At 42.1% G+C, this 233,043-nt stretch overlaps 9 protein-coding genes, 1 long non-coding RNA gene and 2 other non-coding genes across 22 annotated transcripts; 10 read left to right on the top strand and 2 right to left on the bottom strand.

Annotated features, from left to right (window-relative positions):
• Window positions 1-1,536: 1,536 nt before the first annotated feature.
• On the bottom strand, window positions 1,537-51,455 carry flna (filamin A, alpha (actin binding protein 280)). 7 transcript variants are annotated; one of them, XM_078949585.1, is made up of 49 exons: window positions 51,216-51,455; window positions 43,629-44,083; window positions 31,264-31,515; window positions 30,239-30,336; window positions 29,368-29,515; window positions 29,162-29,280; window positions 29,002-29,079; window positions 27,564-27,726; window positions 27,289-27,489; window positions 24,080-24,217; window positions 23,259-23,385; window positions 23,052-23,188; window positions 22,775-22,971; window positions 22,558-22,671; window positions 21,634-21,777; window positions 21,424-21,547; window positions 21,150-21,310; window positions 20,989-21,079; window positions 19,897-20,066; window positions 17,869-17,986; window positions 17,647-17,759; window positions 17,346-17,495; window positions 16,940-17,258; window positions 16,029-16,202; window positions 15,786-15,948; window positions 15,540-15,700; window positions 15,267-15,434; window positions 15,056-15,179; window positions 13,174-13,330; window positions 12,911-13,100; window positions 11,131-11,154; window positions 10,473-10,720; window positions 9,676-9,750; window positions 9,127-9,226; window positions 8,903-9,043; window positions 8,698-8,826; window positions 8,286-8,459; window positions 7,670-7,831; window positions 7,380-7,583; window positions 7,138-7,290; window positions 6,935-7,057; window positions 6,587-6,853; window positions 6,376-6,513; window positions 5,710-5,825; window positions 4,955-5,087; window positions 4,696-4,872; window positions 3,972-4,190; window positions 3,702-3,899; window positions 1,537-2,720 (listed from the first exon to the last, which is right to left on the bottom strand). In XM_078949585.1, the coding sequence occupies exons 2-49, from the start codon at window positions 43,996-43,998 to the stop codon at window positions 2,536-2,538; spliced, it is 7,635 nt and encodes a 2,544-aa protein (XP_078805711.1). In that variant the 5' UTR covers window positions 43,999-44,083; window positions 51,216-51,455; the 3' UTR covers window positions 1,537-2,535. The 7 variants fall into 7 exon arrangements, with proteins under 7 accessions (XP_078805711.1, XP_078805713.1, XP_078805715.1 ...); XM_078949587.1 differs by lacking the exon at window positions 11,131-11,154; XM_078949589.1 differs by lacking the exon at window positions 9,676-9,750.
• A 22,988-nt stretch (window positions 51,456-74,443) lies between these two features.
• Window positions 74,444-77,289, top strand: rpl10 (ribosomal protein L10). Its single transcript, XM_078949592.1, has 6 exons — window positions 74,444-74,621; window positions 75,259-75,317; window positions 76,271-76,378; window positions 76,452-76,590; window positions 76,694-76,856; window positions 77,077-77,289. The coding sequence occupies exons 1-6, from the start codon at window positions 74,599-74,601 to the stop codon at window positions 77,236-77,238; spliced, it is 654 nt and encodes a 217-aa protein (XP_078805718.1). The 5' UTR covers window positions 74,444-74,598; the 3' UTR covers window positions 77,239-77,289.
• On the top strand, window positions 75,991-76,123 carry LOC111947698 (small nucleolar RNA SNORA70). The gene has a single exon (XR_002873590.1). It is a non-coding gene; the product is annotated as a small nucleolar RNA SNORA70 (small nucleolar RNA).
• LOC111947699 (small nucleolar RNA SNORA70) lies at window positions 76,890-77,022 on the top strand. Its single transcript, XR_002873591.1, has one exon. It is a non-coding gene; the product is annotated as a small nucleolar RNA SNORA70 (small nucleolar RNA).
• Window positions 77,290-78,860: 1,571 nt separating the features above from the next.
• Window positions 78,861-87,882, top strand: dnase1l1 (deoxyribonuclease I-like 1). Of its 2 annotated transcripts, none has more exons than XM_023956383.2 (9): window positions 78,861-79,099; window positions 82,255-82,413; window positions 83,176-83,264; window positions 83,987-84,076; window positions 84,153-84,265; window positions 84,359-84,471; window positions 85,714-85,871; window positions 85,949-86,045; window positions 86,155-87,882. In XM_023956383.2, the coding sequence occupies exons 2-9, from the start codon at window positions 82,264-82,266 to the stop codon at window positions 86,299-86,301; spliced, it is 957 nt and encodes a 318-aa protein (XP_023812151.1). In that variant the 5' UTR covers window positions 78,861-79,099; window positions 82,255-82,263; the 3' UTR covers window positions 86,302-87,882. The 2 variants fall into 2 exon arrangements, with proteins under 2 accessions (XP_023812151.1, XP_023812153.1); XM_023956385.2 differs by having other exon boundaries at window positions 79,052-79,220.
• Window positions 87,883-89,366: 1,484 nt separating this feature from the next.
• slc35h1 (solute carrier family 35 member H1) lies at window positions 89,367-128,788 on the top strand. 4 transcript variants are annotated; one of them, XM_023956380.2, is made up of 42 exons: window positions 89,367-89,507; window positions 90,808-90,916; window positions 93,374-93,478; window positions 97,379-97,522; window positions 102,062-102,244; window positions 102,989-103,180; window positions 104,340-104,507; window positions 106,377-106,496; window positions 106,574-106,738; window positions 106,827-106,985; window positions 107,069-107,241; window positions 108,454-108,583; window positions 109,459-109,604; window positions 109,767-109,896; window positions 110,531-110,670; window positions 110,861-110,987; window positions 111,112-111,251; window positions 111,325-111,457; window positions 113,275-113,420; window positions 113,496-113,625; window positions 113,712-113,828; window positions 113,900-114,049; window positions 114,344-114,400; window positions 114,932-114,970; window positions 115,070-115,208; window positions 117,198-117,340; window positions 117,550-117,659; window positions 121,327-121,485; window positions 121,566-121,643; window positions 121,758-121,844; window positions 121,934-121,987; window positions 122,361-122,456; window positions 122,533-122,586; window positions 122,655-122,708; window positions 122,786-122,839; window positions 123,632-123,703; window positions 124,837-124,872; window positions 125,114-125,180; window positions 125,270-125,458; window positions 125,544-125,621; window positions 125,964-126,125; window positions 128,163-128,788. In XM_023956380.2, exons 1-42 carry the CDS (start codon window positions 89,481-89,483, stop codon window positions 128,189-128,191), a joined length of 4,791 nt encoding a protein of 1,596 aa, XP_023812148.1. In that variant the 5' UTR covers window positions 89,367-89,480; the 3' UTR covers window positions 128,192-128,788. The 4 variants fall into 4 exon arrangements, with proteins under 4 accessions (XP_023812148.1, XP_023812149.1, XP_023812150.1 ...); XM_023956381.2 differs by having other exon boundaries at window positions 113,903-114,049; XM_023956382.2 differs by having other exon boundaries at window positions 107,075-107,241.
• Window positions 128,789-129,663: 875 nt separating this feature from the next.
• Window positions 129,664-133,309, top strand: dpm1 (dolichyl-phosphate mannosyltransferase subunit 1, catalytic). The gene is made up of 9 exons (XM_004070293.4): window positions 129,664-129,847; window positions 130,079-130,178; window positions 130,279-130,312; window positions 130,390-130,466; window positions 130,647-130,672; window positions 130,748-130,843; window positions 130,936-131,004; window positions 131,072-131,186; window positions 132,710-133,309. Exons 1-9 carry the CDS (start codon window positions 129,717-129,719, stop codon window positions 132,812-132,814), a joined length of 753 nt encoding a protein of 250 aa, XP_004070341.1. The 5' UTR covers window positions 129,664-129,716; the 3' UTR covers window positions 132,815-133,309.
• Window positions 133,310-133,773: 464 nt separating this feature from the next.
• On the top strand, window positions 133,774-143,315 carry adnpb (activity-dependent neuroprotector homeobox b). Its single transcript, XM_011476780.4, has 4 exons — window positions 133,774-134,198; window positions 138,512-138,624; window positions 139,617-139,709; window positions 139,803-143,315. Exons 2-4 carry the CDS (start codon window positions 138,517-138,519, stop codon window positions 142,746-142,748), a joined length of 3,147 nt encoding a protein of 1,048 aa, XP_011475082.1. The 5' UTR covers window positions 133,774-134,198; window positions 138,512-138,516; the 3' UTR covers window positions 142,749-143,315.
• An 8,286-nt stretch (window positions 143,316-151,601) lies between these two features.
• On the top strand, window positions 151,602-171,655 carry pard6b (par-6 partitioning defective 6 homolog beta (C. elegans)). The gene is made up of 3 exons (XM_023956376.2): window positions 151,602-151,995; window positions 153,118-153,340; window positions 168,549-171,655. Exons 1-3 carry the CDS (start codon window positions 151,933-151,935, stop codon window positions 169,460-169,462), a joined length of 1,200 nt encoding a protein of 399 aa, XP_023812144.1. The 5' UTR covers window positions 151,602-151,932; the 3' UTR covers window positions 169,463-171,655.
• A 319-nt stretch (window positions 171,656-171,974) lies between these two features.
• arfgef2 (ADP-ribosylation factor guanine nucleotide-exchange factor 2 (brefeldin A-inhibited)) lies at window positions 171,975-205,998 on the top strand. The gene is made up of 39 exons (XM_023956375.2): window positions 171,975-172,282; window positions 175,464-175,494; window positions 178,146-178,269; window positions 181,315-181,461; window positions 181,881-182,060; window positions 183,494-183,803; window positions 183,873-184,010; window positions 184,083-184,210; window positions 185,148-185,281; window positions 186,659-186,893; window positions 186,965-187,064; window positions 187,364-187,503; window positions 188,415-188,523; window positions 188,606-188,792; window positions 189,490-189,601; window positions 189,672-189,877; window positions 189,981-190,065; window positions 191,132-191,303; window positions 191,405-191,556; window positions 191,653-191,781; window positions 191,858-192,016; window positions 192,922-193,069; window positions 193,154-193,250; window positions 193,334-193,374; window positions 193,456-193,625; window positions 194,675-194,826; window positions 195,037-195,209; window positions 195,282-195,442; window positions 195,529-195,659; window positions 197,206-197,335; window positions 197,499-197,634; window positions 200,111-200,249; window positions 200,342-200,399; window positions 200,501-200,609; window positions 200,707-200,837; window positions 200,915-201,092; window positions 201,315-201,453; window positions 203,994-204,111; window positions 204,805-205,998. The coding sequence occupies exons 1-39, from the start codon at window positions 172,120-172,122 to the stop codon at window positions 204,961-204,963; spliced, it is 5,511 nt and encodes a 1,836-aa protein (XP_023812143.1). The 5' UTR covers window positions 171,975-172,119; the 3' UTR covers window positions 204,964-205,998.
• On the bottom strand, window positions 204,591-206,270 carry LOC144993836 (uncharacterized). The gene is made up of 2 exons (XR_013657098.1): window positions 205,135-206,270; window positions 204,591-205,015 (listed from the first exon to the last, which is right to left on the bottom strand). It is a non-coding gene; the product is annotated as an uncharacterized LOC144993836 (long non-coding RNA).
• Window positions 206,271-206,481: 211 nt separating this feature from the next.
• bcl2l1 (BCL2 like 1) lies at window positions 206,482-231,548 on the top strand. The gene is given in 4 exon segments (XM_023956378.2): window positions 206,482-206,622; window positions 209,211-209,934; window positions 231,313-231,432; window positions 231,434-231,548. Coding segments are annotated over 3 exon segments (762 nt in total). The 5' UTR covers window positions 206,482-206,622; window positions 209,211-209,385; the 3' UTR covers window positions 231,527-231,548.
• Window positions 231,549-233,043: the final 1,495 nt, after the last annotated feature.

Genomic DNA, 233,043 nt, shown 5'->3' on the forward strand with positions numbered 1-233,043 from the left:
CTATCGGTTGGCTTTAAAGAGATTCTGGCAAACCGTCCGGAACCTCAGGAAGATAAAGCAGTTTTCTGCAGGCACCGTTTTCAGTGCAGGTGGGGAGCTGTTGGCTTCAACTGGGTACATTGTCGGGGGGTGGCAGGAATACTTCATGGAGGTCCTCAATCCCACTGACATGCCTTCTCTTGAGGAAGCAGAGGCTGAGGACTCTGGGGTGGGGCTGTCCATCACCCGAGCTGAAGTCACTGAGGTAGTCACCGATTGACAAGGAAGGAGGCCGGAAAAACTTGGCAGACCAAAACGCACAATTTTTAGGCACAGTCAGATCCGGAAGGAGTTTGGTTTGGAGACCACAGGATTTCCTCTCTGCTTATTGCAAATGTTCCGTTGGCTTCATTTAGCCAGAACCTTCAGCATGCATTGGGGTGGTTTGTGGCAGAGTGTGAAGCGGCTGGAATGAGGGTCAGCACCGCCAAATCTGAGGCCATGGTTCTCAACCGGAGAAAGGTAGTTTGCCCTCTCTGGGTAGGTGGAGTGCCCTTGCCCCAGGTGGAAGAGTTTAAGTATGTTGGGGTATTGTTCACGGGTGAGGGAAGATCGGAGCGTGAGATGAACAGGCAGAACAGAACAGAACAGCGTCTGTAGTTATGCGGTCGCTGTATTGGTCCATAGTGGTGAAGGCAGAGCTAAGCCAGAAATCAAAGCTCTCAAAATGTACCAGTTGATCTTCGCTCTAATGCTCACCTATAATCATGAGTTCTGGGTGATGACCGAAAGAACGAGATCCCAAATACAAGTGGCTGAAATGAGCTTCCTCCGTAGGGTGCCCGATGCAGTCCCTTAGATCAGGTGAGAAGCTCGGTCACCCGCGGAGAGCTCAGTAGAGCTGCTGATGTTCTGGTCATGTCCCACTGAGCAGAGGCCCCGGGAAAGACCCAGGAGACGCTGGAGACTCTCGGCTGGCCTGGGAACGCCTCGGGGCCCCAGAGGAGCTGGAGGAAGTGGCCAGGGCAGGGAAGTCTGGGCATATTTGCTTGGACTGCTGCCCCCGCGACCCGGTCTCAGATGAGTGGAAGAAGGTTGATGGATTACACCAGACTTCGTATGAAAGGTTTTTTCCTCAATACTTTATTAGCAAATAAATATTCTGAATTTTTAGTCTGATATACAATTTCTGTACAGCTTAGAAACAAAACCGTGAGGAAAAGAAAAAAGACTGATTTTTTTTCTGGTTCATCTTATTTTATTGTTCTTTAATCTCTTGCTGTCTATAGATGACAATGTGCAGCAAACAATTTCTGCTCCAAACTAACCTTTAGTTAGCATATAATTGAAAGCAAAATCAGTTTCTCACATGAAACTGGTGAGATGTTATAAAAACTTTGGATTGTGTCCAATAAGATTAGGTTTTATTGAGCACTTAAAGTGGAATTTGAGAATTTACTGAAAGTTGAAAATCACCAATTTTTCAAGTAATTTGTCAAAGTGCTTTCCAAACACCAAAACCACCCTCTGAATGTTGTTCAGTAAAGACAAAAACTGTTAGACTGACAGAAAAATACTTTATTGTGTATCAAAATACTGACTTACAATCACTTTAAAGCCATTTTCATTCATTTTTAAGTTCTGAAAGGCAGATAAGCCGCAAAGTGAGTGAGGGGAACAAACTGAGGGGAGGGTCATTGTGACCCTGGTTAACTCTACCTCTTCTGAACTGCACTTCCCTTTTTGAATCTGTTCATCACAAACAGTTCTCCAATCAGAGCGCGGACGCCGACGGTTTTCTGAATCTGAAAACTTTGTGACTGCGGGAGTTTTAGCATCAGAAGGACTGAAGCAAAATATTTCCTGTCATCAGTGTGGAGCAAGCACAGCTGCAACAAAGCACTACGAGCCTTCCTCCTGTGTTCAAACTTTTCCACACCTCCTCCTCCTCATCAGAACAGCAGAGGCAACAACTGGGTCACACTTAGCAGCAAATAAACAACCAGGTTAGTTAAAGATCGTCATGAACACCACATGCTGGGGAGAGCAAGCAGTCACTGAACATGCAAGACTCCACAAGCGACAGAAGACGACCTTTCAACAATCCAATAAAATCTAAGGAAAGCATGAAGCTCCTAAAACTGGTGGATCTGTTCATCACAGGGAAGCTACAGTAAATATTAACCTTCCAGCCAAAGCAGGGCCCCACCACCTACACGTGTTCTTCTATCCCGAAGTTCTGCTCCAATCCAGACGGATCTAATCCAACGCCCACTGAAGGTGGGAAGTGTGGAGGGAAGAACAGCCGAGTGCTACTTTACAGTAATAAAAAAGGTGCATCTTTCTCTCCCTAAAGTCTTCCGATTGTTGTGAAGAGCAGAATGAAACAAGTGTAGTGACAACTGATTAAAAACCCATCTGAAGTTGGTTTTAAATAGTTCTATCAAAACAGGAAAGCTGAATCTGAAACTTAGAGCGGCGGCGGCGGTCTGTAAACGACAACAGGCAGGACAAGATTCAGTCGTTTGGAACAGTGGTAAGTTATGATCTGTGGCTTTAGACGGTGATGTGGTAGGGGCTGCCGGGGATGTGCTCGTCTCCCCATTTCACCACCAGGATGTACTCCCCCTTCTCCTTCAGCTGGTAGCTCACATTGTACACCCGGTTGCCCAAATGCTTCACTAGGATTTCCTCGCAGGGGACCTTGGGACCATCCACGCCGACCAGGAGCATGTTACGACCTGAAGGAAAGACGCAGGGAAACCACTTTACTACAAACATTTGAGAAATGTTAATGTTGAGGGACATCACCCACTTCCAGCTTCCTCTATTTACATCAAAACAGTTTCTTCAATTAAGGAATTTATCACTTCAATTTATCATTTAAAAAAACTACACATTTGCATTTGATTCTTCATCTTCTGTTTTTTGTCATCTGGAGGTTCTACATTACCAGCTCTTTATTATCTGCAGACGAATGATACCAAAGACGAGTGTTGTGTTTTTGACAGTTTGATTTAAAGGGGAAAATAACCATTTAATTCCTGTTTAAAATCTAAAAAACAGTTATATTTATACATTGCTTTCCAGCAATACCTTCAACTATGATGGACTGGTTTTCTGTCATGCTGTAAAAAGAAAACATATGCATGCTCCAAAAGTATTAAAATGTTGAAAATGATTAAGCTTCTTTTGCAATTTGACCCCAGGCAAGGATTAAAGAAAGTTTATGCATCAAGTCAATAATTTTTCAACCATCTTTGATAATTTATTTTTAAAGTTTAGACAAAGACTTTTTTCAGGTTTTGAAGAAAAACTACTGAAAATAAAGTTTCACACATGCAATGAAGCCAAAAAGCAATTCAGAGACTTAAAAAAAAATGTTGAATATTCAAAGTGAAGCCAATAAAAAATAAAAAAACATCAGTTTGCTACCATGAATGTTCTGCTGTGCACGTCTTAAAACCGGTTTTCCTTTCTGTCTATCACTAAATCCTAATTATCCTTTATTGAACTGAGGCAAGTCACTCGAGTATCATTTTGTAAACCTTAATTTTTTTTTCAGAAAAAAAAAAAAACTGTTCAAGGCTAAGTGCAGAGAGGTTCACGTTTAAAAAAAATTTTTTTGCATTTACAAAAATATTTTCCATCCAGACCACTGAAGTTTCAGATTATACGACTATGCTAAAAGAAATAAAGTATGTCGTCTATTCAGCACTCACCTGCTTTGCTGCAGTCCACACAGAAGTTGTTCTTCTGACCGATGAAGCCTTTGGTCAGGCCCGGACCTTTAGCCACCACCTTGCTGGCATCTGAGTGGACAGGAGCTCCCTGCTGAGAGCAGCTGATTGCTCGGGTCACTGGGTCGACCATGACTGAGGAGGTTTCGTGCATACTGTGGCTGGAAACCAGCTTGGAACCTGAAGAAGAATAAATAATGATTTTTTCTAAGCATTTGAGTTTAAGTTCCAGGAAGAAACCCCTTTCCTCACCTGTGATCTTGGCTTTGAAGGGGCTTCCCACGATGTGGTAAGGGCCGCCATATTTGATGGAGATTAGATAGTTGCCTGGCGCCATTGGGGTGTATGTGACTTTGTAACCCTCGGGGCATTCCACGCAGTCCATCTTCACCTTGGAGGGCCCGTCGATGGTCACGGCCAGGGCGCCGGGGCCCGCAGTGCTGGTGTTTACCACAAACTCGCATGCGGTTCCTTGAGGGTTGGAGAACAGTTGTAGTTTACCCAGTTACCCCGAACACACCAGTTTAAGGTTCTTCTCTAAACGTTCCCTCTTTTAGGCCATTTTTTGAGCACATATATCAAGATCCTGATTCTGAAGCCAACAATTTCAAAAAGAACCATCCTGTGGTGCTGAATACAAGAAATTCTATTTAGATATAGTCTTAAAGTAAGAATCTGCAAAAAGTAACTGGCTTTGATATATTTAGACTTAATTTTATGCATTTAGAAATGGAACAAATATGATCAACTGTGAGGCACATTATTATTCTTAACCTGGAAGAACAGTGATATCAGTGTAACAAAAATATCAGAAATGTGTTTAGTTTGTAGTGCATTTCATTTCATTTAATTTTTCAGGAAAATGTGATTCTTATGAGTTAAAGAAGCACCTGTTTAACATTTATGGGGCTTTAAAAACAAAAAACTACTTTTTGCAGTTAACTCCTTTGTTGAACCAAAGGGGGGGGGGAGTTACCTGTGGTGCCTCCCTCTAGTCCCGCCCCATAGGCAGAAACCATTCCAGGGTCTCCAGCCTGACCGGTCTCTCCCACTCTGATCTTAAAGGGACTTCCTGGAATGTGACTTCCGTTGAACTTCACATCGATCAGATAGAGGCCGTTCTCTCTGGGGATGAACCGAACTGCGTACTTATCTGGGTGAAGAGGAGGGGGCAAAGGTCAGAGATGTGGAGACCAGGTTTTCTGTCAGCCTGTGGGGGCTTTTTCCGGGATTACCTTGGTCGATCTCCGTGACGCAGCACTCTTCCAGAGCTCCAGAAGGACTGTGGACTTTTGCATCAATTACTCCTTTGGCGCCGTTCAGGCTGACGGCGAACGATGCCGGTTGGTTCACCTTCAAACCGGACTCCTGCTCGACAACACATACTGACACTCTCAGAAGCTGCATCTGCAGCCGAGAAGCCACCCCCAGTGCTAAACAACCCCCCCAATCTTACCTGGAGCCGCTAACAGGGCTAAAGAGGAGGGCTGTGATGTGACAGGAGGAAGAGGAAACAGAAAAGGCAGAGTGTAGACACAGGAGCTGCTCAGGAAGCAGCACATTTTTGAACTTTTCTACAAAAATCATGGCAGTCAGATAAGAGTCAGAGAGTTTGAGTGTCAGAGAGGAAAAAGCAGCCCGTGTTCAACCTCTTTAACCCTTTAGCGCCCCATCACTTTCATGGAAGCTGTTGGGAGCCTTTAGAATGAGGCACGAGAAACACACACAGTCCTCTCGTATCCCAGAAGCCTTTGCACTGCCCGGCAACACAGCAGCAGCTGATTTGATGCATCGGAGAGCTCTCATCTTCTACAAGCTTCTGTTTACAGCAGTTCAGACCATCACAGCTTACTTTAAAGGGTTTCCACGTCTATTCTCTAATCGTTACACCGCAGTAACTGAACGGTTCAGCTGCTGCTGCTGCATTGTGAGCTGAGTGCTGTGGCCTGGTGCGTGAGCGCACGGATGTGTGTGCGCCTCAGAGCCTCACCTGAAGACTGGCAACAGTGAGACGGCGGGCGTCATCCGACGGCGAAGCCACCGGGACGATGAAGGGGCTGTCAGGGATGTGCTCGTCGTTGAAGCGGATGGAGACCTCATAGTCGCCTACGGAGGACAACATCAGAAATTTTAAGAGCCGAACTTTATTTTTTGTTGGTCATACGAGCTACAGCTCTCCTGGAGTAAATAAATGGAATAAAATTCAGATTTAGAACATTTTAGGTTAAAATAGGTCAAAGTTTACCTCAATTTTATTCAAATGCTTGTCTTTTTGCTCTGGTTTTGATTTGCAGTCTAAAGTTTTTAAGGGTTTGATCTTAAAAACTGAACAAGAAGACAAAACTGAAGAAATAAAAAAAACTTTTCAGAGATCGTGTTGAAACTCCGTTGCTGCCGTCCAAACTTCCCATCACTTCTTTACAACCCTGAACTGAGCATGCTCAGTTTGTTGCAGGTAAGACAACAGGTCAGAACGGGGGTTTGCAGCCTTCAACACTTAGAACAATTCGAGTTGATTTCTCACCAACCAAAACCCAGGTAGTGATGCAGTAGGTAGTGATGTCAGCAGGGATTTAAAATAGTGTGCTTTTGTGATGAATCTCTAGCAGAAATTCAAACAATTATTTCAATTTCATTCCACATTTTTTCCTCTCACCAGGCTCCTGGACAATATAAGACACGCCACTGGAACCATCTTTGCGGTCCTCGAAGGTGATCTCCGCCTTGCTGGGCCCCTCCACAGCAATGCTCAGTCCTCCGGCCCCGCCCTCCCTCGTCCAGATGCTGAACTCCGCTACAGAGAACAAAGGAGTCAGAGGATGATCTGGAACCAAAGCACTTCAAGCTTACCTGCACACCACACCAACCTGGTACTCCTGCCTCTGCTCTCTCTAGACCTGGACCTCCAGCCCGGACTTTGTGCGACCCGCCTTCTCCCAGGGGTCCTACTGTGAACTGGAAGGGGCTGCCAGGTACGTGCATGCCGTTGTATTTGACGTTCACGGTGTGCACTCCCGTCTCGGTGGGGACGAAGCGGATGCAGTAGGTGTTATTCTCCCCCTCCATGATGTCCGCCTTGTGAATCTGACCCGACGGGCTGATCACCTGAGCAGTCATGTCCGCTATGCTGATCTCTGAAAGACCGAAGACCAGATTCATTCCAGAAAACACGCATGGAAGCATTTAATCCATCTGCAGAGGATTCTCTGTCTCACCTGGGATCTTGAGGTTGAGGTCACACTGGCTGCCCACGTTGGCGACAGATGCCGCCCTCCTCTTCCTGGTGATGCTCTCCTTCATCCTGCCCTCTCCAGTCACCTTCACTGTAAACGCGCTCCCTAAGAGGAACACACCAGATGATCAGCGTTGCAGCATGAAGCATCACCTCTGAACTCCTGCGTGTTTTCACACTGGTCACCTGGTACATGCTGGTCAGCAAACTTGATGTTGATGATGTAGTTTCCTGGTTCTGTGGGGTAATACATGACTTTACAAGTTCCGTCTTCTTGGTCTTCTGTGTTGATGTCGACTTTACTGGGTCCCTCAATGGAGAGGCTCAGGCCGCCATACCCTTCAGGGAACATTGATGGAGGATGTTCAGTGTGAACGTCGAAACGTCTTTTCAAAATAAAGTATCTTATTTGGAGACAATTTTTTTACCTGCATCCCGAGTGTCGATGATGAACTCCGCCAGCTCAAAGGTCTTTGCCTCACTCAGGCCCTGCCCGCTCACACGGACCCGGCTGGCATCACCAATCTCAGACTGGCTGATCATGACGGCGAAAGGACTGCTGGGAATGTGGCGACCGTTCTTCTTGATGTTTACCAGATGTTCTCCCATCTCTTTGGGAATGAATGAGATTCCTGTTGCAAACATAGATAACGGGAGCATTACAGCAACAGCTGTGTTTGGGGTTTATTCCTCGCTAGGGTCAAAAGGTCGCACTCACCCACGTGTCCGTTACGCAGCATCTTCAGCAGGCAGGGCTCCTCGCGGCCGGAGGGCGTGGTGAGGGAGGCGGTCAGCTGGCTAAGATCCAGCTCGCCAATATCCAGAGGAATGTCTGCAGCTGAACCCACCTTTAGCTGGGACATTCTCATGGAGTCGTCACCTGCAGATCAGAGCCACACAGATCAGACAAACTCCTCCAAGTCTATCCTAAGTTCTGAATGATGTTTGTGACCAACTCCAATGAAAATCGTGTTTTTGATGTATTTGACGTGTTCTTGTGGCATTTTTCTGGTTATAGAGGACATGCAGAGAAAAATTACGCTTAAATTTCTGATTATTTATTCAAATTGTGAATCGGGAGAAGCTGGAAACTGCTTTTGAAAAGATCTTATTTGTTACGTAGAAAATACGCTGGGCGGGCCACAAGCGCACTCCCGCCAAAAATCAGCTGAACTTCTGATGAACTTGTGCTGCTTTAAGGAAACTACTTAAAAAAATTACAGTGACTTTTTATTTTGTCTAAAAACGCATTTAAAAAGACCACAGGGAGGCTTTCAGAATAGATCAGAAGATGATCAGAGTGGGACTTTAATTGCCCCATGTTTGAACCTCACCTGTTATCCTGGCAGAGAAGGGGCTTCCGGAAATGTGCTTGTCGTTGTATTTGACCAGGATGTTGTAGTCTCCCGGCAGAACAGGCAGGTAGGACACGGTGCAAGTCCCGTTCTGGTTGTCCACGCAGCTGATGTCCGCTTTGGATGGACCCTCGATGGCCAGAGAAAGACCTCCTGCCAGGGCAGAAAATGGGTTTCTTATGTTTACATTTTCTTTAATTTACAGTCTTTGATTTCATAACTTTACAACAAAAGTAAAGTAGAATGTGGTGGACTCCCCACAGATTTATATTTTAGATTTGTTTAATTCTTTTGGACGCCTCTCGTGTTCTGAGGAGTGGGGTTCTGCTACGAGTTTGTCTTGTTTTAAAAAAATACAATCAAAAGAATAAAACAAAAAACAGCTCCGTACCTTCTCCTGCATCTTTAGTATCAACCGTGAAGACGGCAGGTTTGTTGACGGTGCCGTGGATGAGGCCGGGGCCATAGGCGCTGACGTTTCCGCTGTTCATGTAGTCCACGTAGAACTGCAGAGGGCTTCCTGTGAATATCAGGATGACAGCTGTAGGTATTCTGCCTCTGTTCCGTCCATCTTCTACAAACTGCCTCTGCGGTACCTGGGATGTGGATGCCATCGTATTTAATGTCCATCTCATGCAGGCCGGCCTCCGTAGGCGCATACTTGACGGTGACGGTGCCGTCTTTGTTGTCAGTAATGTCGGGTTTGGCCACCTTACCCGAAGGCATTCGGACCTCACCTTTAGAAGATGAGGAGAATGTTCTTCATCACTCCTGATATGCAGATGGCAAACTGCTGGTTTCATCAAGTATTTAAGGTTACCTGTGATCTCGCCCTTCTGGATGGTAAACGGGATTACGAGGTCAAAAGGTCTCAGCCCTGCCACATCCAGACCATTCATTCCCATTGGCCGGTCTGTTGCCTGGGAAACGAACAGATGAACGATGAGGAGGGTGCAGCAAAATGCCGCATTTTTCCAGCACATCCCAGAAAGAACACAGGAACTTCCAAACACCGACACAGGATGAAAATCATGAGATGAAATGACAAATGGAAGAGACAACGGTAATGACTGCACCAACACACACTGCGAGGAGAACACGTATGCAAGTCATGATGGAAGGACAAACAGCCACAATGAGCCATTTTGAAAGATGTGGAACCAATAGCAAGTCCACATTATGGACTTTCAAAATGTCAGCTTCTGTCTGAAGAAAAAAGCTCCCTGAAACATGAAACACCTGCAAAGAGAGACGACGGATGATGGAGCTGCTACATGGGATGAAACGAAAGGATGAAGGATGATATTAAATGAAAGGAAGTTTGAGAAATGGAGTTAGGGGGATGAGAGATGCTACAGGTTTTGGGTACCCAGGGCTGCTGAGTGTAGTACTGGGCCATTTGGCTCTGCTGCATGAGCTGGTCTGAGGGAGCTCCTTCCAGGGCCTGAGAGAGGGGGACAGGGGGTGAGGAGATGAAGACACAATAAGGCTCGACGGGAAACAAAAGCAGCCGTCAAAATTGAATATTAAAAAAAAAAAAGGGCCGACTCCATTGTAGTTTTTGAAGGAACCTAGAATTTTGCTACATGGACATCGAAAACCTTATAAATTCAATATGAGGTCAGTATGGAGGACTAAAAGTGTCTTAATTAAATGTGCATAAGAAAATGTAAGAAAACACTACATCAAAAAGGAAAAAAGAAATTGTAAAATGAGAAGAGTAAACTTTTCGTTTCCCACATTTCTAAACAGAGGCATCCCTTCATTCAAACATCTTATGACGCATTTCAAAGTGTGTTACATAACAGAAAAAAATACCTGCAAACGGGTAATTTTTTCATTTGCATAAAAAATAACTAAGCCAAAACACCAGTATATCATAGTAACCGGAGGCAGTCCAGATGATAAATGGTTCCATAAACAACCAGTTTTTAGACTAAAGATAGAACTGCTCATCCAGTTTTTTCCCCCGTATTTTAATCTTCCCTAAAGATTAAATATTTATCTTGTTTTCTATACCCACTTTTTACCCTTTGTGGCTGTATTTTTGATAAATATGTTTTTATCCATTTCTAATCCCAAGTCTAATCAGTGTTTTGTTCCCCCACAGTTCCTGCTCCACCCAAACCCTCCAAGGCCCTGATACCAAGCCTCCACACCACTCACCGTGACTTGGAAGGGGCTGTTGGGAATGTGCTCTCCTCCAAAACGCACGCAGATTACGTACTCGCCAGGCTGTGGCGCTGTGTAGAAGATGTCAAAAGTGCCATCCTCATTTTCCACTACGTCCACGTCCAGCTCCGCCCCCTCAGGCGTGCACACGCTGCACGTCACCTTTCCTTTTCCTGCAGCCTTGGCGTCGACTGTGATGACCGTCTGCTCGCCGATCTGGATGGTTGGGCCGATGCCAGCGCCTTTAAGAAAAAGATGCGATAACGTTGCAGCAGCTTAGAAACGAACTGTGGCTTCAAACACGCAGCATGCACATTCCACAACCTGGAGGATTTGTTAAAGTCAATCTAGTCATGTTATTTCAGTCTACTGTAAACTGTTACCAATGAAACTTCTGTTAAGAGTCGTCATGTTTTTTAACTGAGGGCTAGATTAGCCAGAGAGCCATTCCACCATGCAATCTTACCTGCTCTGTTAGTCTATTAGTCTGTCCAACAAAAACAAGACAGAGGAGGACGACGACGCACAGTTACCAGAGGGGAACAGAAACAGGTCGGGGAGGAGGGTTGGAAAAAGGAAGAAGAAAGCTGGAACCACTATCCTCCATGCGGACAGAAGAGCATTTCCTTCACAGATGGTTCAGTGGGCTTACCTAAGCCGTGACCGCCGATTGAGACTGATAAAGGAACGGTGGGAAGCGGGGAAGCAAGAAAAAAAAAAAAGAAAAAAAACAAAAGTGACAAAAGACAGTCAGGTGGGCGTGTGTGAGAGGACAGCAGCAACAACTGTGCTCCAGACACCTGGATGAGAACCAAACGGTGATGGTGGAGTGTGCAGCGTGGAGGACGGGGTGGTGTGCGTGTATGGAGGTGCTTATACATTTGGATGTGTAACTGAGGAGCACAGCAGGAGGAACAACAATGCACGAAACCATAAATAAGCAGAAGATGCAGGAAAAAAAAAAATGTATAAACAAACCCAACAAAAATATGACATTTAAAGCTCTTCATCCTTTCCCAAAACAAATTCATTATGAATCTGTTGGACAGTTTTGGTGGAGAGAACAGCTTTAAGTTAAGCAAATTAGCAAAGTGAATTTTATGATTACATTTGTTTTTTTCTCATAAAAAGATTTGAATTGAATTTAATGCCGATAGTATTGCAGCACACATGTTATTGAACACTGTGCTGCACTGTCTAGAAATAAATAAATAAATAGCAGAAGGACCGGCTCTTTGGGGTAATTCTTATAGAGAACCTTAGAACGCAGCTGTACAAAGCTGGTTTAAAAAAAAAAAAAAAAAAAAAAGGCAGCCTTCTACAAGAGCAGTGATTCATTTGTTTTTTACATAATGATGTGCAGATTTAGCCCATCAATTATGTTCAGGTAAACAACTCCAGTTTGAATCACAGCTCTACAAAATCCTCTTTAAATCTCAAACTGTATTTCCAGAGAAAAGAAAAATCCTATTCAGAAAAAAAAAAGTTTCCATATTTAAAGACGCAAACATGTTTAGTATGTGTTTTTTTTGTTTTTTAAAACAGGTAATTGATATGAGTGGGACTTAAAACTGAAGCAAACTCTTAATCCCAGGCTTTATCTCTATAGGCTGATAGCCGATGTCACCTTTGCCTCTAAAGCGCTTCAGAAAACTACTGCAAATCATAGAGGAGACCATTTAAATAGAAATCATCTTTGAGAAGCTTAAGTCAGGAATTAGAGCAATAAAGAGCGATGACTTCAAGTCTGTTCTTTAGATAATTCATCAAAAAACTTAATTTCAGGAATTGGGTCATGAAGTGTGCATTACAGGAACTGTTTTAGACTGGTTTAAGTCAGAATAGTTAGATCTGATAGTCCAGTTTTTGTCTAAATAATTATTAAGACTTTCGAGTACAACTCAATATATTTAAAAAAAAATGTAACCATGTTTTCCAAACTTAAACTTTTAAAACCGTTTTTAAAGAATCTCAAAAACCAATCCTCTGGCTTTTTTAGTTTTAAGTGTGAAGAGTCTAAAACATTAAAGCATGAGAATGAAAAAAAGCTGTAGATTCAGCTTTGCATCTAGAGCTGCTGGTGGTATCAAAAGAAAAACGTCTCAAAGCTTCCAGAACATCAAAATCCTATTAAGAAAAAAAAAGTTTCCATATTTAAAGATCCCGGCCTCCTACTGGTTGTCCAAGAATCCGGTCTCGTCTGCTGCAGAATTACCTGAATCAGGTGTGTTTAGCCAATAAGAGCCTCAATAGTTTGTTCAGGTTGGTTGGAAAGCATGTAAGACATCGGCCCTCAAGGCCTGGATTCTGACACCCTCTCCAAGTTCACCCAACTAGACTTTGAGAAAACTGGGGTTTATTTGATCCAGTTGAAGCTAAAACCCAAAGTGTTCATTTCCATGACCGTAAGGGCTCAGGTATAAAGATCTCACCTGTGACGGTGCACTTGCTGGCATCTCCGGTGGGCAGAGCCCTGATGCGGTACGGTGAGTATGGGATCTCATCCCCGCCGTACTTTATCAGGATGGTGTATCTGCCCGTCATGTCTGGCACATAAGACACCAGGTAAGTCCCATCGTGGTTGTCCCGGATGTTGGCCTTTTTCGGCTTCCCCTCTGGGTCCTGCGGCAGAGAGGACGAAGGCTTCAAAGCTGAAATCTCAGATCCACCGGTTCTCTTATTCTAGAGTCCTCACCGTGATCTGCACTGCCAGCAGCCCCTCGCCGGCATCTTTGGCATCAATTGTGAATTCGACAGGCAGGGAGGCGGGCACCCCTGTGGTGTTGAGGCCCGGTCCACTTGCTCGCACCTTACTGGCGTCGTGGGTGGGGAGGACCTTCACCTTATAGGGGCTGACAGAAAAATGAGGTGAAGTTTGGACAGGAAAAAGCTGGATTTCATTTCATGACAGTGCACAGGATGAATACGGACCGCTTAGATCAGGCATCTCCAACCCTGTACTGCCTTTTGATACCAACTACTTTAGTAGTTTATCAGCTGGATTGAGTGAGCCCAGTTTCTGATTGAACAGGTGAACAGTAATTGTTAAATTAATTCTGAAAAGAAAACTGCAAATGTGCTGCATTTCAGAAAATCTGGATAAAGTCAGTCAGAAAAAACAAAGGAAATAAGATAGACTTCCATCTAAAGTCTTTTGGGTTGTTTGAAGAACAACAACGAGTTAGTCAGAGCTGAAAAATGAAAACATTTTTAACATTTGGATGAGAAATGTGTCATCCAGCATCATGCATGAACAAGACTGGAGTAAGTTTCCTGTTGCAAATGGAGATTGTATCAGTGTATTATCTTATCCATAACCTGCTGTTTCTCCTGGATGTTTACTGATTAACTCACTATAAAGACTCATATCAACTTTGACCTTCACATCTGCCCCTCCCCAGCCTTCTTGTGGGAAATGCGGTTTAGAGATGCCCAGATTGTTTAGTTCATGTTTTGATGCGCTTATGGATTTGAATCAGATTTTAAAAAGATGATTTTATCTCCCAGGGTGTCTAAACAGGCAGGTGTTCCACAGGTTTGCTAAACTGGATTTGCAGCTTTTTTTTTAAACAAAAACTGCACTTTTTTACAAGTTGAAGACAAAATTAAAATCTGTGACCTTTGCTGACAAAAGGTGTGTGATCAAGCAAATTAATTTAGCTGTTGTGTGTTCTCCATTTGAACTTTAAGACCTACAATGATGAAACTTGTGTTTTTTTTTATTTTAACATGTTCTTGTGGCATTTTTCTGATGGAGGACATATTTAAAGAAAATTATGGTTAAAACTACATTTTTAAATAATATCTTTAGAAAAAAAAATTAATGTGAATCAGGATCAGATGGAGAGAAAAAAAAGCAGTTTGAAAAAGATCAAATATGTGACAGAAAATATGCTGGGTGGGCCATAAACTTCCACCTCCAAGCTCTCAGCAACGGGGAGGGGAAGTGGTGGTGGTGGTGGTGGGGGGGGAGGAGGTTAGACTTAAAATTAAAAGACCAATGGGAACACTTTGAAAAACATATTCCAATTTTGAGCAAATCATTCAAAGTTTTTCCACATCTACTGTTGAAAAGGCAAATAAACTAGATTTCTAAAAATCTCAACTCATTTACTTTGGAATGGAGGTTATTTATGTGGAGAGTACCACTTTAAGCTAGTTGGACATTAAAAAGATTTTGGCTTTTCCTGAACTTTTGCACAGTCTTATAAAAAATGAAATCAAAAGAAGTTACCAAAACTGCATAAACTAAAAGATGAGAAAAATCCAGGTCATCTTTTCTGTTAGAAACGTGAAAAGTGGGAACATTTAGATTTGTTGCCCAGGAAATGTAGACATTTCATTTCAAAGTTAATGACCTAGCATGATGAAGGCCTCGATTTGAAACATTCTGCCTGAGCAGGCAAAGGCAAATTCAAGTTTACAAAATCTGGAAATCTTTTTTTTTTAAGCTAAAATTAGTTTTTTCCTCCAGAATTGATCTCCGTTTCAGTTTGTACAGGTAGACATTTGTCAGTGAATTTTAACATAATTTTTCAAACTGAGTCGCTAAACGTTTAGGTGCGTCTCTGCTTTACCTGCGTGGGATCTCCTCGTCAGCGTACAGCACATTAATGGAGTACGGTCCCTCTCTGGTGGGAATGTAGTTGACTGTGTGGGTTTGGTCTCCATTGTCCACCAACTCCACCGGTTCGACCACACCTTCTCCCACACAGACGTGAAGGCGTCAACACAGAGCGAGACAACCGGCATGCTTTACATGCATTTACAGGTAAAAGGATGCGTCACCTTGGGGGCCTTGAACTCGGACCTGCAGCGGGGCCACTCCAGCTTTGGAGGCGTCCACGGTGAACGCCTGTGGGATGTTTGCTCTGACAGAGTTGCCCAGACCGGGTCCCTGGCATTTTACCTTTGTACTGTCCACCGTGTCGCTAACGGGCACCGTGAAAGGACTCCCTGCGCAGACAGAAATATCAAGAAGAGGTTCAGATGAGGATTTGATCCATCAACCCAGAAGAAATGATTCAAGATTTTACAATAAGTCTGTTTGTGTGAGTGGACCTGTGATGGGCTGTCCTCCATAGGTTACGTTGAGGTTGTAGGTTCCTGCCTCATATGGAATATACTCCACACTGCAGCTGCCATCCTTATTATCAATGCAGGACATCTTTGCCTCTGATGGACCTTCCATGGCCAAACCAAGACCACCAGTTCCTGCTCCTCTGCAACAACAAGGTGAGGGACGTTTAAAAAAAAAAAAAAGAGATTTCATTTTCTGCTCTGCAGAGGTCTGTTTTTGCCATGTACCTGGTTTCCACTGTGAACTTATTTGGCTTGTTGGTGATGCCAGTTTTCAGTCCAGGACCGTGCACGCGGACACGAGCCGGGTCGCACCCTTCGGTGACGGCGACACGGAACGGACTCTTGGGCACCGGGGAGCCGTCGTAGCAAACCTCCACGCTGTGCGGGCCTGAAACATTCCCGTGGGATGAGTACAGTGGCGGAAAAGGAGCGTCAGCTGAATTTTCACCGCGTTGCAGCTGCACTCACCCTCCTCGTACGGAGTGTACTCCACGTTGTAAGTTCCATCTCGGAGATCCGTGATCAGCGCGTCCGTGCAGCTTCCAGACGGGTTGCTGATCAGAGCTTTGATGTGTTCCCCTCCAGTCTGGGTGAGAGCGCGAGCATCCACTGTGAAGTCTGTGGTAGCATCTCTGAAGACTCCTAAAGAGGAAGAACACACGATGTAATGCCTGTATGCAGTCCGGCAAAAGTTGGGGCTCTTAAAGACCCACTACAAGGAAAATTGTGTTTTAACTTGTTCTTGTATCATTTTTCAGAGGATGGCGGAGATGTTTAAGGAAAATTAAGCTTATATTAATTGCATTTCTTTTTTCAAATCGTGAATCGGGAGCAGACAAAGCAATTCGAAAAGAAGAAGATCATATTTGTTATGTAGAAAATATGCAGGGCAGGGCATAAGCTCCCTGCTCCGCTCCATTCTGATGCATAGACTTGCAGACAAACTGATCCACGTACATTTGATCATTGATCATTTTTCTCGTCCGAGCTGGCAAAAACGTACGGCCAGATGGCTCAGATATTGCTCAACTTTTCTGCTGCACCAGAAATGATAGGCTGGGATTGTGATGGGGCTATTAGCTAGCAGGAGAGCATGTAAACAGAGAGCTCTCAGCAATGGAAATGCAAAAAGGCAGTTGGAGCTGCTCTACAACATTCGCGAACCAAACGCACACAACTCAGAGGTGAAGTTCTGTTGCTCTGCAGAAATTATGTCCCAGAAAACAACAGGTTTTTGGATTTTGGCTAAAAACAGCATAATGAAAGGACCCCTGGGAACTCTTTGAAAATACATCAAATGGTAATCTGAGTGATACTTTAAATTTGGAAATGAAATCAGTTTCACTTTAAAACCAACATTGAATCCGAACGAGTTTTACCTTTCCCCTCCACCCCCGGTCCAAACACGTGGACCCCGCTGGTGTCGACTGCAGGCTCAACACTTAGCTGAGCGGGGAAGTTGGGCACATCCTGGCCACCGTAGCGGATGGTGAGCGTGTAGCAGCCAGGGTACAATGGGATGTACGTGATGGTGTAGGTCCCATCTCCATTGTCCTGAATGTGAACCTCTGCCTCAGTGCCACCATCCGAAATGATCTCGATGGTTAGCTCTGCTGGACCGGCATTGGTGCAGTCCACGACAAACTCCCCCGTCTCTCCAACTCTGCCACGCTCCAAGCCTGGGCCGGAGCAGCGCACCTAAGGGGGTCAGGCAAAAGAGTCACAGCTGAAGTCAACCCAGCAGATTTATGTGCGAACACAGCAGTTCTATAAACTGAGGCCAACCTTGGAGGGGTCCGACGCAGGGTAAGCTGTGGGGGTGAATGGTGATCCAGGGATCGGCACGCCATCGTAGGTCAGTTCGACCTGGTACGGCCCCACTTCCCGGGGAATGAACTTCACCTGGCTGGTCTCTGGGCTTAGCCCCATTTCAACCTGAAACAAAATAAGGACACAGGGAATTAAAATTAAACACTCATGGTCAGGATTACCTGGACCGCAGGTTTTTGGTGCATTTTATCCGTAACCGGATCTCATGATTGGCTTTACACCACCATGAAAAAGTCTGACTGAAGCAAAGACCGACCTTGCTGGCCACGGGCTTCCCAGATGGTCCTGTCACCTTTGCAGCAACCTTTCCCTGACCGCCGGCGCCCTTTGATTTGACAGTCACTTCCTGGTCTTTGCCAACAGTCATCTCTACAATTCAATTACAGTAAATATCGATAAATGATGAAGCACAACCCTAAAGTTAGAACCTATAAATCCAATTTGTGAGATTAACGATCAATAAAAGTGAAGCCCATACTGTCTCCAAGGCCGGTCACATTGATCTTGCTGAGGTCCAGGGAGGGCGCTACAGGAACGCTGAAGGGACTCTTGGGAATGGGATCTTTACCGTAGGTCACACCAACAGTTAGAGGTCCCTGATGGAAATGAAGCAGCGCAAGAACTTAACACAGCAAATGGATAATTATTTTAATGAAACAAGAAATATACAGTTAATAGTGTTTTTTAAAACTATTTTCTGGTCACCGTGGAAACATTTGTTTCTATAAAATCCAAATCTTAAGCTTAGCTTGAAAATCCTCCCTTGTAAAAGATTCAGCAGCTACTAAAGGTTTATTTCCTGATGTTAAATAATCTATACAAAACATTCACAAAACAAATATTTGACTATTTGTCACATATTTAATATGATGGAATGCTTTCCTGAGCTTTGCAGAATGAAACTGTTTTACATTCCAAAACTGAAAAACAATATTGTTGATATTTATATTTTCTTTTATAGACAAGATTATGCATTTTCAGCAATGATAAACTGCATAAACAGGAGTCCTATGTTTGTAAAAAGGGATTAGAATACACAAATGAGATTTATAATGTCCAGTGACTTTAAGCAAAATAAGAAAAAAAGAAAAAAAGAGGAAAAAGTTTACAAAGGGGTTATCAATGCCGTCTATGGAGAATAAATGAGCTACAATAGTACAGTGTTTTTCAACCAGTGTGCCGCGGCACACTAGTGCGCCGTGGGAGATGGTCAAGTGCGCCGTGGGAAATTGCCCTCATTCACTGATCTAAAAACATTTTTCATCTCCAAGAAATCAGCTCTCTGTGTATCCCAACAAGCCCTGATAAAACACTGAGTAGTAAGGAATATAAAAGATCTTAAAATTACTTTTTCTTTGTGTTTATTTAATTCTATTAAAGACATTTTGATAAGAATGACGGTGCCGCGATTTAGCTGCAGCTATAACTGTGTAAGGAAAAGTCCCGCCCCTTTAACTGTCTCCACCAATCATTCTTGAAGGCTTAATCACATGTCATCAGTCTGACCAATCAGAAGTGGTTAAAGTCCTCACTTCCTTGCTCTTAATTCTGCTGATAAAGTCGCTCAGTTCTAACAAAAATACCAGCTAAAGCTCGTCATTAGCTGGTGGTTCATCTCTTAGAAAAAAACAGCCGCAATTTCCTGCTTTTTCTGCCACAATTATCACAAAAATCCACGTGAGATTGCGGGGGGGGGGGAGCTGTCGATCAATACAGACCATGAATTTCTGCTTTTTTTTTTTTTTTGGGATGCTGGTGTGCCGCGGGATTTTTGTCAGGGATAAAGTGTGCCGTGGCTCAAAAAAGGTTGAAAAACACTGCAATAGTAGAAAAATATACCAGAAGTGTTAAATAAAATCCATTTATGCTAAATTTGGTCAGATTTGTTTTGTGGAGTTATAACTGATTAGACATTTTTTCTCCAACCGGATAAATCCAAACCAAATCAGCCATCTTGTAATTTTTTTTTCTTCTTTTTTTTTTTTAACATGCCACCAAGAGTGACTGCAGTCGTTTTATCTCCCTCTTCCAAAGCCTTGAAGCAAAGAGGAATTTGAGTGTTGAAAACTGGCCCAGACATTCTTTCCAAATGTCTTTAAACCTGGGAAACTATGATAATGATTGGCGACCATCAAGTCACTTCGTCTCCATCAGGGCCTATAATCTTTATATTGCTCTTGATGTGATGTTTTAAAATCATCTTATTTTGTTTTTCATCCTTAGCATTGTTCCCCAAATTATTTTTATGTTACAAATAGGACCAACGCAACTTCCCAACTCTCTGCATGTTTAACAACGGCAATTTGTGTCTTCCTGGATCTGGTTTGTTTATAAACAGGAAACAAGTGTGTGCTTTTGCAGCTGATTTTAATCAGTTAATTATCTCCTCACCAAGTCCAATGGACTTCTCAGAGATGAGTGGGGTTTCCAATTGGAAGATTTTTTTTTTCTAAAACAAAAATGCGAATGAGTTTGATCTGCAAATCGGATGCGCCTCTCAGCCTACCTGCTGCACGGGGGTGTATTTGACCGTGTGCGTGTTGTCCCGGTTGTTGATGATTTCAAAGTCTTTAACAGCATCCCTTTTGTTGGGACCGGTGAAGATGCAGTCCACGTTAGCTTTGCCTGCTCCTTTGGTGTTCACAGTGAAGTAGGTGGGTTTGTTCAGTTCCACACCTGAAAGCAGAAATAATGCAGGAAAAAAAAAAGAACATTTACTTTTAAAAATGGCTTAATTTGCCCTAATTTTATGACAGCAAGTGATTTAACTTGAAAAAGCCAAACTACAGAAGAGTTCTGGTAGATTTTAAAGGACTATTGATAAGCAGTTAGAACTGTACTGCGGTTTTTGGTTGTGAAAAATAGAGCGGGTGATTGTGACGCAACTCATAGAAAATGCCTTCCATCTGCCTCAGACTAAATGAATTCAAGTCAGTTGCCATTTTTTCGTGATAAGGATGCCGCCATGTTGGAGTCAGACATCGTCAGTAACCAGTGGTTGGTCCAAGCCTGAGTTTCTATGGCAACCACTCTCGTCAGTCAGGAGTGAGCTTGTTGGAAGTTCACACCCCTACCGCTTGGAAGTGGGCCACACGAAAACTGTCAAAGTTTTTGAACCTTGGACATGGGGGGCCAGCAGGCCCAGCCTACTTTTAGGTAAGGTAGTAGAGCAAGAATGGTTATTCTGACAATTCGAATGACTGAGTAATAGCCGTTTACTTCTCCATAGAAGTTTGATCTTTTGACGTACTTCCTGTTTGGAATACGAAGGAGGAGTCCCTCAGTCCAGTTCTCAAACAGTCAATGAGTGTTATCTCATGTTTTGGTCCTTACTTTATCGTAGTTGGAGGTTGAAAAGATCACAAATCCAGCTATTTGACTTTTTCTAAAGTGGAGGGCACATTCTGTAATTATGTAATCAGGAAAAATGTAAAGCAACTGAAAGTATTTTAATTTAAAGCCTTTTAAAGCCATGTCATTTATAAAATGATTGCAATAGATTTACACGTTTGCTTAAAAAAGAACAAACTGCAACACCTGAAAAACTGAAAATTCCTGCAAATTTTTCATCCTTGTTTTGGGAATTTCTGCTTCTTACCGCTGCGACTGAGTCCTGGCCCATCAGTCTTTACCCTGCTTGCATCATGGGAAGGATCCACTTTGATCCTGACTGGTGTCATTGGAATTGTCTTAAAATAAAAAAATAAAAAACTTATAGCCCACAGAAAACACTTCTGTCTTCAGGCAAAAACTACCGACCTGATCAGCAAACAGGACCATGATGGTGTAGCTGCCCGCTCCAGGTGGAGTGTATTTGACAGTAAACGTGTCGTTGTCGTTTCTGATGATGTCAAAGTCGATGTCCGCCTCTGCGGGTCCAACAACGCCGGGAGCACACTTGATTCCTATACTGATGTCACCTGGAGGAGAAAAACTACATTAATTCTCACAAACCAATTTGTTTCCCACAGGATCAATAAAGTTCTATACTGTCCCATTCTGAGGGGTTTTGTGAAGTTGTATGCTGCATTACCTTGCCCAGCTTCTGTGCAATCCACTGTGAAGTAAGTTGGCTCAAAGGCTTTCAGGCCCGTTTTGGCCACTCCAGGTCCAGACACCTTCACTTTGTTGGGATGACAGCCAGCGCCAATGTTCATCTGCATAAAAAAGAACAACCCAGAAGAAAAACAATTAAATCTTGAAGCAGAAGAGAAGAAACCCTGCTGAAAGTCAGCTTTCTCACCCTGAATGGACTGTCAGGGATGTTGACTCCTCCCCAGGACACCATGACCGTGTGCTTCACAGGTTTGGCTGGCGTGTAGGTGCAGGTGTATGTGCCGTTTCCATTATCCTTAACCTGGACGTCTACAGGGTTTCCTTCTGCATCCTGATAAGACAACAGATTTAAAGAGGTGCAGATCTTTCACAGATCAATTGGGTCCTCAATTCAAATTGACTCCTGCTTGATGTTTTACTTTTTATTTGGGACAGACTTTATGGCTCCAACCCTGAACATCTACTGCCCTGCTAAATTCCAGATATTACGACCCACACTGCACATTACCTGGATCAGGTGTGTTCAGTCTACGACAACCTGAAATCCCTTAATTTAAAACAAGGCAGGGACAGCTCTACAATTAGATTAAAGCCTATAGTTGAGTCTTTAACTATATGGTTTGATTTGATGTGACCGCCAAAGTGCCAGTTTCTTCAACTGCATTGCCAGTTTTTTTTTTATTTTGAGGTCATGGTGGTAAAATTGCACAAAGACAGACATGTTTTACCACCCAGTGCACCTTAATCCAGCAGACTGGAGGACACATCTGTTGGTGTGATTGTCTTTAAAGAGTTTGCCAAGATTTGACAGTTAAAATAAATAAATAACCTTTTACTTTGGATGTTTGAAGGTCAAGTGGTGAAAACAAATTGCGATAATTGATGTGGATGAAATTTAAAGCTACACAGACAATGTGGTTTTACGTTGCCATGAAGACACTGTGTACACATGGAGTCAGATCACAAGGGACACTCAAAAATTAAGAGTTCATACATGCAACTGGTAAGACAACATACCTCTTATTATAAATGTCTCAAACAGAAATGGGGAAATTGTCCTTTTTTTTGTCAAAAATTTTGAGTGTTATAAATATGGAGGCCATCATTTTACCTGAGATAAAATCTTGAGGGGGGCCTTGCCTCCTTGCTTGGCATCAACCGTGAACTCTGTGAGCTTTCCAACAGCCAGCCCGCTGCTCTGCAGCCCGGGACCGTACGCTTTCACCTGGAATCAGCATGCTCGTCAATAAATGTTTTACATTTAAAGAGATGTGAAAGTGTGTTTGCATGCCTACAAGCACCCTCCCCCCTCCTAAGGCTGCACATACCTTGTCGGGGTAGAAGTCCTTCTCTGGTGGGTTGACAATCTCAGCCATGAAAGGGGAGTGCTGGATGTCCTCGTTGCTGCAGAGCACATGGACGGCATACTCGCCAGGCTCAGTGGGCCAGTAGCGCACATCGCAGGAACCGTCGCCTTTGTCGTCACATTCGATCTTTGCTTGAGACGGACCCTCCACAGAGAAACCTCAACAGCAAAGCCGGACCTCGTTAGCGTTTGGAAATCAATTCAGAATCTTCCAGAATCTCTTTGCCGCGTTAACTCACCCAGCGTGCCGACATTGTCTCCAACAGCCTCCACCACAAAGTCGGCAGATTTACCCACGATGCCCCCCTCGAGTCCCAGACCCCAGGCCCTCACCATCTGCTGGCCAGCCTCAGCACCAACCTTGACCTCAATGGGGCTAATTTTTTTTCTGTCATTAGATCAGAGCATTCCTGTTCGACTGTTGCTTTAAAAAATTAAATCCGTACCTGCGAGGGATGTGCTGCCCTCCCCAGGTGATGGTGATAATGTACGTCCCAGGAGTGGTGGGGTAATACTCAAACTCATACACACCGTCACCAAGATCTTTCCTTTTACATGGTTCCTCAAGCCCCCCTGAACACAAATGCATGGATTTAAAAACAGAACTGAGGACCAAACACAGCAGAGGATCGCAGTCTGGATGACGGGATCATCTAAATAAGTTTCTTGAATTACAAAGACGACAAGTTCAGTACCCTAAAAACACACCAACATTGCTGTTTTGTGAAGGTTATTAAAAACATTCAACTTGTTTGCTTTTCTTGATTTAATGGTCTAAACTAGGGATGCACGACATGAGGAAAACTTGCGATATGAGATATTAGTGATTAATACTGCGATGACGATATAACTTTCAGTATATGAACATTTAGCAAAACAACCAAAAACATAATTTCCATTTCAATGCAACAGTTTAAAAATTACATTCCAAATGACCCACATCTACATAGGAGACGAACATCCAACATAAAAGGGCTCCATCCGATTGGTATATGATGTAAAGGAGTCCATCCGATTGGTCAAATACATAAAGGGATTTGTTTGTTTCATGAAATACTTGAAGCATCCATAAGATTGTTTTAGCATATTTAAGGTAACCATTTATTGCGATTTTCGCAGGATTTTGCGATATGCATATTGCACAGCTTGATACTGCGATAACGATTCATTTGAGATGTATCGTGCAGGCCTAATCTAAACCAATATTTTTAGCAAATTTTCATTCCTTTTGTTCCTAAAAATTTAATTTCAATTCCACAAGACTCACTCGGGCCTTTGATGGAGACTTTGAGCTCGCCCGTTCCCGCCCCCTTGGTGAAAACCTTGAAGTCTGCGGTCTCCTTCACCCTCAGGCCTTTGGGCTGCAGGCCGCGACCCTTGGCTTTGCATAGGCTGGGATTACACGCTGCAGATTGAAACAGATTGTAAGTAGTGACATGAGAAGCCACACAAAGCCTTTCCACCCAAACATAAGCATCAAGTCCACAGTGAGGAGATGTGATGGGCAAATCAGACCAAAATTGTTTAAATCTTCAAAATAATATTTTTAAGTGTTTTTTTTTATTTTTATCCCATCCTTCTCCACTGACCAGCATCTAATCTATCCTGAAAGTGAATTACCAGGTCACAGAGGAGGAAGTGAACAACTGTAATCGCATCAGAAGCAGAGTATTCTCCATTATCTCCTGAAAACAAGGCTGCTGAGTCACAGCTCAACATCCTGCAGGAAGAAGAGGAAACCCGAAAAGAAACGGAAATGTCACAAAAGGCCGACCAGATCTGACACGGAGACAGAGTAAAGAACTCCTCAAGAAAGGTAAAAATGAAAGCAACATGTTGATTGTGTTGCAGGGCAGGTGAAAGTTATGTATAATATATAAAGATTCTTCTTTCTATTTCGGCTTTTCCCATCAGGGGTCGCCACAGCGAATCATCCTTTGCCACCTCACTCCATCATGGACATCTTCTACCCTAACATTAGCCAACTTCATGTCCTCTGTATTAATGTTTATCATTTCAATAGAAGTGAAAACTGCCTTCCCTCTTTTTTTTTTTTTTAGAGACTTGTGATAACGAGAAAGAATATACTGTAGCGTCGCTCTCTCCTTTTTACTGCCCTGAGAGACTCTACCTGCTTTAATTTTCTTTATTTTGTAGTAAACAACAAAGAAGAAGAAAACTCCCCCAAAGTTTATTCATTGAAGTCTATTTTTTAATAAATTAGTGGATCCTCAGACAACTTAATGTTGTCTAAAGCACCAGCCCCCTCTTTCTTTCCTTAAAACCCCCAAAAACCAGTTGAATGACAGAACCCAGGGCCAATGAGGGTGTCCGGCTACGGATCCAAAAGTACTTTTCAATTTATAATTGATTTAATTTTATTGTTTTCCACATTTTCTCTGACAAACTGCTTTTTTCAACTTCTGGGGAGCATTTCTGTTGCTGCTGTTGAGAGATGTTGGTTAAAGTTGTACAGTGTTGGCTACAGTAACCACAGCATAAAGAGACTTAAAACAGTAACGTCTGTCACAGTGGGGTAAAGAGAGAGGGACGCTACAGTATATTCTTAGTCATCTCAAGAAAACTATAACGAGATAGCGGACCTCGTTATCACGAGAAGATTTTGAAGAAAAAAAAAAAAGTAGGGCAGGCAGTTTTCGGCTTCCGTAGAAATGTCTCGGTGTCACCGTGTGGTAAAGACAGAAGGACGCTACAGTACATTTGTTTTTTTAGAAACTGGATCTTGTCCTGAGAAAATGGTAGATAAATAATAATTAAAAGTAAGGTTGGGATGTTTTTGGCTTCCGTAAGTCTGAGCTTAGTCTGGAGTTTAAATTCAAACCAACAGCCTCTAATTGTCTAGAGCAGCTGTTTTTTTTCTTCCCTCTACATGTTAAAGTACCATTTCTAGTTTTCTGACATAAGCAGCATTTACATTTGCCACGCCCAAGTTTATAACGTGATACCACTAAAAGGATGGAATCGGATTTGTGCAAGATGTGTGGGTCTTTTCTATAACAGGTAAGTTTAATTGTGACAGTTGACATAAGGTTTCAAAATTACTTTTGTTTTTGTTTTTCAACCAACTAAAGTCCAAGTTTGTAGAGTGCAAACATTTTGCATTAGGCTATAGGTCATATTAGTGCCTTTAACTAAGTTTATCCATCTTTGTGTCAAGGTGACATTTATAGGAGTTGAGGCTTTTTATGTTTGGCCAATTGCAAATTATTTGATAATTGCACAGATTTAAAACTCTTTTTAGATATACGAGTCATTTTACCAGGTTTTGAAGTCGTTTTAACTTATTTGCTCGACATCTGTCCAAGCTTTCCTCAAAATTAGAAGAGTTGAGATTTTGTTTTGTTTCATCAAAAGCTAGGATATAGAAGTAAAGTTCAATAAATTAGTCAGGCTGGCATTCATTGTAAAAATTTCAGAAACAAAATTTTAGTTCTATACGAATAGGTTTTAGATATGAGGATTTAATAAGATGAGCTAACTTGAACTAAGATTCGCCTTTTTACTCACATTTTGTTCTAAAATTACTATTTTCCACTTTATTAACGATAGTTTGTAACTTATTAAAGTGAATGACTGGATAAATAAAAAAACTCGAATACAAAAATTAGCTTAGAACTAGCAAAAAATTAACTTATTGAGCTGTATAACATTTAATTGGAAGCAATTCTTCCCATTTTTTGTTATTATCGTTCCCTTTCTGAATGGTTGTGTATATTATAGGATTTCCTGTCAAACAAAAATTACTTGCTGCATAGACAGATCATTTACCACTTTCTAGTGATTTTTGTCTTTGTTCTTTTCTTCCTTTAGGCTACCTCTTTTTTGCAGTTTACTCATTTGTTTGAAGCAAAATTGTCATGTTGTTGGATAAAGTACAACAGCAACTGTTTCGTTAGGCATTTTCCTCCATGATATAAAACTGTTCTTTTAAAGCTTCAAAAGTAAAAATAAAAAAAGTCTCCATTATTTACAGTCTAGCTCTTTTTTCTCCTTAAAATCTCACAACATTTTACTAACAATTAAAAATGTGCCAGTGTGCTTCTTGGTTGCGTCAAGCTCAAAAACTGGACTGGACTAAGCAAGAAAACTGCTAGTTTTTAAAGATTATAAAGTTGCCTGGAAATGAAATGGAGTAAAAAAACAAAAGGGTGGATCAAGACTTTTGCACACAGGCACTCATGCATGCAGTCTTACAGAAATTAACTGAGTGGGTGCCCAAGAGAGATCCCAGGAAACAGGAAATGACAGCAGAGGGAAGAGGCTGTTCCACAGAGCGGACAGACGCCAGCAGGCCTCTATCAGAGAGAAGACGGCAGGAAAAAAAAACAGAAGACGCCACATCCAGTAAAGCAGCAGGGGGAAAAAAGCACACAGTCAGACACCAAAAGGAAAAACACTGCTGCCAGAGAAGCTTAGGAGGACTCATGTCAGACTTGGTATTCGAGTCAGTCGTACCTTCTCCCACGTTGACGGTGAATGGACTTTTGCTGATTTGACCACCAGCGAAGGTGACAAAGATGGTGTGCTGGCCCTCCTGGGTGGGTTTGTAAGTGCAGCGGTAGCTGCTGTTGCCTTTGTCTTCAATGTTGCACGTCACAGTGTTCTTCTTCCCTGCAGGGTCCATGATCACCACCTCCACCTCGCCAACACCGGCACCTGACGGCATTAGCAGTGAGACCGGAGAGGCTCCACAAGCCCCGGAGCTTCGATGCAATTCCATCTTTGCTCACCTGCTGTGTAGACCTCAAAGTAGGTGGTCTTGTTGGCGATGTTTCCAGACGGCTCCAGGCCTGGACCCTGAGCCGTGGCCTTGCTGGAGTCTCCTTGAGCCATGCCTACCTCCACCTCAAAGGGGCTTTTTGAGATGTGCTGTCCTGCAAACAGCACCGTCACCTGCACAGCAGACAGGAGGATGGAAAATCATCCGACTGCTCCTGAATTTCTGCACATCTGTAATTCCACGCCTGATTCCACCTTTGGTGATACATAACCTGGGTTTTATCTGAATGCTTTATCTTTAAGGAAGACTTCAGTAAAAAATTAGGAACTGATTGCAGTCTGATTGAAAATCAAATTTGATAATTTCTCTTTAAATGTACACAGTACGTAATGAATGCAATAAAATATCCCCTTAAATTTGATCATAATCCCTTCCTTGATTTAGTTTAGGGATTCATTAGAGTCCAACATAAACCAGGATGTTTACTTCAAAATCTTAAGGACTTGAACTAATACATTCACTTTTTTTTAAAAAATGTTTGTCTTATACTTTAACATCTTCAATTAAATTAAAAGATGCATCAATGCAAGTCGTCTCAAGGTTGTCCAGCAGAGGACCAAAATGACCCAAGCCAAGTTAACTGAAACTGATCAGGACGTTTTTTTTTAGCTTCCACCTGAACAAACATGGTGGAATTACCATTCAGCTCCATCACTGTAATCCAGCCTGAGCCACTTCAGGCTTCAAGGGCTAAAAATAAACCCCTGAAATGTATGCAAGTCTATTTTTCATCAGTAGACCCAGAAAGTTACACAAAAACAAAAAAAAACAAACGAAAAGAAAAAAAAACCTTAACAACTCTTCACTAATCCAGTTTCTGAAAAGCAAATGCAGGTCAGGATTTGACTTGAATCTCTAACACTTTTAAGATGTTTAATATTAGATTTTTTACTCCACCAAGAGTGTCATGTTCTGTAGAGAAAGATTCTACAAAAGAGGAAGATGGTCATCAGTTTTTCAGGAGTGGATATGAAGGATCATGGGAGTATGAGTCAAAACATTGGGTGGAAAGAAAAAAAGCAATTGTACTTCTGGCAGACATAATCTAGGTGTGGGGATAGTTTATTAAAAAAATTGCATCTTGCGTAGATTGGGTGATGTTGGACAATGAAAGATCAAATCTAAAGACCGGAATGATTTCCCAGAGAATGCATGAAAACCTTAAAGAAGCTGTGTTTACAAGTCAACCAGCAGAATAAGGAGAAGCACTGAGAAGGAGAAAAGAAACTCCTCCATAACTATGTTAAACACAGCTAGTGTAACTTTCCACAGCTTCAACTGAATAATGTTTTCCAGCACCCAAAAGAACAGGTGCTCATCTGTTAATGGTTTTAAACCCATTATGAGACTGACCACGTCTGCTGAAAGGATGCTAAAGCTCAGCGTACCTTGTGCATGCCCGTCACTTTAGGGATGTAAACGACAGAGTAGGTGCGGTTTTTGTCGTTGTTTGCGGTCACTTTAGCCTGGAGGAAAAAGATGGGAGAAGCTATAAAAAGCAGTGAAAACTTTTAGCAAAGACCCGGACAGCTACAGAACCAGACAGACCTCCTCTCTGCTTCCAGCAGGATCCTCCACATAAACCAGAACCTCCCCCATCCCGGCACTGATGGTCTCCACTGTGAAGAGGGCCTTCTTCATCACAACATTACCAACAGGCTCGATACCTTTGGAGACAAAAACGAGTTGAAGGAATGCAACATTCGTCCATCTGAACTGGATACGAAGAAGCTGGGTGGATGTGTGGGCATTACCCGGGCCGTAGGCACGGGCCTTCTTGGGGTTGAGTTTGGGTCGGAGCGGAGCGCCAGGCTTCAGCTTGGCTTTGGGGAACTGGGACAGGTAGGTCATGACCGAGTGTTCGTCGACGTTGGGATCGACGATCTCTTCAGGGGTGATCACCTACAAAAAACATTATGAATTCATTGTTCTGCTGAAAAAAAACAGGGATGCTGTGCAGCAGCAGGGGGGGGGGGGGGGGGGGTGACTGGATGACTGTGAGCTTCAGAAAACAAAACCGCAAACCAGCGTCTGTCACTAACCAGAAAGTACCTGAACCAGATTTACACGAACAGGAGATCATCTCAGACACATGCTGTCTGCAAAGGCATGGGGGGGGAAGGAGCAGTTTCTAAGCAAAAGCAGAAACTGCGGCAACCACAGACAAACTGGCACGCTATGCTGTGCCAACACAAGTGAACAGCATGAGAGTCATCGGATGTGAAACCTGTTTGAAGCCTCAAAACTCATCAAACTCTGGGATGTCGGTTCAGCAAAAACTGTTATTTTACAAACCCCTCTTGATTCAATTGATTCCCAAAGTTAATTTATTCAGAGCATTCAAGTTCTATTTAATTATAAGGAAATGTGTCCATTCAAACAAGGAGCAGATGTGAACGAAATGCAGTTTGAAGGCAAACTTCTGATTAACACTGTTGCTCTGCAGAAACTACGTTCTCTCCAATTTACCCACCCAGTTTATCGTCAGGAGGCTGATGGAAGCCAACACTGTTCCTACAAATTCATCTTGGAGACTTATCTGCTGAATTTAAAGATTTTTGTGGATAACGTCGAAATGAAATGACAGGGATTTTTCTTCCCTTTGCTTGTCTGTGATCATTGTACCTGAGGAATGCCCAGCCAGTCATCTGCCTGCTGCATGGCCTCACGAGCGTTGTCCACTGGTTTGGTCTGATCCCACTGGTCCCAGTCAGGACACAGACCTGCAGGACAGAATTTAAATCAGGGAAATCTCATTCTATCACAAACCTTTTAAGGAATCAGTTAAAAACAGTCACCCGTCAGTATTACAGACTATATCATCAGAAAAAATATTAAATAACACTTAGACTAGAATCCAACGCATGTGGGTTTTCATGGAGTTTTTCTAACTGTCGAGTTAATGATCTACCTGATCTTCAGGAACTCTTACTGCTGCAGTTCAGTTTGGAGGATTAATGGAGTGTTACTGAAACTCTGGCTCAAGGTGGTTGGTGGTCCACAGCTATGGCAAGCATTCTAAACATGTGCAGACAACCTTCATGTGCCTGCGGCTGCACCCATCCTCACTTACCTTATTTAACCCATGACCTGAGCAGCACACACTTCTGCAGTTCTGCTCACAAATGCGTCAATAGGTTGATCCGTACTTTAGATTTAGAACAATCGCGAGCTCTCCTCCAGGAGAAACTGCAATGTGTTCTAGTGGGCTCTGCCAAAAGACTGAAAGCTGCAGCCCCTTCAGAACGCTGCCGTGTTTTGGCCAGAACCAAGAGAACTGGTCACATCCCTCATTCTTGACTCTGGCCACCAGTTCAGTATAGCACTAACTTCAAGTACTAGCAGAGGGGTCTACAAACTCTGATCTTTGTCCACAAACCAGCAGAACTCTGACATCAACAGAAAGCTGACAGAACTTCAGTCCAGAACCAAACAAGATGAAGCCCCTTAAAGATTAAGCTAGCTTCTTAATGGACTCAAGATCCAACTCCGCCTGGTCCAAACTCAGGTCTTGTTTGTTGCACATTGTACATGAAGAGATTTTCTCCTGATAATTCGTGATGCCAGTCTGAGGAGTTCACTGGCTGCACATTTTCTTCAATTGACCCAAACATCTCCATCCCATCCCAAGTAGGCCCGCACCCCCTCACCTGGAGCGCAGCTGTCCACCAGGGCCCCCAAGGCACGGCCGGTCTGCCAGTCCCTGTTAAAGTTGGTGATGGGAAGCTCGGGCAGTTTGTTCTGGATCCATCCAAGCAGTCGCTGTTTCGGGGTCCTCTGTTTGCCATCGTCTGACTCTTCCTCTTCATCCCACATGGGCATGGAAATGGAATAATGCAAGATCAAGGTCCAGATCAGACCCAGGATCAGCTTCAGGTTTCCATCCACAATGGCTTTGGAGTCTGAGGACAAGAAGGGCAAATTGTAAACTTTCAGCCCAAAATCTGCTCTTTTATTTCACATTAAAACAACCTAAAAATGAGAGAGAGAGAAAAAAAAAAAGCTTCAAAAACCAGACTTTACATCTCAAGTCTGGAGATAGCAGCAGCTATCTAATCCACATTTACATCAGTGACAGGCGTAACGTGCAATCACCAACCATGCTGAAGAACCGTTTGTTTACGTTGCGGTGCGTCCCATCTGCTGTACAGATTTCAATCTGACTTTTGAACCACAAAAAAAAGCTCGAATTCAAGTTGAAAGAATTAGTTTATTCTTTAATTTAGCTCTTAAAAACATCCAAACAGCTACAGATTAAGACTCACTGCGTTTTTACTTTTGACATAATCTTTAAGTGTTCAATTTAATTCAGCTACAACTGTTTCAATGGCAGAATGTTTTTTTTTTTTTTTTAAAGCACCTTCCAACAAATATTTGTCCGTAGTTTACAGAGTGGTCTTGTGAACAAACCCCTAAAAGACAAAAGTATATATAATTTATTCAAAACTATGTTTCGGGGGGAAAGAAATTAACCAAAAATTAGAATTAACCTTTGGTGTTCAAATTTTAAATATTACAGAAACCGTGTAGAGCCTATCTTAAGCTCTTACACACATAACACACGTGGTTTTTACATGCATTTTCTATACTTTACTGAAAAAATAAATGCACACAACACTTAAAAAATTAATACAATTCTACACTTTGAAAACAGTGTTGAGGTTTTTCAAACTTCACATCTAAAGCTGCATTTCTTTTTTAAATAAACGATGACCTCAGTCATTTCTGTGCAGCTGTGACCTTATTTGACTCGTGGCACTGAAATGTGGCTTCAACCACACTAAGAGCTGCAGAGGTGGTGGTGGGGGGGCCCCAGAAGCTTTCATTTAAATAGTAAGAAACAACTAAAAGTGCATCCTTTGTTTATTGCTGTGCTTAAGTACCCAAACACACCACCCCGAGCACAGAAGAAAGTGATCCAAACTCAAAGCTAGTCTGGGCATGAGACACACAAACCCACATTAACAAAAAGTACGCGTTGCACAAGAATGGGTTGTTAAAGGGGGATGGGTGCAGCACTCTGCCTGAAGGAAAGGGTGGAGCAGGGTGTCCATCTCCTTGGTGATTAGAGCAACCAAGAAGGGAGTACGTGTTGCAGCTTACAATCAACCTTCTTTCCTAGAGGTTTCATAAACTGCAGTTGGAATTTTAAAGCAGGGAGTCTGTAGGCTGTTGGGCAGAGAGCCACGAGGAGACTTCCAGGGGGTCTAACGCAAACCCGCTGATTCCAAGAGCATAAAAACAAAACAGTGGAGAAAAAAAAGTTTAGAACATTAGCACTAGAGAAAAAAATAAAAATCCTGTTCCTCACGTAAACTGTTTTTTAAAAATTACAAATTTTACACATTTGACAAAATTGACAATTTCCAGGTGTAGGGAAAGCTAGAAAAGACCATCATTCAACAGCCATAAGTCCTGTATAAGTCATCTGAAAGATTTTCTTCATTGTTGCTTACTTATTAGCAGAAAAATTAATATTTTTCTAAATTTTTGGGCTTGTTTTGTAATAAACTAATCACATGATCCAAAAATCAAGCTATAAAACAAATTGAATCATGGCGTCCATACAAGAGTCAAGTTTAAATGCCACTGGTTTTAAAGCGAGAGTGCAGTCACACCCACAAATCATTCTTTGCTTTAACCCCCCCAATCCAAGCAGGAGGCCAGGCATCAGGAGGAAAAGGTTTGGGTTCAACGACTCAAACCCACAATCTTCACGTCTCAAGGCAAATACATTTTGATGCAGTTCATTTCAGGTGTGAAAGTAGCTCAACCTCTGCCTGACCTATTGACTGTATGTGAGAAGTGGCCTGAGTGACCCCGCCCCCTCGAACTCCAAACTCCCAAACTCTGCCAAAATCCCATAGACTTCTATATAAAAATAACCAACTATTACTCAGTTCAATTTGTCAGAATAACCACTCTTTTCTTGCACTGCCATTTTTAACATGTTCAAGATATCAACTAGAAACTTATCAGATGCCTCAACAAAAGTAGGTGGAGCCTGCAGGCCCCCACATCCAACGTTCAAAATGTTGGACAGATTCTCCTGGGCTCACTTTCAAGTGGTAGCGATGAGGCCTTCCTGCAAGCTCACTCCTGATTGGCAACAGTGGTGGTCATAAAAACATTGACCCAGACCGACTCGATCACAGCTTACTGACGATGTATGGGTCCAACATGGCAGCATCCAGAATGGCGAGAAAATGGCGACTGAATTCACTTCTTCTGGTTGGAGCTGGAAGCAAGAGTTTCTATGGGTGAGGTCACTCGCTCTGCCCAGTTCTCAGATGCAGTCAATGGTCTGAATCTGCAAAAAGCAACAGCTCTATGCAGCAACAGACAGACAGTAGGCAGCCAAACAGATTGATGCTGGGATGGTGCCAGTTTTGCTCAAAACAAAGTCAAAAACCAAAATTCTCTCTGTATGCGTTTCCAACTGTCAGACATTAAAGTTTATTTTCTCTGGTATATTTGACTTTAAGCAAGCAGCATCATGTACTTCACTTCTTAATCAGTGAAAGTGATGAGACAAAATATTCAATAATGACCCAACTCAGTTTCAGTTAAAACTGGTTTCGTTAATCTTACCAAAATTTGAAAGGAACACACAAAAGCAGTTTGTTTTTCTGCAACACATGTAGCTGTTTGCTAAAAACAAGTCGTCTCACAGCAGGCTTCTTGTCTGTGTTACAAATAAAAACAGGAGCTCAAAAACTGCCACAAAAAAAAAAAAAAAAGAAACGTGAAGAATGACATGCAAGTGGCTCCCAGTGGAAAACTGATTAAAAAAAGGAGTCGGGTCAGCTGACTGGATGACCAGTTACCATGAGAACCTTCCTGAACATCAGAGGTTCCTCTGGAATGAAATAAACTTGAGAAACAAAAGGGGGAGGGTTGGAAACAAGCGGTTGAGTAACAGGAAGAAAAAAAAAGACTGCCTAAAGGTATAAAACTGATTTCAGTTTTATTGTTGGAACTGCTTGGAGTTTGGATGCAGCATGCATGTACGTTGCAGGTTTCTACTTGCAGAAAAAATGTGGATCAGCTTTGACATGGGCGTGCTGAGCATCTCCCGTCCAACTCTTCAGCACAAACTGGACTACTTCAGGATGTCATTTCAGAATGTATGTTGTTAAATGTAAGCAAGAGTCTTCCTCTAACGCATGGGACTCCTCTTCCTCTTCAGGCCGTTGGGAAACACTTTCACTCACTTTCTGATCGCCTTTGTAAATGCGGGTTTCTGCTTTTTCGCAAACCGCTGAGAGTCTGCCAGCATTCCCCGGCAGAGACCACAGCGTTCCGATTCTGACGGAGCCCATATACGGACAGAGCGCCTAGAGCCCCCCGCCCCCCCACCACCAGATCAATCCCCTTGTTACCAGTTTGTGTTAGCGCAGCATAAACACACCATGCATTTAGCATCGTTTGTCCTCAGATTTCCCATGACTCATCCTCATTGAACCCCTCCCATAAAAGCCATGACAGTGCAATGATGACACTGCAACCCCCTGACCCACAACTTCCACTGAGCATGCAGGGGGGGGGGGGGGGGGGGACATCAGGAGGAGAGGCTCTGCAGAATATTCCTGCTTTCCTTCAACATCTGGGGCAGATTAGACTGAGAGCTGGAAGGCCAAAAAAAGCAAGCAGCAGACCGTCAAGTCTCCGGATGCTTCTCCTCCTGTCCTGCAGGGGGCCGTCAACCGACCGATTCAGATCAGCGAAGACCCGACCACCTCTGCCGACTCCCAACGACTGATATCGGCGCACAGCATCTAAATTGACGTTTTAATCCGTAACAGAAAGGGCTTTAAACTAATTAGTCAGTCCCAATCATTACCTACATTACAATTATTACCCACCTACAGCGGCTCTTCTCTGAAGACAGAGGAGGAAGAATACATATTTTTAAAGAATCAATCATAGATCTTGGACCTTGTACTGCATGATCATTTCAGGTCTTTTACAACGGGGTGGGTCTTAGGAAGTTCACTAAGAATTGAATCCAAGATAAAAAAAAAAAAAGACCTCTACATTTTCTCCACAAGATAAGTCCATTAACTTAGTATTCCAAAATAATGAATGAACTACAGACTATGACCTCCAATATGATCTTTAGGTGAGAAACATTAAAAGTTTCCACAGACAGATCAGTGTGCAGAAGATGAATCCACTGCTGGGTTTGTAAGAAGTCTGATTTAGACAGTTTTAATAAAGGCTGGACAGAAAGGAAAATTAAAAGAATTAATATAATCCAATTCACTGGTTCAGTGAATTTTTCAAATGCAAACTCCTTTCAACGAAAAAGCAGTGTGTTAGTTTAAGTTGTAATACAAGAATTTCCAACTAAATTCTGCTTTGTAATTTTTGCTTTGTAACAAAAAATAAAAATACCAAAATTTAAATAATTTGTTCACTCAAAATTAAATTAGTTTATTTTGGCAGTGATGCACAGCTCTAGGTTTTACTAAATTGCTTGCAGCGCTGCAGAAGACAGGCATGATGGGATTTAGTGACAAACATGCACCAAAACTTCTAGCACTAAGAATTATGAAGGCATCCTATGAAGTTAGTCAATATACACACAAATGCAAATTTATACCAAATCCAAAGCAGAAAATTAACTAAAGTCTCACCGAATATTTCAATTTTCTTAACTTGTTTTACCCAGACCTATTGTCAGGTGTGGGCGGGGCTTACCCTGAACAACGCACCAGTCCATCGTAGGGCTTAGAACACTCACATTCACACCTAAAGACTTCAAACTCTTCCAAATTTTCCTCTTGTCAAATAAAAAGCTTTTAGGTTTAATTTTTTTTCCCAGAACAACATCTTCACAGCAGCCATGGAAGACAACCCCCTCCAAGTCTTCTGCACAACCTTCCCTTCAGTTTTATCGCTCAGGCCTGACCAGCCTTAAGTAAATGCAAAACTACAACTTTAGATTAAAACCCAATAACCTGAATCAGATTTTTATAGTTAAAATTGTAAATAATTAAACTTCAACACTAATGTACATGGATGTAGTTGACAACAGTAAAATGAGGGGGTAAAAATAACTAATTTAGGCAAATAGTTGGCAGAAAAATAGTATCAACTAAATTAACTTTTATCAGCTTAAGTTTTTATCATTCAAACAATCTGATAAAACAGAAGTTTTTCTTTATTTCAACAAGTTTTCAGGTCTCTATCATTTATTTCTCCTCAATAATGAGTTGATAGTTAAATCAACTCAAAAGAGGCCAAGTCTTCCCAACAGAGTGCACATAACACGCACGTGTGTGCGGATAAAGCATGCATATCCTTCATGTTTTCAGGCTGAGCACAGCGAGGAAATGTCACATTCCACGCTGGCCTCACACACACCCACACACACGGATAACAGCTTTCATTTTACTGCAGTTTTCTGATGTGAAGATCAGCAGCAGCAGGACTGCATCCCTGCATCCTCAGACACTCCGAGCCACCTCCCTCCTCTCAAACAATCCTCACTGAATAAACTACACTTCCTTTTTACTTCTTCCAGTCATCCTCCCTCCCTCCCTCCCTCCTTCCACTCTTGCTCACAGCTCCCTCCGCTTGACAAAAGTTCCCCTGGATTTTTAGCCTTAAAAGGGCAAAAGCAAACTGGATCTTGGCAGTCCTCCCATTCCACAGGCTCTGGTTACAGACTAGGAGGGAGGAGGAAGGGAGACAGAGGGGTGGAGGGTAAAGAAAGGAAGGAAAAAAAAAGGAAGATTGCAAAGCCGCTTGGAACATTTTTAAGCTTGTTCAGACAACAGTACTCATTTACACAAAAAAAAAATTAAACTAACGGGAACTAAAAAGATAAACGGGGGCCAAGTGGGTAGAACTATGAGGAGAGGAGACAAACTGAGTAAAATGAACAAGCTTTAATATGAGGCATGTGGCTTCAATCAGCTGTTTGCTTGCTGGAAACATGAACGAATACCATCAATTGCTCAGGTCCTGGCAAAAAACATGGACTTCTGGAAAAAGCTGATCTTGTCCAGACGAGATTTTGGCAGGAAGGAGACGGAGAAAATGCTTGTAACATCATAAAAGTCAGCAAAACACTCGAAGGATTTCACAGCTGCCATTTTTCCCCCCAAACAAGTTAGAGATTAAGCTGCCTTCTGCCTGCTTGTTGGGTCGGAGCGCAGGACCGGGGGGGGACGTCCCTCCAAATATGACGTAATGCAATAACTGGAATGCCACTGTACTGAATGGGAATGCACACTCTGCTAATCTGCTGGAATCACTTGACCCGTTCCCTTCAGCCTGCGGACACATGCTGCCAGAACAGAGTTTAAAAATCCACCTTTCAGGACAAAAACAATTCTGTTTAAGTTTTAAAAATATAAAGATTCATTCAGAAACAAAGAAAATTCTGTTACTTTAAAGAGAAATGACTGCATTTTGTAAAAAGTAAAGGTTTTATGTTAAAGAGTAAAACCTTTGCTTGGTAAGGAGGAAAAAAAAAAGAAGAAAAATTCCTCTGGTTGTCCCAACAGAATCTAAGAACCCATTACTTGTTCTTTACTTAGTACTTTTCTTCAAAACCAAACCAAATATTTGACCAAGGTTTTGCAGAAGCCGATAATAGCCTCACATTTTCACTTCTTGCCAGTCTAAGTTTATCAAATGAAAATGAGTGGCAGTTCTGGAAACTGTTTCAAAGTTGAGTTAGACCGTTGTACAGGGGAAACAGGCGCATCTGAAATTATTTTTTTAAATCATTTGTTTTTGAAATGCTGTAAAGTTTGACTTAAAGTATGCATTTACCAGTCTGCACAAGAATGGACAAACCAAGTTAACCTCAAGGTTAGACTGTGCAACACTCAGGAAACCCGGGAGCCACACTCAGACCAACAGGTCTGAGCAGGCTTGGTGTTAAAGTTCAATCAGCTCTAAGGCTAAACACATTTGAAAACCCATCTTTAAGAAACGGCAGCAGGCTTCAAGTTATTATTTATTTTTTTACTAAATACCATGCATAACTCAAACATGGTGGTATGGGCCTTGCTCCTTTGCATGGAGTATGAATGTTTTATGCACCAAATATTCTGGAGTCAAATGAAAGTCCACCTGACTGACAAATACCTATGAAACTGGTGCCGGAACAGTGACACCGAGCACACTTCAGGTTTTTCTGGGACACCGATAACACTGGTTTGTGTGACCAGAACTAAAGCAGTCGTGCTGCCCTGTCTGCAGACTGTGGACCAGACCGGCTATTCAACCAAAGACTGCTCATTCAAATGCAATATGTATTAAAGAATGATATACTTGTGACTTTAATTTAGTACCAACGTGGGTGGAATCAAGTTCACGAGAGACAACTTCATGAACGATAGACCAGAGCTGCCCAATCCTGGTCCTCAAGATATCTCACCCTGCCTCTTTTCCAGCTCTCCCTACATTTCTTGCTGCTGATTACCTGGATGAGGTGTGGTCAATCAGATTGGGGAGACATTTAAATTAGCAGAAAGCAGTCCAGAGAGAACTAAACAGGCAGGGTGGTAGATCTTGAGAACCAGGATTGGGCAGTCTTAATGTAGGATTAAGTACATTAGTCTGTCAGCTCGACAAAGGTGGTGCAACAGGGTCCACTGATCTAGAGAAGCACTGATTAAATTCAGGTCTTCATTTTTGAAATATAACTTTTACAGATTGACATCTAGAACAAGAGTTTTAATGTGATATTTTAGTTTTAACATTTCTAAATAAAAACAGGGACATGGCTGAAATCCAGCAACACCCGAGAAGAGATGGCGAACAAGACATTAAAGTAGTTCTTCCACACCGTTCATGTTAAATATCCGTTATAACAGAACACAGCATCAGTGCAGGTCGCTTAAAAATACTGCTGTGATTCACAGTCTGTGTCACAGACGGAAAGTCAGGGTAAAATTAAGAGATCCACACTATTTAAGATGGCTGAAATGTTATTTCAGGACACATGAAGCAATGAAGGACAGCTGAAGTTTCTAAATTTAAGGTTTCACATTTGAGCCAACTACCAAGGTTTAAAAAAAATAAAAATTACAATGAAAGAAAATTTGAGTCTAACCTCCATGTGAATCACTATGAAGGAGCAGACATTTGGACTAAACGTACATTAAGGTTTCTGATAGTAAATCCTGTAGCACTGCAGTTACCATGGTAGCAAAACTAACCTAAGTCACACAGCCGGAGAGAAATTTCACCATAAATCAGAGGGAATGTAGAGATAAGGTGCCATGACAGTCTGCTGCACCCAGACCTGCGCAAAGCGGCCAAATAAAAACATGTTAGCTGAACGTACATGTTTCACATAACGTTAGATCAATTTGGGTTCTCTGTTTGCATCCGAGTCTGTAAACCTTTGGTTTAATCCAACAGATTTATAGTGTTACAGCATGAAACTACTTTGTAAAGTTATGCAAATATTTCTTCTAATCATAGGGTTAGTGGAGTTTGTTCTCAAAGTGCATGATGCATGGTTTTAGTTCCAGAGCTTTCACTCAAAAGCACAACAATACCTTTACATGTGGTCCCGTGCCTGGCATTGCTTTTTATAAAGCTTGATTTAATTATTGATGCATGGATATGAGAAGAGTAAATAGAAACATTTAATTTTTTTACAGGCTGGCATAAAAAAATAAAATAAAAATAAAAACAAGGGCTGCTAAGTGGGACCACTCTTGGATTCCAACCAGGATTCTGGTTTGAATCCTGGCTGGGACCCTTCTGTGTTTGCATGTTCCCCCCCTGCATGCGTGGGTTTTCTCCAGGCACTCCAGCTTCCTCCAGGCACTCCAGCTTCCTCCCACCATCCAAAAACATGCTTCATAGGTTAATCAATTACTCTAAATGTCCCTAGGTGTGTGTTTGTGTGAGTGTGTGATGGTGGCCCTGTGACAGGCTGACAACCTCTCCAGGGCATAGAAAACGTAAAAAAAATACAAACAGATCAACTCTATTGGAAGGAAAAAAAAAAAAAAAAGAAATGCGATTTTTGCCCTCATGTTTATCAGCTTTCCAAAAATTTGTTTAATATGATGTGGACCAAGCAAAACACAAGAAGCAGATTTGGTATTCCTGGAAGGTTTGTCCTCTTTAAAAAAATAACTAAATTTGATCCTCTAAATTTCTACCAGTTATCCTCACAACACCTATAATATTTTAATCATGCAACTAAAACAAAAGAGACAACTGTTCATTGCCTCAGAGGTTGCTGTCCCAACCTGCATCTCCTCCCAGGCTGCAGCAGGAGAGCCGCCAGGTACAAAGTTACCCCACCACTCCTTCATGACGCATCCCGCCGCAGATGATGGAAAGAGCCAGAACCCATCACAACCATTCCACGAACTGCACACAGGCTCAGTCAAGCACAGGTAAGAGCGTTCCTGACAGTTTTGTTTTTTAAAGATTGCTGTGAGCCAAGACAAAGACTGCTGATAAGGGAATGAGCTCCACGCACACACAGATGAAAAAAGTCCTAATCTGCTGATGGGCTTCATGGAACACAGGATGAAGGGAAATGATGGGTGTGGACAGATGCATGCTGTGCCCTGTAGACAGGGACTCGACCTGCTAGATGGCAGCCTTTATCTGCAAGAACCCATGAAAACTTCTGGGTAATGGTTATGTGCTGCTGATGCATCCAGGTTAGAGAAGGTTTTGGTGATGAGATGGTTTCATGGTTTTTAGTCTGCAGAAGCTTCACTCAGGATAGACTTATGAATGAAGGTCATCCTTCAACAACCCACTCCAATGAATATCATGTTTTTGGTGATTTAAACATGTTCTTTTAGCATTTTTATGATGGACTGCTCCGCTCCGATGGATCCACTTCTAGATAGGATAGATCCACGCAAGTCTTTGTTTCCCTCGTCTGAGCTTGCATCTGGCTTCAAACCGTACGGTTGGATACCAAAGGTTAGGTTGGGGTGTGAGGGGCTGTAAGCCAGCGAGAGAGCATAAACAAAGGGATGTAGGGAAGTGGTGGCAGGCTTAAACTACAACAGTCCCCACCCACAACTCAGAGGTGATTTTCTAACTTATGAGCTCCTGCCGCTCTGCAGAAACTGTCCTTGAAAACCTCTCAGGTTTTTGATTTTAGCTAAAAAAAATAAAATTATTAAAAGACAACCGAGAAAGCTTTGAAAATGGATCAAAAGATAATCACAGTTGGAAATTAAACCAACCAATGATTTTAAAAAAACAAAAACAAAAAAAAACTGAATTTTCTAGAAAACCTACAATTGTGTTCAAAGTCTCCAGAAGAAAAGAAAAAAAGTTTCCTGCAGCTTCAACTTTATCAAATAAGCCAATAAAGTCCCATTTCGATCGTTTTATGATCCATTTTCACAGGGTTCCCTGTGGGTTTTTTTTGTTTGTTTTTTAATTAAGATTAGCCCGTTTTTAGCACCAAAAAAAATACGGTTGTTTTTTAAGACATTGTTTCTGCAAAACTGCAGTAGTTCAGAGATTAACCTCTGCGTTGTGGGCGGGACTGTTGGAGCTGAGCAAGCCTGCACCCTCTTCCCCTACCTGTTGCTAAGAGCACTTCATTCACATTCCAGTCCAACAAAATTGGTTACCAATAATCAGCGCTTTCCAGCGGTACAGTTTATATCCAGATTTCAGCTCAGATCCATTTGTCTGCAGGTTACATTCAGACTCATCAGAATGGAGCGGAGCATGGAGGTTTTGGCCCGGCCAGCGCATTTCGTCACGCATTTTGGGCTGTTCCTGTTTCACAACAATTAGAATAAATAAATACTCAGAATTTCAGTTTTAAGCTTAATTTTCTTGTTACATGTCCATCAGAAAAGTGCCACAAGAACGCAAATAACTTTCATCAAGTGGGTCTTTAATTGATAAATTTAAATAAATATTTTTAAAGAATTTTCACTATAAAATATAAAATAAAAACCAAGTTGAAGGTGAATCAGTTTTGAAGTCTGATCCAACATGTGTGATTCAACGAAGTTCTAAGTTTTATTCAAACTGCCAGGTGCGTTTTGGAAAAATCCATAATTGATCCGTCCTTCACCTGATCATGGGGTCTCTTTTGGGTGGAGCAGACAAGTCACTGCTTGGGTAATTTCTGATGCACATCAGCGCTCTGAACTTTTAGCAACAAGTAAAAAAGAAGATGAAGTGAAAACGGGTGTGGCAGCAGAGGTGGAGCGGGGAAAAGGAAGGGCGGGCGATCGTTTTAAGGAAAGAGAACCTGCAGGAAACAAAAAAGCAGAGAAGGGAACTGCAGGGCATAGAAAGAGATTGAATGCATGAGCAAGGATGGCTGTTTAGTAATTTGTGGTGAGCATTTCATCCTGGGTGTGTCCGTGTTCTGCCAAGAAAGGAGGAAGTCAGAGGAGGGCAGGCTGCCCTCTCATCTTCAGATTAAGTGATTCAAGCGCAGCTGGGGATGAAGATGACTCAGCTGGAGAAACGGCAGAGCCTGGTACTGCTGCCTGAACACCACAGAACATCACAGTCACAGAGAAAGTCGAGCTAACATTGATAAAGCCGAGCAGAGGCCATCAGAGCCCTCCTGCCTGCAGGGTGGCGGCTGAAGCAGCAGATTCACCTGCAGCAGTAAGAAGCAGAACCTGAAGCCCGGCGTGAGCCGCACATTCCTGAAGGTGACAAGGATTTACTCATGACTGATTCATGTTGACTCACGCTCTTCCCAAATGCAGAGTTCACCGTTATGAGAAGTGGAGCTTCAGGCGTGTTGTTGCTGCTGCTAGGTTATCAAGGTTATGTTAGGGCACAACCTTCTAAGGTTCTCTTGCAGACACGAGTTCTACGATCCACATTTAGACCCACAAACTCCAGCTCAGGAACTTTAGGAACATGGAAACCACACACTCATCCTCCTCCCACCATCAAACAAACTCCACACACCTGGACCTCCTGCTTTTGCAAGTCTAACTCGACATAAAACATCTGCGTAAACTTTAGAAGCGCAAGAAGATCTCAAACCCATTCATGCGCACGCACGCGTTGGACCCACCTATGGACACCAGCTTGATGTTCTCCTTGTCCAGGAACTCCAGCGCAACGGACACGTTCTCCAGCTGCATCTGGCGGAAGGTGGGCCTCTGGTTGTACTTTCGGAACATTTTCTTCTGGGACAGCACCTCCAGGAGCCCAATGAGGCGCAGCCCGTCGCTGAGGTCCGTCTGGAGGTTCCCGATGCGCTTGTTGACGCATTTGAGGTGCTCGTTGCACCAGCGCGTGAACGTGTTCTGCTGGATCTTTTTCCACGGCGCATCTTCGGCCAGGTCCTTCTCCGTGGCGGGCATTTCTGCGTCCTTGTCCGTGGAGAGAGCGTTGGGAGCGGGCGCGGCGCTCTGGTGGAGCCGTGGGTGGGAACCGCTCATTTTTATGCGCTCTGCTGCCTCCCGGTTCGCTGCGTTTGTCTTCCTGGGCGGGGTTTACTGAACTCCTTCACTCTCTCCCTTTTTTCTGTTTGAAAGAGAAGAAAAGTGCAAGAAACACGATGAGGAGGTGATTTTCAGCCTGAGTTAAGACGTTTATCCAGAGAGCTCGTTTAAAACAAGAAAGCTGCGTTTAGAAAAAGAGAGAAAAACAAACTTCAACGGTTTTTTGCTGTGAGACACAAACTGGAACCAATTAACTTGATTAAGACATTTCATGGACACCTATTAGGGCCAATATTTCACTAATTGCAAAGAGCCAGGCCTCCAGTGTCATTATTTTTTGACATAATGACAAAAAACAATACGTTTTTCCCTCAAATTAATAATTTGTGGCCACAATTTAGCATTTTGTGCACACATACTGCTATTTTGTGTTTTTTTTTGTGTGTGCACACGAATTAGTATTTTGTGGCCACAAATGAATATTTTAGTATCTCCAATTACTATTAGTAATTCAAGGACACAAAAGATCCATTTGAGGTTTAGAGGGAACATCTTGCTGTTTTTGAACGTCATGACTACGGCTCCACATTTCACAGAACTTCTTTTTGTTTTGTTTTGTTTTTCTCCATTGAATGTTCTAAATTTTCAGCAAACACGTTCTCTTATTTTTTCCAATTTATCAAAACTTGAATTCCTGGAGTTTAGGTTGAAGATATGAGCTCACATAAGGATAATGAGGTTTGATAAATATTTGAAATATTCTGCATTTTTATTAGATCATGTTTTCAGAAGCTAAATGTCAGCTTGACATCATGTTGTGCAGCCTCCCCCCCATTATTGAAGTTCATATCTTTCAGACATTAAACGTCTAGACTGCAAACAGACCAGACTCATGAGATCACACAATGATTCACTAATGACTTTAGGAGGAAAGGTATTCAGAATGAATTCATTAGAAAGCCGTTTCATGGTTTATTTGCACTAAAGCTGAACACTAAAATGGTAAATAAAGAATTTTTCTGCCAATCTCAGAGTAAAAGTAGACAGAAAGATTAAAGGCCAGAGTTTAACCCATTTCTAGTGTCGGTTTGAAACTCCAACATCCTCTCCCTCATTTGACAATTAATACAAAATATTTTATGTAGGTCTTTTATTAATAAAATTTTAAATCAAGTTTTAAAACCAAATTTCTTTCATTAAGTTGAACTTTTCATGCAAATACTACAGAAAACACAACACACCCCTGCACTCAAAAAAAGGAAATTACCAGCCAATTAAGTTTACGTAAAAGTAACTTGTCATTTCAACCAGAAAATTTTATGTTTGTAAATCTTACGTAAATGAATCATGTCGATTGAACATAAAAAGAATTCATTTAAAAGTTACTAATTTCAATCATGTTGATCCAATATGATACCATTAAATTGGATACATTAGTACTCGCAAGGAATTGTGGGATACCATTTTCTTTGTCTATCCGGGCAGATTGTGGTCTAAGTGTGAGTTTTTGTCCATGGGTTTTATTGTCTAGATGTTTTACTCTGTTTTAACTAGTGATTTAAACTGTTATGTTTATTATTTTTTTTGCACCATGAGTTAAAGTTTGGTAGAGGATGATGACCAACCCCCTTGTTTGGCAAAATGTTAATGTTCCAATACTTAACACAGAATTTGCGGTGTTAGAGCTCCTGTCTTGTGATGTGGGACTTTGCTGGGTAACTCATGTCCTTGATGTGAAAATTAAAAGACCCATTGGTTGTAACTTGTAACTTTGGAACAACGTATCAATTACAGATGTATACATAAAATTAAAGAAAAGAATAGAAATTTAAGTTACCGTAAATAAACTTAATTTACTTAGGTGTGACCAATTGAAGTGATTCAATTAAGTTGGATAAACTTTTTTCTTTTTGGAGTTAGCAACAATATTAATTTAAAGTTGGGTGCAACTGCTGTATTTAAATTGAATCAACTTAAATGTATTAGTTTGAACCTAAATACATTAAGTTGACCCAACCTAAATACATTAAGTAGGACCAATATGATTCATTTTTGTTCAAGTAACGCAATCTAATCATGTGGAAATCCTTTCCATAATTTTTTTATGTTCATTTAAAGTGAACGTTTTTTGAGTGTGAAACACTTCTTGTGCTATTCATATTGGGGTATATTTTTGGAGCAATACTTTTTTTTTTTTTGCGTTTAGTGATTTCATTTTAATCCGATCTGAGATTTTTTTCCTGAGTTAAAGTAACCCAGCAAAAAGTTAGTCTCATTCTAACCTTGAAGTTGGGTTAAAAACAACCCAACTTGGGTATTTAGGAGGTTTGTGAGTTTGAATTTCTCTTGTCTGATGACCATTATCTCCAGAAAAAGTCTTTTTGTTTGAGTAATGGGGCAGTATATGTATGAAAGCAATGCGTCAGATTTATATCATAACTGCGTTGGCGTCTTTATATATTAGAGTCTAAAGGAGGATGCCACTGAGTTGTGTCATTAGACAAAAATGCTTAGTGGTCATCTCCATCTAACTGTCCATGGTGCCTGTGTGGCATGACGCAGAAAATAAGTCTGGGTTCATTCTCTGACTTTGAGTAAGATGGAGGCAGATATGTGACCGCAGCTATTTTGACTAAATAAGGATATTGGTGCCAGGAGCCTCAGGATGGCCTGCAGCCATCAAGAATGCCTAGTCTGTGTGTATGCAAGTGTGTGTGCGTGTGTGTTTTTGTTTGTGTGTCTGGTCGTGGGGGAATCTGAGGAATGCTCCTCACCCCCAAAGCAGCCCCAGAGCCCCCAGTATTAACAACACCCCAATAAAGAGCTGTGTTATTGTAAGGCCCAGCGTGGCAGCAGCTCTCACACACGCAGACTCATTTTAGACGACAGAACTGTAACGGTCAGCGGCTTTGTCGCAGATTTGCTGTGCAGCCTATTGTTTTAGAGGAATTCCGAGAATAAACAGGAGACAAAGCAGGAGGTGGAGTCGGAGGGAGGTGTGCAGGTCAGATGATTCAGGATGTGAAGGCAGTTGGACTTTCTCAGGGCGCCCTCTGGTGACGAACAGCAGTGCTGCACCTTGACAGATCTTCCTCTGATTCTTCTCAATGTTGTTGGCACGTTTAGTGTTCAGGACGCCTTCAACTGTTTGAGCCCTTCTGGTATCAAAACTTTCAATGCTGTTCATACATTAAGGGGTTTCAGGCTCATTTTAAATAAGTTAAAACCTTTTGATCTTTCTAAAACTTTGTGCTCTTTGACAACTAAGACATTCAGCAAACCTTTAAAGAGAGACATTCTATTTTTTTTTTTAATTAAAGATTAGCAAATTTGGGCCTTTGTTTTAAAACTTACATTCATCCTGTGGTTTTTATAGCTACATTATGTTTCAGACTCAAAAAACCTTGATACTTTTATTATTTATGGCTTCAAAAAACACACGTAACCTTGTGTCCTTCTTTATCTTTTCTTACCAATATTTTATTGATTTGTGGCTTTTTTAGTTGTAATCATTGGAAACTTAAACACACTATAAAATAATTAACCTTATTTATGCACCATCATTAAGGCGTTTGCAGCTATTACCAGGTTTTATGCATTCATTTGCTGTTAACTTTTTTGGCTTCATTCAAACTATTTAGGTTATTTAACATTAATCACATAAGTTAAGGTTTTAGCAAATATTTTAGCCGACAGCTTTTTTTTCTCTTCTTTTGCTTAAAAATGCTTTAGCATTTTTGGGGATCTGCTTCAGCTGAGAGACACAAACATGCATTTTGACAGGAAACTCAACGATTTCTTTATTTTTCTCTATCTTTTGTAAAATCGTATATTTACTCAAATTTTGTCTTATTGTCTTTGTTGTTATTATAAAATTACTTTAAGTTAACCCAATGCCTTTATTTTGTTAAATTATTTGTCCAATGTTTTTGCAACCTTTTCCTGTTATTATTGCTTGAATTAAAAATAAAAAGGTCAAATATTTGTTTTACATTGATTTAAAAATTAAAAATAAAGTACCTCAGGGTTGGAAAATATAAAAAAAGAAATCATAATAAATAGCCAACATTAGTTTTGGAATAGAAATGAAAAAACAAACAAAAAAACATATCTGTCAGAATAAATTAGCTTGTTTCTATATGAAAAGATTCAACCGTGTAAGAAAACGTCTCCCTCTGTTGGGGCTTTGTATTACAACTTCATTTAACACTTGAAAAGGGGCAGAAAATGTAAAATAAACAAAGCATTAATATCAGGGTTCAAATGGCTCCTTTGATAATACGAGGTAAAAATTTTAAGTTTAAAAAACAACAACAAAAAATCTTTATAACATGGCCTTCACAAGTTTATTAAGGTTAATGAACTGTTCCACATAGAACCAGAACCATAGGATGGGCTGCAGAACTGCAGGTGGTACGTGAGTTAAAATGTTTGTAAGACATAACCTTCATGAATCAAACAAGCATCAAACTTTGACTGAGTACAGTTTTCATGAGTTTAAAGGGTGAGTATGTGAAATAAAAGTTTCTCTTCCAGAGCTGCATCTTTTCTCAGCAGCTTCTCATCCTCTACATCTAAAGCGAGCAGTTCAAAAAAATAAAAAATAAGCACAGGAAGTTAAACAATGTGAGCAAAAACATTGCCAACCACATGGCACACAGTAGAGAGAGTCAGAGATTATGCGGTTTTCCTCCTCAGCCTCTCAAACTGGTGCCAAAGAGAGCAGAGCAAAGCAGAGCACGTCAACTGAGGACAGGTTTCCTCCTCAGACCTCCCTCTGCACGCTCTCCTATCAGCATCACGTCCCTCGCCATTTTTTCTGTTGTCATGGTAATGCCAAACCATAAAAGATGCAATGTCATAAAAAAGTCAGAGGTGTTTTAGAGACATCTAGCTCAACAAAAGTCATTGTGTTTCCCCTAATTCCTGAAAAAGGAATTCCACTTTGAAGTCATTCTATGACCTCAACCAAACATTCTTCTGACAATGAATCAAAAAACTGCTCCAGAACCAATATTTTCACCCGAGTACGGTTATTTATTGTCCCAGATGCTTTCAAATAGTGGTACACAGCAGCCAGTCTGATTTCAGTTAGAACGACCCAATCTGAACATTTGCTCGATTTGATGAACGTTGTGCCTTTAAAGTCTCATTCTGGTCAGCTTGTGATCTATTTTCAAAGTTTTCCCAGTGGTTTTTTAACTATGATTGTGCTGTTTTCACCCCAATTTTTTTTTAAATCTGTTGTTTTTTATGTCATAGTTTCTGCAGGGCGGCAGGTGTTGGTTTGAAATGTGCCTCTGAGTTATGGGGCGGGACCGTAAGACAGCCCTACCTTCTTATCATCCCTTTGTTTACATTCTCTCCTCCTATGGCTTACAGCCCCTCACTCCCACAACAGTGCAACAAAAATGGCGAGCAATATCTGAGCTATCCACCCGTACAGTTTCGAGCCAGATTCCAGCTCGGATGAGGAAAACCAAGACGTTATTGTATCTATTTTTTTTTTTATAAATGGATGCATCAGAATGGAGCGGAGCAGGGAGTTTGTGATCTGCCAACTGCATCACTGTTACGGTCTTTTACAAACAGCATTTTTCCCGTCTGCTCCGGATTCACGATTTGAGTAAAGAAATACTCAGAAATGCAAATTTGAGCAAAATTAGCTTTAAACGTGTCCTCCATTATCTAAAAACACAATTTTGGGTCTTTAACCATCCATAAAGTTCTCATTCATGAAATTTAGAAAATTCTCAAAACTCTGACCCAAAATATGATTTATTTGAAGGATATTTGCTACTTTTGAATTGTTTTCATATGTTTGTCTTTTAAGTTATCATGTATGGTCTTTTGTTTGAGGGCTCAAGCTATTTAATTGATGGTTTTATTACAATTGTTCTATGAACAGCAGCAGAAGAAAAAAGAAGTGAAATTCTCAGAAGTGTTGGAAAATTCCAGGAGCACAGTCAGATTTTTGGTCTTTTAGTTTCAAAGACTATAATCAAAAGTGGACACAGTCTGGCTTTCATTTAAAAAGGGCAGGTGAATTAAATTCAGTGAAAAAACAATCAAACAAATTCAAATCCAACACATTAAAAGCTTCGATCTCACTAAGCTTCATGAGGCATTAAACCCAGTTTGGATCCAAAGAGCAGCTTCGTGAAAAGAAGCTGAGCTGCAAACAGCTGAGGCTCTTCTGAGCCTTTCATTAACCAAAAATGCAAAAACGAAACTCCGTGCTGGATCCTAGATTCAGAGCAGCTCCACCTTCTTGTGAAGGAACGAATCCACCCACACCCCCCATCCAGCTGCTGTTTAACCAAGACTTAAAGGTTCAGTCGAGCTGTTTCGTAGATTTGAAGCATTCTTTTATGACCAGTTCAAACTGGTATTTAATTAAAAGCACTTGGCAACAGTTGAAAGAAAAAACACCGCAGATTTGAGTTGCATTCAACAGCGGTGAGGGGTCACTCAGAACCCAGGAGACCTCAGAATACCAAAATTCAAAATGTGAAAGTTTTAGACACGCATTACATATGGAGACATCCTTTAACAACTCTGCCCAGAGGTTATAAAGTTTATTAAAAAAAGACAGAGAAAAAACTCTTTCCAGAGGTTACCTTAAAATGTAGATATGTAAAATATTCCTATAGATGACCTTTGGGGGTCATTGTGGTCAAACAGTTTGGATCGGATTTAAGACGTTTATTTTAATTAATTTTAATACATTTTTAAGAATATGATTTGTTTAGCTTTAGTTGGAAAATATAAGCCAGTTTTTCCAAAACCAACTTAACATTATTTGTAACAAAAAAAAATACAGACGAAAAAAAAATATTATTTTAGTAGTTTGAATTCATTCCAAAGAAAATCTTTTAGTTTGTTCATTTCCACCTGGTCGCCGTCTCTCGTGCACCAGGTGGCCCCAGAGTTCTTGTTGCGCCTCGGGATCTGCTCCCAGCTCGCGCGCGTGTCCACCTCTGCCCCCACTAGTAAGAAAAGGCAGCATCACGAGCCCTCATCCCACCCCCCGAAGGATCTGTCTGTGTTTTCCCTTATTTGGAGCGGAGCCCCGAAACTGTGATGCCGCCTGCAGAGAGGCGCGAAAGTAGCGGAACATTTTGGCGTAAAAACTGAGGATCGTCAAGTTAGGTTCTACAGATCCTCCACCAGCAGAGCTGGCTGCAGCTGAACATCAGGGGCGCGAGACTCACCTGGTCGTGCCGTGTCGCGGGCGCGTGGGTCCGCTGTGGGTCTCAGCTGCTCCTCTGTGATCGCGCTCTCACAGGCGGAATGCGTAAGTGTGCGTGTGTTCCTCCAGTCCCGGACCGTCCTCCCCACGCGCACTCCCGGTGGGGGAAATGATGTTCTTGCTGCAGCGTAAAACTGAAGAAGGACCGGCCCCTGCGCGCACGGTCCCCCCGCCCCCGCTGCTCCTCTGTCGGGAGGGCCTTAATTGGTAAACGGGTGAAGCCTCAGGTTTTTTTTTTCTGTAGAGGAGACGTCATGACCGCGCCTGTGGGAATTTAAAAGTATGATGTCACCTGCCCCCCCCCCCCCTGGGGGTAACACCCCCCCCCCCCCAACCTCCTTTCGAGCGCTCATATGAACGCGCGCACAGCACAGACTGTTTCATCACTGCTGCTTTGACTCAACTTGGGGTTGGTTGGTGCGCGCGCGCGTCAATTCACGCGCACAAAGAGGTTCTGCGTGCATGCTCTCCAGCTGAGCATTGGCTCAGGAGACAAAAATGCGCGGCCATTGATGCCTTCATCAGTGGGGAGGGAGGAAGAGGAGCAGAGGTGCAGCCACGAAGAGGTCAGAGCCTGACTCAAAGTGTGATGGATTTAAACGATCCAGCCACATCAATGACATCATTCTGAAAGTCTGAGGTTTTTTCATCTGTGTTTGGATTAACAAGAGCCAGATGTTTGCCATTGTGAACCTCCTGTCGTTTGTTAGCAGTGAACACAGATATTTTTATAGATGACAGGAGACTTTAAATGTGTTGCAATTCTGCTTTTATTATTAGAAAACTTCATGAATGAACAGCTTCTTTGGCTCTGAGAGAAAGGTTCCGGTGGAGATTTTTTAGCACTTTAAAAGGATCAAGTTTTACTTGCGTTAGTTTTACTGTATTCTAAAATGAAATCCTAATTAATCAAACGTTTCAAATGAATCCAGATTGAATGTTTTGGTCCAGTTTGAGAGCATTTTTACATGTATTTATTCATCAGTTCAGTGTTTGCTCTCGATATGGATAAACAGGATTTTAAAGGAAGACAATTTTTTAAAATTTAAATTAAATTTTGAAATTGATGGATTTTTTTTCCTTTTGTGTACATAATTACAGAATTTCACGTTTTACATATTTTTTTGCACATTCTAATTTTTTCCTATACGCCCTCACCCTTGCTAACTGCCTCAACCCGACCCACCTCTACGCACGACCACCGCCCTCGCTGCCCTCGCTGCCCTCGTCTAAGCGTCACCGCCGCTTTCACCACCCACCTTTGACCCGACCTCACTTGCTGAACAGCCACTACGCACATCTAACTCCCCCCCGTCTCTTTCTGCAAGGCCGTCTGAACTGCATCCAACTGCAGGTGGCTAAAAGTGCCAGCATTATCAGCATCATTGACTGTCTCAAAAAATACATTGCTTATGATGCTAATAATGCTTATTATGGTAGTTATGCTAATGTGGCTGGGACAAGTTTTTGTTTGTATTTGGTACTAAAGGACCTTTTTTTTTTTTTAATTCAAGATATTGGCCTATACCCGAGGTCAAAGGTCAACAAAACTCCAGACTAACTTATTGACTTAAGTTAGCAGCATGTGTGTGAAATTTTGTGAAAATTGCTGTCAAAAAAGCTAATTTTTTTGTAATTGTATTGTGGAAAAACGTGAAAATCGCTAAATGTCAGATTTTGGCACAAAATGATCGCCAAACCGATTGTAGTATCGTCATCCCATAATGATTTTAAAACTTCCTTTGGACTTCCTTTTGTAACTGTATTTGTAACTCCATAATCGATTTTTGGGCCATTCATTTTTTTAGGGTATCGCTTGCTGTGATGTCATCACCAATGGGGGAGGGTTCATTCAATTTGCCAAAATTCCATTTTTTGCGGGGTTCTAGGTGTGTGCAAATTTTGGTGACTTTTCGCGCATGTGGAAAATTTTCACTCAGAGACGTACACATTTTTCCAACTGTGATAACAATATGGGTTGTGTCCGAATTCCTTCCCTTCTCACTACATAGTGTGCTCGCCATTTTGTAGCGCTGCCAAAATCAAGTGCCCTAGAAATTTCCCAGCAGTCTCTGTAAAAAAAAAACAGTGTGCACCGTTGCTCACTAGATTGGCGAATATAGACCACAATGCATTGCAACTGAACAGTTTTTGCCAAAAAATGTGTATAAATGTATTTTTTAAATAATCCGTCAAAGCTTTTATCTTCAGAAGACAGTGGATTCATAAATGAATCCAGAGCATGGTGTACAAATTGTTTTTAAAATCCAGGGCACTACATAGTCCCACACCATATAGTTTTAGTAGATGGGGCTCAGGGTGGAAATTCGGACACAGCCATGGTCCTTGCAGTTAGTGACTGCTGCTGTGGGCCATAATTAATCCATTCAACAAAAACAAGTTAGAAAGACAAGATGAATAGTGTTTTTAACATATTCTTGTGGCTTTTTTCTGATAATGGAGGACGTGTAAAGAAAATTAATCATAAAATTGCATTTCTGAGTATCTCCTTATTCAAATCATGAATCATAAGCAGACGAAAAAAAGCTTGTAGGTGTGATGTAGGAGCAACTACGGCAAGCCACAAGCTCCCTGTTCTGATCCATTCTGATGCATCCACTTGTAGATGACTATATCCAAGTACGTCTTTGTTTGGCATCTGGCTCAAAACTGTTCAGCTGGATAGCTCCTGCATTTATATTGGGGTTGTGAGGGGCTGTAAGCTAGCGGACGAGAAACAGATGCATGATGGGAAGGGGGCAGGCTTACTCCAACAACAACAACAGTCCCACCCACAACTTAAGGTGAGTTTCTACTGAGCTCCTGCCGCTCTGCTGAAACTATGTCCTAGACAAGTATTTTTTAATTTAGGCTAAAAACAACATAATCATCCTTTAACGACCACCAGGAATGCTTAGAAAGTAGATCAAAAGATGACTGGAGTGGGACTTTCAGTCTGCAGAGATGCAAACGTTGAGCTATCAAACTCTGGTCATACAGATTATGTTCATGTTGTTCATGCCATCATGTGGAGAAGACTCTTCATCATCAGGAGTTCTGACCTTACCGACAGTGTTATCTGTTTTTGAGCGTGAGCAAGGTTACGAAAGAAAATCACACTGATAATGCTGTAAAGACAAACAACAACCTTTGAGGTCAAATATTCAGCTGAATTCAGACGCTTCTCTTTGGTTGAGAAGAAGACTTGTCTGTCAGAAATATGACGGTATTTCACCTTTCCTCATTAATGATGTTCAAGTGCCTGATAGATTTCTAACCAATTATTTAAAGAAATAAGCCCACATTTCTATTTTAAGACAAAAATCTGTTAGTGTCGAGGGAAAAACAAAGACCGAAAATCACAGTCGGGCTCTGGTTCCAGGTGCTTCCTGCCCCCGTGTGATGATATTTTCAAAGTGAGCACTTTTTAAAGAATAAATTATCGTAACGGCAGTCTGGGACGATGTATAACCCACCAGTTTTACCAGCACACAAACCTGTGGGGGCAGAGCCATAAACAGAACAATAAACCCGCATGCAGGTAATTAAACAAGCATGTCTGTTTAAGTGCTCATAAAAGGAGACTGGTGCAACAATGTGGGATTAAAAAAAAGGGAAAACATTTCACATTAAAGTGGGTCAGGTCCATATTTAGAATTGGATTGGCTTTTATGACCAGCGGGTTGAGAAAAGTTTGACAGAAATTCCATTTAACCGTTTCTGACAGTTATAAAGTCTTCCTCTGGCACCTTTTCAGCTTGAAGCTCTGTTGTTGTTTGAGGGACTTGGAAGCGGCGAGCGGTGACAAAACAAAGGTAGAAATTGTGATTAATTTTTTAGTTTTCACATTACTCATGTTGAATCTGTATTCTTCTTTAAATGTGCATGGACTTCAGCATTTTGATGTTGAAGAAAACTCAATTTGTAAGCTCACCAGCTCACAAAGCCCAAGGTGGATGGATTCTGGGAAACAGGTTCATTTTTTCAGTCTTTTTTTATTTGTCAAATCTGATACCAGTGAGCAAAAGCTGCATTTAGAGATCCAACATTAATAAAATAGTAAATTCATAAAAAATAAATACATTAAAAACAAATAAATAAAGAAACAATCATATCAGCAATTCATACTCATCCAAATATTAGTTTTAAATGACCAAAAAAACAAATAAGTTCATAAATAAGTTAACGTTTTTCTGTGTCACCACACCGAGGAATTATAGTACTGGATAGTATTGTATATTTAATGCACCTCTGTATGTAAACTTTTTCAAGCTCTCTCTGCGCCTTAAAGGAATCTCTCCTCTGGGATAAATAAAGTAATCTACAGCAAAGATTTTGTTTTGTCTTGGACTCTCAATCTTTGAGTAACATGTGGGTTTTATCTTTGTTTTTTTCAATTTCACTCATTTTTTTGCTCTTTTATACTCCATATATAAACACAGAAAAAAAGAAACTGGATGCTAGGAGTACATTTATTGAGCAAAGTCCATAAATCAGGGAACCAGATGAAGCAGAAAATAGAAAATAATCTGTGATTGAAAGCTTGTCAGACAATGTACAATAAACATCATCAGCCTGGAACGAAGACCGTGTTTAACCTGGAACTTGTACAAATATTATTCCATATGTTGTCATGACAATTTTTTCTAATTTTAAAGATTTTTCTATACACAGCGATTTATACAATTCTTTTTCACCGAAACGTAAGTTTTTTTTTAATTATGGCAGTTTGTTGAGTTTACGGATGCTCAAACGCAGATGCAGTGACATCATCTGAGAAAACAACAGAGCAGATCTGCTTTTGTTCAGAGCATCTGTATTCAGATCACAAACATGCTCATGTTTTTAGAATATAATGACCACCCCCTTCCATTAGGACCTCTTTGTGGGACGCTTTGATAGGACTTTGATCGAGAAGGTTTGTGCTGAATGGAAACTGCATAAAAACCGGAGTGCCCACTCTGCAAAGTAGTGCCCACTCTACTTTGACCCAAAAATGATGTTAACTTTTACCATATTTGTAGGTGCTGAGAGTGTTAGTGTTCATGTGGAGTAAACTCAGTAGTTTGTGGGTCTGGACCTGCCATTCTTTCTTCCTGTTAAGGCCCTCTGCCTTCCACTAGACCAGCACCCTCCTCCAAGGAGGGGGATCAGCCAATGTCTTCAAGCTGGCCCAGGATCGGCACTGGGACCATTGACTGTATCTGAGAACCAGATCCAGTGTGTCATGTTACCAGAAAATAGTTTACTTCCAGCTCCAAGTTGTTGTCAGTAAGCAGTGATTAGTCTGAATTGGTTTGAGTCAGTGTTTCTATGGCAACCACTCTCACCAAGTAGGAGGGAGTTTGTTGTAGATAAAGGTGTGCTTGTGTGGATATATGAGTCTGTAGTTGTGTGTGTGTTTGTGCACCAAAATGCTATCCTTGTGTCAAAAGCTTTTTTACGACGTTGAGAACGTTAAGCCTGAAGTAACGTTTCTGTCAAATTCTTAAGTTTAATATTTTTAGTTGCACTCTCTTGCCCTTCCTGTTGTTTTCTCTTCTTCCCCTCCCCCATTTTTTTCTAGTCCAGAAAAATGTTCACACAAAGTTTAGTATCAAAATACAAAAGAGGTTCATACAAATACATAAGGGGTATATAACAGAATAGAATTAAATGAAATCTGTCCAAAACAGCTTCTATTTGTTAGGTCAGCTGCTGGACAGGACAAATAGGGGGGGGGGGGGGGCAGCACTTAAGGCCTGCAGGAATGATGACGCACTGGCAAATGTGTGTGAAAGACGGGTCACAGTCCTGCACAAGCGGATGTGCTGCATCTCATAAAAAAGTGTTATCTCCGTGAAGGGTTTCCTCTGGGAAAGCCCTTGATGTTGTCATCCTGCATCGCTGTTTATGTGGCTGCACACAGGCCTGCTTTTTATCTCCTGGACTCTCAAACGGCACATTTGAGAGGAAATCGGGCTGAATCCTGTGCAGTCTGGCTGCTCCACTGCACAATCATGGTGTGAGCACACAGTGAAGGAGTGTCTGTCTGTGGTCACAGAGAAAAACAGCTGTGTGGCGTCTCTTATGCTGATGCAATTCTTATTCAAGTGTTGTAGAGAAAAAACAAAAGAGGATGAGTCACCTGGTCCTCTGAAGAACCACATGTGGGGAAAATTCTCCACATTTTTATAACTCTACTTCATAATTGAGGTTGTTTTAAGAAGCTAAGAAACATCAAGCCAACTTTGATTCATTATTGTTGTTAAAATTAGATTTCATCTGGATCAGTCCATTAAAGACCCACTTTTTGCCAGTGGGCTTTTACTTATGATTATGCCATTTTTTTGTCAAAATCAAAAAAAGTGTTGTTTTTTAGGACATAGTTTCTGTAGAGCAGCAGTAAAGTTGTTCATTCAAAATTCACCTGAGTTGTGGGTGGGGTTGTTGGCACAGAGCAACGCAACCCCCCCTTCCCCTCCCCGTTGCTGAGAGCAGAGAGCTTAAAGCATGCTCAGCGCATTTTCTACGTGACAAATAAGCTCTTTATCAAACAGCATTTTTGATGATTAACGATGATTAATCATCAAGATTAACGATGATTTAAATAAAAAAAAGCTTGGAAACACAATTAGAAATTGGATTTTCTTAATTAATGTCCTTGAAGATCAGAAAAATGCCACAAGAACATGTTAAAAACACACACACACACACACACAAAGATTTTCATTGGAGAGGATCTTTAAGGCCAAATTACCTAAACTGAATTTTGATAAAGTTCTAAACACAAAACAAACAGATAACAGTGAAGGTTTCTTTGTGTAATCCTTGTACTGACTGAGCAGTGGGTGACATTTGGGGACAAAATGCAAGATTCGGAGGATTTTTTTAAAATAAAAACACAAATAAAGAGGTTTAAAATAATGCAGTAACAGCACTTTGGCATCGTAAGAACAGCACATGACAGAACATTTCTTTAAATTTTATTTCCAAACAACTCAAAGCTGTATAAGCACTTGGAAAAAAAAGGAATTTAAACAGAAAAAAGGAATTAAAAAAAATTCCTGTCTGTACTGACAGGTTTATGGCAGCGTTTCAAGTGCAGTAGTTTGACGGTGTCTGACAAAGAAAACCAAACGTGTGACTGACCCTTGTGTTACGAAGATTAAACAAGCAGTTTGACTTATGTCTGACTTGAACTTGCAGCGTTGGAAGCTGGGAGTCTCAGCTCCTCTCTGTCTCTGGCCTTATTAAGAGAGTCCCTCAGTCTGAAGGAGAGGAGTCCTGACAGTCCCAGGGAGATGGAGAAGGAGCCTGGACCGCTGCCTGGCCTGTCAGTTCCTGTGAAGAACAACCACTCTGAGTGTTATGTGTTATTTCCCCATCTTTGCGAATAGGTTCACCCAAAAGATCCTGCCTGGCTATTATTCTTGTTGGTCCATAACAGGAAAACAAGCATAAAACCAGCTCTTTTTTACAGAAAACCCATCACTGGATTTTTCCACAACTGCTTTATTATTTGCTCGTGCTAGAACTCTGCAGATTGTGTTTATCCTCTTTGATAAATCGTCTTAATTACCTTCATAAGTCTGTTAATTTAACAGCCACAGAATGCAGTAAACCTCTAAACAGTCTCACACCCTGCTCTCTCTGCAAACAGAGCCTTTTAAGGTAAGCTCTCCGCTCTCCGACTCTCCGTCTGTCTTCATCTGTCTGCCTCTTCAGCTCCCAAACCTTCACTAGCACCACCACCCAGCGTCTCTCCAACCCCCTCCCTTGATTTTCTATTTCCTAGACTCCCCCCTTGAGCAGTCAGCCTCCTCCTGGGGTTCTGCTGACCGACCAAACCGCAGGAGAGGAGCAAACAGGCAGGCAGATGGGCTCTGGTTGGGAAACTATTCCAGGACAGGTTTCCCGTCGAGTTGTGAACACCTCATGAAAGACAATAACTCTGATATGCGGGCCAGGATTTAAAAGTCTGTTTGTAGTTTCTGGGTTTTTATTTTTATTTGTGTGTGTTTATGTGCAGCTCAAAGATGAGGAGATCGACTCCAGGAGTTTTGTCCTTATATGGGGGGGAGGAATGTGCTTCATGCCCCCCCTCCCACTTTCAGCCTAGTGTTTTTCTTCTGGATTTTTATGTTTGCAAGTATCCGTTAAACCCACTTGTCTTTGAGGTCGTGCTTCCATGAACACCCACTCATTCTCCTGTGGGTCAAACAGAATTGTGTTGGAGGAGGCGGTGACCTCATGGGGGGACTGCAGTTCAGCTATGAGCATGTGCCTTCACTGCAGAAGCCTCAGGTACACCCCCCCCCCCCCACACACACACACACACACCTGCAGGTTCCTCCAAACCTGCCGTCAGCCATCGGCTCAGGCTTAACACATGCATGAGCGAGGAAACAGACGGGACGGAAACAGATGTTCCAGAAGCAAACGGTTTCCATCAGTCAGTGTGAAAGTGTTTGAAAGTGACACATTCCTCGTTTTTGTGGCAAATTTAGTCAAGAAGGATTCAACATAAATGTCAGTTTGTCTACACTGGTTCTGCGTCTCATGTCAGAGGGATTTTCAGTGTTGGGGGGCTGTAAAATAATATGATTTTGACTTCAAATAAAGTATTAATAAAGTTGTCGTGAGCGAGTAAGAGGAAAAAGGAAAACTTCCCTAAAATATCTCATTTTAAAAGCTTGGTTAGGTTTAGGCACAACAACAAACGTCTGATTACAATAATATATTGTATTTAGATTCAAAAAGCGGGGAAGCAAACGTCACACCAGATTGACTTCCGTCATTTGTAGTTTATTCCATCCAGACAAAAGCATTCACAACCAAACCTTGTCTCAAAGCACAATGTAAAAAAAATTAGGAAAAGCATCAAAACAACCATTAGTAAAGTAAAACGACTGCTATGATCAGTTCAGTCTAGATAAGCAGCCAACAAATCACCTTGAATAAATGAATGAGTAAATTATCTTACTGATTAATATACATATGACTGGACTGTAGATGCTCTGTTATAAAAAAGGACCAACCAAAGGACAGCCATCCTCTGTGACCCAAGGGGTTTGAGAAAACAGACTGACAACAGGGACAAAGACACTGGAACGTCTCTTGTGAGACAACATAACACAACTATTATCAGGCAGAGGTAATAGAGGTTTGAAAAAACCCAACTGTTGGTTATTTTTCATGAAAAATGAAATAAAATGTTGTGATTTTTTATTTTATCAGCTTTTCTTTGTCAAAAAGAAAGATAAACATAATTCAAAGAGGAAAGCTGGAGGGCCGCATCTCTCCACACAGAAGAGATGTGGAAGTTACTGATTCACTTGGACTGTTGCTGTTATGACAATTTTTTTATACATTTTTTTTTAATCTCAAAGGAAAAATAAAGGAGAAGATGCAATCTAGGGTGGAGTTTTCTAAATTGTCTCAATAAAGAGAAGCAACAGGAGCTTCTCCGGTTTTCAGCTGACAAGTACATCCAGTCATCTAAAGCTCTGGCTGGAATATTAGGACCTGAAGATATTTGCAATTCAGTTTATTCATGAAGTGATAGTTCACAACTGAGATTTACAAGCAGGGGTGTAAAACGGTGTTTGTTTGTTATAAGACAAAAGAGATTAGTGGAGCTGAAGCAACAAGAGAAGAAGAGGAGGACAAACACACTTTTAAAGGTTAAAGAACCCTGGAAAGGTTTAGATGATGTACTGCCTTTTGTGAACCTCTGATTTAAATGAATGTAATAATTATTTACACTGCAGGCAGTAAGGCTGCAATACAACATGGTGTTTTTTTTCTGCTTTAAACAAAGACCCAGAACCTTTAAAACAGAATTATTTGTATTTTATCACAAACCAAGTGGAACACAGAATCAATTTCTGATAGATTTTTGTCTGATGTCACCATGGGTTCTCTTGGGTTAAGCTTGACAGTAACTATCATGACAGGACGAAAGCAACACGTGTCCTATAAGGACGAGTGTGACAGGGTCAAAGGTAAGTTTATTTATAAAAAACATCTCATGTACAAAGACACTTCAAAATGCTTTAGAAAAATATTAAAAGAAACAAGAATATTGAGGGTGATCATAAAAATAAGATTTAAAGAAAGTCAAAAAGAACTGAAGAATTGAAATCAAGCATAGATAAACAGTGCAGATGTAAACGCTTGAATACAAATGAATCAAATGGTGCAGAGAACAGGTGGGTCTTTAACTTGGATTAAGAGTTCCATCTTATCTAAGGCTTTCTGGAAGTCTGTTTCAGTCTGGCTCTTCTTATTGGAAAGAAAGACTCAAAAATGAGATAAAACTTCCAGAAATGTAATTAAAAACTGTGTTGTAATATTGGGCTTTAGAAATAAAACTTAATTGAACATAACTGAGTTTAATAACTTCTCTATTTTTTTTGCAGGTCTGCTGTGCTTTTTGTACATTAAAGACCCATTCCAAAAAAATGGGTCTTTAAAATGTTTTTGATGAAAAATATGGAGAAAATTTAGCTTAAAATTGCAATTCTGATTTTTTTATTCAAATTGTTGTCGATCAGGAGCAGATGAAAAGAATCCAGTTGGAAAAAACCCGTAGCAGTGACGTAGTTGCTACTATTGGGGGCCACAAGCTCCCTGCTCCGCCCTATTCTGATGCATCCACTTGTAGACGATTAGATCCACGCACGCCATGGTTTTCCTCGTCCGAGCTGGAATCTGGACCAAACTGTGCGGCTAGATAACTCCGATATTGCTCATCATTTTCGTTGCATCGGCATTGTTAGGTTGGGGGTTGTGAGGGGCTGTAAGCTAGTGGGAGAGCACGAAAACAAATGGATTATAGGAAGTCGGGGCAGGTTTATGGTCCTATCCACAACTCAGAGGTGAATTTCTTATGAACTCGGCACTCTGTCCTAGAAAACAACACAGGTTTGTTGTGAAAACTCCACTGGGAATGCTTTGAAATTCGATCAAAAGATGATCGGAGTGGAACTTTAAAGTTCCTGTTCAGTTGTGCCTCCTGTGCCATGACCACACACTAGCTGAAGGTTTGAATCATCACACCTGCTTTCACTTGATTCTCTGATTCTCCTGCTTTGTTACACTTTGTGTCACCTGTTTGTGTTTTAGTTGTTGTTTTTTAATGTATTTTTCAAGTTTTTGTCACATTTAAGTTATTTTAACATTATCTTTAGATTGTATTTGTTTGGTCTCCACCAACCTTTTTGTCATAAGAACCCACTATTTGTTGTGGTTGTGCTGTTTCATAAGTAGGCTAAGTAGGATGTGCCAATTTCCTTTTTGTGGTTCTAACCTCAACCCAAGGCTAATACAGTTTTGTCATTCGTTGTGTCTTCCTCAGCTCTCCGTGAACTTTGTTCTGGCTTGTTTGAAAAGTTCTTAGAACTAAAATTTTCTTCTTAGCTTTAGGACTGATAGAAAACACATTCATCAATAAAAGTTCTGCTCTAAAAATGAGCATTATTACTCATTTAGTCCTGTCTTGAGCTGGGCCAACACATAAACTCTTTCACATTTAAAGTTTGAAACTGATCAAATAAGAAAGTTATCACACACAGAGACACACACACACTCCAGGCAGTATGACATCATATGATCTCATCACCGAAGCATTCGGCTCTGACACAGACCTGCAGAGACAAGACACGCATGCAAGTGAGGCAAGAAGAGAGGCACAGTATTCTCTCATCTGCAGTCAGCCTGCCTGAAAACACTCTTAGGAAGTCTGAACTGAAGAGGAAAAAGATTTCTACAATTTGCAGTACTTTATATTTAACCCCATGACAGAGAAATTGAAGAATTTTCCAACAAGTATTGGCTAATTTTTGTTGCAATGAATCCCACCCCTGTGATTTCTATTCTATAAAGCTAAAATAGTGTGGTGCTGTCTAGTCAGCAGTTTACTTGCATCACTGGATAACATATGAGAAAAAAAACAAGGCCACCATTGATGAATGCCAACATGGGAGTTTCTACCTCGAAGTGGCGAGGAGGAATTTTTCCAGAAACAACGGCAGAACAAACGATAAGAACGATGCAAGACTGCATGAGTCAGAATCAGTTGTTTGTTTTGCGGCTACTCAATCACCCCGGCAACGTTTGGCTTTTTTACCTTCCCAGTCAACAATGTGGGCAGCAGCTGCCCACTCAGCAAAACTCCTGGAGTTACACAACCCAGCAGAACCCACAAAGGGAAGGCTGAGCGCCATCCCTCGTAGATCGGAGATCTCGTGGTTTGCAGAGAGTTTCTGTGAAGATTTCGGATGTTGACTTTTTTATTTTTTTTTGCTGCTCAGTCACTTTTATCTAAAAACAATTGAACAGCCGCGGCTGGAGCCGTCAGATTTTTGTTAGGAAGCAAAGTGTTTTCAAGTTGAACAAGGTCTATATAAATACAAATATTAGTATTTACTTAAAAAGAAACATTTTGAGTCACTTTTTATTATAAACTTAGCCTACAGAACTAAGAGGTTGTGGCATACAAAAATCTTCTTATATCATTTTTAAGTATTTCTGCAGTTTGACTACTTTGATCTTTGATTTTTTTATTTTTTTTATTTTGGACAGTGAGCAAAACTGACACTTCCTGTGAGGTACTAAAGACATGCAAAGCCCCGCAGTGAACCCAGGACATGATGGACAGATTTGTTTCTCCCAGCTTTCCTAGGAATACCTCTGTGTCTTCCAGGATGAGTTAAAGAAGTGGTTGGTGGAGCACCGTCTGCATCTGTAATGACTCTGCGTCCCCCCCCCAAACCCTGGACATCAGCTAAAGATAATCGTGTGGAGCGATTCTAACATGATGAAATAGGCTTCCAGTCAGCTGTTTACTTAAATGATTGGGTAACACATGACTAGAAGCAAGGCAACCACTGATGGAGGTCGATATGTGAGAGGAGGAATTTCGACAGGAAGAACGGCAGAACAAACGATAAGACCGATACGATAGTGGATGAGTCAGAATCCGTTGTTTGTGTTGGGGCTGCTTTATCTCCATAGCAACGTTTGGTTTTTACCTTTGCGGTCCACCTGGCTAGTAAGTAAATCCATTTTTAATTTATGTGGCACTTTTCAAAGAATAAATTCACAAAGTGCTTTGGAAAAACAAAAGACAGCATAAAAACCAAAACACAAGCAGATTAAAGCATCCAGCACTGACAGGACCGGCTAAAAGTGAAGATTAAAATCACCATTACACTAGGATCAGATAAAAGCTATTCTGAATGGAAGAGTCTTGATCTAAGTTTTAAAGAACTCAACAGAATTGATCTGATTTCACGACAAAGGAAGAGAATTCCACCACTGTGTTGTTGTCCACCAATGTATTTCTAAGATTTAGGTTGGTTGACCTAAAGACCAAGGAGGACCAAAGGATTTGTACTTGGACACCAAGAAACATAAGCATGGGAGGCGTATAGCAGGGTTTTATTTGGCTCAGGCAGGCCGAGGAAATCTGGAGTGACAAGGAGCAGTAACAAACTCTGGTCAGCGGGAAATACACAGGCATTGGCGGTGACAACTTGTGAACGTGGATAACCGGATGACGCCATAGCGTGTATGCAGCGAGTGCATGACAGATAGCTGACGCTAAAGGTGAACAGATGGATGGATGGATGGATGCTTGTACAGATATTTGAAAAATGGAAAGACAGGAAAACAATCTCTCTTGTTTTCTTTCTAGAAGGTTGTATAAAGTTGCTGAGCCTTGACTAACCCCATACCATAATACTGCTGCCTCATGCTGCTGCATAAGTGCATGCCTTTTCTACTTTTCTCTCTGTCCTGAATCACTCGGAAAGGTCAGTTTTCTCCAGACCTTTGACCTTTGCTCCAGATCAGTGGCAGGAGTTGTTTTTCTTCAGTCTGAACAGCTGCTCAGGCTTCATTTTACACATTGAGTTTCTCTTCATCACCAAATATTTTGGTGATCTCCATTCACAATAATATTTCTCACTTTTTTATTTTTTTCCAAGTATCCTAGAGTGTGGTATCATTGATTAAATCTGTTGAGTAAAAAAAACAGAAATCTTATCAGAAAATAATCTTTTCTTTAGTTCATCAGAGTCACTAATCAGTGCTGGCTTCGCGTGGGCTTAAACTGTGGTTCCCGTGGGGATTTCACACTGTGATAGGTCTGCATCCTTGCTTCCACTGGGCAGAAAGTTCTTACGCTTTCGTTATGATTTTCACAGTGTGGACAGTTTCTCTTCTTTGCTGAGCCGGCTTTGAACACCAGTGAATGGAATCGGGTCAGTTCAGCAGGTAACTGCTCTGTGGTTTGTTACACAAGGACGTCACACCCCACCATTTCAATAAAAAATCATCCAACTTTACAGGAGAAATATGCAAAACCAATAGTCTGCCTCTAACCATGGTGGTTACAGATTTAATGTCCTTCACATTTGTTCTTAGTGAAAACAAATATCTGTTTTTATTCTCCCTCATATCCATCGTCTTACACTCGTCCGGGGCCGGGTTACGGGGGCAGCAGTCTAAGCAAAAAGGCCCAGATGCTCAGATGCAGGGAAGTCTATCTCATATTTGCTCATTTTTAGTAAACTCCTGATTTTGGTAACAACCAGGCAGACGAACATTTCGTCTTCAAACAGTTACGTCTTAGTCACAACTGCCCCTTACAGGTGGCTACAAGGTGTCTGCAGGGGAAAAAATGGCAAACCTGTATGGGTCACACAGGTGACCCTCTGGAAATATCAAGGTCGTAGCCCGCCCGGTGAGCCCGTGGAGAGAAAATGTTCGTGCTCGTTTTTTTCTTTCACAGCTCAATTCCAACATATAAAAAACTTGTCTCCACGACTTTCCACGGTTCTGGACAACCCAAAAACCTGCAGCACCTGTACAGGTTAGCCCCCATATGAGTATATCGAACCACCTTAAAACTTTACTAAATAAGCTCTGACCAGGAACAAAAAAATCATTTGGACAAAATGTCAAAAAGAAAAGAAAAACGTTGAGGAAGTGTAAATTGCCACACAAAAGTGCAACTTTTTTAGGAACACAACCTAAAGAAGAGCTGGTAGGATAAAATCTAGCTCTTGTTATCATTGCATGGGTTTAAGAAACTTCATAATATTTTCAAAACCACCTCCCTTAAATGAAAGAAGTCCGCTTTCAAACAAACAGAAAAACCTGACAGCAACACTCTCATCTGTATCACGAATCTCTCCTGTTTGTGATCTTTCAGTAAGAAAGCTCCACATTCCCTTTCTGTATACAGCAGAAAACTCAAAAAAGAAAACAGTTTTGACTGGTCTTGTATACAGAAGATCATAAGGCGCTCAAGTTTACAAGAACTTGTCTCAGGAGTTTAGCTTTCCCAAGTTTTTTGTGCTTTTTTAACCACAGTAGAGAGGCTTGCTGAATATGATGACAGATCGTCTGTCCTGCTTTTGGCCTGGAGACGTGAATCTCTGTCTTGTTTCTTCTGCAGTCCTCAGTTTGTGTTGTTGACACTGGGCAGGATGACTCACTGAGCATCTCTGCAAGAATCTCCGAGTTAGAGATCAGAACTCAAATATATTTTAATTTCTATCTAAATCATTTGTTGTTCAGTCTCAGAGTTTGAGGGTTGGCATCCTTGTTTTTCAGATGTCTCTGCCTCCATTACTGCTGATTACCTGAATCCGGCGTGTTTGTAGGTCCCAAATCCGGATAAATACTGAGGGTTGTGTCAGGAAAGGTGTCCGACGTAAAATCTTTGCCAAACCAAATGTGCGAATATTATATGATTGGTATATGATTGGTCAGTTTATGACTTGAATAACACGACAGAAAGCATAGCATGAAAAAAAGAGAGGATTATCAAGAACATGTAAAAAAAATGGCTATTCTGACCAATGGAATGACTGAGTAACAGCTGTTTTTTTCTTTATAGAGGACTATGGGATTTTAGCTTCTTGGAACCACTTCCTGTTTGAAACTCCAGAGGGGAGGGGTCACTCAGTCTAGATCTTTTATACATTGAATGGTATATACCTCTACTGTGAAAATCATTTAGCAGGAGCGTCGCAAAAGGTTTGAGGGGCACCGTGCAAAAGTGTTGCCCCAAACCCACACAGTTGTTTTCAAATCTCGTAGAAAGAAACTGTTCAGTTAGATTTAAGGAAGATAATCTAAAACTGAACAGCTTGTGATCCTGATATTTGTCTTTTGACAATTGGTGGATAACAAGTTTCCTTTCTGTTGCAGAAATTCTTTTTTGTGTCTTGAAATATAAAATATTACATTCTCGCTAAAGCAAAATAGTAGCGGAAAAGTTACTGCTGACATCAGGAAAAGATTTCTGCTGTAAGACCTCCTTTGGTGAGAAGTGAAAGTTTAGAGTTGAATTTGTGTTTAAAGTCCGATTTTGACATAAAGAAAGCTTTGAAGAGCCTTTTGCTTCTGTCTTCACAAAAATCTTCTGCAGATTGTACTTTAGCGCATATTAGGTGCCACTGTCAAGAAACATGGGATTCCTGATGAAATGGATGTCTTCTTCTAGAACATGTTATGGCAAAACAAAAATCTAATGAAAGCACATGAAGGGACTATTACCCTCTAATTCAAGAAGGAAGGTAATCTACCATAAAGAAAATGTTGTACATAAGTAGATTGGATTATCAGAGTTTGTTGTGCATAAAGAGGAAACACAGCTCAGTTATTTGAACGATGCGTCACTTTGGAGATTTTTTTACCTACATTTCAGATTTTTGCATTTGAAGACTCTCTCTTGCTATTTGGTGTCATAAACTCCTTTTTAATGTTGTTGCTTCATTTTCGTAGACAGTCCACAAATCCATAAAGATGATTCCAAACAGAGATTTGATGGAACTACCCTCAGGAATGTTGTTTATGTCAGATTTGAGACAAAGCTGTGAGCAGCCTCAAGATGAACTAAGTCTTTGTCTCTTCATCCAAAAATAGTTTAATGAGCTGCAAATGTATGTTTGTTATGGTGACCTCCTTTTTTAATTTGATTTCAAAGCAGGTCTTTTTCATGTGACAATGCTCATCCTGCTCTGTTCGCGTCATGGATGCAGCTGTTAGCAGTACACAAACTCCATTCCAAAGTTACGTTGATTTTCTTTGACAACCTTTTTTTTTAAATCCAAACAAGTTTTATTCTCAAAGCTTCAAGGTGCATTTGAAGTATATGTTTTTTTGATGCAGATAAAGAAGCAAACCTTAAAATAAACATGTACTGTCCTATAAGGAAGCATAATTGCAGTTTAGCTTCCTCTTGCTTCACGGTAGTTTGAAAACCACTGTTTTAGTGTAATAGCCCGATAAAGGTCAAACTAACAAGGTTACAAATACAAAGAACACAGAAACACAGTGTCAAGCCTCAATGAGCAGTTTTCTCAGTAGCAGAGGGCGTGCTGCCTAACACCTATCACACCCTGTGTGCTGCTGTCAGAGAGGAAGTGGGTCAGGGAGGGTCCTGTTGTCTTTACAAGAGCGATGACCAGAAGGGAGAAAGGCGGTCAACTCTGACTCATCTGAGGAGCCTGTGCCAGCAGCTGTCTCCGTCTGTCCTGGTCAGATAAGGAGAGGTGATTGAAAACAAAAGATTTATTGAAGGAGAACTGCTGGGAATCCATTGGGTGGGGGGTGTCCAGGTGTGTCAGGATGCCCTGCCTCATTCTGGACAGGTAGGGAGGACAGGTAGGGAGAGGGTGAGCAAAGAACCAAAAGGTGGAAAATACACCAAACAGGAACAGTAGAGGGCAGCGAAGGGACAGGAACTGTCAAGGCCTGACACCGTCTCACACAGATGGCTTTAAACTGGATGAATGATGTTAACGGTTGCCCTGTGAGAAGATGTAAACATCAGTTTATTGTTTTACTTTAAAGTACAATCAAGTACAGACAAAGATATAATAATTGACCTAAAACACACTGTTCAGCTGCAAACATGGGAGGCACGTTCGTTTCCTCTTCATACCGAGTAGGGTTATGGGAGGTCATGATTTCTTTGGATATACCCTGACTCATTCACCAATCCGTTACAGAACCACATGTGGAAGAAGAAGACCACAATCACTCCTAATTACTGACAAGAACAACAGGCTGGACTCACCTCAGAATTCTTTAAATCTTCAAAGGGCCCATCATGATATTCTAAACAATATCCATGTATTTTGATATATATCAACTTCAACACACAAAAAGTAAAATTTTTAAAAATTAAATGTTAGGTATTTTACTGAGTTCTTCTCCAACCTGAAAGTAAGAGGACTCAATCTCTGAGGCCCCGCCCTTCGCTCCTTGTGGGCACCGCCCATTTCATGATGTCAACCTAGACTTGGCCTCAGCGTCAGTGTCTGCGTCTAGCCCACGAAAACAAAAAACATCAGAACGTTTGCAAAAATGGATATTCATATTGTCCATATAAGTGTTTAGCCGATCCCAATTAGATCCACGGACAAAGTGGGTGTATGTGTTAGCCTGGACTCTTCCAGGTCGGGGCTGTACCTCACTTTGTGATGTCACAATGTCAGAACCCGCTTGTTTTTGGGGATTGGGAGGGACTGGTGCTCAGAGCGCAGGTTTTTAGAGGAATGATATGCTTGAACGGATCAAAATACCACTTTGGGGTTGTTTATAGTGAGGCATGAACATTATATTACCTTTAAAAGCTCAAAAATGTATTTAGCATTATATGGGCCCTTTAAATCTGTCAATTTGAAAGGAGTCTTGGACCACAAGACACAGTGGCGCTTCTAGATCATGATTAAAAGTTGTATTTACTCGGATGGATGGATGGATTTGCAATTATTCAAACTATTGATGCAGGGATAAGTGACCACCGCCCTCCAATAAATGACCTTGACTTTTTTCCCTTTTTATACAGAGATTTCTCCAGTTTTCATGAATCTTTCCCTCCAGATAACAAGATTTGAAAATCATTTGAAATTTGACCTTGAAGAACATTGTTATTTAAGTGTTCCACGATGTCATTACACACACATCATCACCGTACTTGAGAACCTTTCCTCATCTTGCATCTGTGAGACTCTGTTTATGTAAATCACCTTTTTTTCCCCACACCAATCATAAAACAGGTTCATCTAAATTAACTTTCTTGATTGCAAGATATTCTCACAGTTGAGCCTTTTTTTTCAGCCATTTGTAACTCCTGACCCAACTATTGAGGCCTGTAACAAACGCAAGATTTGAAATCAGTTAATTTATTGGATAAAAGTGCATTATTTTCTGCTTTCTGGTGTAATGTATGTTTTGCTGGGATTTAAAATGTTGCCTAATGGGATTGCGGTTTAGTCTTAATTTTCTAAAACCTCCAGTCATGTATAAGTAGAAATTTGTGTAAAGTATCTAAAGGAAATTAAAATCCCAATGATTATAAAGACTCATCAAGTAAGGAAATAGTTGTATTGCTCTTTTTCAGCCTGACTCTAATGCAAAGCTTTATATAGGCTTCCTTTTAAATACATCCCAAGGGCTGCATGTTTAATGTGTTTGACTGTAGTTTCATATAATTGGGATTTCATTATTTATTTTTAAGCACATTCATAAATGTGAAATGTTTGCGTTAAGTTTAGACAAACAGTAGTTTTGCATGAACCATTCATGTGTCATAGTTGAATTTCTTCTTTTAGATGGTCAAAAACAGGAAGAAGCCACGCCTAAGTCATTGTTTTGACAGCATGATGATAGTCACCCAGCTCTGCTTGTTGCTGTTTACTTCATATTTACATTAAGCTGTCACTATGAGCAGTTTCTGTCAGCTTGATAAAAATCACAATTTTTCAATGGTTTTGAATTTTGCAGGATTTTAGAGACAGTGAAGAAGAAAATGAAAATTTTAGTTGCTCAAAAAAAAAATCACAAAAACCCACATTTTTATGCCAAACTGCTCCTATATTTATATGAAGGCACGGAAAAGTAATGTTGATGACTTAATGTTACAAAAATGAAAAAATTAAGAATAAAATAAGTGCAGCAATTTTAATTAAATGGGGCAAACTATCCAAACTAAAGACATTCATGTCTAGTATATAATTTAAGTTTTAAATTCTGTGCTTCATAAATGAACAAAAGGAGCAGGATTGGATACCTGTCACTGTGGCAGAGGCTGTAGAACAGAAGAGACTGTGACCGTCTGTTTGGGATTGTTGTGAAAACACTCTTCTCCTTGGTAAATCATGCAGGTAAGTGGGAAACGGAAGGGTTTGATCTGAACAAACCAAGCAATAAAGTTGCTAAGTAACAAAGTAATGTTTGGCTTTAAGCCACAACTAGAAATCAGAAACGATGTGATACAGTTATAAAGCATGGCTGTGAGGGCTGATGATATGGGCTTACTCTGACATCAGAAGCTAAACTCAGACCTTGATCCAGGAATTCTACAGAAGAGTCCAGGAGCCAAAACCATTGAACACCTTTATGAAATTTAGAGAAACAAATAGATAGAAGATCGGAGAGGAGATCCAGAAAATGATGCTCCACGTTATTACTGCCAAACTGGATGTTCAAGCTGGACGTGCTGAGTGTTGCTCATCTATCGTATGAATGAAGTACAGTGGAAAAATGAATTGTTTTTTTAAACGATCTGATAATTATGTCCTGCAGCAATCCTGGAATGTAAGGACCAGATTGCTTTTGCACTTCTTTCTTACTGTGCTTTTGCACGAAAATCTTACCAGATACTCAAAAACTCACCAAAGTGTGCACGCACCTAGCACCTGGGGGAAAGGAATTTTGGGCAAAACGACTTGAGTAAGTATGTTGGATTTAGAAACCATAGATATTTAACGTTGTCAGTGTGGCAATCTCACAAAGTGGCAGTCTACTTTTGTTTGCAATTTTTTTGCTGGATCATGGTGAAAATAAAAAAATAAAAAACAGAAAAGCTGCCATTCTGAAAAAATAAATGTATCAGTTTTTAAGGCTGTAATCTGTGTTTTTACTTGGATTTTTATGTCTATTGTTTTTAGCATTTTCTATGTATATTAAATGCACCTTTTAATTTGAATTTCTGTTTGCTTTTATAGTCTTGTTATTTGGACCTTGAGTCCATAATAAGATTGTTCTATTCTATTCTATTCTATTCTATTCTATTCTATGAATCTGTCCCTTAAAACCCTCTCCAGGGTGGCAGGGGCAGAGGGCCCAGCCAATCAGTCAGTGAGGGTGGGTCAAAGGGGGCAGCAAGGGCTGGTAGCGCCTGCAGGCCACATACATTTTTATTACGTTTTCTTACACACAGAATTGGGCTGCTTGATCATGACTGTAGTTTCTAAACACTTGTAAGACACCGCTCACAGTTCATGGTCATAAAATAAACAGGCTTGGATGGAAATGGAAAAACTGATCCCTCTCTTAAGCCTTGGTTGAAAAACGAGTGGGCTGCATCTATTCCTCAGTGTCCTTGTGACTGAGTGTGTGTGTCATTGTTCACCAGAAACAGCCACATACTGCAAGACCATTTTTGGTCCTCAATCGCTGAGCCTGGCTGCTGGCCTTCGGCTCAGGCACAGGAAGAGTCCTGTGAGATTCAGACAAAACAGAACGATAGAGAGCTGACGGCTGACCTTCACATGAGGCTGCACAGAGGCCGCAGCAGGAGTTCAAAGAGTTCTGGGATAAGATACTGGCTTTGTATGAAGTTGCCAAACAAGCTGCACCACATCGACTCCTTCTTGTACATAAACTCCCTTCAAAGATGTGTGTGCATGTCACTTCTTCTGCTTAGTCTGATACTGGACCCCCTGCAGGATGTTAGCAGGCCTTTCCTGTTTCTTCTTCATCGGAGAGTCATGTCAGCCCAGCAGGACCCAGATTGGATTCCACGCGTTCCTCAACTTCAGAAGAACATTTGCTCTTCATTACCGACCTTTCAGATGTGAGCTCACTGTTCTCTTCTTCAATCCAACCACATTTCCTTTGAAGCTTCGTGTGTAAAACTACACTGCCATCAAGTGGTCACATTCTACTTCTACTAGGAGAAATATTTGTTGTTAGCGATTAAGCTCAGCTGGTTTCTTAGATCCCCAATATTTTAAAAATCAAGCCCTGCAAGTTATCTACCTTAACCTATTCTGTGGAGACACATGTGGGCATTAGCTTTCCGGCAATTTCAAGACGTTTCTCAGTTTGTCTCAATGACTAAGAAAAATCCTGTTGACTGAATGACTCTTAAAAGACAAAATGTATAAAATACAAAGGTTTTAACAAATCTGAAGTAAAAAACATGAGACAAAGAAAGCTTACAGTTGCTGATATAGTTTGATGGGGTGTTTGATGAATTCATTCACAAACACATCGCTGACTTATCTAACACACTCAAATAAAAAGGAAAAAAAAATTGTATTTAAAACACAACAAAGTAAAATAGTTTGATTGGTTTTCAGTGCAAATTTTTTTTTTTTTGGACATAGGTTGAATAACAAGGAACATTTTCACTTTCACTCAAACATTTTGGAAAGAGTTGGCTCACTTTATAACAACATAACTCGGAAAAAAAGAATGTCAACTGTATGATTCCCCTGAGGTTTCTTCTTTGTTTCCGGAGTCTGTTTTTTTTTAAGGAGTTACCGTGAAGGATGATCCAAGGGCAGGGATGCCCAGATTAGTTTAGTCTGTTAAGTTAGTTCAGTTTAGAATTTCCCTATTGAATTCTATGTACTCATGATCCTTCTGATTTCATGTTTACTTCACAATTACCGGTATAAAAGCCCATTGAGACGACTGATGTTGTGATTTTGGGCTTTAAAAATAAAATTGAATTGAATTGAATTGAACTGTACAGCAAACGTTCAAAATAAACACCAGGGGGGATACATGTACAAAAAAAATTATATTAAATTTTAAAGCTGAGGAAATGACAAGTTTTATTTGCTTTTTTGTTTGTACTAGTGGAGATGGAATGTAAGTAAGACCTAATTTGGGTCGTTTTCTGTGCAGATTACTGTAATTCCAGAGAAAAAGTGATTTAACATCCGGTGGTTTTGCTCAGTCATTTAACAAATTAAACTACACCTCCCAGAATGCTATTGATGAAAAAGAAAAAAAAGCTTCATAACAGCGTTGGAAATATTTTAGATTTTCTACACCAAATATGTGTAAGAAAATATGTATGAGTATTTAAAAAATATTTTTTAAAATATTGTATTTAATTTAAGTTAAAATCCTTGCCCGGCCAACACTGATGACGTAGCGGAAGTTCCTTCCTCTTCCTTTCCTCCATTAGGTGAGTGCGTGGTGGGATCGTGTACTCATCTGCTCTTCTTCAAATTGTAAATTCAAAGTTGTTTTCCGCACTCTTGAGCTCAGACTCCGCTAAATAACGCCGTTTTTTGGTTGTTATTTTGCAGATTGTAACCATGGGGCGCCGTCCAGCCCGCTGGTGAGTCTCTCCCTGCTCGGTTTTAGATCAGGGCCCGAAGCGGAAAATGGCAGCGGCTCCGAACCATGTGGAGGGCTCCGCGCGCCGGCAGGCCTCCACACGAGCCGGTTCTTAATGGAATATGTTTATTTTCTTAAATAGTTTGTGTTCGTTTTGTCTCTGTGTTACCCTACTGTAAGTTTGTGATCACAGAGCATTAGCTTTACGAGCTAATGTTAGCTACGTCTATGCTAGCAGGAATTCTCAATTCTTTTCAAACTTAATTAATAGCGATTAGTTTGACCGAAACATTTTAAAAGTTGTTCCCTCCCAAAACAGTAGTAAAACTAAAATATAAAACTTTCTGTTTAAGTGGAACACGCGGACACTTTTCTTTAAACGTTTCAGTTTTTCCTCCCAAATACTTTACACATAACAGATGCCCAGATATTTACTGTAAATGTCTACTCTTTTTAATACTTTAAATGACTTTGGAATGTATTTTATTATGCATGCTAAAGTATACCGTATTACAATAAAATCCTCCTATTTTAATAAGCACTGTTAATTCTGGTGTTTTAGCTATCATCTGTTTGCAAGCTTTGATTATTTCCCCACACATCATCATCATCATCATCTCTCCTGTTTTGTTTGTTAGTTACCGCTACTGCAAAAACAAGCCCTACCCAAAGTCCCGTTTCTGCAGGGGTGTACCTGGTAAGAGACTCACAGCAATCACATCCATTTACGTGGAAAGAAAAATGTTATGAGTTCATGTTTTATTGGCATCAGCTGTTTTCATGGCAGGATTTTGAGTTTTCTTCTGGATTCATATTTAGCATTAAGTTGTTAGTTAATGAAGTTAATTGAGCAAATTAGAATAACAGAGGTGGGTGTTTGTTATTTCTAATATATAAAAAAAGGAAACAATTCAGCTTTGATCTTTAAAGTTTTCATCTTCTCAACTGGAAGGCTAACCAGATTTGATCAGACCTAATTTAGGTTATCTTTAATGAAGAGTTATGGAGCACTAGTCAAGTCCACTAAAGATATGTGTTACAGTAGATGCAGTTTAAAGAATCGTAAACTTATTACATCGTTTAGTCATCTAGACGTACTTAAATTTGAATTTTAGCTTAAACTATTTCCAGGTGACTTTGTTTTTGGATGTCAAGTGTGTTTTGTTTGTTTGTCTTGAGTCTTGAGACGATGTTTTGCTCAAAGGAACGAGAGCAGGTGGTTTTTCATCTCATTTAATTTGGACCAAACTCAAAAATGTTGTTTTCCTGTAGCAAAAGCTTGAAGTGCATCCATCTAACCGTGGAGTCAAACTGTCAGACTGAGATGTTGATCGTCTGGTTGAGCTTTGTTTGGATCCGCTGTTTATGTCCTGCAGCTTATTAAGCCGACTGGTTGTGTTCTCGTACATCTCCAGTGTGCAAAGGCTGCAGACAGAGACTCTTTGGTTGTGTATGTCCTCAGCTGTGAGGTGCTGAGTGCTTTAAGGGACCACTGAGACAAATCTGTCAAAACTGAATCAGTTTCCCTTTTAGTTTGATTTTAAACCTGTAAACATCACTAAGAAATCCTAGGAAAGGGTTGGAAGTTGGCAGGGTTTCTGCTTTTTCTTCTGTATTTGTTCAGCAACTATTATTTTTTGTTTCACATAGATCCAAAGATCAGGATCTTTGATTTGGGCAGGAAGAAGGCAAAGGTGGACGAGTTTCCTCTGTGTGGCCACATGGTGTCTGATGAGTACGAGCAGCTGTCCTCAGAAGGTAAGGCGTCTTCTGAGCAGGTTGGGCGTTTCCGGGACTTTGTTTAATCGGCGTGAATCTGTGGTCCCTGCAGCCTTGGAGGCCGCCCGCATCTGTGCCAACAAGTACATGGTGAAAACCTGCGGTAAGGATGGTTTCCACATCCGCATGCGTCTGCACCCCTTCCACGTCATCCGCATCAACAAAATGTTATCATGCGCCGGAGCTGATCGGTGAGTTCGCCTGGGTTCATGCCGGCGATCGAAGGCGACGCCTTTCCGCTCGGATCACGTGACGACCCCCCCCCCCCCCCCCCCCCCCCCCGTGTCTCCTCAGGCTCCAGACTGGAATGCGTGGCGCTTTTGGGAAGCCGCAGGGCACTGTGGCTCGCGTGAACATCGGTCAGGTCATCATGTCCGTGCGCACAAAGACTCAGAACAAGGAGCATGTGGTGGAGGCTCTGCGCAGAGCCAAGTTCAAGTTCCCCGGACGCCAGAAGGTAAACGAAGCCGTTGGCGTGTACAAATGTAGACTGCAGCTTATTAAGCCGACTGGTTGTGTTCTCGTACATCTCCAGTGTGCAAAGGCTGCAGACAGAGACTCTTTGGTTGTGTATGTCCTCAGCTGTGAGGTGCTGAGTGCTTTAAGGGACCACTGAGACAAAACTGCCCGTTGTCTTCTAAATATTTGCCCTAACGTCGTTCTTCTCCGACCCCCAGATCCATATTTCTAAGAAGTACGGCTTCACCAAGTTTAACACCTGCGACTTCGATGACATGATGGCAGAGAAGCGTCTGATCCCCGATGGCTGCGGCGTCAAGTACATCCCCAGCAAAGGGCCCCTGACCCGCTGGAAGGCTCTGCACGCCAACCCTAAATGAACATGCGCTGTCGGAGAACCGATCCAATAAAAGTGGGCTTTGAGAACCAAACGATGGTGGTGGCTCTTTTATGGTGAAACCGTTGGAAGGTCTAAAGATCTGCTGACCCGTGTTCTTATTGGGAGGATGCAGAAAAATGAGTTACAATAAAGTTAAAGCCTCGTGACATTTTGGAGCCAAACTCCTTTGATTTTCTTTTTAAGGAGCTTTACTTCTGTCTCTTTTGTTTCTTTCAGTTTTGTAGTTTTTGACCAAAAACGACATGCAGTACGGTTTTAAACATCAGATGTTTGGTCTTTGCAAACGGCAGGTTTTCTGTAGATTTCTGGGGGTTGAATAAGAAAACTGCCCCCAAAAAAATGGCAACAAACGTGTTTTTCCTTTATTGGAGGATGTAGACCAAAAAAAAGGTTGGAGGTTCCTCTAATTTATAAAAAGCTTTTCAATCTATCAAAATTAAATCTTAACCGCTGAGCCAAAATGAGCCAGCAGAAGAAAAAAAGACAATTTATATTTAATTGATCCAGAACTAATTAAAAAGTTTGAACTGTTGCACCAGTTGTTGGTGGGAATAAAGTTTGTTGGAAATCTGTTAAACTTATAATTAAAACATTTCTCTTTCCAGAAATATCCTTATTGAGAAAAAATGTCAAAGCAAAGCCAGAAATGATTGACTGAGGAGCTGTAGAGCCAGAAAAGGCTTGAACATTTTTAACTGTTTATAAGGTATTTCAGGCTGAAACCTGTATATTAAAACTTTTTTGGTATTTCGCCCTTCATGGCAAAAAAATACAATTATATGAAAAAGCATTAAAATATTAATTGAAAAACGAGGGATTTAAAACAAAAGGATTTTAAATTTTGCCATGAAAGAACTGATACCTCTGCTGGAAGAAATAAATATTACAAATTTATAGTTTTGTTGTATCCAAAATATAAGTTTCTATGAATTTATTGACTTTTTGTATGTTTAAAATACTAAACTAAAAACTATTCCAATTATAAAAAAGTATTCTCTAGCAAATGTGAGCCACATAATTGCAGTTTGATACAAAAATTGGTAACAAAAGTCCTCAAGGTAATGATGCTTTATCTTTGTTTTTGTATTTTCTTAGACAAGACAAAGAACATTTATTGATTTTAAACTTTTTTAAAGAAGTGAAAAAACAAGCAGAGGTTGAGCTGAAATTTTAACTGCATGTTTGTGAATACAACTTCAGTACATGACTGGTATTGACAGAGTTTTCCAGAAAATCCTTTTGCGGTTGAAAGGAACCATCATTCCTAAAGTGACTGTTGAGCACAAAGAGGGAAGAAGGATCACATGATTTGTTTCAGGCCTCTGCTTTCTTAGTAAAAGTTTCCATTCTGTCATTCTGTTACAGGAACTTTTTTTTTAAATTTTCATTTGAATATTTTATCCTAAGTTGAATCCAGTTTTAAGATTAAATTTTAATTGAACATATTATTCAGTTTTTGTGAAAAAGCAGACTTTCAAATGCCTTAAAAGGAGTTTGAAAAGCGACCTCATGTAAGGTGGGTCTTACAATGCAGGGAACTCCTCCTTTTTTTTTTTTAGAAACAAACATCCAGTGGAACCAGGGAGGGGGGGGTGCTTGATCAGCTGCTGAGGGGAGGAAGAGGAGGGACTCAAACATGCAGGAGTTTCTGCTGTGAAAGAGGAAGGAGGAAGAGGAGTGAAGAAACCTTAGGACCTTCTTATCAGCAGCAGAAAGCGTGAAGATTAGAAGCAGCTGCAGTGCCGCTCTGGTTTCAGCTCCACCCACAGGAAGCTGTCCAGCTCAGAGTTTCCACAGAAGGACGGACTCCCTCCTACAAGCCCATATCACAGACAGCGCCGGTGAGTTCAAGTTTGTCCTTCTCTTTCTGACAGAGGAGACAAAGGAGGAGAACCCTGAAACCGGATCCTGATCTTCTGACTGAGAGCAGCAGAGAAACTGACTGCTTTCTAACAGTCACAGGTTTGACTGAGGGCCGCTTTTTTCTTCCATCCTGCAGAGCTGCATGAGTGTCTAACATTAACGGCCAACCTTACAGCTGCAGACTGAAGCTTTCCCGTTTGCTGCTTCAGTCCTGACAGCTTCATCTGTGTCATGCTGTCAAGTCAGGCATGTCGTGACGTGAAATAATGTAACAATACTTACCGCTTGTAAGAAAAGCAGACAGTGTGATGTGAGGCTGCTCTGCTGCTTTCAAACCAGCAGCATGACATCTCCAAAACAAGAACTGACAGTTTTTGCTCATAAGTGGGAAGTTCAAACTATCCAAGACTCGGTGTGCAAACCTCTTTCAAAAACCAAAAGGAAATGGTTCTTCTTGTTTTTTTAACCAAAGCCTTCAACCCAAAAACAAGAAACAATAGAAAAATAACAGCTTTTCAGTAGAGAAACACACAAACAAACACTACTGCCGAGTAACAACTTCTGACAACACACTGCAAGTCAAAGTTCACATGTTTTCATTCAGAGGTTTTTCCTTCATCAGAATTGATTTAGGTTAGTTGTGACTTGAGTAAACATCACATGACATGTTGAAGACCAAACAGGAAACAACTTTAAAACTGTGGAGAAGAAACCAACAGATCCAGTAAATCTGGAAGAAACCAACAGATCCAGTAAATCTGGAAGAAACCAACAGATCCAGTAAATCTGGAAGAAACCAACAGATCCAGAAGATCTGGAAGAAACCAACAGATCCAGTAAATCTAGAAGAAACCAACAGATCCAGAAGATCTGGAAGAAACCAACAGATCCAGTAAATCTGGAAGAAACCAACAGATCCAGAAGAAACTAACAAGGTGCAGCCATGGTAGGCGCGCCTTGCTTAGCATGGGTGCAGATGGTTTACAAAACCGGGGGGGGGGGGGGGGGGGGGGGGGGGGCATCGGTGACACAAACAGTCACATCTCAACACTGCTGAAAATGTGAAGATACAAGAAAAAATGACAATTTAAACACAGAAGCACAAACGCAGACAACAACACAGTACATGAGGCTCAATGGGTGGGGATGGGGGGGTGCCTGTGGATCAATCCAAGAGTACAGCCAAGAGGTGCATCTTCCAGACAATGCACGGGAAGGGGGGGGTGAATGGAGGGAAGGCCGAGGTCAAGAAGGCATGAGCAGCAAGTGTCATCCTTTGCATGCAGCTGTTGTTTACACTCTGTAGAAGTGAATATGTTTTGGTGGAGCCAACGGCAGCAGCCCTCAGCTCATGAAGGGAGTCTGATTAGATAAAAATTCTTCTGGGCGCCAGCAGTTGTTTGTTCTACTGGTTGAGTCCTCGACTGCTCTTGCAGATTTGATGCTGATTTTTGATCCAAAAAGTGGGCATTTAGACCAGTCTTCCCTCAATTCGGGCAGAAACGCGCTCCAAGTTGGCATCCATCTTCGGCACAAGTTCAAGGGTCGCAAGCACTTTGCTTAAGTGGGCAAGACAAGCACAGAGCTTTTGATCCACTTGTGAAAGTTTCTCTCTGTGAGTCTCTACTCCCTGAAGGATCTTCCCACACAGCTCAGACAGCTCGTCTCTCTCCGTCTTCTGCTCCCAGACTGCCCGATAAATCAGAAATCCTCCGATCCCAATAAGGAGGAATGCAATTATCAGAAATCCGAATAGATACACATAATAATAATAATAATAATGGATTAGATTTATCTGCGCTTTTCCAGACGCTCAAAGCGCTTACAGTGTGGCCATTATTCATTCACTCCTCATTCATACTTGGTGATGGTAAGCTATGGTTGTAGCCACAGCTGCCCTGGGGCAGACTGACAGAGGCGTGGCTGCCATTTCGCGCCTACGGTCCCTCTGACCATCACCGGGATCATTCATACACATTCACACACCAGTGGAGCCACACTGTAGCCACATCTACGACATCTTCCAGAGACAGCTGGGCCAGGCACACCAGCCTCTGCATGCCCCACGGATCGTTGGTGTATCCAGCCGCATGGGTTCCCTCTGGGCAGGAAGGGTCCGCTGTCCCATTCCTTAGTGTGGAGAAATCTTTGTCGATCGAATTGAGAGACCAGCTACTCAGATCCATATTCAGAGATGCAAAAGGGTGAAAAGTGCAGACAGGACAAAAGCCTTGGGAATAAACTGATGCAGGAGGAGCGAGAGGAAAAAGTGTCTGTCCTCGATGAGAGTCAAGCAGCATAACGGAACAGATTTGAGGGCAAAATAAAGAGGGCAAGCCCTTTAAATAAAGATAGCTTTTCCATTTGTCTCCATGATTTTCTGCACTGTGGCTAATATTATAATCATAGCCTTTGGAGAATAATTTTTAGAGACTTTATTTTAGAAGTTTTCTATATTTTTATGCACCATTCTACAGTTAGGAGGACCTCTAAAGCATGTTACAGACATACAGGAATTTAACCTTTTTAGCGACTAAATATCCTCTAATCTTTTTTATTTACTATTTATTTCCCTAGCTTACCCAGTAATTGTAACCCTGAAATACACCAATGAAAGGTGAAACATGTATGTTTCTTCTGTTCTACCTGTTAGTCATCCCGTATAATAGTCAAACTCAGGTTAGTATCAGGATTCAAAAGGAAAAATTTAATGCAGGGGCGGCAAAATGGGGCAGCTGCCACCCCAGCAAAAAGCATCGTCCCCCTCCTTTCCCCCCAATTTTTGAGTCAATATCAGTACCCTTATCGACAAAGGTTTAATAAATACAATTCAATTAATGGCACATCAACTTTAAAAAAAGCTTTTTTAATAGTAATAATAATAAAACACTTATTTTTGATCCTTTCATTTGTAATGGCCTTCTACTCTACTGTTCTTATTAATCACCCTTCCAACTTCCTTGCCCCCCACCTGCCCGACCATATAAAACGTCCTAGCACTGGGACTGATAAGGGGACAGGAGAGGAAAATAACTTAAAATAAACTTTTTTTCCCCCAACATAACAAAGGGAAGTCTTGCAGTAGTATAAGGTATGAACCCCGAAAAACCTCTGACTGTGTTTTTGTCTGTAGCTCAGAACCATGAGGACGTCATGTCTGCTGCTGCTCTCCTTCCTCCTGGACGTCAGAGTCGCATACGGAGCTGCAGACTTCAGAATCTGCGCCTTCAACCTTCAACACTTTGGAGAATCAAAGTCCAAGAAGTCTGACGTCATGCAAACTCTCGTGAGGGTGAGTACAAGGCCAGAACGTTTTACTTATTTTATTATTCATCTCCATCTCCTACTTTTAGTTTAAAGACCAGCAAGACTTTTGTCAGCTCTGCAGTTTTATAAAAAAGAGTTCTGTGTCTCAACAGAGACAGAAATCCTAACCCTAACACTAACCGTAACTGTAACCCTAACCCTAACCCTAACCCTAACCCTAACCCTAATCATAATCATAACCACATTCCTAATCAAAATCCTAATCCTAATCCTAATCATAACCCTCATCCTAATCCTAATCTTAACCCTAATCCTAACCCTAATCCAGCAACAATGTGCTAAGGTGTTGCCCGGAAGAATACTGAAACCAAACTTGAGTAGGAGCTGCTAAATTTTCAAACGTTTCATTGATCTTTTAAAGTTAAGGTCCTTAAAAGCACAAAGTTTTTGAATGAGAATACATTTTAAACCTTTTTTTCTAACAATAAAATCTTTCAAAAACCCTAAAAGTGAGCTAAACCCAATACAGATAGGAATCTTATTAAAAAGTTGAAGATTGGTCAAAATAGCTGAAAATAGTTGTTGAAAAGGTGCTGAAAACGTCTAAAAATTCACGCAATGTGTTTATTTTAACTATAACTAAAAGTTTTTACAAAAACAATGTTAATAAAAAACCAACATGTACAGTTTAGGCAGTGAGGGGATAAAGATGCTCATCAACTGCAGAAACTACAAAATCTATAAATGAAATCAGCTGTTGCATCAGGACTTTTTCTCTGTGCTGCAGATCATCACTCGCTGTGACGTCTGCCTCCTGCAGGAGGTCCGGGACAGCAAAGGGGGGGCTTTACCGGAGCTTCTGGAGCAGATCAGGAGGTGAACCGTCTCTGTCCATCACACCCATACACAGCCTTTTTACCCCCAGAAGTCATGAATAAAACGTTCTTCCGTTTTTTTTTTACTTTTTTGAGCTCCACTCTGAACCTTCTGGAGATTTAAGTCATGAGCCAGGAAACTGAGAAGACCCTCAGGAAAGTGGAGGCGTTCTCATAAATTAGAATGAAAGAATGTTTGAAGCAGATAAAGTCTAAAACAAACTTCACACCGTGCATAAACTTGACGTTTGTCAAAAACAAGAGGGTGAGATTAGGTGATGTTTACAGGTGTGAGTAATTGATGGATGTAAGACACCTAAAACTGAAAATGAAGAATGGAATGAACCTGTGGGAGCTTGTGGCTCACCCACTATACTCTATTTGTCAAAAATAAGATCGTTTTCAAGCTGCATTTTTTCATCTGCTCCCAATTCACAACAATTCAAATAAAGAAATACCCAGAAATGCAAGAATATGTTAAAAACACATTATTTTTCAGGAGGAGGAGGTCTTTAATGACCTGGATTGTCTCACACTGATACACAAAGGTAGATAAAGCAGGGATTCCCTTTGAGGAGGCAGAGTAATGCATTCAATGTTCTTAAAGAGTCCTGAACCATCAGAGGCTTACAGAGTGGACGACAGAGCGTGGAGCGTGTGGCGTGGCTGCAGCCTGTTGATTGTAGCTTTAACCCATCTTCTCTCTGCATCGCTTTGCTGCAGGTTTGACCCCAAACACACGTACAAGTCTGTGTCCAGCGAGAGGCTGGGCCGCTCAGACTCGTACCAGGAGCAGTATGTGTTCATCTACAGGTGAGCTCACACACCATTGAGTTGTCTTTAAGAGATGCTTCACAGAGAAACACGGAGTTCCTCCTTGTGTGCGCAGAAGCAGCACGACCACCGTCACGGACGAGTATCAGTACCCAGATGACCTTCCAGGAGACGAAGACGCGTTCTCCAGAGAGCCCTTTGTTGTGCGCTTCAAAGCTCCACAGACAGGTGAGGTGTTGTGAAACTCAGGAACCTCAGGTGAGACAGCATTTCACGCCAGGATGAGCTCCTCTCTCTGCATTTTCCTTGTTCTCGTTTCAGCTGTGAAGGAGTTCGTCCTCATTCCTCAGCACACCACTCCGACCAACACCACCAAGGAGCTGGACGCTCTGTACGACGTGCTGCAGCAAGTCAGGAAGATGTGGAAGACTGACGTAAGCACGCCTTATACTGATACCCCGCATGACAGATGGTCTCTTTAGGAACCGGAGGCATAGGACCCAATGTACAGGAGACCAACACATTGGTCCTGAAATGCAGGAAACCAGGTTTGGTGGCAGAAACGTTAACTTTGATAAACCAACTTAAACATGACAAAACCCATGGAAAAAAAAGACAAGGCTGATGACCTGACAAGAATAAAAATAAAACATGTTTTTTAAGTACACTGAAGATAATCAGTAGAAATGAAAACAGCTGAGATGATAATAAACCTGTTTTGATTGACAAGGGGACAACCCAAACAAAGCATATCCAAAAGTAGGATAAAAACTTCAAACTAAAGTTTTTCAAACTAAATTGACAAGAAATCTTAATATAAGAAATCTAAAAACTAGAAGTCCCACACAAGCATTAAACAAGGGAAAATAATCTAATAAAAATGCCAGCCCACTAGTTTTTTTCCAGTTTTAAGCCAAGGGTTTGTATTTTTTCCGTTTTTTTGTACCGACTTGTAGTTTATTTTAATCATAGTGTAATTAGTGCAAAAAAATAATTTTAGAACCAAGTGTCAACAAAATAAGAACACCATCTTAGTAAATCCTCATTAAAATCTGAAACTAGCACTTATTCTTAGAAAATAAATCTAGATTTTGTTTCCAAAATAATGACAAGGAATGCCAGTTTAACTTTATTATGATAAAAATAAAAATCCCTAAAATTGAACCAAAAATTCCAGTGCAATTTGAGTTTTCTTTAAGTCCTAAAATAATTTGGAGTCATTTTGATAATAATTTCCTTATTTCTTCAAATGAAACTAACATTTTGGACTGATTTTGAGAAAAGCTTGGAAATTTGTAGAGCAAAGAGAGGTTAAAACAACGTAAAACCTGGTGAAATATCTTGAATTTCTAAAAACAACATTTTAACCTAAAGATCTGAGAGCTTCTGCTTCTGTGGAGAATTTTGAATGTAATTTAAAACCCCATCTTTTTAGTTAAACTTTTAAATAACTAATTTAATCAACTTATTTATTTATTTATTAGGCATGTAATGGCTTTTATGGTTTACCATTTGTACATTTTTACCCTGTCAATCTTTTAATCTATGCAGTGTCTGCACAAATTTTAGCCACAGCTTTTCCTTCCTTTTTGATGCTTTATTAACCTAATTAACTTTGATCTTCTGAAAGGACTTTGATCCATGAGAAGTCGTGTGTAACGCTGAACGTGTTGCAGAATGTGATGCTCCTGGGAGACTTCAACGCCGACTGCAGTTACCTCCCCAAGAAGAACAGGAAGAACGTGCGCCTGATCACCGACACCAGCCTCTCATGGCTCATTCCTGACACCGCCGACACCACCGTGCGCTCCACCACCTCCTGCGCCTACGACAGGTGACCTGCTGTGACCCTCCATCCATCCTGTGACGAGCCTCTAAACTTCTGAGTCCTTCATGTTTTGCTGTCGACAGGATTGTTGTTCACGGAGAAACGTTTGACAGAGCGATTGTGCCGTCTTCTGCCAAAGCGTTCAACTTCCAGGAGGAATATGGACTAACAGAGAAGCAGGTAACTGTGCACGCCTGCATCCGTGCACGCGTCGTCTCCAGCCACAGACGTCTCCAGCATGTCATCCATGTACAAGTTCTGGTGGTAAAGCTGCTTGTTTGTTCTTCAGGCTCTGAACGTGAGCGATCATTACCCCGTGGAAGTTCTGCTGAGGGTCGTTCAATCAAGGTCCTACAGCGGAGCCGGTTCCTTCCTCGTCGACTGCTTCCTCCCGCTCCTTCTCCTCCATTTGATCCTTCAGCTCTTAACCTCATAGCTGAACAACAGACATGAGTTTGAGGAAAATCTGATCAAAGCCTCTGGATCCAAGCATGATGAAGATCATGAAGCATCTTCACTGAACGTGAAGGTTTGGAGAGAAGAGCTTGAGATGCTCAACGGACGACAGAAAGAATATTGGCTCTGTATAAAAGTTGTGCAGTGTAAAGATCCACAAGGTCATGCAGTTTTAAAAGTCTAGATTGATCAAATAAATTGTTTATATGATCAAGATATCCGTCTTTAGGTACAATTCTGACGGCTCGTTTTTGAAGTAAAAAGAGAGGATGTAGTGAGCTTTGATAACTATTCACAATAATATAATTTTAATGCCATAAATGTCTCTGCTTTGCCTTTAAAAAGAAATTATTGTAAAATTTTGCTTCATAAATGAACTGAAACATCTGACATTTTTATCAAACGACGAGCTGAACCTTTAGCGTGCTTACTGTGCTAAAGCTCACTGTTACAAGTTCAGAAATCTATTTTCATTTTCAGTTCAAAGTCCTGAAATTTGCCTCCTGACAGGAACTTTAGCCCGGCTCAAACGCAGCTCCAGCTCTGCCGTCTGCGTCTTACAGTTTCACTCACTCCAAGTTACAAATCCTCCCCTGACAGGATCTCAGCATTAAACATGAGTGTGTTTCTCTAATGACTGGAATCACTTATAATACAGCGAAAATCAATGAGACTGAAATTATCATGGATTTTTCTTCATAATAATTATACATTCAAATGAATGTGATAATCGGAGATAATCTCCAAGAGAAACTGATTTTCTGTAACAACTCCTTTCTGAGAGTTGGTGATTTGATGACAGTTTTGTTTCAACTCGCATAAACAGCTTTTTTCTGTGTCTCGGGTGTAACTGTTACTCACATGTCTATGGATCCTGCTCCAAGTGGAGCAGTTTCAATGTCTTGTTCATGAGTGAAGGAAGGATGGAGCGTTAGACTGTGTTGTAGTTGAGAAGGAGCCGAGTCAAAGGGCAAATCTTTTAATTCCCTGGTCAGAGTGTTCATATCCTCCTCATCTGTGGTCAGGAGCGTCAATAAAAACAAAAAAGTGAAGACAACTTAATTTTAGAGCAACTGTTGCATTTCCATGTCTAATAGAGGAGCACAGAGAAAGCTGATCGTTGATGGATCAACATTTGTAACAAAAAGACGGACTCACTTCAGTGTCTGTGCAGAAATGTGCAGCATGTTGAACAGCATCTGGACAAAATGAAGACATTCCACGCAGTGGTTTAGTGCTGAGGTTAAGGTTAACCCAAACCACACACAGGAGAACAGAAACCAAAGTGTTACCAGTGCTCAAGAGTTGGAACTCGTGCAGTTCAAACCACTTGGTGGAGCTGCAGGATGATATTTGTACCAAAGTTATTTTGAATAATGTATCATTTATCCCATAACATGCTAAGAATGTTATGTTGTTTCGTTTTCCTGCCTTATTTTACTTGCTGTGTGGAAGTGTGGAGAAAAACTTTTATAATCTATTTAATGCTGCAGAAAAACATTTCTTTGAAAAATACGTGATGTTGGATATAGAGGAAATATAAATGCATTTTTGAATTTTCTTTGATTCTTAAAGCTCATTTTGTCTTCTTCAATCTTTTTTTGTAAACTCACAAACATTATGATAAAAATGCAGCAAAGACGATACAAAAATAAAGTGGAACAAAACAGACATTAATGTCCAGAAACAGACGATATACTGTACACATATGTAACCATTTCTACAGCACTTTTCCAAATCAGGCTACTCAAAGGGCTTTACATACAAACATTATCATATTTTAAATACAAAAAGACATTAAAACAAATATTTTTTTCTAAAACCCATACAATGCCACCCCCCCCCCCCCCCACACACACACACACACACAGACCAGTGCTGATTTCTTTAAGACTGCAAGGGAAGCTCGGCTTCCCTTATAATGTCACAAAATGAATGGTCAAATATGTACTATTGGTGTACCTGGCGTACATTTCACTACTGGTTGTATTTGCTAAGTATAACTTTGTATGTGACAAATAAAAATTCTTGATTCTTGATTCTATTGTAATAACATTTAATTGACTAAAATTGCGTTAGAAAACGTTCATCTCAAAGACGAGTTCGTTCAGAATCAGTTACATATAGCAGGTCGGATGACTCGATTTCCTTCCCATACATTCCCACAGCGTCACAGTGCATTTCCCTATTGAAGCCCAGCGTCCATTGACTTCAATGGGGCTGCTTTGAACGCATTTTTTCAGCGCTTCAAAACTAGACGGTCATTGGATAAACGCTGCGATAATGTCCCGCCCACAGACGCTCAGCGTCTCTGGGGGTGAATGGGGAGTGGGCTGGCCCGGACTCCGAGCTTCTGCGTGATGATTGGAGGGTCTGCATCTCCTTTTGACTGACAGCAATTCTGTACTATAAGGAATCACTGAAGCTATTCGCGCTCAGTCCCATCCCGGATTTCTCAAGTTCAGTCGAAATAAAAACTGCTGCAACCTATTTCTTTGATATTTGCTTGTCAAAATTGCTTGATTGTTTACTTTTAAATAAATAGACAATTTCATGATGTAGGCCAAAAATGAGGTTCCCCTCTCTGACAGACCAGAGACACAGACACACATAATGGGTACCAATTTTGTGGTCATCAGTTGTGGGGACCACCCTTTCCTGAGGTACTAGAACACACATGCATCATATGAACTACTAGCTTCGGGGTCAAGACTAAAACAAACAACAACAAAAAGAACAATTTCCTTTTTGAGGGAGAAATAGTTTCAGACATGAAGGTAGCTAGATTAGAGGAGAGGATGCAGAAGATGAGGTAAGATGGAGGAAGCTGATTTGCTGAAGGCAAAAAACGAAAGGAAAAGAAGAACTTTGACTAAAGAGTCAAAGAGGTTCGTTCTATCCATACGCTTCTAGAGAATAAACGATTAAAAACAAAGTTAAAGTCTCGTCTTTAACAAATCTGGTGTGATCAGGTGAGTCTATTTGTTGAGCCTGGAGGCCTTGTTTGGAGGGACACGCCCCGCCCCTGACAGCACGCCCCGCCCCCGCCTCTCCGGTTTCCCCAGTCAGGACCCGCAGGTTGGGAGGCATTTCCTCACTTTTGGACCACTCCTGTGTTGACCCCTCGTCTGGAATGTCTCGTGCAGTTTTCTCGAGGGAATGAACCCGGGTTCACCGAACCCACAGGTAAGAGCTCACCTGTGTCTGTCAGAGGAGAGCAGAATCACGTGGTATAACTGTCTTTATTGTTGGTGGTTTTGTTCAGTTCTGGTCGTGAAGTCAAAACTGAAGTTAAAAAAAAACTTTGAATTGCTTTTTTATTGGATTATTTCCTAAAGGTTCTGTAAATTCAGCTCATTAAAAAACCATTTTAAGTGTCCCTTGTTACTTACTAGCTATATAGATTTTTACGTAATTAAAACAAATATTGTTCTGACCAAAGAAATATAATAGAATAAAAAACAAAACATAAATTTAAAACAAATATTGCTCTGACCAACAAAAACAACAACAGCTTTAAGACCAATTTTTCGTTGTTGTTTTTTTAAACGTTCATTTAACTTTAATTTTAAAGTTGTTTTTTTTCGTTAAGGAAAATTTTGAAATTAATGAAAACTGCTTTAAACGGAATGAAATAGCATTTTCCCACCTTTCCTGGTACCCAGGAACTCAATACATAACATACAGGAAAAAGTTTTTTGTTTGTTTTTGTTTTACTTTTTATTACTAAACCTCCAATAAAAACCGGATCCATCCAGAGGAAAACAGCTGTCAGCCTCCTTTGAGCTGAGCTCACAGGCAGATATGCAGCATTTGGGGGTTTTCATCAGCAGGACTTTGGGGAACAGATGCGCTACTGACTGTCAGTTTTTCCCTGGAGGGCTAATCAGTTTCAAACATTGTTCATTCACAAAGCTGTTTGCAAAAAAACAGGAAAAACACCCAGAAAGACAAAATTGTAACCGGACTGCAAAGAAAACATCCAAATATGAAGTCTTACAAAAAGGGGAGGTTTGGAAAAATACTTTTTTGATGCAAAAACAATTTTTTCAGTAATTCTCCTAAAACAGTCTTTTTGCTGTTCAAAGAAAGGATGAATCAAAAGATAAAATAATTTTTGATTGACCCCTAATTCCAACCTCATTTTTTGATTGACTTCCTTTGGAGGTAAGCTGAGTCCACTTTACCCAATATAATATTTTTTCTACAGGGATTCAGTTGCAGATTCTTTACTTTGACTGTCTTGTTTGCAAAAAAGTCATTTTTTTTAAACTCCGTTTTCAGAATGTCCTGTTCTGCATTTTCTCTCCACATGCTGTTGAAATTTTTACAATCCCAATTTTCTTTTCACTTCTACGTATCGTTTTTGTTACAGTTCAGTTTTTTATGTGCTTTTTCTTTTTCATCAGAGTTGAGTGATTGGCATTTTAAGATCCCCATAAAGTCCTCTGAAATCCCTGATGAAGTGTGTTGTTTCTGGTTTCAGGTCCTGCTCATGTCTCCTCTCAGGCTCAGCCCTGCTTCCTCCCGTTTGTGGTTGGCGCTGTGTTATCTGCTCGCTGTCCCGCTGCTGTCCTCGGGGGTCCATGGCCAGGGTAATGTTTCTGAGCTGATGGTCCCAGTTCCTGAAAATGTGTAGGTGTTCAGCCTTTAGCAGGGTCTCCGACTTCCTCCCACAGTCCAAAATGATGCTTCATAGGTTAATTGATTACTCTGAATGGTCTCTAGGTGTGCATGGGTGAGTGGTTGTGGCCCTGCGAGTGACTGGTCACCTATTTAGGGTGTACCTGCCTTCGCCCAATAGTGGTTCAGTTAGGCTCAGGCAGACCCGCGACCCCGCAAGGGATATAACAGGTTAAGAAAGCGGATGGACGGTTGGATAAAATAGAGGATTTATTCATATTCATATATACAAAACAGAGAAAAGGTAAAAACGATGTGAGAAATGTCTAAAAAACAAACAGACGAAGCTCCACTGAGCAATAAAAAGTTTCAAGGATTCATTCAGAGTTGATTCACTTGAACTCTCAGCAAGTCTGACAACAGCGTCTGATTTATTTTTAGTTTTTGCTGGGTAAATAACATGAACCATTCAAAGCAAAGAAAGTCAAAGCAAAGTAAAGCATTTTATCTTGTGTGTTAAGAAAATAATTATCAAGATTATCTGTAAGATTATCCATTATCATTTAAAAATATGTCATTCATTGTGAAAATCAATCATCCCGTTTTTTTATAGTTTTTTTTAAAGACACATGATCTGCACATATTTATGATACTTGATCCGGATTTGTACTGTAATTTATCTTTGTCATTGTATTTATTGATACTTGGGAATTGTTTAATGACCTTGAATCCGTGTTGGTAAAGTGTAAATAACGGATCAGAAGTTAAAAACCAGACATTGATCTGATCATTTAAGTATCGAAAATAAAAAAAGTAAAAGTTAAGTAAAGCAAAGCAGGGGAGGGAATATACAACTTTGCTTTCTTTAACTCCCATTCAAGCATTTTTAACGATTTAAATGTTCAATAGTTTTATTGTGTTATGAACTATATGCAAAAAAGCTAATATGTTTATTTATGATTAAATTGAATTATTTTCTATTGTATGTGAGCAAATGCATATTTTCCAAATCAAGTTTTATGACTAATGTTCATATGTTTTATTCAACCTTTAACAGATATAAACCTTAGTTGTTTGTCTTGTTTTTGAATTATTTCTGCTTTGATTGCTTAAAATAAAGAAATTACATTTCTATCAAACAGAAAACAAAGTTAATAATTTGGGAAAGCTAAAAACTTTATATACTTTATAAAGTCCACCACCTTTGAATAATAAATTCTGATTAAAAAACATCATTTTTTAAAGACTATATTTATAATAAAACTTACTTGCTGCTAATTTTGTTTATTTTATTTCAATATCTATTCGGAAAAACGATTTAAAAACAAAAAGATTCAACACTTGAGGAAAGCTGGATGGGATTGTATTAGTACCTGTGTAGAGTTAAAATCTGATTCATTTTAAAGATAATTTAAGGAAATTTCCTGGTTTTGTTTTTTACTGCATTCAGTAAACCTATAAAATATTTTGACTTCCGAATTGAAGCACATTTTGAAATGAAAGTTGGCAAAGCCTGGTCAGTTTACTGAGTTACCACTAGGAGTCAGTTAGACAGACCAATTTAATGAAGAAATAAATCATCTTATTTTACTGTTTTATAGTTTTTCATGATAAAAAAAGTCAGTATAAAAGAGGATATGACACATTTTTTAATGAATTCTTCCATTCGATGACTTCAAACCTCCTTAATTGAGTTCTGTACTGAAAATAGCAGCCTTTCCTCTTCTCTTGTTGCACAAATTGTGAATACAGCACAGATACTGTACTTGTTGCAGGACATGTTGACCCTTCCCCAAAATTTCCATCAGACCATTTTTGATCCACTAAAGACCCCCCAGGGGCCCCAGATCCACACACATGCCCCCACATTCAAGGCATTTAAGGGATCTGCTGACGGCTGGGGGTCACGAGTCCACAGACGCGGTAAAAGAAACCTTCTGTGGTTCGTTTTTTTCATGTCTGTGCTCCTCTGTCTTCCCTGCTTCCTTTGCCCCCCCCTCCCCCCTTGTCTTTCTTTCCATGTTTTACCCCACTTCATGTTACATACAAAACCCCATTGCACTGTAACTCTATGACCTCTGACCCCGAGGTCTTCGACCAGCTTCCTGCTGTGGTTTCTGCTGCACTCGAGCAGACAGGGCTCGCTTTGAGGGATGGAGAGGCAGCGGATGGATGGAGGACAGGAGGACGGAGAGATGAAAGACTCCGCTTGTTCAGAAATCCACACTGGAAATTATGCAAATAAAGTCGGGACAAAAGACTGATTTGATTTGTGGAGGAGGAAGCGATGGGGGGTGGGGTTCAGAGCGCCCCACAGAAGAACAGGAATCACATGTCTCAGCTTCAGCTTTGATCTCTTTTTATCTCGTTTTTTTGCTGACACATTTTTAGATCACCACCTGCCTCTGTCTGCTTTTGCGTCTGCGCAGGTCGTCTGAAGCTGACTGTCCTGTCTGAAGACAGGCTGCAGATGAAGTGGAAAGAGGCTGACGCTCCCGTTCAGGGCTACAAAGTCAGAGTCAGACCGATTTCAGGTGAGGCACATTCTCTCATAAATTCTTCAACTCGGTGTTACGAGTGCCAAATATCTCACAAATCCATGCCTTAAGGGCCTCCTGCTGGGTTTTTTTCAGAAACCCCGTCTTAGCTGCTGCTGATTTCCTGGATCATGTGTGTTTAGCCAAGAAGGAGCTTCAGTTGCTGTTTGGTTGCAAAACATTTAGGACACCGGTCCTTGGCCCTCGAACAATTAAAGAAGCAAGACAAATAATAAAAAAACAACAACATTACATCTTAGAAATAAAAACAAAATTCCAGAAAGCAAAAAATAAAAAGAAAACATTTTGTAAAACAAAAGTAATTTCCAGGCATCAAAATTAAGTGTTAGAAAATGAAACAAAATAAGAAACCAAAAGAGGTGTTTTGTTTTGATTTCTAAAATTTAATGTTATAAACCATCAATGTTTTTATCTTCAGAAGACAGTGGATTAATAAATGCCTATCCCAAAACCTTTTAAATTAGATTTTAACTTTGTGAAATTGATGACGTCATATTCGCTGTTTTGAAAATAAAAAAAATGTAGTGAGCGAGGTGTCTGAATTGCTTTTAAAATCCAGGGCACTAGATAGTTGTTTAGTAGTTAGGGATTAGGGTGGGAATTCAGACGCAGTGAAAATATCACAATTTTTTAAGAGTAGGACCTTCCCAGACACTAATACATCTCTCACATGAACAAAATTGTGTAAAAAAACATTTTATTTAACTATCAGAACACTAAGCACAGCAACAGTATCTCACATTGAAGTAGCTTTTACCAAAAGCGTCCTTCTTTTGATAAATGTAAAATCATCTTTGGACACCAAACAAAATATTTATCAGTACAAAAAAAGGCTTAAACATGTCCTAACCAATAAGATACTTTGTATACTTACCACTATGTATTTCCAACACAGCCTAAATGTACTTTATATAAGGTAGCAAATAAATGGCGGCTGGAATAAACAACCAATGAAACACTAAAAAACTCATAACAATCTTTCAGTTAAACTGAGTTGTGTCACTGAGCTGTAGAACAACAACCATGAAGCCAATGAGTGAACATCTACTGCCAGTTGGTTCTTGTGAGATCTTGTTGTTTTGGGACGGAACAGACCTAAAAAAGAGGCTTGGTGTGCAGCGCTGCCAAAAAGCAGTGAGGTTTAATGTTTGCTCAAAAAGAACTAATTAATCAAAATCAAATCAAAAGGGTGAAGCATTTGGGATCAATACCAGCAAATCAAAATGAAATACGGAATCAATTTTTCCCTTATACCCCTGATACTCCTGAGGATGATGGCTGATGTCCACTAGTGTGTAAAGGGAAAGGAGTTGATTGAAGTCTAGGAACTGCTAGGAGGACAATCATTTATAAGCTAAAGTTGTTGTTTACATGTTTAACGTAGTTTTAATGCAGTCCTACATATCCTGTATTTGTTGCACAAGCATCAGAAATACGGATATTTTTGGTCAAAGTTGGATAAAAAACAGAAGGCAGGGAATTAGTACGATTTCAGGATATTTTGGTCAACGTTTTAAGTCTGAGATAAAACTAGTTTTGATTATCAAGATAGAGAAGAACTTCAGAAAAAGCACCAAAAAAACTAAAAAAACTCTTCAGAGTTTATCTGTAACTCAAAACCTTTTTCATGGTTATTATATACATAAAATAAGCTGCAATTAAGCCAACTGGTTTAAGATAATAAAAATGCATGTCGCTCTTCCTAAATGCCTGAGATTCCTCTTGCTGCTGTAACTCCGCCGTTGGGCGTGTTTTTTTCTGTCATTCTGTTATCTTCTGTGATGGAGTGCAGCTAAGCCCAGGCAGGTTTATAGCTGAGGAGGAGGAGTGTTCGATGAAGAATTCAGACCCGCACAGGACTCGGTGTGCCTGAAGGAGTTGGCTCCAACATGTAGAAGATGTTCTATTGTGGTTAAAGGAGGAAAAAATGTAGTTCTGTCAGGAATTAAAGATGGGGGAGGTAGAGAAAGTATGTTTTTGTAAAGGTAAACAAAGAAAAAAGGATAAATTAATATGACTGTCATAAGAAATAATGTCCTAAATACAGTGATCACATGCTTAAAACTGAGCCAAACAACTACATATTTTCTTGAATCGAAAATGTTAAATATTTTGGCTCAAATTTGGCCTTTTTCTCCTGCAACACTTCACTTGCACATACCAACTCAGCCTGGTTTCAGATAAATGGGAGATTTTTCTTAGGTTTGGTTTTCACCATGGCGACAGTGGTCCAGAACCGTCACAGCCCACACCATTACAAATCTAAATTCTTGTTGTTTAAGGTTCCACAACAGCAAGACAAGGATGTAAATTATCTAGAGAAATAAGAAACCTTCTCATACTTTAGGAGATACTTTGAAAACTGTGGTTTGGGTAGAATTCGTAGTTGAGAGTTACAATCTGGCTTCCACAAATGCACATTTGCCCTGAAAGGTCTGTCTTGTATTCCACTTTGGTGGCAGATGTGACCACTTGCCTGAACTCCAGTGCAGATCAAACAAGCCAGCCATGGTCTTCTTGATAACAAGTGTTCGATTCACTTCCAAGTGAACTCCAGTGTGGTTCAGTATAGTGTGAATGCAAACAGACTTTCTAGTGGACTTCAGACAGGAAGTAAATCAAAGAAACTGGGGACTTAAAATTAGGTCTGTCTGATCATCTTTTGATCATTTTCGAAGCGTTCCCAATGGTCTTTTAATTATGATTATGCCATTTTAGCTGAAATTCAAAAAGCCTGTGTCGCTTTCTAAGACATAGTTTCTGCAGAGCAGAAGGAGCTCTTAAGACATTCACTTTTAAGTTGTGGGCGGGACGATTGCGGCGAAGTGAGCCAGCCTTCATTTCCCATGAACTTTTCGCTAACGTGCAACCACTCACCCTCCCCCCACAACCTAACAGAACCAGCAAAATAAAAAAATGGCAAGTAATACTGTTTTGATCCAGATTCCAGCTCAATGAGGAAAACAAGGACGTCCGTGGATCTATTCCTCTGCAAGTGGATGCATCAGAATGGAGCGGAGCAGGAAGCTTGTGGCCCAACTACAAAGCTTTTCCAAACTGCATTTTTTTGTCTGCTTCTGGTTCACAGCGTTTGAATGAAAAATACTCAGAAACGCAGTTTTACTCTTAATTTTTTGTATAAATTCTACATCATGACAGAAATGCTAAATAAAAAAAACGAACACACAATTTACATTGGAGTGGGTCTTTATGTATCAAGCCATAGCCAACAGTTTAACCCTTTAACACCAGAGTTTTAGCCAAAGTGTTGACATTGTTTCAACCACCATAACTCTTCACCTGCAGATAACATAATTCCGGTAGATTCTGAAGTGGAGACAAACAGCCTTAAGTAAGTAACACTTTTCAGAAAAGTCACCACCGATTTCTAAATAACACACGCTCTTTTACCTTCAGTAACCCTTCATCCAAACAGTTGAAGTCAACATGAACCAACTCATTCTGTTGTGGAGAAAAGCAGCTTTGCGCCTTTATTCAACATTTTACATTAATAACGTGTTGCAAAGCTGATATGAAAAGCCACTTTTCTGAGCAACATCTCTAGTGGTAAAGGGTGAAGCCAGAAAAAAAGCCTAAATAAAACAGCATCAATGGTGAGGTGTTGACACTTATAAAGCGTTCTCTTGTTTATTCATGGGATTTACGGTTTAAAAACAACCTGCAATAGTTAAGATTATACATTCTTCAGTTGTGTTTCCTCAGTTGGCAGACAACGATTATTTCTTTAGGTTTTGGTAACTTCCATTTTTTCTAGACCATTTTTATTTTTCATGTCTCAGAAAGAGAGAGAGAGTGATTTAGAAACATGAGATAAAAAAAAAAAAATCTTCCCTTGAATGCTCTGTATCCTTTCAGATGAACCGCAGCCAGAGCTGATGCTGACCACCACCCGGGGCCGGGCAACGGTGGCAGGTCTGGACTCCAGGCAGGAATATTCCCTCCAGGTCTTTGTTCTCAACGGAACGATGGAGAAACTTCTCGCAAAGAGACGTTTTACCAGTAAGGCGCAACGTTTCTGTTCAATCTGCAATCCATTATTTTTATTCTAACAGAGCACCAAAACATACAGGTTTATTGAGTGGTGCACTAAAGTGATAGCAGAATGTCTAAAGTACATGTGTCAAAGTCAAGGCCCGCGGGCCAAAGTTTTTAATTTCTTAAAATAAAAAATAAAAATTGTTGTGTATTTATTCATATCTAATATTATTCTCTAATGAGGGGAAAAAGAGGAGTTAAGAAGCAACAAGTGTTTGAATAATTCCAAATTAATTCCAAAAATGTGTAAACTTGATTGTGGTGAAATAATCAAAGCTCTTTTAATTACAACCATTGAGTGTTGCATTGTAATGTGCAATAATGATTACTGAAATGTTTAAATTACAATCAATAAGCTATTGATTTTCTTTACTTGATCTGCAATGTGTAGCAATAATTATTGGTTTATTGTGATAATGTGTTCCAATGATAATCAATGATTATCACTTATCGGTTACGATACTGTTTACGGAAATCATGAATGAATGTTTTCTGAAGATAATCAATCATTTTGTTACTTGAAGAGAATCTATCTGATCAGAACCAGATTACAAAAACTGTAAAACTATAAAATGAATTAACTCAGTAGGGGTGGGATTATATAAATTCGCTTCTTCCCACTCCATTTCAATCAATAAATCAAACTCTACTTAACTTTAGTTAAGTCTCTCTATATTTAATTACGGTAAGCAAATGTGATTTAAGTGACTTTTTTGTTTTGTTTTATTTTTTGTCTTTTTAAACTATGCTTTTCACGTTTGATAAATATATGTAAATTCTTTATAGCTTTGACTGCAATGCTTAAAATAAATCAATAAATCAAATCAAATAGAATTGAACTTGAAATATCAGATTGGGCAACTATACAATAGGACTTAAAGACTGTCAATTCTTGGCGGCTGGGTAGCTCGGTTGGTAAGGCTACCATGCAGGAATCCAGGGTTCGATTCCTGGAGGGGAATGAGCAATGGTGCTTGGGGCACTTAAATATTAAAGGGCAAGCAATTAACATCACTCAGTGGGGGTCCTTAGGCAAGACCCTTAATACTACTGCCCCCGCAGCGCAGTTTGGCTGCAGCTCACCACTCCCCCAGGGGATGGGTCAAATGCAGAGAAGAATTTCCCCATCGTGGGATACATAAAGTATCAATTATTATTTATTATTATAACCTAACCTGACAGAATCAAATTTAAAATGATTTATGCTAGAGTAACAAGCAAACATATGTTTTCACTTTAAAAAGTCACTTTAAAAAGTCCTACTAAATAAATAAATGAGTTATTTAACATTAAAGAGTAGTTACATTTATTTTTTATTACATTTAGTTACATGTATAAGTTACATCTGGCCCTTTGAGGACAACCCCTATGCTGATGTGGCCCTTGGTAAAAATGAGTTTGACACCCCTTAGTCACAAGCACCCGGGGGGTAGCTGCATCTTAAGGGGAGCCGCGGGTCTTGCAGTTCTCTTGAGGCTTGGATGGACTCCGCAAGGGATGTTATGAAAATGGAACGTATCATTTTCGTACAAGTGGTAAGTGGATCGTGTGGTATTTTTAAGAATAATGTCAGTTCCACCCCTTGAGACGAACGGGTGATGCTTTTATGCTGTTGTATAGTCGTTAGTAAGGTGCAAGTACTGGCTCCTTACTGACTGTGACAAAATACATGCACACACCAGAGTGTGCACGTGATACGTAAGTGCCTGTAAGACACACAGGGTGTGCACGTGACACTTGTCATGTGAACAGCTCTAAGGGGCTCCTTGCAAAGTTTGCAGAAATTGAGGGAGTCAAAAAGAAAAAAGAAAAATCCATGCACTACGCCTGTGTCTCACCTACGTCGCACTTACTTACCCATACATGTTGTTTTAGTGTTCACTACGACGTGTACCAACATTTTCTGTCTGTGGACTTGCCGTGCAGTCTATGGCCTTGATATTTGGGGCAGGCAGCCTGCATTCCCCCGTATTCACCCGTGAGGGCCGTTGTGAATAAGGCTTAAGCGTAGCAAGCGCGTGTTAACATGTATTCACACAGATGCAGTATGTACTGAAATGCTTCTGCTGCTCAATTAGAGATTGAAGTGGATCTTCTTTGAAGCCACTGCATATACTTACGCAAGTTAACTGAGTCCTAAGCTGTAAATTTATCATCAGGTGCCCCAAAAACAGCCCTAATAACGGCCTTTTAGGTGACTTTCTACAAGACGGGCAGCTAACGGGTAGAAAAAAGTTTGCATTTTAGTTTACAAATGACTTTTTTGCAGGAAAAGAAAATCTTATTTCAGTTTGCTGCACCGCTGACCTTGAATCCCCTCCCTGCACTGCTTTGATGTATTTCCTGCTGAAGTGTGAAGCCTGTTCATTTTTCACACTTTACCGCCTGATTCTTTCCTTCCTGGAGCTCAAATGGGATGTCTGATATGTGGATTCAGCCCGGGGTTACTTGCAAACCATGCCGGTGATTTTAGGTTAGTGTGTCGAGCTAAACAAGTCCAGGCAGGCTGAAGAAACACCTCGACTTAAATACATAACACTGGCTGTTATGCTGGAATGATGGCAGTTCCTTCTTGATGCATCCTTTGTGTGTGTTCTAACCTCCTCAGGTATTTTTTACTTGTAGCTAATCTTATTTTGTTTGCACAGCAAAGCTCTTCATTCCTAAATTTTCCCTGCATGTCTATATTTTTTTCTTGGCCCTTGACAGACGTGTTTGCTAGCTTTACTGCCGAGGCGACACTTTACTTCTTCTATCAACAGATAAAACAGCATTCAGATCAAATCTGCACACATGGAAATCTGACATATTTTTAGATCCTCTTTTCTTGATGGTTTGATTTTCTTTTTGCTTGTTTTTCTTTTTTTTTTTTTTTTTTTTTTGCAGATAATCAAAAAAGCATTAATTTAGCAAAATGAAAAAAATAAGTTGGTATAAAATGCTTTTTATATAGGAGGAAAACAGATGAAGACCTGCTTGGATCTATTTAGAAAAAAGTATTTTCCCTTCAACCCTAACAATTGCTTGTGAGACCCTTTTACTGCGACAACACTGATTAGGGCAAGGGGGTCCCCAAACTTTTATCCAGTGAGGGCTACTAAACATTTCCATTGGGATCGGGGGCCAGGGTCAGTTTGAAACAGAAAAAGTGTGGCAGTCGCAGGGTTGTCTAAATGTAAATATTTATTGTTTCCCAGAAAGCCACACATAACCAAATATAAATAACCCGATCTGATATCAAATAATCCTCTCTGGGATCTTCACCAAAAAAAAGAAAATAATAAGAGTCAGCAAACTCATAACTTAATTGCTTAATAGCTATAATAGCTTTGAGAGTTTGTCTGCTCGCATTTTCAAGCTTTGTGACGGGATTCATAATGTCAGTATAGATTGTCTTCTTTGAAAACCGCCACCGTCTATTGGCAGATGATACAAACAGCTTTTTCTTTATGTTGGACAAAAAAAATACTCGTTTTGTCCACCACAGGTTAAATACTCTGCATTCTGGATCAATTGTTCTCTTCCCTAACCTTTTTGTCATTTTTCCGTTCTGATTGGGGGTCTGTCCCAGTCGCCTGGCAGTTTGGCAGTTCTACGACTGGGGTAAAGTGAGGTTGCAGTAGCAACATTTTTAGGTTGGCTGACATTTCAATTCAAATAAGCTTTATTGACGTGAGGAAACAATTCCAGGGATTCCGTTGGGGAGGCCCAGTTCACCATGCTTCACTTTTCCATGCTTCTATGAGTATCGATCATGTGGCCATGCTAAGAAAAAAAGAAAGAAAAAAAGAAACCAAAAGACAAGAAAAAGGGTCCCTCTCTGGTATCATTCAGGGGGCCGGGTCAAATGCATGGGCGGGCCGGGGCCGGCCCCCGGGCCGCAGTTTGGGGACCCCTGGATTAGGGGGCAGTTCTGAGGATTTTAGTTTCTGTGCAAAACTGGTCAACTCAAACATTTTTCAATATTTTGCCAATTTTTTTATTTTATCAGGTTAACCAAAATAAAATCCATTTTGAAAACTCTAAAAAGAAAAGATTTTATTTAAAATAGGAATAACAAATAGCATTTTTGTAAGCCGGTTTAATATCTGAAATCAGTATTTTTGGGCCATGTCAACATTTGGATTAGATTTATTTCCAGCAATCAAAACAGAAAAATACTAAAGAAACAAGCAAAAAATATTAATAAAAATAATCTTTAAACAACTCTGCCCCCCCAAGATGACATCCTAGCAGTGCCAAACACCAGTGTATGACATTATTTAAAATGGCGCCAAAAAAAGACCTGAAGAGTTTTGGTGGGGCGAGGGGTTTGGCAAAGCAATAACAGGGCAAGGTAGGGGGTTCGGTGAGCCGAGGAGGGCGGTGAACAGCGAGGGTCATTCAACGCTGCTTCCAGCTTTAATTAATACCACGAACCAATGAAACTGTAATTCCAGCCCAACAAGACAGTGACTCGTTGGCGTAAACGCCATTGTTTACATTTCTCCTGCCCTCTTCCAGTGGAGGGTTTGCGGGCGGAGAAGATGATCCGAAGCGGCAGCCGCGAGGAGAGGAAGAAGATGCTGCCAGGGGGGTCTGGTTCTGGAGATCTGGATGAGTCAACGGATGGTTCGCCGGGTCTGCCAACAGTTCTGTACTCTGACCCCACAACAATCGTCACCACGACAGCTGCCACCACCGCAGGTGTTTCTCAGTGTGGGGATCAAAACCCTTCAAAAAATGATCCAGTGGAAATAAAAACAATCGAACAATTTTCAACATATATTTTCTCCTTTTTTGTATTTGCAAATTTAGTAGATAATTAATAACTATTTAACTAATTGGCTGTTGTGTTTTTGTGAGGAAAACAGCTGATCTGTAGGAACAAAACAACTTATTTCTAAAGTGAACACTAGAATAAGGTAAACCTTCTAACCATTGCAATCATATTTGATACATCCCATTAGCATGATCCAAATGTTCCTTAAAAACGAACCTTAAATTTTAACGATACGATTCATATCATAATTTGTAGTTGCAGATCTGATTTGATCCTTTTCGTGGATTAAAATTAAAATCTTTCGTCAAAACTTCAACCAGTGTGACTCAGAGAGAAATACCTGGAACTGAACAGTGCAGGGGAAGTTTTCCAGATTCCTTGCAAGATGATCAAAGTGTAAACTAAATATGTGTACAAACAAACAAGTAAACAAGAATAAATGGCAAATCCATTCATGTTTTAGTTTCCCAAAGTTCAGTTCCCTGTTGTTTTTCCACATCCAAATAGTCCAAAGGGAACATTATTAGAACATCCTAGCACATTGTATGGTTGTATGTCTTTGCTAAATCACATTTCCCTTTGATCATTTCCTGTCTTTATCATAATCATCCTAATTAGCGGCCTAAACGATCTTCGCTTATCTTACGGTTTCCCACCCATTATTTCAGATCCAGCAACAACAGAAACCCCCCCTCAGATCTTGGACGAGGCCCTGGGGAGAGCCCCTAAAGAGAAGAGGAAGAAGAAGAAGGAAAAAGAGCGTGATGATTCCAACATGGATGAAGAGCAAAGGGCAGGAGAGGGCAAACCAAACCAGGACAAACCCAGAAAGTCTCCATTTCCAACCCAGCCAGTCAAAGGTAACATCTGCACCCTTTTCTTAAAAAAAAAAGAGCCAAAACATAAGCTTCTGCCTCTGCTTTAGACCATAATGATGCTTTAAAATAAATGCAAATGCAGCAGTCTGATAAGAAAAGGTCAGCATGAGTTTCATTACCACTGGCATGTCTTGGGAGTGAAGAAACAGGAGGCTCAGAGGCGGCTAAGTGTTGGTTTGCAATATGATGACAGTGTTTGCACAAGAGGAGGGACAGGTAAGGCATAATGACAGGCAACCCTGTTGTGCTGCAGGGCTCATGTTCCTTCTCTCACCCTCGCACTCCAGGGTGCCACGCCGACCTGTACCTGTCTGCACATGGTCCCAATACTTCCTCTGTTTCCTGAACCAGGATATCCGCAAAGAAAATAGAAATTACCGGACAAGCAGCGCTCGGTCCCCGATCTTGTCTTTGTGCCTCAGCACTTACTCACTATCTGTATAACCGCCACTATTCTGATATTTTACTTTATGAGTTAAAGTTTAGTTATACATATTACTAAATAAGACACATCCATGTAAACACTCAGGTTAACAACCTATCCAAATAAACCATATTTAGGTATGTCTGGTGGAAGAAACACCAAGTACCTGGAACATTACAGTCTGTCAAAATGTTATCATTAAACAGTGAGCAGTAGTCGCCATGTTTTTTTGGATTACACAGTCTATATTTTTAAAATATCCTGTAAAATCTGTTACGACTCGTGACCGAAGGAACCCAAACGCAGGAAGGAAGAACTCAAACTCGAACTCAAGTAGACTGTCACAGATTTACTCGAAATCTCAAAGAAGTCAAACATCCAGTTGTACAAACAAACAGGACTCTGCGACACTGAAAACAACAAGGACAGAAACTTAAATAACAAACCACATAATCAGGAAACTGAAAACAGCTGAGAGAAACAGGTGAACACACAGAAGGGGGAGGAGGAGGGTGCAGCTGCCAGCTGATCCATGACAAAATCTGTATAAATTAACTGTATTTGTAAGGTTTTAATTAATTTCCATGGCTGAATCTAAAAAAATTCTGTAATTCCTAACTAACATCACCTTCAGAAACTTTTTTATTGATGTTTATTTTGTTAGAAAAGCTTTAACCTGAATAGTTTATTTCTGTTCACATGTGTCTCATTTTGAAGGTACGTCTCCAAGGAAACCATTCGAGTGCAGCAGCGATGCAGCTGCAGACATCGTGCTGTTGGTGGATGGCTCCTGGAGTATTGGACGCACCAACTTCAGGCGGGTCAGAGACTTCCTGGAGGCCTTGATGACACCCTTCCGTATTGGACCGGATCACATTCAGATCAGTGAGGGGCAGCCATCATTACCACTCCAACTGTTTTTCACATTCCTCAGTTTAAAGAAGCGCAGACTGCTTTGTTCATTAGTCGCAAGTCAGGCGTCTTCTTTTTCTCCAATGCTACTTTTAACATCATGTAAGCATTTTTCTTTAGGGTCCTTGTTGCTATTTTTAAATAAAATGCAAGCTTAGGTTCTTTGTTACGCTGATATTTTCTGAAATCTCCAGAAAACCTGCTGCTCTTTAGTAGGCCATAGTCACAATCGCCCATACTGGTAGATAGGGACTGCCTGCGTGGGAAAAATGGGGAAACCAGTATAGTAACGCAGGAGGTGGCAAGTACAATATCAATGTCACAGTCTATTCTGTGAACCTGTAGAGACCCGAAGATCACGGACATTTTTTTAAATTGGCATGCTGTGGACAACGTAGGAATAAAGGCGTGTGGTATGGATTTATTATTTTTTCCATCAGACAATCAGAGTGGAGTTTGTGTGAACATCCTATGAGCGTCCTATGGGCAGTTACGCATCTTTGCACACCCCCTGGGTGCAGCATTTGTTCTAGAGGTAAGATCGGGCCTAAAAAATCCAGCCCGACCCGACCCAGGCCTGCGGGCATTAAAGCCCAACTCAGCCTGAGCCCGACCAATTAAATTGATTTGCAGGCCCGAGCTCGAAGCAAACCCGAAATTTCAATATATCCCATAGTATTTTTGGCAGAAAAAAACCCAAGATTTCTTAAGGTTAAAATAATCTGCATATTTTTATGATCATGATAAATCCATTTGCACAACGAAATAACGCTGGAACACAGAATAAGAGGCCAGACAAAGAGAGTGAAAGAGAGATCTTGATGCGCACTCGCTTCATTACGGGGAGAAATACTGCAGCCTGTTTAGTAGTAGTTATATAGCAATTACCTTACAGCGCCTTCTCTGTTTTAACCAAATTATTTATTTATAACAAGTATTCCTTAGTTTAGTATCCACACATCGTTTTAGTATACATTTTTATAAACATACATTTATTAATAAAGTCAGTGAGGGAGAAGCCCGGCCCGGCCCGACCCGACCCGAACGTAATGATTGTCATTTTAGTCCCCAGGTTCTGACTGGGGCTCGGGCTTAAGATCTTACCTGTAATTTGTTCATGGTCAGTAACAGGCCAGACAAACACAGTGTTGCGTAAGGACACTGTACGACAGCCTCACCCATACATCACTAGTGCGTGTAACATACAAATTCTTCACAATACATATCCCCACATGTATAAAAATGGTACGTTCCATTTTCATGAATTAAGAATCAGCCACTTCTTTCTGCAACCCTTCACGGGCCCGGGAAACAAAACTACTATCACCTACTGTAACCTATCGTGCTTTATAGATCAGGTATGGTTAACCCCCCTGTATGGGTGCAAAATCTCTGTGACCTCCTGCAGGAGGCACCTCACTCTGCACAGAGGAGTCCACTCCATTTATTTCCCTCATAGTTCTGTATCAGAGCTTTTAAAATTACAAGGATTTTTGCATTTAAGGTCACTGAAATCATCTTCATGTGTTGTACCTCCGTCTGGTATTTCCATGCATTAGATTCAGATCGGCTCATTGAGGTTTAAAGCATTTTTATATCAGCAAGCACTGATCTGTTAAACCATTAGAAGGCTTTTAAATCCCTTTGGTAAGAGGAGATCTTGAGGTCGACACACCAGAAAGATCACAAGTCATGAAGGTACATCTCAACCGGCCTGGGAACGCCTGGAGGAGTTGGTGGGAGGGCAAGGAGGTCTGGACTTCCTTGTTGGAATTGTTGCGACCACGTTGAGTACTGAACACCATTACGTGTAAAATAAAGTAACCCAAATTATTGTTGCAGGCTTGACTCAGTACAGTGGGGACCCCCGCACAGAGTGGGACCTTGGCACTTTCTCCAATAAGGAGCAGCTGCTCGAAGGAGTACGAAACTTCCGATATAAAGGCGGGAACACTTTTACAGGTAAAAATGTTCCAGAGTGTCTTCTCAGCTCCGTTCGGGCTGGTTTGTCTGTGCGTAACCGGACAGTCGCCTCCCAGGACAGGCGCTGCTTCATGTCATGGAGAAGAACTTGAAGACCGAGGCAGGCGCCAGACTAGACACGCCGATTTTTTTGCTGTTGTTGACTGACGGCAAATCTCAGGATGACGCCATCACTGCTGCAGACCGGCTGAAGAATGCCGGCGTGGAGATCATCGCTGTAGGTGGGAAGCAGCAGTTTGCATCTTTGTTGAGCTTCCGTCAAGTCTCCAAAGTCAGATGGATCCGTCGTCCTGCTTTGACATCGTTCAGGTGTGAAGAATGCAGACGAAGCTGAGCTGAGACAGATGGCGTCGGAGCCGGTGGATCTGAACGTCTACAATGTCAACGACTTCCCTCTGCTCAGCAAGTTGGTGTCACGGCTGGTTCACATCCTGTGTGCGAGAATCGAGGACCACGGCGTCAAAAAACGTACGGCACTCGCCTGTAGAGCTCCGTCTGCACGGCTGGATGACAGCAGGATGCATATTTGTATTTTACGATTGTGTCTGAAGGAGCAGAGCCACAGGCCACTGTGGACCCGGCTCTCCAGTTCCCCAGCCCTGCAGATCTTCGCTTCTCTCAGCTGGGATCCAGAGAGGTGAAGCTGCACTGGACCAATCCTGCTAAACCAGTCCAGCAGTACAGAGTGGTGTACCACAGCACCGAGGGCCCGAGTCCCCAAGAGGTTAGACATACACCGATTTGAGTACTTAAAAACTAGTTTCCCCTGAAGTCATAACATGACACAGTGACTGAAAATGGTCCCATTTTAAAGTATTATCCAGGTTCTTTAAAAAAAAGAATAATTTCAAACAGAATTAATGACTTTAACTTATTGAAAAACGTTCGCTTTGTGTCAGATTTTTCTGCGTTTTCTCTTCATTTGTTGTTCTGGGATAGAATAGTGCTTCAGATATTAGATGCCGTGTACTTGTATGGTGCTTTTCCACCTTCCTTGAAGGCCCAAAGTGCTTTACAGTCACCGTCCCATTCCCCCCTTTCACATCCACACACTGATGGTGGCCCTCGCTGCCCAACACTGACGCCAACCAGAGGCAAGGTGGGGTTCAGCCCAAGGACACTTTGACATACAGTCAGGACCATGAATATTTGGACAGAGACACATTCTGTCTAATTTAGTTTCTGTACATTACCACAGTGAATTTTAAATAAAACAACTCAGATGCCATTGAAGTGCAGACTTTCAGCTTTTATTCCATGTGTTGAACAAAATGATTGCATAAAAATGTGAAAAAACTAAAGCATTTTTTAAACACAGATGATGCATTTTTCCTGATTGTTTGCTGTGAACTTTGTCAAACATAAAATGCTGTTTGTCAGAGTGTCTGAAGTTAAAATCACTGTCCTCCTGTCAATCCTGAGGAGTTAACGACTACTTGGGCAGATGTGATGTCGTATCCTCAAGGTAGATTGTTGAGAAAGAGCATGGCCAGCACATTGACTGTATATGAAAACTGGACTGAGTGACCCCACCCCCCTTGCATTCCAAACAAGAAGTACCCACTGGTTTCAAAAGACTTCTATAGAGAAATAAACAGCTTTATTCATTCGTTCTATTTGAAATATTCTTGCTCTATTACCTTTCTCAAACATGCTCTCAGTAATCCTAATATTTTTTAATGATACTGGTGTCCGAGGGGCTTTTATTGTGAAAAGCAGATTTGTCTAATCAAAGCTCAGTATAAACAATTGTAAGTGGGACATATTAATTCATTGCAGCAGAACATTCTGAGAATTCTCTGGTCATACTAATGAAAGGAGAAATGCTAACATAAGAATCAGTATCATTGAAAGGAAAAGTCCACATTCTTCTTGGGTTCTGTGTTCAGGAGTTCACAGATGTCTTTGTCTGAACGTAGAACCCCTTTGTGCTTAGGTGGTTCTGCCTGGTTCTGAATCCACGGTGCTGCTGGACGGCCTCTCGGCTCAGACACTCTACCACGTGTCCATCTTCCCTGTGTACTCGAACAGCGTTGGCTTGGCGCTTAGAGGAACTGTCACAACATGTAAGTGAAACTGGCCACGTACACCTTTATGAAAGCCAAGTTTTTGTCGATAAAAGTTATTTTTTGTTTGACAGGAAATAAGCAAAAATACATTTCTTACTGGCCATGTCCGAATTCCCACCCTATTCTCTAACAAATAAAAAACGATAAAGCGCAGGACTACATGGTGCCCTGGATTTTAAAAGCTTTTCGAAAGCCATGCTCACTGCTTTTATGTATATATTTTTTAAAGTTTTACTAAAAATATGAAATCACTGATTTCACAAAGTGAAAATTTAATCAATATGCGTGTTTTACGACGACTATTTATGAATCCACTGTCTTCTAATGATGTAAACATTCATGGTTTATTAAAAAATGAGTTTAAATATATTTTTTGCCAAAAACAAAATTCAAATGCAGTGCATTGTGGTCTATATTCGCCAATCTAGTGAGCATCAATGCACACTGGTTTTGTGCAGAGACCTCTGGGAAATCTCTAGGGTACTCGATTTTGTAATTGTAGATTAGCACTACAAAATGGTGAACGGACCATATAGTGCACTGTATTTTTTTGGAAGTGACCATTCGGACGTAATTTCTAGAATACTGACTTTTTTTCTTGGCTGCACTTACTTTGAATGCTAAAAATAGGTGGCTTAATATGGCCGCCATTGGTAACCATTTTGGCTTTTTCTGTTACCCCTTAAAATATGTGCAACCAACAACAAAATTTTGCCTTGGGCGATCTTAAAATACATGTGGGCAATGCAGCAATGTGCATCTTGTCTGCATGTTGTTCTTGGTCCAATTGAAAATACTTAACATACTCAATCCAGCAGGCTAGAGAAAAATGCCAACCTCCTCTTGTTGTCCGTTCTTTCTTCCCCGGTCAGTGCCGCTGGCCATGCCGGCAGACTTGGCGGTGTCTCCCTCTTCATACAGTTCGTTACGAGTGAGCTGGAGTCCGGCCGCCGGCGCTACTCAGTACATGATCCTGTACTCGGCTCTCAGCGATGGAGAACCTGACGACGCCAAGGAGGTAACAGCAATTTATTTTGTGCATTCTATATAAGATTACCAAAATAAGAGTTTTAAAAAGTTAGATTTGAAAGACATTTTTATCCTATAAAAAAGTGTAAAAACCAGAAATCCCTGCAGCTTATGATTGATCTGTGTGTGGGGGGCTATTGTGTTTGTGCAGGAGAAGTTCAGCGCTGATCAGACAGTTGTGGAGCTAAAAGGGTTACTGCCAGCAACAGATTACTCCATCACCCTCTACGCCCTGTATGATGAAGACCCCAGCGATCCTGTCACCTCTGTTGCCTCTACGCGTAAGAAAAATCACAACATTTCACAAAAATCCTTTCGTTGTTCATTTGTTTGCATTTTAGTGTGCAAATGTTGAAAGATAAAAATTTGAAGACATCTTTAGCTCTAATTTGCTTTTTTTCAGTTTTTACAGTGAACTGGCTTGTTGTATCCAGTAGTTTTTAGAATATTGATTAGCATTTTAATCATTAGCTAGCCCAATCCATCAGAAATTTTACTCTTTATTAAGTTATTTTAGCATTTTATAAAAACAGAAAAACTGAAAACAGAGAAAAAAAATCAAACATTGTTAAGATATATATAATCCAAAATTGATTTGAAAATAAATAAGTGCATACAGTTTCAAACATTTTTACTTGCGCATTCAAATTGATGCCATTACAAGTACTCTTAAACATAAATGGATAAAAATGCACTTTGTGTTTGGGTTTTTGTTTTATTTTGAAAAGCATTTTGTGAGTTTACTCTTCAAAAATAAATATCGTTACTGAAACGAAAGTTATTTGTATAAAAAAGCCTTTTTTGGGATAATTAAGTTCAACTGATAAGTAAGATCCGCAGATTTAATGTCCTACTTTCTTTTGTTAAAATGTGTGAGTTTTATAAGGAAACTGTCTTTGTCGCCCGTCCGCACAGTCCCTCTTCCAGCCCCAGTGAGTATCCAGTTCCCACTGGTCACCCACAGCGGGCTGAGGGTCAGCTGGGTGCCCGGCGCCCTGGATGTTCCAGGTCACAGGATCACCTACAGCACTAACCACGGCAGTGACGTCAAACGGGTAACTCCATCAGCATGCCCACAATGAACTGCAAACCTGTAAAAGCAGATCAACTCAAACAACACCTCCAATAAAGAATTTTAATATTTTACGGCTGAAATATTACAAAACATACAAACATTTGTATGGTCTTCCAGGCACGTGCACAGGATTTTAGAGGGGATTTAATCGTTTTTTGTTCTTTCTGCAGATGGAAGTTTCAGGTCTGAACTCAGTTTTGGTGCAGAACCTTTCGTCTCTGTCCAGATACCTGGTTTCAGTCCAGTCTCATTACCCGCAAGGCCTTTCTGCTTCGCTCACCAGTAACGTCACCACATGTAAGATGCACCGAAGTACCTGCCTGTCCTGGAAATCTTCCATCTAAACCCTTATTTGAAGCACCAAATGAGATTTAGCAGAGTTGACATGCTTTTCAAAGTCCTTCCCTCTGTTTTCCTTCAGTGAAGGTGCCTTCCCCATCAGACCTGCGGGTGACTAACTACTCTGGCAGTGAAATCACTGTGCGTTGGGAGGCGGCAGCCGACGACGTGGTTCTATATCTCATCAAGTGGATCTCCCTCAGTGGAGGAGACCTGCGACAGGTGGGGGGCATCTCTGTGAAGGGGCCTCCTGTAATTATTCATGTAAATGGTTAAAAACCTTTATGCTTCTCAGCTGAGAGTGAACGGAGCCAATGAGGGGGCCATTCTGGAGGGGATAGAAGACGATAAGGAATACCAGATCTCTCTGTCTGCACTGTATGCAGACGGAGCTCAGAGTGAAGCTGTGGCCACGCGCTACAGCACCTGTGAGTCACGCACACACGCTTCATGGTCGCTTATGAAATGCTCTCTGCAGTTTTATAGACACATCATAGCTTAAAGACTCACTTACATGTTCTTGTGGTATTATTCTGGCATTCCTGAATATTTCTTTTTTATATTTCTCATTTATAAGACGAAAAAAATGCTGTTAAAAAACATGGAATTTGTGATGAGGAAAATACGCCAGGCGGGCCACAAGCCCCCTGCTCCGCTTCATTCTGAAGCATCCATTTGCAGACAAATAGATCCATGAATGTCTTTGTTTTCCTCTTCTGAGCTGGAATCTGGATCTAAACTGTATGACTGAAAATCTACTCGCCTGTTTTGTTGCACCAATATTAATAGGTTGGGCTTGAGAGAGGCTCAAAGCTATTGAAAGTGTAAACACATGGATAATGGGAAGTAAAGGTGGGCTTGCTCTGCTTAAGAGGTTACCAACCTCATTTTGATTGGTCCTTCATGTTAGCCCCGCCCCCACGCACCAGAAGGGGCCAAAAGTTTCAAAATTGAAGCTTTCAGATTTGAAACACACAAAAAAGTTGAAGGTGAAAAAAAGGTACGAAACTGAATTTATGAGCTTTGAAACTTAAAAAACAGAAAATTTGAAGCCGAAAATAGTTAAGTCCAATTAGAATTGCAGAAATGTTTTTAACTAAACATTTATATTTCACCTTGAATTTTTCAAGTTATTTTATTTGGGTTTTAAATCTTTATGATTTGGCTCCATAAAAAACAAAACAATGGATACGTTCTTGAAAATTGATCAAAAGATGATTCGAGTGGGACCCTAATAGTGGTTGTTGTCCAGCATTTTTGGAAAAAAGACAGAGTGCTTAATCAAAAATATAAAACTTGGAAAAGCTATGTTGGTCAACTGAGAAGTTTAGTAAGGACCAAATGGCTGCTCAGATTGCAATTTTTAACATTTTGCCCTTCTGATGATCCTGGATGTTAGGAGACAGAACAGCAGCTTCCTCAGGGTCCCTCGCTATATTTCGGTCCACCTTTTGGTGTTTTGCTGTTTTGTGGACTTTTCTTCAGTGCAATTTTGCTTTTTGTTTTACATCGTCCTTATTGGCTGTACACCTTGTCAGTCAATCTCCGTCCGTGTTGTGTCTGCCGTACAGACACTTCTGATCTTGACTCTAACTTTGTTTTTATTCTATGATTCTGGACTTCTTTTTCTATGAATGTTTGAACTTCGAGAGTTTAAAGAAGAGCGTAGTGAGGAGGAGTTTTACAGCCTAAAAACATCTGTTGTCCGATTTCCCTAATAGCCTTTATTGTTAGAATGTAACTCAAGCGATAACAACGGAACCCTGTACAGGATTTGTCTTGGACTTTACATACAGACACTGAAAACCCGACAAAAGACTTTCTACCTATTAAGGAACTCACTCCAGTTCTCATATACACTCAATGATTTTAAGCCTACCCATCCCTTGTATTTTAGTATTTTTTGATTTATCTGTATTTCTATAAGGTACTACTATTATATGTTATGAGTATCTCTGGATTATTTCTGTGAGTCAAATGTTTTTTCTCACAACAAGCATTTCTTATCACTGTTGATCCTGTTTTGATCCTGCAGATGACAAATGATAAACTTCAACTCAACTTCTCAGGATTAGAAAATTTAATTTAAAATTCTAAGAAAGTGACATATTTGTCTTTTTTTGATGTATACTTAGATTGTTGCATAATTTTAACTTCAAAGAGTTCCTGCTGTCTTACTGTTGGCTTCTTTTCAACTGAAATAAGAAGACGGAATTCCTTGATTTTTGTTTTCCGACCTTTGCAGTATCAGGCGGAGGCCCCTCAGCTGTTAGGGTCTCTGAAGAGACCCCCGTCAGCATGCGGGTCAGCTGGGAACCTCCCAACGCTCACGTCCTCCAGTACCGTGTGTCCTACACGGCGCTGAGTGGAGCGGACAGCCAGGACAGCACTGTAGGTGGACGTCATTCTGCAGAGTCCATACAGGATGCCCGTCTGTGTTGAAAGGAGGTGTCTGTTTGTCGACAGGTGTTGGTGAAAGGGGATGAAAAACAGGTGGTGCTGAAGTCGCTGCAGCCCGACACCCGCTACAGCATCTTGGTCTCCACAGAGTATCGCAGCAGGGAGGGGGGCAGCGATTCAGCTCAAGGCAAAACCAGTGAGTCCAAAATAAAAACACTGGGGAAAGAGAGACCAGATGATCCAACTTGTGTCAGGCTGACATTGAGGGTGTATGACTTGCAGCCAGTTTGCGGGTCAGCAGTGTGAGCGTGGTCAAGTTGGACCACGCCAGCATTTGTGTGTCATGGAGGCGGGTGTCTGCAGTGGACGGGTATCGGATCACCATCCAGTCCGTTAACGGTAAGCGGATGCCGCAGGCGTGGACTCGTGTCTGCAGCCTCATTGATCGTCCCGCCTGTTCCTCCTGTTAGCAGACAAGCAGACCAAAGAGGAAACGGTGGATGAGTCCAGCAGCAGCCACTGCTTCACTGACCTGGAACCAGAGACGCTTTACCGCATCAGTGTGCGCTCCCTGCTCGGCTCAGCAGAGGGCGCTGCCGTGTCCATTCTCCATCCAACAGGCAAGACTGATCCTGGTATCTTTTGTTAAAATCTTGTTCCTAAAAATTGAGGTAGTACTTTCATAGAAAGGTTTTAATCCCCTGCACCTTCACCTCCTGTTGCACTAAAATCATCAATAGAAAACCATTTATCAGAACATAGAAAGCGTTTCTACTTTCAGAAAGCATTGAAAGCAGTAATATGTTCATTCTTAAGCTAAGGGAAAAGTGAATTTTTTGTTTGTAAATATTTTTTATAAGTATTGTTTTTTTGCTTGTTTTTTTTTTTTGCCACCATCGATGTTTGTTTTACAGCTGCAGCTCCGGCCCAAACTCCCATCCATCCCAGGCTGTATCCCATTCACAATGAAGGTGACTCTTTTCTCCCATTCCTATCAGAACATAGTTTCTGCAAAGCAGCAGTAGTTCATTCGAAATTCACCTCTGAGTAGTGGGCGGGACCGGTGGGCAACCCCGGCCCCCCTTCCCCTCCCTGTTGCTGAGATCTCGGAATATGGAGAATGCGGTCCACTCACAAATAAGCTCTTTTCTGTACTGAGTTTTTTCTTTTGCTCCTGATTCACAGTGATTTCAATAACGAAATACTCAGAAATGCAATTTTAAGCTAAGTTTTCTTTATAAATGTTCTCCATCATCGTTAAAAATGTCACAAGAGCATGTTCAAAACACCCCCCCAAAAAAAACGTTTATATCAGCGTGGGTTTTTAAGAATAACTCTAATTTTTTAATTTTAATAATTTTCCTCTAAATGTTTGAGAAAAGCTCCTTTTGTTGCTTTAGTAAAGATACATTTTGACTACACCACTTATTTTCTTGACGGCTCTTTCATTTTTTATGAGAACTCGCTTTGCTTTGTCTCAACATCGCCCTCTTGTGTTGCAGTTTGTCCTGAAGTGACCATCAGAAACAGCATAGTTAAAGGTGAGGTCCATCCTTCTAACACACAGAAGAGCCAAGTTTAGAGTCCTCCAGAAAAACGACAGACTTAACGGAAATGTTGATGTTTGTGTGTCCGTTCAGGCTTTGACATGATGGAGGCGTTCGGTCTGACGCAGAGCGCTCATTCGTCAGTGGAAGGCGTGGCGGCGGAGCCTTTTGTCTTTAGTGCTCTCCCCACATACACACTGTACAAAGATGTGCAGCTCACTCAGAGCACCAAGTGAGTTTTTCCACTTATCTTTAAAAAAGAAATTCTTCTTTAGTCCTCTCGCTGTAACTCTTATAGGCATATTTAAGAAAAACAAACATGTTAATGCCTTTTTTTAACCAAACATGTCATTAAAGGTGTTAAACCAAAAATGTAATTCATCTCTTTTGTATTTCATTTGCAAATGTATCCTAGAGATTGAACGAAGAATTCTTTCAGCCTTCTACTACTTTCATGTTTTACTTTGGAAATTTCATTTTTTTCTTTAAATTTCTGGTTAGGAAAAGTTTGTGGGAAAAAACTGCTGTAATAAAGAATCTACTGGTTTTCAATAGAAACTAAAGATTATTCTCCCTATTTTAACATATAAACCTGATATTTATGAACACAAATATTTTCGTAATCTCTTTTTTTTGAAAAGTTTGTTTTTACTAAGTCGTGTCTTTATGCTTTTGCCAAAATTACATGTTTTATAGGAATATAACGATTCATTTAAACAACAATTTGATTAATATCATAATTTGTGTTTGCCGATACGATTCAAAGTTGATTTTAGTTCATTCTGAACAATCTGATTGGATCCAATTCATTTACCTAAAATGGATGCAGGACATCTTTAGCCAAAACTTCACCCAGTGTGACTCAGAGAGAAATACTGAACAGTGCAGTTGAGATTTTCCAGATTCTTGGATTTCTTCAAGATAATCAAGTGTAAATTAAATATGTATCCAAGCAAACAAATAAACAAGAATTGATGGCAAATCCAATCACATTCTAGTTTCCTAAAGTTCAGCCCACATCAAAATGATCCAAACGGAACATAGTTAGAACATTACGTATGGTCGTATGTCTTAAGTGTTTCCACAAATTAGACTGGAATGATGGAGTCATCAGTTTTCGCAGCATCACGTGTGTGTTGTCCGCTGTGAGGCACTTGGTTATAGTATATAGGTTATAGTAAAATAAACCTACCGCATCTCATTCCAACTCATAGCGGGATCCAGTTTAAAATTAAAACCATCTTATATTATGAACTGGGTCATTTGCCACAAATCAAAACTTCTGAATACAAAAACACCTTTTTGATAAAGAACCCAACGAGTATTTCTTTCCAATGCCAGTTGGAACCCCTCCTCCCACAAAGGCTATTGTGGCCACAGCAATCCATTATAATCAATTTTTTTCATTTTGAAACGATTTTATAATAGCATAGATCAATTCAATGAACAACTTGCCTCAGATAGATCAAACTGGTCGGTTTGTAGTACTATAAATCAATTTAACGATTAATTCTGTTAATTATTACACCACTAAAATTTTAAGATCTCTCCCTGTAGTGAGATGTTTAGCTGACGGCTTCAATTTTACTCGTCTGTTTTGGTTTGTTTGTGACTTCAATGAACGACAGCCTCTCAAATGCAAACCCTGTCAGACCCACTTTTTCTTTAAAGACCCACTCCGATCATGAGTTGTGGGTTGGAGTGTTGGCGGGGGATAAGCCCGTCCTCGTTTCTTGTCATCCATCTGTTTGCACACTCACCTGCTAGCTTACATTCCATCACAGTCCTGACCTAACATTACTGCTGCAACAAAAATGGCGAGCAATGTTAGAAATCCAGCCGTACAGTTTCAGCCAGATGCCAGCTCAGACGAGAAAAGCATTGGTGGATCTATTCGTTTTAGTGGATGCATCAGAATGGAGTGGAGCAGGGAGCTCGTCTGTAGCTTTTACATCACAGCTATATGCTCTTTATAAACAGGATTTTTTTATCTGCGCCTGAGTCACAACAGTTTGAATAAAGAAATACTCAGAAAAGCTATTTTAAATTAGAAATTTCTTTAAATATGTCCTCCATCATCAGAAAAATGCCACAAGAATGTGTCAAAAACACAATTTTCATCAGTGTGGGTGTTTAACAGTCCTGCAGTTTGGTGAAAACTGTCAAATATTTGGATTAATGCTGAAAAACCGAAAATATTTTGTTTTGATTCTCTCTGCAGGTTCATTCATCCTGCAGGTTTCTCTCCAGAGCACACCATCAGCATCGCTTTCCGTCTCCTACAGGACTCGCCCAAGGAGCCGTTTGCTCTCTGGCAGCTCACAGACGACGACTTCCAGCCAAAAATGGGACTGGTGATTGACCGTAAGTCACATTTATGCACAGATTCATCCAGCAAACCCTTTCAAAGTAATGCCCTCCAAGGTGATAAGAAAAATGTTTTGATGAAATACTGGTCCTAAGTACCAGCATTTCTATAGGTTTGGGATCCCTTAAAGTATTGAAAAATGGATTCTGCAGGGGAACATTTCATTCAGACATGATAAAAATGGTTCTTTTGTGTTTTTCGACAGCTTCTACCAAGCATCTGCAATACTTCAGTCTGGACTACAGGGGTGAGGTGCAGCAGCTGACCTTCGATCAGCCGCAGGTCCACAGGCTCTTCTACGGCAGTTTCCACAAAGTGGGTAACGCAGAAGTCTTCATTTGAATTCTAGAAAGGCACAGAGTGTATTTGTTACATTTAAATGATTTATTACATCAACGGTATTACAGGTCAACCACACTTAAAGTTTTTTTTAAAAAAGCTGTCATAATACTACCTAATGTTGCGTTCACATGGAACGCAATTTGCACTTCTACTTTGCGTCCACCGCCTCTGTTTTGAAGCGCATCAAATTTGCTGCTTGATTTTTATCCAAAAGCGTGTTCATAACCCTGCCCCTCCGCCACATAAAGGGGAGGAACTACTGTCAAATGTTTCTTAGCCTCATCTCTCCATTCTTGAAGACACTGATGATGTTGGGAGATCAGGTTCATTTATTTTGAAGTGTTCTACAAAAACACGGGTAACCACGTCTCCATGTCTGGATTCGTGACATCAGCACCGTGAGTTTCACCATCAGCTGCAGGCGCTACGTCTAAATGACGGCGCTTTCAGCGGTACTTCTGTCTCTCTGTGACCCAGATCGACGACGTACCGCATTAGTCTGAGAAAGAAAGCATGAAAATAGGAATAACATTAGAGGAACGTTTTAGTTAGCGTCTTCATAGAAAGAAGACGTCTGACGTTCAGGAGGAGAACGATCAGATTCTCCTCCATGATGGTTTGGGACTCTAGTCGCTAGTTAAGTTATCAGCTCATCAAGGGAAAAAGCTGAGGTCCTGATGGGTTGACGTGAGGTCAATTCTTTGTCAAAATTAAAATATTTGAACTGTGGAAATAATTCACTGCGACTGCCTTAATACACTGCAGCTAAATCACTGTGGAAGGCTTTCAGACTTTTCTGCAGTGTTGACACTACAGAAAATCCGAGTTTTTCTCTACAAATGCAGAAACACAGGAGCAGCAAAGAACCAGAATTGGCGAAGGATTCATCCAGGAAGTCATGAAAGAAGCAGAGGATCATGGATAGAAATGCAGGCCTCGCTTGACTTAGTTCACGTCCATGTTCATGATTCAACATCAGAAGGAGACTTGAGAAAACGAAACCACTGAGCAACAAAAAAAAATCTGGATTACTCCCGAAACCTTTGAATATGTGGAGACGGATGAACCTAAAAAGGAACTCTCTGAAAAGTGTGAGGAATTTTGAACAAGACAAAAAAAAACAGTCAAACACATAAATGGAGCCTAAATTCTGACGGGGAATCTCATCAAAAGGCCTTCCTCTGAATGGGTCAGCATTAAAAAATTTTGAACTTCCGGCAGGGGGGGTTGACGGGTCGGGGTCTCCGCTGAGGCCATCGGCGGTTTCCCCGGCCGGTTGGCTGCCTCGGTCCCGTCGAGGCCTGACCAGAGCTCTTCTAGGGCCGGCGTTTGGGGGTGGGGGCCTGGGCTTGCTCCGGGGGGGGGGCCGGCGCTTTCTGGCTCCTCTCTCTCTGTGTGGGGGTGGTGGTGGTGTTGGGCCTGGGGTGTCTGCGCCTCCGGGGGTGGGGCCCCGGGGCTGGGTGGGCCTGGCCCCCTTGCTGGGGGGGGGGGCGGGGACAGCTGTTTGACCACCGGGGGACAGTCTATCATCTGTCCCCAACTTACCCCCTTCCTCATATAACCTCATAATAGGGTGAGGGGGTGGGGGGCTTAGCCTGCGATGAGCCTTGGGGGGGGGGGGTTTACTAGGCAGTGGCCCCCCTCCTGTGGTTGCCGTATGGAGTGGGCCCCCCCTCTTTTGGTTTTATTTGCACCTTAGACATGTAGGGCCCTTGGTAGGGGGGGGGGGGGCTTGGACATCACTGCCAGCAAGCAGCGGATGTCCTCCTAGCACCCTACCCGCCAATTTTAACCGCACCTTAGGCATTTAGGGCCCCTTGGTGGGGAGGGTGAGGGGACGTCACTGTGAGTAATCAGGAGATGTCCCCTTAGTGCCCTACCCGCCAATTTTAACCGCACCCCCCTTAGTACACACACCCCTCCCCCCTCAATATATACATCCCAACATAAACACACACACATGCACACACACACACACCCTTTCAAACACACATACACGCACACACATTTTGCAAGGAAGGTGGGACCTGGGTCCGTCTGTCCCCTGCCTCTTCCCTGGTGGGGGGTACGGGCCCCTTTGCAGCGGCGGCCGTGTCCCCGGGGTGCCGGCTTCCTGGGCCCGGCTGTGCTCTCTCCGCGCGGTGGGGGGGTTCACATTACATCTGAGCCGGGGGTGTCTGGTCCCTGGGGGGTGGGTTCTGGTCCTTGCTCCTGAGTGCTGGGCCCCGCCAAATTTCCAACTGTGGCCGAGCCTGGTCGGGCCATATTTACAACACCCCTTGTGGGCCCTCTTTTTTTCCCCGGGGTTCCCCCCTCCTGGGCGGGGGCGGCGGGCCCCTGCCTCGCTCCTCCCTGGACCAACCGTGGGCCGGGCGGGTGGCTGCCTGGAGTGCGGAGCGGGTCTCCCTTGGGGGGTCCTGGCTCGTACCTGGGGTTGGGGCGGGGGGATGCCCGGAACTCCTGGGTGGTGGTGGGGTGCTCGTTTGGGGCTGTGGGCGTCCTTCTCCGGTGGGGCCCTGCGTTGGGTTCTCCCGGCGCGGCGGGGGGGCTGCTCTCCTGGTTGGGCTGGGGCGGCGCTCTCTTTCCCTCCGTGCCTCCCTGCTCTCTGGCTCTGGGGGCCTTGCGGCGGTCCTGCTGGCCCTGGCCTGGGTGGCGGGCTTGGTCGCCCGGGCGGCGGTTGTTCCCTGCCGGTTCCCGTGTGGCGTTGGGGGGATTCCGGCTGCCGCTGCTGCTGCGGTGGGGGTCTTGGGGTGGGGATGGCTGGGCACTCTCCCTCCTTCTTTTCACGTTCCACCATCCATTTTAGAAGAACATAAACACTCACCTGAGCACTGGTGTTAGCTCACCTTTGCACTAACAGTTTGCGTGATTGAATGAAATATCTCACACTAGTTGGTTTTAAGGCATAAGTATGCGTGTGAACACTATCTGTTTTGTGTACATGTCGACAGGTGGACATTTTTGCAGCTAGCAGGTGTGTTTATAACATTTGAGTGTGTGTGTGGACAGGCTCCGCCCCTTTTTTTTTTTTTTTTTCTACATTTGAACCTTACCATAATGATTAACAACCAGTAAACTTGTTGCTTTATGCTGCTTCATGGTCTTATCCCCCTTCCCCTCCTATTATCACCCCCTACCCCCCTTCTCTCTAACGTCCCTCTCTCTTCTTCCCTCCTTTCCTTTTCCGTCCGGTCCAACACCAAAGATTTTCAGACATGATTGAAATTAATAAAGTTTGGCCTCAATTACAAAAGGGGTTTATTCAGACATACCTTTGGTTTGTCTGAAGATTAATAACCCCTCTTGTTAAAGTAAAATATGTCCAACACAAGAGGCCCTCAGCTCTCATCTGTCTGCCCAGCTGTTGGACAGGACAAGTTAAAAAAAAAAAAAAATTTGAACTTCCGCCACTTTAAGAAGATTCTTCAATGATTTTATCAGATGTTCTAGCTTGAAAACTCCCAAAATTTGTCTGAGGTCTTCAAAGAATGAGACGAAGATTTTCCAGAGACATAAAAAACTTTTTTTTTCTCTAAAAGAACATCTGGAATTTGCTGCTATTTTTTAAGAGACTAACAACACCAACTTCAGTAACCTAGCCAAACAAATGTGAACGCCAGCATGTTGTGTGTGCTGGCAGGTTCACCTCTCCGTTGGCCAGGTGAGCGTGTCCCTTTCCGTGGACTGCCAGCGTGTGGGGGAGAGGCCGGCCCGCCCAATGGGCAGCCTGCCCACTGACGGATTTGAGATGTTGGGGAAGCTAGTGAAGACACGAGGACCTAACAGCGGATCCGCTTCGGTACATTTATACTCGCTTTTGTATTCCTGTTTATTTTGGTCATCAGTCATGTACTCACTGGGAGTGAAATGCTTCTCCAGTTCCAGTTGCAGTCCTTCGAGATCATCTGTAACACCACGTGGGCGTCAGAAGACACGTGCTGTGACCTGCCTGCAGTGGTCAGTCTGTGAAAATCCATCCTCAAATTGTTTTTAAAAAAAAACAGGCTCCACTGTTAGTTCCATTTTGATGTCTGTGAAAATGATGGATGTTTGTGTTTTGTTTTGCCTCAGAGAGACGAGGAGAGCTGCCCCCCCCATGCATACACCTGTACCTGTTCCTTGGACAGTCCCGGAGCTCCTGGTGACCCCGGCCCAATCGTATGCCAACTAGAGTTGTCAGAACTGAGCAGAAAGTCTTTTGAGCAACTCAACCTGTTCACATGCGTTTCATGTTTCCTGCTCCACAGGGAAAGCCAGGACCTCGGGGGGAGAAGGGGGAGAAGGGAGAGCTGGGCCAAAAGGTGAGATGGAAAAGGTCATTTAAATGTTAATCAATCAAAATGTCTTTTCCTTACTTTGCAGTAGTGAAAAGATAGAGGATCAAATCTCCAGCTTTCTGGAGTAAAACACAGTAATACACAAAAACTATTTGTCTCTTACGCCTTAATCACATCTGCCCCTACGGGTGGTGAAAAACTGGGCAAACCTGTATGAAGGCAAACAGGTGGCCCACACAAACTTTTAAGCTTTAACTGCAATACACACTCCGCTCCGGTGAAATGGTTTAAAAATGGCGGTGAAACAAAAAAGAAGCAAATTATAAGTTATCAAGAAGACCTTTTACAACTCCCAGATCATTATTATAACTCTATAATGAAATGCGTATCCTCTCAGGGGGAGGTGGGTCCTCCAGGAAAGCCAGGGTTGGAGGGAGGACTCGGACCTCTGGGCAGTGTTGGCCCCAGAGGCATAACGGTGCAGGGCAAAACAGTAAGTGGTGTTTGGGGCATAAATTAACACATAGACAACAACATCATCCGGCATTGATATGAACAATTCTATTCAGGGTCCTCCGGGACCGCGGGGGGAGAGGGGAGATCCCGGTCGACCTGGAGTCCAGGTAAGTTTACGGTCAAACAAGTCCCTAAACGATGATTTATCTGCCTTGACCGATGGCTTTCCCTGCAGGGTTTACCGGGACCCCCAGGCCCAAAAGGAGAGGAGGGAATACCAGGCCCAAAGGTGAGCAGTGTGGCCTGAGGTGGTCATGCCACTGAGCTCAGCATCCACCTTCATGTCTCTGTGTGGTGTTTTCTCAGGGGATCAGAGGTGTTGAAGGGAACATCGGCCCTTCAGGGATCGCCGGACCCAGGGTGAGACCCGGTTTGTCCCTGTCCTCTTAGAATCTCTGCATCGAGAGAGGTGGCATGGTTCTGACTCCTGAACTTTACAAAGCATTTACCATTCACCAGGTCTTGGGCCTAGTGGGGTAGTGTTTGCCCCTCAGACTGGAAAGCTGTAGGTTCAAATCTATGGTCGACCCAATACCACCCTGCAGAAATGGGGGGTTTGGCGGCCTTAAACCACAACAGTGGTTGTGGCTGCAGGGGATCCATGAAATATGGAGCACATTATATGCACTGTGGTGTTTGACATATTATGGGACTTCAACTTGAATTCATTTATTAGGACTTTACGCCATCTAGTGTTGGTCCAATTAGTTCATAAGTGAACAGAACTGTTCAACCATGTGATACATTTGGGGGGGAAAAAGAATCAGCCTAAAAATAGTCCTTGTAACTTTTGAATCATTTTTATACATTTGAAAATAGTAGTGAAAATTAAAAATGTGCTCAATCCTTGTGTTTTAGAGTTTATCTGAAAACGGTTTTGTAACAAAACATGTCAAGATGATTTCAGTCCTTGACACAGGGAGCTGTATGAACAGTTTGTGTTGATCTGGATTTAGTGGTTTCATTCCGTCTCCTGTCTGAAACAGCTGTTTCAAACTGAATCGTGAGCTCCATTCATCCAAGATTCCCTTTTATTTTGAAGATTTCTAATGGACAGGAAGCAACCTCATGTTTCAGTCCTTGTTTTTTTTTTCTGGAGGACAGCACTGGTGAAAAAAACTTCATCTTAACACATCTGTCTTCTTTGAGCAGGGCCTCCAGGGAATCCCAGGACACCCGGGTCCTGTAGGAGAGAGGGGCCCATCAGGACCTGTTGGACTTACGGTGAGTCTAGAGATGTCGAACCCGTCCTCACATTTGTGATGATCGTTTACACATCTGCGTAATCTTTACTTTATTGGAGTCCTGCCCCTGGTCGTCCAGTTGTTTCTCAAATTCTGCCATTATGTTCCTTTTGTTTGTTGAGAGCTCACAGTTGTTTCATCCTCCTCCAACGCATCCAGTACGTGTTTGTGCCGGATCCCAATGGCTCTCACTTCCTCTGCTAGGAAATCAAGGGATCTCTAAAAAGGAACATACCATGCCATTCCTAAGCCTTTCATAGTAGACTTTATCCATGTATATATAGTATATTACCAACAAAAGAATGATTTTTTAATGAAATATTAGTTATTTTCCTAAGTTCTTTTCCAACCTAGAGGTAAGACGACTCGATCTCTTAAGCACCGCCTTTTGATCCTTGTGGGTGTTGCCCATATCATGCCGTCTACCTAAAGCCGGCCTTGGCAGTGCGTCTCGCCAACGAAAATACATACAACATCCAAACTTTTGCAAAGATGGACGTGCAAATTGTGTATATAAAATGAAAGCGTTTTGGTGATCACTGCTAACTCCAAGGAGAAAGTGTGTGTGTGTGTGTGTGTGTGTGTGTGTGTGTGTGCGTGTGTGTGTGTGTGTGTGTGTGTGTGTAAGTCTGGGGGCGGAGCTGGCAGCCACATTGTGAGAACCCAGTCGTTTTTGTGGATGGAGTGGGGCTGGTGCTCAGACCCCAGGTTTTTACAGGAATGCTCAGAACTGCATGAACGGATCAAAAGACTGCTTTGGTGTTTCTGTTTGTGAGGAATGAACATCATAAAAAGCTAAAAAAATGGATTTTGCATGATATAAGGCCTTTATTGTCTTCTGCGCTTTTCTTCAGATCCATGCTGGGAAATTTCTTTGAGCAATAATTTAGCTTTTTTCATCATGTAAATTGTATGATGCAGCTGTGTTTTGCAAAGGTGGCGCCGTTTCATCGACCTGGAAGAAAATAAATGCAGACATAGTTGCTAAAGTGTTTAAACAGTTTCTAAATAGAACTCTTATATGTGTGTAATGACAGTTTACTGTAAAGATGATTTTAAGATGTAGAAAGTAAAGTTTAATTTAAAGTAACTTTGATTTATTACATTCTTCAGGGTCTACCAGGGAATAAAGGAGAACAAGGTGAAAAGGTGAGTTGTTGTGTGGTTGTAGTACATCGAGTCAAAAACCTTCATTCTGTTGTATTTGTGCTGCTTCGTTTGCCACAGTACCATGAAAAGGTTCTCATCCCTCAGGCAGGTTTAGAAAGCTTTGTTTTCTTTTTGTCAGTTTGAAATGGATCTTTATGTAAAGGTTGAGGTTTAGGGGGAAGTGTAACTTTTTTGGTTGATTTTTCTATGAAGCATAGTTGAACTTGTCGATGTTTTTCAGGGCGAGCCACAGTCCATGGCAGTGATCTATCAGCTGGTCACGCAGGCCTGCGAGCAGCTCGTTCACAGTATGTACTCAGTCAGAAAGCATCTTCAGAAAACATTATGATCATTAGTTTCATTTTCCAAAATCTCTTTTTTTTTCCTTTTCTTTCAGAAGAGGTGCTGAAGCTTGATGCATACATCAACAAGATCAGTCAGAAGCCGGCTCCTGTTGAGGAGCCTGTGGGACCTCCGGGTGAACCTGGAATTCCAGGGCCTCGAGGCCCACCAGGAGCTCGGGGATCCCAAGGGAATGTGGGGCCCAGAGGAAGACCTGGAAGGCCTGGATATCCTGGAGAGCAGGGCACGGCTTTTTCTGTTGGATGGTTTTGTTTAACTTTTAACAATTCCCTTAAGTGCCTGAGCTGACTTGTGTCTTTTCCCTGAAGGGCGTAGAGGTGTGCTAGGGAGCAAGGGTGATCCTGGCAATAACATCCAGGGATCTGCTGGGATCAAAGGGTTTGCAGGTATATTCCTAAATGCCTCACATTGGCATAACAATACCTACATTGGTTTTTAACCCTTTAACACTCTTTGACATATTGTAACTCTGACCGTTTAGGCAGTCAATATTAATCAGCTGATTTTAACGCAGAGAAAAGCGACTTTTCATATCCTTTTCCACTGATATGCAGCACATACTATTTTAAAGATGTGCACATCTGGGCAAAGCTGCTTTTCTCCGCTTGAGATTATGCTGGAATCACATTAATTGCGTAAGCAGTTAGAGTCAGGGTAATGGAAAAAGGTCAACATTGGAGATACAGCTCTGGTGTAAATGGGTTGAAAGAGTGTTTGTGTGTATGCAGGTTCCCCAGGTGAATCCATCCTTGGAGATCCTGGTCCTAAAGGAAACGATGGCAAGCCAGGACCTCCAGGGATCCCTGGACCTCCTGGTCAGCCTGGGGAAATTGGGCCACCGGGTGTGTGTGACAACAGTGGAGGATGCCAAAAAATCCCCCAGCAGACAGGTGAGCTGCAAAGAGCAAGAAAAAAAATTAGGAAATAATTCAGAATCTAGACAAAAGTTCATGCAGGATTTTTTTAAAACATTAAAAAAAAAACACATTTGATTTTGAGGTGTTAACAAACGATAAATACTGTCCATCATTCGCTGTTAAGCTACAGATACACCAGGCATTCTTAAACACGCCTTTAGCACATAATGTTCACATTGGACTGTCGCTACCCATCACTAGTACGGTACATGTTCTCACAGTTGAAAGAGGCTTGGAGGGAAATGTCAAACCAGTAAAAATCTGGTAAATCTTGTTCCAGGCTTTTTCTGTCACAGCTCAAATCAAAATCAATCAAGACTTTATTCATAAAGCACCTTTCATATAAAAGCACAACACAAAGTGCTTTACATTAAAACAAAATATAAAAACAAGCATGAAAGTTAAAATAAACAAGCACAAAAAATAAATAAATAAATACATAATAGGGCCCCCCTCTCTGTACCTACACACAGCCCACCACTCCTTTCACACATCCCACCCCCTAACTGATGGGGAAAGACAATGAGAAATAAGAAAAAAGAAATAGGCTGAGCAGGAAAACGAGGTGTTGGAAACGCTGATAACTGGAACCTCCCTCTCTGTGAACAGCTGCATTCACAGCCAAATGCAGCATCACAGGCGGGGACCGCTCCACCACAGCTAAGCAGTGATGCAGGTTCCCATCTAGAGCTGCAGCAGCTGAACAGCCGCTGACCGAGAGGGAGAGGTCCACCTGAGGAAGCACCGGAAATAAAAATGAATATAAAAATGAGAATGAAAAAGTAAACATGATGATAAAATCAACAAACAATAAAACATTGAAATAAGGTAAATTAAGATAACGCATTAAAAGTCAAGTTTAAGTTCATAAAGCAAGATAAAATGTATAAATAAATAACAATAAATGAATAACTAAGTAAGTAAATAAATTAATAAATGTAAATGTTAAAAAGCAAGGGGCCAAGGATGGAACCTTGAGGAACACCACAATTAATTTCATGGAGCCCAGAAAAGTGTGTGTCCATGCTTACCATGCAGACAGGTGAGCTGTATTCCGATATAAGAAAGACTTGGTGCTGGAAAATTCCTGCCGAACCTAAAGCGGAATTATTCATTCCTTCTCCATGATCAGTCTTCAAACGGTTGGAACTTCTGTGGAGTAAAAGGGACACCATCCATACGCCACCACCACATCTGAGTCCCTGAATGGTCAAAGTTTGACCCGGTTGAACTGTCAATGTTTGTTCAATGGCTGCATGTTTTCCATCTAGAGCTCAAAGCCTTCCCCCCCATTCAGGATCTGTACCGATCTAGAGCCAGGAAGCGGGCTGGCAGGATCGTAAAAAAGACCCCTCGCATCCTGGTCACTGCCTTTTCAGCCTCCTCCCGTCAGAGCGGCGCTTTAGGACAATGCGCACCAAAACCACTCGCCACAAAGACAGCTACTTCCCCCAAGCTGTCACTCTTATGAACTCCGGTTCACTCAAGGACACTGAACATCCACAGAAACTGTCAAAGTGGAACAACTGCTGCTGCATTTTTGACTTTTTTATTTTATTTATTTATTTATTTATTTATTTATTTATGTTTATTTATTCATACAGCTACCTTATATCTACCTTCCTTTATTATTTATCCTTTTGTTTGTCTTACCCCTCACACTTTCTATACCTTGCTAGCACAGGTAACTGAAGACAAATTCCCTGTACATGCGCTGTACTTGGCCAATAAAGCTGATTCTGATTCTGAAAACGGTCATAGAAATTTGCGTAGCTACCTGTGAACACAAGGGCTTGAAATGCTGGTTTACAATAGTTTACATAGACCTTTATTTTGAAGTGGCTGTTAAACCAGCATTGCGCAGGGCAGTGTGAACGTAGCTTTACTATTAAAACCTTCACCTTCAGGAAGTTTGTAAAATTGTTCATTTAATATCTTTAATTTGTCTCTGAATAAAACCTAATCATATTTGTCTATGTAATTAACTATTGATTGTTTGATTTTCTACAGATGACTCTTATTATGGCTACCAGCCATGATCTGAGAGTACAGAGGGGATGAAGGAGCTCCACCTTGAAAAGACGCCCCCAAAGAGAATGACTGATGTGGGCATTCAGAACAGCATGTGGAGACATGAAAGGAATCACTACTACAATTTCTGCAAACAAAACTGCTGAAATATGATTGATATTTATAAAATGAAAAGACAAAAATCTTCCTAAAGGAAACCAGTCAAGAACACTGTCTGAAGCACTGAAGCCTTTTGTTTCTTTTTCATTGTTTTAGTGCATTGTATCACATCTAACTGTTGTGCTTTTCTTCTCTGTGTGTTTTGGTTTATCCTGAACTGCCTCAAACACGTTTATTATTCTATGACATGATACTGTGAGGTTATCTAATGTAAGATAGTTTGTATATTTTATTTGCTGCATCTTTATTTGTGTATATTTTTTACAGTAGAAATTCTAACTGCTAATTTATCTTAGTTTATGGTATTTTCATATTTTTGTAGGTCATGGGCCATTAGCATTGTAAACACGAGTTTAGAATGTATTGTTATGTAAACGTTTTTAGGAAGGGAGGAAGATGGAATTTTATGTTGTTTTCTTTAATAAAGTTTCCCAATTTTCGTCTTATCAATTTAGTGTTATTATTAGAATAGTTATAATAAAACTTAATACAGTTTTATTTTCTTTTTTAACTTCTAGGAAAAGATTTGCGTTCACAAAACAGAAGAGGAACTTAATTTGGTAAACCGTAGTTTCCAGTGGGGTTTATTTTGAAGAGGACAACCCACACGAAAGTTAATATTTGACTTCCGTTTTCTGAAACAGATTTTCAAAGTAAAGGTTTACACTGAGTTCAAAAGTGTACTGTATCGCGTGGCTGCATACGTAACTGCTACTCCAAAAGTATTTTTAAAAGTTCCAAAATATTTCTAAGGTTTTTTGCAGGTTACTCGAGATCATTTTTTAAATAAAAATATACATCCCACACTACGAAAGTAACAAAAAAGGTTAACTTAATCAATAGATATAGACGTAAAAAATGCGAACAAATAATTTATATCTGCTCATAGAAATACGTTTAAATAATTTATATTTCCAGATAGAAATATGCTAAGACTTTTATTTGTCTTTTTACTGAAAGCTTTATAAATTGGCACAAGTCTCTCATATTGGTGCTTTATTGTTTGATAATTTATTGTCCAAAACCCTTTTAAAACTTTAGTCAGTTGGCAAGTGAAAAGGCACAAGAGTTGTCAGACTATGAAAGGAAACAAACTATTTATGTATTTGGTGTCTGTCGTAAGTTTAAATCCATTGGGTGGCTTGGTCAAAACATCTTTAATAAAAAATACTGATTAAAAATGTGTTATTTGGGGGTTGTCCAAATTCACAATATTTCAAATAATTTTCTCACAAAACCTTTGTCAGAAGGAATAAGTCAATTTAAAAAAAATTGAAAATACACCATACGGTTTAAAACCTTATTTTGAAAGGTCAATTCCGGAAGTAAAGTTTCTGTCTTTTGCTGTTGCGGTTACCAGTGTGTCGCGTCGCCATGGCAAGCCGTAAAACTACACAACCGAAGCGGGACACCGAGGACAAATACTCAATTCTTCTTCCTACCTACAACGAGAGGGAAAACCTGCCTTTAATAGTTTGGCTTTTGGTGAAATATTTGGGGGAAAGGTAGGTCACTGGAACAGCCAGAATATAGCTGCTCGGTTTGGTTAGCGTTAGCCGCAGTTAGTTAACTCCTGGCTATGATGAGCTGTCACTTCTCTGGAGAGTCAACAAGTGTCCGCAGCCTCTAAGCTCTCAGTGGTTGCGGCCAAAAGTGCTTCATTAAATATAGAGAAAGTTTTCCACTCCGCTAGCGATCTCGTTAAACGGTTCTTTTGTTTGTTTTTTCTTTTGCAGTGGCTTTAACTATGAGATAATTGTCATCGACGACGGAAGCCCAGATGGGACACTGGAGGTGGCAGAGCAATTGCAGAAAATTTATGGAGGAGACAAAATAGTAAGTTAAGGTTTTCTTTTATGCTAACGATTAATAGAAGAAAATAAGAACGTTGATGCTGTTTCCTCTTTATTTAAATGTCCAATGTTGTGTGTTTTAGCTTCTACGCCCAAGAGAAAAGAAATTAGGACTCGGTAAGTGTTATTCCCTTAAAAGTGGACATGTTTATTTCTGGACTTCTTTGTGAATAGCTTTTCTTTTCCTTCAACAGGTACTGCCTACATCCATGGGATGAAGCATGCAACCGGGAACTTCATCATCATCATGGATGCCGATCTCTCTCATCATGTAAGCCGAGATCACTTTATTTGGGTTGGGAACTTAAGGCTTTTTGTCGTCTCTTTACACCATTCAGTTAATCATGGTGGTTTTTCTGTTTCACTTAGTTTGTTGTTGTTTGTTTATCTGAAATCTGATTTCGGAGGGATGGTCTTATTGTTTCTGCCTTTTTTCTTTTTTTCATTTCAGCCCAAGTTCATTCCTGAATTTATTCAGTAAGTGTCTCTGGTTGTTTTTTAGCTACACAATGAGACACATAGCCTCACGTTTGAATATTTTTTTTCTCTTAGAAAGCAGAAAGAGGGAAATTATGATGTTGTGTCTGGCACTCGTTACCGAGGTGACGGGGGGGTGTACGGCTGGGACCTGCGCAGGAAACTCATCAGGTAAGAGCCGTTGGAGTCCCCCGCATCTTTCTGTTGGTTTGTTGAAAGACTGACGCTTTACGTTCCGTCACTTCATCATCTCCTGGAATCAGTCGAGGGGCCAACTTTCTGACTCAGGTGCTGTTAAGGCCGGGGGCGTCAGACCTCACAGGCAGTTTCAGGTAAATGAAATACCGGTGAGTGGATCTGTGGCTGCGTGACGTGTGTGACACGTGTCGCTCACGTCAGGTTGTACAAGAAAAGTGCTCTGGAGAGTCTGGTGGAGCGGTGCGTCTCCAAAGGCTACGTCTTTCAGATGGAGATGATCGTCAGAGCCAGACAGCTCAACTTTACCATCGGAGAGGTGAGCTTAAAGCTTCTCGTTTGTATTTTTTATTTTGTTTGTTTTGAAAAAAAGAAAAATGTTTTTAATCAGGAATTTATATGTTTCATTTATCTTTCAATTAATTACATTGTTGCTGCTTAATAGAATAAAATATAATATATTATATTATGTATTTTTAGAATAGAATAAATGATGTTAAGGCCGGGGAGACTTATTATTTAAAGGTCCTATCAATGAGGTGCAAAGGTAATACCATGTCCTAAATATTGATACTAAGCAGTCGTGATTAATTTTTTTATGATTTTGATCCATTGGGTTTTTAACTTAAGTTTCTTTTTTATCCATTTTCTTTCTAATATTTGGATCAGAATTCTGTTTGTTTATTCTGTACTTTCATGCGACTGTTAGGTCATGAAACTACAGAAAACTGCCTTTTCCTGTGGTCTTTTCGGTGTTTGTTGTTGCATACAAACTGTTAGCATGGTTCAATAATCTAAATTAAGCACACAACATTTCTATTACTGAATATTAATAAATACTAGCTTGCTCCTTTTAAATCACAAACCATTTATTTTCTGACTTAAAAACAGAAAGTAGTTCTTCAGAATGTTCTGCAAACAGTTTCAGCTTTAGAGATTTTTTATTGTTTTTTTTTTCTCTTTACTTTCAATTTCAAATGATTAAGAAAGTCTTCATGAAATCTTGAAAACCATTCCAAGCATCTGCATGTTGCCTGTGATCTCAGAGAGATGCGGTTGGGCTCTAGTCTAGCGGATGAGTCACCTGTTGTCATGGAGCTTCTTCTGCTTCAGCTCAGAGCGTTTAGGATCAGAGTGAAAGCATCTGCGTGAACAAGCGGAGATGCGCTCGTGAGTCTGAAGATAAACGAATGAGCTCAGAGCCGATTTCCGATTCCAAGGCAAATGTTTACTGTCTGATGCTGACTGGAGACTCAAAATTGGGTTTGTTTTTATTAGTTTTGGCCGCGGCTGGCAGCCCCTATGAAGAATCCTGTAGTCCAATAAAAAAGTATTGCACTTTTTTTCTTTTCTTTCTTTATTTGAAAATTCAAGCTGTCTCATGTCTTCCTGGAGTAGTGCACATCTGTTTGGTTGTTTCTGCAGGGAAATAACTAAAGTTACTGCTTAAAAAAACGATTAAACATAAAAAAACATGCCTTGGGTTTATATTTTTATAACCTTAATCCGTTTAATTTCATAAATCTCAAAATTAAATTGAACAATATGTTTATTTGATCAGTTTATTTCATAAAACACCTAGTTGTTTCACACAAAAGATGCATTAAAAAACAACGAAAAAAAATGTTTTTTAAGAGTATTTTAATTCAATTTATGCTAATCTTTTCTAAAATAATTAGACTGTATATTTTATATGGGCACATATAGGTGATATATGTGATTTATGTGATTTATTACGATCCGAACTCTTCATCCTTTACTTCATTAGTTTATTTAATGGAAGCTCAACAAACCCTTATGTCCTAAATGTTTCAGAGACATTAAAGTTCTTGTCTTTGCCAGGTTCCCATCTCCTTTGTGGACCGCGTCTACGGGGAATCCAAACTGGGAGGCAACGAGATCGTGTCTTTTGCAAAAGGACTGCTCATGCTTTTCGCCACAACATGATCATCTTGAGCTTTTGTAGTGGTCTCTCGGTCTTCAGGTCTGTGCGCAGAAATGTACCTGGATTATCAAAAAGTGGCACGGCAGCTGATGCGAAAAAAAGACGTGTCCCGGTTGGAAGCCTTTTCACGCACAGAGATTCTCCCATGTTGTTTCACATTCCCATCACTTTTTGCAAAAAAAACGGTTTAATCATTCCTAAATCAGACAATTCACAGAATGAAGGCGTTAGGCTGGTTACAGTTTAAAAATGTTTTTGTTTGTTAAAAATGATCAAGTCTTGCTGGCTCCTTTGTTCACTTATTATTATTATTATATATTTTTTAGTTTAGTTCATTAAATCTGAAGCAGGACTGTATAGACAACACAAATATCAAGGACACTTTATTGTAAAATAGGTGTTTAACAGTTTGAGTTCAGGTGTGATTAGCAGCAATGTAAAAGGAAAAAACAATTGCTCAATCTGTCTGGTCAAAATAAAGATGTTCTGGGAATATATTTGGATGTATTTTTTAACACCCTTTTTATTAGGAGCAACCATAGATTGTAAAAAAAAAAAAAAAAGACTGTTTTCACAGTCTGTATGGGAGTGAGCCTTTATCTCTGCTGCATTTCTTAGCGCCACCTAGTGTTCCGGCTGGGAACTTAAGTGCTGTACTCAAGAGAGTGGAGGAAAGAGGGTACACCAGATGTAAGCACAGCACGCATGCGCCGACTTAACCAAGCTAGTAGGACGCCCGCTGTCGGTTAGCTTGTGTAACTGCTTTTTAGGGTTGTTTATCCTCCACATGGCCTCTCTCAAAGCCTATAAAGCTTTTAGGCCTCAAAAGTATGTAATTGTTAAGGAAAATGTAATAAATAACGGCTTAATTGGCCGCTGATTGATGACAAACCAATCAGGGGCTTTCATTAGACGGCACGACCCGGGATCTCACAATAAGATGGTTTATGCTAATGATGCCGACGTCACTTCCGCCCCTTTATTTGCGCCATTTTGGATAGGGCAGTTTCCAGGCTGGATGTGTATTGTCTGTCAGGAGAGAATGGGCAAAGTGGATTCCGCTTCCAGGAAATTATAGGCAGAGTTTAGAGCATTTATTCACAGGAGCGGGCGAACCCGGTCGTTGCGCCCGCAGCGCTCCGGGGAAACGAGCCTCGGAATTATCTGATGAAGCTCGCGCGCCCACCGTTCCTGTTTGCCGACCACAGGGAAGAAAACAGCCCTCGTTGGAGAGGGACAGTCGGGTTTGGGGGGTAGAGCGGCAGCGGGGGCTTGCTATTCACCTCACGAACGAAGCACCTGAGCGGGCGAGAGCGGAGCAAGTGTCCCCACATCGCGGTGGTCGGGCGTAGTTCGGTCAGCCGGGCGCTGCGGACGCGAAAGCAGGTAAACTTGGAGGTCCTCCCGCGGGGGTGAACCCCGGGTGTTCGCCGTTAACCGTGGCTACCTGCTGGGTGGCTGCTAAGGTAACTCGTATACGAGGCGGGTGTTTATATGAACAGGGCGGGTCTCTGTAAACTCCAATATCTTTCAACTTCTTTATAAGGAAGTAAAATAAGAGTTTGTGGTTGATTCTGAGGCGACAGTAAGCCTATTCCGAGTCCAGCCCGTTGGTGCTTGTTTGTTAGCTTAGCGGGCTAACAGAGCGCGCGTGCGCCCTACTCTTTGTCGTTCTGGATCCTGCCAGATGTTGGACATCCCACAGATGTGTTACGGGGCTGATGCCGCGCACTCTGAGTGGAACTCAAGGATCTCTTCAGGTTTATTGGTATGGGCTCCTAAACGGCTCCTCAGAGGTGGTGACAGCTCAGCCTTCCCCCAATCCAGGGGGAAGGAGGGCTGCTGTCATTTTTTTCTGCGGGACGTAGTTCATAAGTTTGAAGAAAGTCCAACATGCAGAGGCTTCAGGATGCAGTAGCATTCAATTAATGAAACCTTTGTGGAGTTATGAGCAACTGCAAGAGTCAACACCCTCCTTATATTTAGCATTCTGTAGAATATTAATATTTCCGGACTGAGTTTGAGGTGAAAGTCCGTCCATCATAATTGAAGATTGGCATCCAGCCTCCTCAGAATCAAGGAATGAGAAACTTTTGCAGCTGTTGCAGTGGATGGAGACCCCCACCCCACCCCAGAAGCTGCGTGCACACCTGGATGGTGCTCCAGCATGTGCTCCCAGAGAGAACATGGCTGTGTCCTGCTGCTGCAGGAGATACAAAGGCCTCTTCATGTTGGAGGAGAACCCGTTTTCTGCCAGCAGAGTGGCCTCCTCTAGCATTTGCTCCCTCCCTCCTTCCTTCTCTCCTCCCTATCCTTTTTTCCCTCTCCCTTCTCCTCATCCTTTGCCCCCTCTTGCTCTCACCCTCTTCCCCCACCCCCTCTCCCCTGTTTTTCCTTACCCAAACCAGCCTCACTTCCTCTGCTCACTCCCCCCTTCCATCTCTCCCTCACACTTCCTTCACACTAGCTGCTCACCCCCCCTCTCCTTCTCTCACCCCTCTAACCCCCCCTCCTCCATTCCCTGCTTCTCACTCCTCCTCTTCCTCCCTTCCAACATCACTCCCTCCTCTCCTCTTCTCTCATCCCCTCCCCCTCCACTGCAGAGACCTTTTTGTAGGGGGCTGCTGCTTCCTCAATAGGAGGCGCCGTTCTCCATTGGTGTTATGAGGTGGGGGGGGGGGGGGGGGCAGGCGGAGTGAAGGGAGGCTTACATAATGTCACTCCTCTCCAGCGCCATCTACAAGAAGGGGAGGGAAGCAGGAAAAAGGCCGAAGTGGGAAGTGGACTGAAGTCTGCCTCTCAGTTTTTACAGGTTATGGGGGGGGCGAGGGAGGCGATGGCAGCACCCAGAGTCCTTTGGGTGGAGGAGTGAACCGCCTCAGGTGCTCCCTGGACATGTTTGGCATCCAGCAGTTGTTTTTCCACTCTCTGTGACCTTTGACCTTCCCGCAAAGCGCCAATCACGTTTAATTAGGTGAACTGTTTTAGCTGTAGGTCTTTTCCAATCTGACCATTTGTTTTCAGCCACAGAACTTTCTGTTCCGGTTCATGTTGACATCCATATTTCAGTGGGTTTTCAAACAAATGCCCACGATTATCATGAGTATTCTGCCCTCTAAACACGCTTCGGTAAACAAAGAGGTTATTGACTTCAAAGACCCACTCCAATGAAAATCGTGTTTTTGGTGTTCTGAACAGGTTCCTTTGGTGTTTAATGTCAGTATGGAGGACATTTATTATGAAAATTGAGCTTAAAATTACATTTCTGAGAAAAAAAAAGGCTGTTGGAAAAAGTTGGTAGCTGTGACGTAGAAGCTGCTACGGCAAGCTACAAGCTTCCTGCTCGATTTTGATGAGTCAACATGTAGACTACTAGATCCATGATTTGGCACCTGTCTCAAACTTTGATCAAATTGATCACCATTTTTAATGCACTGGTATTGTTAGGTTGGGGTTGTGAGGGGCTGTAAGCTAGCGGAAGAGAACGTAAACAAAGGGATGATCTGAAAGGGATAATCATGATTAAAAGACCACTGGGAACTCTTTGAAAATGGATCAAAAGATAATTGGAGTGGGAATTTATATGTTTAGGTTTCTACCGGTTACTCTGAATCATTGATGAGGACTCCTGAGAAACCTTAACGTATTCTGATTTAAATTGAAAATTTCTGATTTTACTGTCCGTGCAAGAGAAATGCTGCTGAAAATGCAAATGTGCTGTTTGAATAAATCTATGAAAGTCATGATTTGAGGTTCCAAAACTTTGAATGCATTAATATTCCTCTCTAAGGAGAACCAATAATAGGAGCTAACATCTAAAGTGACACAAACACTGGAATTAAACAAGTTACAGAAAAAAATGCAATAATTTAAAATACAATACCTTTTATGATAGATTTATAGATCATATTTGTATGCAGCAGATTTCTTCTCATTGGAATCAGATCACTGCTGTTGTTTTGGCTCGGAGCAGCAGGGTTGCAGAGAAAACTGCTTTTAAAGTGGACATGCATACAGTAGAGAGGGTATCGCTTCTCTTGTCTGCACAAAGAGTTAGCTATTCAACACTGAACTGAAATAGTGGCACCAGGTGAGGATGTTTCTCTTCGTTACAGCACAAGTAGACACTTCTTAATATTTAAAACTGATTTGTGTTTGCAAGAATTCAATGGCAAAAGGGGATTCTCAGCACCTTTCTTGTCTCAATTTAAAGTTATTTTATCCTAAATATTTATTCTCTTCCAACCTTTGTTCATCAACAATAAGCACAAACATCAATCTCAATGGGAAGCAGAAGCGTTATGACACATTCTGCAGTTTGTTACGGTTGTTTTGCTGAAGGGAGCTACTTTTGCTCAAACTCGAACTTTATATAGCGCCTTTCATTTCAGTTAAAAAACACAAAGCGCATGCTGTGCATGTCTGCCAGAATTGGTTGTCCAGCTCATGGAAAACTGAGCCCTATAAACCTGAGAATCTGGGTTTGGTATCAAGGTAAAACCTCTGTTAAAAACCCCACTTGCACAGCCAGTTGTGCAGCCAGTGGCTGTGCAGGTGGGTTTACAGGAACACTTTATGCTGTATGCAAATGATCTGCAGATTATTTAAAACCCTAATGCAAAGACTGCTGTGTCTGTGCGCACCTGCATGTTTGTGTGGGTTTATAAATATCTATGTGTGTACATACACATCCATGTACATAAAAAAAGCTTTAAACCAAGTTTGGATTCAAAAAATTGTAATCATTTATTTTCATCTGCAAAATACTATAAAGGAACATCAGAAAGTTCTAAATCTAATCGATGCAATGTTTGCTTTCAGAGCAGCATCATTTCTACCAGGCACACTTGCACACGGTTTCTGAAGGAACTTTGCTGGTTGCTCCAAATGTATTGGGAAACTAACTTCTTCAGAAGAGCTTGAACATCTTGAGCCCCAGTCTGCTTTGAAACCTTTGTCTGGGAGAGACCTTGCTTTTTTGCGGACACACTACCTCGTGTCTTTTTTTGCCATGAAAATGTCTTTCACAGCCTCTCCTCGGTAGCTGTTTGGCTGTTATTCTCTCAGTTTAAAGTCTTTTACACAGCGGTTTCTGTTTCGGTTCATGACTGGGTTTCAAGGTTTTGCGGATCTTCTGCACCCGTTCGGTATCATTTGTTGATCAGACACCTGACTGTAACCATACAAAACAGCTGACTTTGCAAAAGTGTCTCTAAAAGGTTTGATCATGACTGAAGGCAAAGGTAAAAACATCAAGAATTTATTTGATTTAGATTTTTCTTTCTCCTTTCAAAGCTGTGAATTTTGACCTAAATCTCATAAGTAGTTTATATGATATTTTTGACACAATCTGTGTCATTTAAAAGAAAACCTAAAAATTAACTTTGTATGTTTTCCCTGTTTCCTGTGAGCTGCCATAGCCCTGTTAAACACTTGCTTTAGCTTTCAGCGATTTTATTTATTTTTTTCTTTTGCTGCACTTGTGTTTATCAATCTCACACATTTTAACAAATTTCCTTTAAAAAAAAAGGTTCTTTTGCTGCACTTTTAATTAAAGGGTTTTACAAGTGGAGTAACTCATTCAATGACACATGTTAATTTAAAAACCTTTTCTCAGGAGTTGTTAAATAAAAAGCCTGTTTTATGTTTGAGACCTTGTGTGTTTCTGACGTCTCAATGAACGTTTCTCCCCCATGCAGGCAGAATGTTCCAGCTCCCTGTCAATAACCTCAGCAGTCTACGAAAAGCAAGAAAAAATGTCAAAAAGGTCCTGGGAGACATCGGCCTTGAGTTCTGCAAGGATCACTTGGAGGTGAGCATGCTCAGTTTGGACGTTCTATAACAAACTTCCGTGCTTTTGTCTACATAGTAGAAGGTCCCAGAGTTTCCTCTAGACTGTTGGTTGTGATCCTATATGGTTCGAAATTTAGTAAAGGATGCAGTTATGCTTTTTTATGAGTTGTGCAAGTTTGTCTTGCGTATTAACATGGCATCGTGTTTTTCGTCAGTCCTCTTTTTGGGGTTGTGTTTCTGCAAATTTGAGTAACACCTTGAACAGCCATTTAAAAAGAAACTCATCTTTCCTTAATATATTTAATACTATTTTGTTTTGTTTTTTAATATAAAGCTCTAATTCAAAAATGAAATTGTCTGAAAGTGGTGCACAAAAATAAAGGTATGATAAAATCCAATTTAATCCATAAAAGATGAGTGAGCAACATTGAAGGGTTTTGATTGTAATCCTTAGTCATTTTTAAAATAATACAATTATAGATGTTTGACACTGTCCTACACTTTAAAATGACAAAGAATGGTGTAAATATTTAAAGAAAAAACTGATGTTTTTTCCTTTTTAAGTTGTTGTACATTACTGTTGTTTTTTTGTTTTATACTGACACCTTTTTCAGTTAACTTTAAGATGCAACTCGTTCATAAAAATTCCTAATATCCTGTAATATGCAATGGATTCTAAAATGGGACTGTGCTGGCTGAAATGATTCAGACTCCTGGCAAATGACTAGAAGTAACATTTATTTAACCAGCAAGTTTGCTACTGTTTGTAATGACACAAGTGTCTCCCAGAAGGTCCCTGGATGAAATCCTAAAGGAATCAAAGCTTCCACTTACATTTAAACAAATGTCCAAAATTGTCATGGTTTGAATAGTTGCAGGTGTGACTGGAGCTGGATTTGTACTTTAGTATGTTTTAGATTATTATGTGTTTAGACACTGTAAGTTTGCACATATGTGCTATTTTTCTGTGGATCTGTATGAAATTATTATATCACTTTCTTTGCCTTTTAGGACTTTAAAGACTTTACTCCTCCGGAGGTCTATATCAAACACACAAGCTGGGAAGATGTGTGCATGTGGGAACCATCGCATACCAAAGTCCAGGTCTGTAACGACTCGCCACCAGAACCTTAAGAACTTTATTTCTGTTCAAGTTTTAAAAAACTAATAAAGACTTTTGAATTTTTGTGTCTCCAGGACTACAGATCAAAGCCTTTCTGCTGCTCTGGCTGCCTCTTTTCATCCAAGTACTTCTCGGCGTACAAGAGCCATTTTCGCAATGTTCACAGCGAGAACTTTGAGAACAACATCCTGCTCAACTGTCCCTACTGCACGTTCAACGGGAATAAAAAGACTCTGGAAACGCACATTAAACTCTTCCACATGCCCAACAACGCCGCGCGGCAGACCCCTGGTGGGATGGTGGCAGGCACGGGTGGGGTCATGATGAAGGATGGTCTGCTGAGGAGGACCGGAGACACTGTGGAGCAAGCGGTGTACTACTGTAAAAAGTGCACCTACAGAGACCCTTTGTACAATGTGGTACGAAAGCACATCTATCGGGAACACTTTCAGCAAGTGGCTCACCCCTATATCGTGAGACCAGGAGAAAAAGCAGGTGCCCAGAATGGGGGGACCCTGGGGGGTCCAGAGACCAACAATGCTACCAGTAACCAGATTCACTGCAAGAAGTGTCTGTTTGTTCCTCGGACCTATGAAGCGCTGGTTCAGCACGTCATCGAGGACCACGAGAGGATTGGCTACCAAGTCACTGCGATGATTGGGCACACCAGTGTGATAATTCCACGACCCAAGCCCATCGTTATGTTCCCTCCCAAAAGCCAAGGAGACAAGACAATCATCGGGATGGGCCCTAAAGGAGCGGTTATGGCATCCACAAGATCTCCTGTCTCACTTCAGCAGGGTAGATCTTCAATTCCATCAAAGATGGGCTTCAGCTCGAGCAGCCTTCTGTCAGGATTAAAACACGATGCGATGGGATTAAAGGCCCGGATGAGCCAGCCGTTCTGTTTGGGTAACCAAAACACTAAGGTCACTCTGCCGGGGAATGCCCAGGTTTCAGTGCCCCAACAGTCTCATGCAGCAAAGCAGCTCATTCCTGGTGGAAGTCTGAGGAGCCCACTCGTGGCCGGTGCTTCTTCTTCACTCAAGTCCAACCCTCTTGGGTCACGGGTTCAAGCGGCAGCTACAACAGTAGCCTCAGTCACTGCCAAGAAAGGGGGCTCTTCTGTCCTGGGCACTTCCTACACCCAGAAGTGGAAAATATGTACTATCTGCAACGAGCTTTTTCCAGAGAACGTGTACAGCTCTCATTTTGAGAAGGAGCACAAGGCAGAAAAGGTTCCTGCTGTGGCAAATTACATTATGAAGATCCACAACTTTACCAGCAAGTGTCTGTACTGCAACCGCTATCTACCCAGTGACACGCTGTTAAACCACATGCTGATTCATGGCCTGTCTTGCCCTCATTGTCGCGCCACCTTCAATGATGTTGAGAAGATGGTAGCTCACATGCGGCTGTCGCACCCAGATGAGAAGGTGGGTCCTCGCACAGACTCTCCCCTAACCTTCGACCTTACTCTGCAGCAGGGAAACCCCAAAAATGTGCAGCTGATTGTCACAACGTACAACATGAAGGATGCTCCAGAAGAATCGGTGGCGTTTCATGCTCAGAACACCATCTCGGCGTCATCAGTGCTGTCTGCCTCTCTGATGGCAAGCAAGAGGCTGATGCCTCAGCAGCCTCCCAAAGCACTTTCAGGCCATGCCGACCACTCAGGAGTCAAGAGTACCCCACAGACTTCAGTTCCATATAAGAGAGATGTGGGAAAGACACTTTGTCCTCTTTGCTTTTCAATCCTCAAGGGCCCAATTTCAGACTCTTTAGCCCACCATTTGAGAGAGAGGCACCAAGTTATCCAAACAGTTCACCCCGTAGAAAAGAAGCTGACGTACAAGTGCATTCATTGTTTGGGTGTTTATACAAGTAACATGACTGCTTCAACTATCACGCTTCACTTGGTGCACTGTCGAGGTGTCGGCAAGGCCCAGAACGGGCAGGACAGTCGGTCGGTTCAGTCATCTCACATCAGCCAGTCTCAAAGCAGCGGCGTCAAACGCGCTGCCTTCGACAGCTCTGATGCCAGTGCACCCAAACGAAGAAGGCCAGGACCTCCTGGAGAAAGAGCCCATCCCCGGGATTGCAATGGTCCTTCGGCATTTGTAGAAGATCCCGATGAACCCATAGTTCTGGCTCTTGACCCCAAAGGGCTTGAGAACCAGTCATACGAATCCAGGAAAGCCTTTCTGACAGAGTATTTTAACAAGGCGCCATATCCAACACAACAGGAGGTGGAGAAACTGGCATCCAATCTTTGGCTTTGGAAGTCTGACGTCTCAAGCCACTTTGTCTCCAACAGGAGGAAGTGCGTGCAGGAATGTGAAAGCCAGAAAGCAAATGTGCTGCTGGGGTTCAGTATGTACGAACTTAGCAAAGTCACTCATGAGCTGGCATTTGTCGGCGAAGGGGTTTATGAGTGCAGGCAAGGCAAACGGCGGACATCCAAGTCGCACATGGGGGTGTCAGAGCAGGCTCTCAAGAGACACAAGGAGGCTGTAGCAGTCAATGGAGTGACTCGACAGGACGGAAAACCAACTAGGAGTGTTCAAAGTACAAACGCAAAGCCATTTGGTCCCAGTCTTGACTGTGCCAGCGAGGACCAAAACAAGACAATCAGCAGCACCTTACCACAGAAAACTCCTTTAGATCTTTCTGAGCCCATTGCCATCGACTCTGATAGCGAAGAAGACCAGCGGGGGGATAAGGGACTAGTGCAAGGGGTAGGTCTCTGTGGTAACCAGCAGCCACTGATGGGTACCAAGACCATTTCAGATCTTGACGACATGTCTGATGATGACGATGATGACGATGATGAAGATGACGATGAATACGATGACGACAATGAAGAGTTACATGTGGAGAATGGTTTTGGAACCACACCGGGTTCAGAGAGACAGGCTCTTAAAGGAAGGGATCCGCTGCCCATCATAATCCCCAAGTTCGTCCCCTCATCTGCAAGAAGCGGGAGAGACGGCGCTCAGCTGGGCAAGCAGCAAGTCTGACTGACGGAAGAACCAAAAAATGATTTTCAGTCGGACATCCGTTCAAGATGTGAAGCAGCGAGGAAGAGGAGACGACTCAACACAAGCCATCTTACAGCGTCTGAAGGCAGGACTGAGCAGCTAGGATTCAAAGATTCACAAAGCGGTTGTGGTGTTTTCCAGAAGAGGGGCGAAGTACAAAAACTGAGGTCACACCAAACAAACGTAGAAATTATTTGCCTTCTCTGTTGTTTATATAACTTACATGAGGAGTTTTTAGCATTGATTTTGCCACTGGGCTTTTCAATGTGGCTAGAAAGTGAGTTGTTTTGAAGTAAAGGCTTTTAAGCTGATGAGAGAATCCATCATTTTCATGTAGTACTTCTCAGACTTGTTCTGTAAATTTGTACAGTCTTTTAGACTTCTTTGAAAAGATGTTGCTGTAAATGTATGCCTAAATATTTGCTTTTACCTGTGTGTATGGTAGCCTCATCTGTTCTCCATCCCAATGCTTTACAATAAGTGTGGCTTTGGTGGCTCGTGTTTTCTCATCTTTTTCTTTGCAAATTAAAGCTACACATAAATTAACTTTTTGTTTTTTAGAGTTATTAGAACTTGTTTTATGTTGACTTTTCCATCATCTCGGATTGAAGGAATGGGAATTCCAAACAGCTCTTGTTGGATAACAGAACAGTCTGCAGGTATTGCTCATTAGCTCATTAGCTCTGTCCAAACTGTACTTGCTTTCTACTCTCCCACTTTTAACTTAATGTGTCTTTGTCCCACGGGGCTGGACAGTAACGACCCTACCGGCAGCAAAGGTTAAAGAATCTTTTTTTATTTTGTTGCTGTTCTTTAAGCAAAGCTGGTTGTGTTCAGTGACGTGTATTTGGTTCGTCTTCATTTTTCACCCACACATTTATGAAAAATAAAGTGCTGTCATTGTGATTCTCACTGAACCAGTGACCGTACATTTACTGCAGATTCACTTTGGATGGTTTTAAAGGTTCTGTTGATTCTTTAACAAAGCAAATCTTTACATTTATATATTTTGGTTCTCACTAGGTAAATATGTAACAGTGGGGATTGAAAGTTTGGGCACCCTAGGAGAAATGTTATCTGAATGTGCAAACAAAAGCCAAGCAAAGATGGAAAAATCCTTTCGTGTGCAAAGGTTTGGGCACCATGGAGAGTTGGTACCTTGGACTGTCCCCACACCAAGTATCACAGCTTGTAACGCCTTTTGTAACCAGCCAAGGATCTCTTAACTCTTGTTTGAGGCATCTTCATTCTTCTTTACAAAAGTTACTCAATGCTCCTTTCAGGTCTATCCTTAGATTTTCAACCCTGTTGAGGTCAGCTGATTGGGAAGGCCACGGCAAAACCTTCATTTCATGCCTCCTAATGTGCTCCAGCGTGGATGTTTAGGTGTGTTTAGGGTCATTATCCATTTGTAAAGCCAACCTCGCTTTTTCACAGATGGCTTTAAGTTGGAGTCCAAGTGTTTCTGAGATTTTGTTGTATCCATTCTTCTTTTTACTCGTGAAATGTTTCCTTTGCTGCTGGAATTCAAACATTTTCTTCTGATGACTCTTCCATGAAGACCATTTTACAACTATCTTTTTTACAGTAAGACAGAGTAGTAATTCAATTCTCCTGGTCTTTGCAAATGAATATAGTGACCAATCCATGACATTGTCAGGTCTCAGCTTCCCCAAAGGGGGCGGAGCATTCTATCACTTCTGCAGGATGCCCAAACGTTTGCACATGCCATTATTTTGTTTTCTGTTATTTTAAAAGCTAAATGTTGGAAAGAAAACCTTCATATATATATATTTATATATATATATATATAAAACAAGAATGTCTCATGAAGGATTTTTCCATCTTACCTTGCCTTTTTTTATACACAATAAAATAAAGTTTTACCTGGGGGGCCTAAACTTTCCATCCTCGCTGTATATATTGGTGAACTGAGAAATTGGCAGAGAGCCCTTGTTCTTCTTTGAATACACAAAACTACTGTATTTTAGTCACAAAAATGAAACAAAACTACACAATCTGAAAAAATAAATCACAAATTCAGTAAAAAAAAAAAGGTTCATTTAGTGGATAGTTGGATCAAATCCAGTAAAACGAGTCTGTAAATCTTGTTTTTTTTTTTTGCTTTATCATTTCTTCTATTGTTAAAAAAGCAAAAATTTTTATGCCAATCAGTTATTTTTGTAACTTTCGAGAGAGAAAAATTGCATCTTCTGTTCTGGTTCTTCAGTGAGAGGCACAAACCATTTAAGCGTCTGCTGCTTTTATGCTACGTCCCTATGAGTAATCGCTGAACTATATCCTTTTCTTCCATCACAATATAGATTCTTAAAATATAACATACTCTCTACCTCCACGAATCTCTTAATTTGACGTACATCTGAGTCTTTTTGGGTTATTATTAACCAAGCTTTAAACCCATAAATGTAAACATCACCATGGAAACGTTTGGATTTGGGGACCAATGACAGAAAAACAGGAGAACTCTCCAACAAACCTCCAGCAGAGGAAGTTAAGTTTTTCTGGGACAAAAGATGGTTTTTGCCAAACTTCGTCACCTTTTCCAGTTTCTATGATTATTTTTGTGGATGTTTTTGGATTTATACCTGTGAACTTTAGTCCACCATTGGCCAATAAGCATCTCTACTATAGCAGCTGTTTAGGGCGGGGCTTCTGTCCCACAGCCGTGTAAGATTTGAACCAGCAACCTCTTCAAATCCGGGTTCATCTCACCAATCAACAGGTCACGACTTTTAATTGGTCCTAATTCAATGGTCAGACTGTATTGGTTTCTGTTTTTTATATTTTATTTGATCCTTTATCATTTTATCATCGTATTTTTTGAGACCCAGCACATCCTAAAGGTTAAATGTTAACCTACATTTGAGCAAAATCCACAAAAGTATTTTTTTTTATGTTTGAAAGCAAAAGCTCATATTTTGGTTCAGATGTTATAGTTTTATTTAGGGTGGTTACCTTAATGTAAGTCTGCCACAGTTGCCATGGCAACATTAGACAAACTCGTGAACCTGGATGAAGAAAGGTTCGTTTGTTTTTTCTGTTCGGGTCTGTACCAAAGTTTGACTTTGCAGCCATGATTGTTTTTACTAAAAACGAGTACAGACGGATGCAGGAGAGGAGAAGACGCTGGGAGAAATTAAAGAAACAACAAAGAAGTGATTTTATTGGAGGAAAGTAGAGCTCAGTGGAGTTTGTGGTGATGCTACTCTGATACATTTGACTTTTGTGGCGTCTCAAGTTCACTTTGATGCATCTTCTGCAGATTTGATGGTTTGTGCATCCTCATCCAAAACCGTTTCAGTTGCCATCTTGGGAGCAATGGGATGTAAAACCATGGGAAATGGACCCTGGGAGGCAAGGCTCCTCGGCTACATGGTGAGTGTTGCTATGCCTTTGTGAGGAGTGGGAATGAGGGAGGGCAGGGAGGAAGGGAGAGGTGGGAGACGCTGGAGGAGAGAGCTAGAGAGGCCTGGCAGACTGTGGGGGAGGCGGAGGCCTCATCTGCAGTGCTGTGTGCAGGGGGAGAGCTTCAGAGGGGGGCGGGGGATGTGGGTGAGATAGGAAAGGGAAGAAAATTGGGTGGAGGAAGAAGCTTGAGGGTGGGGGGAGTCGGAGACAAACACAAGGACCCACAGATGGGTGATGGAGAAGGAGGTGACGGGTGAGTATGCTGTCAGACACAAAGAGGCTGCAAAGACAATGAGGACCCCTGTCGATAACAGGAGGGGGGTGAGGATGGGGGGTAACTACAGCCGGGTCTGGGTCACAGTTTGGCATTTGTCCCCACCTGACCCGCTTTGTGCCTCCACCTGAGTGCAATAACCAGGTCCAAAAACACAATAACTGGTGCTGACCTGGGCAGAGGAGAGATGGGACGTGAGCCTCTGGTGTCTTCTACACACGGCGCCCCCTGAGGTGGGGCAAATGGAAACTAACTGAAAAGGTGGGGGGTGATTTTTTTTTTTTTTCTAAATACATTTTTTCTCCTGTTCTTTGTGGGTAAGTGCTGTAGCACGCCCTCCTTTTGACAGTTTCGTGCTACTGGAGGTCAGACAAACCACAGTGTCACACAAACCAGAGGCAGGGAGGTGGTGGTGATGGGTGGGGGGGGGGCTAAAGAAAGCCAATGCAGACTATCGGGAGACAAGAGGCCTCATCTGCAGTGCCTCGTAATGGAGGTTGGGGATGGGGGGAGGGGGGGGGGGTAAATGAGGGAGGAAATGGGAGTGGGAGGGATAGACGAGAGAGATGGTTCCCACTTCTGGCTCCTCCTTCACTATGAAGATAATTATGAAAGAGATTACAAATTATTCATGAGATGAATGCCTTGGACCATTCAGAAAGTAAAGTTTATTTTCTGAAGACATCAAACTGAACCTTCTTTTCTCCTGTTTTTTTACCTGTTTTTATGTGCCAGAACAAAATCCAGCAAACAGGGTCCTCATTTTGGGCCAACAATTGGATAAATAACCAAACAACCATATTGATATGAAATCAATATTTAATGAAAATTACACAGAAATACAATAGCAGAGTGAAATACAGCATCCCAAGGATTCATCATACAGTCCTGTCAGGATTCTGTCCAAAGTATCAGATTATATGGACTGTTAGAGTTACGTAATTATCATTTGCTCACACGCTATTATCAGCATAATATGATTGTCTCAGTTCTATCTTTCAGTAAGTAAACAATGACCTGAAAAGTTCTGATTATACAAGAATATGATGTTCCTGTAGTTCCTGATTAAATGACCCTCGTTCATGTTTGCAACCTTCAGTTTTCAATTAAAAGAGGCTCCATGCACTAGGAAGGCAGAACTCCTCCGTGACAGTTCGCGCTGTGACAGACCGATTCTCATTCTCATCTCCTGTGTGGTTCTTCTCTTTTATTAAGGAAAAAGTCAGAACCCTGACATGGACGTTTTTAATTATAAAGCTTACTTGAAAGATCATTTCTTTACATATGCTCTAGGAACAAAAATTAAATCTCTTGTTTTTGCTTTTTTATGATAATAAATCTCAGATTTTTTTCTCTGTTTTTGCAGAAAATTTCTTGTAAATGTAACAGATTTTGTTTTCTCAATGATGTGATCACATTCCAGAATATTTCTTTAAAGACAAAAAAAAAAATTAACTTCTATAAACACGTTTCCAGAATTTTTTCTAAAAGATGTGAAACAAGCCGAGGATCTTTGAGCCTTGCTGGCGTCGACATAGATCTTTGCTTGCTGCTCTGCTCTGTCGTTGGTTTGCTGCCATGCGGGGGATTTTTAATGCTTCATTTTTCAGCCCTTTTTTTTGTTAAAGGTTTCCTTTTGTTATTGCTGGTATCTGATTTCATATTTATATGTAACTTTCATTTATAACTTTTAATCAGTTTGAATTTATACAAACATTAAAGTCCCAACAGCTTTAAGTTGAAACAAAAAGGTATGAAAACATTTTCTTTACCTCAAAGTTTTTAACCTTTCATCGTTATATTTGAAGGTTTCAGGAATTTCAATTGGACATTATTTCCATTTTATTGAAAGTATTTGAAATGTTTGTTTTAAATTTTGAGCGTTTCCTCTGTTCTAATAAATGATTGGCATAAATTCTAGAGGTGTGTATCGGCAAGAATCTGGCGATACGATACGCATCCCGCGATACGATACCTATCATGATATTTTACTGGAACACTTTTTTTGTTTTGTTTAAGAGTTTGACTTAGAAAAAAACTCTACCTCAATATCAATAAATGAATTGTAAAATTCCTTTTTATTTAATGATCACAACGTTAAGCAATGCAACTCTATCTCATATGTAAGTTGTTTTGACCTAAGCAAATTCACAGTGCTTTTATTTTAGTTATTTAAAATATATTTGTTCTTAAAGGGGACAGTCAATTTCAACAGTCTGATTTCACAACAAAATATTTTTAGTATGAGGGAAAAAAATAGAATGAATGTGCCTTAAACAATGAGGTTCTAAAAGTATGATTCTGTTTATTTCCATTATTGCTTAATGTAACTTCTCCAGTTCTTTGAAAATGCTAAATTTATGTTTTTTAAATGTGAAAAGTAGTTAATGTCTAGAATCTATTTTACAAATAAACCAAATACAGAAAGTGGATGGGTTCTAACTGTAGATTAAGCAGCACAATAAAGGTTTCAACACTATTTTGTTTGAAAATAGTCTTGTTTGTTTGAGAGATTTTGCAAGAAACCCAGATACCTTTCAGCAGTCCGTCCAATGAAAGGGTGGTGGTGTTGGTGAGATGTAAACGTAGAGGATGCAGAGCAGAAATGTGCTTCTCTGTGACTTCTGCTGCCACTAAACGTAGGTGGACAGAGGACGTCTGCAGACGCACAGCGGACATGGACTTTAGGGAAGCAGGGAGGGAGGTCACTTAAGGTCATTGAAGCTGTAACGATGGTATTTCCGAAAAATGCGCTGAAAGTGGAGCTCAAAGGTTTGGAGACATGTAGGATCAAACAGGTGAAACAGTAAAAATGAAAAGTAAAACTTTAATATATAAAATTGAAGCCTAATGTAGGGTTTTAGATGGAGAAGGTCATGGAACAGCATCTCAATCAAATGAAAGGCTGGACTGGAACTAAAACATTACAAAGGTGGGAAAAAAACATACAAATCAGGATAAATAAACAATGCAGATTCCCTTCAAATAAAATCACATTTTCTATTCAATAGTCTCATTTTTCCAAGAGGTTAAGGAGCCCTTGGCTGCACGCCGTGTACTTTGATAGTATGACATTTAATTGGATTTTATCACTAATCATGTTCATAAATGTGACAAATTGCACAGTGCTGTACTTATTTAAATCAAAAATATTCACTGCTATTCTTTCTCTTTCTTGTTTCAATATCTAACATTTGCCTTTCGTGATGCTGCCAATCTATCATTTTTACACTCGGTTTACATTTCTTAGATGACGGATGTGGTTTCACCGATGCTTGTTTATATGTATTTTCTGTTTTGAAATGTGCTGCCTTGTTGGCCAGGACTCCCTTGCAAAAGAGGTTTTTAATCTCAATGGGACTTTCCTGGTTAAATAAAGGTTAAATAAAAAAAGAAAAGAAAATAGAAGTGTTACCATACTGACAACCCAACTCCATTAGCAGCTTTTGTGTTTTTTTTGGCCAGTAGATGTCCCCACACACACGCACATACACACCAGGCTGTACATATTCATCACAGCATCTTTCACAGACAAAAAGACAACACAAAAGTTTATTGTTTTATTCATTTTAAAGACCATTTTAATGGAATCTTCGTGGTTTTACCTATTTTTACTTAATCTTTTCAGACAAAATGATAATTAGAAACCACTATTTTCTCCTCTGAATGATCAGCTGTCTGTTTTTCAGCACAACACAAGAACAAATGATTTTTATTATTTATAATTATTTACAGTTTTTGCTTTAAAAGGAGTATTTTTTTTTTGAAAGTTGAGTTGCTTGAAAAGTTGGAACAAAGCCCCCCACCCCGACACTCACATGCACTGGGTAACAGTTGATGTGTTGTTTTACAGACTTTTCAGAGCAAAATCTACCAAAAGAGGGAGCATGTTCTGACTCAGACTGTGAGGGTATGGAAAAAAGTGAATAAATTGCAGGCATAGATAAAAACAACATTGACTTAGTTTGCAGCCATTGAAAGTCTGTTTCTATTGTAACGATCCGGCCGGACCGTCACTTTAGTGGGATAGCGAAAGCCAACTGCTCATGAAGTGGTCCTAATGGAAATCTGTCCGTGCCCCATACACCGCACGACCCCTGACAGTCTCAGGTTGGAAGAAACGTAGAGAGAGACAATATTAGCTTTTAAGCAAAAAGCCTGTTCATTCCAGCCAATATACAGCCCAAACAGCATGGATCGTGACTTCAGCTTCCAGCCCTCTGACTCAAGGTTTGACCCTAAGCTCCCCACTTCCCATGAGCCTTAGGGGCTGAAGGCGGGGCTAACCCCCAGGTCGCTACACTATCATCACTGATTTCGGTCGTCCGTCCCCGCTCTTCAACGCTCCCTCCAACCCAAATACAATCTAAACTGTTTTAACCCAAAATGACAAGTGGACTTTATCATGGCTTCACTTCTGCACCAAACTAAAATGAGAGTAAAATCCCTTAAAATTGGTTTCAATGCTTTTCTTGGTCCAATTCACCAAGTTTTCAATTTTTGGGAGCAAGTTAACTTTTTTGCTTTGCCAAAAAGCTAAAACATCTGTTTGCATTTGTCAATGGTGCCAGCTTGAGTCCAAACTTGAGATAAAATGTTTATTCCTGATCTGATTTATTTTATATGATAATTTGATTGTTTTAGCACATTTAAGGTAACCATTTATCGTGATTTTTGCCAACTTTTGCGATATGCGTATTGCACAGCTTATGTTGCGATAACGTTGCATCTGCAATTTATTGGGAAGGGCTTAATAACTTCAAGTAAAAAATATATGTATATTTTTTATTTAGTAGGAAAAAAATATTTATGGTAATAATAATAATCATACTTCATAAATTAAAAGTAAACCCATCACCCAAATTTCCTTTATTTTCCTGAAATGATGGTGTACATTTTGAATCAACGTAGACATTTTTTATTGAAAATGTAAAAAATGTTTTTTGAATGTCTGCCACTTTAAATATTATCCCTAATCCACATTATCTGTCCCTCGACGGTACAGAAATATTGTTTGTATTTATTAAAAGTTTTTCTCATGACGTCCTTGTTCAAAATAGTGATAAATATGAGTCTTATTTTGAAGTTTTAAATGTATTGAAATGTCAACGACTCTTATTTTGAAGGGCGCAGCTTTCCAGGCACTCGGAGGGCGGCTGGGCATTCAGCCGAGAAGAGTCGCAAAGACACAACCGGACGCAGCGCGAGGTCCACGCACAGCGGCAGCTATGAGACGAGAGAAGTTCACGCGCTGAGCCAGGCGGGTTGACAGCCTTCGTTGGACACTTCCGGACCGATATAAACGAACCGGCGCACGCGGAGGAGAACCGGGACGTCTTCTGCTGCTGTCGGAGAAGTGACTGGCGGACGCTTTTTTTTGGGGGGGGGGGATACGCGGCTGCGGCAGGAGGAGCGGAGAGAGAGGGTGTGCTTCGGCGGCTGTCCCGCTGCTAGCGAAACATGAACAAAAACCACCGAGTGCCGAGCAGCCGTTCTTTGAGTGCCGTGGAGGTGAAGAGCAAGGTGATCCCTGGACTCCTTTACCGTTTCCGTTCGATGTGTTTGTGATCGCAACTCCGCGGTCATTAATCTGTCACTCTTGCTAATTTAGCCTGCTAAGTAGCCCGGTACCAGATTAATGATGGCGCAAAAAAACACATGAACAAAATGTTAAACATTTTTGTGTTATTGTTTCCACAACATCGATCGAGACGTCGACGCGCCGCCAAACGTGAGAGTGGCGTCGTCGTTCTTCTCGGTGTAGTTCGAGGGTTTACGTTAACGTCAGTTGACGCCGCGGTGAGCTCGTGTCACCTGTCACCGCTTCCTCCGCCGCTCCCGCCACCCGTTCACTAAAGTTTAGAGCCGGGGTTCTTACCGCTTTTCCCTCCCGGGGGGATGGGGGGGGGGGGGGGGGGCATTCGCGGGACTTTTCTCATCTTTCTAGTTGATTGAAACTACCGGAGGAAGGCAGGAGCGGCTGCCCCGAACTTAGGGCGACGTCGCCCCTCCCGCGTGCACAGGTGTCATTCGGCCTGCGACAGGCCGGCTCCTTCCGCCAGAGCCTGCTTGTTGCATGATTACACACACCGTTGACAGAATAGGCTCTTTTTTTTAGCGCCTCTAAACTCGTTTTTGTTCATGTGTGCGCATGTCGACACAAACTACAACCGTCCCTCTGTTGATTCTACGGAGTTCTGCTCTACAATTTGTGTTTTGGGAGTTTTATATTTTGTTATTTGGTCATTTTCTACTCATCCCTGGTTCTATTTAGGGTGTCTCCTCCCAAAAACCTGAGCCTAACACACTTCTTTTGGTGTAAACCTGGCCAAGTTGGCACTGAATTCTCATCATCTTTTGTGGAGCTTGGCAACAGTAACCACAACAACCCGTCCGTATTCATCAACATTAGCCAGGAGACATTATAGTACAGAGTCTCTGAGCTGCACTGAAGAGCTCAGACGGCGTGTTAGAATGCAGCTTTTATAAAAAAAAAAAACTGATTAACTCTATTTACTGCATCCATGTTTCATTTAGAAACCCTATTATTCATGTTTTACAGACAATACTGGTAGTTGAACACCTACATGTTCGTATTGTAATTAATGCTGACAAAACTTTATTTTTATTTTTTTTGCGGGTCAGTTTGGTGCAGAGTTTCGTCGGTTCTCTCTGGATCGGTCGAAGCCGGGGCGCTTTGATGAGTTCTACGGCCTTCTGCAGCACGTGCACCGCATCCCCAACGTGGAGCTGTTGGTGGGCTACGCCGACGTGCACGGCGACCTGCTGCCCATCAACAACGATGACAACTACCACAAGGCCATCTCCACGGCCAACCCTCTGCTCAGGCTGTTTCTGCAGAGGAAAGGTAAGAACAGGAAGACTTTGAACTGCTCTGTGCTTGTCTGAGAGGTGAAAACTGCTCACCTGAACAGAAATGATCAAATGTATACAATGCTCTGCTGAAGGTTTCGGGATTTAAAAGGATATTTAAAGAGCCACTCCGATGAAAATGCAGTTTTTCAGCATGTTCTTGTGGCTTTTTTTTGGTGTCGGAGGACATATTCAAAGAACATTTAGCTCAAAGTTGCATTTCTGAGTATTTCTGTGTTCAAATCTATGTGAATCAGGAGCAGACAAAAAATGCTGTTTGAAAATGAGCATCTTTGTGACGCAGAAAATACACTTGGTGAGTGACAGACAAGCTCCCGCTCTGACCTCTCTGCACCAGGGAGAGGAAGCGGGGCGGGGTTGCCCCGTGCTCAGAGGCAAATTTCTAATGAACTACTGCAACCCTGCAGTAAACTATGTCCTAGAAAATGACACAAGTGTTTGGATTTGAGCAAAATTGTGACATAATCATTGTTAAAATACCACCGGGAACGCTTTGAAAATAGATCAAAAGATGGAAGGCGGCTTTAGAAACAGGGGTTTTATTAATTTGTTAAATTGATAATGCATTGGAGAGCCATGTTTAGCTGTAATCATAGATCTGGATGCTTTCCGAAACCTTTTTGTTTGTTTTCCAGCTCTGACCGGAGTATTTCTAGGTTTGAAACTTAAAAAAAAATGTTTGGAAAAATGTCCTCACTTCTTTTTAATACTTTTTTTTAGAAGTAGATGTTTGGATTTTGTGTTCTGCTCCTGTGCTGTTGAGCATTTCCAGGAAATGGTGTTGAAAAATGAGGATTTTTTTTTTTTTTTTTTTTTACCATCTGTCTCCTTGGGGTCAAATTTGACCCTCCTTTCGGGTTTTTAAACTTACTTGGCAACTGGGGAGTTTCCGAGCGTGACCTGTTGAACGTCCCCGCCCCCCTGGGTGTGCTTGATCGGGGCAAACCTCGTGTGTTTAAGCCGTCCCGCTGTGCCATATGACTGTATAGAGGCTAAGCCACTTTGTCAGGAGGAGATTAGTGGGGGTCACCGTGCAGTGCTGCATGGGACGGTGTTTCTATGACACGCTACAAAGGCAAACCCACGCTGCGTCTGCTGCCGTTCGTAAACACAGCAGCAAAAACGACGCATGCTAACGGAGGCTACCAGGCTGCAGACATACAAGCTGTGTGCCGCCACACGCCACGTTGAAAAATGGGAATAGAGGAAATGGGGGGGGGGGGTGACTTAATGCAGTACCCCACAGACTCCATTAACTTCAGAGCTTAGTATCTCTGCTGATTTGTTACTACCCCCCCTGTCAGGCACCAGTTGGTCCCAGCTTAATAACTCAACAGACGCAGAAAATTGCCTTTGAAAATGATTCAGAATTTGCCTTCATTTTTTTTAGAATAAAAAGGAAAGGAACTTAAGCAACAATCTGATTTCAGTGTATTACAACCACACAAATCAATTTTCAATTGTGTCAAACTGGAAATGAAATAAATATAGTCGATTTGAATAATAGAAAATGCATCGGCAGCATCTGAACAGAGTTCAGCTTTCTTAAAAAGCTGTGTATTGTTGACTTTGGATCATAAATAGCTTTAAGAGGAATTGTGGCAGAGAGACGGATGCTCCTGTGGTGAACCTGTGGCAATATTTGCACAACCATCCATCCATGTGGAAAAAAAATGACGCGTTTCTTCTGTAATCTCCTGCGATTGAAGGAGGTGAGGCTCCAGCAAACAGAGGAGGCCTAAAGTGGATCCTGGGGTTTCACGGCAGCTCCTTCATGAAAGCACAGGGGTGTCGGTATGCGTCCGTCTCATGACACACGGAGGGCAGGAATTTGCAGCAATGCGAGAAAACATTTCGACGCGTGCTTGTGAAGGAGCATTCAGGAGACATTAAACAATAACACCAACGTCCTGCAGTTTGTTTTGCATTATGTCAGTTCATGTAAACTTTTTCTGAGTACGGTAGTTGATATGATAGAAACAAAAGGCTAAATATTTTGTAAACATGCATGCTTTTAATGGGTTTTAGCGTGGGTTTTTTGCCTAGACAGGACACTGAACCAGTTTAGAGTGTTATGCTTTGAGTCACAAATTTTGAAAGCCTGAACTTTCCTGTTTTGGGGTATAGTGCTCCCTCACTATGTCGCAGTTTTGCAGATTTTGTCAGTACAATTTTGCATGCTGTTATTAATTATTTTAAATATATATATATATATTTTGTTTTTTTTTTTACACAGCACACTGTGTTCTGCATCCCATGTGGCTTTAGACCATGTCAATCAGTCTCGTTTGTACCGTGTCTCCTGTACAGAATGCCTTCAGTTTACCAAAATGACATCAACCTTTGATCACGAGCCGATCTCTGGTTTTATTCTACGATACTGGAATAATTTTTCTATCAAACTTCGAACTTTGAGAGGTTGAAGAGATAAAAGTGTGTAGTTAGGGGTTTTACAGCTTTTAAACATCTGTAACCCTATTTGGTGGATTTCTGCGATGGCAGGTTATTTCTAAAACATTACCTCCGCAATAAATGAAGGAACCGATCCACTTTGACCGGTACATTTAGAAAAATCGGTCTAGTTATGAGAGTAACGGCCGTTCTGACCAAGATTATGTCGGTAAAAATTTATTAAATTGTTAAAGAAGTAAATAACCAGTTTGTCGGTTTCTCTTCCTGTTGTGTCTCTGCTGTCTTTGCCTTTTCATGTACATGTGATGCAGACAAAAAGACGTCCAATCATAAGCTTGCTTCTGCCAAACGGCCTGAGATGAATTGAAGAAGTTATGGCAAAAAGCATTTCATTTTTGTTGCTCAAAATCTAAAACAAGTTTATCTACTAAAAGGCGTTTTCATGTATGTTTTTAAATGCCAAATGTATAATAAATATCTAGATTGGATCCATTTAGGGATAAAAGTTGTACTGTATCATATCACCACAAAATGAGTTGAATCTTTTATGTTTTTAAGCGTGGACAGCGTACGCCGATGCTTATTGAATCATGGGAGAGGGGAAGGTACACCCCCCAAACGTTGACTGATGGTTTTTGAAGAGTTTAGCGTCACAGCAGATGGTGTGTGATATTCCTGGCCTTCTGCGCGCTCCTTCTACCGCTGTGCAGATGCTTCAGTGCATGGTTGTTGGGCTGTGAGTGTGTTGTTGCATTGTTGCAGTCTGGTTCCTGAAGAAAGCCCACATTGTTGTTGTTTGTGCGTACGCCCGCTGTCACAGAGCTGCTGTTGAGGCGTTCGGGGAAGGATGTGTGACCCGCTTCCCTCTGTGCCAGTCATTTTGGAAGGTTTTCTCCGTCCACCGGTGGACATCCCCTCTAACCACGCCCGTGTTGTGAACGATGTGTTGAGCTGCCGGTGATGTGTAGGCTTCAAGAGGCTTTCCATAGGTGGGGTCTCCTGACAGAGAGGTTTATGTCAGGACTGTTGGGTTTGTTATTTTGAAATGTGTGTCATACAAACAGGCTGGGTTACCTGATAGAGCTGTAATGAGGAGGAAGCGACACCCAGACAGCATGACATCACTCCGAAAGGAGATTTGCTTGGAGGCATTTCCTAAACGTCAGTGTTGGGTTTCTTTTCTACGCAAGCTAAGCATTCTTGACGATCTTTGCACCAGCATTCAGCTGCTGCAGGCGAAATATTAAGGTGAATAATGCCGAGGTCATTTATCTCTTGGAATATTTTTGTTATTGTTCTCATGTGAAGGATTTCTATTTTTGTAACGGTAAGGAGCAGCTGCCAGCCGCTCAGATACAAAGCTGTTTCTGGCTCACAGTCACCCCGTCTGACATTTGTTGTTTTTGTTGTTTAAGAGGATTAAAAAAAGGTCAGAGGAATGATCGATAACCTGCTGATTGGTAACAAAACCCATGTCAGGCTTTAAAAAATATCACGATTTCCTTAAATTTATAATATTTTTAAGTTTTTTTTTCTTGTAGAAGAAAAACTCGACACACCGGGGGGAAAAAAGCTTTAAAGTCTCACTCTGATCATCTTATGATCTAGTTTTTAAAGCTTTCCCATTGGTCTTTATGATTCTGCTGTTTTTAGCCCATATCAAAAAACTTTGTTGTTTTCTAGGACACGGTTTCTGTAAAGCGGCGGGATTGTTGGCTGGGAGCAACCCCACCCCCCTTCCTCTCGCCCATAACTCTGGGCTTTCTGCTTAGGGTACACTCTCTCTCTAGCTCTCAGCCGCTCACAGCCCCAACTTGACATTAGCGGTCCATCAAAAATGGCGAGCAATATCAGAACTATCCATTGGTACAGTTTAGATCCAGATTCCAGCTCAGACGAGGAAAACAAAGACGTTGATGGATCCATTTGTCTACTAGTGAATTTATCAAAATGAAGCTTGTGGCCCCACCCAGAGTATTTTCTTTGTCACCAATACGATGTTTTACCAACAACTTTTGTTCGTCTGCTCCTGAATTACTATGGCTTCAATAAAGAAATGCTCAGAAATGCAATTTTGAGCTTGAATTTCCCTATATGTGTCCTCCATCATGAGAAAAATGACACTTGAACATGTTAAAAACACCCAAAACACCATTTTTATCAGTGGGTCTTTGAACATGAGAGATTTCTTTCCTTGTTCTCCATTTGCTATTTTTTAAGTGCAAAAGACAATGTGAACCTGAAAGCATTCGTCATCCGAATCGTAATTTGAGCTCAGACCGGATCACATTTCTTTAACATACCTTTGCAAAGGCCGAGCATATTCGGAGGGACAGGAATGCCTTTATTTACCTATCATAGCTGAGACTGCCTTTGCAGTTAGTAACCTGTGCATGAGTCATCGAGCCAGAGTCATGGAAATGTGGACTGTGAAAGTTCACACACATGCACTGCAATACGAAAAACAAAAAAGTACTTTTGTCAGAGGGGAAATATGGCAGCTCCAGAAGCAGATGAAAAATAGAACATGATTAAAGACAGACTGAATGAGGACGGCGCCACGCGAGAAGCGCTCAGATCAAGAGACTGTAGCGGCGTTCAAGCGACAGGTGTAAATGTCGCCGTTTGTCAAGTCAAAGAATCCTCCTTTGGGTTGAAACTCTTCCTCTGAGCATGCATTATTCTGAAGGATGGTGCATGTAATGAGCAGATGATGGATTCAGCGATCGAGAAGGAATGTGAGGGGGGGTTGCTGGGGTCTATTGGGATGGACGGGAGGCAGAGTTAACGGCACGCCGGTCTGAGTAAGGCAGAAAGCATTGTTGTGGCAAGGCACATAATTAGTGAGGAGAGGGAGTCGTGTAAATGTGATAAGAACACAAGGAGAGGTAAGAGGAGAGGGAGTGGGAAGAGTATTAGCGAGGGAGGAATGCAGAGGGAGGCCCGAGCTGGGGAGGGAAAGAAAAAAAAGAGAGTGGGAGAGGGATGGATGAATGGAGGGGGTGGGGGGGTTTCCTGGGTGGAATGTGGCCAGCGTCTGATCACGTCTGCTGGCTCGATTTGCCGGGACAGGCCGACTGGATCCCGCATTCGGGGATGTGGCTTCAGTCGGCGGAGGAGAGCGACTTTAAAGACCCACTTCCATGAAAGTTTGAAAAATGTTTTTATGCATGCAAGCTTAAAAATGCATTTCTGAGTATTTATTCAAATCACTGAGAACCAAAGGCAAAGATTGGAAAAACGTTGTGTTGTGACGTAGAAAATCCGCTGAGTGGGCATCAAGCTCCCTGCTTTGCTCCATTCTGACGCCTCCACTTGCAGACAAATGGATCCACGGACGTCTTTGATCTCCTTGATCAAAATTTGTCCAGATGAAAAGTTCCGCTATTATGGTTGTGGGTGTTGGTGGCTGTAAAGCTCAAAGTTATGGGTGACGGGAAGGGAGGTGGGGTTGTTTTGCGTTAAGAGGTGAATTTTTAATGAACTACTGCAGAAACTAAAAAACAAACAGAGGTTTTTTTTTTTTTTTTTGGCAAAAGAACAACATCATCGTTATTAAAAGTCCACTGGGAACGCTTAAAAATAAATCAACAGAGGATCGGAGGGAGACTTTAAAAAGGAGAAGGAGCCAAAAGCACTTCTGGTACCTGAGCTCATTGCTGTGTGGATGAGGCCCAGACCGAGTCGCCGACCTCCGGGTTTTTGAGATGGATAGAAAAAAAAGAAAGAGGCTGCGCTTCTATCTCAGACGTGAGAAAGGCGTTCGGTAGATTGGTGACGACAGACGAACAGGTCGAGGGTGGCAAAGGGAGGGAAAGGTGCAGCGTCCCAGAACATGAAGTCTAGTTTCAACATACTTTTAAAGCGACCTTTGAGCTTGTCTGCTTCAAATCATAAATCTCTCAGAACAAATTGCTGCTGAGGTCATCGTACATTCCCACGACGTGAAGCATCTAAAGTGTATTTTATTGTCAAAGTTTTGAATGCAGGCATATAAAAAAAAGTCCCATTTGCTTTCTTACACCTGGCTGTGTAGAAATTTCTCTCTGTTTTTTACTCATCCCCTGGGGGAGCGGTGAGCTGCAGCCACCAACGCGCTCAGGAACCATTTGGTGATTTAACCCCCTCACCCAACCCCCTTAATGCTGAGTGTCCATCAGGGAGGCATTAAGGCCCTGTGAGTAAAGTCTTGGGTGACTGTGGATTTGAACCCACAATCTCCACGTTTCAGGGCAGACTCTCTGCCACAGAGCTGGTAATGGGAAACGTGAAAACGACTTGATTTGCAGTTTCTTTTTTATGTCTTTGGCTTGCACACAGACAGTTTTATAGTTGTTTTTTTATCCTTTAGTCTCTTGTGGTTTTTTTGATATGAAATGAAGCACTGTTGATGCTTCATTTGTTGCTTTGGCTCGATTCTTTATGAACTCATATTTGAACGAGGGGTCCGGCTTTTGGCTCCTGTAAGGTGATCATTCCCAACATGCTTTTCTTTCACATGATAGAAAATATTATTAAAACTTGGGTTAGGGTCAACCATGTCACTATTTTTCAAAATTCCCTAGTCTATTGTTTTTAACATCAGTGACAAACTACTAACTCAATTCAATTCTAATTCCTACGTTCATTTGTATCATTTTTATTTAGCAGGATTTGATTAAATATGTATTTACTTGCCAATATTTTTTCTAAAACTATTTATTGTGAAAAAATATTTTGACAAAACTCTTGATTCATGAACAAAGAATAATTATTCACTCTGGCATTAAAGCTCAGACAAAACAAAAAAAAACAAAAAAAAAAAACAAGACAAAGTCCAGACTAAATTGCTGAGATAAATACGTTTTTAAACCATGACTTCCTATTTGGCATTTTATGAATGTTTGTGCACTGAGAGTGAAACACGAGAGAATATGGTTTGCTTGTATCTTATTGTTTTATTTCTTTATTTTCTGAAACATCAGATTTTTTCTTGTCGAGCAGAAATGATTAAAATATTTATTAGGAAACGAAAATAAGGTTTAGGTTAGAGCTGTACAATAAATCGCAAATTTATCGCTATCGTGATATCAAGCTGTGCGATACACACATCACACAAGTCGGCAAAAACTGTGATAATTGGTTACCTTAAATGAGTTAAAACAATCTTAAAGTATTTAACGAATCAAATAAATCCATTTATGCATTTGACCAATCGGATGGAGCACTTCACGTTGTTGATCAATCGATCAATCGCTAAATTGATCACTATCATCGCACATCGTGAGTTTTCCTCATAAAGTGCAGCCGTTATTTAGGCCTTATCAGAGTGAATCAGACTACAATCATCCAAAATCTTTGGAATAGACTAGATTATTGTAATCCTACTTTACTTAGCTTTATTTGGCTTTTCTTGCTTTTTGTGTGATGCTTTAAAAAAAGAAGGTGGTTGTGATTTTGTGCTGAGTATGAAAGAAGAGTAGTAATTATGGGTGGATTTAAGTGATCCAATGATAGTTGATCTCAGTGAGGAAGTGAGGAGCTTCTTGTTGAATCACTGCTGCCTTCAAGATGCTGGAAGCAGCAGAGAATCCAGTTCTCCTGTGTGTCCATCCTGGAAAGCAGAGGGTCAGCCCTCTGACTCGGGGTCTGCAGCTGTTCCTCCTCACTTTTATCTTCCTGGTCCTGCCATGTTCAAACCCCAAACACAGCCTCCTCTCACTGGTAGAATCTCCCCTGGACATCAGCTGCAGTCCCTCCACAATCAGCCCCGTCCACATTCCACTCACCGACCCTTATCAGGGTGGCCTCTGTCAGGTGCCTCCATGACTCACAGGTCCCAGCCCTGTTCTTCCAGATGTTTCTGGATGACATCATTCCTTTTTTTCTCTCCTTCAAACGATCTTTGATAAATGGTTTTTTGTTAAAAATGGGTGATAATGAGTGGATGATGAAAAAAAAACTGTCTGGTGTCTGATGAAAGAAGGAGAATAATGAGTCTTATTAGGAACTCCTTTAAATAATAGATTTAAAGAGAACTTACTCACAGCTCGGTCACAGCCTCCCTTGTTGAAGATTGTGCCAAACCCCTGCAGGTCTACCTCACTGCTCCATAAACCCTCCCTGATACCTGCACTCTGCTGCAGCCTCAGTCCTCTTCTGCCTTCCCGTCATTCTCACCCGAACTTCCCTTCTTCCTCTTTCCCTTATCAGTGGCTTTAGGAGACTTATCTCGCCTGTGCCAGGGAGTTTACTCCCTGCACCAGGAATAGCAGCCTTCTGGGAATGTACTCCTTTGAAAGTTTTTTTTTTTATCATTACCTCCTCTCTTTTTCTCCTCGTTTCTGTAGCTGCACGTGTGCATCTTCGTGCCGTGTTTTGTTTTTCACTTCTTCCGACTCCCCTCTCCAAAGGCTCACCCCCACACTCCCCATCATGGATCGTTCCGTGTCGGGAACGCCGGGGCACCGACTCATCAGCAAACCTGAGTGTTTCCAGAACACCACAACCTTCAGCCGCTGCTGTTTGGCTCCAGCATTTTTGTTTTTAACCTTACATCCCTGTTGAACAAAAGCAGAATTTTAGCTTTTCTTTCCTGGTGTTTTGTGGGATTTCACAATGAAATCTGCAGCTTTTTTTATTATTCGATTGGTTTGTGCAATTGTGTTAATCTGATTCAGATGAACACAGATAAAAATGAGCGTGTTGTGTACTGAGTAGATGTCTTCAAGTCTAAACCATGACAGGCAGGAAGTGGTTTGCTTGTGCGTTGCAGTGAGGATAATGGCGTGTTTGGGAACCGTCGTGTTTTGCCTGCTGGACGCAGCGTCAGGTTTCCATGACGCAGCACCAAAACCACAGGACATAATGGATGGCAGGGACAGTGCTGCTGTCACTCATAACTGTGTTCCAACCAAACCAACTCACTGTTGTGAAGCAACTTAATTGTGAGGCTGTCTGCAGCAGCAGTGGCGTTCGTGTAATGAGAGCACTGCAGCCAAAGCATGCATGAATGCATGGCTGGAGACGGCGGCACTTTAACGGCCTCTGAGAATGCAGCTCTCCAGATGCATCGGCGCATCGCGTCTCTGCTTTAAATGAATCCCGATGACTCCATAACACCAAAATCAGAATTTGAGGCCGAACGTTTCCAGACTTTTCCCCTTGAGGTCACAGTTTAATCCCTCCGGTCTGCGGATGATCCAGCTGATATCCGTGCGTGATGTTGTGTCGCTGGCCTGTCATTTTCTCCTCCACTGCGTCCCTGTTTCGCTCCTCACTAACTCCATTCACAGTGTGGGAAATCAAAGCAGCGGCAGCATTATTGGAATGCCTAACCTGTGCAGAGCCGTGGCCGTGTGGGGCTGGAGACCGTTTTCTGTTCACATTATAGGAAGTCTGCCTTTTAGCATCAACTGTCCGTCTGATTCTCAACAATTTTCGTTCTCTTGATCTTCAGAGATCACACTGATTTAGGAAAGTTTTAGTTTTTTTATTACATTTAGGAAAGCATGAAGTCCTTCCTGTAAACGTATCTAGTCTCAAATCTTCCTTAATGATGGTGTTTAAAAACAGGATTATTTAAAGTTCTCCTCTGTAATTTTTTCACATCTAATCCATCAAATGGTTTAAACATTTCTGACACATTGTCTGCATATCGAACAGGTGTCAAACTCAGTCTAAAAGTCTGTGCAAAAGAGAAAAATGTCATTGCTTTTGCATTTAGTTCTTTTTCTTATTTTAAGGCTGATGTAATATACGGTAATAAAAAGCCATAAATTAACTAACATTTAAAATAATTAACTTATTGAGAGAACGGACAGGGTCAAAATTGGCCACCATTTTGGAAACTGAACAAGCAAAATAATTGTCAGTTTAATCTAAAAGCCCCAATGGAATTGCTCTTGGGTTGTCCTGGGTTCTTTGAGGTTGTAATTAGGGATGGACGATAAATCGTGGCAGTATCGGTATCGGACGATATTTGCATATCAGTATATCGGTCCGATATTAAAAAAGTCCATCAATATTCTTCTGACTATTTTCAGAAAGACTTTATTTCTGAACAGATCCCTGGCACTGGGAGCTTATGTTTACAGTTTAAACCGTGTTATTCCAGACACTTAAATATTGGTATGGTCAAATAACGGCTATCGGCCACAATTGCAGTGGAAACCAGTGGTGGTTGGTTATCGTATCAGCCTGAAAAAACCCTCTGTCGGCCCATCCCTAATTATAATACAATATCATGCAAAGATCATTATTATTAGCTGCTAAAGTGTTCTGTGGTTCACCACGAAATGCATCTTTGTTTCTGTCATTTGCATCAAACATGAGGCTGACTCTGTTTTGGAGAAATACTTTGGAGAAGTGAATCTCATGAATGGAAATGAGAAGTCCTGGTCTGAAAGCAGGAAGTTGTTTCAGAAGGTTGTTCTGTTAGTTCTGTGTGCACAGAAGGTTTAAAGAGCACAGCGTCTGCGTCCACTCTATTGATACTGGTTGTTCAATGTGTTTGTGCATTTTTGTGAAATGAAGTGTCCCAAAAGATTTTGCACAAATATTCATAAAAATGTTTGGATTGTGACACAGCCTTTTTATGTTTATGGTTGTATGAGTTGATTATTAGCCTAGGTGGCTGCATACCTGCACAATCTGTGGGTGGAGTGCGCCGCAGTCGTGCTTTTAATGTTTACCAAGCGCTGGATGACTAAATGTGATGTTATGTTGATTCACCATCAGGGAACCACAGAGCAGAAAGCCAGGTCACACTTTGAATCCTGTAAATACCAAGGAGGGCTTGGTCAGTTTGCGCCTTCGGTTTGGAGTCGGGTTCATTTTTTTCAGAGATGTTTTGACCGTTGGCACATTCTGGAACGTTCTGTGCAGATTTTGTCCTAGACATTTTTCTGACAGTAGTTTGTTTGGGTTCTTCGTACTGCATCAGTTCTGCATCTCTAAACAGCATTGCATCATGTTGCCGCTGCCTGTCTAAGGCTACGTTCACACTGCAGGGCTTAATGCTCAATTCCGATTTTTGGAAAAATTACGATTTTTTTTTTTTTTTTTTTTTGCAAGGCCGTTCACATTTCCAATTAAATGCGAACTTTTGTGAAATCCTGTGTGACCGTGAAATGACCCGGAAGTGACCCGCATGCGCAGAAGAGTACTCAACGTTGAACAACGTCACTCATTGTTGGCTGAAGTAGCTAACGCTAACAATGGATGTCAACAACAGTGTTGTCAACAGCGGAGCTCTTTTTGCATTATTACATTTATTTTCACAAAGGAGCCAGCACAGCAACAATCTTCTCATTTTAAGAAGGCATTGGAGCCGGGATCGTCTGTACCCACTGTTGTGGAATAGGGATGTTTATGTGCTGCGGCCGCATGCGTGTGTGTGTAAGAGAGTGCGTGCAGCCAGGTAGGGAATGAGGGGGGGCAGTGGGGGCGCACATTCATGTTGTGTGTTACAGAGGAAGGAGAACGATTAAAAAAAAAAAAAGGCTTCCCCCAGAATAAATGCCATTGACTCTTTATTAACTCGCTTTCGAGAATCTGAGGGTCCGAACGGGGAAGTGAACCCCGAAGGAGATCCGCCTTCGGTCCCCCGCGCTTCTGACCACGGTTTTCAAAAACCGCCCGGTTGCGATAAGAGCCCTGGAGTTTGGTCTGAATAGAGCTGTCACCCCAAATATGAATCCAATCGGTGACCTCACTTCCCTTCCACTGACCGCTCTCAGCAGCATCGTCCGCCATGGTTGATGTTTATGATCTCGTTCCCGCCTACTTCAACGCAGAATGATGACTTTTGTAGCGTATCGATGACGTACCGGTCGGATATATGTGGCCTGGCCGTTCAGGCGGAGGTTGCATTTTTTTAAAGATTTAAAAGATACGTATCGGATTCAGGACCATATACCCAAGTGGCCTGGGTCGCATTTGAAAAGATCGGATCTGTGTCGAACAGACTGTCATGAAAACATCAGATACAGGTCGCATGGGGCAAAAAAAATCGGAATTTGGTTGTTTCAGCCTGCAGTGTGAACCTAGCCAATAAGAAGGTGACACACCTAACGCTTTTAGTGTCGCGTAAATGAAAGAAAATCCTGCAATAAAGTTTCTCATTTTTAGTTGATGTTGAAGTGGAACGCTCCTTGAACACTTTTGAATTTGATAAATATTTAGACTCTGTGGGCCAGAGCATGTATGACATCATTATTTCACACTAAATGATCTTATTCTGATTTCAGTTGTGAGTTTTTGCTTTCATCCAAAAAAAAAAAAGGTTTTTACCTGGTTGTCTTCAGAACGTCAACTGTCATTTAAGTATTTTACAGAACTGGATTTTTTTGGTATTATTTTTGTGTTAAGGAAATGCAAATTTGATAATGTAATGTAAACATTTGATGGCACATCCATCCAAATACAGTTTGAGGTGGATGGCAGCTATTGTTGTTGTTGTACATCCTGGACAGGTCGCCAGTCCTGTCTCAGGGCTTGATAGCAGATTTTTACTGAAAATATTTTTAACTATAAAGATACTGAATATTCCTACTGCCCTACCAAATGTTGTACCAGCACCACTAAGCATATGTGTGTTCATGTACATTCATTCTGGTTCTGCCTTTAAGTTCCTCTTCAGACCAAAAATGCTGATTGAATGAAATGAGCACCAGAACAGGGAGGCTGTAAAGAACCGGTTTAACTTGTATCTTTTTAAAATGATGGTATTCTGACTCTTATTTGGTTTATGATTTGTACGCAGGTGGATGATCATTACTTCTTATCATAATTTCGAACGGTGTGTTTTTCTATTTTTGTTTCTTGTATCCCACGCTGCTGGAGCCGTCTTCATCTAGTTGTTTGTGCACATTAGTAAAGATGTTTGTTTTAACCTTGATGTTTTTTTTTGAGGAAGTCAGGATTTTGGGCTTAAAAATGGCGTTCTGTGTGAACATTCAAACAGAAAGTATCTGTAAATCAATCGTCCTTTAATCTTAGTTAACCGTCTCTGTTAAGTTCATTGTGTGTTTCAAAAGGGGAAACCGGAAAGCGATGGCGTCTTTTCATGGTTACCGGCTGCCGTTCCTCGGTAAATAATTAGACTAAGAGCCCGGCATTCTGCGCTCTAATAAGCTATAATGTAACCATAGTTTCTCAGAGGGTTGGGTTTCTGTGAGCAGCTCTTCCTGTGGGCTCAGGTATCATGGTTGAGCTGCAGATGTTTGTGAGTGTAACTCATAAATGCACACGTGTTACGTTGGCTCAGGAATGACCTGCTCACACAGACGGAGGAGCCCGGCTGGGATGGAGCTGGATGCTGTTTGGACCTGTGACTGGTTGTGATGCCTACGTCTGTGCAGTAACGTCACATGTATCGTCATGTTTTGTGACGGACTGGTCTTTATGCCGCTGTAAAACCTAACAACAAAACAAACTGCTGCAGTCCTGAAGAAGGTGACCTGACGCTGTGGGAGGGCTCTAAGTTCAGAGCTGGGGAGGACATGGTCTCCCCCCATTGGAACTGAAATGTTAGCCTGACTCGCCTGTCGGGACAAGCAAGGCTTTGTCTCAGATTTTGGATGGAGCGGTGGGGAGCAGCGGGGTTTGTACCTGTCAACCTGAGAGCTGGAACCCGTGTCCGTCCCCCAGTTCCCACGTGCACGGTGGAGGAGAAGCACGGGGACGCACGTTCAGCCTCTGAAAACTTTATTTATGAACCCCTTTCATCCAAAAGCAGAATCACTTTGCATGAAAAACTAAACGTTTCGACGGTCAGAACTTCCCAGATGGTTTTCAAATAAACAACAAGATAAAATGAATCTAAAAAGTTGCAGGGATGTTAATGTTTAGCTGCTGACATTGTGTTGGTTAACTATTACAGATCCAAGGTTCAGCTTTTCCCTCACTCTGTCCTGTTGACCTGTCGCACTATGACAGGCTTCACTTCCTCCTCTGGCAGCTCTTCAGAGCGACGCCTTCAGGTGACAAAGCTCTGACGCAAACAGCTGAAGGTGGTTTCTATGACCTCCCGACTGAGACGTTTTTAGTTTACAGAAGAATGAAAAGTTTGCTTTTCATATTTTTGAGTGAACAGGACAGATTTTTTTACAGCGTTGTTGATTATTATTATTATTATTATTAAATGTATTTATTTTTACACTGATGAAATAAAAAATAAAATTAATACAAAGATGTACAACGATGGATGTCAATATTCAAAATTCAAGTCCAAACTTAAAATTTTACAAACAGTATTTTTACAGAAATAAAGAAAATACGCAGAAAACAATCAGAATTCCCTGCAGTTATTCCGTATCTGAGAGAGTTTCTTCTTTGAGGAGATTTTTCTCTTTTCTGTTGTATTTTTAATCTGTAAATAATGACTTAACTTTGTTTAATCGCTCAGAAACATCGATTCCCATTTGACTGCAGCTCTTCTTGTGGTTTCATGTATGATTGATGGTCCTCTTCAGGCTTGCGTCAGAGGTTCAGAGTAGAGATAGACGGATAATTCATCTTCAGGTGGACCGGGGAGGTCATTCACAGACGGCGTCGGGTAATTTCTGGATGGCAGCTTGTTGTTTTTGTGTTTTTCTGAAGAAAAAGCACCTTTAGTATGTTCATGATTACGAGCGATGCCTCAGGTTTAAAGACGAGATGATGCAAAAGAAATCTGGCGTGGGTAATACTTTGATCTGAAAGTTTTTAATGGAAAATTAATCATTTGTTTCTTTCCTCTTCCTCCTTTTGTCTTTCTTCTCTTCTGTTCTTCCTCTTGGGTTTTGCAGAAGAAGCTGAAAACACGTTTGCTACAGACCCGCTGACCAGGAAGAAGAACACGGTCCTTTCTGCGGTTCTTCTGAGGCCGGACGCCACCAGGAAGAAGCACCCGGTGATCATCAGCCTCCCGAAAGACTTCCGCCCGGTGTCGTCCATCATCGACGTGGACATCCTTCCGGAGACGCACAGACGCGTGCGCCTGTACAAGCACGGCCAGGAGAAGCCGCTGGGTTTCTACATCCGCGACGGCTCCAGCGTGCGGGTCACTCCGCAGGGTCTGGAGAAGGTCCCGGCCATATTCATCTCCCGCCTGGTTCCTGGCGGGCTGGCGGAGAGCACCGGCCTGCTGGCGGTAAACGATGAGGTCCTGGAGGTGAACGGCATCGAGGTGGCCGGCAAATCTCTGGATCAGGTGACGGACATGATGATCGCGAACAGCCACAACCTCATCATTACAGTGAAGCCCGCCAACCAGAGGAACAATGTCGTTCGGAGCGGAGGGGGCGGGGCTGCATCTGGTAGTTCAGGGCGGTCGTCGGACAGCGGCGCCAGCTGCTACGGCTACTCCACGCACGGCGCCACGGCCTCCATGCCTTCACACATCATCCAGAACTTCTCCGCTGGGGAGCTGGAAAGCGACGAAGACGAAGAAGACCTGGTGATCGAGGCTGGCGGCGAGGCCGAGCCCATCAGACGCACCTCCTCCACATACAGCATGCCCTCTATGCCTCGCTACGAACCACACCTCAACCTCCGCACCGCCTTCACTTCCGCCTCCGCCTTCTCCATCCACACCAACGGGACTCTGCCCGCCAGCAACAGCAGCGGATCGCTGAATCACGCCGACGCCAATTCAGCCACGCCGTCGCCAGACAGGGTCAGGCGGAGCCTGGAGGAGGAGGGCACCGTAATAACGCTGTAGCCTCAGCACTGACTGAACTGTCCTGGGAAGGAAACACTCAGGGGGGGGGGGGTAAGGCATCACAGACCAGAAAATAAAACCCCCCTTTGCCCCCGTCAGGCAGCGACTGTTCCAGAGAAACACTAGCGTCACACCGACACCTCCATGCAGAAACGTGAAGGAAAACACTACACTTCTCTACATGCCAATGATCATGCATGTGTGCCAAAGAGGTGACACCCCCTCCGCACCCCCAGCTCCATAGAAATGTGAAAGAAGAAACACAAAAGTCTAGTTTAGCCCCCAGAAGCAGTTATTTTCTCAGTAGTTTTGTTTTTGTTAGCCAGCTCCTTTTTTCTCTGGTAACCCCCCACCCCACCCCCCACCTGTAGCTTTACAGCATAAATAGTTCTATTCAAATCTACTTAAGTCGGTGACATGTCAGTCAACCAAATCTTCAGTTCTACTGCTTTTAGGAAACGCTCGCTCTGCGACGCTTTTAGACGAATCTTTGTACCTCTCTGTAAAACGGACGGACCCACTAAGATGGCTTTTTTTAATGACAAAGCTTTAGTTCAGCCGGTACTGAGATTGCATTTTTAAAATTCAGAAACTGACAAATGTCTGCAAATGTGACTCCTGCACATTTTCTACAAAACCTGTCGCGATGTTTAGCATTTCTGCCCTCATTTCTTTCTGGACCACGTTTTAATGTGTTTCTTAATTTAATTTTATGCTGCATTTAAAGTCCCACTCCGATCATCTTGTCATCTATGTTCAAAGCGATCCCATTGGTCCTTTAAGTATAATTATGCAGTTTTTAGTCAAAATTGGTTAAGAAATTGTGTCGTTTTGTAGGACATAGTTTCTGCAGAGCGGCAGGAGTTCATTAGAAATTCAGCCCAGAGTTGTGGGTAGGATTTTTGGTGCAGAGCAACACCGCCCCCCTTTCCATCCCCATTGCTAAGCAGAGCAGGGAGCTCGTGGCTTGGAAATGCAATGTTAAGCTTAATTTTCTTTATATATTTGTCCTCCATACTTAGAAAAATGGCACAAGAATGTGTCAAAAACACGATTTGCATGGGACTTGAATGTTTTCAATACCTGTTTGCCTATGGAAAGTTTTATTCTCCAACATGCTTCTGTTAGAGCTCTATTCTGAGCGAATGACTTGCATTAAAACACCCACATTAATATTTATTTTAGTTGGTCATTTGACGCAGTGAGTCCCTGAAAACACACCCTGAGAAGCAAACACACATCCAGCCACACAAAATAATAACATTTCCATGTTTGTTAAAGGTGAGGCGGAGCCGTTTGCTCTCACCTGTGCTTTGCTGTCATTGGCTGTTCATTAAGTTCTTAATCATGAAGCAGATTCATTTATCAGAAGACCTTTTGCACATTGCTGCCAACTGCTTTGCAGGTGTCTTTGTTTTGTTTGTACCTGTTTATTTTTAGCACACCTTTGCTCTGAAGTGCTAAGTTCCATTGAAAGACATTCAGAGTTGTGTAAACACGCTAACGGTAGGAATGTCTGCGTTTGTAGGGAAACAATAATCATCTATAGATGAATCCATATTATCCGTACGACACTCTCTTTAGCCACAAGCTCAGTGCTGAAGCGAACTGTCCTGTTTGGATTTGGGAGCAAAAGCTGGTGGGTCTTCTTTCATTGCCAGCGTTCATCTAAATCTTTTACTAATCACTGTAATTTATTTACTGCATATCTAACTTCATCACGTGGCACTGGAATTGTAACCACAGCAACAGTTTTATTTATTCCACTATTTTTTGTCTGCTTTATTATTATTTTTTTTACAACAAAATCTTTTTCTGTGTATTCATGATTTTTCCCAAGGTACGATAGATTCCTTTAACCATTTACGCTCATTTAACTGGGTGATTTCAAGGCTTTTGTAAGGTATCAGATCTGTTGCTATTTTTTGATACTGTGAATTCTATTGGGGGGGGGGGGGGGGGGATTAGCAACCTCAACATAGACAAATGTTTTAGACTGATTTTTGTTTTAATAATGGAGCAATGACTTTTGCTTGCCTGTTGAATCCTATGATATAGATTTGTAATGAATGTCAGTATTTTCATATCAATGCTGCATATGTTTTTATCACTATAAATAAGATGTACACACACAAACCAACAGGTGTAACTGCTGATGGTGGAGCTGGAAAAATAAACTAATATGTAGCAATATTTGCTGTTAAGTGTCGGTTGTATTTATGGGTAGCTGTGATGTTCAAAGTAGTTTGTTTTTTAAAGAAATGTGGGGGGAAACTGCAGATATCGTTTAATTAATTCTCATCATGGAGTTTGGCGCCATCTACTGGCTAAACGAAGTACTGATGGAAACCGGAAGTGCAGTCTACTACTCAAAATGTTAAAAATTAATTATATTTGTTTAATATGTAAATAAATTAACTTGAATTCTAGTCTATGGTTTATTTTAGGCGAGCTGTGAAGCCTAAAGTTTTCATTTCCAAGTGTGTGAGTTTTTGTCGAGACAGCTGAATGTCACGTGACGTGACGTCTAACCAGCATGGCGACGCTGAGCTGAGACAGGAACCCTGCTGGACACTGCGAGCCTGCCGTTCGTTAGCTTTCCTCGTCACCTGCAGCCGCGGGTCCTGGCGGAACATGACGGCCTGAGAGACCGAGCGATGCAGCAACCGCGGCCCCCGCAGCAGCACTCGCAGTCTGAGGCGGCAAACAACAAAACCAAGAGCATGTTTCTGTCCAGGGCGCTGGAGAAAATCCTCGCGGATAAGGAGGTGAAGAGGAGCCAGCACAGCCAGCTGCGGAAAGCCTGTCAGGTGGCGCTCGGTAGGTCGGTGTTTTGGTTTGGGACTCTGCTTTGGGGAAACCCGCGTGCGTGCCGTGTCTTTTCGCGCGTTTCAGTCGTTGTGTTTGTTGGAAACCGTAAGTTAGCTAGCTTTGCGCATGAACTGGCCTTGATCGGTGTGTTTTCTGTCTTTTTTGTCATAAAAACGGCGACGATCTCCATCGCTGCGTTTCCATCACCACCGTGTCTGCACGTAAAGTCGTTTTAATGACATTTAAGTCCGGGGACGTGAGCAGATAAACGGACGTAGATGTTGTTAGCGCGTGACAGCTAGTTAAGCTAGCTAAACAGACCAATCCCAGTGTTGTACGTAGCACTGCCGCCCGGTCAGACAGCCCGGTCCTGCCCTGCACCCACACGCAGGAGGCAGGACGAGGCCGCCTCCCTCCCGGATCCTCTGACGCTCCTGTTGCCCGGATAATGTCACACACATCACAACGTTCTGCTGTTTTAGGTGCCAGTGCTCATTAGAATAGTCTGCACAAAACCAGTGGATATATCATGGCACGTGCGATTCTGGCACGAGGCTGAACAGCTTCTAAAAGAGTCAGTCTGACTTTGTCAGGCTGTGGAAAGGCTTTAACTCTTCCTGAGTGGAGAATTTGAGGTGTGCTGCCTCCAGGCCACCTCTTCTCATTATTCATGATGCAGGTAGATACCTTTTCCGGATCCTCGCCTCACCTTTGTGTCCCATTTCAGCTCATCAGAGCTCACAGACGGTCCTTCAAACCCTCACCTGTTCACAGCCTCGTGATGGTGAAGGAGGATGAGGCTCCTTCATCATGTTTGGGGGGTTGGAGGTGGATATTTTTAACCAGTTCTGACTGACTCTTGGACCCAAGATTGACTTACAAAAGTTCAAAAAGCTCAAATTCTATGATTGATTTTTTTTTTACTTTTAAGGCTATTTTTTTCAGACAAAACACAATTATCTTTTTTTTATATATAAAATGATAATTCTTCCCATATACACTTCCTGCATTTGTTTAGTTTTAACTCATAATTGTGCAAAAAATGTTATTTATAACAAAAACCAAACTATCTTGGTTTTGAGTTTCATGTTTTCAACTAAACTAAAAGATCAAACCGTAAATAAAATTACACGGTACGTTTGTTTATCGATTTGAAATCAAGTTTAGTATTTAAACTTCTGGTGACACCCAGAAGCCTGACCCTTTAGACCGCTCTGCAGCATTTCTGCCGTCGTTATTTTCCTTAAACATGTCCGTAAAAACAAATCTACAGGGACTAGTTTAAATCTAAAACTAAAAATATTCTGAATTTGTGCCACTTTAAGATGAATTTGAGTTATTTGTGGATAAAACTTACAATATTTGATTGAGTCAAATGCATTAAACAGGTGAAAAGACCTCTAGGCTCATCCTGTTTTAAGCTTTGACTTAGTTAAACAGAGTAAAAGCACTATTTTCAGTAAATTTGAAAATAAAGAGTTGTAATTCTGGAGATTGACTTACTATCTATAAAATTGTAATAATGCAGCAAAAAGTGCCCCCAAAAATCGAGTTGTTCTTCTCTGATCGGAGAAACCTGTTGAACATGATGTGCAGCGTCACACATTCCTTTGAGTTTTTGTTCACAGCTGGAAATGATGAGATGGAGGAAATGACGGCGTGTCACGGTCAGTAGAGCATCGTCGCAGCACGACGTGTCGATGAGAACGCGTGCTAAGACGCTCTCATCTCCACAGACGTCTGGATCTTCAGGCCGAACCGCCGTCCCTCAGCAGTCTCTTTAACTCGGTCTTTAAATGATGCAGTGAGGCAGCAGCACCAGAGAGCCAAACGGTGCTCCGGTCTTCAAATATGACTCGTTCTATGTCAAAAATGACCTTTTACTCTTGCGATGAGTTTTATGGTGTTATGGATTTTCTAAATATGAAACATGCAGTTTGGACATTTCCGTCACAAACATGAACACCGTCAGGTTTTAATCTTTGCTTTCTTTGTCTCTTGTGAATTTCCTGGACACTCAGTTGTTGTTTTTTGGTCCTTTTTGTTTGTAATTCTGTTCGCACGGCTGTTTTCTCCCGTTTTCCTGAAAATAATCGTTTAAGAAATAATGGAAGTTGGTCTGTTTGGGCCTCAGTCTTCATCAGGGTTACAAAAAGTCCCTTCTTTTTTCTATTGAGCTCTCCTCCTTTTAAAGAAATATTAACTTTTCTTCAAGCGTGTGGTTTTCCCGTGTAACTGATTAGACATGCCGTCGGGGGAACTTCAGCTGGGAGCAGCTCGGATGGGCATTTTCTTTTTAAAGTGTTCTCATTCGGGTCCTGTGTTCACGTCTGCATCATCGACGAGAATTACCGTCTCAGGAAATGACAGATCAAACTCCACAAACCTAAAAATGGATATTATCACAACAACAGGCAGTTCTGGTGAAACAAAGTTACGCAACTTGGAGCAGTTTAGCTGTTTGTGCATTTAAATTTTACAGGGAACCCAACACGTTTCAGTGTCTCATAATAAAGAGCAATGAAATGACAAATAAAAGAGAACGATGATTTAAGGTGGAAACTTTAGACGGACAGTCTGCTGAGGTATCCATACGATGAGAGGTTTTGCATCCAGAGACATTTTTAAATGTAAAGACTCGTTTTTTTTTTAAATTAGCATTTAGATAACTCATTTAATTGAGTATTTTATAGTTTTTATAGTTTATAATTTGTGCATTTTTTGCCCTTTATTCCTTTTTACTGTATTTGGTGCCATCTCAAACTAATAACTCCAGCATTTATAGTTAACCTTTTAGTGCTTTATCCTATTTTTCTACAGTGGGGCAATTTTACAAGTTCTCCCACTTAAAAAGATGAGAGAGGCCTGTAATTTGTATCATACTTCAACTATGAGAAAGAAAATGTGGAAAAAAAATCCAGAAAATCACATTGTCTAATTTTCTTAAAATCATTTATTTGCAAATTATGGTGGAACAACTCTCCAAGTCCAACTATGTACCATTTGTTAGCAATGACAGCAGTCACATGTTGTGTTTCACAAACTGTGTGTTCTACACATGTTGATGAAAGATGCTCTACAAATAGTGATTGACAGGAGGCGGGCTGTTGATAATAAACAAGTGAATCCACTGCAGTCACTCACACAGGGATGCTCAGATCTAAAATGACTTTTTCTCCTTTTTTCACAGATGAAATCAAGGAAGAACTGGAGAAGCAGAAGTAAGTTTTCCTTTATACAGACCAGTCCTTTTTTTAAATAAAGTGGATTTTAGATGTTTTTTTTGGCTTAAGGAGAAGTGTTAAACATCAACGGCCTCCTTATTTCTTGGTAAGGGATTTTAAAAGATCCCCATCGATCATCTTCTGATCTGTTTTCAACTTTCAACTCTAATGTTTCAGTTTTTAGCCAAAAGCGTCTGACCTGTGGTGTTTTCTAGGACATAGTTTCTGCAGAGCGGCAGGAGTTCATTAGAAATTCACCTCTGAGTTGTTTCTCCTTCCTGTTTGCTGAGAGTTCTGTGGTTACACACTCTCCTGCTAGCTTACAGCCCCTCACATTCCCACGCTAACATTGTTGGTACAAAGAAAAATGGCGAGCAATATCGGAGCTATTGGGTCGTATAGTTTAGATCCAGATTCCAGCTCTGACGAGGAATACAAAGACGTTCACGGATCTATTTGTCTGACAGTGGTTGTATCAGAATGGGCGGAGCAGGGAGCCTGTGGCCCCGCCCATTGTATTTTCTACATCACAAATACGATTCACAACAATTTGAGTAAAGAAATACTCAGAAATGTGATTTTAATCTTAATTTTTTTTATAAATGTACTCCATCAGAAAAACAAGAACATGTTAAAAACACCAAAAACACATTTTCATTGGAGCGGATCTTTAAAGCTGAGACCTCGTCTTTAGAGCTGGACTTTTTAAATTATTACTTCTCCAACAAACAAAACAAAATCGGAATTAGTTTGTGGATAAAGATTTTCATTTATGGTGTTGAAGACTTTGAAATTGTGTCCAAATTTCCTCGCTACTCAGTCCACCATATAGATCAGGGGTCGGGAACCTTTTTGGCCGAGAGAGCCATAAATGCCACATATTTTTAAATGTAATTTCGTGAGAGCCATACAATAATGTAGCATCCCTTTCCCACACTGAGGCACGGAGACTTAACCTCTTTTAAGGTTCTTTATTCTGGTTACTGCAGGCCGTAACCGACGCCGTACAACTCCTGGCATTGCCCGCACGGAGTTCTGTTCCTCCACGGCTATTGTTTGTAGCACTTATTAGCCTGATTCTAACCCTTGTTCCACGTGCTTGCAGCCAAGAAAAAAGCACTGACCGCATGGATTTAAACAATTATGAGCGAGCAGGCCCTTAATAATAATCATGACAGAAATTAAAGGACATTTAGAAGATACGTGTTGGTCCGACCAGCAAACGTTTAGCATTGCGAAATCTGCTTGAGCTGTTGACGGGGCTCCAGCTGTCATCGAACAGCAAAATCAGCGCATAAAAGCACATTTAGTCTCCTGCAGCTTTACGCTGATTTTGCAATGCCGCAATGAGCATCTTGGATGTAAATATGTGGGAATTACACCAGCCTTTATTTTGTCTGGACTCCACTGGAAACACCAATTCATATGATGGTCTAGTTTCTCAGATCTGCGTAGCAGCACTTCCGCCTTCGGCGATCGGGCTGCCGGTCCGAAGATAAAGCTAGTCAGGGGGACGTTTCAGCGAACCACGGTGCGTCAGAAGGAGGATGGCTTAAGGCGGAAATGCTGCTATGTAGTCCTGAGAAGCTGTGTACAATCATCAGGAGTTCACAACCATCACAAAGCCCTCACCTCTGCCGCTAACACAAAGCTACAAGCCTGGCCGCACTGCTCCTAGCATGTCTGTGTCTGTTAGCAGCCGGACACATGGAGATAGCAATGATGTCATCGCCCCGCCTCCCCTCTGGAAATGCTAAGTGGAATTGAATAATGCGACAATGTTCGCAGGGTGGATGTTAAAATGCAAATGCAATCCCCTCTTTGCATTTTAATTTTAATTATGACACAGAAAAAGCGGTTTTTAAGTATAACACGAAAAATAATTTTGAAGTATTGATTTTTAATTTTGGGTCATTTGATGCAGTTACTTTTAGAAAATGAAAAGAATTTCTGTGAATTCATTTTAATTGTCAAATTAGACATTTCTTAATGAATTTTGCTACACATTTACCAGAGAACTTTTGGAAAATGAAATGTCAAATACCATTTTCTTTATCATTTTAATTAAGTGACAGAATAAGCGGTGTTGAAGAAGAAAATGAAAAAGCAGTTTGGAGGATTGCTTTTTATTTAAAGAAAAAAAACAGCTTTATTTTGAAAATGAAAAAGCATTTCTGGTTTTGACTTTTATTTTTAATTATGCTACACAAATGCTTCCATGCAAGGTGTTTGAATCTACAATTCCAAAATCCAGAGCCCTGAAAAAAAAAACCGGTATGCATCAATGCTAACTAGATTGACAAATATAGACCACAATGCATTGCGTTTGAATGATTTGTGATTAGCTAAAATATATTTAATATTATTTTTTGTATAAAATACTAGTTTTAATTATCAGAACACATTTGATTTACAAATAATTTTTGTAAAATGTACATATTAAGTTTGTACTTTGGCAAATGAGTGACGTCATATTTGCTGTTTAGAAAAAAGTAGTGAGCACGTGTCTGAATTACGTTAAACGCCAGGCTACTGTACAGTCCTGCACGAGACAGTCTTTCAGGGTTAGACTAGTTACATACAAGTCACCTTCATGACTAGAACCCGTCTGCATCTTCACCGAGATGCTCTCACTGCTTGTCTTCCAGAGATGGCACAGTGGTTCCTCCCAAAGCGAACTACATCGAGGCGGACAAATACGTGCTGCCCTTCGAGTTGGCCTGTCAATCAAAGTGCCCCCGGATCGTCAGCACCTCTCTGGACTGCCTTCAGGTAAACCTTTGCTCCCGGTCGGATTACCCGCCGGTAACGTTTCCACGCTCGTGTTTCCCGCCTGCAGGCTGCAGGGCGGTGCGAGGCTGAAATCTTGCTCCACCTGTCCGGTCTGCACCGACAACAATGCCTCTGCACTCATTCGTGGGTTTTGTCTGGCATCCTCACTGCTTCACGTCGTAGTTTTTCCGCCGGCCTGCTTTCCTCTCTGCTGACCCGGATCAGGTGTTCCGTTAAACCCGATCGAGTCGTTAGCAACGGAGCCGGGTGGCTTTGAGTTAAGACTGTAAACACAGGAATCTATAACATCTATGACAGAATACAGTCATGACAGTGCCATATGACTGTAGGGAACATGTCTAAGACCTGCTCTTCTGCTTAACTTTGCTGGTTTCTCCACATACTTTGCTTCTGGATCCACCCGCCTCCTGCCCTCAGGAGATCTCGGAGCAAAGACACACAACGCTTTTTAGTTCCATGTGAGCGCTGGCGCAGGCGTCGCATGCAAACATTAGGAGTGGTAGGAGATCCGCACATCATCTGGTGCATGCTGGTTAGTGTTTTGTTCCGACAGCACACGCCAATCATCATGGGTGCAGCCTTTTACCCCGGCGTTGGCTTTGTTCAGGCAGCGTGACAGCCTGCTGGATGCCCTTTAGAAACACTAAGAGGAGCATCCGTTGATGGAAACAAGAATTTACAAATCATGGAGTCTTACATTTATGCATTGTTGTAAAAATATTAAATATACTTAAACTTCACCAGAATGCAGTGAGTGAATAACATGTCTACACGTGTTATAGCTATAGAAATGTTTTAGTTTTTCATATATATATATACAGGGCTCCAGACTGCGAGCAATTGGTCGCATTTTGAGACCAAAATTTGAGAGTGTGCGACTGAATTTTACATCCATTCGCACATGTGCGACCAGTAAATTTGCCTCCCCCACCCTTCATATTTTTTTATACATTAAACGTGGAAGGGGCACGTCAATGATCAATGAAATAATCAATGAGACGCGAGCGCACACGCACGCAGGCAGACACACACACTCGCGCACATACTCATGAAACGCGAGCACACACTCGCGTGATACCTGTGTTTGAGGCGGCCACTGCGTGTGAGAAGAATAGGGAAAGCCACTGTGAGTGGCTAAAATGCGTGTAGGCGGAGGGGCCTAGAGCTGACCAACCAATCACAGTGGGGTATATGACTCTTGGGGGCGTGACAATGACAGGGCTTGAAAGCAGGACACCTGACAGCGCCCTCCCTCCCCGGACCACATGAAGGAGTTCCTTACTTTCCTTTAGAACGTATCTTTTCGCTCGTAATTTTCTAAATACATGCAGTCCGTGCTGAACTTTTCTCTGGGCCGCACAGACCCGGAGGAAGGTTTAGGTTTTGGTTACGGTTACGGCGGCGCATCAAACGGGTTACGGCAGCACACCGACCGCCCCCGTCCCGCGGGAGTCGGGTCAGCTGAGGAGAATATGTCCCACACCTACATGCGTGACAGCTAACTGGGCTTGAACTTTAAACACGCTCGAGCAAAAACAACATTAGTTTTAGACACACTGAAAATACGTGGGGAAAATGCAACGATAGGCGTGTTTGAGATGAACCGGCACCTCGCCTGGATCGTTTGGGGGGGGGGGGCTGTGAGATGAAAGCGAATCTGCAGCAAGACTGAAGGAGAACAGGAAATCGGAGTTGTCCTTAACATTCAGTTTAGTTTTAATATTCTTCTCCCCCTTAGTATGATCTGTGTTATTATATATTTTATGATTATTTAAGGTTTTGTAATGTATGTAGCCTTTTTTAATGAATTGGTATTTTAAATTATTTTGATTAATCCCTCCACTACAAAAACCATCAGGACACATGTCCCATAATGCATTGTTTTGTAGCCTGTGGGGCAGCTTTCAGTCAATTCAGTTTCCAGCTGTGTCCGGGTAGGTTTGCCCCTTGCTCCCGCCCCTTTCTCCTGAAATTTTTGTGATGATTGACAGTTAATGTTGGAGCAAAAACAAAAATATATGTCACACACCAGGTGATCTGCGCAGCGTTGAGTTCACCTGGGTGATCTCAAACACGGTTATTGTGCATCTTGGCTGTACCTATTTGGTGTCACCAAGATAAATTTCCATCAGTTTTCTTAACTATTTGTACTGTCATGACAGCGATGCTTTTGTCAGTTTACCTTCTTGGTGCATCTTCAAAAGTGCAGATTAAAATGTGACACTGAATTTGAAACAGCACATTGTAATTTCTGCATCTATTATTAAAGTATTTATTAGTAATACAGTGGAAATGAGTAGATTTGGTTAGAATTTTGATTTACGGTATGCGCCCCTAAATTTTCTAGTTGTGCCCCTAAAATTTTCAGTTAGGGGCCACTGTGCTCCTAGTGAAAAAAGTTAGTCTGGAGCCCTGATATATATATTTTTTTTTAGAAAGGTGCATCCAGTCAAAGCAAAAATGTCTTCAGTTAATCTGCAATTGAAGCTTTTTATCTCACAGTTCATTCAGATCTTTCTGGAAGCGTTTAGATGAACACTTTCACTTCAAAAAATGAAGAATTTATAATTTATAAAGTCGCTCGGCAAATGGAGACTCATAGGAGCCCCACATATTAAAGAGGACTTCTGTGATTCTCATCGATACTGGCAATAGTGTTTACATTTTCAAAGGTCAATCCAAACATCCCATCAGTCTTCTCCAGAGCTTATTTTGCATCAGAGAATCAAAGCAACATGGCAGCCATGCTGCGGAGGTAGAGCGGTCAACCTCTGATCAGAAGATTGCAAGTTCGGTTCCCGTGGGTCACAGTGTCCTACGGCCAGACGCTGACCCCTCATTGCTCCAGCCGGTTAAAGGTTAACGCCAGTGAATCAGTGTGATTGATTTGCTCACGTTTTCAGCAACTACTGCCTTTTTTTTATATGAATGGAAATGAGTCTCTGTTGGAACGTGAAGGAGAAGTGCACACGCATAGAAAAGGCGTCCATCCTGTCCCCTGAGCCTTCCCGTGTCTCTCTGCAGAAGCTGATCGCGTACGGTCACATCACGGGCAACGCTCCGGACAGCCGAAGCCCCGGCAAGAGGCTGATCGACCGGCTGGTGGAAACCATCTGCAACTGCTTCCAGGGCCCGCAAACGGACGAGGGAGTCCAGCTCCAGATCATCAAGGTACATCTGGAGCCTTCAGATCCTCCTGCTCCATTCAGTCAGGACGTTAAGCTATGTGCCTTCCAGAGAAACGGAGTTTACGGGCAGCATTATTCCCCAATTTTAACACCTGACAAGCCTGAAATAATTTGCCTCCATGCTTGTTCTGGTCCTTCCTGCACATGTGTGGAAAAAGGTCCTGCAGGAGGCCCTGCTTTATCTCTGGAGACCAATTTATAGGATATTAATTTGCCAAAAGAAGTCAGGTCTGCTGTGTAGAGACAGTTGTGTGGAATAGGAAGTGTACAAAGATGTTTTTTGCAGCTAAAGAAACAGGGAAGTAGAGCAGTGAATCAGCAGGTGCAACCGCATTTTTTCTAACGAGACGTCCTGTCAGATAAGCCGCCAATTCTCTTCCTCCTCCTCCTCCCCCCTTCCAGGCCCTGCTCACGGCGGTCACCTCCCCGCACATAGAGATCCACGAAGGCACGGTGCTGCTCACCGTCCGGACCTGTTACAACATCTACCTGGCCAGCCGCAACCTCATCAACCAGACCACGGCCAAGGCCACCCTCACGCAGATGCTCAACGTCATCTTCACCCGCATGGAGAACCAGGCCGTCAGTCTGACGCACTGTTTGCATCTGCTCGTCACACACCACAGGCCTGATTTAAGTAAAGTTAGCAGGCAGAGAATTATTCCAGGATCCAGACTAGACCAGAGGTCTGGAACCTTTAAAACCCAGTAGGAGCCGCAAAGTCTTATTTACCCCTTTAATTAGACCGTTACGTTTATTATAAATAATCCATTATGGTTCTTTTTTGGCATGAATAAAAATACAACTTTAATGACAAACTAGCATTTTCTCAAAATTGAATATTCTTTTTCATTTTCATAAAAACTCGTATTACTTCCTAAAAAAAAAAGACTTTCTGTGCAAAACAGGATCCTCCCAGTACGTTTTAGACAATGAGAGACACAAAAAAGCATTTTCTCTTTGTCGAGTTATCATCCTTTTTCCTCCTGACAACTGCTAACATAAACGTGAAATCGTTGGTTTATGATATCGTAGAAAAAGTATATAAAGAATATGAATATGTAGATATATATACATATAGTAGTAACTCCCCTTTGGACAGTCATTAACCATAATTGAGCAGCATGAGACACTATGTGCTTAGAACTCGTAAAACAAATGTTTGCTTAGTATTCTAAATCTGTGCATTCTGGAAGAAGCTTTGAGTGAACCTCAGCCATAAGTTTACAAACTTAACAAATTTAAATTAAACCAGAGATAATTAAGTAACCCTTGCATTTTTAAATTACTAAGATTGTATTTTTCTTCAGCTCCAGAGCCACTACGGAGGGGTGACCGAGCCTCAGGTGGCTCTGGATCCGGTTACAACGCAGAGTCTCGGCTCCCAATTCAGAGAATCCTACACAGAATCAAACTAAAGTTTATTTTTTTAACACTTTCTGTCTGTTTCCATTCAAAATGGGACCTCTCTTTGAAGTGTGGAAGTTAAGTTTGAACTCATTTAAAGTTTTTGTTTTCATCCACTTGCATATGATATAGATTGATAAATTGATATAGATTTTCCCTCAAACGTCAAAGCTACAAACCAGACGCTAACTTCAACCTCCTCCAACTTTTAAGGTGTGACCAATAAATAAAACAGAATCAAAAAACAACACAACCCTCATAAATATGATATTAAGCACAAAATCATCTTGACTGTAACTTCTTTTATCACCACACGTGTAACATAATAGGCGGTTGCAACAAAATGGGGAAAGTGGGTTTGGTACCTGGGGACAAATGTCAAATTGCAAAGCTTTATTTATAAAAAAAAAAGAACATTTTCCTGTTTTAGCTGGTAGACCAACAGCACTGCTAGAGAGTTTGTTGTTTTTTTGTTTTGTTTTTGTTATTAATCCTTTTTGTGTCGGTGTAGAACAAACATAACTTCCTGTTTGAACCACATGTATGTTCATATTCACCTGCCTTTCCTTCTCTTCTTGGATTTCCTTCTCCCGCCGCGGCCTCCACAGGCTCTGGAGGCTCAGGAGCAGGAGATGGAGCGTCTGCGTTTACCCCAGCAGAACCCCTCCCCAGTCCCCTGCAGCCGGAGGTCCGGTTCCCCTCGGTCAGACCGGACCCCGTCACCAGAACCCCAGAGCTCCCCGTCCCCAGCAGCCAGCATCCCGGATCTCACGAACAGCACCGCTTCCCGCTCCACACCCCCACCTGCAGCCCCTGAGCTCATCCAGAACCAGACAGCGGACCCGCCGCCCGTCAATGAAGGACCAGAGAGAGGCGTGGCTCCGATGAACGGAGAAGAACAGGTCACGCCGTCCAAAGGTGTGTCCAGGTGTCCTGCTCGAGTGTCGCTGCGCAGCTTAAAGCTGACGCTCTTCATGTTTCCTTCAGACTCCGTTTTTGAAGATGACGGCGTAGAGACGCCTCCAACGGCGACGCAGCAAACCGAGGAGGAGGAGGAGCAACGAGGCGGCGATATGAATGCAGCAGATCAGGAGGAAGAGTCTTGGTCCAACCTCAGAGGAACAGGTACAGGCCTCTCCTCCCACCCACCTCTCTTTCACTTCCTCAGCATTTCCTTTAAAGAAGCTCTGTCTTCAGGTGAGGAGGCCCCGGCCCCCACTCCACCTGAGCCAGCGGAGGTCCCTCCCCCCACATTCAGGACAGAAGGTCAACAAATGAACGGCTTCATCGAGGACCGCTCCTCCGTTTCCTCCACAGACATGCTGGTGAGCACCGCCCCTTCCTCTGACATCACCGTGCAGAAAGAGGATCCTCCTCCTCATCCTCAACACGTAGGATTTGGAAGAAGTGTTGGAAGGCAGCGTGAAGGATGCAGATGAATCTTCAGGAAGAAAAAAAAAAACTTCAGGACAGCCATAAACCTCCCCTGATGTGACGTCATCACCCTCGCCTCGTGTTCTGTGTAATGCCTCATGGACTAGGAGATCAGGGTGGAAACGTCTCCGTGAAGGAGCGGGTCTTCAGGGTGTAGCTAAGCAACATCCGAGTTCCTGCAGAAGTGTGGTTCTTTTGTGTTGATGTGTGGTCTTCTAGTGATTTTTGAAGAAGCTGCTTAATAGGCTTGAAGTTTCGGAGGCTTTAGTTTTTATGAAGTGGTGCCAGCGTGACCTTAATGGACAGGTCAGTTCAGAGTCCATCACTGCAGGTTGATGATTAGAGGTTGGAACTGCCCTCACGCTGCAGGACGGTCCTCCTGGATGAAGATTGTAGACTTCAGTGGTTGAAATGCTCCAGCTGCAGGCTGTCCTGGCTACCATCAAAGACTGTTCTACAACGGTAGCTGGGATTTGATGGTTATTTTTACTCCTGCCTGGTTTGAAAAAAAACCTGAGCTGTTGTAGCTCAATTTTTCTTTTCAGCTTTATTTTATGTTTATGGTTTTGCTCATTAAATATAAAACAATTCTTCTAATTAAAAGGTTTTTCCAGAATTGTTTTTTCTATCCCTGTAATAGTCGTGGTGACTTTCACCTGTGTTGACACGAGTTTTTACAGTCTTGTTAGTTTAGATTCCAATTTTAAAAAATGAGCACTCATGTTTTTGCTTTTAAGTAAATACGCTAAGTTTGCAGCTGTAGGGGTGTGATGCATATTTGCATCAACCAGTTTAAATGCTCTGACTGACCGTCTTTGCCTTTTCCAGGACGCTGAGGCTCTGCAGGGTCCACACAGCTCCGCCCGCTTCTCTCACATCCTGCAGAAAGATGCCTTCCTGGTGTTTCGCTCTTTGTGCAAACTGTCCATGAAACCGCTGGCTGACGGACCTCCAGACCCAAGGTGCGTGTTCTCTTTTCTTTGTTTCAGAGAGACTTCTCATTGTCTAGTTCTGGATCAGAGGAGGATTTGGGTCATTTTAAGACCCGCTCCAGTCATCTTTTGATCTGTTATAAAAGCATTCCCAGTGGTCTTTTGATTGTTTTTAACCAAAATTGTCTTCTAGGAAATAGTTTCTGCTCAGCGGCAATAGGTCATTAGAAATTTAACCTCTGAATCGTGGACGGGACCGTTGCTGCAGAGCCACCCCGCCCCCTCTTCCCCTCCCCATTGCTGAGAGCTCTCTGCTTACAGCCCCTCACACCCCAACCTAACAGTACTGGTGCAATAAAAATGGTGACCACTATTGGAGCTCTACAGTTTGGAGCCAACTCGTACATGGATCTAGTCGTATGGAGCGAAGCAGGGAGCTTGTTGCCCGCCCCCGCGTATTTTCTACGCCACAAATTAAATCTTTTTTTTTTTTTTACTGAATGTATTCAGCTGCTCTTGATTCAGAACAGTGGCCCCGCCCAACAGTGTGGCTGGGTTCGGACCCTGTCAGGGATGAAATGAGTCTAGTAAATAGATGGGGGGAAATATAAAAGTTACATTTTGAGCTTTATTTTCTTTATTTATGTCCTCCATCGCCAGAAAAAAGCTTACAAGAGAATGCTAAAAAATCCCAAAAGATTTTCGTTGAAGTGGTTTTTAAAGAATAATCTCTAGAAATAAATGGACGCATCGCGTGTGACGTCACCCATGGGAGATGCCTCGTTTCCGGTTCCACCCAAATGAAGTCAATTCAGTCGCCATTTCCGCGATATGTCCTTCACCACGTTGGAACCAGACGTCCTCAGTAAGCTGTGATTGGTCCGTGTCGGTCTGAGTCTACATTTCCAGGACAACCTCTCTCTCCAATCAGGAGTGAGCATGTTAGAAGGCCACACCCCTTTCACTGAAAGCAAGCTCAGGAGAATTTGTCAATCACATACGAGGCCACCTACTTTTGAGGCATCTGATTGGTCGGTTAATAACTTGAACAACTTGCGCTACAGTGAAAAAATCATTAGGATTAGAAAAACATGTTAATAAAAGGTAACGGAGCAAGAAGGGTTATTCTGACGGACATAATGACTGAGTAACAGCTGTTTATTTATCAGTGGAAGTCTATGGGATTTTGGCTTTTTGGGACCAGCAGGTACTTCCTGTTTGGAACGCCAAGGGGGAGGGGTCACTCAGTCCAGTTCTCATGTACTGTCAATGCGTCTTCTATTCCGGTGTGTTTCTGTCCTCCTTCATTTCTGGTGCAGTTGAGCAGCAGTCAGATGAGCACAGATTGTTAGTTGGATGCGTCGACAGAAACCACATTTCAACGCGAGCTCCTCCTCTTCTCCTCAGGTCTCATGAGCTGCGCTCAAAGATCGTGTCCCTGCAGCTGCTGCTCTCCGTGCTGCAGGGGGCCGGTCCCGTCTTTCGCACCCACGAGATGTTTGTGAACGCCATCAAGCAGTACCTGTGCGTGGCCCTGTCCAAAAACGGCGTGTCGTCTGTGCCCGAGGTGTTCGAGCTGTCGCTGGCCATCTTCCTCACGCTGCTCTCCCACTTCAAGGTCCACCTCAAAATGCAGATCGAGGTACAAAACACGGCGATCGGAACTGACCTGCGGGAGCCAAAACTTTTTAAAGTCACCATTCCTTCTCACAGGTGTTCTTTCGGGAGATCTTCTTGACCATCTTGGAGACTTCCACCAGCTCCTTTGAGCACAAGTGGATGGTTATCCAGACACTCACTCGCATCTGTGCAGGTAAGATGTAAACAGGTAAACACACATGTGCTCACCGTAGTACGGTTTTCCCTCACTATCTTATGGTTCACCTTTTTTTTAATCTTTATTCCATTCGTCCAGCCTTGAACTGACCGAAACTTTCCACCAACTCTAAATATTGTTGTTTCAAAAGAAACCAGAAAATGTTTATTTGCAGTCCAGAGTTCTGGAATAAATTTACTTGTTTGTTCATGCATCTTCGTCGAAAAACATCTTATAAACAAAGTAAAAACCAAGACGGTTTCATCTTTAGTCAAATCTCTGTCCTCTCCTCTCAGATGCTCAGTGCGTGGTCGACATCTACGTAAACTACGACTGCGACTTAAACGCCGCTAATATTTTTGAGCGTCTGGTGAACGATCTGTCCAAGATCGCTCAGGGGAGGAGTGGCCAGGAGCTGGGCATGACTCCTCTGCAGGTACGTGAAGGCCTCTGAATACTCCTCTGACATACGACCCTTTTGTTTTCTTCTCATTTTCTTTTTTTAATTTATGTTTTTCTGGGTCATTTTGAGATCTGATTCTTAGCTGTCAAAGTAACAATGTAACATCACATCTACCTTTGCTTTTACTTCCACTGCAAAACTCTAATTTAATTCATTTTATTTGATATAAAAAATGTGACTGAACAGAAACATTTCACTGAGATTGAATCACCTGTTTTGAGATGAAAAAACATTTTCTTTAAATAAGCAAAAAAAAAAATCAATGGGGTAAAAAACATGAATTCCTATTTGAAGAAAAATATTCCAGTCACCAAGACATGTTTTCTTAAAGCATGATTATTTTGCTGTCAGAAAACTGTCTTGAGAAGATTAATAAGACATAAAAAAGTTATTTTCCTAAGATTGTCTGCAGTTTTTACCCCTTTTTCAGGTAACATTTCACTCCTGAAGACATTTAGTCTTCTAGGGGGAGGAGTCGCTCAGTCCAGTTCTCATATACAGTCAATGGTTCTCATCTGTTAGTGTGATATGAAGTGTAAAGTGTTCATGAGACGATGAAATACTTAACATTTAGCTGTTTCGTGGTACGTACAGGTTTTACTTTGAAACAGAAGTCATTCTTCTTCTGTACATGAATAAAATCAAACTGCTTTAATGTTTGAGCTTCGAAGTTTCATCTACCTTCTATCTGATGCAGCAGTTATGTTTGTTTATTGAAGTCTAAAGTTCTGTTTATTGTAGGATTTACAGAAACCTCACCTTCAGCTAATTTTCTTTTAGCTTTCTCTGTTTTGGTTGACATAAATGTCGAGGCTTCGATGATCCAATCTGAATTGTTGTTTGAGTTGGAAACCAGAGAAAAAATCTTTCTGTGACCTCTGAAGGAGCTGAGTCTGCGTAAGAAGGGCCTGGAGTGTCTCGTCTCCATTCTCAAATGCATGGTAGAGTGGAGCAAAGACATGTACGTGAATCCAAACCTTCAGACCAACCTGGGTAAGTGAGCAGCGGAAAAAGGTTCAGCACATTCTGCAATAGCAGGGACCTGCATCTGAGGCCTTCAATGCCTTCCTTTCAGGTCAGGAGCACCCATCTGACAGCGAGGGGGCGGAGCTAAAGCTGCCCGAGCAGCTGGCCGGCCGCCGAGACAGCATCAGCTCGCTGGACTCCACCGTTTCCAGCATCCCCATGTCGCAGGCGGACCACCCGGAGCAGTACGAGGTCATCAAGCAGCAGAAGGACATCATCGAGCACGGCATCGATCTGTGAGTGGGGCTCAAAGACAGGATCTCAGTCGTGTTACAACCTACTTTTATTTGCACAAATGTAAAAGTTTAGAAAATGTTCGCCATGGCAAAAGTAGAAACATCTGAAGCTGCTCATCTCAGCTCTAACCTGCTCTGTCTATGAGGAGATTATTTATTGAGTTTTTAAAAAAAAAACTCCTTTTGTCTGATCATCAGCAGAGAAAATATTAAATGCTGACATTAAAACCAACAGTTTTTTAACAAAATTGTTGTTTTTTGTGAAATATGGAATTTTAGCATTTTTATTTAAAGTGACTTGATGTATGTAGAACACAATCTGCTGTGACAAAAATGAAAGTATGCACAAATGCGTTAAGAAAACTGCTAGACTGCAGATGGTGAACGGTGAAATAGTGAGGGACATTTTAAATTCAATCCTTTCATTTCTTTATTTTTTTATGTCAGATGTTCAGAAACTTTAAAACGTAAAAAAAAAAAATCTACTTGAAAATGTATCTGGGAAACAAAAATTTGACTTTAGGGGATTTCTTGATTTTTGAACCGTAAAAACAATTTCTCCAATTTCCTGAATAACGTTGAACAAGAGGCTCAGTGAGTTCTTTTCTGCTTTTTTCTTAGTGAAAGTCAGATCCATGGATGATGGAAACTTTTTTTTTGTTTGTTTGTTTTTTACCCCCATCTTTCATCTCTGCAGTTTCAACAAGAAGCCAAAGCGGGGCATCCAGTACCTGCAGGACCAGGGCATGCTGGGCACCACCGCCCAGGACGTGGCCCAGTTCTTACAGCAGGAGGACCGACTGGACACAGTGAGGACCTGGAGACGTTCTGGCTTCTCAAGAGGATCAAACGAAGTCTTGACCATGTGTCCATCCACAGACGCAGGTGGGGGAGTTCCTGGGCGAGAACAACAAATTCAACATAGAGGTGATGTACAGCTACGTGGACCAGCTGGACTTCTGCGGACGGGACTTCGTCTCTGCCCTCAGAGCCTTCCTGGAGGGATTCCGGCTGCCGGGGGAGGCGCAGAAGATCGACAGGCTGATGGAGAAGTTTGCCGCTCGCTACCTTGAATGTAACCAGGGGTGAGAGCCTCGTTCCACCTCAAACTGTCAGCAGAATCTGTTTTTACTTCACCAAAGACTGGAGGTAAAACGCTGACCGTGCTGATCCGTTTCCCCTCTGCAGGCAGACCTTGTTTGCCAGCGCTGACACCGCCTACGTGCTGGCGTACTCCATCATCATGCTCACCACCGACCTGCACAGTCCTCAGGTGAGACATGTGCGCCCTGTTGAGTCATCCTCTCACAAAAACGCCATGTTGGATTTTTGCAGATATCCAATATGAAGATATTGATCACAATTTACACCCGTTTTCATTGGTTGAAGATTTAATCAAAACAAAACTCCACTTCAGGATTTCTAAAAAAAGATAAAAATAAAAAAATAAGCAAAACAAGAAAGCTTTTAATTTCTAAATAAATGCTTTTAAACCACAAAAGAATAAAAATTCCCTTCAGTTTTACTCTGTTTTATTTAAAAAAAAAACAGCAAAATCTTTTAGGCACTAGATTAAAGAGTGTTATGTTAATGAGACTTTTAGAGGCAGACTTTAATATCTGTTTAAGCAGATAATTATCTTTTTATCTGCTGGTTCCAATAGTTTGGAGTGTTTGTCGCCTTTATAACAAAAAATACTGTTTTATCTGAAAGCGCAGACAGTTTTAGGAAAGTGATTGTTTGTTTTCTTAAATCATATATTAAAACTACTAAGAACCAGGACTAAGCCAGCTGAGATTTTGAGTTTTTCTCGCTCTTTTCATTGCCCTTTTAAAAAAAAAAAAGCTGCGTTATTTTCATGGTTTTTATTCTGCACAAAGTTGCGGCAAAAGTTACTGACAGAGGAAGAAGAACCTGAGATTTGTAGTGTGAATCAGTAACAGTCGGAGAGCCGTATCAGATGTTATATATTCAAATGCGACGGTAAATGGATTAAAGGTGAACTGACCTCATGTTCAGTTTTTATTTACAGTCATTGTTTACTTTATCCAAATCCTTCTTGAAAGGATGAGTCACTTCTTTGCTTGAAGTTTTTCTAGTAAGGAAGCTCGATTTTTGCCATCTATTAGGTTATTAAATTTTAATTTAGCTGTTTTTTCATAAACATTTGTTTCAAATGCCAGATCAAAATTGTGTCAATACTTAAATGTTCTGCCTGAATGGACTAATTATAATAGAACCGACTTGTCAGCTTTAGTGTGTCAATAAATGATGGAATGTGCCGCATTTTTTTACGACCTTTTGCCTAACTTACCGTTTCTCCACACGAACCGTTCCAGGTGAAGAACAAAATGACTAAAGAGCAGTACATCAAGATGAACCGCGGCATCAACGACAGTAAGGACCTTCCAGAGGAGTACCTCTCCTCCATATACGACGAGATTGCGGGCAAAAAGATCGCAATGAAGGAGAGCAAAGAGTATTCCATCACTCCCAAGTCGACCAAGCCGAGTGAGAACGTCCACCGCGCTCCACAGTTTTCACAGCTGCAAGTTCAGACTGTGTTTACGGGAAGAACGAGGTCGCTTCTCTGACATCTTTTCTTCCTCCAGATGTGGCCAGTGAGAAGCAGCGCCGTCTTCTGTACAACGTGGAGATGGAGCAGATGGCGAAAACCGCCAAGGCTTTGATGGAGGCCGTGAGCCATGCTCAGGCTCCGTTCTTCAGCGCCAAACACCTGGAGCATGTCAGGCCCATGTTCAAGGTGACACTTCCCACCATTCTGCGTTACCAAACAGAACTTGAGTGTTTTTTGAAGAGCTGCTGTGATCGAACTGTTCATGCGGTGTGTGAACCATAGCTGGCGTGGACTCCGCTGCTGGCGGCGTTCAGCGTGGGACTTCAGGACTGTGACGATCCGGAGGTGGCTTCCCTGTGTCTGGAGGGCATTCGATGCGCCATCAGGATCGCCTGCATCTTCAGCATGCAGGTCTGAAGCGCTGGTGGTGGCTGTTCACCGCCTCCTGAATCCACCATGAAGCCGTAAACGGGTCTCCTGTCTGCAGCTGGAGCGAGACGCTTACGTCCAAGCCTTGGCCCGGTTCACCCTGCTGACCGCCAGCTCCAGCATCACAGAGATGAAGCAGAAGAACATCGACACCATTAAGACGCTGATCACCGTGGCTCACACTGACGGCAACTACCTGGGCAACTCCTGGCACGAGGTGAGCCCATCACATTCAGTTCTCTCTAAATAATCTTATTAGGACTGCGGATCCGTACTTTAGTGGCGATCCGAGTCACAAATCTAATCTGTGGTTTGATTCTCTGTCTAAACATGTTTGGATGGTTACTATAAGTTTGTCTTTATACTGGATGTATGAAAATTAAAATATACATTTAATCATTTATTCCTTGATTTAGAATAATCTATTAATTATAACAGATAAAATCACAAAAAATATAAGGAAAGAAATGATATTCATCTCTCTAAACAATGTCACAACTTCCTGGTTAACTCCAGCAGTAAAGGAAACATAAACGTCACTGTTGTTTTGGATCATCTAACAAATCCTGAAAATGTTCTCCACGGTTTTTCAGTCCTCAAAGATAGTAGATGAAGTAACTCCTCAGCGAACATGGAACAACTGGAAAACCCTCACAATCCATTCATCTGAACTGTTTTATGAACTGACTGTTTTTCATTTTTAGTGAAAATACAAAAAAGGAATCTCCCAAAAGTTTAGATGAACATTTTACAGACGCCATCCCGATCCGTGCTAGCAGACGCTCACATGACATCACATCAAAAATCACAATATTTACAATATTCTGAATGTTTTTTATTCATATAATCTACTTTACTTAAAACAAAATATTTTTTTCAGAACTTATTTCAGAAAAGTGAACTTCAGTCTCATTTTTTTATTGTCTTTTTAATCTAAAACCCTCGATAGTTTTACTTTGAAAATAAGCACCTTCACAGACACTTTACTTTGAAGATATATTTACTTCCTGTGGCAGTAGCGTTAAATGTTTACACCCTTTTAGACTAGAGATGATCTTTCAGACCGGCAAGTTTTTTGCTCTGATGGTGTTTTTAATCGTCACGTCCCTCAAAATCCTGCAGATCTTGAGGTGCATCAGTCAGCTGGAGCTCGCCCAGCTGATCGGGACCGGCGTGAAGACGCGTTACATCTCAGGGGTGGTTCGGGACCGGGACAGCAGCATCAGGGGCTTACCTGCAGGCACAGAGGAGTTCATGCCCCTGGGGCTTGGTAAGTGTCGTAAACTCGCCGCCAAACTGTGATGCATGTTATGGGAAACGACCTCCATGCAAACGTTTGTCTCTTCCGCTGCAGGAAACCTGGTGGGAAGTCAAGACAAGAAGCAGATGGCTCACATTCAGGAGTCAGTGGGAGAGACCAGCTCTCAGAGTGTTGTTGTCGCTGTGGACAGGTGAAGTAGAAACATTTTAAATCAGTAACCAGAAGAAGATTTTTTTAGAGGATTAAAACAGTTTTTTTTTGTTTTTTTTGTAGGATCTTCACAGGCTCCACCAGGCTGGACGGGAACGCGATCGGTCAGTTTGTTCTCTTTCGCTGTTTTTTTTCTCAAGTCTCTTCCCCGTTGGAAATAACCCGCATGCTGTGATGGTTTCCAGTGGACTTTGTGCGGTGGCTCTGCGCTGTGTCCATGGACGAGCTGGCCTCTGCTCACCAGCCCCGCATGTTCAGCCTGCAGAAGATCGTTGAGATCTCCTACTACAACATGAACCGCATCAGGCTGCAGTGGTCTCGAATTTGGCAGGTGATAGGAGATCATTTCAACAAGGTGGGTGACGTTTTGAAGATGCTATCCGAACTCATTAGCACTCTAGAGGTCAGCGGTGACGGCTAAATGACACGCCCTCTCTGACATGTTGTAACTCTTTAACACGATCAACTGAAATCAGCTGATACTGACACAGAGAAAAAGCCGCTCTTATCGCCTAAAGTCTCCGCTTCAGAAGAAGCCCCTCCCTGCTGGTCCAGTGTGAACGCCAAGAGCACGGTAAACGCGAGAGTACAGTTTGAACCATTTGCATGTCTGTTTGAGAAAAGTGATTACAGCCCTAAAACATCTGAAATTATTATAAAAAAAATACAAATACAGAAGACACAATAGATTAGAATTCTACATTTTTGCAAATAAAATAAATTTTGTCCAATAATGTACCAAAACGTAAAAGAGCGCGCTAAACTGGGAGTCTTGGACGTGCTTTTAGCATTTGGTGTTCACACTGGACTGTCCCTACCCAATACTAGTGCATGTACTCGCAGTGGAAGAGGCTTGGTGTGAAAACGGTACAAATCTTTTTCAGCTCTATTCCCATATACGACAGATTTGGGGTCATAGAATTCCGTCCGGACAGAAGCCGTAATGATTCATTTCTCTTTCGTGATCAATTTTCCAACGGTTGGAACTTCCGTGAATTGAAAAGGACGTCATCCAAACGTCACTACGAAATCAGTGTCCCTGATAGGTCAAAGTTCAACTGGTTTAACCTTCAACACGCCTTCAGTGGCGGTGGGTTTTGTGTGTAGAGCCTGAAAACAGACCTAAAACCTTGCGTAGCTACGCATGAACGCGGAAGCCCAAAACACGCGTGTATGTGTGTTTCTATAGACTTTTCATTGGAAGTAGCTGCTTGAACATGCATTGCTGAGGCCAGCGTGAACCTAGCATCAGACTCAACTGTTGCAAATCTTCAACAAACTGCTCTTTGAGGATTCTGTGCTTGAGGAGGAGCTTTTATGCAGCTGGAATCGACCTTTTCTCTCTGTAATATCCATGATGCGGAGCGGCAGTGTAACTGGGGTTTCCCACGACGTCCTCTGCAGGTGGGCTGTAACCCCAACGAGGACGTGGCCATCTTTGCAGTGGACTCTCTGCGACAGCTCTCTATGAAGTTCTTGGAGAAAGGAGAATTGGCCAACTTCCGCTTCCAGAAGGACTTTCTCAGGCCTTTTGAGCACATCATGAAGAAGAACAGGTGCGGGTGCGCAGAGGCGGGGTTTGTTTGCCTGCAGCTCAGGGATGTCCATTCAACGAGACTTCTGACATCTGCACTGCTTTCATTGGGATCTCTAGTTTTTTGGCACAGTTTGGCAATCGCACACGATCAGTCGTGTGACTCCCGGGAGGAGTCGATGACCGTGGTGAGAATTCAATCCCAGCGGTGATCAGCCTTTGCTCCCCTCAGGTCTCCCACCATCAGGGACATGGTGATCCGGTGCGTGGCTCAGATGGTCAACTCGCAGGCGGCCAACATCCGCTCCGGCTGGAAGAACATCTTCTCCGTGTTCCACCAGGCCGCCTCCTCCCACGATGAGAGCATCGTGGAGCTGGCGTTCCAGACCACCGGCCACATCGTCAGTGAGTATGACCACAGCTGAGAGGAGGAACGGTTTAGGAACCTCTTTTGACATCCTCATTTTTCTTCATCAGTGAACACCTTCCGGGAACACTTTGCAGCAGCGATCGATTCGTTCCAGGACGCAGTGAAGTGCTTGTCAGAGTTTGTGTGCAACGCAGCTTTTCCTGACACCAGCATGGAGGCCATCAGACTCATCCGACACTGCGCCAAATATGTCGCCGAAAGGCCGCAGGTATCAACGGCGTGGCTCCTCCCTCATGCTGAAGAAGCCATATTTAAAAAAAAAAAGAAACGTATAATGTTTTGCCGACTGTCCAGGCCCTGAGGGAGTACACCAGTGATGACATGAACGTTGCCCCCGGCGACCGGGTGTGGGTCCGTGGCTGGTTTCCCATCCTTTTTGAGCTCTCCTGCATCATCAACCGGTGCAAGCTGGATGTTCGGACGAGGTATCAGACCCGCTCAAATGAATGTTCATGTAAACCAAGAAAACGCAGCTTTCGTTGACCAGAGTACGTAAATCGGTTCGGTGAAGGAATCCCACAACAGAGGAGTTCAGAGGAAACATCTTTACTGAATGAATGAAGGAACCAAGTGCGCTCCAATGAGGAAGACATCAGAATTTAGCAAACTTAACATAATTTACCAGTCTATCCTTTAAGGAAGGAGCAGATAGTTTGGTCCTGCATCTATCTGGCAGGAAAAACTACGTTTAAGTTTGAAGTTTATTTCCTTTCCTTACTTAAAGCATTTCTCATATTTGTCAATCAAATTACATACTTCACGGTGAGGATGATTATTCGCTGAAAGCATTAAAAAAGGAAACATATACAGCACAGACCAAAAGTTTTGACACACCTTCTCATTCAAAGAGTTTTCTTTATTTTCATGACTATGAAAATTGTATTTTCACACTGAAGGCATCAAAACTGAATTAACACATGTGGAATTATATACATAACAAAAAAGTGCGAAAAAAATGAAAATATGTCATATTGTAGGTTCTTCATAGTAGCCACCTTTTGCTTTGCAGTTTTATTTTTACAGTGCTTTGCACTCTCTTGGCATTCTCTTGATGAGCTTCAAGAGGCAGTCACTCTCCAATTTGGACTCATCAGACCGAAGCACAGATTTCCACTGGTCTAATGTGCATTCCTTGTGTTGTTTAGCCCAAACAAGTCTCTTCTGCTTGTTGCCTTTCTTTAGCAGTGGTTTCCTAGCAGATATTCTACCATGAAGGCCTGATTCACACAGTCTCCTTCGAACAGTTGTAGTGATGTGTCAGTTGTAGAGATGTGTCTGCTGCTAGAACTCTGTGTGCCATTGACCTGCTCTCAAGTCTGAGCTGCTGTTAACCTTTTCTTTGTAGCACTTGATTGTTTTTGTGGCCACTCGTTTTTCTGTACTTAGCTGCTTTTTTTTCTTGCCATAATACTAAATTCTAACAGTCTATTCAGTAGGACTATCAGCTGTGTGTCCACCTGACTTCTGCACAACACAACTGATGGTCCCAACCCCATTTACAAGGCAAGAAATCACACTTATTCAACCTGACAGGGCACACCTGTGAAGTGAAAAGCATTTCAGGTGACTACAAAGCTCATCAAGAGAATTCCCAGAGGGTGCAAAGCAGTAATCAAATCTAAAGGTGGCTACTATGAACAACCTACAATATGATATACTTTCAGTTGTTTCACACTTTCTTGTTATGTATATAATTCCACATGTGTTAATTCACAGTTTTGATGCCTTCAGTGTGAATCTACAATTTTCATAGATGAAAATCAAGAAAACTCTTTGAATGAGAAGGTGTGTCCAAACATTTGGTCTGTACTGTACATATTTTCATTTATTTTTGATGGCCCGATCAACATAATGACCACTCCTGCATTACATAATACAAAAAAGCCATTTGGGACTAAAAACCATGAAAGAATGTTAATTGCTCCTGGTTTGAACCATCCTGACGCCTCTTCATGTTCTTTATCTGGACAGAGGCCTCACCGTCATGTTTGAGATCATGAAGAGTTACGGACACACCTTTGAGAAGCACTGGTGGCACGACCTCTTCCGGATCGTCTTCCGCATCTTCGACAACATGAAGCTTCCCGAGCAGCAGACCGAGGTCAGACTCCAGGAGGATTCGGAGACGGGATCTCTGAATCAACCGGCCCCCCGATTCCAAAATTTGACAGTTTGTTCCAAACGAATTGAATAAAACATGAGAGAGACATTTATATGACTTTTTCTTTCTCAAAAATAGTTCTGGTCATTTTTTTTTTCATCAGAAAACCGAGTGGATGACGACGACGTGTAACCATGCGCTCTACGCCATCTGTGACGTCTTCACGCAGTTTTATGAGCCGCTCAGTGAAATCCTGCTGGCGGACATCTTCACTCAGCTGCAGTGGTGCGTCCGTCAAGGTGGGACTGAACATCACTGCGTTTTCTGTCTGTTTTTGCATCCAGTCCAAAAGAGAAAGATACAAAACAAATCTTAGTGTTATAAAAACTATTTCCCCCTCCAGAGGATTTCATGGTTTTTCATAAAGTGCCCGTTCACCTGTTAGGTTATTTGAAGAAGTGACACAGAAATCAGTTGAGTTATGACCCTCTAACAGCTGAGCTGCAGCTCCAGTGTTAACATTCTTTTGACTGCAGTAGCTCTTCAACTGTTTCAGCTGTAATTCCAGCAGATTCAGAGAAAAGCAGCCTCGTGTCGTTGTGTGCCAGGCTAACGTCATTATGTCAAAGATGCTATTTAGGTGTTAAAGGGTTAACAATCATAACTACAGGTTGTTCTTCCAGTTCAGCTCCTAAAAGATCATTAAGGCCAAACTGTCTCAAATCTATAGTAATTATGTACTAATGGCACATATGTAAGCGGCTTCTGTGTAAATAAATCAGATCTTCATGTCTAAAGTTACAAAGACAAGTTAAACCAAAATAAGTAGGGGCCGCTTTTATTTTTTAAAAATCGTTTCACTTTTGAGAAAACTTTTCAGAAATGTTTCTTCTCTGTTGTAAAATCCCAAACAGAATTTATTTTGAACAGAATTTCTTATCACACCATGATAAGAAGAAGAAGAAAATTATGAAATGTAGAAAATTTGTACTGAAGTGGGGAAACTATGAAAACAATAATTACGTAATTAGGAATAAAATAACAATTAAAATAGATAAAAAAAACAGATAAGTGCATAAATAAACCTTTTTAGGCAGATATAAAACGGTAAATGTGAATAAAAAAATAAAATAAAGATAAATATATATTAACATACACATATGTAAAATTAGTCAAGAGAGAACATTAATAAATAAAATATCAAATACATTTATAAATTTCAACTGAAAGCTAGATTAAGAAGGTAGGTTTAGATCCTTCCTTTAAAAACATGAAAGGTCTCTTAGGCTCTCTGGGAGGCCGTTCCACAGGCGAGGTCCATAAAACCCGAATGAGGCCTCACCGGATGTTTTAGTTCTTACTTTTGGAATAACCAAAAGACTCCTACTTTAAGTACATAGCAGATAAATATGAAGACCCAAGACCATTAAAAACGTGTATAAACCCATAAAAGAACTTTAAAATCAATTCTGAATTTCACTGGGAGCCAATGCAGCGATTTTTAAAATCGGTGTAACGTGTTCCCGCCCCCTGGTCCTCGTCCGCACGCGTGCGGCTGAATTCTGCAGCAGTTGAAGGTTTGATATCCTTCTTCTGGGAAGACTAGAGAGCAGGGCATTGCAATAATCTAATCTGCTGGGAATAAAAGCATGCACCTCTGTGCTAGCAAGAGAGAGAAATGGGCGGACTCTGGCAATATTTTTAAGATGATGAAATCCTGTTTTTGTTTCTCACACACTGAGAAGTTTTGTCATTTTTTTGTTTAGATAAAACAATCTCTCTCACTAAAACCTCTGTTTTGTTCTGGTTGAGCTTTGGTACATTCTCAGCCATCCATGACTTGCTGTCTAAAATGCATTTTAAGATCATCTTGACTGACTCTTCGTCATCAGGAGACAAAGCGATGTAGAGTTGAGTGTCATCAGCGTAGCTATGAAACCAAAGGCCCCCAAGTGGCAGCATATGTAGATTAAAAAGTAGCTGGATAAATCTGAACCTTAGGAGAGCCCACAATTGATTCCAAAGTCCTTTAAAGGGGCACGTATCCATGCTTACATAAAATCTTTGATCTGTGAGATAGGAGTAAAACCACTTACCGGTAAGTGGTTTTATTCTTCACTTTATTACCGACTGTTGAAGCATTTCAAAGGTCTCAGAAAAAGCTCCCTCATCAATCTGCATGGATTCAAGAAAAGACCAGAAATTTAGAGGATGGAGACGACTTGGAATAGTGGAGAAGCAAGCAAAAATGAGTCTAAAGGCAGAACCAGAACTCATCCAGGAGGTGATGAAAGAAGCAAAGGGAGATGGAAAGAGCTGCTGACCTCATTCAGAGACAAAAATGGAGTCTTCAAATGGAGACTTCCCCAAAACCTTTAGACAAATATTTTGTGAACTGAAAAAGGAAACGTCCTGAAGAAATCTTAAAGTAAAAAGGTTCTCCTGCAGTTCAGAGGGTCAACAATGGATCAGAATGGATCAACAAAAAAAGGTTCTGAGACTCGGTTTTAGAACCTTAAACAGACGTCGGTTCTCTGTAGTGTGATTACATTTGAAGACCTTTTTAAGAATTGATCAGAAACTGAATATTTTATTTCTTCTAGATCTCTTTGTGTGAAACGAACATTTGTTTGACTCGAATCTATTTAGGAAAAAAATAAACATAATTTCAGAGTTCTATTTTTGGCCATCCATTATGTTTTCATTGATAAATAGCAGAGGTTCAGAGAGCGCGCATGTGCCAGCTGTTCTGACGTGCACGTCTGCTCCCTGCAGATAACGAGCAGCTGGCTCGGTCCGGAACCAACTGCCTGGAAAACCTGGTGATCCTGAACGGGGAGAAGTTCAGCCCCGAGGTGTGGAACGTCACCTGCTCCTGCATGCTGGAGATTTTCCAGAACACCTGCCCTCACGCGTGAGTGCCGAGTCGGCATCCAGCTCCAGCTCTGCTGCAGGATGCGACGGGTCGGGCCGCCTGACTCCTCGTCTGTTTGCTTTCCCCATCAGGTTGTTGACTTGGCGACCGGCTGGACAGGATGAGGAGGCCGCCGACAGCAAGCACTTTGTAAGAAAAGCAGCTCGGAGGTTGAATGGGCTTCGACACACTGATGCTCGTGCTCGTTTGTGGAAGCCCAGAGTGAGTTTGTGAGTGTTTTTCCACTGCAGGACGTCGATTTCGACAGTCAGTCGCAGAGCAGCTTTGACAGAGCTCTGTCTGAGAGAGGTCACAGTCAAATGTCCAGCGACGACACCTGGAAGGGAAAGTCCAACGCTAGTGAGTGGTCCCCCCCCCCCCAAAATAAGTCAACTTCTGCCTCTTTCCTCCCCCCTTCCTGGCTGTGAGTTTGGAACCAAACATCTCTGCGTTTCAGACCAGAGGCTTTTCGCGGGGCTCCTGATCAAATGTGTGGTGCAGCTTGAGCTGATCCAAACCATAGACAACATCGTTTTCTACCCGGCAACCAGCAAGAAGGAGGATGCTGACAACATGGCTGCCGCACAGGTAGACTGACGGTTTGTCCAGGTGGACTCAAAGAGCTGAGACCCAAGTGTGACTAAAGCCGTCTGGTTCTCCGCCAGCGCGACGCTCTGGACGAGCCGGAGGCTGGGAGGGGAGAGGCGGCTGCCGATCAGGGCATGTACCGACTCATGACGTCAGCTCACCTCTTCAAGCTGCTCGACTGTCTGCTGGAGTCGCACAACTTCGCCAAGGACTTCAACTCCAACAACGAGCAGAGGACGGCCCTCTGGAGGGCAGGTGAGGCCAGGAAAACATGGAAAATCCCCCAAATTTAGTCGGCAAAATCCTTTTGAGTTTGTCTCCACTGAAGCAGTACTAAACCACCTGTAAATATAAAGGATAATGTCATTTAAAGTCTCACGCTGCAGCTTTTTGTTATTAAATCAGAGAGAAGCATCGAATTCCCGTACTGTAAAGTGACGTCACGTCTCACTCGGTGCTTTCTGCTTCTGCTCTCAGGGTTTAAGGGGAAGTCTAAGCCCAACTTGTTGAAGCAGGAGACCAGCAGCCTCGCCTGCAGCCTGAGGATTTTGTACAGGATGTACTCGGACCCTCAGCTGCAGGACTCGTGGCCCGACATTCAGACTCGCCTGCTGCTGTGAGTTGAATCCGCGCACCCTTCATGATGTGGCTTGATGACACGATGAAGAGGGAACGCCTCCATCTGGAGCGGTCGTGTTGCTTGTTCACACCCAACGGGATTCGCGTGGCGGTTCCTGCGGTGCATTTTGAGCGTCAGGCGCAGCACGTTGTTTCCAGAGCTTGAACATCTGAACTTTGGCGAAGAATTCGTGTTGCGTCAACTGATCAAGAACTCAGCTTTGGCCTGTGACGTGTCGATGATCAGTGGCGTAAAATTGAAATGCACACAACCCGTTTCACAAATGCACACGCTCTGATTCACAACTGTACTTTTATGCAAACGCGCAGTATCAATTTGGAAATGCACACGTTGCGTTTCACACAAGCACACTAAATGCTTCACTCACGCACAATAAGTGTTTCTCACAAAAACGCAATAAATGTTTCAGAAATGCACAGTAGTTTGTTTACAAACATAATTTTTAGGTACACTTATAATATGAACTCACAGATCACGTAAATTGCAGCATGTGTATTTACAAACGCCCCTCTCATTTGTGAGAGAAATCCCTGCGGGGAATTTTGAGACTCTCCTGACGCAGCAGGTCAACTAATGTCATCATTGGCTAATGAATCTGTCAATCAAACTCATCAGCAGGGCAGGCGTGTTCGCTTTCATCTAGACGAGCATAAAACTGTAATTATTGTTTTCATTTTTTCCCCTCCTTGGACCAATGTGGGTCAGCAAGTCATCAGAGAGACAGAAGTGCCGCTGAAAGCCGTGTCATTCAGACGCAGCGCCTGCAGGCGATGGTGAAGCTCGCCGTACCGGCAGAGTCTCTGAATGACCTCATGAACCCAGACATGGAGACGTGATTACTGATGCTTTAGTAGAGATCTTCAGACCGATCTCTGAGCGTCATTTGAGTCTTCAGTAGGGCTGCACGATATGAGGAAAACTCGTGATTTGCGATGTTGGTGATCAGTATTGCGATGACGATATAACTTGCGATATATGAACAAATAGCAAAACAACCAAAAACATCAATTCCATTTTAATGCAGCAGTTTAATTGAAATAAGAGTCAACATAATTTAAATTATAATCCAAATGACCTTCGTCTAAATAGGTGAACATCTGATTGGTCAACAACGTGAAGGGCTCCGTCCGATTGGTCGAATGCATAAATGGATTTATTTGATTCGCTGAATACTCCAATAAGATTGTTTAAGCACATTTAAGGTAACTATTTATTCCCATTTTCGCCGTCTTTTCAGATATGCGGATTGCGCAGCTTGATATCGCGATGATGATGGATTTGTGGTTTATTTTGTGCAGGCCTAGCCTTCAGTAATGCAGAGATGAGGCGGGAAAACTTGACGGTAGCTCCTCCCTCACGCCGCGGGAGCGGCGTCAAGCAGGGAATTTGACGCACGTCCAAACAGAGGCTGCAATTGGTCGGGTAAATGGCGTTGGGTTTAAGAGCAGCATTAGATCAGGTTTGGACTTTTGTCTGAGGAGGAGCATACATTTGAGTTCTGCTGGATTCAGTGTCTTGCAGAACGTTGAGGTTGTTCTCTGCGGTCTTTACATGACGTAGAAACGTAGACAGTAGAAAGCAATGATTGCCAGCTTTGAAGGTCCTGTTGGATGTGATCATAGAACAGTGACATCATGACTTCACCTGTTTGGAGAAACGCTCCTTCTCCGTACAGGTGGAAGCCTCTGGTTTTAGGTTTGCTGACCAGTATGGCCGCTAACTGGGCTTTAGATACCGGTTAAAGTCACTTTAAAGACCCACTCAGGTCATCTTTTGAGCTACTTTAGAAATTTACCTTCAAAAGTTCTTTGTTTACACTCTCTCCTGCTAGCTTACAGCCCCTCACACCTCCAACCTCATATTAGCGGTGCAACAAAAACGGCGACCAATATCGGAGCTATCCAGCCATACAGTTTGGATCCAGACGAGGAAAACGAAGACGTTCATGGGTCTGTTTGTCTGTAAAAGCCCCCCCTCCCTGCTTAAACATCAGAAATATGATCTTTTACAAAAAGATTTTTTTTTGTCTTACAACAATTTGAATGAAAAGATACTCAGACACTCTATATATGTCCTCCATCATCAGAAAATTGGCATAAGCAAACGTTGAAAACACCATTCTCATCAGAGTGGGTCTTTGAAATGCCTTAAATTGAACTTTCTGGAAACCTTTGGGAGCTCGACAATAGCAAAGATGTCCAAATGTTCTCATTAAACATGCAACTAAAACTGAGTCACTGACATTTGGACCGTGCATGAATAAGCACCAACTGTGTGGTTTGCAGCAGTTGTGTGTTTTTTTATGAGCTGTTGTGGAATAAATAAGGAGGTTTGGTGCAGATCACCGTGTTGCATTTGTCACTGAGCAGCTGCACTGACTCACACATGAGGTCATCCATGTATCAGTTACTCGCCGCTGCCGCCCGATTCCGCTCGTTTCCATGCAGATACGAAAGAACGGTTCTTGTTTTCTGCAGCGGCTCGGAGCTCGTCACGAATCTTTTGGTGTGTTTCAGGGTGTGCAGCGAAGCTCTGGGATACTTCATCAGTCTGACCTCAGAGAGCCACAGAGAGGCCTGGAACAGCCTGCTGATGCTGCTGCTCACGCGGACGCTGCGGCTGCCCGATGACAAGGCAAGGACCCAACGCTTCAGGGGGCTGGGGCAGGCGGGGGGGCTCGGATAAGAAGCAGGGTTGGGGGATTCTCAGGTTGTGGTTGGTACGACTCCCCAACTGTTGCTAACCACAACCCGTTGCAGCTCTGCATCTGTGGAAACCGTTCCTGATGAAAAACGCCTAGATGTAGAGACTGAATAAAATGGCAGGTTGCACAAATGTGACTCCTGGAGCAGGTTAGAAGTTCATCCTCCATGTGTGATGCTGCGTTTATTGATTATGATTATTATTATTTTTAATAAATAATGGACTGAGGTTTGAAACTCCCACTCTGATCATCTTTTGATCGATTTTCACAGCGTTTCTAGTTGTCTTTTAATGATGATTATACCTTTTTTCTTTTAGCCTAAATCAAAAATCCTGTTGCGTTTATTGCTGCTCGTTTGAAAGCTCTCAAAATGATGATGCACTCTGTGACTCATCCCAGCACGAGACTCTTGTGTCATTTCTGGAAAATTTAGGCCAAAGGGTTTATTTGGTGGAAAACAGGCTGGCATCGGGAAATGTTCAGACCCTCACAGAGTAAACAACCATCCGAAGGCTGGTGTTAAATGCTGGCATCTCCTCTCCTGTGAATTTTTCAGAGAGTTGTTACAATATGCTGAGGCGTTACAAACCCTGATTGTGTTGTTCAAAATGTTTTTCCTGCAGTTTAAGCCCCACGCTTCTTGCTACTACCACCACCTGTGTGAGATGATGCAGTTCGACCTGATCCCCGAGCTGCGAGCCGTGCTCAGGCGCTTCTTCCTGCGCATCGGCTCCGTCTTCCACATCGCTGCTCCTGAGGGCCGCCGCGCCCAGGCTCCCTAGGTGTGCGTGGAGCGGCGGAATGAACGCCGCTTCCCCGTTTTTGGACTGGATCCTGTTTTCAGAGTCAGAGGGAAGGATAAAAGGACTTTTTCAGCTTTGATTCTGGACTCTGCGTTGAAAGTGTTCAAGCTTTTCTGATGTGTGCAGCTTGTAAAGAAGAAAAAAAACTACCTGCAACCGCCCCCCCCCACCGACACCTTCCTTGTTCTTTCTCCTGGGGATGAACAGCACTGTGACCAGCGCTTTCCACTGACTCGCCGTCCCCTGAATCGCCTCAACGACCGAACAAAAGTCTAAATTATTAGTCTTGCTTTGTTTTTTTGTTTCGTCATGACTGTCAGAAAAATAAACACGACCTGTCATTTCATTTCCATCCACGTTCAGTCGCAGGCAAACGCCATTCTGAAAGAGAGCTGCAACACTATCAAAGATTTCAAGTGATTCTGCTTGTCACTTAAAGACATTTTTATTTATTTTTGCTGTAATTTGTTTTGCTTGATTTTGTTTTTTTCTTTTCAGAAAATTTGCTGGTTTACAACGAAAGTTAAATGTTAATTCATCCCCTCCTCTCTCATGCATTCCTGCTGGTTAACCTGTAAGCCTTATTACACTTACGACTAGCTCATAAAACCTCCTCAGTCGGCTTCCTGCTCTTGCACATCCGTGTTCTTGTGTATCGGCTAAAAACGCCTGACTGTTTTCATCTGAAGGTTCAGGATCGGGTTGAAACCAAATCCAGAAGACTGGATCCTTTGCTGTGTATTCCATGCCTTTTTTTGAAGGATGTATGTAATTATTTAAAGTGCATTTAAATATTTTTGAAAGCGTTCCTTCCCTTGCAACTCTGGATGTCTACTTTTCTTCCCTAAAACCTGGGAACATATAAATATATATAAATATATATATATATTAAATGAACTGTAAAGTTTTCAATGTAAGGTGTATAGAAATGAAAGAGGGTTCTATACACATTATTGTGATGTAATCTTCCAAACATCTGGTGAAATAATCAATAAACCCGAATTCTAAACGATAGTGGTGCAGTTCTAAAGATGCCCGCCGGGTGTCGCGTGCCCGCTGAATTTGGGGGTAACAAAGGTTACTATGGAGATCTCGCATCTTTTGTTAACTTCAATGAAAAGATGCCTAACAGCTGTAAAATGGAGCCCTGCTATCGCAACCAGAACTTGATAAATCAGTAAAACAGTAAGTAAATGAAAAACAAACGTCCGGAAATGTTCATGATGGTATTTTATTAACCACTTCTTTCCTTTTAGACCTAAAATTTAAAGTGACTTACATGTCTCTTAAACTTTAGCCAGTTGGCTAACGTTAGCCGAGCTCGTGACCACTAGCTCAGGGCATCAGTGAACCCGCGGATTTTTGTCTGTAGCAGAGTTGTCGTGGACTTTAAAAATGGATTCTGAACCGTAGTAAATGGATGTCGTCCGTTGGGTTGGAGTGAAGCGGGCGGTCAGACGGAGTGGGGCCGGCTCGCACGTTCGGTTACGTAGAGGACGTGGATCTATGTGTGGGCTGGGCTAGGTGAGCTCTGTCGGTGTTAGCCTCACTGGGCTAGCAATGTCGGATTGGACCGCTTCTGCCTGGGTTCGGATCGTCTTTTTCACCAGAAATGAGTTTCTGAAGACCACCCTACAAGTAAGAGCTCGCGCTCGGACAGTGAAAGTGACCGTGGTGGCTGCGGTTGAGGCGAAATCACGAGAGGAACATGTCAACTGCTGGCGTGGGTTTTCCTCTGAATCATCATCATGTAGCGCAGAGACCGACAGATTCCTGAGAGGATTTTTTTTTGTAGTTGTTGCTTCTATTGTCCTGCAGGACTCTAAAGGATTTGTCCTCGTGTGCGTGAAGCCTTCGCGGGGTTCGAGGCGGATGCTCGCGGCTTTGCGGGACGGCGTTCGTGACGGTTTTCAGTGAAGCTGCGCGTTTCCATCCATGTTCATCTCGGAGCTGCTTTAGCTTATAGGGGGAGCAGCAGCGTCTGCTCCTGATTTGCGTTAGAAAAATGCGGGTGGCGGAAGAACGGATTGCCGCCGTGGCGTGGCCGAACCCTGGAGCAGACAGGGTGGTGTCACCCGGTGGCATTTCTATGATGTGACTAGCTTCCGGCCCAGTGTTTGGGTGGAGGATATGATGGCCTGTCCTGCCTTCAGGAACCGACCGCCACTCTTTAATTCAGCTTTTTAAAGTTCGGGTTTGGACGATTCATCATAGAACAGCAGCGATTAACGGTTTGCAGGATCTGTAGGTATATTATAGGTGTGGTGGTGGAAACATGAACAATTTCAGGCGAATAAAATAATAGAATTAAAATAATTAAAGATCTAAAAACGAACACTGATTGTAGTTTTTTTTCAGGCGCACTCACAAAATGAAGTGGTTTTTAGGGAAGTTTTTAAGGCAGAACACTCTAGAATTTACTCCCTTTGTAGAGCTTTTGATGTCTGTGTCCTGTTACGTAACAGAATGGGCGTGGTTTGGACGAAGAAAAAGATGGGAGGGGGGTTGTGGGCGGGGCATACAGAGGCGCAAAAGTGAATATCTAACATTCTTGTAATATGACAGCTTTGGAGCACGCAGAGAAACGCTAACGGGATCTGACTTTTGTGTCGCAGGAAAGAAGAAAAATAATCGGCTAGAGTTGTTCGTATTCCGGCGCTGGTAAGAGACGCTCCTCTTCATGTCTGTGAAACAGTGGCTGTTGACAAGTTTTTATCTGTGTTTGGGGGTGACACAGGCAGGAAAAACGGTCGTGTCGCAGGCGGTTCGATACCCCATATTGATTGTTTGTACGTGTTGGTGACGATAAACACCGGCGGGGTGGATGTATTTAAGGGGAACGCGCTTCTCCGTGGTGCGTTCATGCGCTACTTTTCCTGCTGCTGCGACGCAGTGTTTACATCGAGGCTGGGTTATTATAACCCGAGCCACGTGCTGGAGTGGTTGCTAGCTTGGGACCATGTGGGCATTGTTAGGACTGCTGGCTGCGTTGCTGCTGCTCTTTTCTCCTGCCTTCGGTGTCTCCACGTGTTCTGGTTGGTTTTGGTACTAACGGGTCGACGCGTCGTGGAATTGAGCTCCTTCGGTCAGAACCTCAGTATTATTCTAAGAAAGACCAGGTTCCTTAAAAGATAACCTGCTGGACCTACAGGTGTCCCCACGGTTCCAGTATGTACACGTTAGCCACTGAATGCTCAATAATCTCCACATCATCTGTAATTTTATTAAAATCTCTAACTTTGGGCTATTCCCAGAGTAATGAAGAAGTTCAAATTATTGTATTTTTGTCAAAATAGACAAATACTGCAAAATTTATTTTAATCCAGATGAATTTATCCTTACACATTTATTTGATTGAATTGTTAATTAACAAAGTGAAGCTTAGATTATAAACTGTTTAAAAGACTGAAGTTTTTAATGGGTGTTACCATGTTGTTTACGCTTTATGACACAGAAATCGGCCTAACATTAGTTTTAAGGGGTAAAAAGTTAAAGCAATGACACAAAACTAAATGTGATGAAAATGTGAAAACCTTTTCTCTGAGCGGAGGTTGTCTGCTTTTACCTTCTCTCCTTTTAAAAAAAAGATACTCGAGTTCAGAGAGTTACATCTGTGGTTGGAAAAGTCATAACGAGACCACAGAATCACCCCAGCAAACGTTGCTTGTTTATAGATATATCTATTGTGAGTTCAGGAAGAGTTCACTGAATTGTAGACTACAGTGCTGCAGGCGAAGAGGCTGAACTTTGAGAGGATAAACACTGACTGGGCTTTGGAAGAAAAAAACAAACGTTTTTGCTTTAGGTTTCAAACCAAAATCCAAGTCAAAGTCGTGTCTTTAAAGGGCGACGTGCAGAACTGAGGACTTGGATCAGGTATAACAAACAAGAGCTGAGACAAACAGACCTCGTGCCTCTGAGCTCAAGCTGCAGGTCAGGAGGTCGATGATGAAGGCGGGCCTGTCGCAGCGCTCCGTCCCTCTGATCTGCCCTCGCCTTCCTCAGACCGGCTCACTGTATAGTTCTAAGGCACGACGTTTTCCAGCCATTATCTCATTAATATCTCAGCCATCTGCTCCACATGTAACAGCCCAATTAGAGAGCTGCTCTTTGACCCCACCTGTCTGGATTTCATTTGAAGCCCACCCCCTCTTCCTCTCAGGCACACATTATCATGCTGGAGAAGGCTGTCCAGACTTTGACCTTTCCTTGTTGTCTCTCCGCAGGGTCTGAGCTTGTTTGTCAGCCTTGAATAGGTTTGGTTTTCACCCTCCAAGTGTCCTGTGGACGACAGCGGACCATGGTGGTCTGAAGACGGGGCTCGCAGTGTGAGTTCAGTCCAACGCAGCGAAGGCTTCATCCAGACGGGAACGGAGAGGAAAAAGAACGTTTGAACACAAAATGTCCCGGAACAGAGAACTGGTTGTTTTCTACGTGAAGTATAAACTGTCTCAGAGGAACTACCCCCTCAACCACATAGTGCTCAATGAGTCTCCGAACAGGACTGCTGCGGGGGAGGTGGGCGAGGAGCAGAGCACGGAGACGCACGCCAACGGGACGTTTAACGGGACAACTCCCGGGACCCCGCCGCTCTCCCCGCTGCGAGAGCAACAGTTGCCGTCGACGACAAACATGGACGCAGTGAAGGAGGCGCTCCGGGACACGGCCAACGAGTTCGAGCTCCGGTACGCCCTTGCCTTCAACAACCTGCACAGCCAGCTGCACATCACGCCCGCCACGGCCTACCAGAGCTTCGAGAACGTGATGAACGAGCTGTTCCGCGACAACATCAACTGGGGCCGCATCGTGGGGCTCTTCGCATTCGGCGGGGCGCTGTGCGTGGAGTGCGTTGAGAAGGAGATGAGCCCCCTGGTGGACCGGATTGTGGAGTGGATGACCGTCTACCTGGACAACCACATCCAGCCCTGGATCCAGAGCCAAGGCGGATGGGTGAGTCTCGTAAACACGGGAAACAAAGACTTGTCTTTGACTCACACAGCTCTGCCCTCAGAGGGATTTCAGGTTTCTTTCCTAAATAACTGGAGGAAAGTAAACATTTTTAGCACGGAAAGTTTTCATGTTGACAGTTCCCCCCTCCCAGTCCTGCCTGATAGCAGTCAGGTAGAGAAATAGAAGCACGTCGTTTTTGCTGTGGAAAAGTACATGGGGCTAGAGATGAATGTTTGGTGGAATTTTGTTTGTTTTTTTCCGTTCGGTTGATGAACCTTCAGTGAGAATTCTGATCTTCCCCATCGCTCCTTGAGACAGCGGGTTGGGGGGAGTTTCTGTGTCAATATGAGACTTTAGCACAGCAGAAGGCGTTAAAGAATATTTGAAAAGAGGAATATTTGTGTGGTCAGCAGCTGCCTCAGCTGTCCACTAATTGATCAGGGTCTCCGAGCCCCGCGATTCCAATCGAAGCGGGAGATTAACGAGCCATTCCCGGCCTTTGTGGCTGGAGATCGAAGTTCTCACCAAACACACCAGAAAGTCCAGGGCTTTTACAGATGGCTCTTTGTTCTGCTCCGGTCAGTTGAATGGCCTTGTGCTACCCCCCCCCCCATCAGGCTGTTTTATCAGTGTATTTTCCTCTGTTGTGTTCCTCACTAAGACCTTTGCTTATGAAAGCCTGGTTTCTGCAAAGCGTTGTGTGTGCGCTCACTTCCAGGACGGCTAAGGTCACTTCTTCTCTTTTGTCCCAGTCATTTGATGTTGGAACAGAGCCACGGATGGGCGGGGCTGTTTGTATTCATCGGCCCTATGGAAGGTGACCACCTCGTGGCTGAAGACCCCTTTGTTAGGCTTTGTGCTCTTGCTGAGAACACTGGGAGCAGGGCGGTGAGGGTTTGAACGGCTGGCGCAACGGGGTTTGTTAGAGCGAAGCTTTACGATGCACTGCTATATCAGCTGACTCTTACGCCTACACCTTTAATCACCTGCAGGGCTGGGCTCAGAGCCATAACGCTGGATGCATCAGCACACATTTGTTCATTCACACTGAATAGCTCACGTGTTTGCACCGTTTTCCTGGCATCCCTTTATAGTGTGACTATCATCTAATTAGGCCACGTTGAGCCTTAAACATAGTTGTTTTCACCCTAAGCAGGACTAAAGTTTCCAGGAACACATTAATGATCATGCATGCCAGTGAAAATTAAAAATGGTCCACCTGATTAATTTAAAGTATTACTTCACTTAAAAGATTCTGCTTCCAAACTTTTGGATGCTGAGACTGGACCACCTGGATGAAACCTTATCCCCTGTTGCTATGGCAGCACAGCAACCCTGCTCCGTCTCAAAGCTCAGGTTGATTTGAAGCGCTTTTTCATTTCTTAACATAAGTGGTTCTTAATAATAGAAAAACATTCCTTGAAAATGAAAATTATTAAAAAAAAGATGTTCTGTGAGACAGTAGACTGTATTGGCAGTAGAGGATGCTCAGTTTGATTCTAGTGGGGATAGATTGGTTCACAATTTCCTTTTAACATTATTGTGTGTAATGCTTAGATGCTGCTTTTAGAAGGGGAGGTGTCAGGTCCCCAAAGCATTTGAGCCACAGCAAGGTTAGAGGGGAGGATTTTGCAGTCGCTGTTAGAAACGCATCAACACTTGTTTTCATCTGCATTAAAACGGACCGCACACGCGTGTTGTTGAAGGCACTTTGCTTAGCAACAAGTGAAATCTGCCAGAGCAAACCCGGCCGCAGGCGGGCGCGTGCGCCTCCTGGCCTGCATGTCATTGTAACCTGTGCCTTGAGAAGTGAATGACTTCATTGGAGAAACTGAATGGATGAAGCTACTGGTTGGTGGTTTCACTTCTGCTGTAGACAGTCTCGAACACATGATACCACTTCCTTCCTCCTAAAGTTGTTTTGGTTTTGCTGTGCTTATTCATTCAGCTGCTGCGGGCCAAAAGTGTTCTGAATTTCTTTGGTCCGTCTGTTGATTCATAAATTTATCAGGACAGACAAAAGACTCAACATTCCAATGGAGCAGTTCACCAAAGAGCGCCATCAGTTTTGTTTCCATTTTTTATTGGTTTTGCCCTTGTCTGTGTCACAGTCCCTGTTGTAGTTTCATCTCCTCAAAGCTGCCTACTCCTCTGAAACATGCAGGTCTCTCGGTAAACCCATGCGGGACTTTTTTGGGTTTCTTTTTTTTTTTTTTTCCTGCCGCCTGTCTTCCTGGCTGTCCTCCCCTGACGCCTCCTCACAGAATTGAAGTCAAAGCTGTTGGCAGATGTGGGGTATAGCTGTGAGGCAGGTGTGCCTTTAGTTTTAGCTGATGAAATATGAGTCTGCTCCGAGCAGCAGCAAGGTCACTCTCTGTTTCACTCGAGCGTTACTCATTCTCATCATCTCATTTATGCACATTTTTTAAACTAGTTTGACTTTAGAAGAATTCTGCCAGAGTTTGGACGAAGAAACTTGTTCAAAACTTTCCTGTTTTCTGTGTCTCTAAGCAGGGATGAAGTGCATAGGTGGTTTTTTGTTTCACGGGTTTGTGTGGTTTTTTTTTTACACGTTAAATATTCCATCTGAGATCAGACTGAACAGAGTTGGTGTGGCCCAAACCTCAGGATAATGGAGTTTGTTGTTAAATTACTCTTTAATGTTCAAATGGAACTGGATTTCTGAGGTGAGAAAGCCCCGGATTGTGGATTCCTCAGTGACAGAATCCCCTGCTGTGCTGCCGGGACATGACAGTCTGATTAAACCAGATAAGGAAACCCACAAAAATAGAATAGGATGACTTCTGAAGGCTCTTTCCTTCAGAAACAGGATGAAAGACAACAATAAAAAGGTTTGGGCTTCAAGATTTGCCCACTTATTTAGGGTTCATAATAGTTTGAAGGTTAACATACCCTATGGACACCTTAATCAAATCAATATTAAAGGGGGAATGTTTGTTCGTGTACCTTCTGTATTCCATGATCAGAGGCATTAAAGAGACCTGCACCATAATAATCGTCTTGTCGCGGTGGAGCACACAGACCTGAAGTTGACTGCATTCAGGTTCTTTGTGCTCAGGTCTGCACACCTGCAGCTGTGCTGGACCTCCTCTGTGTGGAAGTGATCCAGACGGATTGCTGATGATGAGCTTTAAAGTGTTCAATCATCACAGAGCAGACGGCAGCATTCAGTAGAAATCTTCTGCACACACTCAGCCTCACCGTCTGTCATTAGCCTCCGTTGTTTTTCTGCGTCTCTGACAACCAGGAGTCCCGGGGTAACGCCCCCCCTTGGTTCCACCACGGCAAAGCGCACTTTGAATGGAATCACAAGGGCGATATTCTCTACCCCGGGGGTTTCCCTGTAAATCAGACAGATCTCAACTGGGCCTTTATTCTGTAATTTATGAAAAGGACCTGAGATAAACTAAGTTCCAAATGTCACCCTGGAATCAGAATTTTAAATTGTAAAATTTCACCCTAAGCCCCCAAAAAGGGTTGCTGCTCTTTCCTGGGTGAGAATCCCCGTTCCTGCTGTCGGAAGCGGAGCGTGACAGCCGCTCATGTCAGCCATGCTGGCTCGTCTCTGCTGTGAATGAAAGCACGACTGCACTGTCACTCCAAATTAGGGGGAAATTGAAGCTGTATTGCCACCACGGTGCATCATGAAGTTTTGCCTCAACAGTGGTCTAGACTGCTAATAGCACGGGGTGGGGGCAAGAAAGATGGGGCAATTAGAAGCTGCTTTTCAGCTTTATTTTTATTTATATGCAGCTCAAAAGTCCTTGCGTCATTTTTCAATACCTGCTTTTTTCTGTTTGGGGGTGCGGAGCGACGGCTGTCTTATGGAAAAGCTTTCCGTCTTCTGATTAGGAATCCTGAATATATTGGGAGCCGACTTTGCACAGTGGTCAGATTAGAAATAATTATAAAGAATCACTGAAATGATAAACGACAGAGGAAGAATGTCTGCAGAGTTTTGACTCGGCTCCTGAAAGACACGGAGGGCTCACGAGGTGGAGACACACCTGAACTGACAGGGAATCGCTGGAAAGTAGAAGCTGTTTTGCACAACAGAGCAAACGTCATAAAAACTGAAAGCTGCTCCCTAAATGATCCTGCCAGAGCCTATTTCCCAGCTTCAGCTGCCCTCCGAGCTGAGATATTTGATGGTAGCTAAGGATGTGAGATAAATGCGCTCAGCCAGAGTCACCCTCTGCAACTCGCGCTTTTAAAAGAAGCCATATATTTTCAGATAATAAACCTCCTTGGCAGGCAGCAGAGGTAGAGACAGTGCCATCGACCTAATAATGCCGTTTCCAGCAGAGCAGGCGATGGCAGTGATTACACGGTGGAGACTGAGCTGCCTCGGGGTGGGGGTCTGGGGTTATTACCAATTATAGATGAATAATATCTCAACCTGCTGCTGGGAAAAACAATGTTTTTTTTCTTTTTTTTTAATCTGACAGACTAATGAAGCCTAAACTGCTTAGTTGGAGAAGAGAAACCAAAAAATAAAAGGCATCATTAGTCCAGTTGGTGGTTTCAGAAAGGTCAAAGAAAAGTTAAGTACGGTAGGAATGCTGGCTGAGCGAGCAGATTTTCCTTTTATTTGACTTTTTCTTTTCTCTCAGCAGCCCAAAAACAGAACTTTATCATAAGCTAGGGTATGTTTTTGGTTTATTTTGATCTGGTTTTAGAAACAAGGAACCCGAAGTGGAATAAATCCCAGATGAATGAAGAGAAAATATACATTTTGTAACTGTAAATCCATTCATATTTTCACAACCTGTATGAATCCTGGGACAAAGAGGAATGTTGCTTATTCTTTAGATATTTCCCAAACGCAGAGAAGCTCAAAATACCATAACAAAAAATCTTGTTTTTGGAAAAAGCTTTATTCCATTTCAGGAAGTGACAATCTTACGAAATAAATCGTCATGATATTTTAGCACAAACCAACAGGCACAGGAAGTCACTACAGTGTTATGGACCCTTTTTTATAGGAACCATTAATACCAAAGGAAGACGAGGATGTAACCTGAAGTGTTCAGATGTGTGGCTGTAATCGGGTTAGATGGCATGGCTGTAATTAAAGGCAATAGCGGGGTGAAGTCCATTAACCTGGTTCAGTTCTGGGAACACCTGAGCTTCCTTTGTGCAAACGTATTTACTCCCCCGTCTCTCTCTGTAATTAACATTCACATAGGATACACGCTTTGATGGAAAGAGACTCCTGCCAGACGGCTCTAACTCACAGGAGCTGGAAATCTCACCCCTGGGACCAATCTGGACCGCCTCCCCGTCTCCTCCTCCACCCCCTGTGTCATCTTCCACACACGTCCCCCTCTGTTACATCGCTTGTGTTTTCATTTTCTCCGCCTGTCACTATTGATTTTTAGACTTTTTTTTTGTTTTGTTTGTTTTTCTTCCGGGCATCTCCACCCACTCCATCCATCCTTGTTCTGGTCATCCCCTCTGAAGTCCTTTTCCTTTTGTGTCATTCCGTCAATCGCTGCACCCATTTTTATGTTCGGAAGCCCAGACGTGTGACCCCGATTCCTTATGTGTGAGCGCACGGCTTCAAAACGCCCAACCCGACGGCGTCCCAGAGCTTTGTCCTGTGGCTGTCACTTTTGTGAGGGAGCAACGCATGCTATATTGTCTTTAGGGCTGACATCAGCTCCATCGATTCTCTTTGACTGCCCCCGCACCACCTCCCCCACCTGCACATCTGCCACCACCCTCCCCTCCACCCTTCCATTATTCCTTCGTGACTCTCAGGTCAGCCTTTTTGGCTTCATCTCCTGAAGTTTGCAGAACTGCTTGGTTAATGTGTTGGCTGTTTTTATTGTATAAGTGGCGCATTGCAGAGGGGAGGGGACGGCGCCGACTGCTCACGTGACTTGCACAGACAAAGAGACCGTGAGCGCACGCACACACACACATGCTGCAAATTCTGCTTTGCTCGTCTTAGTTGTGCACTCAGGTGTGTTGGTGGACTTTTCTTCATCTTCAACTTATGACCCGAATGGCGTCCTCACGCACACAGTCTGCATCCGATCAGCGGCCGCTGCTTCTGTGCGAGCCGTATCGATAAACGGCGCCCTCATGCAGATCCAGCTCATGAACGTGGCCGCTCAACCACGCGCACGTCCCCATTGTTTTTCTTCCGTGGACGGTGACATCACGTGTTTGTTTGCTGATGTGTTTGTGCCTCTGCGCTCGGTTAACGGCTGTCAATCACAGCCAGAGCCGACAGATTGCGTGAATCATTTGCCTTCAGCTCTTTGACGGGAACTTCAGGTGATGCTTGTTTACAGCAGCGTTTCAGACGTGTCCCACTTGCATCAGAGATCACAGACGGGCCATAAAAAAAACACTTATTGTGTGACAGATTGATGCACAAACGTTGCATTCATTAGAATCATGTGTTTTTATCATATAGAGCCTTAAAGCCATGCTCTGGTTATTAATGTTTGTGTTAACTGGAAGAACAAGTTTGGAACAAGGACTCTCCTGTGCCTGTGTGTGTTTACAACCTCTCCCAGGACATCAGCTGCTGGTGCATGACATCAAACCTGCGGCCCCGCAGCGTCACGGGGGAGGCACCCGGACGTCAGTGCAGCCCGGAGAAGCCGCTGCACGGCGTCGGGTCTCCTCGCTGCGCAACACAGAAATCCTCATCCCAGCAGCCTTTGCTCCAGATGCTGTTTATGTTCGCGGGACGCTCTTCCTGCAGAGTAATAGATTGGTGAGTCCGTGCTGCACAGCAGGCTGCAGAGCAGCCATGGCTGTACTGACACCCCCAACAGAAGCCTGGTAACTCAGACGAGGATGAAGAGGCCATAGAGAGGCAGGTGGCAGAGATGAAGATGAGGCTGGTGACTCAGCTTGATGAAGATGCAGTATGTGGGTCAATAGGTTAAACGGCATGAATGGTGCACGCGTGCAGTGAGCGTTTTGTGCATGTTTGGGCTCCGTGCTGCACGAGCAGAGCAGCTGGGATGTTTGCAGAGCACAGCAAAGATGCTGCTCCACTTTTATAGTTTAGTGTTGAAATCGGGTCAGAGGAACAGAACCCCCCCCCCCCCATCCTCCTCTGCATCGCTCTGCTTGCCCCCTGTTTTTTTGTGCCCTTTTTTTCCAGTTGACTCTTCCTACTGGGACTTTTTTTTTTCCTGCAGCCTGCTGCATCAGCCCCCCCCGTCCCGGCTTTGATTGCATTTGGTCCCTCTCTGGTTTTTCTCATTGTTTCTCTCTCTATGCTCACATCTCTGATCAGATTATGAGCCATGTCATGGGATTAGCGGATCGTACGCTGTGCATGAAAGTGGGAGAGTTGAGGGATTGATGGAGAGGGCTGATGAGCATTTCATGTTAATGTGGTAGCCCATATCAGACAGGACTGAACGACGATAAAGAGCATCAAGGCCATCACATTCATTCATCAATGAATAGCTGGGGGGGGTTGGGGGGTGGCAGTCTATCTTTTTTGGCTCTGCAGAAGCAGAGATAACCAAAAGAACAAAAACAAACTTCAGTTTCTTTCAAGTAGTTAAACCTTTTGAACATTCATCCAGTGAAAGTGAGTGAGCTCTCATTCTCTTCTTCTCACATACTTTCTCCTCGTGGGTTTCCCCTCGCTCAGTTTCCAGTTATTTTCATCACCCTTTCCTCTCTTTCACCCTCCTTGTCGTGCTCTAGTTTTTTTTCCCCTCTCGTCTCGCACTCAGCTTCTTTGTTTTTTTCCGCCTGTCTCACTCCACTTCCCTCCGTGTTGCCCTCTTCCAGTTCTTGCAGACAGATGGCGGGTCTCCGGGTCATGGTGAGGTGTCAGGGTGGGGTGGTGGCCTTCAGGGTGGATGCTGTCCGGAGACGTCCAGCTCCATCCGGAGTATCCGTCTCCTTCCCTCTCCTGAGCGTGCACTCTCGCTGGCAGACGTGCAGGCTCAGTCCGGAGCCGTCCCGCTGCGTCGCTGCAGTCTCATACCTACAGTTTGTACGTGTTCGCGCGTGCGCCTGCTGACAGAATGGGGTTCTGGAGAGAGACGGCCCCCAGAGTGCGGCGGGGAACAGATTGGAGTCTGAGCCTTCTTGTCCTGACTCATTAATCTCCTCTTTAATTCATGGTCCCACCTCCGGCTCAGCTTGTGCACGCTCACACACACACACACACACACACACTCACTGTGGAAAACAAACGGAGGGAGAGCGCACACAGAGGCGCGTTGATGCTTGGCTCAAACTGAAGCAAGCGTCACCTCTGAGGGGGTGACACATGATTACATTTTTGCCTCTTTCTTCTGTTTGGAAACAATCCATTGCCATTCAGACAAGGGTACCGCCATCACCCCCCCCCCATACTCAGTCCCCTCAGCGTTGACGGTACTTTGCAAAGTAGGCATGTGGCCAAGAACATGGAGAAAAAATCGGTGTCAAATGCTTCAATGACTAATGGAGGGTACTCTTGCATACAGGTTGTTCTTCTGAGGATTCCTTAGCTCTGCTGGAATTTTCCTCTGAGCAGAGTGTTGAAGGGAAGGATGAAATGTTTTCCCACCACTTTTTCTCAATGTTTTGACTCAACCCTTTCTTTTAATAGCCTGTCAGCCTCCAAATGCCATATCCTCTTACTGTAACCACCACAAAGCTGAATAAAGCCGGGATGCATGCACATTTTTAAGCAACAGGCTTTGACTGAATGCACTTGGTCAGGGATCAGCAAGTATAATAGGCAGTTTTCATATTTCCCTCTTGCAGTGGCTGCATTTCCCCCACATTGTACATGTAAAATTCCCATTCTGCTGCTCCTACGTCCAGCTCATGAAAAGGCATCAACTGAAAGCCAAACAGTCTCTCGCTGCTCGGTGTCTCAGAAAGTCTGGCAGCCGATCCCACCCAAGAAGATGGTGATAAACATGGGAAGTATGCTGTGTTTTGAAAATGATGTTTTTGGGGGTTTTAACATGTTCTTGACGCAGCTGCTACAGCTGGCAGGCCACAGACTTCGTGCTCCGCTCCATTCTGATCCACCTACTTGCAGACGACTAGATCTATGCGTGTCTTCGTTTTCCTCGTCTGAGCTGGACAGCTCCAATATTGCACACCATTTTTCTTTTTTTTTGGGTACCAGTAATGTGAGGTTGGGGTTGTGAGGGGCTGAAAGCTAGTGGGTAAGCGTGGAAATAAAGATCTCTTAACAACCGGGACTGAAAGTTTTAATGAACTCCTGCCACTCTGCAGAAATTATGTCCTAGAAAACAACACAGGTTCTTTGATTTTGGCTAGTAAGAGCATCATCACAATTAAAAGACCACTGGGAAGGATTTGAAAATGGATGAAAAGGCGATCATTAGATATGAGGAAAACCTGCGATGTGCTATATTAGTGATTAATATGATGATATGTTTTGTGATACAAATAGCGAAACAAAAACAACTAATTCATAATTTTCAGTTCGCTGCAACAGTTCTATTAGAATAAAAGTCGAATAACTTAAACTATGAATGACCCAAGTCTACATGGGAGCCGTGCATCTTGCATAAAAAGACTCCATTCGATTGGTCAGCAACGTGAAGGCATCCATGCGGTTGATCCAATGCGTGAAGGGATTTATTTCAATCCTTAAGTACTTCAATCTGTCGTGTTGCTGCCACAGATAAATGAAATTTCCCCATTGTGGGATTAATAAAGTCATCTATCTATCTATTTACCGTGAGATTGTTTTAGCATGTGCAGAAACATTTTTTTTTTTTTAATTTATTTAAGGGACAATGCATACAACAAACAGTGTAGAATACTCTAAAGGTAATGAGACACTGTAAATATGCAGGATTGTAGCCTAGGCTAATTTCCATCCTCTGTCCCGTTCTGACCATGGCCATTTCAAGTAACCATTCATTGCAGTCTACGCTCTTTTGCAATGTGGCACAGGCTGATATCGCCCAACGATAATCTTTTGATTTATTGTGCAGGCCCATCTTTAACACAGAGTTTTAACAAAAAAAAAATCTTCATCTGTATTTGCCTCACGGGAACTAAACACCAGTTAAAGACAGCTAAGACCAACATGCAACAGAGAAGCAACTGCCATGAAATGTTGATGCTTTGCATGCATCTGCTGCTTACCACACTTTTGACTACCACTTATTGACTTTGACCCAATATAGATCTGATCTTGATGATTTGATTGACATTTTTTCTGATTTACCAGCTGTTGCAGACAGGTCGCCTACACGTTGAATATTTTATAATTTCTCAGTGGTTCTTATGAATAAATAAAAACTCCTGCCTAAGACAATAAAAGCCGCTGAACTGATTGCCAATAGTTTAGAAGCGCCTGTGGTTGTCTGGGAGTTTCTGTAAGCTTCTGGATTTATGGAGAATCCACCGTTCGTTCTCCCAGATCCTCCCAGATCCTCCCAGGCTCACTTAGTGTGCATTAAAGCTCCTTTGAACTGTCAGGGCTCTCCTCCGAATGTCTCAGGTAGAAGTGAACGGTCAATAAAATGCATTTCATTCGCGATTTTTCTAAACCTCAGATGTTGTGAGGTCATGTGAAGACAATAGCTGAAATGTGGAAGGGCTTATGAGAAGGCCACTATAGAAACACTAAGCTTTTATCAAAGAAATGAGCGGATTATCAGGGTTAATCATTTAAAAAATTTCAAGGAAGCGCAGGAAAAAATGTTATCTACATCTGCAGAAACTCCTCTGTCCTCAAGTTTACTCTGAAGAATTGAAAAAAGAGTAAAAGATAGAGCACTCTGAAGGCTGTTGTTGGTATTCTCAGTGTTTATGTTCTTTCATTTTATGGAAGATCCAGTTTCGCTGAGGATAAAGTTGGTTTGTTTTCTTACTTTTTAAAGACTTTAACCTACTCATCACTGCTGATGCATAACAAGGTTTGGGGCATTTCCCTGTGAATTTAATGGATGCTTGTTTTTGCCCATTTGCAGACGTTTATTAAGGAAGAAGTCTGTCCTGTATTCTTCAGGTAGCTTGGATCAGCAAATGCAGGGAGTGAGCCTTTGCCCTCACAGAGATAAGCAGTATCTGCCGCTCCCCATGCCAGAATAGTTTTCTCTGTGCTCTGAGTCTTCGCGTAAATCCACATGACTTGTCAAATGTCTTCTAGTCAGGAGTGACCTCCATCTCCGCTCTTGCAAAAAGGCCCAATTGGCAAAGTGCTAAGCGGGATCATCTTCTGTCTTTTCTGCAGAGGACGTCTGAAACCCACACTGATGGGTTCTTTGTCAGCTTCCTGGCTGTTATTGGGATTAGTGGGTTTGGTTTGTGAGAAAATGAACAACTATTACACCCTTTATAAACAAGGTTGTACAAAATAGAATTTCTATTAAAAAAAACTGTTGTAACACTTCCTTTTAAAAGTAGAGGTTCCTAAAATGTTTATTTTGTCTATTATTTAGTACTATGTAATGTAAAAATTTGATGTTTAGAATATTATTCTTTGTCAGCTTTTGGAACCAATACAAACATTTCTGTAAATTAAGCTGAAATTTTAATTAATTTCTTCTTTTTGTCTTTTTTCTGATGCAAATGCAAGTTAGCGACTAAACGATTTCTAAAGATGATAAAGAATTCTGAATGGGCTAAATATCTGCAAATAATAAGAATAAAAAAACAATGAAAAATTATGGTTGTAGATGCAGCAATAAAAAAGGTGGGGGAAAATGCGAACAAAAATATTAGAAAATATTATTCAGCTTTAATAGAACTGGTAATGCTGAATGTAAAAACAGTCTGAAAATGTTAGGGCTGAATGAAAGAAAAGGGAAATCGATGACAAAACACTAACCTCCCTAGACTAACATAAACAGGAGAAAACGTGTGAAAGAAAATGGCAGTTCACCCCTATAGCTTCACTTAAACATAACTACACCAAACGAAAGACTACACAGAGAGGGCCTGGACACAAAAACTACAAAGTTTTGGTGGAGAAGACTACCAAGTTGCAGCAAAGCTCCCTACTCGCAGGCTGGAGGTCCACATGGTCCTTTTAAAGGCTTCTGCCATCAGTTTGGGTCCAACGGGAGCCACACCTTCTCAGCACCACACCTGAAAGTAATCAGATAGACAGGCACACAAAGATCCACAAAATCCCACTCTGATAGAAACAAAATAAACAAAAACACAGAACCAAAACGAAATGTTATATTTATGCCACCACATGGCAGACAAAACGTTCTAAGTAGCAAATTAAAATACCGGTATTAAACATTTGCTTTCAAAAAATATTTTTGCGTTTGCAACACAGATGTTTTCACATGTGTTCTGTTTCATCTCGTTTTTTCTACCTTAAAGAATATGAGACGCTCTACAGAACACGCTCTACACGGTTTTATAAAACAGTGTAAAGTGCGTTCTTGAGCGCGCTATACTCAGCCGGTGTGAATGCAGCATAAAACATAAGTTTGAATCTGTCTTCTTCTATGGTTGAGGAAGGACTAAACCGCCTCTAAAAGTTACTGTTGTGCTTTGTAAACCATAGACAACCATATACGTTTTGCTACAAATCTATAAGTCAGGCAAAAATGTCTTTTCTGAAAATCCAAATGTTTTCCAAAGCCTGTGAAATGTTGTGACATTTTAATGCCAAGACTTTGATGAATGTCAATACTCTATTAAATGTTTTTCAATCCTATTTATAATACAGCTTAAATGCCTTTTTCACATTCCTAAGTCATTGAAAGTTTATTTTGATCCTTGCCGATCATTTCTACCTCTGGGTCAACCTGATTTAGTCAGACACTGATGCGATGTTTGTTCGTTTCAGAATAAGTCACGTATGTGACTGTTTTGTTTTGTCCCAGTCTTCTTATCAAAGGCTTGTTTAATCAGTCGGCCACATGCAACACTGCGCAATAAACAGAATGCGCAGTCAGGGATTGCATTGTAATTGTGTACTCTGGCCACAGTGAAACTGCGGTGTCCTTTGTAGTGTCCACACACAATCACATCTAGAACATCTGAACTCATCAAAGCAGACATGTGCACTGTCAAAACTGAAAGTAACATTCTCCTAAGTTGCATTGGGTGTTATGACTCCTGAAGAATGACTGGGAGTGTCACATTCTGACTGTCTGGTTTTTGTACCACCTGCAGGTTTATGGTATTTACAGTCGCATTTTAAGTCCATCTGTTTAAAATACCCAAATATGCACCAATAAATAAACTCAGAGTTTTCCATTTAACATAAATTCATTAAGTAGCTCTTTAAGAAAAAGCACACACACTGCAGCTCACTGACATTGACATATTTATTGTATGAATTCTTGACAAACATCAGTTTAACGCAAACCTTATATATTTCTGTTATGCCTCGTTTGATATGAATTTGAGGTTTCACCAAATTTAAGGTCGTCTTCTGGTTTTGGTCCCACAATGATCAAGGCCCAAACATGCAGTGAAGCTGTTTGAAAGTCTTTGAATTCCAAACTCTGCCTCCATCTTACTTCCTTATCACATAAATCTTCTTAGTGGAGGATGACTCGCAAACATCCAGTAACTTTCCATTTGCCCTGAAGTGCTCTGCTTTTTCTGCAGTGGTTTTTCATGAAGTTTCTTAAATCCTCTTAAGAGAAAATGTCCCACTGTGAGTTTTATCACAGGGAGGTGGAGTCAGAGCCAGCTTTCACCACGGGTCCCCCTTGTAGCTGGACCACTTGTGACTTCTGCAGGTTCTGGTTTTCCGTTGGCACAGTTTGATCAAATCCTCCATCCTGAAGCATTTCAACTAATTTCCTTCTGCCACTTGGCCTGGACACGATACGTTTCTACTGCTCATTTGTCCAAAAGATGTAGATGACATGATGCAGGCAGGAACAACAAACAGTTTTTATATCAAATTTAGAACTGCACCTACACATGTGGCTGATCTCAGTCTGCATGAGGACTGCATGAGAAAAGAATCCACAAAAACTACAATTCCCAGAGCTCCACCCCTTCACATATGGTATCATTGAAAGGCCCCAAATGTGCTCTGTTGAAACCAAATAGTTATTTTAAAAATATGCAGTTGTTGGAAGATATTCAGGTTTAAAAAAAGAGGATACATGACACATTGCTGGTAGTCAGAATGACATAGTACAACCGTGGGTTGACTCTGTCGAACATCTTTAGAACATCTCCCATCATCTTGTCTAACATCACTGCAGAGGACGTTGAACTCTGCCGTCCGTCCAAACGTTTTCATTGTGGGTTCTTTTTTTTTTTTTGCATAAGTTCATTTACAGAGTTTTTGCTGTAGAAAGTCATTTATGAATAGACAGTTCCTTTAATTGTTTTTCTCCTTTCGCTGCTTTGAGTCTTTTTTTTTCTCTTCTTTGCACATTTCAACCTTAAGCTCTCAGACAGATTAAAATATTACTCTGAAGAGTCTGCTCATACAGAAAATTTCCGGATCCACATTTTGACTTTGAGCTCTTTGAGCTTTAAATTCCAGTGTTGTCGTTTTTTCGTCAACTGTAATTCTTTAACTGTTTACGTAATTCCATTTGATTCTGAAGTGGAGAAAAGCAGCTTTGAAAAAAAGCATAAAGGTCTCAACAACGTTGCTGCAAACGCAGTTGGAGTAGCTACAAATTTTGGGGCGGTATTGTTCGAAATGTGTTCTGACTAGAAACGGGGAATAAACGCCTGCATGTCATCAGCCCACAACATTTATCAACAAGAGAATCATCAACCTCTTTGGGATTTTTAATTGGTTCTTTTTTTAAATTGGTGCTGTCGGCTGTTTTTATTCCCATTTGTGATGTGTGGCGTTTACGAAATGTCCTCTGCTTAGTTTGCTTCATTTGAATTGTTCTTAGCTGAAGAAAACTACCCCAGGGTTCATGTACAAGTAAACGGTCCATCTTCTTAAGTGGACTAGAGTCAGAGTGTTCGTCCACACCAGAGTTCAGGTGAGTTTTCACACCTGACAAACAAATCCAACGATCTGAAGAAACAAATATCCATTGGAAAAAATCTTCATAAAAGTAAAATACTCAGTAAGAATTAGTTATTTTTAAATATAGAAAGATGTTGGTATGGTCTCTTTAGTACTGAAGACTTCCTCTTAGTAGAGAAAACTAGAAATTTCCCTTCTGCTTTCACACAGCCTTTCTTTAACACCACTTGGGTTTTTTTTTTGGTCACACTTTCGCTCATCATTGACACAATAAGCTTTTTCAACATGTCCTACTCTTACTGAATTTCAGTCCATCTTCTGCCCCCGTTTGCTTCAGAGGAAGGCGGCATGAGGTGTCAAAGCATGGTGCGTGAGTGTCATGGTCAGGGGAATTTTGACATCAGGGAATTCAAACGCTGCATCTTGTTCTGGTGCAACACGGAGGCAACCGCCAGGCGGACGCTGACGAATGGTCCCACGCCGCTAATGATCGCTTAAAAACTCCTTTCATCACGTGCAGCGTTGGATCATTTATCACTGCATGGATTTACCTACATATCCATACACGTCGCACGCACAAAACAACCGCTTTTGCCGTATCCATGGCAACCAGATGGAGCTTTTTTTTTTCCGGTTTCTTCTTTTCTTTAACACACTCTTCCTGTTTTTATACTCAACCTTTCTGCTTTCAAGACCTAATCCATCCCTCATCCCCCCAGCTAATGAAGAAGAGAAAGTTAAGGATGTAGAAAGAAAAAAGACAGTTGGGGGAGGGGGGGGCAGCATCCGATTACATCTGGGAATGCAGCAGAGATGAAGGGAAGAGAGCGTGACCGTGTGAAACAGAAGAGGCAGATAAAGACGGGCTTTACCTGCCAGGTGGGGGAAAAATAAAAAAAGACGGAGCTTAACCAAGCAAGCGTGCTGCCTGGACTTAGGCCCCGTAAACAGAGGGGTATCATGGGAAAGAAGTAAGAGTGGAGCCTCGTGGGCCTCAGCAAATGAAAATGAAGTGGGTCCGATTTCAAAGTCCGGACATTTGAGGAGCGACAACTGAAAAGTCATGTTTATATTGTGTGTAAATTGGAGTTATGTAAATGGAGAATGAACTGCAGATGACTTCAGGTGACGTCATGAAATGGGACATGTCACCACAATAGTCAGATGATGAAGTATCACACATGAACTATTACTGCATATTAGTCAGAACTTAAATTATATTTGCAAATTTACTTCGGACATCAAAAGGTCTTAGGCGTCACTTTTTTTAAATTTATTTTTTTACTGTTCGCCTTAAATGAATCACTGTTTCCTGTCTTTGAGGCTTTCTAAAGAGCTTTCAAAGTTGTTCAGTTTTAGTGAAGTTCTGTTGTCTCACTGCTTTTACAGAGATTTACAGATTTATTAGTTGTTTGCTTGTTTAACCTCCGAACCTTACCCAACAATAACTAAACCGTAACGAGGGAACTAGCTTAAGAGATAAACATGTAACCAATTTTGAAATCTGTAAAACAGTCGCTTACAAAACATTTGGTAAAATCAAACAAAAGGGGTTTAGCTTCTCAGACACCTTGGAGTTGCAACACCTGCGACTTCCTGCAGAAACATCTCCCAGCAGTACCTGCAAACTCAAGACCCCAAAGAAAGTTCAGCCCAACAATCCCACCTACTGCAGCATGAAAAGAAGCTCTGCAAACCTCCCTTCATGGTCGTTACCTGCACCGCGGTCGGACGGGTATTGATTGTGTCTCATGTTGGTTTTTCAGATGTCTGATCATGAACCACAGCAGGAAAAACCAGCAAGTGGCCGCTGTTTATTAGATAAAACTTTTTTTTCACTAAGGCAGCGCTAACCCCCCCCCCCCCCCCCCACACACACACACACACTCTGATAAAAATCCTGTTTTGGGTGTTGGTCCTGTTTTTTCTGATGATGGAGGACAAATTTATAGAATTTTAAGCTTTAAAATAGCATTTCTGAGTGTTTCTTTATTCAAACCATTGTGAATGAGGAGCAGATGAAAAAATGCAGTTTGAAAAAGATTGTATTTGTTTCTGAGAAAATATGCTGCCTAAAAGAAGACACACAAAGGAAAGGATTTTACAGTAGTTTAAAAGATGATCATCTTTAAAGCAAACTTTCAACATATATTTGTTGTAACTTGAAGTTTCATCTCCCCCTGTATGTCTCTACAGATGCACCTTTTTTCCTCATATTAAAGACATTTTGCTGTTGTGAAAAAGGCTGTTTTACAGCGAGGAGTGACGAAAACGCCTCAGGGGCAGAAAACGGTGGCAAAGGGCCTTCAAGCTGCTAGTGTTGAAACTCAGAGTTCCAAAGAAGCCGTGTTTGCACCCTTTCTCAATCCAAAGCTCGCCGCGCTGTTTGCTCTCGCACGCTTCAGTCAGCTGATCAGAGATGCATGATGGGACACAAAAAGCTGAATGCGTCATATCGGGGGAGAAAATACCTCAAGCAGAGAGGGACACTGAGTGGACAGAATGGGGTCTCTTCTGGCCACCTTGGGACATGTTTAGGCTTGTCCTCTCACAGGTGTGGTCATCTCTGACCTCGCATACCTCGCATGGTTCTTCAAGAAATCACAGGAAGGTTTGTTCATGGCCGAGAAGGCTGCAATAAAACTGACTCATGGCCTGAGGCTGATGTAATCACTCCACCCCTGTGGTCACTTCCATGGATGTACAATAATGTTGCTCACCGCTTCCTTTTTTTATATCCTAACGTCTTATCTGTCCCTGTCAGAGGTGTCTCTGGTTCTGGAGGTCCTGGTCCGCTGCTGCCGTGCCTTTCAAAAGCCCAAATATTGACTTTTGTTTGTCAGCTTCCTCCCACGAATATAAGTCTCTTTGAAATTCCACTCCTGAAGGGGCGTTTCAGTGAACTTTAGATGAGGAACGTTAAAGGATGGTTCTTCTACCCGTTTCTCTGTTAAAATGTTGTATTTAAATTGGAACAGATCCTGTGTTTGATCGGGAAAGGCTCCCGACGCAGGCTGGACTTTGTAGTGCTGGCCCACTGAGACCGGCAGTGAAGTACAGTAGCAGTGTGTTGGTTTACGTGCAGCTGAACCATGAATGGAGCCACTGTGAGACGAAGCCTGAGATTTCATCGAGGCAGCGTGAAAATATGCTTTCTGCTCTGGCACCAAATGTCTGATGCTGTTCATGTCCATCCAACCAAACATGTCGGTTTTGACGAGAAGACAAGAACATGCTGACAGAAGGAAGGCAGTTGGTTCTTTGCTGATCTGCTGAAGTAATAATCAGCAGATCAGCTCTGATTAGTTTAATTTTCTGACCTTCTTCAAGCAGCCGAGCAGTTTGACCCTTTTGGTTTTTTAAGGCTTTAAAACGAGTCCAGCATCAATTCAGTTATTTTCAGCTGTAGGTTCCTTTCCTTCCAGAGAAGATTTTTACAAACAAGACAAACAGACCTTCACTCAGACACTTCACTCAAACATATGGTTAGAATGTTTAATTGAAGACATTTTTTAACACTTTCTTGAGCCGATTTACTTTAAGCAACAATTTGATCGTTTTAGCCGTTGTGCACCGACACAAACCCATTTCAATCGAAAATTCAGAGTTTTGTTCAGTCTCCTGAATTTCTTTTTTACAATATTTGTCTTTAGTTCTCTTTTTCCCCAAAGTGTCTCCCTTTCTTTACTTAAATAAGCATCTATGGAAGCAATAACATTTACAATATCTATTTTTACATGTCCTCCATCATCAGACCATTCATTCATGAAATTCTTTTAGTTTATAGTTTAGGATTTTTATCAAGGTGATATTTAGCTTCCTCAGATGATTTAACACTTGTTTATAGAGTTTATTGTTATTGATTTTACCCTTTGAATAGGATCCTTTGTAGGAATCTTAACATTTATTTAGCGATTTTTAGCTTAAACCTTAAACATTTGAAGTATTCTCTAATATTTAACCACTGTTTTGGTACCAAATGTAGTTTTTTCTTTTTCTCTATGAAGCAGCAGACCTCCTTTAAACTGGAGTTTAACATTGTTTTAGAATAAACTGCCGACCTTCATGACGGTGAACTGAGAGGAGTGAAACCGTCATCTACTGGAATTATTCATCCTTTCGGAAACTAAGACCTTTTTTTGACGTTTTATGATTTAAGGGTGAGATTTTAAAATCCTTCTGAAGGAGCGGGGGGGATTTTGAAGACATGTTTAGCATTGTTTCCTGATTAGAAATGCAATTCCTGGAATAAAAGACGCCTTCAGATGAATGTTTGGTTTGTTTCTGTACAGGTTACAGTTTGTATAAATGTGGCACAGATGCACTTTGTTTAGGGTTAATATTATCAGTGGACCCTCCCAGCTTATCTTTCTGCTGCACTCACACCCTCATGATTTATTTCCACCAAAGGTGATGGAGGCTTCCTGCAGGGATGTGATTCAGCCAGTTTCCTTCTCTGCCGTTAACAGGCTTCCAGAGAGGTTTGGAGATGAAACATTTTCCATAGAAGGGGTGAATCAGCTTTTTGCAAAAGTTTCGTTATGTGTTTTCCTTCGTCGCAGGGAAAGAGCTGTCAAAAACAACGAGGTTTGGAAATATTGACCCGGTTGACTCAGAAGTGTCTGAAAACCTGAAGGTTTAGATTTTCTGTGAGGGCGGAGGATGCTTGAACTCCATGAGCGTCAGTGTGGTGACATCAGCTGCTGCACCTCTCTCATGTTTACCTGGATTTGCTGTGAGGGTCTGCTGCTGGGATGAATTATTCAGCATTACTCTCTGTGTGAAACAATAGTAGATGTGCAGTGAGCTCATCCTCCTCACGCTGTAAATGCTTCCTTAAAAATGGGGTTTATGTGACACTTGAACCTCTCCGGACCCGATTTATGATTACTGAAAGCCTCATCGTTTATGACCCTTTGACCTTTTCACTAAGGTTTTCATATACTTCCTTCTGCGTCTCTGTTTTATCTGTCTTCAAAGCATTCAGGGGTCTTTAAATATGGTGATACCGTCCAAAAACGTCTCATTTTCTAGGACATACTTTCTGCAGAGCAGCAGACGTTCATTAAAATTCACCTCTGAATTGGGGTCGGGACTGTTGGAACAGAGAAACCCCCCCCCTCCCCCCCCCCCCCCCCCCCCCCCCCGATGCGTAGAGCTTTACGCTCTCCCACTAGCTTACAGCCTCTCACACCCCCAACCTGACATTAGCGGTGCAACAAAAATGGTGAGTGATATCGGAGGAATCCAGCCGTACAGTTTAGATCCAGATTCCAGCTCGGAGGAGAAGAACAGACGTTCATGGGTCTATTTATCTGCAGGTGGATGCATCAGAATGGAGCGGAGCAGGGAGCTTGTGGCCCCGCCCAACGTATTTTCTACATCACAAACATTGAATTATCTGCTCCTTATTCACAACAATTTGAAGAAAGAAATACTCACAAATTTTGTTTTGCGATTGGTTTTATTTTTACATGTCCTCTATCATCAGAAAACCAAGAACATGCTAGAAAAACAGAAATTGCTTTTTCAGATTAGGTCTTTAAACTGCTTTTAAAAATGTTAAAATAGCTTCACTTCTGTCGTGTTTGCTTCTGTTACGTGACAATAATTGCAAATTTGAGAAAAGAGGCCCCTGTTGTCATAGATGTCCTAAAAGACGTACTTGGACTCTTTAATACTGTTATAGAATCTTTCTTTAATCCATGGTTTGACATATTCTGCTCTGAACTTGCTGGACAAACTGAACCACAAAGCGTTCATGCAGATGGTTTTTAGTGAAGATGAAGCTGAACTGGAGCATTCTTCTGTCTGAGAGTCAAACTTTCCAAGTTCTGTTTCAGGCCTTTTGCCTCTTCATCCACTTTACCTCTTCATCATCACCCCCCTGTCAGACCCTCCCCCTGACTAAGAAGCACTCTTGTGACTCGGTCATTACCACACTTGTTTACTGGAAGCGATGCTGAGGAGCAACTCGGGCCTCACAAATGCTGTTTATCCTCCAGCAACCTAGCTGGGGGGCGGGCTCTACATCCCAGCTGATCAGAGCCTGACTGGCGCCTTCTTGTGGCCATCACGCTCCCTGCAGCTCAGTTCCAGGAAACGCTGTGAGTGGGCGGCAGCGCCAGTGAAGGATGCATGGTTTGATGGTTCACTGGATGAATGTTTTTGGTTCCTGTGGCCTTTGGGGGGGGGGGTGCGTTCACCTGTATGACTGTGGCGGTGGAGAGGAGCTCTGCACTTTTAACCATGTTAGTCATACCGATAACCAGCTCAGCTGCCGGTTTCACTGCGACTTTTCTCAAAGAGGGGATCCACCTACTTTGCTTGTGGCCTTCAGTTTGCAGTCGGACGGGGATTTCTGGAAACTTCACCGCTGAGGGGTTTTCTTCACATTTAAATACATCGCTGCCCCCGCTAACCCACACGGGGTTAACCCTTTCCTCGCCGTTTTTCTCTTCCAGGAGCGTTTTGCTGAAATCTTTGGGCAGGAAGCCGCGGCTGAGAGCAGAAGGTCTCAGGAGAGCTTCAAGAAGTGGCTGCTGGTGGGGATGACGGTGGCGACCGGCGTCCTGGTGGGATCCTTCCTCGCCCAGAAACGCCTGTGAGGGGACGGGGCCTCCTCTCCAGTTCCACGTCCCAGCTCCCATCTGCCTCCTCCACTACCCTCAACATTGAAATAAAGGTCCTGTTCGTCCCATCAGGGCTCCTGGTGCTGATGATGTTTACTTCAGCCGCTGCCATGCGTGAGCAGAGCGAGGATCCGCCCAGCATGTTGAACTTTTAGGGAAAAAGACAGAGAGAGCGTTTTAGTATTCTTCTGTTCGCCTTGGATGCAAACCTGTGCTAACACACACGCGTTCCTTCCAATTTTTGTTCCTTCATCTTAATCCTGTGCAGATTTAAAAGAAATTGAGTTTAAGTTTCATTCCTGAATGTTGGTTTGTGTTAGTTTGAACCTTTTTCGCCATGGCCCTGTCACACTGAGACGATGCAGAGACGCATCGGCCGTCCTCTCAGACACGTGCCATACAGATGGCGAAGGCGGCGGGGAGGATGAACGGTGTCTGTCCCGACCAGAGAAGCAGCAGGCTGTTTTCCACTAGAACTCTCTCTGTAACTTTGTGTTTGTTGGTGTTTTTAATCGTTTCGTTTGATTAAAACTCTGGTTCCTCCACCGCTTTGTGCTTCAGTCACACACAGAGTTTGGTTCAGGCGCAGCAGCTGAAGAACGCAGCGGATTCTGTAGCGACAGGAGGGCAGTTTGAAGTGCGCCTCACAGTCTGTGCGTGCGGATTCGGATCTTATTTCTTTTCTTTTTTTTAAGCTTTGTAGACGAACACATAGTAGTCCTGCAGTGCTGTGTTTGTGGGCAGAAAAAGGGACAGCAGTTTCTCCAAGGTGAAGACACTAACTGTTGTTTACAGAGGATTCCTTGTTGGAGCGTTTCTGCCCGTCAAACCCGACCATTCTTCATCGTCCTTTTACAGATTTATGTAGCAAACCGATTCCACCTGCCATTTTTGAAGATTGAGCCCCCGTTTCTTTCTCCTCCTCAGACATCAAACTGAGTGCTTAAGAGTCACTACATTCCTCCTCCTCCTCCTCCTCCCATCACGCTCTCCTACATTCCAGGACGGGACTTATAGATCTATTTTTCTAGCGTGTGCTCCGTGAGAAGCTGCTCCGCGAATCTCCCCCCGCCGTTTGGACCCGCTCTTTAACAGCCTGTGACCCCCCCCCCATCATGAGCGTTTGAGGAAGGTGTTCTGTTATTGAAGGAGGCACAAATGAAGGAAGCGTGACCACATTGGCAGGACCCTACATATATATAAATCTATATATATGTATATATATATATATATATATGTATATATACATATATATATGCTTGTTATTTAAACTGATTTAGATTAGGAAGTTAGCTTAGTTACATATTTAAGAAAAACAGAACTGATGGCTTTTAAATGTAATTTATATTTGGTGTAAAACGCATAAATGTGCTCCTTCAAACAGCCTTAAACTCCATCCATGTGCATCGTCAGTTGTGACTTTCTTTTCTTTAGGATTGTTGGACCGCAGTTGGATGACAGGAAATCAAACCAAGCAGGGTAGTTTTACAGAAACGTGGAGTCGCTTTCTGATCCATCCTCATGGACTCAAAAGTCAAGATCACAACCATGTCCTAGGGTCTG

This window comes from Oryzias latipes, chromosome 7 (assembly GCF_053564925.1).
Source record: "Oryzias latipes strain Hd-rR chromosome 7, Olatipes_Hd-rR_3.1".
NCBI lineage: Eukaryota > Metazoa > Chordata > Actinopteri > Beloniformes > Adrianichthyidae > Oryzias > Oryzias latipes.

What these genes read in the sequence shown, in the direction of transcription:
- flna (XM_078949585.1), bottom strand. Translation starts at nt 43,998, where the DNA reads ATGAGCGGTTCCCACCCACGGCTCCACCAGAGCGCCGCGCCCGCTCCC. An exon ending in CTGCTGGAAGCAGAGAGGAG is followed by an intron (nt 29,080 to 29,161) that starts GTCTGTCTGGTT and finishes TTTTTCCTCCAG; the next exon opens with GCTAAAGTGACCGCAAACAA. An exon ending in CAGCAAGTGCACCGTCACAG is followed by an intron (nt 11,155 to 12,910) that starts GTGAGATCTTTA and finishes TTCCTTTATCAG; the next exon opens with TCTCAATCGGCGGTCACGGC.
- rpl10 (XM_078949592.1), top strand. Translation starts at nt 74,599, where the DNA reads ATGGGGCGCCGTCCAGCCCGCTG. An exon ending in TCATGCGCCGGAGCTGATCG is followed by an intron (nt 76,591 to 76,693) that starts GTGAGTTCGCCT and finishes GTGTCTCCTCAG; the next exon opens with GCTCCAGACTGGAATGCGTG. An exon ending in AGTTCCCCGGACGCCAGAAG is followed by an intron (nt 76,857 to 77,076) that starts GTAAACGAAGCC and finishes TCCGACCCCCAG; the next exon opens with ATCCATATTTCTAAGAAGTA.
- dnase1l1 (XM_023956383.2), top strand. Translation starts at nt 82,264, where the DNA reads ATGAGGACGTCATGTCTGCTGCTGCTCTCCTTCCTCCTGGACGTCAGA. An exon ending in TCATGCAAACTCTCGTGAGG is followed by an intron (nt 82,414 to 83,175) that starts GTGAGTACAAGG and finishes TCTGTGCTGCAG; the next exon opens with ATCATCACTCGCTGTGACGT. An exon ending in CAGTATGTGTTCATCTACAG is followed by an intron (nt 84,077 to 84,152) that starts GTGAGCTCACAC and finishes TTGTGTGCGCAG; the next exon opens with AAGCAGCACGACCACCGTCA.
- slc35h1 (XM_023956380.2), top strand. Translation starts at nt 89,481, where the DNA reads ATGAACCCGGGTTCACCGAACCCACAG. An exon ending in GTGGAGGAGACCTGCGACAG is followed by an intron (nt 111,252 to 111,324) that starts GTGGGGGGCATC and finishes TATGCTTCTCAG; the next exon opens with CTGAGAGTGAACGGAGCCAA. An exon ending in CCGGTCGACCTGGAGTCCAG is followed by an intron (nt 122,587 to 122,654) that starts GTAAGTTTACGG and finishes CTTTCCCTGCAG; the next exon opens with GGTTTACCGGGACCCCCAGG.
- dpm1 (XM_004070293.4), top strand. Translation starts at nt 129,717, where the DNA reads ATGGCAAGCCGTAAAACTACACAACCGAAGCGGGACACCGAGGACAAA. An exon ending in TTTATGGAGGAGACAAAATA is followed by an intron (nt 130,179 to 130,278) that starts GTAAGTTAAGGT and finishes TGTGTGTTTTAG; the next exon opens with CTTCTACGCCCAAGAGAAAA. An exon ending in AGAAAAGAAATTAGGACTCG is followed by an intron (nt 130,313 to 130,389) that starts GTAAGTGTTATT and finishes TTCCTTCAACAG; the next exon opens with GTACTGCCTACATCCATGGG.
- adnpb (XM_011476780.4), top strand. Translation starts at nt 138,517, where the DNA reads ATGTTCCAGCTCCCTGTCAATAACCTCAGCAGTCTACGAAAAGCAAGA. An exon ending in TCTGCAAGGATCACTTGGAG is followed by an intron (nt 138,625 to 139,616) that starts GTGAGCATGCTC and finishes TTTGCCTTTTAG; the next exon opens with GACTTTAAAGACTTTACTCC. An exon ending in CATCGCATACCAAAGTCCAG is followed by an intron (nt 139,710 to 139,802) that starts GTCTGTAACGAC and finishes TTGTGTCTCCAG; the next exon opens with GACTACAGATCAAAGCCTTT.
- pard6b (XM_023956376.2), top strand. Translation starts at nt 151,933, where the DNA reads ATGAACAAAAACCACCGAGTGCCGAGCAGCCGTTCTTTGAGTGCCGTG. An exon ending in CCGTGGAGGTGAAGAGCAAG is followed by an intron (nt 151,996 to 153,117) that starts GTGATCCCTGGA and finishes TTTGCGGGTCAG; the next exon opens with TTTGGTGCAGAGTTTCGTCG. An exon ending in GCTGTTTCTGCAGAGGAAAG is followed by an intron (nt 153,341 to 168,548) that starts GTAAGAACAGGA and finishes TGGGTTTTGCAG; the next exon opens with AAGAAGCTGAAAACACGTTT.
- arfgef2 (XM_023956375.2), top strand. Translation starts at nt 172,120, where the DNA reads ATGCAGCAACCGCGGCCCCCGCAGCAGCACTCGCAGTCTGAGGCGGCA. An exon ending in CCTCTCTGGACTGCCTTCAG is followed by an intron (nt 178,270 to 181,314) that starts GTAAACCTTTGC and finishes GTCTCTCTGCAG; the next exon opens with AAGCTGATCGCGTACGGTCA. An exon ending in GACGGCCCTCTGGAGGGCAG is followed by an intron (nt 201,093 to 201,314) that starts GTGAGGCCAGGA and finishes TTCTGCTCTCAG; the next exon opens with GGTTTAAGGGGAAGTCTAAG.